This window comes from Myotis nattereri (genome assembly GCF_964212035.1).
Source record: "Myotis nattereri genome assembly, chromosome: 2".
NCBI classification, from domain to species: Eukaryota; Metazoa; Chordata; class Mammalia; order Chiroptera; family Vespertilionidae; genus Myotis; species Myotis nattereri.
Window position 1 is genome coordinate 201209024 of NC_138076.1, and position 288358 is coordinate 201497381.

Below are 288358 nucleotides of genomic sequence, written 5' to 3' on the forward strand. Positions count from 1 at the left end.
AATGTAGCTTTCTTTCTTATTTTTTTTTATACTAGAGGCATGGTGCATGAAAATTTGTGCACTTCAGGGGTTCCCTCAGCCTGGCATCCACCCTCTCACAGTGTGGGACCCCTTGGGGGATATCCATCTGCCGGCTTAGGCCTGCTCCCCGGGGGATTGTGCCTAAGTTGGCAGTCAGACATCCCTCTGGCAGCCTGGGAGCCCTTGGGGGATGTCCACCTGCCAGTGGGGAGTGGGCCTAAGCCACAGTCAGACATCCTTAATGCTGCTGAGGAGGCGGGAGAGGATCCTACCACCGCCGCTGTACTGGCAGCTGTTAGCCTGGCTTGTGGCTGAGTGGAGCATCTGCCCCCTGGTGGTCAGTTTGCGTCATAGCAACCAGTCATTCCCTGTCGTTCTGCTGTTAGGGTCAATTTTCATATTCCCCTTTTATTATATAGGATATTACTTAATCTTCCTTATGAGCCCCATCTGCTGAGTAACAAGCACACTTACATTTAAGTATCTCACTATTCCCTCCCTGTCTTGGCCTCCAGATGGCCTGTTAGTACCTGGGTTTGCTTAATGTGTTGTTGTGGAGGTAGGCAGGTGTTCTAGTTTCATGCTGCTCCTAGGATCTTCACCATCTTTGAAGAGATGATTTCCTTGGATACCTGGTCACTCCTTGCTCTACTGGCCCTTTGCAACATCTGTGACCAGAATACTCTAGGTCTTCTGTTTCTCAATTCAGTCATGGCCTGGGGGCTTCTTAGTAAACCTGCCTCATCTCAGCTCTCTGGGGCTGTATATTTCTCTGAAGTATGGAGGTTTCCCATTTGGTTTCCAGCTCAGGTAGTCTGCCCTGTCGCCCCCACTTTGGCAACACTCTGTTGAACTTGCCAGCAGCACCATCAACTGCCTTCTATATTCTTCACTGAGCTCTTGGGGGACTTCTGGCCCATGGGAGCCAAGGGCAGCTGGGCTTAGCCATACCCAATGAGGCAGACCAGATTGGTAGAGAGGACACTCTATTTCCTTGCCATTGCTGTTCTTGTGCATAAGAGGAAGTATATGAGCTAGACATCCTGCCCTTGGCTTTGGGTGAAGGTCATGGGAGGAAGTGGGCCATGGTCAAAGGGTTCTGTGGGCTCCTCAAACTGGAATGAGATTATCTGCTTCTCCCAGATCTTGGGCCATGTTTGGGAGCATATTCACCATCTGTTTTTCATTTCCCCAGCATAAAATGTGGGAGGTCAGGATCACACAACATTTCCTTCTTATTCCCAAGATGCCTCTGAACTCTCTTCCTTGAATTTTTTGTTCTCATCCATGCTGAATTACTTGAATGGCTCCCAGCACACACCGTGCTATTTCATACTTCTAAGCCTTTGCCTGTGTTGCCCTTCCAACATCCATTTCTTCTGAAAAAGCTTTTTTTCATCCCGTAAGACACTACCCTGGACTCTTCCTACAAGATGCTCACTCTCTCTTGGCACTTTGCATGAGGTACTTCATCAAAGAGTTTGTTGTGTCTGTCTTCATCATGAGTATATAAGGAACCGGGGCCAGGGATCCCATCTGAAGCATCTTTGCTTTCCTGATGCCTGACACAGAAAAAACATTCAAAGAATGTTGGTTTAAAAAATTACACCTTGGGTAAAGCGTACACGGTATCTGTTTTATTTCTTACAACTGCATGTGAATTTACAATGAACTAAAAATAAAAAAATATTTCCTTAAAAAAAACCTCCTTAATGAATAAGGCCAATTATTCACTAAAGCTCCTTGGTTGCCCTGGTAGAAGACCAGAGCCCAAGGTAAGTTCAAGGCCTTTATGAATTTGCCAGATCTAAATGGGGGGTGGATGCTTTAAACTGTTAGTCGTCAGGTACCCTGGATCTCACTTGCCCTTAGAAATATCAAGTTCTGAAAAGCTCTGAGAGATGTTGAAGTGCCTGCTAACTCAAACAAATTATATCAATTATAAAAGGCACCCCTCCACGCAGATGAATTGGGAAAGAGGCCTCCTATAGGCTTTGTGGGTAGAAAGTATGTGTGTGTGGAATGAAAGTATGACATCCCTTCCTTAGCTAAGAGAGGAGTGCAGGCCAGAGTTCAGCATCCTCTCTCCCTTCAGCCCTGCACCCATGTAAAAGCCTAACCTGGACACAGCAGCCCAGGCCTGAGTAATTCCCCAGTTTTTCCCTCTCACTTCAAAGAGCCAATGGCCATGTTTTCATCCACTCAGAGTGTCTTCTCATGTTGAAGCATCACTCAGGGGTGTAGAAAAAACTTAGCATTTTCTGTGAATTTTCTCAAAGAAATAAATGTAGGTATGGCTCCTTCTCCACAAAAATTAGTTTTCCTTTAGTGAATATCCCCTCTTTTTTGGTTTGCTCCTAGGGGGAGTTCTTGTCAGATATAGTTATCTGTGGGGGCTTCTTTTTTAAAAAAATGTATTTTATTGATTTTTTACAGAGAGGAAGGGAGAGGGATAGAGAGCCAGAAACATCAATGAGAGAGAAACATCGATCAGCTGCCTCCTGCACGCCCCCTACTGGGGATGTGCCTGCAACCAAGGTACATGCCCCTGACCAGAATCCAGCCTGGGACCCTTCAGTCCACAGGCCGATGCTCTATCCACTGAGCCAAACCTGTTAGGGCTCTGTGGGGGCTTCTTGTTCCTTGGGGAAGGAAAGAGAATTCAGAAACAAGTTTGGCTTCTTTGTGAGTGGCCCTAGAACTTTGCTGATTGGACAGACACACCCATCACAATAAAGGTGATATGCTGCTGCCTGGAGTGGGGCGCAGAAACAGCCTGTCAGTCTCTTCTTGCCTTAGGCACCTATAAGTGTATTTACATCTATTATTGCCTTGGATTTCTTTTCCACACGCCTGTGCGCTTCATGTGGACAGAGACCTTGAGATCACACTTGTGTGCTGGCTAATTTCTGGGGTCTGATGCTGTCACACCAGGGCAGCACAGACACGCACCAGGGCAGCAGTGACATGCAGCAGAAAGTGAAGTATGGATTATAGGGCAAGCTTCCACACCCAGAGGCAGCGGAGTGCATGGGTGCCCTGGGTCGCCACCACCCGACAGAGCGATGTGTATTTGACCAACCAGAGCTGGATGCATGCAGAGACGGCTGCAGAAGAAGGACCTTGTCCTGTACTACTCTATGGATTTATAGGAAAAGGATGGCAGAGAACATCTGGTATACTGTAATATTGGGATTTCCTGGTTTAGCGAGAGGTCTTGTTCAAAGATGGAACGAACCTTCAGAGGTCAGCTTCCGGAATCAATCTGTACCTTCTTGAGCTAACACAGACTTGCTCAGCCAGCCTCTTGCTAAGCTACCAAGAGGACGGCTGGGATTTGTCTCGTCTCTGGCACCAAGTAGGTAATTGGACACTCAGTGAGTGCTGGATGTATGGAACTATTATTATTAGGAGGAAACTCATGTTCCATTTAAATGTGATCTCCCCCGCGCTACTAGCCCTAGGCTTAGATGAGTTGGGGGGATATTTTCTGTGCCTGCCCACTTTATAGGGAAGGGAGTGGGCATGTTGTTTTTGCATCTAGATTCCTAGAATGGAAACCAAGGGCACTTCTCTCTCCTGCTAGGTTTAAGAGGTAGCCTCTGGAGAGGATCAGGTGTAGAGGAACCAGGTGGGCACAGCTTTCTGCCCCACACCACAGCTGGGGCAGAGTAGCCTCCCTTGTGCCCAGGAGCATTCTGGAAGAGGTCTAGTTAGGTATGGTAATCATGTCATCTCCACCAAAACATCAGGGCCCATGGCAGCCATGTGCTGACTGTTGAGTGCTCTTTTGGCGATACATGTTTGACATCGGGGCTGTCCGAGGGGGAAAACTATCCAGTATCCACCAGAAAGTTGCATTGCCCATGAGCCCTGAAGGCCCCAGCATCCTTGAAGTTCTAGACCTGCTGTTCTGGGCTTAACATGGAGAAGATGAGGCTCCTGCTGCAACTGAAGGGCAGAGTTTGGGGTAAGAGTCTGTACTACGGGATGGCCGGCTTCCACAACCACAGCCACTGATGGCAAGTCTCAGGGGGGCTGAGGGAGCATCATCTTTTGGAGTCGGTGATGTCAGGGCTCAGGCAGTGTGAGGGATTCTCATCATAGTGGAGCTGGAGCTGCTGCATTTCCTTCCATGGGTAGTAGGAGGCACTGCAACTTTAGAAGGCAGAGGATGAGCATTGGACAAGCTTCTCCCCCCCCCCACCCCCGCCCCACTGTTTCCCCCAGTTGAAGAGACTCCCAGGGTGAGATGATCTGCAACCTCTGGGTGATGATTGGACCCATGAACTTGCCATGCCAAGGATGAGGAAACATAGCCTTCTCTGCCAAGGGTCAGTGTAGCTCATCCACCACTACCACTGCTACTATTACTACTACTACTACTACTACTACTACTACTACTACTACTACTGGCTATTCACCAGGCACTCTGCTAAAAGCTGTAGAAGGATCTTTTTCACTTAACCCTCAAAATAACACCATGAGCTAAGTCCTACTGCAACTTAGGAATCTGAAGCTTAGGGAGGCTATGTAAATTGTTCAAGATGAAATGGCTTCAAACAATATAGCCTGGATGAGAACAGTTCAGTTGGACTCTAGAGGCCACAAACCTCAACATTACTCTATTCTGCATTTGCCTCAAATGTCTCCACAGCAAGTCATCTACTGATGCTGAGACGTCTTCCTTCAGAAAGCGCCACATGGCAGGAGCTGTGTGTATCCTGTTCACCAGCATGATCCCAAGGCCTAGGCCAGTGCTTGGCCCACAGCTGGTTCTAGATACCCATTTGTGGGAACAAAAAAACAACAACCAGGGATGTGGACATAGCAGAGAACCAGCAGTTTGTCCTGAGCCTCTTCCTGAAGTGAGCAGAGTCATCTTCCTATACCAGGTCAAGGGAAGGAGGCCATGGACTGTCAGGCTGTTTGTGCTTTTAGTATTTCGAACTCAAAACAAGCAATGTTTTATGATCAAAATGGATTATCCTGACATTCGATCACATCTTATCAAACTCTTCTGTATTCAAAATGTTGTTGGTACTATTACTTAATAAACTGGAGCAAGCCATAAATTCCACTGGTCTACAGAGACTGCGGTGAGGTTCCCAGTACCAAAATGATTTTGATTATTGAGTTGGCATATACCCTTACACATTCCTAAATCAGTGGTTGGCAAGATTCTGAGAGAAAAAAGAAAAAACAGTGCACACACACATACATACACACACATCTAGCAGCTTCAAAACCTCTCACACATTAATGGATTCCTTATGGATTACATGTCTGTAATTATGAAAGAGGACAAAGAAATGGAACGAACCTTATTTCTTTAAACAAAATTTTTTTTTGAAATATTCCTTTCAAAAGTCAATTTTTCAGAAGAGAGTAGGAAAAAAATGAACTTAATTCTGAGTTTTAGCAACACAATAGGAAACCAGGATAAATGTAGGCAAGGCAACCACATGAGGTCAATCACGGAGTGAGTTCACCCACACTCTAACAGCAGACAAAGATGGAGAAAACAACCAGCAGAGAGCAGTCAGAGGGACAATGCTAGCTCATAGTAATAGGGCTGAACGTGGGGATGTGGGAAGGGTGGGGGGGAGATTCTAGCACTCAAAACAACAGACTATTCCTATCATATTCCTAAAATCTGTATCGTGAAACTTGTTTATATTATCCTTAAATTAATTGTTCGATGTTCAAATTTCAGAGTCCTGGCCAACAACCTACCAACAATTTCCTTGTTCATAACATTTTCTTTTCTTGGTCCCTTGAAAAAATAACGAATGAGTTTCTCCAGTTATAAATCTGCTCTGAATGTCTTCTTATGTCATGGAAGCTGGGAGGTCATCTTGGGACACTGGATGTAATTGGGGGTTTTGGGGGGGGGGGTTAGGGCCCTTGGGCCAGGGACCAGGAGGTTTTGTGATTGTGAGGCAACTACTGATTCCATTAGCTGATGGTTGACTGACATTTTGGAACAAGATTTTGCAAGAGATGGGGAAAGGAAAAGCAGGAGCATGGGAAGGAAGCACTTAGGAGATTGAGAAGGCAGGAATGAGCTGAGTGCTCCCAGATCTGAGGAGGATTTTATTATTGGACACAGATCTGTGGTGAGCTTCCCGCCAGGATCTCAGAGGCCTGGCTTGAGGGGCTCAGGTTTTCTTATCAGCTTTGTGCTAAATTTACCAAGCAAACTGGCTCTGTGAGAGAATAGAAGTTGCATCTAGATTCCCAGAATGGAAAGCAATGAAGCAGCCATGTGTATGGGCATAAGGGACTGACCTCCCTGGAAGGCTAAAGGTGATATTTCAGACAAAAAAATCAAGGAAGTATAGTTGTACACACTTGGAAATTATTTCTCAGAGAAGTGATATAAGCTAAAAATTACTAGTTTCATGAAAACGTTATCTAGACTCCTGGTGCTAGATTTGTAAAAAATAATTATCAGAAGTGAAGGATTTAGGGGGACGTTAGATTTTCTTCAGTATTCCTATCAGAGGCAGAATATCGGTTGGGTTGAATAGGATCTGTCTGAATATGTAATTTCTCATGGAAAACAGTAATTACACTTTTAAAGATCTCAGGAAGCCCCTCTGTCCAAAATGTGTGGGGGTGTCCAGAAGGCAGCTGATCAATGGTGCTCTCTCATCACTGATGTTTCTATCTCTCTCTCCTTTTCCTTTCCTCTCTGAAATTAATAAAAATATATTTGAAAAAATTCTGAGTACATCCATTAAAGCTGAGGTTTTTTCTTTTGTGTATATGTGTGTGTGCATGTGCATGCATGTGTATGTATGTGTGTGTGCATGTGCATGCATGTGTGTGTGTGTGGTGAGACAGGGTGAGGGTCGGGGTAGGGTGGAGTGAGACCCCCAATGTGCAGGTGCTCTAAGCACACACTCAACCTACCTGTTGGCTAATTCATGCCTGTGTGCGGGAGGTCACAGAGGCCTGGATTCACCAGGAGAAGCTAAGAGAGAGGCAGAATTTAGCCTGGTTTTGAATAAGGGAAAGAGAAGGAGAAAGAGGAGGAAGGGAAAATGTGAACAAGACACGGAGTTGGGAATGAGCAGAGGGCAGAAGGGGGATGGAGGAAGGGACCAGGCTGAAGTAAACGGGTCTGGATTTGGAAATGGGAGGGCTGAATAGCAATTTCCTTGCTTTTTGCAGCTAAATTGGCTTCCCATCTTCAGAGGTATCCCAGAGTAGCACTGAGAACCAGATTACACAGAATGAGGATCCTCATGAAACCCAGGCCCAGCTGTGTAAACTCTAGCCTTGCTGAAGGCAGATGCCTGGAAAGCCCGGTTGGGGGCTGGGTGGAAGGATACTGTTTCCAGAGCTCCTGGTGGCCAGTCCAAGGACATCCAGGCTAACCCCACTGTCTTACTCGTTTCACTTGAAAAGGAACTGACGGCATAAAGCAAAGCCAGTCATCATAGCCCTTCTTATAGCACTTTCCAGAGACTCGGACAACCAATATCTCTCTTTCCTTGCCCATTTATCAGGACTTCCTGGTGAAGGCAAGGACATGGGGACTCTTGGGAGCCATTCTGAGCAAACACCATCTCCAGATTATTTCCCAAGTAAGGTGGCTTCCATCATTTTCATTTGCAAAACCTTTTCTCTTTCTTCATTTGAAAGCAACCCAGCATGACTGTTGTAATTTTTTTTTTCATGTAAATTACAAATATTTAGAGTCCCTGTCAAGGGAATGAAATAGAAGCAAATGTTTTCCCTTTTGCTGACCCCAAGTAATACCACATTAGAAAACAGAGTATTTTCAAGTCTCCTTAAAAAATATTTCAAGGAAATACACTTTTGTTGGATGCAAACAAGAACAGAATAGGACATTTTTAGTATTGATATAGAATTCAGAGCTAAGGTGTCTGAGGTCCGGAAAGGCTGAGTGACTTGTGTAAGGTCACAGCGGGAGTGTGCAGCCAAGTCAGAGTCTGAGCTTGGTTCTCTCAGGTCCCATCCTGCCTGTGTGCTTTCTAGAGACTCGGGTAGATTTGAGGCAGGATAGTAAGAAGCTAGGGAGGTTCCTTGATAAGTGGATTAAGGGAAACTGAGACAAAATAATTAAACAAGGCCAAACAATCTGAGCAATTCACAGCCAGCTAATGGATCACAAGCTTCTATCTGCCCTAACCAAGGACCCTTAGGAGCAAATGGTTTACACATTCCAGGAAATCCTGGGACAGAATGGCCTCAGTTCCCGGTCCCTCTTCAATGACATTCTTGATGACGTCCTTTAAAAATGAAACTGACCAGTGCTGGCTGGTGTGGCTCAGTTTGTTTGGGTGTCTTGCCATGCACCCAGAGTTCACAGGTTCAATTCTCCGTCAAGGGTACACGCCTGATTGCGGACCTGATCCCCAGTAGGGGGCATGCAGGAGGCAATCAATAGATGTTTCATTCTCACATCTGTGTTTCTCTCTCTCTCTCTCTCCCCCTCATTCTCCTTGTCTCTCTCTAAAAATCAATAAAAACAAAAAAATAAAAACTAACCAGAAAATAACCCCTGACCCTTGTATATGCACATTTTGATGAATCAACATAATGAAGGACACACCTAAAAAGTTAATGAATATTCTGTTACTAGTAAGTCCCTCCCCTGACCTCAGCCAAAGTGAGATTAAAAGCCTCAAGACAAAGGAGCTACGGTATGCTCTTGAAAGAGCATGCACACACCTTGTATCTTTGCTGCTTTTTTCCTAAATTCTAAGGGACCCCATGAGATTTGAAACTAGGGGAGTAGTGGGCAGCAGCTCAACTTGGGCTAACCCCCTGAACTTGTCTCCAAAGCCCACTTTTCTCTGATTTTTCCTCTCCTGTTGCTTCTTCTATCTCAAGCCCTCCCTTTGTTTCACTGTCCCCAGCTTTAATAAACATTCTCTCAAAAGCCACCTGGACTTGTGTTGTAAAATATTTCCTAAATGAAGTCAAGAACGCACCATGATCCCAGACCCCATCCGGTAACAGATTGGTTGCAAAGATAGCCACATTTATTTTTCTTTTTTAAAAGTATTTTGTATTGATTATAGAGCAGAAGGGACAGGAAGAGAGAGATAGAAACATCAATGATGAGAGAGAATCATTGATCGGCTGCCTCCTGCATGCCCCCTCCTGAGGACCAAGCCTGCAACCTAGGCATGTGCCCTTGACTGGAATCGAACGTGGGACCCTTTAGTCGCAGGCCAATGCTCCATCCACTGAACCAAACCTGCCAAGGCAAGATGACCACATTTCTTCATGCCTCCTGCATCTATGTCCTTTGACATATAACTTAGTATTTCCTCTCATCTGGAGGTAGACTATTTCTCCAAAAAGGAGGAAAGAATTTTAAGGAGGGTGTGGTCAGAAGCACCAAATGCTGTGGAGACAGTGAGAATGAGGAGAACTAAGCAAAGGCTACTGAATTTGGTTTTAAAAGTTCTCCAGACATTTCTAAGGAGAGCAAAGGCATTCCAGAGAAAAGAGTCCATGTAGAAGCCCAGAGTCCTGGAAAGGCAGCTGGTAGACCAGCTAGCTGAGAGTTATGCTGAGACAGGGAGGTAGTACATGAAAGGTGGAATTACTTTGTTGTTCAATAATGAAAGTTGTTGATCACCATGCTGATATGGTTTACGGCAGGCACTGTTGACTCATATATACATTTTGTGTGTGTATCTGTGCATGTGCGTGAGTGTATAATAGCCATGTTACATATGTGAGGAATGAGCCATAAAATTGTTCATATAGTCAGGAATAAAAAGTTGTGATATAATTTCTAAAATTTAAAGACCTAGTTAGAGGGGGGAGAACCAAGATGGCGGCATAGGTTAACACCGGAGTTTGCTGCTTTGAACAACTACTTCAAAAGTGAAACCAGAAAACGGAAGGGACATCACCCAGAACCACAGGAACGCTGGCTGAGTGGAGGTCCTACAACTAGGAGGAAAGAGAAACGCATACGGACACTCAGAGGAGGCGCAGTGCTGAAGTCAAATTCTGAGGTGCAGAGTGCACGGAGCGGGCTGGCGGCAGAGGGCGCGGTTGGCGTTTTCAATCGGGAGGGAGTCACAGACTCTGAGCTCCAGATACAGGCGAGTCTTTAGGGACCCAGACTCAAACGGGAGAAGCGGGACTGTCTGGCTTCGGTCAGAGCGAGTGCAGCTTTCTCTCCTAGGTTTGCAGCCGTTGCTGGGACTCAGAGAGGCAGAGCCCCTGGGGACAGGACTGAGAGCCGCCATAACTGCTCTCTCCGGCCCACCCTATTGATCCTGTGCGACCCACCCAGCCCAAGCCCTGCACAGAGGCATTTGCCGGATAGCCTCAGGCAAAGGCTAGATTAGCACCTCCCTAGAGGACAGAAGTTCTCTCACTGCAGACACAGCTGATTCTCATAGCCACTTGGCCTGGAGGTCAAACCCTCCCTGGTATTAGCTACAGCAATCAAGGTTTAACTATAAGACTGCGCACAAAGACCACTAGGGGGTGCACCAAGGAAGCATAACAAAATGCAGAGACAAAGAAACAGGACAAAATTGTCAATGGAAGATCTAGAGTTCAGAACCACACTTTTAAGGTCTCTCAAGAACTGTTTAGAAGCCACCGATAAACTTAATGAGATCTACAAGAAAACTAATGAGACCCTCGATCTTATATTGGGGAACCACCTAGAAATTAAGCATACACAGACTGAAATAACGAATATTATACAGACTCCTGACAGCAGACCAGAGGAGCGCAAGAATCAAGTCAATGATTTGAAATGCGAGGAAGCAAAAAACACCCAACCGGAAAAGCAAAATGAAAAAAGAATCCAAAAATGCAAGGATAGTGTAAGGAGCCTCTGGGACAGCTTCAAGCATACCAACATTCAAATTATAGGGGTGCCAGAAGATGAGAGAGAGCAAGATATTGAAAACCTATTTGAAGAAATAATGACAGAAAACTTCCCCCACCTGGTGAAAGAAATGGACTTACAGGTCCAAGAAGCGCGGAGAACCCCAAACAAAAGGAATCCAAAGAGGACCACACCAAGACACATCATAATTAAAATGCCAAGAGCAAAAGATAAAGAGAGAATCTTAAAAACAGCAAGAGAAAGAAACTCAGTTACCTACAAGGGAATACCCATACGACTGTCAGCTGATTTCTCAACAGAAACTTTGCAGGCCAGAAGGGAGTGGCAAGAAATATTCAAAGTGATGAATACCAAGAACCTACAACCAAGATTACTTTATCCAGCAAAGCTATCATTCAGAATTGAAGGTCAGATAAATTGCTTCACAGATAAGAAAAAGCTAAAGGAGTTCATCACCACCAAACCAGGATTATATGAAATGCTGAAAGGTATCCTTTAAGAAGAGGAAGAGGAAGAAAAAGGTAAAGATACAAATTATGAACAACAAATATGCATCTATCAACAAGTGAATCTAAGAATCAAGTGAATAAATAATCTGATGAACAGAATGAACTGTTGATTATAATAGAATCAGGGACATAGAAAGGGAATGGACTGACTATTCTTGAGGGGGAAAGGGGTGTGGGAGATGCGGGAAGAGACTGGACAAAAATCGTGCACCTATGGATGAGGACAGTGGGTGGGGAGTGAGGGTGGAGGGTGGGGCGGGAACTGGGAGGAGGGGAGTTATGGGGGGGAGAAAAAGAGGAACAAATGTAATAATCTGAAAAATAAAGATTTAATTAAAAGAAAAAAAAAAAAGACCTAGTTAGAAGAGGATCTTTCAATCCAAACCATTCAGCTTACAATTGCTAACTCCATAAAGGTGAAATGACCCTCAAAGACCCAAAAAGGTGAAATGACTTGTCTAAGACTACACAACTAGGAAATTGTCAAGCCAGGGCTTGAACCTTAATCTCCTGGATTTCTGGCCCAATGATCTTACCACTCACTTTTCTCTAGTCAAAGCCTAAGCAGTTATTCCCTCATTGGCTGACCAGGAATACCTGAATTGCCACTGGATAGAGCTTCTTGGAGGTCTTAGTTCCAGGAGTGAAGACATCCCATGATTAGAGACAGAGGTCAGTCTCTATTAAGGGACTCCCCAAAATAGTTAAAAATATTTAATGCCAAATGCTTTACGTATAGAATTCATTTTACTCTTTCACTTAAGTTTTTATTCATACCTACTGCATGCCAGGCATGAATGTGCTAGGATACAATAGTGAAAAGACATACATGGTTCTTGATCTCATGGGACCTCTAGCCTTCCCCATAATAGATATTTCATAAAATTTGTTTGTTTAGTGCATCCATTTTACAGGTGAAAGAAAGTGCTCAAAGGATAACAATGATAGCTGCTGCCATATATTGACCACTTCCCCACACCAGGCGCTTTCCCACACACTCTCTAAGTTAAGTTACACAACAGCATATGAGATAGGAAATGAAGGCACAGGAAGCGGAAGTGACTGGCCCAAGGTCGCATAGGTAATAAGTGGTATAGAGAGGATTGGAACCAGGGCTATCTGGTACCAGTGTTTATGATGTTAACCACTACATTATACCGACCAGTTGGATTCCTGCTCTTAATCTCTCCACTAAAAGATAATGCATATTGTATCAAAACATTGTTAGCAAGAGATAAGACCCCAGGAAGCAAAAATTGTGTTGCCTACAGACACATTCTGGGTTTTCAGCAGATGTATGTAGAAAATATTAGTTACTTGAGTGGTTATCATATGAGTACTGCTCCTGTAACCTGACATATAAGTGAAACACCCAGCATAATGCTGGCCCTTAGCAGGTCCTCAATTACAGTATACAAAAAGTAAGCAGTAGGGATAAATTTGTAAGTCAAGAAAAAACCTAGAAATTATTGAGAAGTAGGGACTGCTAGTAGCAATATTGCTAGATTTTTATTTGGACAAAAACATGTTATTATTTTGTGAGTCTGGGTTTGCTTTATTTAAATATAGACATAGCAAGAATCTACATAACTTTTACATATCTGCTAGAAAGAGGGCAATTTGTGCAGAATTATATTTCAGCCACACAATTTATTGCCACTGGATAGAATTCTTGGAGGTGTAATATAAATTACCCATCTGTTTAAGCTATCATATCACAAGGTATGGACACACTCCTTGAGAATAAGAAACAGATTTGAACAATTTTCAGTTTCACATAAATTCTATTCAAGAAGAACAAAACAGTGCAATCGCAAAATTTCTCTTCTCTTCCACCATATGTTGTTTTTTTTGTGTTTTTTTTTTGAAGTTTAATAGTATTATAAATAAAGCACCTTCGAGATGAAATACAAAACAGTGAACAACAACTTAGGAACATTTTGAAGAAATAAGTATTATATCCCAGTGCTGCCCGGCTTTCAACATAAAAGTAAGATGGAAAACAGAGTGAGAACTCTCATTTGTTCTATCAAGAAGGCATAAATACTGACTCTGTATTTGGCCAACCTCTTACAGCTGTACACCAGTTCTCAACTATTAAAAAGATTCCTAAATTCCCAGGGAAACAAAAATCAATTTCAGCCATATAAGTCCGTACATAAATCTATTGTGCTTTGTTCCAAATATTTTCTCATCAAGGAGTTTGGAACAAAAACACTTTTGCAAGAGAACATCTCCAGTTTACCCATTCCACCACTATTACAAATATTTGAATGACTTCCAGTAACCTTGCTTAGAAAATCTCAATGTCTGCACAACATGCCAATGACAGCTCAGCAGTATGTCAATACATTTGCTTATTTGTCTAGACAACACTTATAGCAATATATTAGAATTCTGATTGCCACTCTCATATATTATATTTTGCTTTTGTCAAAGCACACTGATGGCTACTCTTGCCCTCTTAGCAAGGTAGTCATTTCCGGGCTTATATTAACTATTTTATCTTTTAAGCATAGAATGAGCTAAGTGATTACTATGTTAATCCCAAATAAATATGTATAGTCAGGTCTTGAAAGAATTCCAGTCACTGTAGCCCTTGTCCATATTTTAGGTCAGTGGTTCTCAACCTTCCTAATGCCATAACCCTTTAATACAGTTCCTCATGTTGTGTTGACCCCCAATTCTATTGTTACAAATTGAACATAATTAAAGCATAGTGATTAATCACAAAACAATATGTAATTGTATATGTGTTTTCTGATGGTCTTAGGCGACCCCTGTGAAAAGGTCATTCGACCCCCAAATGGGTCGCGACCCACAGGTTGAGAACCGCTGCTTTAGGTGGATAATAATGCTATTGGATTGTTTTCCCTAAGGCTAATTTTACATATTTTGTTTGTTGGCATTATGATTTTTGGCATAATCACTATTGTTCACATTGCTCAAATAAAGAAATGAATTGATATCAATTTTCTGGGTTTGTAAGAATCTGTACTGGCCAACCAAAATATACATATTGGCTAAAGTTTGGAGATATAGAATAGGATGGAGATGTTTTTCTCAAACGTTGTGTGTGTTAGAGTCTCTCGGAGAGCTGGTTAAAACAGTCTGCGGTCCCACAACCAGAGATTTTTTAAAAATATATATATTTTATTGATTTTTTACAGAGAGGAAGGGAGAGGGATAGAGAGTTAGAAACATTGATGAGAGAGAAACATCGATCAGCTGCCTCCTGCACACCTCTTACTGGGGATGTGCCCGCAACCAAGGTACATGCCCTTGACTGGAATCGAACCTGGGACCCTTCAGTCCACAGGCTGACGCTCTATCCACTGAGCCAAACCAGTCAGGGCCACAATCAGAGATTTTGATCCAGCAGGTCTGTGAGGGCATCAGGACTTTGATATCCAACAAGTTTCCAGGTAATGCTGGGTTGTCAGTTCAAGGACCACCTTTTGAGCAGCAGTGGGATAAATGGAGTGGTCACTAGCAAAGACTAAAATCTATCTTGCCTTTGCCATTATAGACTTGTGGATTTGGAGTAATTTACTTAAGGGGGAGGTCAATGGGGAAAAAAAGGAGACATATGTACTACTATTTGTAATACCTTAAATAATAAAATAAAATAAAATAAACATTTTTAATTCATTTCAGAGAAGAAGGGAGAGGGAGAGATAGAAACATCAATGATGAGAGAGAATCATTGATCTGATGCCTCCTGCACACCCCAGATTGGGGATTGAGCCCGCAACCTGGGCATGTGCCCTGATGTGGAATCAAACCATGACCTCCTAGTCCATAGGTTGATGCTCAACCACTGAGCTATGTTGCCCGGGCCACTTAGTCTCTTTTTAAGCCTTAGTTTCCTCATCTGCTCAATGGGGATTTTGTAAGGATTAGATAAGTCTGTAGGGCACTTGACATAGGGCTGGACAGATACCTGGTACATGCTCAATCATGATAGCCATGGTTACTGGAAACTCCTTTCCCAGGGTCCATCTGGTTGAAGATGCCATGCTTCCACATCATACCTTGGTGTCTTTGCCAAATTATTTGTTAAGTATGTCTAGATAAGGAGTTCTCTGATTAGCAGCTATTCAGGACTTGAATTGCTCAGGTGGGCCCTAAAAGCACTTCAATATTTTGACCCTTTAGCCTTCCAACTAAACACCATACTAAAAACTTTGATTCTCTCTCCTTTGGGTTATTTTTCATTTCAATTGCTGTAGGTTCACAACTCCACAGTTATGTCTCCTTATGAAACATCTTTTTAAGAACAACATCAGTTTAGTTTCAAACTCAAACTCACGTCTTTGGAGACTAATAATCTTCCTCTCCATATTTTACCATTAAAAGGTCTGGTGTTCTGCCAAAGCAACGTATTAATAAATTTAAGGTTGAGATTTTCATTGTCATGTGAACATTGAAATTGGCTCTCAAGCACATCAGGCAGCCAACTCAGCAGGATCCATGTACTGGATTCACAACGAACACGCCTGTGAAAAAATGACTTTAAAATCCCTGATTTTGTGGTTTGCTTTTAATTTGTTAAAAAGGCATGATCCACCAGTTATAAGAATCTCAGCCAATTCAGGCTAAGTTAATTTTGAGAAATATATTATTTCACTTTAGTCAAATGTCAATCAATTATTTTGTTATGCACCCAATCATTTATTCAGTTGTCCATTTAGCACTAAGTCCCATTTCCATGGTAGGTGATGAGACTCTGGGGAAAACATTTATCCCAACTTCCCAGACTTTGCAGTCTGGTGAGAAAGGTAAAAGAACAGTTATTAAAACTTCATTTCCACAGTAGTTTGAAGACTCTCCAGTCTTTACCAGTTAACAAGGAGTAGAAAGTAAGCTCATTATTTGTGTTCACACCCAATTACTCAGCAATCTGTCAACAATCACCGAAAGCTTCAAACATATCTACAGCACCGGGCAGTATCTTCTAGAATTAGGATTGTCCAGAGCTTCTAACCAAAGGAATACATTACATTCCCCATGATTTTATTTGTAAAATGAACTTAGAGGAAGCAAATCAACTTTGCTTTCTTGCAACTAGGTATTGCACAAACTCTCTAGTAAAAAAAAAATACATGATTGAAGGTACAGTACCAATCTGTACATCTAACTTGATTTCTTTGGCTTTTCAAAAGGTACAGGGATTTAAATATGGACTGACTGTTTGTGTCCCCACCCTTAATCTCCTTACACTCACCCAATTCATAGTTTTAAGGCCTAAGCCCCACTGTGATGTTATTTGGAGAAATCATTAGGTTTAGAAGAAGTCATGAGGGTGGGGCTGTATGATGGCATTAGTGTCCTAGAAGAAGAGGCACCAGAGAGCTTGTTCTCTCTCCACCATGTGAAGACACAGCAAGAAAGCAGCTGTCTGCAAGACAGGAAATGGGCTCTTAGGAGACACTGAATCGGCTGCTACCTGGATGTTGGACTCCTTAGCCTCCAGAACTGTGAGAATAAATTTCGGTTGTTTAAGCCACCCAGTCTATGGTATTTTGTTATGGCAGCCTGAGCAAGACTAAGCCATGACCTTAGAAAAAATGTCAGGGATTTCTATAAAACTATGAAAATTTGTATAAAAACTCATCTGTTATTATTCCCAAGCAGGACCCCTCTGCCTCAGGCTGTAGGCTGACACTTTGCTATGGCCTGCACACAATTTGCTTTTTCTTGACCCTAGAATGCATTCCAATTTGTGCTGTTTTCTTTACCCAAAATGCCTTCCCCAAATCTTCCACTTCTGGCTCAGAGGCTCACCTCTAAGAAATCTTTTGTGATTAATCCCTAGTCTGTTTCCAAAAAAAAAAAATCCTCCATTGCAAAGATTTTACATCTCACTCTATTGTGTCTTTTAGTTGGTTTAAGGATGTAGGTCATCTTTCCCCAACTAGACCTTGAGTATCCCCAAGACAAGCTTAGGGTCTAGATTTTTCAAATCTTTTGTGTCCTCCATTGGCCCTTTTAGAGTGCTGTACACAGTAAAATGGAGATGAAATTTACTGAATGAAAACTGAACTAGATGCTGAGAGCCAACAAATGTTCTGGGGTAAATGAATCAAGTAATGCAAGGAAGTCCAATCCAACTCTGGCCCCAGAGCCTGCGGGTCTGCGAGGGAGAGAGTCGTTCTGGATAAGTGAGTTTAATAGATGGCTGATGGTGTATTCCTTTAAACACCAAGAGTTTTAATTATCTTGGATGGAAACATTTCCAATATGTTAATCATCCCTGCCTTTTAAAATAGTGAGGGTAAACCTAATCCAGTGTGATGGCTGGGGTTGTCATTAAAAGTAGTATTATGCTATGACACTGGAAGTCCTCCGTCCCCATGGAGGCATGCAGAACTGTTTGTCCTTATTCTAAATGGCTGCAGATTGCTGTGTTGTGTGTGTGTGTGTGTGTGTGTGTGTGTGTGTGTGTGTGTGTGTTTAGCCTCTCTAGGGCCTCCCTGGCTGCTGGACGGTCAGTCTCACGGTTGCATGTGTGACTGATTATGCCATTTCGACTCCCTGTTCCTAATTTTCTGCTTCTCATCTGAAATGAGTTTGGAAATCAAATGCCCCGAGCTCACTGTGGTTGTTGTCATGCTTATTTTTGTTAGACATGTGTGTGAACTGAGAGAGAGGGCTCTGTGTGAGGCTTGCCAGGGTCTCCATGGCTAAAGTGTGCAAAAATACATATATGTTGTGAGCTCCCTCATCAGCTCCTCTGAAGACTTTTTCATTGACTTACTATTCTTACTCTTTGGGTCTGAAAACAAAACTTTCTGGAAGTATTTTTTTTCAGATAAGTTAGGAATTCAGTCCTGGATTGTACAAGTAAGCAAGTGCTAACAAAGTGCAAGACAGATGCTAGGTGCTGTAGAATAGCTCTCTGAAATGGATACTCTATGTCTGGCTTGCTTATTATTTTTTATATTGCACTAGCACATAGTAGGTACTCAATAAACAAGTGTTGAATCAATGAAATGAACTTTGATAATCTGAGCAGAGATAAGGTATTGACACACATATACGCCCAAACAATCTAACAATGTAAACCATATTAAGGCTCATAACAGAAATACAAATAAAGTATGTACAAGGACCAAAATATTATTTCTGCTGGAAAATCCAGAAGGACTTCATGGAAGAGGTAATAGTTTTGACTGGGACTTGAAGGATAGGACTATATTTCAATCAGCAAGAAGTTAGAGAAGTAAGAAGAGAGAAGAATGCCACAGACAAAAACCAGATGCTTCAATGGGCAGGGAGTATTTGGGAGACAATTAGTACATTTTGCCTGAGTACATGTAGCAGAGTAGGAGGAGATCATGTTATAGCATTGTATTGGCATCAGAGCCTTGAATATGGGGCTATAGAATCTGTGCTTTGTTTATTAGGTGATGGGGAGGAATTGAGGGTTTTTGAGCTGGGAAGTGACATGCTTTGAGCTGCATTTTTGAAATCTTAGTAGATATTGAAATTTTGGAGTTGAAGGGAAACAGGGCTGAGGTGATTCCAAGGGTATGGGTGGGACTCCTCTTGGATTCCAATCGTCTTTAGTGGTAGGTAGGGTGCTGTTCCAGAAGGCCTCAAGAGCAAAGGGTTCTATAAGATTAATACTATAGTAATAAGTCAAGATTCATCTTTGGCTTGGGGCACCATGTTAATACAGTAGACATAGAGAAACAAAATAGCAGCAGGGTCTTGTGGACCTACTTCCTTACAGCATGCAGAGCCCCCTGGGGCACAATTGTTCCAGAAAGGAACAGTCAGGTCTTGGGGAGCAAGTGTAGAAACCATCCAAGGGAAAACTGTAAGAATCCCCCACTGAAGAGACTGTACTTCTTCTTCTTTTTTTTTTAATACAATGACTATGTAATACCGTATAGAATTACTCTGTTGACCATGGTAGACACTAGTTCAAATCTAGATTTGCCGTGAGTATAAAATACACTCAAGATTTCAAAGCTTGAGTAAGAAAAAAATGTAAAATACTTCATTAATATTTTTATTGATTATGCATTAAAATGACAATATTTTAGATTTATTGAAATAAATTAAATGTTATTAAAATAAATTTACTTTTCATCCAGCCAGCGTGGCTCAGTGGTTGAGCGTTGACCTATGAACCAGGAGGTCAGGGTTCGATTCCCGGTCAGGGCACATGCTGGGTTGCGGGCTCGATCCCCAATGTGGGGCATGCAAGAGGCAACCGATCAATGTTTCTCTCTCATCATTGATGTTTCTATCTCTCTCCCGCTCCCTTCCTCTCTGAAATCAATAAAATATATTTTTAAAATACAAAAACTATTTTAATTTATTTTTCAAATTTGACTCCTAGAAATTTAAAATAGTTTATGTAGCTTATATTACCATTCTGTTGGACAGAACTGCTATGAAAAGTTCATTGTTATTTTCTATCACAAAAATAAAATGGTTCTATCTCCTCTGATTTTTTAAACCTTTTTCCTTGTAGGGAAATTGCTAATATGTGCATCAGGAGTAAACTCAAAACCTGTAATAAACAGGTTAATGCATACTTGTCTACTGTCCAGAATTGTTTATCTGCCTTTTAATGTTTCCATGGAGATTGCTGCAACTGCAGGTTTGTGCTGTGCAGTTGGCATACTATAGAATTATTTAAATGAACATTTTTAAAGGGTTCATTATCTGGGGCAATTGAAAGACAAGAAATATGGGAGTCCAAAAGTTTCATACCAATCACTTTCAGATCAGGGCAAGTGGTCGCCTGGGAGGTTTAAATAGACCCAGTCTTTGTAAAGAAGAGGTTATAGCAAAATACTCCTCTCCTGCAAAGAACTTGGAGTCAATATTCCCTTTAGAACATCGATTAACAATCACAAATTCTCAAAACCCAGAGTCCTTGAAGGATCATTTTGCTGTCAAGGACATTCCTGTATTCACCTGCAGGGTTTCCTTTTTCTTATGGGCTAGTGGAAATGGTCACATTTGACCCTAATTTTGACCGTTAGCTTCATTTGCCTGAATGTTGCAGGGCCTTCCTACTTCACATCAACAACCCCCTATGATTCTACAGATTTCGTGTGTGATAGTGTTTAGCAGAATGTGAAAGAGCCCCAAGCATTCCCCAGCCAATGGAACTGATTGTACAATGAAGATAAACTTCGGGAAGGATTTGAGTCATTATGTATTTAACTAGTACTATGTCTTTGCAAGGCCCTTTAATTTGGAAGCAAGTAAGTTTGTTTTAAATAAAAGTGATCTCTCTTTTAAAAAAATAAATAAAAGCAAACTTTTATTCACTGTCTTGGAAGTGTAAGTGAGCAACACTCCCCCCCCCCCGCCCCCCCCTCCCTTCCCCAAAGTTAAATGATGACTATGAAATCCACAGGGGAGAATTACAACCCAAGGCATGCCTGCCACACAGAGGTCTGCTTTACTTCAGTTTATGTATACAGACAGCCTGAGAGCATTCGGCAGACAGAGAACCTTTAGGGACAGAACAGGCAGTTCTGAAATACCTGTCACCAGCCCTTGTACAACCGAGCAAGATGGAACTGGAAGGTTCTCGTGTCAAGTCTTTAATATCCGTACAACAAAAATGACTTCATCCGTGCAATTAGTGAACAAGCTGTTCTCAGAGCTCCAGGAGGAGAAACTTATTTTGACTTTCATTTGTCCCATTTTTCCTGCGCACTGAATGTTGCAACCTTCTGTCAACTCCAATCTCTTGGCCTAGCAATTACAGCCAACCTTAAAACATTCTGCCCTGAAACCGTTAGTACAAATAAAAGCAGGGAGAAATAAATTACACTCGGCCCTCCCACCCCTATGTCACATCCCCTTCTGCACCCCAGAAGGTCTGTGGTCAGAATGTCAGCACTTCTTCATCCATAAAATCAAACTAAATTTCTGTCTAATAAATTAACTTTACCAACTCGTGTTTTACAATGATCACTGCTTTATTTTCCTGTTGGGGCAGTGTATGCCGTAAAGTTTAAAACAACCACATTCATTTCCTTAAAGGGATCTTAAAGATCCCTTTCTTTCCCATTCAGTTGTCTGAAGGGAGAAGGTGGAGTCTGGAAATGTATGGATGGCAGGAAGCCAGTGTACATGAGAAACACACTGTGACTTGAATATCTCATCTAGAAGAAAATGTTCAAGTATGAACATATTATATCCCAGAAGAAGCAGAAAACGGATTTTGTGTCTTCACTTTGTCTTGATGGTGAGTCCAAATAGGCAGACCCATTGATCTTTTCCATCAAATCTGAAAAGAAATATCCCCATTATCCCAGGCCTTATCTATCGTGCTAGTAAGAAGCCCTAGGAATCTGGGGACTGTTAGCAAAGTTGCTTAAGTGATGCAACTTCTTCCAGGACGTAAGCATTCCAGACTCATTCTTCCAAAGTGAGAAATAGATGTAGAATTAGGGCAATAAGTGGGGAAATGCTCCCTCTACAAGCTCTAGGAATAAGCCACTAACACTGTGGCTTAGCAGATGGCACCCTTACCCTACACCATATTCCTTCCACTTTAATTTGGGGAGTACTTAAATCATTTTCACTTCACAAAATGTTTCCATTTAATTCCACATTTGAATTGTAGAAAGTGTAAAAAAAAAAAAAAGGTTATTTTTGCTTCTTAGTGCTGATATATGTAGTCCCACTCCTGTCACATCATTCCCTTAAAAAAATTGTCAATTTCCGAACTTTTAAGGCTTAAGAAGGAAATGCAAGTTAATGAATTAGCACAATACCCCAGTTATAACAGCTTCATTTTCATTTCAGAGATTGCCTTACATGAATATTTTTACAGTGAAAAGTCACGATTTTGCTATTGAGTGCCATGCATTGTGCTTTGACTCATATTTCTTCCCAGCTAATCAAGGGTGTGAGGAGCCCAGCGAGGAACTGCACAAAATGTAGAACGTTTCAGGAATATGCATGTCACCCTTGCACAGGGGCCATCCCAATCTTCTCTGTATCGTTCCAATCTTAGTATACAAGCTGCCGAAGTGACTATGTCATTTCATTTTTCAAAAGTCAAATGTGCTAATAGGAATGAAAGAATAGCAGCTATAGGGACAATGGGGGAAGCTCAAACGCCCACTATGGGCCAACACAGGTATTAGCTGAATTTCCTTGGGCATACCTTGTAATTAAATTTAAGAGTCTCAAATTGAAGCACTGAATTTCCACTTCAGATCATGATGGAGTAACAGGGACCACATTTACCACCCTCCTCCTTAAACAACTCAACAACTGGTCAAAAATCTGTGAAACTAATGTTCAGACATTGGAAAACAGGCAGTGCAGGATAGCAATCTCTGTAGAAAACGGGGATGGTGGGGGGGGGGGGGCGGTCAACATGATGAGCATGATGAATGCTCTAGTTTACTCTCTGGTGAGTCTCTAGGCCACTGCAGAGTCAGGTGATCCCCTGAGTTGAGACGGAGTTCAGAGTACAGCGATGCCTAGGCAGCTAGACTTCTTGGGCAGAGCACTGGAGAGAAGCAAGCTGTAATGAGAGGGCTCCAATATCCACAGAGGATCCCCTTAACTCTTGAGCTGAATAGTAATCAGTGCATGAGTTTGAGGAGACTATCAAGACAGAAGAAGCCACTGGAAAGGATTCGGTGGAGCAATCCTTGGAGCACGCAAAGGGCTGGGAATCTTTTATATGCTTACTAGCCAGAGCAGAAAGACTTCCTAACACATATGGAACTGTGGAGAGCCTTCAGAAGAGTATTGCCTCAATAGCAGGGTCAAATTAGCTCTAGATTAAAGGCTGTTCTGCCCCCACCAAACGTTTAAGAGCAAGCCTCAAAAACATCAAACTGTTCCCAAGTAATTTAATTGCATCCTATTGCAAAACTCCCAAATATTGAAAGCATTACAAACATATCCAGTACCCCCAAACTGTTAAACTTACAATGTTTGACAGTAAATTAAGTTACCAGTGTAACTAATACAAAATAATATTGAACTCAGACTGTAATTGAAAAATAAAATTTAAAAATGAATTGCCAGACATTCAAAGAAGCAGGAACATAAGATCCAAAATGAGAAAATCTACAGAAACAGACTCAGAAATGACATAGATGATGAAATTAGTAAACAAAGACATTAAAAAAAAAAACAACTATTACAAATACATACCATATGTTCAAAGAGTTAGAGGAAAGCATGAGCGTGACAAGGAGAGAAGTGGAAGAGATCTAAAAAGACTCAAGTCAAACCTCTACAGTGGAAAAGTGAACTGAATGAGGCTGAGATTAATAGCAGATTAGACATGGCAAGAAGAAAAGATTAGTGAATCTGAAGACTGCAATACCAAAATGAATAGTGAGCTATGGGACAATAGCAGCTTAACATGTGTAATTGGAATTCCAGAAGGCGAGGAGAGGCAAGTTGAGAATGAAATATTTAAAGAAACAATGGCTGAATTTTTTATTTATTTAACAAAGTACTTATTAAGTATCTGCTGTGTACCTGGTGCTGGGACTATGATGGTAAGAAGTACCAATGCCCTCCCAGAGCTCAGGTCTGGTAGGAAAATCTAATTATCTAAAAATGTGTGATAAGTTCAAGTGGCTGCTCCCTCACACGTGAACCACTCTTTGATGTTGGCTCCTGTGACGCCATCCTTTTAAGGTCATAGTCTCCTAATTCTGACCACATCTTAATACTCTTTATACTGACCTGCTCTTCTACCTGTCCAAGGTGTTGTGTGTTTCCCCTCTGCTTACTTCCTTGGCCTTTTCCCCAATCTACATCTTAAGTTTCCTTCGTGAGCTCATCTCTGTCCATGGTTTCATCTATCTACTCTGAGCTGACACTTCCAAATCTCTATCTTTAACCCCGATTCCCCCCCCCCCCCCGCCCCTAAATTCCAGACTTGCGTTATCTACTGAACAGCTTCACTTGGATATCCACAAGTGCTCCCAAGCAAACAAGTATCAAATGGAGTTATTATTTACCCTAAACCTGTTCTCTTATGTACTCCTTAATTTAGTGAAGGTACCTAGTGATCATAACCTTAACCCTTGGCATCATCCTTGACTTTTCTCTCCTTCAAACCTCACATCTAGTTGGTCACAAAAATCTTGCTGATTTTCTCCCTAGCATTTCTCAAGTGGGTCTCATCTCTATCCCTAAAGCTTGTGCTTTAATTCAACCTTAACATTTCTCATTTGGAATAGTCATATCTCCCTGCTTCTGGTTTTGATCTCTTTCAATCAGGTCCTTACAGCAAAAAGTGATCTTTTTTTAAAATTTAATCTTTATTGTTGAAAGTATTACATATGTCTTCTTCCCCCTCCATATTGATCCCTTCCAGCCTGTCCCACCCCCAACCCCAGGCCTTCACCACCCTAAAAAATGATCTTTCTGAAGTAGAATCTAATTATCTTACTTTTATGTTTGCCTTTTAATAGTTTTGCATAGCCTTTTTGGATAAAATTCAAGCTCTCCATCATGCCTCACAATCCCCAACCTGCCAGCTTCATCTTTCATTTCATATTGAATTACTCGGTTCCCCAGATGCCCCATGGTGTCTCATATATCATGGTATTTGCACACACTACTCTTTCTTGGTTTTGCTCCCTCCTGCCAATAATTCTTTGTGGAATTCTTTAACACTCAGATTAGACATTGCCATATCTAAACAGCTTCCTTGACACTCACCTTCTCTAAGCTGAAATTAGATAATCCTTCTCAGTACATTCATAAAATATTTCCTATATATTCTTTTGAAGCATTCATCTTGATTTTTTTTCAAATGTAAGGCTTAAGTATTTTTTAAACTATATTTTTATTGATTTCAGAGAGGAAGGGGAAGGGAGAAAGAGATAGAAACATTGATGATGAGAGAGAATCACTGATTGACTGCCTCCTGCACATCCCCTTCCCGCAACACAGGCATGTGCACTTGACGGAAATCGAACCTGGTACCTTTCAGTCTGCAGGCTGAAGCTCTCTCCACTGAGCCAAACTGGCTAGGAGTCATCTTGATTTTTAAAATGTGTTTATGTCGTTCTCATCACTAGGTTGTGACTACCTCCCAATCTTCTCTATTATCTATTCTCCTTCCTTGCTTAATTTTTCTTTAAGCACTTATCGCTATCTGGCATACAATATATTTTACTTATTTGTTTGCCTCTCTCACCCCCAATAAAAATGTAAGCTACATGAAGGTGGAGACTTTTGCCTGTTTTGTTCATTGCAATATCTTTGACACCTATAACTGAACCTGACACATAGTAAACAGTTAGTAGTTATCCTATATAATAAAAGCCTAATATGCTAAGTGTCCGACTATTCATTTGACCATTCGACCAGTTGCTATGATGCACACTGACCACCAGGGGCAGATGCTCTGACCAGTAGGTTAGCTTGCTGCTGGGGTCCAGCCAATCGGGACTGGGTGAGATGGGCCGGACATGCCCTGGAGCTGTCCCGCGATCCCTCCCATGCCTGATCATGCATCAGTGGGGTCTCTCAGCCTGGCTTGCACCCTCTCACAATCCACAGGCCAGGCTGAGGGACCCCACTGGTGCATAAATTTGTGCACCAGGCCTCTAGTTCATTATATAAACAAATAAATCTTTGTCCAACATCTAGTACATGGTACTGGTTGTTAAACTCTATTGTAGCCTTGTTTGCTCATCTGAATCCCTTTCTAGGGAAGATCTCATGGGAACAATATTCCCTAATTAGGTTCTTAGGTTCTGGCATAATTTTAATAGGTTTTTTAAAAATTGTGGTAAAATATACATAATTTAACATTTGAACCATTTTAAAGCATTAGGTACATTTGCATTGTTGTGCAATCACCACCACCATCTATCTCCAGAACTTTATCGTCTCCCTCAACTGAAACTCTGTACCCATTAAACACTAATTCCTTATTTCCCTCTCCTCTCAGCCAGTGGTAACTACCACTCTACTTTTTGTATCTCTGAATTTGACTACTCTAGATACCTCATACAAGTAGAATCATATGACATTTGTCCTTTTGTGTATAGTTTATCATAATATCATCAAGGGTCATCCATGTTGTAAGCTTTATCAGAATTTCCTTCCTTTTTTAAGATGAATATTCCATTGTATGTATATACTACATTTTGCTTATCCAGTCATCCATGAATGGGCATTTGAGTTGTTTTTCCACCTTTGGGCTATTGTGAATAATGCTTTCATTTCTTTTGGGTATATGCCCAGAGGTGGAACTGCTGGATCATATGGTAATTCTGTGCTTAACTTTATTATTTTTTTTTTAGAAACTGCTGTGTTATTTTCCACAGCAGCTGCACAATTTTACATTCCCACCAGCAATGTATAAGGGTTCCAATTTCTCCACATTCTCACCAACATTCTTTATCCATTGCTTTGCGTTGATAATAGCCATCTTAATGGGTGTGAGGTGATACCTAATTATGATTTTGATTTCTATTTCCCTAATGATTAATGATGTTGGGTATCTTTTCATGTGCTTATTTGCCATTTATTTATCTTCATTGGAGAAATACCCATTCAAGTCTGGCACCCATTTTTTATTGAATTTATTGAGGTGACATTGGTTAATAGAATTATATGTTTCAGGTGTCTAATTCTATAATACTAGTAGCCCTGTGCATGAATCTGTGCACCAGTAGGTCGCTGCCACCCTCCTGTAGCTCTCCGCCCACTGCCCCGCCCTCCTGTAGTTCCCCCTTTCCCCCATCATAGCTTTCTGCCTTGCCCCATCTTGTAGCTCTCTGCAGCCTGCTCGCATCTTGCTGGCTCACCCTCCTGCTGATCCAAGATCTGGTCGTGAGGCACTTGGTCATTATGCCTCAGGGAGTAACAGCTAATTAGCATATTCCTCTCTTATTATATAGGATATCAACTGTGTATTGTATTGTGTGTTCACCATCCCAAGCCAAGTCTCCTTCCATCACCACTGTGCCCATTTTTTAATTGGGTTAGTTGTTTGTTTTGTTGAGTTCCAGGATTAACAGTTTGATTATGTTTATAGTTGAAGTTTAGTTTGGCTGGATATAAAATATTTAGCTTGCATTTTTTCTTTGCATGTCTTAAATATGTTATGCTATTGTCTTCTGCATAAACTATTGCTATCAAAAAATTTGATGACAATCTCATGTTGTTTCATTTAGAAGTGACTTGGTGTTTTTGTTATTGTTTTGACTAGATGTCCAAAAGATTTTTTTTTTCTTATTACCCAATAGGCATAGTAAAATATGTCTTGATATTAGCCGATCTGGGTTTACTTTTCAGATATATAGTGTGCCTTCTCAATATATAATTTTAATATGCACTCTTTTTATTGTAGGAGAGTTTTCTTGGATTGCACTTTTTGTATTTTGTTACATTGTATGATTTTCTTTTCTTTTTTTATGGACTCATATGTATGTGGAATCTTCTTCGGTTTTATTTATACATATATAAACTTTTCCTCAAATCCTCCACATTTTTGCTAGTGCTTGGTATAGTCAGCCTTTCTAGTTTTAGCCATTCTAATAGGTGAATAGTAGTATCTGATTGTCGTTTTAATTTGCATTTTCTTAATGACTAATGATGCTGTGCATTGCTTTGTAGACTTGTCACCTGTATACCTTTTTTTGAAATATCTGATCAAATCTTTGTCCATCTTTTTAAGTTGGATCTTTATTATTGAGTTTTGAGAGTTCTTTATATATTTCAGAGATGAGTCCTTTATCAGATGTATAATTTGCAAACATTTTCTCCCAGTCTATGGCATGCCTTTTCATGAACTTAGCAGTATCTTTTGAAGAAATTTTTTTAATTTTGGTGTTTTTATTAATTTGCTTTTTTATGGATCATACTTTTTGTATTGCATTTAAGAAATCTTTGCCTAACTTGAGGTCACAGAAACTTTTTCCTATATTCTTTTTCTAGAATTCTTGTAGTCTTAGGATTTACATTTATGTTTATATTTTAATTTTGTATAATGTTCAAGGTATGGATTAAAGTTTATTTTTGTAACATTTGAATAATTCCATCACCATCTGTTGAAATGCTGCCTTCTTCAATAACCTGCCTTTACATATTCGTTAAAAATTAACACCAAGTGTATGTCAGTTTAATTCTGGACTCTCCATTCTGTTCCATTAACATGCTTATCTATTTTTACACGAATACCATACTTTAATTATTGTAGCTTAAAATAACTCTTGAAATCAAATACTTTTAGTCCTACAAGTTTGTTCTTTTTCAGAGTTGTTTTGGCTATTTTAGCTAGGTTCCTTGAATTTTGATATGAATTTTAGAATCAGTTGGTCAACTTCTATTAAAAAAATTCTCGAATTTTTATTGGATTGCATTTAATCTATATAAAAATTTGACAACTCAACATCTTAACAAAATATAATCTTTCTCCATTGCTTTGAGAAGGATAAATAATGGCAAGTTTCAGCTGAGAGAAAATAGTCCTTGATTGGGGAAGAAATTTACTGAAAGAATTTTAGAAACTGGCTAACAAGTAAGTGATTTTAGTGACCATCTCTCTGTTTATAAATCTTATCAACAAGAAAAGTAAAAGGGAATGATTTTGAAAAGACACCTTGGCACTGCTGCAGCAACTGCTGAAGCAAAGAACTGAACTGTGGGAATTTAAGTTCTTCACGACTCCTGGAAATCAAGCTTGTTTTTGTGAAGAACTTGATCAGAAACAAAAGTTTCCCTGAATGTTATGTTGTCTGGGCGCTCTTCAAGAGCACATGGACACAATTTACTCTAACAGGAGCCACGTTCTGGTTCAGATATAAAAGTTTTGCAGAAGAACTCAGCGGGGTATGTGTAAAAGGAAACATTTAAAAATTGTATTATAATTGCAACAGACTATAAAGATATAGATTTAGTCATTGTTTATCCTTTGGTCATTGTTGGAAGATTTTAAAAACTAAAAAGTTTAATGAAAAAGTTCTGGAAATCTTGAGTGTGGCTTACCGTCCAACTTATCTTTATATCCAAGGAGGAAAATCATACATTTTAAATGATAGTAAGTCCAAGTCAACTTGGTATTTTAGCAGCAGCTCTGTCTGTAGCCAATGCTTGTGGTGGTGGCCCTACAACATATCCTCCGGGCCCACCTGGGGTTTCAGCCAGCGCTGTAGTAGGGTCCCACTCAATATCAGACTCACCTTTTGGTGACAGCAAACCCATCTCAAATAAGCGCCCCATTTCTCCACTTTGTGACAAAGTCTCCTTTCAAAGGCCATGGGAACCCCCAGGCCTATTAAGTATATCACATAAATGAAGAGGAGTAATGCCTGCAACCAATGGCTCCAAGGCTAGTGGACAGAGGGTGCAGCCTCTAGTCCTTCTGATAGACAATCCTGGGAAGCACTTGCTCATTTCCAAGGTGGTGCTATGGTCCTTGCACCAAGTCCCAAGGTCCCCAGTGGTAATCTGGTAAGACACCTCTTATGGGTTCCCCCCCCCCTCCCCCTCTTACTCTCTCTGTTCTCTTACTTTTGCTTCCTGGGATCACCTCACAAATGACTTGCATACACTCAAGTCCTTTTTCAGGGTCTACTTTCAGGTAGCCTAAACTAAAATGAGCACCATTAATCAAATGTATTTATATATCTTTCCATGTAAGTGTAGGTGGTTCTACATATCTGTAGATTCACCATTTGTGAATTCAACCAACAGTGGATGGAAAGTATTTTGTTAAAATGTTGCACTATTGCTGACATGTACTATGAAGTTAGGCTTATGATAGGTGCGTCTGTAGTGTACATGTGCAGACTTTTCCCCCCCTTGTCATTAGTCTCTAAACAACAGTGTAATAACCATTTACATCACATTTACATTGTATTAGGCATTTAAAGTAATCTAGAGAAGATTTAAAGTACACAAAAGGATATGGATAGGTTATTTGCAAATATTTTGTCATTTTATATGAGGGACTTGAGCACCCATAGATTTTGGTACCCACGGGGGTTCCTGGAACCAATTCCCCACAGATACCATGGGTCAGCTGGATTTTACAGATTTTCTAGATTGTGTGCAAATAATTATTCTTGAAGAATTATTTGCAAGGTGAGGTGAGGACATTTTAAACCTGTGCAAATTAAATATATTTTTTCTGTTTAGGCAGTAAAAGAGCTGATGATAATGATGCTTGCTCACTATGAACCACATTGAAATTACCTTTAATTCAATTTCTATCTGATAAAAAATATAATACGAATATCTAACTTTGATGGTATATGAACTAATGGCCAAGTGATGAAAAACTCTATAAGATAATAAATACTACCAATAAGTCCCGTATCCATACTATATGATATATAAGCTTTAATTTGTCACATAAAACTTCAATATTACTTTCTGCCAGGAATTTAGCAACTCTTCTGATACAAATGCACATAATACTTTCATGCTAAAAGTCATAAAAACTGAATAATTCACTCAGCCAAATTCACTTTTTTCTTTTTGCATTGAGTCTATTTTTATCACTAATCTTACATTGATTTTATGTTAAATGTTCATTACATCTCTGCAATATTCCATCTTAGTATTAGTAGCACTAATTTAACTTTTTTAGGTTATTTTTTTCCCAGTTCAGGGCCCTCATTTGGTAACAACATATACTGCCAGGTTATGAATGCTTTATTATTATTATAATTTTAGCACTGAGGAAGCTTGGTGGTGAATATCTGGCCACTTGATGTTGTTTTGAAAAAGAGGTCAAGTTCAGACTCTCTTTCTGATAGAATGTAAAGTACTTCTACACGTGTTATCTGTAATTATTATGAAAGTTAATCTTAGTCACTAAAAGAGGATTCACTATCTGAACTTTCTTCTGCATTTTTTTCACCTTCGCCATCAGGCACTGGAGCATCCGGCCTCCTGAAAGAGAAGGGAAACGTTTTTAAAGTTTTTTCCAGTTGAAAGAAGCACTTACGCATTGTAAATTAGGTTCATCCTAGAATATTGCTGCTAATAAATCTGCCAAGTCTGCGTCCTTAACTGAGAGAGACTCCCACTCGCCACCGCAGCTCACTCTCCCTGGCGTCTCCAGCATTGTGGGGATTAAGTGCCTTTCCTGTGTGGGCCGTGGCACTGTCTTCTCTTGCCAGTGCTTACAGAGTGTGCTGCTTCAGCACTTTATGCTTCTCATTGCCATGGAGATCAGCTATAGACAGAGATGCGATCAGGGGAGGCTGGCAGGGCCATTGCCACAGCCAGGCAGCCTCCAAGTGCCTGAGGTACAGAGAAAGAAAAGCCAGCAGTGGAAAGAAAGGGAAAATCTTCATGTTCAGGAAAGCTGCAGGGAGGAATTTTTTAAGTGGAAGAGAGTTCACCAGTGGCTATTGAGAAACACAGGTAATAGAAAATCTGTGGGGCAACGGTTCTTCATTGTATTGAATGTTTTCACTTAAGTGCAACATGGACATATGAGAAGGGTTAAACTCCAATTCTGCAAGGCTGTGCTGTAATAAAACAAAATAAAATTTAATACTGTCATTAAAACCGTCAACTAGATAGGCTCCACCATGCTTGTCAGTAAACCATGCAGTTCACCTGGGAGCACTATCACTCAGCCTGTGTCCCTGCTACCAAGAAAGAGAATTAAGCAAGCAAAGTATACTTTTGGGGAAACTAAAAGAGAAAGGAGGAATAATACAGCTGCTCTGTCCTAATAATTAAAATCTACCACTTATGTCACCCTCAGCCCCTTGATTCTTATTAAAGATTGGGAACACCAACAAATGCAACTCTTCTTTGTCAGACATAGAACTATTATGCATAGTTTATTATTTACTCTTATTAAAAATTATGGCTGAGTTTTGGCTTATATTTTTAATATCATACCTGGCATACTACAAAACAGAACAAATACTGGCACTGCTTTCTAGTCGTCACATATAAACCCATTCAATTTTAGATTATGCCTAGGAGGAAATCATATGCACTCAATACAGCACAACTTTAAAGCTGGCCACAGCATTTCTAGGTTTTGACTGATGCTCTGTCTGCCTAAAATACTAACACGGGACCACAGTCTTCATCACTACCCATGGAAGCAAGAACTCTAGACGCAGTGGGCATGAATACCAGGCACATTTTCTCAGTAAGTTTCTCTTTGCTATATAGTTGATTTCTTATTGTCTTCACTTTGTTTAAAAAGGAAAATTTGCCAGAGGGAATTATCTGACTATTACATCAAATTACATTAGTATCTATGGCAACTCAAACAAATAAAACAATATACACAACTCCCCTAAAATAAATGCTACTTAAGAAAAGGGTAAAAGTAGCTTAGGCCTAGAAGAGAGTGAAACAATAAAATTAATTGATTTATGTGTGTAACCACTTTTTGATGTATATAATGCTGTATGACATAGTGGTTAAGAACAAAGACTATGAAGTCAGATTGACTGAGTTCAAATCCCAGCCTTGCTACTTATTTGTTAGGCAACTTTAGGGAAGCTATTCAACCACTCTGTACCCAACTGACTGGATTGTTCTGTTGATTAAAATAAATCACTGAGTGTAAAGTATATTGAATAATATCTGGCATATAATAAGTATATTAAATGTTACTTTCTATTATTTTTATTACAGAATTATTATTATTCTCATCATTATCATGTGCCTACTATTTGCCAGGAACTGTGGTAGGTGCCAGAGATACAGAGGTGAAAACCAAACATTTCCTGCCCTGCACAAGCTGATAGTTTAGGGGGAAATAGAAATGCAATCAGTTATTGTTACACAGCGTGATATACACAAACACAGTTGTACGAGCTACACGTGTGAAAAGAAAAGTAATTCACTCTACTAGGGTTCGTTAGAGAAAACTCCAGAGATGAAGATACTTGTGCAGGGTTTTGGGATGTGAGTAGGAGTTTGTCGAAACAAAAAATGTGGGAATAGGTGGGGATGAGAATCTGAGTAAAGAGAAAAAATGGGAATGGTACGATGCTACATTAGGAAGCTGGAAGCCATTTAGTAGCTAGAGGGTAAGGTATATTGCGGTGCAAAATTAGATGACATCAGATAATTTGGCAGGAGTAATAGGTGAAGGATGGGGAAAAGTTATATAAAATAAGTTTTCACTGCAATTGCACCAGTTTGGGATTCTTATGTAGTCATTTACTTCATATTCATGTTTTTATGTAATAATCACCACCATCTCCAGAACTCTCTTCATCTTGCAAAACTGAAACTCTATACCCATTAAGTAAAACTCCCCTACACGCTTTCCCTCCAGGCTTTGGCAACTACTATTCTACCTTCTGTCTTTCAATTTGACTATTCTAAGTGGAATCATATAGTGTTTGTCATTTTGTGCATGGCTTATTTCATTTATCATAACAAAGGTTCATCCATGCTATAGCATGTATCAGAATTTCCTTCCTTTCTAAGGCTGAATAATCCTCCATTGTGTGCACATAGATTTTGTTTGACCATTCATCTGTGGATGGGCATTTGGGTTGTTTCCACCTTTGGGCTACTGTGAATAATGCTACTATGAACATGGGTATACAAATACAGGGTGGGGCAAAAGTAGGTTTATAGTTGTTCATATGGCAAATAATATAATAATCAATAAATAATAATACAAGAATAAAACTCTGTGTTTTATGTACTCACAATTGTAAACCTACTTTTGCCCCACCCTGTATATGTTTGAGTTCTGGCTTTCACCTTTAGGTATATGCTCAGAAGTGGAACTGCCAGAGTACATAGTAATTCTAGGGTTATTTTTTTTTGAGGCACTGCCAGACTATTTTCCATAGTGGCTATATCATTTATTCATAGTACATAAGTGTTCCAATTTCTTCATATCCTTGCCAAAACTTGTATTGTTTGTCTTCATTCATTTTTAAAAATTGAGATATAATTGATATATAACATAATATTAGTTTTAGGTATATAATACATTTTGTTATTTGTATATAGTGTGAAACCATCACGCATTAATTCTAGTTGACATCCACCCCATATATAACTTCAAACATTTTTTTCTTGTTATGAGAACTTAAAAGATCTACTCTTGCCTGGCTGGTGGGTCTCAGCTGGTTGAGCTTTCATATATCTTTTTATTTCAGTGGCATTGGAAACTAACCGGACTGACTCTTGGTTAATTATAACTATTGTTATTTTTGAAAACTTGGATTTTTAAAAACAATCACTTAGAAGTAGCAAATACCATTTATTTGGTAATTATCAAGCATTCACTTCAGTTTCATGGACTTCCTAAAATTCGGTGATAGACGTTTTTCTAGGGAAATAGGCAGGCTCTCTTCTCCTTTAGCATGTTAAACTGCTTTAGTTTAAAATTATGTACTCTTTTCTACTGAAATTTTATACATAATCAAATAACAATGTATTTTCTGATCAGTATTTACTTCAGCTTTGCTCTTTGCTCAGTACAGACTATCTTGACTATTTTTTCTAAGTTATATGAATCTGTCTTATTATCTGAGGCTAATAAAAAAAGTGTAGTTTATACTTTAAAAGAAAAAAGAAACAGAACAATCACTGAAAGTTCTTGGCTGAGGCTTAATATGTACCTAAGATTCTAAATAAAAGTACACTTTTCATTTGGGTGGCACATTTTCTTCTCCCTCATCAGCCAAGAGCTTTCTTCCAGCGTGAGGCTCCTTAACTTTTAGGTAAACATGATCCTCCAAGCGCCAAAATTCCTCTTTAACAAGGCAGTTGATTCCACTTCTCATATCTGGCTAAGTGTCGTTGCAGCTGGTCTAGTAGTGGTGGTGACAGGTTATAGTGAGTCACCCCCACTCCAACCAGTGCCCCTTGTGACCAATGGCCTGGGCTTATGAGGTAATGGGTCAGAATTCCAGCTCCAGGCTGTGGTTGAAGAGCAGCTTTCGTGTAAGACAATGTTTTAACTGTTACTGGAATTCTACCCTAAAACTTGGCACCACCTTGTAACCAAATGTTTCTTAACATTTAAAGACAATGACACACTCTCAAACTTGCTAAGTGAGATATACCAAGGAAGGATTGGGGGTACCGGGAGTTCTCCCCTCGGTAGTCATCCATGAACTTCTTAGGGTAGTGACACCTAAATGGAGTCTTGGAGAATATGAACTTAGCCAGGCCAATAAGATGGGGGATGGAATTCCATGGAGAAGAAAGAAAACATTAAAAACATCAAAAGGGAATAGGAAAATGATACAATCAGAGAAGAGCCAGTAGTGTGCTACAGCTACACAATAGAGGTGATATGGAACAGTGGCAAGAAATGAAGCTTGAGTGAGAATCTGGGTCTTGACAAAAGCATTTATATGTAATTCTAGTGTTAGACTACATGCTGAAGGTAATGGAGAGTCACATAAAGATTTGAAGCAAGAATGAAGTATTAACGGAAACACTCAAGCTTTAGTGACAGATGAAAAGAGAATTGGGAAACCAATCAGGAGCTACTATAATAATTCAGGTGAGAAATGATGAAAGTTTGAACTAAGCAGCAATGAGCATGGAGGTATGTGGTCAGATGTAAGGGATATTAAAAATGAGACTATCGTAGTGACTGACAGGGGTAGGGAAGAGGACACAATCAAGGATGACTTTCAAGTTGTTAGTGTGGGTAGCTGGTTAAGTAAAGGATTATGAAGGTGTAGTCTGGGCAAGGGATAACGTAAAGCCAATAAGAGGTAAAAGGAATGGATAGTCAGCATCTGTTGATGCTTGTAGGGCTGCTAGTTTTCTATTTATTACATTTTCTCTAGAGAAAAAATATCAGCCTTTTAAAAGTCATTTTAGCTTTCTACTGTGTATTTATTTCGTCTACTGTATATTTCCAGAAGCAAAAAGGAGGCCTTGGTCAATGTTAAATATATTTATAACATATATGTCAATGAGTACCAAAATGGATTGGACCCATATGTTCAATTCACATTCTAATATATGTCACAATCCATCTGCTTTTAAAGTGTGTGTCAGAAAGAATTTTCAGAGCAAATTTCAAATATCCTGGAGATGTCTTAGTTCAAATTACCAATCTATGCCATTGGACTTCAGTTACTTGGATATATACTAATGTAGATACATGTTGGAAATCAGTTCTTGTAGACTTTTAAAAAATTTGGGCAGGAGGGAGGGGGGTAAGAGATCAACCAAAGGACTTGTATGCATGCATATAAGCATAACCAATGGACATAAGACACTAGGGGATAGGGGAGGCTAGGGGACTGTCAAGGGCGGGGGGAAAAAAAGGGCACATATGTAATACCCTTTGTAATACTTTAAACAATAAAAAAAAATTCTTAAATTTCATATTTTAGAAGATAAAATAAGAAAAAAAAGACTGTTTTATGGTGTTTCACATGCAAAATGCACAGTTTCTTGAAGGGCTGAGAGCCAAGAAAAATAACAAAGCAGTATATTGCTAGTAGAATACAAACGCCTGGAACACACAGCTAAACACATCGGGGTGGATCAAAACCCCAAACTGCAAAGACTTTTTACAAGTATCCAGATACTTGCAAAACAGACTACTTCTGAATAATCCATTAAGATATATATATATTTATCCAGGATGAGCTATGTAGCTAGGTTTGCTTGGATGAAATAAAATTATTGACAAATTTCTGAGCCACATATTTATAGCATTTCTCAAAAATATTTTATAAAACTCACAAAAACTGATATTTAGTTCCATAATAATCATTAATGTGGACCTAGAGTGACTTTACCTTATTTATTTCTCAATCTGGCTCAACTTAGATCTTGGTAGAGTAAATTTCTTACATACTAAGGTATTTAACAAAAATCTGGTAGATAATTTAAAAAAAGAAAAAGAAAAAGGTAGCATGGAGAGAAAAACACCACTGCTTCTTGAGGACACTACTGCTGTGCAACAAAACTGCCATCAAATTCCATCTCTCTGGATATATAGATTCATCACTGATCTACTATAACTGCCCTTAAATGTGCAAAGGATAGTTTTAACAGCATAGGATAGATTTTTCATTTTTGTAACACTATTTATGCATGTAGTTCCCTCAACTATAAAATACTGTATAGGAAAAATATATCATTTGAAATCTTTTTATTGTAACTGATAAATTAAACATCTCGGCGGTAATATTATATTAGAAGAATTACTTACTCGAGAAGATCTGGGTCTAGTCCTTCTGATATCATTTTGTTTCTTATTGCCATCACTGGGACACCCTAAGCAAAGGACACAATATAATAATTCAATGATTAAAAATGCTTTCTTCATAAAAACAGAAAAATAGACCAATGGATCAGAACCGAGAGCCTAGAAATAAAGCCCAAGCATACATAGTCAACTAATATTTGACAAAGGAGCCAAGATTACTCAATAGAGAAAAGACATTTTCTTCAATAAATGGGGCTGGGAAAATGGAGTATAAAAGAATGAAACTCAATATGAAGAGTTTTCAGAGTTGTATCTCTCAGAGAAATGCTACAGATCTTGACAAAGTTCAGATCATTGTTAACTATAATCCTCATTTTTTAAAATAAGGAAATATGCCCAGCCAGTGTGGCTCAGTGGTTGAGCGTCTACCTATGAACCAGGAGGTCTCAGTTTGATTCCCAATCAGGGCACATGCCTGGTGGTGTGGGCTCAATCCCCAGTGGGGGTGCCATGCATGAGGCAGCCAATGAATGATTCTTTCTCATCATTGATATTTCTATTTCTCTCCCTCACCCTTCCTTTCTAAAATCAATGAAAATATATTTGAAAAAATAAATAAAATAAGGAAATATATTAAAATTTTAAATATTTACTTTTTTTTTTCATGTATAGGGCATAATGTCACAGGAAGGTCATAGTATCCTGTCACCCGTGAGGAGTAAGCCCAAGTCGCTGTTGAATGTGTTATACACAGAGCCATTCTTCAGGCACTCTGCTCTCTTTACACCCATTAATTATTTACTTAAAAAAAAAAATGTCCAGAAAAGATGCCTTTTACAACCCTCATCTCTTATTCTGGCTACAGAGGAAGAGAAAGTCCACGTTCCCTGCAGCTTGCCAGGCTCGAGGAGGATGGGAAAGCAAAGGCTTCCGCTCAGGTTTGCAGGAACACTCTCTCCTCAGAGGTAGCAAAGGCATGGCTGCCATTTGTAGGCCCGTTTATACACTTATCTTTAGAACTGCTATGTTTAATTTTATAAATTAGTAAAAATTAATCTGTTAAGACTTGGCTAAAATGAACACCGAAATGCATCCTAAATATTAGATGGATGAAAATAAATAGCACCATCACAAAATTCTCTTCAAAAACATACTCCTGAAAGTAATACTGTTTCATGGGGGCAATCGTCAAGGTATTCTGCAAATGACAAAGAAGGCAGAAGATAAAACTCTGGGCTTCTTGTTTGCTTATGAAGTTTAACAATAAATCAAAGACAGAAAAATGAAAGTTGCGTAGGGGCATTCATTCCATGTTAACAGACTCTTAAAGTAAGCATGAGAATAAAACTTGCACCATTTTAAAAATATAGGGTGTCCCCAAAATGTATACACATACTTTGAATAATTATAAAGGCAATGTTATTAAAACACATTTTCAAAATTGAGCTGTTAAAATATACATTTTTTTGGACACCCTATATATTACCTGGAATTAAGACTTGAGAGATTTTTAAATAAAATATACTTAATAATCACTTGGAGGGCGCCGCCTACGCCGCGCCGCGCGGCTCCTCGCCCAAGCAGTCGCCCAGCCGCCTGGCCAAGTCCTACAGCACCAGCTCGCCCATCAACATCGTCGTGTCCTCGGCCGGGCTGTCCCCGATCCGCGTGACCTCGCCCCCCACCGTGCAGTCCACCATCTCCTCCTCGCCCATCCACCAGCTGAGCTCCACCATCGGCACGTACGCCACCCTGTCGCCCACCAAGCGCCTGGTCCACGCGTCCGACCAGTACAGCAAGCACTCGCAGGAGCTGTATGCCACCGCCACCCTCCAGAGGCCGGGCAGCCTGGCAGCTGGGTCCCGGGCCTCATACAGCAGCCAGCACGGCCACCTGGGCCCAGAGCTGCGAGCCCTGCAGTCCCCAGAGCACCACATAGACCCCATCTATGAAGACCGCGTCTATCAGAAGCCCCCTATGAGGAGTCTCAGCCAGAGCCAGGGGGACCCTCTGCCGCCAGCACACACCGGCACCTACCGCACAAGCACAGCCCCATCTTCCCCTGGTGTCGACTCCGTCCCCTTGCAGCGCACAGGCAGCCAGCATGGCCCACCGAACGCCACCATGGCCACCTTCCAGCGGGCCAGCTACGCCGCCGGCCCAGCCTCCAATTACGCCGACCCCTACCGACAGCTGCAGTATTGTCCCTCTGTTGAGTCTCCATACAGCAAATCCGGCCCTACCCTCCCGCCGGAAGGCACCTTGGCCAGATCCCCGTCCATTGACAGAATTAATAGTGGTTAACAGAGCTAAGAAAAAATATATATATATACTTAATAATCACTTGATAATAAAATTTATATAATAGTGGAGGAGAAAGCTGACTACTTGAACAACAAGATTGGGAATTTTATTTGATAATTACATGCCATTCAACTATTCAGTATAACAGAGAAAATTAGAAGTTTGAAACTGTTCAAAGAAGAAAACACTAAAGTACTAAGGAGAAATGGAAAAGAGAGCAGAGTTAACATCATACTTCTTTAAAAAGACCTATCAGTTTCTGTTAACTACGGTTTGATGGTATAAGGTCTTTCTACAAATTCAACTGTGATTTGTTTATTACACTTTAGCATAATCCACAGGAAAGCATTAGAAAGGTTATACAAAATTACAAAGCTGAGAAAACAGGAGGGAGAAGAAATGAGGCTGAAAAAAAATTTCCTAAAATATAGCAAAGGAAGTATGTGTAGGGTGGGGTCAGGGGAGGTGGTAACTGGTAAGGGAGGAATAGGGAACAGGGAAGTTGATGGAATTAACTAAGCTCCCTATTTTGACTTTAGTTTCATGGGACTGGTTATAGTATAAGAATAATAGTTTTACCCTTAGTTTCTCAAAGCTGACTCCAGCAAAAGAATACAAATATTACATTACCAAAATTTGGTGAGTCTTCAGTCGTTTCTGTATATAAATATCGATAAAAGAAAATACACGTAACTTATAATATCTTACCCTATTAGAGACTCTACCACTATCATCAGCTTAATACAAATATCACAAAGCTTGCCAGAAAAATAATTTGGTCTGTTGGAGAAGATGTATTCCAAAGGGATTTGCTCCTGTTTCTAGTGACGTTGCTTAGAAAATTTGTTTTGCTGTATTCATCCTTAGAGGTTATAAGAAACAGTCTGGTTTGTTAAACATCAAAAAGAAGTGTTCAATTTCTGATCTCCAAGAGACAAGGCTACCGGTGGTCTAAGGAGGACACGACAGACCTCAAGACTAAAATTTACTGAACTGTGGGATTATTTTTGGCAAGTGATTATGGCCGTTTGTCCAACATAAGTAATGAAGAAGAGAGAAGGCAGCCGTAAGTCTGATGTTCCAAAAATCACGTCTGTATTTGCGTCACTGGAGAAAGTGTGCAAAGAAGCCACAGTAATGAAATTATGAAGGTAACACTAATAGCTAAATTCTAGTTTCTTATATCATAGTAACTGTTTTGAGGTTATAGGACTGCCAATATTTACATTTATTTGTTATTGTGTTAATGAAATCCAAGCTACTAAATTCTTTTATAAACCATGTTGAAATTTTCCTAAAGTTTTAGATTAGAAGGGGGAAAAACCTTCTTACTCAATCTAACAGTGATGATTTTCCCTTTTTAAACATAACAAAATAATGCTCCTTACATTGGAGTCTTTCCTCTCAGTTTATGAGCTTGAATCACAACAATTCAGTTCTAAAAGATGGAAAATATGAAGTTTATGAAGGTTTTTCCCTACTTGGTCAACAATAAAGAAAAGATCTATTGAGTTGATGGGTGGGTAGTGCTTTTTTATTTTCAAGGAGAGGGAATGAATAGGAGTTGAGAAGATGCTATGGGTTAGAAAAAGGCAGGCAGTCCTCCAATCAGGCTCCTTTTTCCTTAAATTTTAACTTAGTGGAATGGACTCAATCATTTCTTTGCCTTCTGATTTCCAATAATGCTCTCTTTAAAATATCTACACTGCATTTTATGTAATATTTTATTTTTTAAATATGTTTTTATTGATTTTTTTTTTTAGAGGGAGAGGAAGGGAGAGGGATAGAGAGATAGAAACATTGAAGAGAGAGAAACACATCGATTGACTGCCTCCTACATGCCCCCTACTGAGGATTCAGCCCGAAAATCTGGCATGTGCCCTGACTGGGAATTGAATTGGTAACCTCTTGGTTCATGGGTCAACGCTCAACCCATGGACTTATGTAATATTTTAGTAGGGTGTTATATTTAGGATTACATTTTCAAATGAAATATTCTATTTAACAGATAATAAATGTTTACTCAATAAATCATAACACAAAAGCAAGTGTATGCTTAATAATCTTTTCTCCTTCTAGAAGCTGTCTGTGAAGGGATTCAAAATTAATTTAAATAAATCTCTTAATCACTGCTGAATGAATATCACTATCTATAAAAAGAAAGCTTTATTTTGAATGATACAGATTTAGAAAATGACAAACTCTAAAATTATCTCTGATACTGTTGCCTCCAAGGGTCATTAATTTGAACCTAAATCTGTGGGCAAAAAAGCTGCTCACAAATCTTGACTGGTTTCTATGGAACTAATAGTAAATTATTCCCTTTTCAGTGATTATTTCAACAGATCAGTTTCATAGGGAGAAAGAATTCTTGACTGGGCATCAGATATTTTTAAAGTTGAAGGAATAAGTCATGATAAAATGGATAAAAATTAGACTAGCCCTTACCAGAGCCCCAGGAAGTTGGTAAGACAGTTACTGTTACTTTATCCATCCTGTGTCTTTTAGGCATGGGAACTAAGGGTAACCTAAATGCCTATCAAGAAAGCCATTAAAAATTATTTAAAAAAGTTGGGGATGGACTGTTATGCGACTCAAAATATAGCTGCATCAATTTCCCCATGTGACTGATTTTTCCCCTGGGTGTTCTTGTAACATGATAAATATTAGATGTCAAGGATCAAAAAAGCACATGATGTGTTCTTTGCATTTTGTAGTTACTCAAATTTTTAAAGAATTTCAAAGTAATTAGATGCTATGGAAGACCAGTTTTCCCCCTTTCATTATAATATAAAAGCAACATCTAAAAGTGAAAGACTTGCTTTGACAATCTAATTAGTGCTTTAACTTCATTAGGAATACTTTAGCTACATTATAGCTTTTCTAGGCCTCATTTCACTCAACTCATATTTGTTGTTGAAAATATGTTGATTAGAATTTTCTAAATTTAATTCATTTGATTTCTAGGAATAGAAACTTTACAAGAATTTTCATAGCAAATCATTTTGGAATTCGCTACATGACTTAAAGTGCAATAAGTTCAGATGGTGTCTTACTCAGTTTTTAGAAACTAATTTTATATACACCTATTCAAGAGAATTTAAAGAAATATCTCCAAATACAGCAGTAAAAGATAAGAATGAAATTCTTAATAATTAATTATAAAGATAATTTTACTGATTGAAACCAAAGAATATTCACTTTTGAACTAGTTTTTCAATATGATAATGAGTTTGAACTGGTATATTATGAATCGCTCATTCAATGTCCTTAAAGATCATGAGTATCTATTTAAAGAGAGATGGCCAGAATTAGGCATTCCCTCTGGCTACAGAACCACAATAAAGGGCCCTGAATCTGATAAAGTGTCATCAGCACATGGTCTAACCAACTAACTGAATAAAAGTCATTTATGTACTTGAACTAGGAAAAGAAAAAGAAAAATTGGGATGCTGTATTATAATATTATGAAAATTTTCCAGTGGGTTGTACTAAGTTCTGGTGATATTTATTTAAATTAGAGTACACAAAAGATGTAGATATCTTCAGGTAGAGGAATATATAATTTTCATTCATTTTTCCCAATAAGATATTTTGAAATCTATTTTATTGCCTTTCAAAACATACAGTAAACATTCGCATTTTCTCCAAATTGTAAAATAATCCTTACTACAAAATTACCTAACTTACAAATGAAGTTTGTTCTTGCATCTTACATTGCTGTAATCCATTCAAAGCACATTCTCTTCCACACCAGTGTGCACACCTTGTTACGAATGCTCACACTGAGATCCTTGTCCAAACAGGGTGCTAGAATGCCTTCCTCAAGCAAATGGCGTCTAAGACACGTCTTTTCTCCTGCAGTGAGTCTACTTCCTTACTACAGCTCATTTGCTCCCTGGTTTTTACTTTTTCTTCCATTAACTACCACAGTCTTAGCCAAACAAATTTATATTTATGGTGAGATTCACCATACTTCTAAAAAGAGTATATGTAAGTAACTACTTAATTTACATTACTAATTTGGAAAACTTTTATGGGAAGTACCTTATTTCCGGCAGAGGTGGGCACTGAGAAATCAAAGTTGGGTAACTAAAACATTATAGTTGGATCAGAGTAAAAGAATTATACCATACATTTCACGAAGGATAAAATCTGTCATTGTTAGTATATATCTTCAAAAGCTTCCTATGAACCTTAACAGCAATGTTCCTTTTGTCACAACTTCTAAAGTAAGAACTAAGAAGTTGTGTAAAGGAGTTGGAATGAAAGATCTAAGTCCAAAGTTAAAAATATTTTTTCTGCTAAATGCTCATCTTTGTTGCTTCCCATTTTTATATATCATTTAAAGGAAATCCCTATGAATTTAAAAACTACATTAAACTTATCCTCTAAAAGTTCTTTCCCCTGTGTTTACTTGCTTATGTTCCTTCTTTTCTTTCTTTTGTGAGGAGAGATGTAGAGAGATATGATGTTACAGTGAAAAGGGAGATGAAGTAAATTTGACATTTAGAAAAATAAATAAACTGAAATAATGAATTACATGTTTTGGCTTGAAAGGACTTTTCGACAAACTGTCCTATACATTACCTCCATTATTTTAATTATGCCAATGACACAAAATATGATATAGAGAATATGTCCCTGAAGAAATATATTCTCTTCAAACATAATTTTATACGTAAAAAATTGACTTGACAAATTTAGCACCGTAAATGAATTACCTTATCAATTATTTTTAAAAGATTATTTTGCGCCCTAGCCAGTTTGGCTCAGTGGATAGAGCGTCAGCCTGTGGACTGAAGGGTCCTGGGTTGGATTCCGGCCAAGGGCACATGCGTGGGTTGCAGGCTCGATCCCCAGTCAGGGGCGTGCAGGAGGCAGTCAATCAATGATTCTCTCTCTTCATTGATGTTTCTATCTCTCTCTCCCTCTTCCTTTCTCTCTGAAATCAATAAATATATTTTTTTAAAAAAAGATTATTTTGCATTCTCAATTTTATGTTTCACTTACTCTCCTTTTAAATTATTTTAAAAAATTATTATTTTTAAATTAATTTTTAATTATCTGATATATTATTAAAAAACAAAGAATTCAAGTGTACAGTAGCTGAATATCCTTCTGCGATTCTACTGGAGACTGACATCTGGGTACATCAGCTTGTTGGTGTGTGATAATTCTTCAGCTATGATTGAAAATTCCAAACCCTCCTGAGTGAGCTTCACGATTCAAAATACTTTTCTCCAGAAACTATAAGCACCATAAATATAAATAGTTATGGTTAAATAACTAGATCCTGGAAACAAATTAATCACAACTCAACACTTTCATGGTAGTTGAATGCCACCTGAGGATAACTATAATGAAAAATATGTGATATCCGTATTAAAATATTCTGAGCCATCTGATTAGGGCAACAGTGGTAGAAATAGAGGCAGGTACACACAATATTACCAAATGGATACTGACCACCACCTCACTTAGTACCTGCCCAGTACATGCTTCTCCTTCAGTGTTCTATCTTCATCATGCATTAGGAAACAAGAAATCTAAAACCCAAACTTAGCAATCATTGTTTACTGCTCTCGAAGCAAACATATATAAGAAAAATCAAATAGCAAAGAATAATTTAAAAGCAAAACTTCTCAACATTAAACATGTTCATAGTATGACTGTTTCTGAACTCCCTATCTTTCAAGGCAACTCGGGAAGGGTTCAAAGACAGCCAGAATATTGAAAAATAACAACCGGTAAAACTGGTGTAATTCTTCACATGTGGCTTCCTTAGAAGCTAGTTCATTGACTTTAGCAGAGAATAAGTAATTTTGGTAATTCTTTGCCAACAGTACATAAAAAACTTATCTGTTTCTAGATTCTCCATACGCTCAGCCATGGCAAAGCACAGCTAACACCTGAGGGGCTCCTGACTGGTGGTCCACTGTCACAGCTTTCTGCCTCAGGAGAAATCTCTATCTAATCCTTTCATTTGATATAAGACAGAATGCTGAGGAAGGAGGTAACTGTGTTCACTTGAGTCCCATTTATCCCAACTCAGAGTTACTACTCATATAGTGTATCATTCTGCTAAGCTTGGTTTCTTTCTTTTTAGTTGTGATCAAATGGACTGGCTGACCATTCAGTTGATGGAAGAAAATATTTTTCCTTTCCAATTTTCAAAGTTAGCTAAATTATGCATTTAATGAGACAAATGTTCATTTGCATCTTTTCATTATCTACATTCATGTAGCTAGGAAAACAGTCATTTTACATATGGCTTTTATCTTCAATGTGAAACACCACAAAAACTTGTCCCCCCAATACTGAATGTACTAAAAAAAAAATACTGACTTTGATATTGATTAGTAAATCTTTGGTATTATAAAAAAAACAAAACACATGTTGACATTATAATATCTACAAGTACAAAAAGAAATAACATATAGTTGCTACACTAAATCCATACCAGTGTTTTCCACAGCTATTACTATATATGAACCACTTTTTAAAAATTTTAATTGACTTTTAGAGAGAAGAAGGGAGAGGGAGGAAAGAAGGGAGGGGAGAGAGAGAGAGAGAGAGAGAGAGAGAGAGAGAGAGAGAGAGACAGAGACATCGATTTTTGTTCCACTTACTATGCATTCATTGGTTGCTTCTTGTATATGTGCCCTGACTGAAGATTGAACCCACAACCTTGTCCTATCTGGACGACGCTCTAACCAACTGAGTTACTTGGCCAGGGCTGAACCACTTTGGACTAGACTGTTGATCAGTGATGGGGAACTTACCCTGGAGCTCTCTAGAGTTCCCAAACAAGGCTTGAAATCTGTTAATTACTCTTAGAAAAACTACACCTTATCTAAAGTGCACCACTCTACTTCATGCCTGATTAGTTTCACAAGTTCCAAGGTACATCACTTCTTGGTGGACATCTTTAATAATCAGTTGGAGACTCATCCTCCTTAGGTAATGGAAGTCACATTTCCCCAGGCCAACATGCCCTGCTGGCAACAGATGCATCAGAACCACCAGGACCAAGGAGATTATTCAATTCACATTTGGAGCCAGCCAAAGAAAACAGAGCTTTAAAAAAGCCTAAGTGTCCGAAGAGATTGTTTTGGCAAATTTGGTTTAAAAAAATACAAGTCATTAGCTTCTTAATGTGGAAGTCGGACTTTTCCAATGCACAATTTATTACTGGCAAAGGATTCACCAAGTCCTGCCAGTAAAAGGGGGAGAATTGTTGGAAAAGTGATCTATGTACACAATTCCAGTTAAGTTATAAAAGCAATATGTAATTTAGTAAAAGCTTGTGCTGCACTATTATAACAACAAGCATTAAATCAATTATCTGCCACATTTGGAACACAACAGTATTACTCACTCAAAAATCTTGTGTAAAACTTGCTTAAAAAGGAAAAAAAAAAAACTCAGAAAATGCCAGCAGGTGTTCCAGGAACATTCATTAATAATGAGATCCAAATCTGGATCAATTAAATAGAGGACAAATTTAGAGATATCATTTTATGTATGAAGAAACTGGTCTTAGAAGGTGACATGACTCAAACATGGTCACAAGGGATGGTGTGACAAAGCTGAGAAACTGTATCATGTTGCATACCAGAAGCACAGAGTACAGATCTGGGTGTACTCTTCGACATCCAGATGTCTTACAAAAACAACTCCTTTCTGGAACTGCCATCACTCATGCCCCACAGAGGGTAGTAATCCGAAAGTGACAGGAAAAGGTATGGAGACCAAAAAACAAGGTACTACTTATTTCTCTGTGAACTGGTACTGGTGACATTTGAAAAATTCTGCTGGCTTATGTTCAAAGGAGCTTGTATTAATTAAGCAGTTTTAACAATTTAGGCTCTAAAATCGATTTGCAGGTTCTGTGACAAGTGAGGCGAAGCAAATGTAAAAGTAGGCTATTCCAGGAGATAGCTAGACCCAGGAAAAGGCAGATTCCATGGCAGCTCAGGAAGAAAGCCAAAAAGATTATAGTGCATTGAAGCCTGAAAAGTTTTTTTAAAAAAATCTATATTTGTGATTTGTAAGACTTCCTATGTCTTGCTATCAAAACTGAGTGACCACTACATGGATGGTCAGCAAACTTATTTTAGCAGAAAAATTAAAATGGCTTGGAAACATTTGTCTACTCTCTGCCTTACTAGAGAGAATAAAATGGTTCTAAACAAAAATTCATAAAGGAAGCAAGAGAAGTCATCGCAAGAGGGTTGAGGGTCTAGTGCAGCCGTGGGCAAACTACGGCCCGCGGGCCATATCCGGCCCGTTTGAAATGAATAAAACTAAAAAAAAAAAAAAAAAAAAAGACCGTACCCTTTTATGTAATGATGTTTACTTTGAATTTATATTAGTTCACACAAACACTCCATCCATGCTTTTGTTCCGGCTCTCCGGTCCAGTTTAAGAACCCATTGTGGCCCTCGAGTCAAAAAGTTTGCCCACCCCTGGTCTAGTGAGTATTAAGATGCTGAGTTAAAGAACATCACATTTTGGAAAAAGATAAACTCAGCTTAAGTGGAATGACAGGTGTAAGACTCTGGCTATGGAGCAATAACTCACTTTTAAATGATAAAAACATAAAGACAATTAAAAATGAAAGAAATCCCATTACTCCCTGTAGGAGGTAAGAGGACTTCTGGCACTGTTAACTCCATTTTGAGGGTATAGAAATATTATTTTGGGGATCCTAGAATAGGTTTTTATACTGTTGGTATATAGTGATTTTTCCCCCCCAGAAAGACAGATTTTTTTTTTTTTGGTTTGTTTTTTAGACCATACTAATGCTATCTTCCCTTTTGTTAATACAAGCAATCCCCTATCCAGATTGTAGGCTTCTAAAATTCAGCTTTGGTAACATGTGGTACAATGTACAATGGGTGAGAAACTACTTAAGACCATGCCAATAGACAAAGTACAATGCTTTGATGAGTTATGCAGATACTAGTCTTTCTCTACATTAATAACTAAAACAAAATTTTGAGTAGCAGGTAAGCTAGAGAAACTTTAGTCACCTTCTGAGGTCAAGAAAAATTGGGGGTTTTAATAAAAAGTTACACTCTTGTTGGGAAAGTGAAATACTTTCCAGTATTGATAAGGCGATATTCACTGAAGCTACCCCTCTAGAACAGTGGTTCTCAACCTTCTGGCCCTTTAAATACAGTTCCTCATGTTGTGACCCAACCGTAAAATTATTTTCGTTGCTACTTCATAACTGTAATGTTGCTACTGTGATGAGTCGTAATGTAAATATCTGATATGCAGGATGGTCTTAGGTGACCCCTGTGAAAGGGTCATTCAACCGCCAAAGGGGTCGCAACCCATAGGTTGAGAACCGCTGCTCTAGAATGAACTGGGATTAGGTTACTCCTTTTAGGAAATGTTCACATTTGTTTTCCTTTCTATCTATAGCCCATTGAGCCCTGTTTGTTCTCAGTCACACTCAAGGAACTGAACCACCTTAGGAGACTGGACAATTGATTAGAAGATTAATACAGAAAACAGGAAGGCATTTCACCACCTAGAAGTACAGAGATACAAAGCTATCTAGGTTCTTCCCATGTCAGTGGCAGAAACTGAAGGGTTCAATGATACAGATTGCAATGGGTGATGGTGTCATCTGTTCTCCTAGCTAGAGTTGCAGTTCTGTGAAGATATGGATATAGAAAACACTACTAACTAAGCAGATTCTGTTGAAGAACAATATTTTTGATGATGACTTATGACAATAGAATGATTATACTCCTGGAAAAGTGCTAAGTGATTCAGAAGAACCAAAAGATGATGCTCAGCTAAACCCACAAGGGGGTTTAAATAGAAATCAAAGGGTAAAACATCCTCAGGGCAGGAAACCTGAATAGACATTTTTCCAAGGAAGATACACAGACGGCCAACAGGCATATGAAAAGATGTTCAACATTACTAATTATTAGGGAAATGCAAATCAAAACCACAACAGACCTCACACCTATTAGAATGTCTATTATTAAAAAGACAAGAAATAGGAGTTAGAGAAGATGTTGAAAAGGAAACGCTCATACAGTGTTATGGAATTGTAAACTGGTAGAGCCATTGTGAAAAACAGTACGGAGGTTCCTCAAAAAAATTAAAAATAAAACTACCATATAATCCAGCAATTCCTTATCTGGGTATTTAATCCAGAAGAATATGAAAACACTAACTAAAAATATATATGTACCCCTATGTTTATTGCAGTATTATTTATAATAGTCAACATATGAAAACAAGCTAAGTGTCTATCGATGGATGAATGAATATGTGGTATATATACAATGGAATATTAGTCATAAAAAAGGAAAAATTGTCATCTGTGACAACATAGAAAGATCTCGAGGGTATTATGCTAAGTGAAATAAGTCAAATGGAAAAGTACAAAAACTGTATGATTTCACTTATATGTGAAATATAAAACAAAAAAGCAGCATGAACTAACATAACAAAAATAAACTTATAGATACATAAAATAGAAAGGGGATTACCAGAGGCAAGGGATGAGGGCAGGGGGAGGGCAAAGAATATATGGTAACGGATGGAAACTACACTTTAGGGGTGAGCATGCAATAGTGTATAGACACTGAATAATAATGTTGCATACTTGAAATTTATATAATGTTTTTAACCAATGCTACCTCAGAAAAAAAAGAATTTTAAGAATCCTCAATTAATGACAGGAGAAGAAAAAAACAGTGGGGAGAACTAGCAGGTAATTATTAAGAGGAGAGATATAAGGATATCGAAAACAATAGCCTAAAGTAAGAGAGAGAGAGAGAGAGAGAGAGAGAGAGAGAGAGAGAGAGAGAGAGAATATTTATATAGAGCAAACATGAAATTTTAAAATAAGTAAATATCAGGGATCATTAACACTTAGTGGGATGAAATTAATAAATAAGAACTGGCATTTGAAAGGCATGTCTTACAATGTTTTACAACAGGAGAAAGATGCCAATAAATCAATACATATCCAGATATATGGAAATTCTTGAGCATGGAATAAAGGAAACCCTAAGTGAAGCTAAAAACGGCAATAGCTGTATTATCAGAAGGAGCATTCTTTTTGGTCACTTGACCAGATGCAGCACTTAAAGTTTTCTGAAACATGTTGCAAACAAGCATAAGGATGAAATACAGATATGATATAATGACAGCTTAATTTTGCCCAAATCAGAGCATCTGATGAATTCTTACATGCTGAAAATTTTCTCCTTTAACAGATAAAGCGAGCATTGAGGGGAACTGATTTAACTATTTCATACTTATATTTGAACAAAGAGACAGAAGTGAATGATGATGTAGAAGTGACAGGAACGGTGGTAGTGACCATGTCCAGGAAAAACAATCAAGGACGTTGTCAAACATGTAGCCTACACCTGTAATTGGACATTTAGACAGTCACTCATGATATACTTAGGAAACAGGAGACATGGTAAATTTATAGATGACTTAAGCAGAGCAATGATTGGCAGATTCATGTTAACTGTGAGGAAGTCCACTACTTGATCTATTTTTGTTCTGGTCCTACAAAACATTTTAGGTCAATAGTTTGAAGAAATGGGAGCACTTCTATACGTTTCCAGATGACACAAAGCTAGAAAGGAGAGTTAACTTGCAGGATAAAACATTCCATTCAATAAATATTGATGGAGAATCTTTATTGGCAAGGTGTTAAAGTGAATACAAAGATCAAGACACAGCTCTTCCTCTCATGATTTCCTTTTTCAATAGGAAAGACAACATATGTGTAAGTAATCGTTGAAGTAGGTAAGAATAATCTTCACAAAAAATGTAGATATCGTGGTTAGACTGGTCAATGTTGGGAGATACTGCCTAAGTTTTATGTGTTGGTGGGTTAGGAATCTGGGAGGATTTAGTGGACGTGTTCACAGGAATGTGTTAGAGGAGCAGAATCTGGGCATGCAGTAATTAAGAGAAGGAGAATTTAGATTCAGAGGTGGAAAAGCATGGAGCATATATTGGGAAGGATTTGTGGTTTGGTATGAAGAATGGAATTCAGGACAGGGAGCGGTAGGAAACAAAAGTTGGGAAATAAGATTCTGGGATCCAGGCTGGCACAATAAACTGAAAACAATAAAATGAAATTTAACTTGGATGAACTTGCAGTTTAAAGATGGCAGTGTAAAGATGTTGTTCCCCCTTTCGTCTTGAAAATTACCCCCAAACAGTGAGGCTCAAACTCCACTTTTAATGACTCAGAGGTATATATGAACCACAATAACATGGAAATTAAAAGCAGGAAAGCAGGTAAAAGAATGACTGATGACTCTGCACAGATAGGCCAAGTTCACTTCCAGAACCCTGGAAATGTTGAGGAATCAGAAATACCCGTACCAAAGGCGGAGAGGAGGCAAAGGATTGAAATCAGAAAAACTGGGCTAAAAACAGGAAAAGTCTGAGGCAGGAGAAACTAAACCCCTGCCCATAATCAGTGAGTGACACGAAGCAAAAGGAGTGGGCTGAAGCTAAAGTACTATCGAACTTAAAAAAATAAAATTAATAATCATTTATTCTTTCTTAAATGTTTCTAAATAAAACTTATTTTAATGATGTTATAATATAGGTTGGAATATTTTTAAATAGTTCTTAATGAGAAGGGCTTTTTTTTTTTTTGGAAATACATATGCTCTGGCTTGAAGTCCCAACTTCAGATTTTAATTCAGTAGGGTAGGGACCAGGAATGTGTATTTTGACAGAGCTTGTCAATCTAAAAATCACTGACAGTGTAAAAAAGAAATCTATCTCCAAAACCCATCCAAAGGTAAACGGCCAGAGGAAAACAGGCATTTTCATTCGTTGGTAAGCACTATGTGTTGGGTATTGTTCTAGGAGCTGGGAATAGCGCAGTACCTCAAGTAACCCCTACCCTCATGGAGTTTGATTTTCGTACAGGGGGATACACAAACACGGTATGTAGGATATGTAGTATTTAAAATAATATCAGAAGTTTACATGAAGAAACATATAGCAGGTAAGGGGTAAAAGGAATGGGGCCAGAGAGAAGGTACTACATGGGTAAAGATTTGAAGGAAGTGAAGGTGTACATCACGATGATGTCTAGGAAAAAATGTTTGAGGCAGAGAACAGCGGATGTAAAGGCCTCAAGGGACATTAAGGAAGCCTGTAGAGCTGGAGCACAGTAAGCCAAGGTAAGGGATCAAAAAGGTAAAGGGAGAGCTAAATTGTACAGTATCTTGTGGGCCTCTGAAGGACTTTGGCGTTTACATCTAGTGAGATAGGAAGGCATATGAATAAAAAATATGAATACTAAAGGAACCATTTAAAAATATATATGTGTATACACACATATATTATATATATAAAAGTCTGAAAAGTAATGGAACTGGCCTAAATAATTAATAACAAAAATAATTTCAAGTGGTATCTAGAAACCTTAGCTGGCAAAATTAAATCTAGACAATACCTAGTATAGTACCTTAAAGTAAGTGTTTAATAAACACTTGTGGAATAAATGGACAGTGTTTTATACAGAAAAAGAAAATAAGTATTTTTAAAGTTCTTGTAAAATCAGAGGTAATGCATCAAGAATATAAGTTATGTCTAGTGGCATGGCTCAGTGGTTGAGTGTTGACCTATGAACCAGGAGATCACGGTTTGATTCTGGTCAGGGCAAATGCCCGGGTTGCGGGCTCGCTCCCCAGTGTGGGCCGTGTAGGAGGCAGCGGATCAATGATTCTCTCTCATCATTGATGTTTCTATCTCTCTCCCTCTTCCTTCCTCTCTGAAATCAATGAAGATATATATTTAAAAAAAAACAACAAGTTATTCTAAGATATAGTCTTTTATCAAAGATGTCTGGGCCTTCTTATAGAAACCATCCAGTATATTTTCCAATTTCATACTTTATATGTTAGGCAAGAAGAGTCACTCTGAAGCCTTTCTTTCCTCTTTTGTTTGAGAGTCAAACACAGTTTTTAACAGTCCACATTTTAGACTTAGCTTAAGCTTTCCTGGATTCTAGCTTTAAAAACCTAATTTATCATGGTTCAGATCATAACAGCTCTACTTTATTCTTTTAATAAAAGGACTTCATATAGTTTCATCCCAAAGTCTGGTTCAGTTTTTCCTACAGACTGGATAGAGCCCAGGGTTTTGACTACAGAGAATTCTGAAAGTGACAAACCCACTGCTCTGACAGCCAGGAAAAGCGAAGGTACTTTCTCCTCCCTACTGTGACCACTGCAGCTTCCAAATGAGCCCATCCACTCTTTCTGGTTGCCAGATACTATTTGTTTTAAATTATTTTGGTGATAAAAAATGCATGGACAGCAAAATAAATTTGTTCTTCTTTAGTATTAGTTCTTCCTATGCCTGATAATGGAATGGTACAAAAACATTACTCTTTTAATTGACTGAAAAGTGATTGGCAGCTAGTTCCTTCAACTATAATAGGACTTCCTACAGGAATGAAAGGAAATTGGCTTTTGGTGTTATAGACAGCTGCAGATATTTCTGATATCATACCATGGAGTGATTTCCTAGGAAAAAAATATAAATTCTAAAATCATATAATAAATTAAAAAGCATTACCTTACATGGCCAAGAGATGTATGCTCTTTTCTATGAACCAAACCACTGACAGATAAAATTCAGAATAAAAATATACAAAAAAATTGTTTGTGCTAGCATATGGGAACTAAGCTAAAGCCGTATGAATAGTCCGCTTTCATTCCTCTATCAATACATCCAAGATTTGCAATAACCTTATGTAAAGCAAAAATATATATATATATAAATCTATATTAAACTGTTAGTCTGAAGTGTGAGATCAATTTTAATCAGAAAGAGTTGACTTCTGGTTACTTTTTTTCAGTGCATTAATTGAACATCGGAAAGAAATAAGTAAGAGAGTAGAAAACTTGGGTCACTCAGTTTAGCAGTTGTTCAGGTTGAAAAATAACATGAAACCTCCAGGGTTAAAAATTTCAAATGAGGCTGCTAGACAGAGAAGACAGACCAAATCAGCTTACCACTTGAACCATTTTGAGATATCTGGCATATCTTGGATCCTTGGCTACAGTTAAGATATTTTCTGCTGTTACTTCACTTTCCTGTGGTCCAGTTTCTTGTAAACTGTTCTGCTGTAGAGAGTATTGCGTGTAAATCTTTAGACAGTTCACAAAAGGGGTCCATCATGTTACTTAAAAGGGATGTTTCTTTTTATAATTCTAAAGCAATTAATATCAGAAAAATCATATTTATAAATTTAAATAGCAATAATTTAATTATAAGATGTATGTTTCCAAATATTTATAAACATTTAAATGACTTCAGAGGAAGCTATACTTAAAAACACTATATTGTTCCTTAAGAATGCAAATATATTTATAGAAATAAAAATATTAGAATTTTGCTTTACTTATCCTCAGGGTGCTGATAAAAAAAGATGCATTATAGGTGGACATATTACTTTAATAAAACTTCTAATAAAGCTAATAAAACTATTTGATTTGTCTATTGTTCAACTCTAATGGACAATGAACTCATTTTCCAGGTATCTACCATCTACACAATTGAATTCTTCATTTACTAAACAATCTTTTTCTAAGTAGCTATGGCTATTCTAACATCTCAGAAAGCAATGTCCAGAAAATTTATGGAAGAAAAACCCACTTTTTAGACAGTATTTATCTGGTTTTGTGTATTTCAGCTACTGATGGAACAATTAATGGTAGCATTCTTCACAAAGTCAAGATTAAAGACTAAATACTACTTATAGTGAAGAATACTGGGGAATGATCTTTTATCTTACGAGCAGTTCTCACAGTACTGTGTCCAGGCAGCTACCCTGCCCTCTCTTAAGTGCAAAGGTAGGCCTGTCTCTATAAAGTTATGGACTTTTCTATCAACCTGAACATTTAAAGTAAGTTTCCTTTTATGAATTCTTGCTCATTATCTGTATATCAGCATTAAGAGGAATTTCCTTAACAGGACGAAGTCAATTTTATGTCTATGCTGAAATGTAGACAAATCAAGAAATATCTTTAAATATCCATAGTTTTAAAAATATGAATGTGAATTATAAAGTAAGGTTCTTCCTCAGATAATTCAAATATAAATTAAATCTGTCAAAAAAAACTGAAGTGAATAAAACATCCCAAAATTCCTCAGGTTTCTACTGTTATATGACACCATTAAGTGCACAAAAAGGAGTGGGCATGTGTGTGTGTATTTTATTCATATATAAAATAAATAAATACAAAAAGTCCAAAACATTTAATTAAATAAAAAATTCAAACAAGACCTAAGTAAGTTCTTAAAAAATTATGAACAATAAACTCATACAATATTACAGCTGAATAAATGATAATTACATGCAGGCCCTCTGGATCTCAAAACTTAGCCGTTAACTTTTGCTCAATAATAAGAACCTCAACAAGGTTTAATTATGTCAGGTCTTACACCTTTCCTAATTGAATGACCCAATAAATTTTCTATCACATCTCTCCATTGCCCCTCATTTTATTCTCAATCTGTACAACTGGATGTTCTATTGTGAGCAACGATGAAATCCGTACCATGAAATTTAAGTTGCAGAAAAATCAGAATGCAAATCTTGGATATTTGACTCATATAGAGATTGCAAGGAATGGATGATTAAGAAAAAAGGCATGTTCGTCCTTTCTCTGATAAGTGAGCTGACTGTAATGCCAATGGAAATTCCATATTAAGCAATACTTAATACTTAAGTCCATTTCAAAATGTTTTACAAAAATATACCAATTAACAATGAAGACAAAATAACTTGATTTGATATTAAGAACATGATAAACAATTATATTATTAAGCTAATCAACACACAACTTTACCACAATTTATAAACTCAGGAGGCCAACAGAACTTCATAAATTCTCCAAATGAACTAATATACAATTTAAAAATAAAATTGCCAGATATATCAGATTATTCTGAATTTTAGAAAATTTTGCTAAGATTACTCATAATAATTTTTTGAGACCTTAAATAGGCAGGACAAATACAACTGCCTAAGTTTTAAAAGATATATTATAGGTGGCATTCACAATTACATTTGGAAAATTAATATTCAGTTACACAGATACCACTTAAAAATTTTTAGGAACATATGACAGCTAGTACCCCACTCTATTAGGTAGAATGGAAACACTTTCTTAATATTTTTACATGTCATATTTTAGGAAAAGGGTGGTCCACATTTAATTGAAAGAACCTTGTAAAGTTAAACACCTGCATTTCCTCTCATATATTATATATTCCAATGGCCATCATAATAGAATTTCCTATATTAAATGGTTGTTAAATTTTCTAGTATCTAATTGTTAAGTAAATGGTTATCTAATTTATTCCAGACACCTATATCTAAATATATGGCTCCAGTTGAGCATCGACCTATGAACCAGGAGGTCACTGTTCAATTTCTGGTCAGAGCATATGCCCAGGTTGTGGGTTCGATCCCCAATGTGGGGGCACGCAGGAGGCAGCTGACCAGTGATTCTCTCTCATCATTGATGTTTCTATCTCTCTCTCCCTTTCTCTCCGAAATCAATAAAAATACATTAAATATATTGGCTCCTCCTACTGTGTCTCATACCACATGGGCTCAATATGTTTAAATGAATTCAACATAGTTGCTGGAAGCAGTGTAGCAGGTCAGAGCTAGGACTTTTGGCACCAGATTGCCTGGGTTAAAATTCCACTCTTACACTTATTGTTTGACCCTTAGCAAGTTACTTATCCTCTGTGTACTTTATTTGACACATATGTAAAATAGAAGTGATCATAGAGTATTTACTTTGTACAGTTGTTGTGAGGATTAAATGAGTTAATTTATGAAAAGCACTTAGAAGTATGCTTGACACCCTTTATGTGTTAGTCATTATCATCATGGTCAATACAATAATGATCTAAAAAAATCCTGTGAAAAGTATCTCCATGTACAAATGCAGAATTCCATATAGATAGGGAGTCTACTTGTTCAGTATTACTTGGTAGACCACTACTTTAGTGATGATTTTATTTGGAATTTTAATACCTTACTGAGATACACTAGAGATTATTCTCAATCAATTTTTATTTCTTGAAATAAAATAAGGAATTTAGACTTATACAGAGGATAAATGGACATTATGGCATAAGAACCAAGTGTAAAGTGTGACCCTTACTATGTTACAGATCTGAACAAATCAAATCCAGAAACACACTTTTTTAGACAATTAGTATTTCTTAGATCAGTATCTTTCAACTTTCAAGGACCTACAAACCACCTAGGGATCTTGTTAAAATGTAGATTCTGGCCCAGCCGGTGCTGCTCAGTAGTTGAGCATAGATCCATGAACCAGGATGTCACAGATCGATTCCTGGTCAGGGCACATGCCTGGATTGCAGACTTCATCCCCAGTAGGGGGCATGAAGGAGGCAGACAACTGATGATTCTCTCTCATCACTGATGTTTCCATCTCTTTCCCTCTCCCTTCCTCTCTCTGAAATCAATAAAATACCTTTTTTTATAAAAGCAGATTCTGAGTTAGTAAGTTTGGGGTGGAGCCTGAGATTTCTAATAAGCCCCAAGGTGATGACCACACTGCTGGTGCATGGAGCACACTCCGAGTAACAAGATGTTAGATAATACGGGCAGTTACTGTCAATTATACGGTGCATGATAAAGACATTGTGGTTCTGCAAGAAGATGTCAGAACTTTTCAGAGATGCTCCAGGATTTACACAGAGGTGAAATGACAAGATGCCTGGGACTCACTACAGCAAGTGATAGAGACGAAGGTTGGCCACAAAATCTTAACTAGTGAATCTGAGTAATGGGCATTTGGATATTCCCTGGACTGTTCTATTATTGTGTATATTTGAAAGCTTTCATAATAAAAAGTAATTTTATAAAAACTTGGAAAAAATTTCCATCGTGAGCTTGAAGAAAATAATTATATTCAAGAATTTCCTAGTCCTGTATAGATCAAAGAAAATATAAACTTCAGGAAGCCCTTCAAAATAACAAAACAGCTAATTTTTTTTTTCAAACTTCATTTTCTATCTTTTTTTTTAAAATATATTTTTATTGATTTTAGAGAGAAAGGAAGAGGGAGAGTTAGAAACATCAATGATGAGAGAGAATCACTGATCGGCTGCCTCTCGCACACCCCCCCACTGGGGATCGAGCCCGCAACCCGGGCATGTGCCCTTGACCAGAATCTAACCTAGGACCCCTCAGTCCGCAGGCCGATGCTCTATCCACTGAGCCAAACTGGCTAGGGTTTCATTTTCTATCTTAAGGCTTTAAAATATTACTATTCAAAGCCTTACATGTTTAATTTCTTCCATCAAATCTGCTGCTTAGGTCTACCTGGTTCAACCAGAAGATTTGCTCATGTTTCTTGGAAGTTAATACTTACCTGTGATGGCTCTGAAGTGGTTTCATTTGTGACTCCAGTGACACTTACAGGGGAGACTTCAACTGTGACATCATCTAGGCCTGGGATAGATGACAACTGAGGAAAGAAAATTCATGTTGGTATATGAGGATAATAATAGGTGCTTAAATATTGTAAATCTCTAGGGGTGTGTTTTAAATAGCTATTATGTTTTTAAGCCTATAGAAACAAGTTTATAAAAATCTCATTATTCGTGTTTGAAATTTGCACGCCGCAAACTACTTAAAATGGGAAAGGCAATCACAAATTAAAAATTTTTGAAAAATTTCTTACAAATCTAACAGATTATAAACTTTCTTTTCCCAGGAATTACTTTGAAAACATAAGAAATCCCAGTGTAAGTAATGAGAGCATGGGCTTTGGAGTCAAAGTGCCTGCTTTTAGGTCACAAGCATGTGACCTTGTATAAATCTTCGTAGGCCTCAATTTTCTCACCTGTAGAGTGGGGATAAAAAAAAAATTTACCTCACAAAAATGTTAAAAGATTATTACTAAACATATTTTGTAAAAACAAAGTGCTGTGTAGCACTTTTTTAAAAAAAATCCTCATCTGAGGATATTTTTTCAATTGATTTCATTGATTTTTAGAGAGAGTGGAAGGAAGAGGGAGTGGGAGAAGGAGAGGGAGAGAAACATCAATGTGAGAGACACATCAATTGACTGCCTCCCACACTTGCCCAGATGGGAGCTAGGGATCAAACCTGCAACCCAGGTATCTGCCCTTGACCTGAATGAAACCGGAGACAGGTGTGTAGGCTGACACTCCAACCAGTTAGGCACACGGCCCGGGCTTTGTAGCACATTTTAAGTATCCATTATTTGAGAAATGACAAAACTCTTTTTCTAAAGATATTATTATTTTTTAAAAACTTCCAAGACATATTGTTGTTGTTTTTTAAGTTACTGATTTTAGAGAGAGGAAGAGAGAGAGAATATTGATTTGTTGTTCCATCTATTTGTGCATCCATTGGTTGATTATCCCATGTGCCCTGACTAGGAATCTAAACAACTAAGCTACTTGGCCAGGGCTGACAAAACTCGTCATCACATTTTAATGTCTGACACAGCTCACTCTTTTCTTCTTTCTTTAAACATTTACCACTGAATGCTACTAAAATGTGTTTATTTTTCATGCACAAAAGATGGGTGTGCTGTCAGTGGTTGAGCATTTCAGGTTGGAGTTGCACAATCCATGTAAAACCTCTTTTCCAATTTCACCTTCATATCAATGATATACATTTGTCAGATGTTTGGTTAGTTTCGGAGATTAACTCTATGACCACTGAAATAATTAAGGTTAACTTGTCCACATAGTAACTTAATTTATGACCTTGGACTCTAACTCAAGAATTCCCCAAACATTAAAACAAGACACATAACTATAATAAAGAATAATGAAAAAAAGACAATATTAATAAGACATGAAGCAGTGGTGTTTATTGAGAACTGTTGACTGATGACAGGACTTAGCACAGTGGCTATGGCCCAAATAGTTTCAAGTGGGCATGGCTGCTACAATTTTTTGCACATATTCAAGGCCAGGTATCCTAAATTTTCCAAACTAAAGAAATGTTCTGAGAGAAATATAGTGGCTGAAGTCTATCAGAAGATATAGAAAGTATAAACTAGACATCCTAATCCTTATGCTAAAAATATTAGTCATTTTACTTCCTAATAAATATGTAATATTTTTTCAGATTTTTTTTTTGATAAAATGACAAAGTCACAAAAATATACTAGTGTTTTCCTTACTTTATAAACAGAAAAAAACGCACAAAATCTGCAAGGTTTCAAATCAAAACACCCAGTTTTGCTAGTTATCTTTTGTAATTTCTGACATCAAAATGTGTATTCTCCAATATGTATTTAATATATTTGTAAACAGAAAATAGTTGATATTTTCTCCAAATTTTGCTCTGGAGACATCTCAAGTTTTATATAATTTTTACTGTGTTATCAAATGATTACTATTAAGAAAACTGAAAATTTTCCATCAAATGAAGCAAATTATGTAACAGCTTAATTTGTTAACATGTTACTCACACCTTTGACTAGAATGAAAGAAATCTCAACCCATATGTATATTTATTTATTTATTTTTTAATATTTGTATTGATTTCAGAGAGGAAAGGAAAGGGAGAGATAAAAACATCAGTGATGAGAGAGAATCATTGATTGGCTTCCTCCTGCAGGCCCCACACTGGGGATGGAGCCCATAACCCGGGCATGTGCCCTTGACCGGAATCGAACGTGGGACCCTTCAATCCACAGGCCAACGCTCTATCCATTGAACCAAACCAGCTAGGGTCATGTGTACATTTAAATAGACTCAGGCTCATAATAAATTTCTTTTCCTTTTTAAATTATAATGAATTAAAAAAAACCCAAAGAACACTGTATCACCTCAGGATGCAGGAGCTGTTTAATTAGTTATTAAGTGCAATTGAAGTATAACTGAGAAAGTTGATAAGTGTACAGCAAAGTTTTTCCCACAAATTATTCAGAAATACAAACCTTTGCATCTAAAATATTGAGAGTTGTTTCAATTTGCTGGATACGAAGAGAAAGGTCTGCCAGCTTCTGGAAAAGATAAGCAACAAAAGAATGAAGTCTGATTAAAATAAACTTATGGTTAACAAAGGGCAGATTGGAAAATAATAAAAACTATGGTTTAAGTATGTAATTTTCTAATATACTACTCTCTCATTTACATGAGTAGGAATAGGAACTAAAGTATCTTATTATTTTCATTAGCATGCTTCACAATTATTTTATAAAACTGTTTCACAGATAAGAAGTTACATTTACAGCCTTATCAAACTCATTATCAGAGCTACAATCAATACTGGGATCAGAATGTAAACTCCTCCCAGGACAGAGTTTCTGTTCACTGCTTTTCCCCAGTGCCCAGGATAGTACTTGATACTTAATAGGAGCCTAGTAATTATTTGTTGATGAATGAAGAAATTCTTCACAGAAAACAGTAATAAAAAATTAACACAAGACAACCTGGAACAGTATCTGCCTTTATAAATTACTTTAACACGTAAGTATATACAATAGCCCTAAATTCAAACTTTTCAAGTTTGAAAAGTAAAAGGAGATGAAATTGAAAGGTGAGCAGTTCATGTTGAAAAGAATTAAAAAAACAAACAAACACACACACACACACACCTGAGTTCTAAAAAGCAAAAGGAATCAATCTACCATCAAAATCCCAAATAAACTAGAACCATAGGCTTACTGTGCTCTAGTTACTCTGCACAATTAAATTATCTATATCTATCTATCTATCTATCTATCTATCTATCTATCTATCTATCTACCTACCTACCTACCTATCATCTATCACCACACATAAGTAACATCATAAATTATGAACCATAAGAACATTTATTTAAAGTGCCCTAATCCTAAACATTATTATATTTAGTGACAGTGCAAGAGCAGTTTGCCAGTTTTCTAGTTGGCCAATACACAGCAATTTAACTGCTTTCTAGGATATCTCGTAAGCAGATTTGGTCATTTTGCCCATATTTAGAAAGAGAGAAAAAATGAAAGCCACCACAGAGTAGTTAGTGCTTTTTCACTTATTTTTAAGATGAGCATCTTGATATTTTTAAAGATATAATTCACAAATAAAACATCAAAATCTAGTTTTAATGGCATTCAAAGCTAACTTTAACTTTGATTTCTAGGATTTGTTCACAGAAGGCTTTTATATAAAGGTAACACAGGTTATAAAATACCGTATATATAAATTCCTCCCCAAATTATAAGTGTTTTCCCAAAAATCATGAAAATTACATATTGGTCAATTTAATCAATCTTTTAATTCACTACAGAAGCTTAGCAATTGCAGATATCCTACAGCAAGTTAATGTGTAAACTGAATGATTTCTGACTTTTACATATCATTTGAAATTTCACACCAAATGTATGAAGTAGGAATTATCATTATGACAATTTTCAGCTGAGAATAAATAGTAAGTCTTCAAACAAGTAAAATAATCTGGGCTCAAATACTGCAATTCCAGGTACTTTTTTTTTCCCAAGGTACTTTTTTGAAAGAATTTTACATTGTTTTGAAAGAGTTTTACACTGTTAAAACATGATGCCAGCCCAGCCGGTGTGGCTCAGTGGCTGAGTGTTGACTACGAACCAGGAGATCACAGTTCAGTAACTGGTCAGGGCACATGACGGGGCTGTGGGCTCGATAACCTGTAGTGTGTGTGCAGGAGGCAGCCGATCAATGATTCTCTCTCATCATTGATGTTCCTATTTCTCTCTCCTTCTCCCTTCTTCTCTGAAATCAATAAAAATATATTTTAAAAATACACACACAAATAAAACATGATGCCATAGGTGATTATGTGTCAATGTAAATTATAACAAATTGGTTTTAACAAATCCCTCCCGCTGGTGGGGGATGCTGTTTAGCAGGAAAGATTGTGTGTGGAGGTGAGGGGTTAGCAAGTATATGGAAACTCAGTGCTTTCTGCTCAGTGTTTGTGTGAAGCTAAAACTGCTTTAAAAAATAAAGCTTATTAATTTAAAAAGATGGAAATTACTGAGTATTTCCTAGATAAGGTTTTTCTTATTCAAAGCTAATAAATAATAAATTCTTTTCTTACTAAGACAAAGGATGCTACTGTGCTATAAACATTGGGGATCAAATTTTTCTGATCAAATTTCCTAAGACAGATGCTGTTTATTTGAAATTATTTAAAAATTGGTATTAAGTTCTTTTCAAGGTTAGATCATAATACTAAATTGTCCTTCAATTAATACTCAATGATTCATATTTAAAAATAGATATTAAATTTTTTCAGGGTTAGATCATAAAACTAAATTGTCCTTCAATGAGTAGTCAGTCAATGATTCATACCAGAGAGGTTAAGGATTAAAATACAAGTCTTAGTAAAGAGGAAATGAGAATAAAAACATTTATTTTGAAAATTACTTGTTGATACAGAAGATTAAAGAGGCTTGGACAAAAATGTTATACAGTCGGCCCTCCATACCTACAGGGCCTGCATCCTTGGATTCAAACAAACAGAAACAAAAATATTAAGGAGAAAGTTATGCATTGCTAACATTTACTAAGTAGATGGACTACAATGGTTGTGTCTGCACTAAATATGTATACTTTTTTTTCTTGTCATTATTCCCTAAATAACACAGCACAACAATTATTTACATAGTATTTACATTGTATTAGGTATTTTAAGTAATCTAGAAATGACTTGAAGTGTACAGGAGGATGTGTGCAGATTATATGCAAATACAACACCATCTATATATATAAAAGCCTAAGCAACAGAATGACTGAACAACCAGTCACTATGACATGCACTAACCATCAGGGGGCAGATGCTCAACGCAGGAGGTGACCCCCACTGGTCAGTGTACTCCCACAGCCAACCTCCCACCGTCCCTTCCCCCGGCCAGCCAACCTACCACGGCCCCGATCGGCCCAATTGCAGGCCAGGCTCGAGGGATCCCACCCGTGCATGAATTGGTGCAGTGGGCCTCCAGTTTTACATAAAGCACTTGTGCATCCCCAGATATTAGTGTCTCTGCAGGTCCTAAAACCAATCTCCCGTGGATACTGAGGGATGACTTTACTTTCTAGAGCAATAATTCTCATTTTTTTTGGATACAGATTCATGTGGTATATTAACCTTTGGCTTTAGCACTCATTTTACCTACTCTTATCTACTTTATCAAAACCTCACCAAACCCTACCTGTTTTGGCTCAGTGGATAGAGCATTGGCCTGCAGACTGAAGGGTCCCAGGTTCGATTCTGGTCAAGGGCATATGCTGGGGTTGTGGACTCAATCCCCAGTAGGGGACGTGCAGGAGGCAGTCGATCAATGATTCTTATCATTGATTCTATCTCTCCCTCCCTCTCCCTTTCTCTATGAAATCAATAAAAATATATATTAAAATAAAAAAACCTCACCAAAATAAAATGACATTTTTTAAAAAAACAATACAAGATCATAGGAATGATTTATTCATGCAAGACATGAAAGACACTGATCTAAACATCAATATATTCTTATCTAAACATCCTTGATATCTAATCTAGTAACAACCACAATTGTGAAATACAGTAGTCCCCCTTTCTCTGTGGTTTTAGTTACCCAGGTCAACCATAGTCCGAAAATATTAAATGGTAAATTCCAGAAACGATTCATAAGTTTTAAAGTGCATACCATTCTGAATAGCATGATAGAATCTTGATTTATCACCCACATATTTCTAAGGTAGTGCATTTTATTAAAGTGCAAAAGAAGATGAGAAGAAAAAATACGGAGTGAATAGTTAAACATGGAAACAAAAATAAAATCCTGTAGATTTTTTCAGATTTGTAAAATACCTAATCCGCTAAAAGAAAAACAGTATTTTAAAATAATGGATCTCTTGGTATATCACACTGGACTGCACATGTCCTAGAAGTCAGAAAAGCAATTGCTTGTTTTATTAAGCTTCATCTGACACATAAGCTCAGAAGTTGTAAAAGCAGTTGTAAACATGTAGCATTACATAGGGTTTTAAGCAAATCATTATTTGGTTGTAGATTAAGTCCAACGGTGGACTTAAAATTGGATGTAGAAGATAAGCACTACAGCCCTAGCCAGTTGGCCCAGTGGACAGAGCGTTGGCCTGTGGACTGAAGGGTCCCGGATGAGATTCCAGTCAAGGGCACGTACCTTGGTTGCAGGCTCCTCCCTGGTCTGAGCCCCCCTGGTTGGGGTTCATGAAGGAAGCAACCAATAGATGTGTTTCTCTCACATCGATATTTCTCTGTCTTTCCCTTTCTCTCCCATTCTCTCTAAAAATCAATGGAAAAATATCCTTGGGTGAGGATTAAAAAAAAAAAAAGATATGCACTATAAAGTTTTTTAGATTATGTGAGAATCCTAAGCACTTCTGCCTATACTTAAGATTTTTTTTTAAAAAGCATTTTAGAATATTTAAAAATTAAAACCTCAGTGTTCTAAGCATGTTACAAGTCTGAGTCAAAATAACACATCTGACTGCTCTGTTTATAGGGTACCTTTGACTTTAAAATTCACTATAAAAGGTTAAATTTCTGCTGAGTTTTATTTGCAATGTGCACAGAACTTGCATTGTGACCCTCACTCCCCCATTTAAATTTGAAGTCTCAGTAAGATTTTACTGATTAGGGCTAGAATAGAAATGTTTACTGGGGATCTATGAAGGAAGAAGAGATGACCCTAAGTAACTCTGTAACTCTGATTCAACTACTTTCCTTTCTCCATCTTCTAACTTCTCTCCTACCCTGGTTCCAATCATTAGAGTTACAAAGTAGCCTGATATCCAGAAAGCTTTTTAAAAAATCTAGTTCTTCACTTTTTTCTTTATTAAAGAACTCTAAAAACTAGTATTAGTGATGAAGAGAGCCCCAACAATTTCTTTGAAATTTAATTCCAGGTTGAGTTTAGCAGTGAATGAAGTTGTTACAGTTTAATTCAAACTGGATTATGTAAAAAACAAAAATAACAACAAAAATAACAGGTTCTCCCCTCCCTCTCCCTCAGTTCACTTCCAGTTAAAATAACACCTGAGGTTCACTTTTTTGTGAAGGGAAACACAGTGATTTGGTTCCTGTTTGAGACTTTAACTAAACAAGGACTAGTAGGTGCTATTAACAATTTACAATATAATTCGAAAAACCACATCAATCTTAATGTGGGAGAGAAAATGGCACTTTATGTTTAAATACATATATTACCTCTATTAAAAAGACATTACATCAAATGGACATGGCATAGCAAAAAAGAGAATACAAATCTAAACAGTGGTAAGTGTCGGCTGGTGTACTGAAGGGTCACAGGTTTGATTTGGGGCACGTGTGGTAGGCAAATAATCGATGTGTCTTTCTAACATCAATGTTCCTCTCTTTCTCTCTCAGAAAAAAAAAATCAATGGAAAAAATATTCTCAGGTGAGGATTACCTAAATAAATAAATAAATTTTGAAACAGCTATAAAGAGGACACCACACTCTCAGTTGAAAGTGATGTAAACATACCTCTTATTCATTACAGAAGGTACAATATAACAGAACAGTGAGACATTTTTGCATTTTTCAGTTACTGGATCATAGTCGGAATCCCAGCTCTGGTACTTTCTAGCTGTATGTGGGCAAATTAGAGCAGCGACTGCAGCTATAAATACTATGCACTCAAATATATGTTGAATGAGTGAATGGATGACTAAGCAAATGGTTTAGACTTCTCTACATCTTGGTTTCTGTAGTTCTAAAAGAGAGAAAAATGGACCTCTCCCAAAAGGCTGGGCTGTGATGATTAAATGCATGCAAAGCACTTAGTACAATGCCTAACACAGAACAAGCCCACAATAAATATTAGTTATTGTCATCGTACCAAGCAAACAGCCTACATATATATCCACACTGCTGAAATATGGATTATAAAACATGAGTTACTATCAACTTAGATGATCATCCATTAAGGAGAAAAAGGCAATAAACGACATTTAAACTTCATGAGTTTTTGGTCTAGTTTTGTGTCTAGAGTTCAAGGAAGAACAAGGGACTATTGAAACAGTCAAAACAGTTGATGGGAAGTTTAGAGAGAAACACAAGGAAAGAAAAGAATGGATCATGAGGCTCTGATGATTAATAAGCAATCAATAAACAAGAGATGGCTATTGTATAAATAGCACTCACTCCTCAGTGAAAATTGTCAGGCACTACAAAGTTGAGGGTCTGTCCTTGGCCCAGCGGTCAATCAAGTTGCTTTCATAGGACTGTTTGTTGTTGTTTTACTTTTTTAACTGGTGAGGAGAAATATGGGGATGGAATATTTGCTCCTTTCTGCTAACAATCCTGGAATAATCTCTCTTCAGATACTTCACCTTACCCTGACATAAAAAAATAAGGGACTAAATCCTTGGCTTACTGCTTTTTAACCAGTCAATGCTATATCCCATTTAGAGAGGCAACCATGTAAGGTAAAACTCAGGGAAGCAAGCACCTAGTCTTTGGGTGATAAAATGAATTGAGCTCCTTAATCTATCAACAATCATTTCACTTCTTTTTGTCTTAGAGAGAAGACAGAAGAGATTTTGATAACTAGATAAAAACAGCAGCTGGAATCTATAAGTGAAAATAGTTTTCCTGTCTCCAAGCAATTTTTATTAATAAATCACCCAACAAAAACTCCACTTAATAAGGTTATACCTTATATGAAATACGAGACAGAATGAACTGAATACTGTTTATTTAATCGGCTCACCTGATTGTGAATTATCAAATTTTACCCTTTTCTCCTTTCATAAACCCAATTTCAACCCATGTTTCTCCCCATTCTTCTTTTTTTGGGTCTTTATTTATTTATTTTGATGATTAATTCATTTTTTATTAAATTTATTGGGGTGACATTGGTTAATATGATCATACAGGTTTTTAGGTGTGGGTTTCTATGTTACACTATCTGTATATTGCACTGTGCTCCCACCATGGAAAGTCAGATCTTCTTCCTTCACCATATATTAGGTCCCCTTAACCACCTCCCTCCCTCTGGCAAGCCTTTATTTTTAAAAGACAGGGATCCCTGGATCTAGCAACTAATGCTTAATTGGGTACTGAATCTTCACAAGTCATTTACTTGCAGACAGTATTTTTATTTTCATAATGAGATTTGATGCCAAAGTTATGTTTTAGGCTATCTTCTTAACCATTAGTTGGGGTCAAGGAATGTAAAGTAATTTTAATGCACACTGAAACAATGTGTACCTAAAAATGTAAATCTTTGGGTAAGAGAAACAGCCAATTTGAAAATTAAAAAAAAAAAAAAAAAGCTTTCAACTGTGATGTCTTGGAATTCCTTCTGTTCTCTTTAATCACAATGATGCCTTCCTGACCTACTCCCCAAAGGCCTCTAGAAAATTTAGCACGGAGAGCGGGTACAGGATCGATGGAACAGAATCAAAGAGGACTTAAAGTTTGTTAGCATAACAACTGAGTGACCAGGTCATGATATGCGAACAGACTATCATTCTCGTTTTATTCGTTTGCTGCCTTCAAAAGTGCAACGTGATTTCCAGGCTGCTCAGGAGACCGGATCCCAGAGACGGGATCCCAGAGACCGGATCCCAGAGACGGGATCCCAGGACCTACCTCCTCACAGACTGTGGAGAAGCGGTTGAGGAACTGCACAGTGTGCACCACAAACTGGTTGAGAAAAGCCACCGTTCTTTTCTGCTGAATGGCCGGCACCTGCGTTATGTGGAAGAAAGAGGTGATTCGTACAGGAGGAGCGTGCACTGAGCAATCCCTACGGCGTCTGCGACCAGGGGTGCTTGGCTGTGCCGTGTGAGCCCCTTGAGGTCCTCGGAATGGCCCTTCACTTGCTTTCCTGCCCCGTGGGGGTGGGGCGTCCCAAGATGACGGAGGCCACCGAAAAGTTTCAGAATGGGCTCTGGATTCACAGGTACGAACTTGCCCGTGAGGACCACACACAGAAACACACAAAAACCCTGGGGGCCGAGTACAAGAGGGAGGGTTAGAGGTCAGAACCGGCTCACGTCGCCAGTGCGTCACCCTGGAGCAGGCAGACTCGTGACACGGGAAGCGAAGGCTGGGAGAGGCACGCTCACCCCTTAAGCAGCTCGGGAGGGACCCCGTTCGAAGGTGGACGGTGGGACTCTCCCACCCGAGGTCGGCAGAAGAGCGACCTGCGGTCAGGGACAGCGGGAGGCATGGGAGAGGGGGTCTCCGTGAAAACCGGGCGTCCCTTCACCATCCTCCTCCCAGGTCACCGGAAGTCCAACTCCTTTTACAAACCTTGGTCAGGTCAATGCCTGACCCCATGAGAGGAAGCCCGTCCTCATCCATCTCCTCAGCGGGCGGGGGAACCAGGCATCACCCACAAACCCTCCCCGCTGTGGTCCATCCAACCCCGCAATAGTGTTAGAACGTCTCCCCAAGTCCCCGCCTCCCGGGCCCTTCCTTCCGGAAGGAAACGCCTTCGCACGCCAATCACGCAGCGGTTCTCGGGGAGCCCGCCCTCTCGCCTGGCATTCTGGGATTGGTAGTTCTAGTTCCAGATTGTAACGTCAGTCCAGGGGGCGCGAGGTGGACCGAGGCGGCGGTTCCAGCAGGAAAACCTTAACAACGTGGCAAAAAGGAAAAGTAAAAAATTGCGACTGTTTGAGTTCTCCCTGCCTAGACCTGTTATCTAAGTAGCTCATTTGTTAATCAAATAGTCACTTGTTTATCAAGGGAAAATAGCGTTCAGTGTTGGCTTTGTCGGAACCATTATAGAGGCAGCTGCACCCTCTGATCCAAGAGTGGCTCCACCAAGTTCCTTTACCAGGAAGCACACTCAGCATCTCAGCATCAATGCACCACAGGTTTGAACTAAAAGCGCATCTGGGCTTTATCTCAATTTTTGTGTGCATCCTTTAGCAAGGTATGTCTTAAGGCAGTGGTTCTCAATCTTGGCTGCACATTAGAATCACCTGGGAATCTTTTTAAAATCCTGATTTCTGGACCTCATCCTCCAGAAATTTTGTTTCTTTGTTATGGGGTGAGGCCACAACGTTAGTAACAAAGAAACAGAATTTCCGGAGGATGAGGCCCAGAAATTAGAATTTTAAAAAGATTCCCAGGTGATTCTAATGTGCAGCCAAGGTTGAGAACCACTGTCCTAAGGTATCCAAAACCCTAAGCTCCTAAGGGTGTTAGCATAAAACTGGACATAATTAAGCATTTAGATCCTTGTAAACAAAATGAAGACACTGTGCATGTACTAAATTTTGAGACTGAGAAAGCTCAAAATGTTTTCCATATAAATTAATGGTAATTGCTTCTTCGTTTCACACCATTTCAGCCTATGAATGCTCTACTTTTGGACGGAGGAAACTTGTAACAGGCTAGGGATTGGTTGATTTGCCAATGAAAACATGCTTCCAATTAAGTTGTTTTATTACCTTTAGGCATCAGTTAGCCACAAATGTCCTTCAAGAATACAGAAAACAGCCCTAGCCAGTTTGGTTCAGTGGATAGAGTGTCGGCCTGCGGACAGAAGGGTCTTGGATTCGATTCTGATCAAGGGCACATGCCTGGGTTATAGGCTCCATCCCAGTAGGAGGTGTGCAGGAGGGAGCCAACTGATGATTCTCATCACTGATATTTTTCTCACTCTCCCTTCCTCTCTGAAATAAATAAAAATACTTCTAGCCGAAACCGGTTTGGCTCAGTGGATGAAACATTGGCCTGCGGACTGAAGGGTCCCAGGTTCGAGTCCAGTTGAGGGCATGTACCTGGGTTGCGGGCACATCCCCAGTGGGAGATGTGCAGGAGGCAGCTGATCGATGTTTCTCTCTCATCGATGTTTCTGGCTCTCTATCTCTCTCCCCTCCTCTCTGTAAAAAATCAATAAAATATATTTAAAAAATACTTTTAAAAAATAACAAAATAAATATCCTATATAATAAAAGCCTAATATGCTAGGTATCCGGTTGTTGGTTCAACCAATCAAAGTGTAATATGCCAATGAAATGCTAAGGCCATTCAACTGCCTGCTCGCTATGACGTTCACTGACCACCAGGGGGCAGACAGTCGACTGGTCAACCAGCCCTTATGACAGGTGGCAGAGGCTCTGACTGGTAGGTTAGCTTGCTGCTGAGGTCCGGCTAATCTGGACTGAGCGAGAAGGGTCAGGCATGCCCTGGAGCTCTCCCGTGGTCTCTCCTCTGCTAGCCAACCTCCCTCATCCCTCCCCGGCCTGGCCTGCACCCTCTCCCAATCTGGGAGCCCTTGGGGGATGCCAGTGAACCAGTTTTGGCCCGATCCTGCAGGCCAGGCCGAGGGATCCCACTGGTGCATGAATTTGTGCACCGGGCCTCTAGTAGTCAATATAATGAGACCTGTAATGAATGGATGCTTAAAAGACAAATATAAAATCTAAGAAAACATATAACACTCACTCTGCATATGTGGACTTTCAAGTAATGAGTTCAGTAAGATACCTCTCTCCTGAGTCTAGGGTCTCAATTCAGTTTCTCAAGAGGTGAGCACAAAGGAAGGAGTAACTGCCTGGCTACAAAAGAGGTGGAGGGCATTTGGGAGAACTAATCATTCCCCATCCAGACTTTTCATCAAACATGTTTTAGTGACCCCCGAAAGACTCCACCCTCCCTTCAGAACTGATGCCGCAAGAAATCCGAGTCTTAACTTTCCTGCCTTCGATGGTGCCATTTCTCTTTTAATCCTTATACCAAGCCATGCTTTCATCACTTGTTTGATACCTTGTACATGCTACCTTTACCTTTTGTGACCATGTGGTATTGCCAACTTCTTTGTAATTTCTTTAAATTCCCTAACAACATTATATAGCTGTCCTACTTAGTAGCTGCCTATTTTTAAGTTAAGGATTTATTATGCAAGTGAAATATTTATCATAGGAAACAAAGAAAAAAGTATAGGAGGAAAAAATGTCACAGTCACTCTTATTAGAACCATTGACATTTTAATAGAGCAAGTTATTTTATCTTGAATTCACGATGTCAGATTTGTCCCCCATTGGTGGGGGTATGAATGAGATAGGTTTGTCGTGTGTCTTTGCTTAGGTTTATATGCTTTATAGCACTCTGCACAGAATAACCCTCTCCATATATTAAAAATAATGTGCAGCAAATGATGCCACTATCAGCTGCTTCTAATTAACCTCCTTTGGCTGTTTCAGTAAATGACTCAGCACCTGGACTTCTTAAAGTGGTCAGGTTTTTTTGAATCACAACCACATAAAATCACTTAACACGACTCTGGAAGTTCAACATCAACATTTGGTCCTGTAGCCTTGCTTCTAGAGTCCAAAATGATCATGCTAGGACCTTTGCTATTACCCTTTTAAAAAATGGGCCAGGAGGTGTGAGCCAGTCAGTCTAGGAAAGTGGTTCACAATATTTTCCAGTATGTGAAGCCCTTCATAGAAAAAAAAAAAATTTGAGGATCCCTAGATGATTGTGGTTGGATATTTAATATTCACTGAGCAAACACATATATTGTTGGGGATTTAAAATGGGAACATTAAATGGAAATGGTGAACTATATTGGGAAACCCATCTTTAAAAGCCCCAATTTTTAATTCAAAGATAGTATTTCATGTCCTTTTATTTTCCAGGCTGGGTCCTACTAGTTTTCCTACCATACATCCTGCCTTAGAAAGTCTTGCCTCTTCTGTCACATAGGCAGGAATGGTTAATGGATTCTGGCTTTCATCTTGAACTCCAGAGCCAAACCTGGGGTCACATAATAGATACCCAGATGACAGGCACACCTTATATGAGAACTTTTTAACCCTCTCAAGATTTCTGAATGAGATCTTCAAAATCCACTCTCTCTGAATTGGAGGGAAGGATTCTCTGGCAGATTCATTCTTCCTCCGTTAATGGTGTTTAGGAGGGGAAAGAGGCAGTTGGCAGGATGCCTGACATCATGTAGGGAAGTTGGATTTTGGAGCTGGCTATGTTATCTCAGGACTCCAGGAAATTGTGGCTTCAAAGAAAAAAGAGGATTTTGGTTGTGGTAAGATGTGTGTAATATTGAGAAACCCTTGCAATAATTCCATTCTCCCAGTTATTTGCTCTCAATAGGTAGGAAGGAATGACCCAGGGTCTTGTAAAGATCATATACACATGTGAACACATCTTATTGTGGCAGGTGAGTGGGATGATGGGGAAAGGAATAGGTCAAAATGAAAGAACTGAGGAATGGCTCCATGGTCTTGGGGGTTAAAGTATTTGTGGGGTAAGACCTCTGATGCAGCTGTATATACCAGCAGGCCCTAGACTTGCCCACAGTCAGGCACCAGGGAAATCTCAGATTTCAGTGAGGGATGCATGCACAGATGTTCTCCTTGGCACAGGCTCTTTGGAGAGAGGCATTGTTAGGCATTCACAACACAGCCTGAGGCTCCAGTGTCCAACTCCCAGGAGAACCAGCCCTACAGAATATTTGGCAAAGTATTTCAGATTCTAGAGAGTCTAAATCTTAATGAAAATAATTTCTACTTATAGGCTAGAAACCAAAGTGAGCGCTTATACAATCATTACAATAAAATCTATTTGTAATAAACAAACACCCAGTTTTCATTAGTACTAGTGGAAGAAAGAATTAGCAATTAGCAAGGAAACATTAAATTAAGAAAAGATGTAGAAAGTTCTTTAAAGAATAACTTAATATTGGTCTGGTTTAAACTTAATGAAGAAAGTCATTTCTTATAGTTACAGTCTAAGTAAAAATGAACCCAAATGAACTAAGCTGTTTAGACAGTCTATCTTCCTTATCTCTGTGGTATAATTTATCACTAGTTGCCTCTGGCTTACTTTAGGGGTTAGTTGTCTGGGCCTTATTTCATTTATACACTGTCTCAAAAATAGAGATTTCCTAAAACAGTATTAGAAAGGTCTTACTAGAGATGGTTGCAGAGATTAACCTTAATTTCAGCCATAGTCTAATCTTGTCTGGATTTGGCTCAGTGATAGGACAACAGCTGTGTTTATAAAAAAGACCAAAGTTTTGTGTTTAACCATCATTAGAAACAAAGAGACCAGCAACATTCATTGCCTTTTCTTACAGAGAAAGGAAACAGGTACTTAACTCAATATAGAACTAAAAATGCAGTTGGTAGAAATGCTTATTTCATGGATCTTTAAATCTATTGGGTTTCTCAAATTGCTTGCAAAGGCTGAGAAACCTGGTGGCCTCCCCTTTAACTTACCATTGTTCAAATTAATTTTATGTTTATATACTGATAAGTGTTTCAAGACCCTAGGTAGAGTATTCGGCTGGAGGCAAAGACCAACAAGTAGTTAGCATAATAAATGGGAAAGGTCCTTTAGAAGGCTGATGAACCTTGGGCTTTAGCAAGGGCTAAAAGCTATGCACTGATTCTTCTGTAGAGACAATGGTGGCTCAGGGCAATCTCCTAACTTGATAATCTTTTACTGTTTACCAAACCTTACCTTTGATATGTCTGTTTGCTTTGCTAAAGGGCAAATGTATATTCCAGTAAATAAAAAGCTATGGGTCCAGAGATTCAGGGAGCCACTCCACTAGAGGGTGAGGCCTCTGCCTGGCTTCCCCCCATGCCTTCTAAATTTATATTTCTTATCCTGTATATCCATTTGCACGTAGCCCCTTCCCCAGATTCTGAATCCTTGCTGCAAAAGGTTGCAGCAGTCTTCTTTAAAAATTAGTGGAGAAGGCAAATAGCTATATAACAAAGACATAAGTTAAATAGAAATAAGCTGATCCAGGGAAATTTCCAGGCAAATGTAACCTGATCCTACATAAAGACCACAATTATTTTCACTAAGGTAGTTCAAAGAACAGCTGAAAAGGGCAGAAAGATTCAATGCTTATGTATCCCCCATGAAGTCTGTGTCCATGCATGATGCAAAATAAGTTGGTTATGTTGAGAATGAGTAATGGATATATCATCCAATGTGTATCCTTTTCTCTTCTGTGAAATGAGATCCTCAAAGCTGATATCCTAATTATTTTGTTGTGTCACTGCGATTAGTTAACAAATGGTTGCTACACATTTCAAGTTATTATGTTAATAACAACAAAAGAAAAGAACCTATGTTTTAAAAGGCATATTTCTTTAAATGTATAATTATAAATGCATGTTAGCTGTTTTGAAAACCTTTTCCAATGCCTGTTAAAATAAATGTTTTTGAATGAGCAAGGTGTTAGATTAAAGAAACAGAGTGTTCTCTCTGTCCCTGTTGCTGAGCACACTGACAGCTTGATAATGATATGCTGGAACGGAATGCTGCTGCTGAGGACTTGACCAGTTGCCTAAGGAATATGTGGAAATGGACCATCAGAATGGTCATTTTTACTTTGTAAATTTTACTTGGGTTCAGAACTAAGGTTATTACTGGTATGGCATAAAGTTAGGTTAAACTGAGTTTAACTTTTTGAGCTACAGAAAAACATGGGGGATAATCTGGACCAAATACTTTTTCTCTCCTCAGAAGTTAGTTTTGGGCACAGTACTGTCTCATAACTTCCCAATCAGCATTTCTGGGATAATGTCAGATTTTGGACAATTACAAAAAACCAGACACAAATGTGCAAACCAGATTTCGATTTCTTCTCCACTGACGTGAGATTTAAAACAGTAACAGGAACATTTCTAAGTCAGCGTCATTATGTAGTTGCAAATTACCAAAGTAAGAAACACACTGAAGTGCATGGGTGTGCGATTTTGTGTTTTGGCACAGGAGAGTCACTGAAATATTCACAATGCACAAGCCAAATCATAAAAATAAAAGGGGCTACAATTCCATCATTTTGAAAGTGTAGGATTTAGTTCTGACATCTTGAAGATTTGTGATATCCTGACTTTTGCTTCACAGTCCTAAATAATACAAGCTTTAGGACAAAAGCACAACTTTTTTCTTTTCTTTTCACAATGTTTGTAAGTGAAGCAATCCTGAGCAAAACTTAATTTCAACATGAGAAAAACCATCTTAGACATATTTATCAACATTGAAAAACTAAAATTAAGTGACACACACACAATCAGCTCTTATGATATTTACCAGGAATTAGATGTGATGACCAAGAACTTATTCCAAATCATACATTTCTTCCTGCCTTAGTCTAATTTAAACATTCTTTACTAAGAACAAAGTTTACTAAGGGAAAAGAATATCATTACACCATTTAAAGAATTGTACATACTAATGTTTAACAACAAAGTCGAAACTGGAAAATGGTTGCAATATTCTCTATGTAAGATGTTTAAAAAAAAAAAGGTTAGAGTTCTGTCCTTAGTAGGTAAAATGTATACCACTTCTGGAACCTGGAGGTAAAGGCATGCCTCTCATTTCTCACAGCATCATATTAATATACAAATGGAACACAGCCTGCCTCTCCTTGGCATAACTGTATTTACACGACCACTATGACTTATCTTTCCCCTAGCAAAGAGTAGTCCTACTGGAAATTTCGTCTGACAATGTTTATATTTGGGTAAGCCCTTATTCCGGAGATTCCATATCCCAGATACCAAGCCCAACATAACTCACCTCTCTAATCTCCACCCCTAAACATAACCCACTCAATTCCTAAGCCACCTTTTCTAAGTATAAGACAATTTTCAACTACACTGGCCCCATTTATTATTTCAGGATGTATCCCTTATTTTTATTAAATATTCTGAAATGACAAACTCTTACAAAATGTTTGGCCTATCCTGATGCTTTTAAGGCTCTCTGTCCCATCACAGAGACTGTTAATGGGAAACATGTCAAAATTCACTGCCATTTTCCTTTGTAAGTGCAAAACCTGCTTATAAGGGGTAGAGGAAACTATTTCTATTATTTGGTAGTAATATTTTACTGTATTAAATAATTGACATGGAAATTGCTATGCTTTGTAATTTTTTTTATCTGTACTTTAAAGCATATAACAGTTCATACCAAACATCTACATGATTACAAAACAGTATTGAAATTTTTTAAATACCTGTAACATTTCCCTATCAAAAGATAATTATCTTGATTCCATAAGATGCTATAAGAAATCATATAAATAGAGAACTTGAGTAAAAATATTTATTAGCATTAAAATAAACTTTCAATTATTTAAAAATATGAACTATACATCTCTGAAATTATTACTTATTATTTTTTATTCACCTTTACTCAATCCTTACAGTAACTTCATGAGACACTGATTCCTATCTCTATTTTATAGGATGAAATGTAGCTTCAACTCACAGGTATGCAGAGTTTGTAGGAATTTATTTAATTCCATATGACTGAAGGCCAAATCCCAAGCTTACACTCTTCTGATTACATCATAGTGTGTCACAAAAACATGGTGACTGCCTTACATAATACTGACTTCAATTTTGAGATGGTGAATACAGTTCTTTTGCCACTAGATGTCATCTCAAAAACACATTACTATAAAAATGGTGAAAATTCATAAAAGGCAAAAGCTGTTAAAAAATGATGTTATTTTTCATGTTAAGCTTTATCCTATATACCAGATGTTCTAAGAATGTGGAGATGTATAGTGCCGGGAGCCAGTCCATCCTTGCTGTTTCAAGGGACCTGGCATATATGGAGTACTGTTCTTAATATGTTTGCTCCCCTTAGTGCTATGTGTTTTAACCAAGGTCACCTCTCCGCCTGGCACTTAGTTAAGGGATTTTCCCCTGAAGTTAAGGAGGGAATAAAACCCCTTAAGTAAGTGCCAGGCGGGTAATTAATCACTTTAACTACGAACAATCATGCTTAAGCTACATAATCTTTACTCCCTGGAATGGAGATAAGAAACACCCTAACCTTTGGAATAGAGATTGATAGGATTGGAATCAACTGGTATAAATACAGATGTAACAAGACAACAAGCGACAGAACCTAGACACAGAACCTAGACAGAACCTAGAGACAGAAGAACTTCACTGGAGAGAACATGGCAAAAGATCCTGGACAGAACCTGGCTACAGAACCTGGCTTAAGAACCTAGAGACAGAACCGGGCTACAGAACCTGGATAGAACACGGCAAGAGAACCTGACTAGAACTTGATGACTGAACCTGGCTGGAGAACCTGGACAGAACCTGGCTGGAGAACCTAGCGAGGGAACATGGCTACAGAACCTGGCTGGAGAACCTGGCTGGAGAACCTAGCGAGGGAACATGGCTACAGAACCTGGCTGGAGAACCTGGAGAACATGGCTGGAGAACCTAGCAAGAGAACATGGACACAGAACCTGGCTGGAGATCCTAACCCGAACTTCTCTGGAGATCCAGACCAGAATTTGGCTGGAGATCCTGGCCAGAGATCCTGGCTAGGCTGCTGATCAACTGAACGCTGTCTCTGTGTCATTCCTTCTTCGCCGACTCCATCCACACCTTTGGGGACCCCTGGACCTGCTGGGGTTGGACCCCAGCAGTATAGTCAAAAGGAATTTGCATATAATGAACAGGGTCGAGTAACATAATCGCTCACATTTTTTAAGGGATTAGTCATCTTTTTAATATTAAATTAAATAACCTTTAATCCTGAAAAAGTCCTAAGATTCCTACATGTAACAGATTGCTAAGAAAATAAGCATGTGCATGCACACATGCATGCACATTCATACACTCAACAACTTCCAGAGTAACACTGAAAGGAGATCCTTTTTTCCTTTTGTAAATACTTGGCCCTGAGAATTAGAAAAGTGCATATATTTAAACTATAGAGGATAGGATATACTCCAGATAATCCTGTGATAAAATCAAAAGCATGTTTCCCTAGTCATTTCTTTTCCGGAACTGCTGAGTCAATTATATTCTTAAGAGTTGATTAAAATACATACACATACACATACACACACACACAGAACAGAGTAGAAAAATTTTTTTCCAAACCATTAATATTTTATTTAGCAAAAACAACTGAGATATTTCTAGAGTTTACAGTATATTTAATATAAAAATAAGGAATTCTCCAAAAATGCAAAACTTATGGATCCAAGCTAGACAGAAATTTATTTCACATTTCAGTTACCCAAAACAACAGCTTGTGGTCGCCTCCAACTACACATAGTGGGAGAGTTCTATGCCAGGAAAGGCCAGATCCAACGACTACTGAACCAAGGAGGATGGGCTATAAAATAAGTGAAGAATTAAAGAAGCTTACTAAATCATCAAAGTTAGTAAGTAAAAACTACTCTTCAGAAATAAAAAATACATTAATATATTGCCTTTATTTATAGCAGAATTAAAAAATATGCTTCCTCACAGGTGAAATAGGAATTATTTGCTTGCAGTTGGTTGGAAGGAAGGATACAAATAATCTATGAATTTCTAGTGCAATCCAAAGTCAAATATTTTTGCAGCCTAAACAAACCAAGCAAGCAAAATTATTATATTTAAATGAAGGACAGCCATGGCCAGTGTGACTCAGTGCTTAAGAGTATTGGGTTCGATTCCCAGTCAGGGGTACACACCTGGATTGCAGGTTTGATCCTCAGCCCCAGTTGGGGCATGTGCAGGAAGCAATGGATCAATATGTCTCTCTCACATCGATATACTGACGTTTCTCTCTCTCTCTTCACCCCTCCCCCACCTTCTCTCCCTTCCTCTCTCTCTAAAAATCAATGAAAAAAGTATCCTCAGGTGAGGATTTAAAAAAATAAATCAAGGAGAAAATATAACAGAAGAAATAAAATGCTTCTTATATGTATATAGACAAAACATCTATTACCACTAGTGATTTAAGCATCAAAAATGCCTTCTTTTTCCAATTTAAGCAGATGACATTCATAAATATCTAGATACACATTACAAATTTGGGGACTACAAATGGAAAAGTAAAAAACAAATTAAAAACCCATATGCCACAAAACATCTCTACATTACCTGAGGGTGTCCTAAATGATGAATTTGAAACTGGCTTGCCATTTTGCCAGGATAACCAGTGGTTGCAAACAAATTTTCATTAATTGTGGACCACCTAAGGAAAGAAAGAATAAAAATAATTTCAGTATTTTACAGATAACTATAAACTTTTCTAAAACAGGTTATATTTTTTTGTTGCACAAAACAATAATTTTATAACCCTGAATTTGTTAGTGGGGCTTTAAAATGAGAAATTCCAGGGAAGTTAACTATATTTTCTCATTCTGTAAATATTAAGTGCTTATTGTGGTGTGCCACTTTGTTACATTCCAAAGTTATACAGGTTAGCAGTTCCTTTTTTATAACCAAAGGGCTAACAGTGTGGTAGGGGATATCAACAAGGTATCAGACTGATATAAAATATAAACTATTTCACAGAAATACATTTAATGTTCTTACTGACACTCATTATGAAATAGTGATAAACTCACAAGTTTAAATTCTTGGAGATGATACAAACACCTAGATTATTTAGATATTTAAATATTTAAGATTTAAGACATCCTACACATTGGAATATAATGAATCAATGAATCAATGAACGATAATGGAGCTCCAGCAACAAGCCCAACACTTTAATAAGTAGAAAAGATAAGAAAAAAAAAGATTCCCTTACCAAAAAAACAGACAAAAATTTGTGGCAGACATTAGCTGCTTATTCAACAGCCTTTCTGACCTTTTTCCATGCTAACCGAACCCCAACTACCTTCTGGCAATGTGTCCAACCCCAAAAGATGAGACACAATAGCAAAGACAGCTATTCCCAATGAAAAGGGAGTGCTCTTCCTCTCCCCTTACTTTGGCCAATGAGGAGGCTATGATGCCTGGAACAATGGAGGTCATCTTGCGACTGTGAAGCAACAAGTCCAAAGCCTTGCCATGGAGGGTGGCAGAGGGAAAGGTCTCAACTCCTGATGACGTTGTTGAGCTACTAAACTAATCCTGACACTGCCTTCTCTAGACTTCTTGTAAAGTACCATATACTATTTGTTTACATCTCTGAAAGCAGGACGCATCTCACAATCTCTGACATTCTTACACTGAGTGACTATAATCTTAGATTTGAAGTCATACACAAATGTTACACGTTCTATTGGTATTAGTCTCAGTCAGTAATTCTCCTTTGCTTGAAAATGAAAGAGCCCCAAAGACTGTACGATACAATGCAATATTATGCAAAAAGGAATGAAAAACAAGGTAGACGTGAATGTTAATTTAAGCACAAAAAAGAAAAGAGAGAGCAAGTTGCAGATAATGTCTAGCATGTTCTCATTTAGCAAAAAAAGGAAGTTTATATGGAAAAATATGGTTCCACCTACATTTTATAGCTTGATCAGTACATAAAATAAGGAAGCATATGCTCCAGATTAAGCGGGGAGGGGGGGAGGAAAGGGGGGAGGGGAGGTGGTATTCGTACAGTGGCAATGTGTCTTACAAAATTAAAAAAACAACATTGAAAAATCACTCCCTCGCCTAAACCAAAAGACAAGAGCAAAACCTTAGTTAAGACAACCCCCCCAAACAAACAAACATAAATCCAGAGCAAAGAAGAGGATTGGGAAAGTATTCCAGATGGTGGCACTGCACGAACAAAGTAACCAGACTCAAAAAATAAAATTATAACTCCAACAGAAGTGGTACACTACCTAAATATGCAGGCTCGATCCATGTGCACAGGTCTCTTCACTTGAGGGTAACTAAAAGACAGTATTTTGGATTTTATGAATTATGTACTGGTCTTAAGTAGAACTTAAATTACAGTTTAAAAAGTATTTTCTTTAAATTAAAAAATATATTTCTATTGATTTCAGAGAGGTAGGGAGAGAAAGAAATAGACACATCAATGATGAGAGAGAATCATAGATCAGCTGCCTCCTGCACGCCCCCTACTGGGGTTCTAGCCCACAACACAGGCATGTGTGCTGATTGGGAATCGTACCATGACCTCCTGGTTCATAGGTCAATGCTCAACCACTGAGAAACACTGGCCGGGAGGTATTTTCTTTTTAAAAAACACAATGGCCAAGCCCTAGCCAGTTTGGCTAAGTGGTTAGAGCATAGGTCTGCGGACCGTAGGGTCCTGGGTTTGATTCTGGTCAAGGCACGTACCTTGGTTGCAGGCTCCTCCCCAGCCAGGTACTGGTCGAGGCTCCTGCAGGAGGCAACCAATCAATGTGTTTCTCTCACATTGATGCTTCTCTCTGTCTTTCCGTCTCACTTCCACTCTCCCTAAAACTCAATGGAAAAATATCCTCGGTTGAGGATTAACAACAACAAAATAATAATAATAAAAAATAATAAGAGATAACTTGTTTAAAAACAAAACAAAACATCACAATGGTCAATATACTTAAACTGTGACAAAATTCCAAATAAGCATGGGATTGAAATAGATGAAATATGATACAGACATAAGCATGATGCAGAACCATCATAAAACACGATTATTCAACAGGGTCAGTGTTTGTTTGTTCAATGTAAGTAAACAATGCTCTAAGATTTCCTCCTCACATTGCTCTTTCTGGGTTGTGCTCAAAATGAATCTGCAAAGCACCAATGCCCATCTTTGTTATCTAAACTCATAGCTCTGGCCCTTTCAAAATAGACTTGCCTTAGCTCAACTGTGAGGACCAGCGATATAAAAATGGCTCAGTGGATCATTAAAAACAATGACTGATTTGTAAGCAATAAATGAACTAAGAAAGTACCTGGATCGAGTAATATCCCAAATTAACCAATCATTCCCTGCAACAGCTCCAACTTTGAAGGTGTTTTTTAAACACCAGTGTGCTGACATTAATGGTATCTGTTCTGATTCAAGAGATAAAATAGCCTGTTGGGACATAAGATCATAAAATCGGATTGTTCCATTCTTCTCTGCAACCATCAGCTGTTGAGACAGAAAAATAAAGAAAATTCAATAACTTCATTCACCAAATTTGAGAAGCAGGCAGAGATTCAATGTATGTAGTAAAATTTAAACATTCGCATATATGTATTATAAATGGAAGATAAAATGCAAAGGATGCTTAAGTGCCGGCGACCAATTCCAGCATGTCATAATTTCAAGTTTCATCAAAAGGTTGATGAGACTTGGGGACTCAACAAGGTGAGTCACACATGTAGTCACCAGCTGGGAATGGCTAAAGGCATTTCCCCAAACCTGAGTAGGAAACTGATTGCTGGCTGCCAGACAGTTAAAGGGCATCTTAATCTATATGTTATTGCCTCCTACTGGCCAAACACCTGTACAGGCGTAGGCTAGCCCCCAAACTGACAATGCTACTGTACCCTTTGAAACCTTACCCTTTGAAGTGTATTAACTCCACCTTGCCTTAGGACAAATTGTGTTAATAAAAGCAAGGGTCCTAGACAAGGAGGAAGTCTTCAGTTCCTTTAGCTGAAGGTCCTCTGACCCCCAATGACTTTCAAAATTATATCTCGTCTCTGGACTCTTTATTAGTCTCTGGATTTCTATGTCATCTACGCACAGCCTTTTCCAGATTCCTGAACCCTTCTAGATGCTGGGACGAGAACCCCTGGCACTTAAGGAACTGGCATCAGCTCTAAACAACTGAAGGATTAACTTTAAGATGAATGTGGTAGCTTCTCAGATTCTAGGGAACAATGAAACAGAGTGATGCCCAAGAGAAGATACTGGCAAATAAGACAACTCTTGTTGAATGGCTCCCACTTTCTCAATCAAGTAAGAGTTAAGGCCAAATGACACTTTTAGGATTTTAGGATGCTCTATTTTGAATAGGTATTGATTATCACTGCAGTTATATCAGATACTTTCTGTTTATACACTATGGCTCACAAGAATGGATTTAACTTTTATTTTTAAACAAATATTGCTACTAGGCAATCTGGGTATCAGTTTTTAGACTGTAATTTGCCAAAGAGCAGGAAAAGTGTCTTCTGAATGAATGCCATTTAGAGATGATGGCTGTCAAATAAAAACTTAATTATACAGAGCTTTTAAGGTATAGCTTTCTAGAGTAAATGTATTTGTGACAAACACATTTGTGACAAGTACATTTGTCTCTGAGATGGAAAAAAGTCATTGATTTTTCTCCTCTATGTGTGCAAGTATTACACATGTATATATTTTTTCAGCTTGATAAAAGAAAACTAAGTTATAAATAACAACCTTAAAAGATTCCTCAGGATGCCAGCACACACTCATTCCAGGGGAATTAAGAGCAAAATGAGATGTCTGTACTCCGTCCAAGTTCCAAATCCTAAGAAAAGAAAAGGAGTATAACTTTAAATATTTTTGATATATCACTACTAAAAAATACAATTTCCATGAATGTATTCAAAGCCATTAACTAAAGATTACAAGATAGACATTTGTACTTAAAATATATCTTTCAAGGAAAATGATAACATAAATTATTTTAGAAATTTGTGAAAGCAGTATGAAGAATTTAACTTTACCATACTGAATCACAGAAAAACAGTCACATACATTTTCTCATTAATTAACACCGTTAACACTTGTAACCAAATTATTCGTATATTCCTTATTTTGTGGGCAAAATCTTAAACTAATCAGGTTGCATTCCTGCATCAGTAGACATTTCAATTAACAATAATTTCTACAAAGGGTATCTCACTCTCCTCAACTGCCCGCCACCCCCCCCCAACCCCCCCCCCCCCCCCACACACACACCCAGTGGCTCCCATTTTCAAAATAACATATAAAGAGGCTAGTATGAGGTGATGTGAATTTAGGGAGATAAATAATTTTCCATGGCTGCTTATTCCTTCTGCCTTTGGGTTTCCATGTCAGGGACCAATTACTATCTTACGTTTTTTGATCTGGCTTACTTCCCCAATTCTCTTTCTCAAAGGTGGCCTTGACTGATAGCTACCACATTAAAGGTGAGCTGGATGAAAAAACACCTGGTTCCTTCCTCTCTCTCTCTTAAATTTTTCCAAATCCAGAGTAACAAGAACCAAGCTAATCACTGACATGGCTTTCTATTTCAATTTCTTTCCTATCCTGAGTGGAGATCAAAACTCAGAAGTCTCCCTTTGTTGTGAGAAGTACTATCCCCAACCCAGACTGATAGTTTTTCCAGCTCATTCTTCACACACAGCCACTATTATGTCTCACTGGTACAGAGTGTGGCATAGAGTTAGCAAGGCAGGAGACAGAAATTGGTGGGTCGTTGGCAAAGTGCCCACAGAATTCTGGTCCTTAAGAATTGAACTCACTAATTAGAATGCCTTGGACTTTTCCTTCTAGGTTTTAGAGTTCACACTTCATTAAGAACCATAAATAATTTCAACAAACTTAAAGAATATATCTTTAAAGTCTAGGCAAAAGTGTATTTCAATGAAAGAAGACATATTTATTAAACAATGTTACTATTCTGTACCAAACCACTTTTTTCCTCAGAGAAATTATAGGGTCTCTAATCTTGAAATATTATAGTAACATATAAACTAATATAAATATTTTTCAAAATGATTATTTACTTGATTAGTTAATTTAGAAGCATACTCTTTTCTCTTGCCAAATCAACACGTTATATCTGTATGTACTATATAAGGGAGAGAATTACAATTTAATTAAAGAGGTGAATCACATTTACCAAGGGTTTTTGCAATTGCGTTTCACTCCCCTCAATGAAGAAGATAATTATGGCAACTGAATATTTTTTTCTCCTCCATTGCCTTTTTTTGGTATAATAAAGTACTGGGCTGGCATGTATTTTATCATGATTGAAATAGTAGGAGTCTGTCTTGCAAATTCAGCGAGTCCCGTGAGAAAATGATTGAAAGGCTCCATTCCTTTGATCTCATTCTAATATTTATTTGATTTTTGTTTGCAATTATATAAATTGCATACATACCAGAACATTTTTATGATTTTTTCCCCTTTCAAATGAAGGAAACCAAAGAGATAGGAAATATGGATAAAGATATTTGATAAGAACAGGTCAATTAATGAAGTGTATTCCTGTCCTAGAAATCAAATTTTTTCACAGTATTTTGTCCCGAACAGAACCTGACACTTTTAAAATAAAAACTGATTTAAAATGAGGATAATCCAGATTACTTTACAGGATTAGGATAAAATGATTTATGGTTTATAATTATATGCTTATTAAATAATTCTCAGTGGTTGCCTACTCCAAGTACCAAATATGCACAATACAACGAACTGGCATGAAATGAGTTATCATAACCAAATTAGCTGCAGATGGTACACTTTAGGTTGTTAAGTCTTATTTCCCTTTTTGATAGATTCCATAATTAAGCTCGTCTCAAATCCTTTTGTGGAGCTCAACATATTTTTCAGTGTCTTTACTACATGGCTCATCTAGTTAATAACAGTTCCATCTCATAAAGTCACATTTCTTTTGTTTAAAATATTTTTACAGCACAGCATACATAATAAAAATACACAAATCTTAAGCATAAAGTTCAAAGAACACACTCAAAGGAAATAGTACCCAACTTAAGAAACCAAGTATTTTCAGAACTCTAAAAGTCATCTTGCGCTTTCTTTCAGTCATATTTTCTTGCTCTCACCAAGGTATCACTATCCTGACTTTTAACACTTTAGCCCCTTTTGAAGATAATAAAAATGGAATCCTACGGAATGGATTTTCTTGGTCTGGTATCTTTCATTCAACATTAGATTTTGTGATATTTACCCACACTCCTGCAGGTTGTACTATGTTGTACTCCATTAACTAAATCATCTGCAATGTACTTATTCACACTACTATTAATAAATATCTGTTTCCAAATTTGGGTCATTACCAATAATGCCGCTATAAACCTTCTTGTACATCTTTTAGTGAAGACAGACACCCCTGCCCCACTTTACACACAAAACACACATACCAACCCACTTTCCGGGTACATGCTCAGGCATGGAATTGCTGGGTAACAAAATATGTTCAACTTTAGCAGATATCGTCAAATAAGTTTCCAAACTGTCTTACCTCTTTTTTTTCCTTCCTCTCTCACATTTATTAATGACCAACTGAAAAGGCCTACATTTTCTCTGACACATTTTCTGACAAAAATAATCTTAAAACAATCACTTGTTGAATGGCAAAAAGCACAACTTTTTAGTTGGTCTTATTTGTAAGGTAGATTTCTCAGAGCACCCCTTTTTTCTTGCATTTTATGTTATTTTCACGTATCTATGTGTGGATAGATTTGCATCCATTTTAAAATATAGTGAACACAATTTATACAGTAGGAGCTCTCTTAATTGAGCTCCTTCGGACACTCTTCCTTTGTCCCTCTGTAGAACTGAAGAGGAAGAGGCAATTTTCTTCTAATATTCTTGCACATGCATATTGTAGGCTTACCAAGAGGGACTATGGGTTCTTTGCTAGCAAAAACAGTTTGTAAGTGATGTGAACCCATGTTTATTAATGTGATTAAGTAATATTATATAAGCTGACAGAATATGAATGTGAAAGAGCTGTTTCAATGAAACTAAGTTGATGACAACTAACTAATGGTATCTAAATTTAAAGAGCATTCATAAATTAGGCATGTGTGTCACAGAAGATTAAGCAATAAATATTATAAAAATCTAGATATATTTGAATTAAGACTGCTTAGCAAGTGTTTTCATTGTAGGCACTGCATCATGGGTGTGGGTCATGTAAAAAAGAGGTCCTTAACACTTGTCAATGGTCTCATAACTGAAGGAAAGAGAAAGCCTTGCCCTCTTGTCAAAAGGTTGGCAAAGTTGACAAATTTTCATATGTATGTTGTATAAGAAAATAAGGTAGGTAGACAGTCCATTAAAATGATTTCCTGAATAAAAGAAGGACCTATGTAATACCTTCAACAATACTAGTAAAGATTAAAAAGAAAAAAAAAAGATTTCCTGAGTTTACTGACTCTTTTTATCTAAGGAATGACAGATTTAGACTATGTTAGGTAAGAGTTTCTAGTGTAACGGGGGGTCGAGGATGGGGGTGAGGGAGTGGGGGGGGGAATCCAAAACTTTGGAAATTAATATTTTAATATTTCCAAATATATTGTTAACACATTTATGTATAAATAAAATTACCTAAAAGTTAATTATCACCACAGAAACACAATTTTAAGAGAAGTGGTACATTACAGAAATAGAAAAGCTGTAAGGGTTCATAGCCTTAATACACACAATCAAACACATGTAAAGACAATAGATCATTTATAAAAGTATTAAAATATAACATTATCAAGTTAAACTACCTTGACAAAAAAATCAGGAGCTATATGAAGGATATATATGTACCTACTTAAATGTTTGCAAGGGAAATTTCAAAGTAAAAGCTTTTAAGATAAAGTTAATCAGCTGACATATTAAGAAGCCAATCATATAAACTGAACTAAAAGGCGTCATTCTTCAAGTAAAATAAAATAACACTTTTGGTCCAATTTGACTATAACAAACATCTCCAACCCCTCATCACTCTGTAGTCCTAAGTAGAACTCTTAGATTTAGCTGTAAAATGTATGGATAAAGAGCTAAGATTATGAATTACAATTACTTTACTTTTTGGTAGTTTATTGTTAAATCATTTCAGGTTGAGCACTTTTCAGCAGAACATTACATATTCCTACCATATATTACTTAAATGTGGTTGTTCCATTTAATTAATAAAACGGTATCACAAATTGGCTGTTGGCATATTGAGGATATTGTAGATATTCTCTAGGGCCTTTTAAATTGAAAATTAGAGGGAGATGTTCTCTCTGAGAATTCAAAAGGAAACTTCCTGGGTAATACTCTGTTCTTTTTATTTGTTTGTTCTCTATTTTTAATTGGCAGCTCATCGTCTGTTAGGAAGTTCATCGTATAAGGAAATTTCTGCTACCAAATGTTTATGACCAAGAACATAGACAAAGAAGGAACAGATGACATTAAATGACACGTTTGTATCCATTTGGTCTTCTGTAAATGATAAAGCAAAAAATACAAACTACAATCTAAAAGACATGGCTGGATCACATGAACCTCTGCATTAATTAAATATAAAAGTAAGAACAAAAATAATACAGAGATGTAGTTATAAGGATGAGAAGGCACTTTACAATGTTACTGGGTGTAGGAAAGGGACCTCTGACACTTACAGACAAAAAACATTTTTCACTAAATTTGCAATAGCAAAATGAAGATTTCCCCCCTCTCATTTCCAAGTAACTAATCTCTAAGTTACTCATCATGCTATGGATGATTCGAAAAAGGAAGAGATATGGTGTACTTCCTAAGTCAGTGAACATACAATTAGAAAAATAAACAAATTACAAAATAATTTGGTGTTAAAATATCTGGTTTTAAGTGCAAAAGGAATTCAGACGTAGGGGACCATATAATTAAAAGCAAAAATCTAGAATAAATGTTGTTATTCTGTGGCTTAGACTATGAAGAACTTTGGTATCTAGGCAAAAAGCTTAATGGCACAACTGTATAAACTAAGAATTTTGTAAGGAGTGTTTTAGTATGTCAGTGTTTGAAATATATTCAGAAATAAGAGTAGACTAATTCTGCTTTTTTTAATACTCCATACTACTAACCAAGCAGTATTAATGTATTAGTAGTATTCATGATAAAAGAAATGGATTATCAGAAGCTTCACTGATTTGAGATTAAGAAGATTTATAAGGGAGAAAATGAGAAGTAACTGTATATATTACCCTTCAATAATTAAAAATGGGTCAATGATAGAGTCCATTGATAGAGTCTAATGATAGAATCCAATCAAAGGCTATTTGTGTTTTGGAGGGGAGAGGAAGTGCCCTGATTAAAACATAATGCTAATAACCCAACTTTACTATACAAAAAATAACTGACTACTGTATATCATCATGAAGCCTTGGAGAACTTAAAAAAAACAACAACTTATAGCTTACATGTTGTTGCTTCATTTGTTTTCTTGAAATTGTAAACAAATTAAGCAGCAACTATTACAAGCTTATCACAGAGGTGAGAAACTACCTGAGGCCACCCCAGAGGAGAATTAACATCTTATTTAACTTACAGATAAATAGATTTTTAAAAATGTTATTTTTCTATTACAGTTTACATTCAATATTATTTTGTGTACAGCACAGTGGTTAATGATATACTTTACAAAGTGCTCCCCTGATATTTCCAGTACCCACCTGGCACCATACATATTATTATAATATTGACTGTATTTCCTAAGCTGTACTTTACATCCCTGTGGCTATTTTGTAACTACCAATCTGTACTTCTTGAATTCTTCACCTTTTCACCTGGTCTCCCAACTCCCCTCCCCTCTGGCAACCATCAGACCTCTGTATCTATGAGTCAAACAGATTTTTGAAGGATAGGAATTGTGGAAAATTCTGTCACATTTAAAAGTAAACCTCAGCATTACACTCTCAACTGCAAAATATACCATATGGTAGTTTTCAAACAGATATTATGTAATGATTTCATCTTCAAGAAATTCAGAGTAAAAGGACTTTTCTTTTAACTAACATAAACTTTAATACAAATACCAGTAATACTACCCAGAAAAATTAGCATTTCATTATTTCTAAGAAAAATTTTGATATATTTTACAATTAAAATATGATTCTTATCAGTCACATAAATGGATTTTCAGAATAACCCTAAAAAATGTTTATGAATATTATTCTCATGTATATAATTCACTTACTGCAACCACCTGAGGGCCTCATAAAGCAGGCTTAAATTACTGCACTCACTGATGTGGTAATACTATAAGAAGTACTGGTTTTGTATTTCATCTACACAGGCACATGAGGGAGAACAAAGAGTTGAATATGAGAGAATGGTGTTACCAATACACCATTATATAACATTTCAGAAAATTCTTTCATCAGTTTATTACTTTTACTGTAGTATAATCTTTCAACATATGATTTCATTTCACAAAATTAAAATGACTGCAAATGTGATCAACAGGTTTTAGTATAAATTTTGGATAGTTCTTATAAAGACATGGAATCCTTATGTTCCATTCGCTGGAGGTAAATAATTACCAAACTCAACACAAACTATTTGATCTCATTCTTAAAGTTCTTAGAACTTTGCAATAATTTTAAAAATGTTACAAAAATTAGAGGGAATTTTAGAAGACAGGCAGAGAACTTTGCTTCTGTAATTATTTAACTATAACATTTAATGAATAATATAAATTCTCCTGATTTCACTTTGTATCTAGAATTATTTAGGCACGGTTTATTTTTGCTTCTAAATGGGGATTAATCTCCGAAGAGATGCTTCATTGGCCTATCTTTAGAAGGCTTTCAGTATCCCTGTTTCCAACAAGTACTATTTTTAAATAAATCACATATTTTGTGATCCCAACTGGGGTGAGGGTGAGGAAGGAACATTCCATCTTAATTATGGATCTTGAAGATTCTTCAAATATATATGAACAGAGGTAATGTGGAAAGAACTCAGCATGGGGTGCACAGAGAGAGTTGATAAACATTTTTTCCTCTTAAAAAATTTTCAAAACCCGTTACTATTGGCTTAGTGAATATCTTAGGTAACTAAGTATTCCCTTATCTAGTGACTTGGTTATATTCCTAAAAAATAATCTTACTCTCTAATTTTTATATTCCACTCCTCCAATTCTTTGTAAAAATGATGACAGCTAGAACATGACAACTACTAATATCCCATGTTTCATAGTTAAAGTGAATGGCACATTACTTGCCTCTATTATTTCATCTTAAACTAAGAATTCCTTAGTTTCTAGAAGCCAATTTTCCTTCACCATAAATTTTATGTAATATTTTAAAAGATTATTGGTAGGGAGGAGTAAGAAAGGATTTACTTCTGACATTCTTTGTAGTTACAGTGAGTACTGGTTCTTCTATTTCTTTTGTATCCCCAGAGTACTAAATGTTGGCTATACTAAACATGTTTAATAATTACTTGTTGATCTGAATTGCTCTTACAGAACGGTACTGTTTTTAATATACAAGAACATCTGCTATTTGGCACTGACTGGGAATGAGATGTTCTGTATTAGTGAGTTTTTAAAATAATAAGTTTAACCGAATAAATACTTAAAGTACCATTTTTACTTTCTTTGTAGGTAGGGGATAATAAATCTTTCTACATGAATAAGCACGTATTTGCTTTTCAAATATCGTAACAACTTTAAATTTCTTTTTTATGATGCTGGGTCTTAATTATAAACACTAGTAGTTACATTTTCCCATGCATATGCATACACATAAACAAATATTTATGTAGATATCTGTACACGTATGAATGCATAGATATTTGCATATGTTGGACATGATAAGGAACCATAAAAGAAATGGTGTAGAGCAATGTGGTTGAATCACTAGCAACTCCACCTGTGACTTACTTGGAATTTTTTCCCCAAACACACCTCTTGTCAGGTGCTTTGTTTGGTATCAACATCTTTTCCCTAAAGACCTGGTAACAGGTACAGAGCCGTATTCATTCCTTTACCCACTCACTGGTGGTACCTACAAGAGCACTCTTCTAGATGCTGTGATGACCCTAAGGTAGTAAAGCATGGCTGATTCTGCCAACTACCTTGTTAGAGAAAAGACTAGAGCAGTCTACTCTAGAATAACTTCCCTCATCCTCAAGAAAAGTTTGTTTCTCTTTACTCTTCTTCCTCACCTGAGAACTGAATTAATGAAGTATGGAGAAGGAACATGATGACTTCATTTCAAGAATTGGTACTAGTAGTAGAGTATTTCAAAAATTACAAATTCTTCACAAGTAGAAGGTAACACTTTGTAGACATGACTCTAAGGACAATTCTATCAACCTTATTAAGTTCTACATGTTTGATTTTGATTAGAACACACAGGTAATATGAACATCTTTTTCAATAAAAGAAAAAGACTAAAGCTTCTTAAAGAACCTTCAAGGAGAAACAGTATAGGATGATATTTCAGAATCAGACTGCCTGGGATCCTCATCTGTAAAAGTAATGAGAACTCACCATATAAGGTTTTTGAGGATTAATTTAATTCATATAAAACACTTAGAATAGTGCTTGGTCACGTACTACTATCTAAATCAATGATTCTCAACAGATGGTGGTTCCAACATGTACAGAGTACTTTTTATTGTTCTAATAACTGGGATGCTACAGGCATTTAGTGGAGAAACAGGGATGCTAGACATTCTACATGACCTTTGAATGTCCCAATGAAATTTAGAAATAGCTCAAAAGGAAGGCACACTTCAAGAGCTATGTTTTTTGCAATCGTTGTTAGTACTCCATCCTATGGCATACTGGTGAATTTTGATAATATCTATATGAACACTGGCTGATTTGTAGAGTACTATCCTTCCTATAATTTGTTTTTCCATATTATCCCTATTTTAATTAACATTATTTCCCTTTTTCACTTACCACATTTAGTTTTATTTTTTAATGTTTTTATTGATTTTTAGAGAGAGAAAGGGAGATGAGGAGGAGACAGAAACATCGATGAGAGGAACATCATCAATTGGCTGCCCCCTGCACGCCCCCCACTGGGGATTGAGCCTGCAACCTGGGCATGTGCCCTGACCGGGAATTGAACCAGTGACCTCTTGGTTTCTGGGTCCACGTTCAACTGCTGAGCCACACTGTCCGGGCACCACATTTAGTAATTTTGTTACTACGGACATGATTTTTTATCCTAATAACAAGTTCTACTCAGGGCTATGACACTGCAGAACTCCAGATGGCACTATTTACATTGTGCTCCATGCAAACCATAGCCCTGGAATTATGTGACCTGGCAGCCTTGCTTCTGCCTTACATTTTTCTGTTATCTTATTTTTAGGATATTCAAATTTATTCATTGTAAAACAGGACAAAGACTGTCTCACTATGTCTTATGTCTTCTTAGATATTTGAGTTTATATATATATATACACTGTTTTGCTTTTTTATAGAAATGTTTAATACAATTAAAGTACTATAACTTTTAATATATTTTGATAGGTTATATTTTCTATGAATTCCATTTAAGATTATATAGTAGGCATTATAAAACATTCATTAAAAAAGTAGGTACTGGGACTGATAAAGAACTACTGACTTAAATGAGAACTCAATTTTCTTAAGAACTTGCACAGATGATAGAATACTCAAAGTAGATGAACTCTTATATAAAATTTATCATAGTCTAGAATTACATTTGATATGATGAGTAGCACGTTGGTTCATAGTTTTAAAACTATGTTACAGAATGTAGAGAAATAAGAAAGATCTAAAATATTCTTAGATAGAAATACCACTTCCTCAGGATAAAGCTGAAAACTGTCACTCAGGCAGAAGAGTGAGTGACTTAAGAGTGCAGGTGAGCCAGGCTGCCTGATATTCTTGTTCCTCTACTTGACAGCTATGTCATTTTCCATAAGTTACTTAGCCTCTCTATACCTGTATCCTCATCTTGTAAAATAAGGATAAAAATAGTACCTACCTCAGAGTTGTAAAATGAAATAGATTTACAGAGATAAAGGCACTTAGCGTGGTGAGCATACAGTTAAGCACTCAATAAAATTTTTAGTAATATTTACTTATTAATATTCCAATTTATATGTAGAAAATAAATATCTTTGACAGTCTTAGGGAAGCCTAAAATGGTTCTGAAGCCATTATTCAGTTTAAAGATAAATCAGTGATTACTGAGTGCCTAGTGCAGTGATTGGCACAAGGTAGATACTTGATAATTGCTGAATGAATAAGCTAACCTACTTTATTAATTTATTTTCTACAAATTTACTTCTTCTCTATAACAAAAGGTAAACAAGTAACTACTTTTTAATGGATAGACTGATATACGAGTGCAAGTGAGAACTATCTTTATTCTGTTCGATTCAGAATTTGACAATTTTCAATAAAACACATAAACTTTATGAACCTGTTAGGGGACAGATCATTTTGAAATGGTGTTCCTAAGGTCAGAAATCTCCTAGCTGATTATTATATTGTGTCTCTCTTGGAAATGCCAAAGTCAAACATCAGAAAACATGTGTTGATCAAAATTCTGTATTTTAAAAATTATTTTTAAAATTGGTACGAATTCAGAGAGAGAAATTATCCATTCTGCTCTTTATAGCACAAAATGTTAAGAATCTATATTGCAGGACTGTTCATATGTTACATATTTGTGATAATGTACTATTCCAGGCTATAATATTTTATATAATATAGTTTAGTATTTAAAAAATTTTATTCACTTATTTTACTCATTTACCTTACCAATTAAACCATTTTAAAGTGTGTAATTCAGGGGCTCTTCACTTAGTTCCAGAACATCTTTATTATCCCAAAAGGAAACACCGTACCCACTTAGCAGTCATACCTATTCTCTTCTCCCTGCTGTTCCTGGCACCATTATCTGTTTTGTCGCTATGGATTTGCTTATTCTGCAATTTTTTTTTTTTTTTTATATATAACATCGATGAGAGAGAAACATCGATCAGCTGCCTCCTGCACACTCCCTACTGGGGATGTGCCCGCAACCAAGGTACATGCCCTTGACCGGAATCGAACCTGGGACCCTTGATTCTGCAGGCTGACGCTCTATCCACTGAGCCAAACCCGTTAGGACTATTCTGCAAATTTTATATAAATGGAATCATAGGATATTTCCTGTCTAGCTACTTTAATGTTTTTAAGTTTTACCCATGTTGTAATAGATATGCATATATATTACACACACACACACACACATATATATATATATATATATATATATATATATGTATATATATATACTCTTCAATCATTTTTATAGCTGAATAATATTTCAATGACATACCACATTTTGTTTATCCATTTATTCACTGATGGACATTTGGGGTGTTTCTACTTTTTGGCTATTGTGAATAGTACTGCTAAAAACATCCCTTTACAAGTTTTTATTTGAACATCTGTTTTTAATTCTTTTGGGTATGCACCTGTACCTAGGAGTGGAATTCGTGGGCCACATGCTTAGGTTTTTGAGGAACTGCCAAACTGTTTACCACAGTGGCTACTTCCTTACTGACCTTCAGTCTAGTTATTCTATTTAGCATGTCTTTTTTTTTTTTTTAATATATTTTATTGATTTTTTACAGAGAAGAAGGGAGAGGGATAGAGAGTTAGAAACATCAATGAGAGAGATCGATCAGCTGCCTCCTGCACGCCCCCCACTGGGGATGTGCCCGCAACCAGGGTACATGCCCTTGACCGGAATCGAACCCGGGACCCTTGAGTCCGCAGGCCAACGCTCTATCCACTGAGCCAAACTGGTTCGGCAGAGCATGTCTTTTTTAAGCATTGTATCACCTGCATATAAAACTACTTCCAAGAAGACACAGGCTCTGACTATGATTGGGTAAGGATTTCTCCATTAACATGCAGACTGAGATTGTAGGAGACATTATTTTGTTGTTGTTGTTTGTTGTTAATCCTCACCAGAGGATATTTTTTCCATTGATTTTTTGGGGAAGAGACAGAGAAACATTAATGTGAGAGAGAGACATATTGCATCCCACACGTGCCCAACTGGGGCCAGGGATCAAGCCTGCAATCCAGGTACGTGCTCTTGACTGGAACCAAACCCAGGACCCTGCCATCTGCAGGCTGATGCACCAACCACTGAGTGAAACCGGCAAGGGCAGGAGGCATTACTTTAGTGCAGTGATAGGAATGATCCCTGGGATGAAAATGGCTATTTCCTCTGCCCAAATTTCAGTTGCCATTTGGCTGCTGTCTTTCCTTGTAACTTGGCAATTCTATACTTTGAGTTAATGTAGATAGTTGTACTGAAACAATTTTCTATAGTAGTTTGTCCCGTCAGAATACCTTCTTTCCTTTCTGTCAGATTGTATGATGCTTACTTCTCTTCCTTACTTTAAACTCCTTGACTTACCTGTATCTTCTTTTTCTTTTAAAAATCTTAGCTATATTGCTTACCTTTTGGCCCAAGAAGTTTGACTTTAATAGTCAATCAGGACTGTCATTTACTTCTAATTGGCAAACTAAGTTAATGAATTCTAAATTTAGCTCCCCGGCTAGATAAAATGATGTTATCAAGCCCCAAATCTTAGTGGCTTACAAAAACAAGCATACATTTCTTGCTCCTGGGTCTGTGGGAAACTTTATTTCATAATACCAGAGGGGTCCATATCTGCTCCATGTGTTTCTCTTCTAGGGTCAGTAGCTATCTAGGACATGCTCATCTTATAGCAAAGAGAGAGGACAGGTCAAGACAAACCAAATAAAACATCTAAAGTGTCTGCTTGTGTCAGAACTGCTAATATTACATTGGCCTAAACAAGTCGCATGGGTAAACCCAATAGAATGGGAAAAATCTCCTCCTTCCCCAGGGGTGGGGGAAAGGGGAGCAAGTATTTGCTGAACAGTAACATCTAAAATCACAGACTAGCAAAATAAGACAATTATGGGCAACACAGTGAGTTTTCAAAAAGTTAAATTTATTAAGTCTAACTTCACTTTGAAGTTAAGCCCTTTGTCCTTTTTAAAGTAATAATGTTCTTTCTTTCATAAAATTATGGTAATTGAAGGCAGTAGAACTTTAAAATTCTTATTACTTAACAAAATAAAAAGTTGGAAACCCTGGGTCAGTCCCCCAAAATTTTAGGACAATTTTACTCGTCCAAAAAAATCTAAAAGTCTACAAGAGAAAAAAATAAATTCACAGACCACTGAACGTAATTCCAGGTCTGTCTGGCTCTTATTCACTATTCAGAGGCTACTCCTTGGCCTGCAAAGACCCTCATTTTCTCCCTTCTCAGGTATCATTACCCCAAATGTTTGGGATTAGGAAAGTCTAGTTTTAGAGAAATAAAATGTCACTACTTATTTCTAGTGATTTAACTTTTATCTTAAAAATAGTTCTATTTACTCCTCAGATCTATATATAAACTTGGTTTTATAATACTTGGGGTCATGTAAATCTTTCATATCTCTGATGTGAAAATTTTAACAGGCAGATCAAAAAGAATAATGGCCTATGACTCTAACTTTAAAAAGATGAGCTATTACAAAGATTAAAATTTAAAAAGTAGATAGTGGCTTTACTTCCAATGTGAAAGGACACATATTTAATAGCTTTGTCTGTGTACAAGTGTTTATAAATACTATTGATTTTGTCACAGCCTGATCAAAAATTAAAACTATGCCGAAACAGGTTTGGCTCAGTGGATAGAGCGTCGGCCTGCGGACTCAAAGGTCCCAGGTTCGATTCCGGTCAAGGGCATGTACCTGGATTGCGGGCACATCCCCAGTAGGAGATGTGCAGGAGGCAGCTGATCGATGTTTCTCTCTCATCGATGTTTCTAACTCTCTATCTCTCTCCCTTCCTCTCTGTAAAAAATCAATAAAATATATTTTTTAAAAAAATTAAAACTATGCAAAACAGCAGCACAGTGTGTTTTTCTTTTTCTCACAGTGCTGTTGAAAGAAGCAGCAACTGGCACTCCTGTCATGACTGATTCACTTATTTCACTCCTGCCTCTACAGCCTTATTCCACCTCCTACTCTGGCTCTTCGTCTTGTTTTTTTACTTGTGATATTCTCCAGCTTTAGGCATTATTAAAATGCTATAGCTACCTTGTCTGTTCCAAACGGGGGTGGGATGGAAGAATGTGACACTGAAATGTGCTATATATACAGAAAAGCTTAAATAGAGACTTTCAAATTTGTCAAAACACTAATTTCCCATGAGTCTTGCTTTAGCAAATGAAATTTGCAATTATTATTATGTTTTTAAATATTTTATTGATTTTTCACAGAGAAGAAGCGAGAGGGACAGAGAGCTAGAAACATCGATGAGAGAGATTGATCAGCTGCCTCCTGCACGCCCCCTACTGGGGACGTGCCCGCAACCAAGGTACATGCCCTTGACCGGAATTGAACCTGGGACCCTTCAGTCTGCAGGCCAACGCTCTATCCACTGAGCCAAACCGGTTCGGCAGTAATTTGCACTTATTAAACAATGACTTACCGGATAGGATCTGTGAAATAATGTCACAATATGGCACCTGCCTTTTATTATCTTACTGATCTTATCCATAATTGGAGAATTTGATCCTATATATTTAGATTTCATAAATGTTCAGATATAAAATAAGAGGGAGAGAGGCACCCATAAATCAGTAAGGGATGTTTCCAAAACTGGGATGAGAACTTAACTCACCAGTTTTGAAACTCACATTTGTGTCATACTTACAATTTAATTGAAGTATCTGGAGTATCTATAGAAGTTATATTTTCTCTAATTTTTAAAATGTAATTCTTATTAAAGTAAACATTTTTAAAATGTGCTTGTACCATAAGCAACATACCTGCAGGTATGATCATCACTCACACTTGCAATTCCATGGCCTTCTTTGGGGTCAAACACCAAACCATTAATGAAATCTGAATGGCCCTCTAAAATCTGACATAAGGGGAAAAATTAATAAGAACACAGGAAAAAAAATCTACACTATTCCTACCTAATATTTTTACTTCACTGCCTTAAAAGCTTTCACTGCATGCTTCTCTTTTCCATAAATATTTCTTAGCAATCTGCTATTTTTAAAGCATGATTTATACACCCACTTTTCTGAAGGTTTTTCTTGGAAAGAAGCTGATTATTCAACACACTGCTATTAGCTTAATCTTTCTTTTCTATTATGCATATTTTACAAAAACACCACTTTTTTTTTATTGTACCTGTCCTCATGTCACCTCCTTTCTCACTTATTACATAAAGTTTAAATAAAAATTAAAGCTGGAACTTTCTAGGGGCTTGAGTTAAGAGTCCCCCTCAACTATTTATTTCATACCTACTGCCCTTCATACTTGCTGCTCCCTAATAAACACATAGGATGAACTTCACATTCTAAGGTCTTTATTCACTTGTTCAATGTGACTACCAGCACTGGAGATAGCAGTATTACCAGCTCACAATCACAACAACCCACAGATTTGTTTCTGGCTACAGAAGGAACAAAGGGGAAGGTACAAGGTAGAGCACTATGTGAGCCAGCAAGGTTCAATATTTTAATGACTATTGTTCTTTCTCCCTCCATTCTTTCAAAAGCTCAAATTTGATCTTAGTTTTAATAGAGTGCTTCTATTTTGAACTGCTATTTAGAAATATATCATGAAGAAAAAATTTTGATTTAAATATTTTTGTGTAACTTTAACAAACTCAAATCCTCTAAACATTCTTCAAAGCTTATGCCACAGTGTACAAGACAAACTAAATTAATATTTAATTTTAATGTCTATTAATCCTAGTACATTAACTTTTTTTAAATCCTCACCTCACCTGAAGATATGTTTTTATTGATTTTTGAGAAAGAGAGGCAGAGAGAGAGAGAGAGGCAGAGAAAGAGAGAGAAACATCTATGTGAGAGAGAAACATCGATCGGTTGCCTCCCATATGTGCCCTGACAGGGATCGATCCCGAAAGCCAGGATGCTCCCATCAACTGAGCCACACCTGCCAGGGCCCACTTTTGTTTCTTGGTGAGAACAACTTTCAAGCATCTAACACAGAATTGTTAATTATACTCACCATGATATACACCAGTCCCCAGAACTTACTCATCTTATGATTTGAAGTTTGTTCCTTTTTGCCGTCATGCCCATATTCCCCCTACTCCCCAGCCTGATTTTAGCTGCCATTCTACTCTGTTTCTATGAGTTAAGCTTTTTAAAATTCCACATTTAAGTGAGATCATACAGTACAATTGACTCCTGAACAATGTGGAGGTTAGGAGTGCTAACCCCTTGAGCAGTCAAAAATCTGACTCCCCCAAAACTTAACTACCCTCAGTATCTGTTGGGGGTTGGTTCCAGGACTCCCTGTGGATACAAAAATCTGAAAATGCTCAAGTCCTCTATATAAAATGGTATAGATCAATGCAAACAGTTGCCCTCCACATCAGTGCACCCCCAACTATGGATCGAAAATAGTACAGATATTTATTGAAAAAAAGCCACGTGTAAGTGGATTCATGCTGTTCAAACCTGTATGGTTCAAGGGTCAACTGTATTTGTCTTTCTCTGTCTGACTTATTTTACAGAACTATTTCTTACAATAGAAAACTCACATATAGGGCTTACAGTGTACAAAGCAGTGTTCTGAGTGTTTTATACGAATTAGCCCATAATTCTATGAAGAAGATGCTATGATTATCCCTATTTTACAGGTAAGGGAATAAACATAGAGGCTAGGAAAGTGACTAAAGTCACACTGTTATTAAAGTGGTAGAGTTGGGCTTCAAACTCAGGCAGTTTGATCTGGTATCTGTGCTCTTAACAAATTTGTAACCCCGCCTTGCACTATGCTGTAATGACTGTTTCTTTGAAGTTTTACTGGGACTCCATGTGTCTTCATGTCCATTATACTCCTACTATATACCAACTGTGAATTTCGAATTCTCCCTCATTTGTTGTGCCAACCTAATATTTTAATTTAATCAGTGATATCAGATTAATATTCTGCAATCCTTACTAAGAACCTAGATACTTGGCCTAAAATAGAGTAAACGAGACCCTAAATCACATACTTTAAAGATGACCATAAAAAATCATCTTAAATTAGGATAAATCTAATTTAAAAAAGCAAGAAATAATGTTTTAAAATAAACTATAAATTTAGAAATTATACTTGTCAAGCATACCTTGTATTCATTTTTATCTTGAAGATCTGACGTAAACAATCTAATTTTCATATCAGCAGCTGAAGTACAAAATCTGGAAGCAAAAGAACAAACCCACTTTTAGTCTCTGTAAATGAAGGTTCTCATCCGTACCTTCCAAATTCCTTCTAGTCACCAAAGCTATTTTCATAACTCATAGTCATGCTTTTTTTTTTTGTGCAGAAGGAGTATGTTGTGACTTTGTTATAAAAAGTTACATAGCCATTACCGAAAGCAGAAGGTACTTAAATTTAAGAAAACACACAAAATTTAGTATATTCTTGATTTGTCTTTTAAAAAACAAGTGTTCAATTTTATTAAAAATCAACATATCAACTTAACTTTTAATTTTTTCTTAAGAGAATAAAAGGATGTGATTTAAAAAGTATCCTCATTTTAGCTAGGTCAATATCAGACATTAAAAACATCAGTCTCTGGCTTTTTCTGTTATCCATAAGCCTTCTCACTTGTTCTATTCCTCTAAATAAATTAAATCAGATGAAAGAAGATAAAAACTGGAATATTATTTATACTGACCCTACACTAAGGTATTTTTTTAGTAGTTCATCAATGCACAGTACACTAAAAAACAAAATCTAAGCAATAACTATTTTTTAAACTAGTTTGCCTTCAACCCTAAAATTATTAGATTCTCAGTATGTCAGATTATGGCTAGGGGAAAAATAAAAATTATATTTATATATTTTTTAAAAGTTTATTTCTAATTGTCTTAGGTGAATGAGTATCAAACAGACCTAAATTTCCTTAGTTCTGACTACGTTAAAGTTAAGCATTTTTTTCTTAGCTAATAAACTTATTCAACAACATTTAAATAAAATAAAAGCAAGGCTCCTAATGTGTTGGTACATCTGTTACCATCTCTTCTCAGTGATTGGGGAGGGGCACACGGAGGACCTCAGTGATATGCAAGGTGGAACAAAAGTAGGTTTACAGTTGTGAGTATAAGAAACATTGAATTTATTCTTGTATTTTTATTTATTAATTATTGTATTGTTTTCCATCCAAACAACTATAAACCTACATTTGCCCCACCCTGCACATAGCTCTTTTGGGAATGGATGCTATATTTCATATATACAAATAGAAGGTAAGAAAAACTAAAAAACAAAACTTAATCTACCTAATTGTCCTGTTTGAATCTGTCCCATTATTGTTTTGGGTATTCCTTATTTCCCACACAGAGGAAACGCTAGAACAAATTTGCTACAACATTACTAATGTGAGGGTCTCTCCTAAAGCAGGTTTTCTCATAGCTACGTCATAAAGAAATCACTGAAAAGTCTGTTCAAAATTCATCTCTAAAACAGATAAAGTCTATTTCAGAAGGTTTTAAAAAGAAATATCTCAAGCAAAAGTGTTTGTAAAGAAGGTATAACTACTATGAGGCCAACTTCAGTAAAAAAAAAAATGTGTACAAAAAAAGTTATAGAAGTCAAAGCATTTTTACTTAATAAAAAATAAAGGAATAATTAAAATAAACAAATCACAAAACTTCGTGGTCAACTTTGTGTTGTTCCACTTTCCTCTAAATCTTTGCTGCTTTAGTTTAAACATGTTTAGGGCATTTATATCATTCTTTAAATCAGAAAACCTCAGAGAACTGAAGTAAGATGAACAGTTTATTCTCCATCAAGTGGGTACAGAAAAAGAGAAAACGGAGGGAGGGAGAGAGAGAACAGAATTTAAGGCAACTAAATGCTAAAGATAAAATATAAAATATTATGAAGAGATTCTAACTGTAGGATAAAAGTTAATGATGATAAGAGAAATATAAAGTTATACCTCAGTCATCTTGATAGACTACTATTTAGTCATGAAAAAAGACTACATATTGTGAAATGCCATGAAACAAATGTAAAGGAAAATAAAAAGTATAAAAACTTATATATACAGTTTAATTAGAATTGTATAAATTTACCAACAAAAATGGAAAAAGTATTAGGTGTATAGCTGGCATCTAAAAAAATTTTTGTATATTCTAAACTTGATATAGTAAGTGTGTATTATTTTTATAATAAAAATACTTAATTTATTTGAAAACAAAACTGTGCTGTCAGCTTGCTCTAAAAATATTATTTTTAAAATTAATGGCTGGTTTATATTTTGAATTTATAATTTATATTGCTACAGATCCAAAGTAGCTTTGAGGCAGCTAATAAAAAAGCAACAACAACAAAAAAGATGAAACAATACAGCAAATCCATTTAAAAAAGGACAGGAGAGCAGGTACGAAACAAAACCACGAGAAGGAGATGGTTTCTATAGCTTTCAAAATCTCCTCCGGAATGCAGAGAGACTGATGACTGACTTTTTTTTTTAGCTCCAGGCTCTGAACATTTCCTTTTAATATAAAAGGAAATGAACAGCACGCTGGCTATTAACAATGACATATGTATGTTGACAAGAACTGTTATGTAGATTATTCAAAATTCAGGCAGCTAACACCTGTAAAAGCTTCTAGAGCAAATCACAGAACATGTTCACAGTCTTGCTGTAGGTGAAGAATCTGAAGGCAGGAAATAGAATGCACACTGAAAAGTGCTCAACATCATTAGTCATCAGGAAATGGCATAGTGGTAGCAACCAGAATGTTAAAATTAAAGATTGCCAACAATAAATGCTGGAGAGTAGGTAGAGCAATTGAACATCCTTAGATTATTGGTGGGAACATAAAATGATAGAACCATTATGGAAACTGGTACTTTCTTAAAATGTTAAATACACATCTCCCTTCTGAGTCAGTAATTCTACCCCTATGAAGCCATTTATACAATAAATCTGTATACAGAAATGCTCATAGCAGCTTTAGTCATAATAGCTAAAACTGAAAACTGATTTCCACTTATAGGAGAATGCATATAAATTGCAGAATATTTATACAATGTAATGGAATACTCCTCAAAAATAAAAAGGAATCATTGGTATACACACTATGGATGAATCTCAAAAACATTAAGCCAGACACACAAAAATATATATTCTGTATGATTTCATTTATATGAAGTTCTAGAAGAGGCAAAACTAATTTCTGGTAATAGAAATTGGATCAATGGTTGCTTTGGCAGGGAATAGGGGGCAGGAATTGACTGGGAAGGAGCACAAAGAATCTTTTACGGTGACAGAAATGCTAAGTGAGTGGGTTCTACAAGTGTCTGCATTTGTCAACACTGATGAAACTGTACCCTTTAGAGTTGAGAGCTTCCCTGTATGTACATTATCCCTTAATTTTAAAAAATTAGGTTAGCTCAGTAAATGCTAACTTGTGGATGGCTAGATACTGTTTACTAAAAGAAGACGTATCTTTTGGCTGCGGTATTTGTGGAAGCAAGGTTAGTGTTTTGTAACAAACCTTAAATACTCTGACATATTATGGCCCTTATGAAGACGGTCTTAGCAGGCAGTATTATGGTTTTCTCAAAAAGCAATTATTCTTTTCAAATGCCTTCACAAAAACTGAAGTGCAAAGATTAGATTAATTTTATGTATTGTTAAACATAAAAATGTGACCTTGGGCTATGTATAGGGCAGTAAGGTTGATTAATGACTCAATCAAATTTAGTTCTTTTAACGGACTTATACTTTCAATAAGTGGTAAACTTCGTGAAGAATCTGTGAAGACAAAATGATTCAGACGAATCTCAGGTAGAGAGCTTTGTCGTAGGACCAGCCATATACTCAAGCCATCATTGCTACGACTACATATTTAAACCACAAATTCAGACAATAAGCCTAAACTATGAAATAATAGCAAATGTTAAAATATCTACTATCTAGAGCTGGAGAAAATAGAAATAGAGGGAAAAAGTCCTTAATGATCAAAGGCTTCAGATCACTTAACACAAAGGACATTAATAAATATTGCACTTAACAATAATTTTAAACTTACTTGATTACTGGAGGAAGTGAATCAAGTCTAGTCTCTGGGCTCCAAGCTATGCCACCAACTCTGATTCCATGGTGAATTGTTTGTAGTGTTTTATACTGAAGGCCTTCAATGTCTGCTTCTTCCTCCTAAGCAAACACACTCAATGTTATAAGTTATGAGAACAAACATTGTAATACTCCATTTTGTGATAATAAAGAATTTACCAGGAGACTATGTACAGTGAGTCCTCACTTAATGTAATTGATAGGTTCCTGACTTTGGGCAAAATGATGTATAACAAAAACAGTTTTTTCTAGAAGCTAGTTAATATAAACAAGAGTTAAGTTCTTATGGCATATTTCTGGTCACCAAAACATCACCAAACTTCTAAAGACCCAAACAACTTCTAATATTAAACATTGAACTGTGAGCTATACCTAATTGTAAGAGCCTAAAGTATTTACTACCTGGTTCTTTACAAAAAGTTTATTAATAGACTGTTTCCTGTAGTAGAATATATGCTTCAGAGTGAAGAAAAATGACCCCACAAGGAAGGCCTCAGATGTAAGGAACAGTGAGTAAAAAAAATAAGAAGCAAACAGGTGAGTAAATTAAACAAATGTTAGCCACATGAAACAACATCAAATTTGTGGGTTAAAAAAAAATGATAGCTAAAATATGACAACAGAAGTCTGGGGGGGGGGGGGTGATAACAGTTCATGTGTCAAAGGTCCCTGTTTTGTTCATAAAGTTAAAGATATTAATTTTGACTTTGTTTAAGTATGCATGTTAAAGTGTCTTTGGTAACCATTAAAAGAAGGAAAATGGCATGTAAAACATAAACTATTAAGGAAAAAAAAAATGAAAGGAGGGGGGAACAAAACAGAAGACAACCCCCCCCCCATTCCAATGTTTTCAATAGTAAAAAACTGTAAGTAAACCAACAGTGAAAATAAATGAAGTAAAAAATGGAGGAATCTAACAAATATATCAATAGCAACAAATTGGAAAACACAATACAGAATAATTTCATTGATATAGTTTAAAACATGAAAAAAATATTGATTTGCACCACCTATGGTAACTCTATAGAGAAAAACAAGGAATTGTAAAACACAAAGATTCAGACATGGTTACTTCTTGGGGGTGAGAAGGGCAATAAGGGCAGGATACCCAAGAGGCTTCAAAAGAATTGCTAATATTCCATTTCCTAATCTATTTTATTATTATTCTCTATACCATATATTGATTATATATACTTAAAAACACATTTTATAAACTTAAAACATTGATTTTAAAAATAAATAAACCATGGTTTTATTATTTAAATCAATACCCTGTGTCTGAAGAAAAAAGCAGAATGGTTGTGTTTTTTTTTTCTTCTCCTTTTTATACATATTTTCTATTGATTTTTAGAGAGGGAAAGAAACATTGATGTAATACTGAAACATGGATCGACTGTCTCCTTCCCACTCCCTACCAGGGATCAAGCCCACAACCCAGGCATGTTCCCTGACCAGGAATTAAACCAGCAACCTTTTGGTGCACGGGACAATGCCAAACCGAGCCACACTGGCCAGGGCAAAAGCAAAAATTTTCGCGACAAAATTTTCCAAAGGGATCTTCTATATTAAATGACTAGTTTTTTTAAATAAAAGTTTATAGAATTATAAAATAGCAGGGAAAAAATCTAGAGCAGGTGAAACTTGATATTTAATGGGACACATGTGTCTCTATGGAAGGGAATTATCTAAAGACTTGTTCTAAGAATTCCATTCATCCTGAATCTAAATGCAAAGTTGTATAATGTGTACTTTAATTGAATTCCAGTGGATGTGTTGATTTTTTCAGGATAGCCTTTGAGATCTTAACAAAGTCATTTCACAAATACATTACACATCTCTTTCTCTACATAATTCAGATGTCCCTTGAAAATAAATTTAAATTTCAGATGAATTTAGAGTTAACAGCAAAAAGTTTTTCCATAAACAAAAAAAGGATAAAAATGTATTTATCAAGGAAAGAAAAACACTGTCAAATTTTATTACTTCGTAATTTGTGTGTATAACTGTATGGCTAACAGCCAGATATACCAAGACAGCAACCACTAAGCAATTTTAAAATAAGGTTAGAAGCCTAATCATAGCTGACTTCATAGTTTGGGTTACATCTATTTTTCTACACTCGACAAATCAATCTTCTAAAAATGAAGTTTTTACCATCAAAACAGACGTTATTTTGCTACTGTAACAATAGTGCTGACAATTAGGTCTTGTAATTTGTTATCCAAAGCATATTTGGAATTATTTGGTGGTCATGGGGATAAAGAAATCCCAGGGACTGTACAGTCTGAGCTTTATGTATTACCAGTGAAATCTTTTTTTCCTGGCAGCAATGTCTGCCATTGAGCCAACTAAAAGGCTAGGGTGTGTGTGTGGTATAGGCAGAGACAAATGCTATTTTGGGTGTAGGCAGTATTGTATAGGCAGGAAATTAAGATACTTTGTGGAAGACATGCCATAATACATATCATTATATAAGGCTCCAGCATATTTGAGGTTGGAGCCAAGCCAGGTTGATGAAAGGGCTATTCTAAGGATTTGAAATGGGCAGGCTTTCCTATCACACCCATTTAAGGCCAAGTATAGAATTTTAGTTAGAGGAGACTGTAAAGTTTACCTACTCTGTTTCTTTCATTGAATGCTTAAATCCCTGGTACATTATCTGAAAACAAGAGTTCATGCAACCCTTTTCTGAACACTTTCAGTGAGAGGGAACTAGCTACTTCTTGGGAGGAGATTATTCCATTTAGGACAGATCGAATTATTAGAAGAGTTCTCTTTAACATGAAACCAAAATCTTTTTACATGTAAATTCTACTCATGACTTCAAATTCTGCTTTCTGGAACCACACAGAGTATAAGTCTAATTCCTGGCCATGGCTGATTTCCCCTTAGGGCAGTGGTTCTCAACCTTGGCTCCACATTAGAATCACCTGGGAATCTTTTTAAAATCCTGATTTCTGGGCCTCATCCTCCGGAAATTCTGTTTCTTTGTTATGGGGTGGGGCCACAACAGTAACAAAGAAACAGAATTTCCGGAGGATGAGGCCCAGAAATCAGGATTTTAAAAAGATTCCCAGGTGATTCTAATGTGCAGCCAAGGTTGAGAACCACTGCCTTAGGGGAACAGACTCAGAGAAGATTTGGCATCACTCTTAAATAGAATTGACAAATAACACAACACTTTTACCATTCTGAGTCTAATCCCTCTTTTATGCAAAGTTTTAAATATCTGAATACCACTCTGAAATCTGTCTTCAAGTACATTATCTCCTTTAAACCTCCACAGTGCTGAGAACTGAAATAAACATTACTGCCACTTTATAGAGAATATAGAGCTGTGCAGTCCAATATAGCCACATGGGGCTTTTAAACACTTGATATATGTATAGTTCAAGCTGAGACGTGTACACTTTATAAAGTGCAAAATCCACACTAGATTTCAGAGTTAGTATAGACTATAAAATATCTCAATTATTTTTCATATTGGCTGCACATAAAATATTGTGGATATGCTAGGTAAAAAATTAATTTCATCTGCTTTACACTTTCCATAATGTGGTTACAACATTTAAATTTATATTTGTGGCTCACGTTATATTTCTATTGGATAGCACTGAATTAGCTCTCTTTGGCAGTTTAATCATTGCACTGATTCATGTGAACATCCAGGTGATTAAAAACTGGAAGTCACAATTCTCCCTTTTAGCTCTAGTAATCTATCATATTAAGACTTATATTCATCTTTATTAAATTTTAGCTTGTTCAACTTGACACATTAATTACATACATTATATAGTATTTGGATTCTGAGCAGAGTCTGACATACATGTGCACAGACAGCATATTAAATGAACTCTGCCATCCAAAACATTAGCTATCCTTCTCAGTTTCGTGTTCTTGCCTGAGTCAAGAGTTCTCATCCAAGTCCCAGTAGAGGCCTTAATTCATTACTGATGACCCTTTGAATAGACTTGAACTTTTCACGCTCCCTCTCCCGTCTACAAATAGGACTTTTATAGAAGTTTTCTTATTAGAGTTTACATTTAAACATCTCCTTGAGGGCAGGGTCCTTGCTTTTATAAACATGTATTTATTACCAGTGCCCACACCAGATACGAACTTCATAAATATTTGACAGATATATGACATCAATCAATACTATCGTTCAACTTAAATTTCCATCTTTCAAAAGAACATGATCAGATTCTGAAAAAAGCTTTGTTGAAATTCAAATTCATGATATTGATAGTGTTTTTTTCACCAGTGTTAGAATAAGATTGCCTATCTGATAGGAATGAGGAAATCTTCCAGTTTGATTTACCTTAGTTCTCTCTCAAGACAAGAGGGAGGCATGAAATTAGGTAGTATGGAACTTGAAGCTTCTAACAGGAGAGACGAAGAACAATGTCTAATACTGTTTAACTAGATAAAAACATAACTTCAAAGGGAAGCAATATACTTGCAAAGTTTAGCAAAAGTTTACCAACATTTGCGTAAGCTTTCTTATCAGTGAAATATCTTCACTGTCATTCACTGTAGTTTCACACACTCACCTGAAATGTGCACGTGCCAATGACCACGTAATTATTGCCACCATATGCAATTAGGTTTCCGGAACCCCCGGTGTCAAAGGGATTAAATTCTACCACATGCACATAATCTTCACAATCCACGGTGTAAGCAGCATTCCTTGTGGCATCTTGCTTCATCTTGTATGTCAAAGTTTGAGCAGTTGTAACAATAAAGTAGCCTTCAACTGGACAAGGTCATGAAACTGTGAACTATAGCACAGACACAGTTAGATAGAAATGGTCGAAAATATTATTCACTTTCAGCAAATGAGCAAAATAAGAATGGAGTATTGCAAATGCCACAGACAGCAACAAAAAATTTAAAGTACTTATTTAGATACTTTGTGAATGATACCGAGCAGCATGAATCACTATAATTTTGTTTACATTATCTAAAAAATATAACATTTGAAGAGGAAATCACTTCAGTAAACATATTTATGACAAATTCTTTAACATTAGTTAACATTTACAGAGTATCTTTTTGCAGGTGCCATGTTAACCATTTTACTGACAATAAGCATCAACTATTCCTATAAACCTTAGCAGCGGTTCTCAACCTGTGGGTCGCAACCCCTTTGGCGGTCGAACGACCCTTTAACAGGGGTCGCCCAAGACCATCCTGCATATCAGATGTTTACATTACGATTCACAACAGTAGCAACATTACAGTTATGAAATAGCAACGAAAATAATTTTATGGTTGGGTCACAACATGAGGAACTGTATTTAAAGGGCCAGAAGGTTGAGAATCACTGCCGTAGAGGGAGGTACTGCCCATGGTTCCCATTTTACTGATGGGGAAATCAAGGCTTCAGGACTTAAATTAGCTTTCCAAGGCCATAAGATGAGTCAGAGTTTGAAAACATTACCACGTGTTGGGCGCCAGTGCTAGAGAAGAAAAACGCAGCTCTGGGCTTCGCAGGAGCTCACAATCCGGGACAGGTACGGCTCAGCGTGAAAAGTGCTGCACTACAAACAGATACAAAATATGCGATATGGAAGGAGTGACAAAATGTGTTATAAAAAATAATATTCACATAACCTGCACAAAAACGTCAACTAAGCTGTCGTGGTCTGGTATGCATTCTGGATGTAGCATTCCCGAAAGAGACATGGGTTCTATAGATATTTTATTTTATTTATTTTTTTTTTATTGGACGCCGAAGTTATCCTGAAAACAGCTGGGCTCGATTACAAACATATGAAGTACCCGATGAGGACTTATTGGGAATCAGATGAGTCCCACCTCAGAAAGCCAATACACCAGTGACCTTACAAGCGGGCATCTGGGATTGGGCATTTAGCTTAAGGCGACCAGCCGCCCGAAAGGCCCCCGGAGGCACAGAGGTGCGGGAAGGCAGGAGACCCGCGGTCAGGACACTCGGTCTAAAGCAGTGTCCGGTCTCGCTACATTACCGGGGTCTCACAGTGCACGGCGGGCGGGACACGTGCCTGAAAAACTGGAAGAGCACCGGGGAGGGAGTAAGAGGCGGTCCTACTAAGAGCCCAGATGCCTCCCCCTGTCCCAGGCAGATCGCGCGAGACCCCGCTACCGCCTCCCCGAGCCCGAGGTCGGAGGGAAGAGGGGTGGAGAGCCGCCTGGGGACGGCGGGGAGGTGGGTAGCAAAGCGGCGCGGCCCCCTGGGCTCCGTGATACGCACCGGAGGGAACCGGGAATCGCCAGAGAAGAGTGGGTATCCGCGGAGAGCACTTAGAGGCTCGTGTCGATTCTGCTTCCGGGTCAGAGGGCGGCAGCGGCGATTGGCTCTCAGGCCGTCCCGCGAGATTTAAAATGTAACCCGCGATGATTCAAACAGCGGAGAGGCTGTGCGGCTGGGAAGGTCCCTGCTTCAGCTGGTCCTGCACCTCCTGACTCTCCCCCGAGCCAGGTGAGTCTGACCTCTTCTCCATCCGCATGTCACATGGTAAGTGGTGATTCAAGCCGCGGGTTTTTCGGTGACAGAAAGCGCCGAGTGATCGTTTAAGTTAATGTTGCGGTGGCTTCGTTCTGCAGCCAGGTTGGGTCTGGGTGTATTGAACGGAGTTGACAGTATCTACGAGTGGGTGGGGCTGGAAGTCCGAGGCCCATTGAGGGCTCCTTAGGTTCATTAGGCGACAGACCGGGGTTCTAGTCCCCAAACCTACGCAGACTCCAGTTCTGCTGCATTCGCCCTCTCCCTGTTACATCCTCCTGAGGAACTTTTTGGACCTGCATTCTGACAGGGATTGCAGCAACGACTGCCATTTTTTATTTTTTTATTGAGCAACTACTAAGTGCCGGGCACTAGGTGGATTATTTACTTGTCTCTCTAACGGCTCATAATCTTATGGGATAGGAGATATCCTCCCCGCTTTACAGATGAAGAAATATATGCTCATCAGATATTTTAAATACCGAAGCGCATACAGCTAATAAATGGGAGAGCCTGCATGTGGACCCTGATCTCTCTGACGCAAAAGTGGAGTTCTTTTAATCATCTCACACTGCCTCCCCAGTGACAGTTTCCTGTCTCACAATGTTTGTTTGCTTCAGTACGGCTTGGAATCCAGTTTTTTTTTAAACAAGTGTTTATGATCTCTGCCACCTTCTACTGCTGGTTTTGTGTAGTGCAGACTGACATTCAGAGGGCTTGCATATTCGTTGTCTCACTGACTCCCCATAACTGGCTGGAAAATATTATTCCTGTTTTCTTTTTGATGAAACCTCTACCTAGGCAGTCAGGTTAAAAGCTGCCTAGGCTCACACAGCCAGCTAGCTACTGGGAGAGTTGAGACTAGATCAGGGTTGGCAAACCCATGGCACTGCCTGTTTTAGTGCATCCAGTTCCCAAGCTAAGAATGGATTTTGCATGTTTAAATGGTTGGGGGGTGGTGGGGGTGAGGGTGGGGAGGGGTAGGGGGGTGGATCATTAGAAGAATGATATTTTGGGATGTGTGAAAATTATATGAAATTCAAATTTCAGTTTTTATTAAGTTTTGATGAAGCTCATTTGTTCATGGGTTGTTGGTGGCTATTTTCTCATGGCAAGGTCAGGTTGAGTAGTTGTGACAGAGACTGTATGGCTTGCACTCCTCAAATATATGCTATTTGGCCCTTTCCAAAAAGTGTGCTGACCCCTAGATAAGATTGTTGGCTCTTATATGTGCCAGGCACTGATCTAAAAGTTTCAGTTATATTTATCATTTACTTTTTACAAAACTTTATGAGATAGTAACTGTTATTATTTTCATTTTTCAGTGCAACGAAGCTGAGGCTGGGAGAGGTGACATAGCTTGGCAAAGATCTCACAGCTAGCAAGTGGTGAAGCCAGGATTCAGAACAGTGTAATTCTAGATTCATCTTCATTCTAGCAATCTGAACTCTTTTTCTGCACTGGCCTTTAAATAACATTAGTAAGTCATTTACTACTAAAGATTTCTTTCAGGCAAACTGATCATTACAGAAGCATTACTTCTTCACTTTCTTTTTTATTTATTATAAGAGATGAGGGTGATATTTTTAAGAGAAATATAATTCTTAGCTATTTACTAGGACCTGTATTTAAGTAGATATTTTCAGTCTTATACCTGTTCATTTAAGTTGTGTCACTGATTGTGTCTTTAGGTTATTATTTTGTAAATGGCGTATGCCCATTTTCTTGATCATAGAAACCCAAGATACATAGTAAACATCTGAGATTTTGTTCCAAAATCCAAACTCAGAAGGAACCTATGTGTACAGCATAACTATATTGTTGTACAAACAGTTTAAGCACAGTGAGCCACTCTTACTAGAAACCCTCCTGAAATCTAAGTTCCCAGATGTCAGTCAAGGGCCAGCCTTGTAAGCAGGACTTTCAAAGGATAGTAATCAGGCCTGCTGTATTAACTCTTTTTCTGCACTGGCCCTTCGAGGTCTAGGCTTGGAACTCCCACAGTGCCATTCCTGCTACATCCTGTTGGTTAAATCAAGTCACAAGGCCAACCGAGATTCAAAGGGATGGAAAAATAGACAATCTCTTTTGGGATAATACAACGATGGGAAGAAATTGGCTGCCTCCCTCCCCAGTCTACCACAGATATTACCATCTATCGTAAAACAAAAATTTTTAAACACAGTTTTAATTAGCTATGTGTCTGTAATTATAAGTTTGCAGAATTGGTGTATCTATTTTGTATGAATTTTCAGGTCGAAGGTTGTATTTTGTTATTTCAAACGATTTGGCTTAAGAAAGCGAAAGGAGAGGAAAATATGATTGGGGAGAAATTGTTTTTATTCTGTTCTCCTAAATTTCATGAAAAGCAATCTTTGTAAACATGAGATGACCTCTTGTTCATTACTTATTTTTCTCTAACTCTTGCTTGCCTTATACATGTTCAATATTAATTTCCAATGAAAATAAAGCCTTTTAATATTGCATTCTGTCCTAATTTAGGAGCATGGCTGTGCTTCATCAGAAGTCTGTCTTGGATATGATTAAAGAGTTCAGGAGGAATTGGCACACGCTTTGTGACTCCGAGAGAACTACAGTATGTGGCGCAGACTCCATGATCTTGGCATTGCAGCTATCCATGGCAGAGAACAACAAACAGGTTAGTAGGCTATATTTAGGTTCACTTTTTTTTTTTTAACAGTGAATTTTGGTTGCTGCTATTTGAATAAACTTCATTACATTAATTTCTTTGCAATAGATGACCTCCTATGATAATATCAATATACTTTTTTCACAAATGGCTCTGCATACCTATGTCAGAAATTACTATTGGATGTTAAGTTATTTGTTTCAAAATTAAGGCCTTCATATGTATAATTCAACATAGAACATACACATTTGATGTTTAATTTGAAGTTTTAAGTTAAACCTGCAGCTGTTATGATTATTATGATTAAAATTACTTTAATTTTATAAGACTTCCTTCCCTAAAAAGATCTGGAAAGCACACATAGATAATGTTTATTTAAATATAACCAAAGTATTTTATGATTAATTTAAGATTTTATAGTATAGATTAATTGTTCCTAGACCAGGCTATGGATCAGAATCATTTGGGAGGACTTTTGAAATATATTGAATACTGTGCCCCAGTCTTGAAATTCTATTCTCTGAATCTGCACCGAGACCCTGAAAATTGTCTTTTTAAAAAATCTCCCTGAAGTGATTATTACATAGTTGGCTTGGGCCAAACTACTGTTTAACATGAGCTCTACCTAGAGGGCTAGAGGTGCTCAAATGAGAGATGAATGAATGAATGTAGGCTGGAGTGGTAAAGAATTTTAGATAATATACTTAAAGCAGTGGAAATCTTTGGATGGGGAGGTTTTAAAGAAGGGATGAAGTAAGGGGAAAGCTCAGAAGAAGCATCCACAGGGAATCAAAATCATGAAGATGGTAAGGAGACTGTCTTGACTAGAGAAGAAGATTTTTGAAGGATGAAGTTGATTTCCATGGGTCTGTTGGGCTAGATGGTTGAATGACGTTCTGGTGAATTATTTTAATCCTGTATGTCAGTAGTTCCCAGAATTTTAGATTTCATATATCAGTAAACTTTCCAAAAGAATTAGACATTGACAGATTTGAACATTTCCCATGTTGGCAAATAAGGCTATTAAGGAAAAATAATTAATAGAGCTATCATTTTGAAAAAGGAAGACTATTTTAACACCTAAAAATTAGAATTGTATGATCTTAAAATAAGAGGTGGTCTTTCCTCTGCATGAATAGTTGGCAGTTTTGCATGTTTAAAGCAATGTACTTTAAGATAAATTTTGAACATAATATATTTTTGACAAAATTCTATCTTTTGTAGATATTCTTTCAACAAATACTGAGTTTTTACTACGTGCTAGACATTATTCTGAGCATTAGGAATATAATATTGAAGGAAATCCCTGCTCTTATGGAAATAATTGTCTAGTCAGGAGAGATAACATTCTAATAAATAAGATATTTAGTGCTTTAAGTCATATTAAGTGCCACAGAGAAGAACAAAACAGAGTTCCAAGTAAAGAGTGTATAGAGTTTGGAGTGGAGGAGTTCTTGCAATCTGAAATAGGGTGGTCAAAGAGGCCTCATTTAGAAGTTGCCATTTGAGCCAAGATTTGAATGAGTGAAAGGAGGAGTTAGTCATGGGAATTTAGGAGGGAAGGGACTACCAGACAAAGGGAACAGCAGATGCAAGGGCCCTGAGGTGGGAATATGCTTGGCATGTTCAAGGAACCATAGGGAGGCCAATTGCAGCTGTTTATATAAATGTTAATTTCTTCCCTGTATTCCTCCCTTCCACAGATTCATTCCTTCCTCCTCCCTCGCTCCCTCCCTCCCTCCCTCCCTCCCTTCCTTCCTTCCTTCCTTCCTTTCTTCCTTCCTTCCTTCCTTCCTTCCTTCCTTTAAAATCCTTATTTAGCCATTTAGATGTCCTTTCCTTAAACTGTGTTTATATCCTTTGCTTATTTTGCTATTGCGTTGCTTTGATCACTCTCTTACTCTTTGAAAGAATTCTGCATGTATTTTAGATACTCTTTGTTTTATACTTTGTTGCTATCTTCCAATGTGCTTGATTTTACCCACTTTAGTTGTTTCAGCAGTATTCTTATGCTAGACCTCTCTACTAAGTCTTGCTTTGGTATGGTCAAGTACTCATTGGACATTTTACCTTGATGTCTCATTACTGTCTCCACATCAGTTTTTAAAAAGAAACCACATTGTTTGCTCCTTCAGCTTACCTTAATATTCATATTCTTAGTCTCAATGTTTGTATTATTGCTCACTCAGTCGCTGAAACTAGATGCCTAAGTGTCATTGTAGAGTCTCTTTGCTTCCCATTGCAGTCCATATTAAGTCTTGCTTGAGCATTTAAAAAAAAAGTCCTTTTTAAAAAATTCTTTATTGTTTAAAGTATTACATATGTCTCCTTTTCCCCCTGATTGATTTCTCCCTGGCCACCCTCACCCCCCAGCTCATGCCCTCACTGCCCTAGTGTCTGTGTCCATTGGTTATGCTCATATGCATGCATACAAGTCCTTTGGTTGATCTCTTACACCCCGCCTTCCCTCTGAAGTTTGGCAGTGTGTTTGATGCTTCTCTGTCTCTGGATCTATTTTTGTTCATCAGTTTATGTTATTGATTATATTCCACAAATGAGTGAGATCATATGATATTTTTCTTTCTCCAACTGGCTTATTTCGCTTAGCATAATGCTCTTCATGTCCATCCATGCTATTACGAATGGTAAGAGTTCTTTTTTTTTTTTTTTTTTACAGCAGCATAGTATTCCATTGTGTAGATGTACCACAGTTTTTTAATCCACTCATCTGCTGATGGGCACTTAGGCTATTTCCAAATCTTAACTATTATAAATTATGCTGCTATGAACATAAGGGTGCATATGTCCTCTCTGATTGGTGTTTCTGATTTCTTGGGATATATTCCTAGAAGTGGGATTACTGGGTCAAATGGGAATTCCATTTTTAATATTTTGAGGAAACTCCACACTGTTTTCCACAATGGCTGCACCAGTCTGCATTCTCACCAGCAGTGCATGAGGGTTCCTTTTTCTCCGCATCCTCGCCAGCACTTGTCGTTTGTTGATGATAGTCATTCTGACAGGTGTGAAATGGTATCTCATTGTTGTTTTGATTTGCATTGTCCTTCTTTTATAATCTGAAGAAGTTGTTTTAAGATAGATAATAGATTCTGAGGATATTGTATACATGGAATGGGCTAGCTGACAGTTAAACCTTGGTGACCATACACTGGGAAATGAGGAGAGAGAGAAATTGAGACAATTATTAGGAATTGCTATTTAGTGATTGAGAACTGTTGTTCTGGAATCAAACAGAGCATACAGAGCATGTTCAAATCACCTCCTATTGTTTGTTTGTTTGTGTATTAATAATTGAGAAATAGATATATCAACAAGTTAAATAAAATACAGCCTGAAAAAATTTTAGTTCTCATTGTAAAAATTTTGACATTAAAATATCTAATCCAAGTCAGTGTTTCTTCAGGACTTGTCTGTGTAGCATTCACTCGGGGTTTTTTCCTACTTGCTTATGTTCTACTTGCCAATTCACTTTATTACCTGTGAAAGTTCAGACTCTGGGTGGGAAAAGGGTGAGTGGTGAATTGCAACTGAGTTTTTCCCAGTTTGTGTAGGTATGCATATGTGTGGAGATGGTAGTTGCAGTTCTGTTTTACTTTAACTCTCTATGTACAGTCTTAGCTTAGGCATTTCTCACTGTGCTCAGACTTCCAAGGCACCCAGAGTGAAACAACACACACATATGCCTACAGGTGCATTCATAAGTAGCATACAGTAATAACAGGGTGGAGTTGGTTGTATATATCCTTCAACTATTTTTCACCCGGTGTTTGTGGTCTACTTATGGTTTTTAATTCTCTGAAGTTTGAGTCCCTAAAGTATAATCCTTCTAACTGAATTTGACTGCCGTAAAACTTTTGAATACCTAGCAGAATTGTTAGTCTGTCTATTGGCATGTTTGTTTTCTTAACGGCTTTAGTGGGGAAAAAGAAAAGGTATATTAAAATAATCTTTGAGTGTTAGGTTTTTGACATGTTTTTAGAGGAGCAAGATTTTTTTAGCTTACATCATGTAATACCTCTCTAGTAGTTTTATACTGCTAATGATTTACCTGTTTTAGATTCATTCACTATTGACTTCATTATGTGACAAATATATATGACTTCATTAGGTTGCAAATAATATTTTAGCCTTTACTGTCTTTGGAATTGGCCTCATAGTTTGACTCTGTCATGCAATTACATTATAAAGGCTGTTTTTCACCTTAAAAAGCCTTAAGAACATTACAAATGTTCTATTGAATGAAACAGACAAAGATATAAACTTACAACCTCGTGTAAAGCCACCACAGCACCTGTGGTTGACTGACAGATTTGAAAATGACCTAACAGAGACATAACAAGAAAAAACAGAATTTAAAATCCTATATAATAAGTGTACAGTAATCCGGTTGTCCGTTCAACCAATCAATAGCATAGTAATATGCTAATGATACGCTAAGGCCGCTCAACTGCTCTCTATGACCTGCACTGACCACCAGGGGACAGATAGTCCAGTGGTCGACCAGTTGCTATGACATGCAGTGAACCCCAGGGGCCAGACAGCTGACTGGTTGACCAGTTGATATGATATGCACTGACTACTAAGAGGCAGACACTCAATGCAGGAGCTGCCCCTGGTGGTCAGTGTGCTCCCACAGGGGGAGCGCTGCTCAGCCAGAAGCCAGGCTCACAGCTGGCGAGCTCAGTGGCAGTGGTGGGAGCTCTCCTGCCTCTGCAGCAGTGCTAAGGATGTCCTACTGCTGGCTTAGGCCCACTCCCCGAGGGCTTCCGGACTGCAAGAGGGCGCAGGCTGGGCTGAGGGACACCTCCCCCGCCCACAAGTGCACAAATTTTGTGCACTGGGCCTCTAGTTGAATTATAATTATCTACCACTCCTCCACTAGCAAACAAACTGACTGTTATTTTACTTGATAAAAAGAGAAGGGCAACTGCCATTTTTGATTACCTACCATTTATAAGGTGTTATTTAATCCATACAATCTCATTTTATAACCAAGGAAATTGACTCAGAGGGATTTCCGTATCTTACCCAAGTTCACACAGCAAGGAAGGGAGTGGGAGGGAGAGATAGAAACATAAATGATGAGAAAGAATCATTGATCGGCTGCCTACTGTGTGCCCCCCACAGGGGATCAAGTCCACAACCTGCACACGTGCCCTGACCGAGAATCGAACCATGACCTCCTCTTTCATAGGTCAGTGCTCAACCACTGAGCCACTATGCCGGCTGGGCACCAATTAATGCTCTTAACACATTTCGTACCGCTCAGGAGTTTTCTCGTGTTTCACGCGCCATCTGTTAAGGACCGCTCACGAGTGTTCTTGTTTTTCACGCCCATGGAAAAAGGAGCGAATCTAGATACTTATATAAATTTTGTTTGGTCCCTCTTCATAGAGGAAAATGTTTTATGCAGTACCATACGTTAAAAAAGTACTAGGAACTTTAATTGTTTTTGTAAATAAAAATGTTATAATTATTGAAAAACAACACCTAAAGTGCATTATGATGATTTAAATAACATGCAGTTTGCCCAAAAATGTGCGGTCCCTGGCGTATGTCTTAGAGATTTCTATGCGGTACGCAATGTGTTAAGTAGACCTGCTATCTTTACTCTTTAGATAATAAGAATTCCAGCTAGTTAAAAATGTGAAATTTATTTAAAATTTTGAATAATAAATAACTTTGATAAAATATACAAAGTACAAGTGCTCTGAAAAAGTGTAACTCTTGCTTTTTCTCATTTTATTCTTGTGAAATATAATCCTTCGGTTGTCCATCAAAGCATTGAACATTTTGAACTTCCTTCAAATAGTAGCCAGTTGGCATGTTTTCCTAGCAAAACATTTTCTGATTTGACCACAGACTCTCTCTTAATCAGTTGTTACTCGTTTGAAAAATAGAATATGCTGTCATGGTGGGCACCTGATCCTGAAAACTGATAGCTGGAGTGCAATTTTATTTGGATTTAAAGTGTTTTTACAATCTCAGTATAAACACTTAATCTAGTCAGAGTCTTTTCTCAGGAGATCAAGAGTTTGCATAGTTCTCCTTTTGTTACAGTCAACAGAATGAGAATAAATTATATATTTACATTAAAGCAAAAACTTAATTTATTTTTACCATGAAGGACGTTATGCCAAAATAGTTTTAAGAATTTTTAAGATAAAACAATTTAGTTTTAAACTAAATAAGTGGATTTATTTAACTTAAATACCATTTGGAGATTTAATAATATATAACCTTTGTAGGGTTGGGGAGTAAAGTATACAATTTTTGATTCAATGTTTGGATTATGGATCTATGGTTTGAGAGTTGATCTTTTTGTTTGTTCATGGAACTAACTTCATGAAGTATAATTAATTTTCATAACTATGATATAACAGGTCCCTACTCTAAGGACAATAAAGATGATTTTCTTAATTGCTTTCATATGGATGAGTAGACAGTTAATTTTTTTAAGGCAGGTTCTACACTTTGTCTTAAATTTGGATAGTAATTGGAAAATGTGACTGATCTTTATAAAGCATATAAAGATAGATATTTGAAAGAGTCAGATATTTAGACATAGTACTACATCATATGATTCTATTTGATTTCTTTCTGTTATTCTTCATTGGCTAAATATGATGTTACAGTTTAGTTCCAATAAATTATAGTTCTATTTAAATATCCACCCATCTTAACATGCAGTAAATGGAAAGATCTAGTTGTTAGCAGAAACTACTAATATATTAATGGAGCTTAACTGTAGAAGACAGCAACATTGATATATTTCACAAAACCACATAGGGATGCTAATAAATATTTCTTATTCATGAAGCATTGAAGTGGAGCAGTTAGAATTTTTTTACTGAATTGGAGTTGGCATTTTGTGGAGGACACCGTTATTAATACTGGGGGTATAAAGTGGGAGCAGAATGCAATCAATTGAAAGAAAATACCCTTTAATATGCCCAATTTTGAACAATATTGCTTAATAAGTAACATCTGACAGCTTAGAGAAAGAAACCTGACTCATTTGCCTATAGTTTAGTGTGTCCCTGAATAGGGAAGAATAAAAATCCTCCTTTGACCCTAAGTTTTAGCACTGGTGTTTTGTTTTCTCTTCAAGAATAATGAGATGAAACATAGTTTTTAAAAATTTAATTTTTCTGATCATATTTTAAGATTAACTCTTGGAATAGTGTGTGGTATATGTGGTATGTGGGAATTCACTATGACATTGATAGTTTTTAAATAAGAGATTAAAAATATATTAGCTAAAAGAGTGAATAGGAACAAATATTAACAGAATCGAATGTTTCCCTAATCAATAGTACTTAGCTACAATTCACTGCCCTCCTATTGCCCCACTTTGAGTACAAATTTAGTGAAGTTCAGATAATAGACAATGTCTTTATATTTGCCAGTTTTGTCATGTGATAACTTCCCATAGTTGTTCATATTTTATAAAATCATAAAAATCTTTTTTTAATATCTGGTTTTAAAATGATTTCATGAGTCAACTTGGATGTTCTCTTTAATTTCAAAGAATTTAATACAAAATTCAACCGACTTTATCTTTTTATTTTTGACATTATCTTTTTCAGCACAGTGGAGAATTTACAGTTTCTCTCAGCGATGTCTTATTGACCTGGAAACGCTTACTACAGGAGAAATTGAACTTACCAGTTGAAAATATGGAAGTGATTGACCATTATGAGGACATTAGGAGGATTTACGATAATTTCTTAAAAAATAGTAATATGTTAGATCTGATCGATGTTTATAAAAAATGTAGTGCTTTGCCTTCTAATGGTGAAAATAATGCCAACATATCTCCCGTAAGTAGTTTTAAAGCAATTCTAGACTAATCAAATTAAAATTTGAATAGGTTTATTTTTAATTCTGGTATTAGCATTTATAGTAACTTGATAATGCTTTTGCTTTTTGGATCATGTTAAAAATGGAGACTTTTGCTACCTGAAAGCTAGCTAGTCATTACTTGGAAGAAAGGTTTTGGTGGTAAACTTTGTTGAACTTGGGTTATTATTATTTGGTTTAAATGTAAGAATAGCTTCTTAATACAGAAGAAAAATCTTAATGAAGAAATCAGTCCCAAATGCATGATTTCTTTTGATTGATTGATTGATTTGAGAGAGAGAAAGAAAGGGAAAGAGAGAAACAAGACTTTTATTTCTTTTTAATTTTTTTCCATAAAAAATAAAAGACTAAGATTAAATTTCCAAGGTCATCTTTTAACTCTAAACTAGAAAGTAATGGAAGCCTTTTGTTCGAAAGTGTAATTCCATGTCTACATATTGTTGACTGCCAACAAAGGTTAGGTAAAATGCTGTATACTAGAACATCAGTGACACTGGGTAGTCCTAGGTGTGACAATTTTTTTATAGTTGGCATATCATTTTACTCGTAACGTCCTGTATTTCCTACAGAGTCAACTACGGGATTTTCTGTGTGGCAGACAGTCCACAGTAGATGATGAAACTGGTCTTTCTGTACCGACATCACCAATGAGTAAACACAACCAGGATAATGAAAAGGTACTGATAAATTGTGAGTAAATTAAAGCAGGATATGATCCCCTTCAAATCACTATGAATTTGATTATACATACAGTTACTATTTTTTTAAAGTTTTATTTTGTTTACATAATACTGTTTGCAAAGAGTAATACATTGAAGACTGGTGAGAGCATATCAATCAGTTATGTCATGGTTTTGGGCCAACGTAACAGGCACTGTACAAAAATAGGTATCACTCTAAGTATCAGAAAAATGGTTGAAGATCCAGATTGCCAGATTTCTTTGAATCTTTATATGGTGTCTCTTGGTTACTGTGGGGGATTGGTTCCAGGACTCCCCTCGGACACCAAAATCCACGGATGCTTAAGTCTCTTATATTAAATAATGTATGTAGTATTTGCAAATAACCCACACACATCCTCCTATATACTTTAAGTCATTTCCAGATTACTTTTAATCCCCGATACAATGTAATGCTATGTAAATAGTTTTTATACTGTATTGTTTAGGGAAGAAAGACAAGAAAAAAATCCGTACACATTCAGTGCAGATGCAGTCATCATAGGCCTCATAGTACATGTCAGCAACAATATAACCTTTTAAAAATTTCAACTATTTTCCATCTGTGGTTGGTTGAATCCACGGATGTGGAACCTGTGGCCACTGAGAGCTGACTGTTTTTGGTAAACTTCACATTACTGTTTTGTTCGGAAACAGTATTGTTGCTTCTTGGGAAAATCTGTTCTGCACCCTTTGCAGTAGAATAACTGATGCATCATGAGTTCTGATAGCAGGGTTTGTTATGCAAACGCATCACAGGAAAGTAGTGCAGGTGTGGTTTAATATAATTAAACCTGTTACCTTGGCCCAACTTAAATATATGAAAGGTAAGTTGCTGATATCATGATACTTAATACCTAAATGTTTTCAGCATATTATTTCCTGACAATAAGGGGATAACCACAATATTATTATCAGATGTAAGAAAACTTAAGTATTCCCTGATATAATATGCTATCTTCTCTATTCTCATGTCTCTATTTGTCCCCTAAGTGGGTTTTATGTTTCTTTAGACTCTTAACCTAGAAGAATTCCCCCATTTTTTTTTTTTTTTACTTCTTTTTTTTTTTTTTTTTTTTAATATATTTTATTGATTTTTTACAGAGAGGAAGGGAGAGAGATAGAGAGTTAGAAACATCGATGAGAGAGAAACATCGATCAGCTGCCTCCTGCACATCTCCTACTGGGGATATGCCCGCAACCCAGGTACATGCCCTTGACCGGAATCGAACCTGGGACCTTTCAGTCCGCAGGCCGACGCTCTATCCACTGAGCCAAACCGGTTTCGGCTTTTTTTTTACTTCTTATTTATCTGATTAACTCCTACTGGTATTATTTTACTTGTTTTTCTATTTCCAATAAACTGGAAGTTACACCTAAAAGCTTTCTTAGATTGAGGCTTAACATTTCTTAACAAATACTTTATAATTGACACTGAATATTTCATTTTGTATCATATCAGGAGATGCAAACTCCAGTTGTCTTGAATTGTCAAGTCTTGTCTAAGTCAGTTATTTCTTTAGAGTTTATAGAATGGTGAGTTTTTTACTCTAGCATGTTTTTACATTAATTAGCTGCAATTTCTCAGTAAAGAAGAACTTTATCTTATCAACTGGGTTGAAGTTCAGTTCCCTAAAAATGGCAGGGTCACTACTTAATTCTTTCTCTTTAATTACCAGTTTAAGAGTTGGTGTAATAGTTATAGGTAGTATAGGAGGAAAATTAGATATTTTTTCTATGTATCTTCCTCCTTTTTTATTTGTGTATATATTCTAAAGACTCATGGAGTTTTATTTATTTGGAGTTAAAATTAATTAGAGTCATTAATCTTTGATGCAAAAGTAGAGAGATCCCCTTCAAGCTGCCTTCTGTATTTTTTTTTACACGCTCTTTTAAACTCTTGAGCACTTACCCTTTTTGGTACAAGAAAATACCCCAAGTCCACCTTTGAATGTTTTCTGCTAAGAGTTGTGATTCCTTTTATTGATTTATAACTATTTTCTCTTGCTTGATATTAATGTTTCACTTACATCCTGCTTGTTTTTTTCGCCTGCCTTAAATCCTGACAAAACACTTACTAAATTACCTGTTTGGTTTTTTTTTTTGGTACTCATGGAGTACATTCATACATCAAGAGGGTAAATTGTTATAGACGTGTTCTTTCTGATCTATCTTAGAAGTTCTACAGGGCGGAAACAATAATTGTTATTGTGCCTTCTAATTAAAAGGAATGAACTAATTTGTACATGTAAAATGACCTAACCTAGGAGTTTTGGCTTACAGATATAATGAAAAAGGCTCTTAGTTTATAGAAACCAATGGATCTTTGTTATAAGCATATAGTTTCCTCATTTAAAAAGCAATGATATGGCCGAAACCTGTTTGGCTCAGTGGATAGAGCGTCGGCCTTCGGACTGAAAGGTCCCAGGTTCGATTCCGGTCAAGGGCATGTACCTGGGTTGCGGGCACATCCCCAGTAGGGGATGTGCAGGAGGCAGCTGATCGATGTTTCTCTCTCATCGATGTTTCTAACTCTCTATCCCTCTCCCTTCCTCTCTGTAAAAAATCAATAAAATATATTTTAAAAAAAATAAAATAAAATAAAAAGCAATGATAGTTACCCTGTATTAATACTCTACTTTATATTTTTTGTCTCCTTGGCTTATGTTTTCCAGGAGAATTTTATCTACTAGTTAGCTGATGGATTAGATTTTATGAAGACTATTAAAGTAGCAGCCATCCTCTAAGCCATTTTTCTGTTCCTTGCAGACTTCTAATTTTTCTTTTTACAAAGTATTTTTGGAAGGCAACATATTTCTTTTAAAATTCCAAAGTAAATTTTTGGGCTGCAGTCTTGCAAAGATTTATTTTTATCACCAAATATGCTTACTAATACCACACAAGAGTCCTCGAATAGATGAATGGAATGAATTTGATAAACAATGTTTTTGTTTCATTCTTTTATTTTACTTCATTTTATTTTCCTTAAGGTACTAAACTATTGCTTTAGAAATTATGAAGTAATGAGGGAAAAATACAATAAAGGCCGCCCAAAAAGTAATCAATTAAAAATTTTTACCAGTATATTAGCTTGAGTCCACATTTTGTGTGTGTCATTAAATGTGATTGATATGTTGGCAAAGAAAGTAAAAAATACTTGTATAAATGTTAATTTTCTTAATTTAGAAAAACTGACTTCAAATTGAGATTGAATATCTGCGCTTCAGTAATAATTAAGGGATGGGAAAAGGAACTTGGAATTTTCTGAAAGCTTAAAATTGTTCAACTTCTAAACAAACATTGCAAAAATACGTTGTGGTATGGGTAGAATCAGTTTATCTTTATTTTCAGTGTCTTGGTAAAAGCTTCAATCTTGTGGATTTTTTCAATTTAGGCCCTTGCTCCTGGACATCATAACTGTATTTATGTGGAGTGCTTTTTCAGAGAGCCTCTTGCAAACCCACTTGCAAATACAAGAGTAGGGAAACCATAACTGCCATGTTATCTGACCATAATGATAGGGACAGATTCCTAATTACATCTGTGAGTTAAAAGAAACACTCTAACTGTGAGGACGCCAAGAGGTTTTCTCCTGATGTTTGCCTAGCATCAGAAGGACAAAATTTGCTAGACTTAAAGAACAAGCTGTAGATGTGCCAATTTAAGACCTGGATTTGTACCCAGTGAGGACTAGATATATACATACTGGTAAATCCTCATTATTTTGGCACAGTAGAAATACAGTGAAACTAAATTGTAGTTTTACAAAATTAAATATGGGAAAAGTAAAAAAGTTTCTGACTACAATGTGAATATCACTGTTTTCTCTGCCTTGATTTTTGCCAAATTGTGTTCCTCTTTCCAATGTCAAAGGGATAAAGAAGATATATATTTTAGACACACTGTTGCACTGTGAAGTTAAAATAGAAATTTTTGTATTATAGATTCACATGAAGTATTGTGATTTTCTATGAAAGTAAAGTAAAAGGCCCTTTGAAATATAAGCAGAAAACTGTTATGCCTTAGTTTATAAAACTTTATGACAGATCTTAAAGATGATCTTAATTTAATTGTGCTTACAAAGAACTTTTCTTTTTAAGGCAATGCAATAAAAACATATGAACACTTATTTGATTCCACAGAAGTTTTTATCCATAGTTTCAATTTTGAATTATCTAAAAGGGCCAAATACATGTAATAATTTTTCTTTCATCATTGAACAAAAACTTACTAAGAACCTATTAACAAAAATGCATTGATTTCCTAATATAATGCCAATCATTCTTTTGTACCTTAAGGATACATCATTTGCTCTCATGGACCTCATAAAATAGTAGAAATATTAAGAAAATAAAGTGTCAGAAAGTATTAAGATCTTGCAGAGAATTATATAATTGACTGATATGCAGAATTATATCAGGGTGGTAAGGGAATATGTGAATGGCTGGTTACTTTATCTTGGGAAATTAGGGAGTGTCTCTTCAAAGGTAATAAATGTGCTGTATCTTTAATATTTAAGAAAAAAGTTTTATAGAGTTAATAGCCTTATTTTTAAAAAATCACTTTTGCTTAAATTATATTTTAAGTCCATATTTAAAGTAATCTTATCCTGTCTGATGAGGTTTTTAAAAAATTGACTCTGCCTGCCTCCCATGTTTCAAGAATTGTTTTTCACATGAAATTTAAATAATTCAAAAAGGTGCTATTTTTAAAAGTACTTTTAAGATGCATATGAACTTGAGACATCCGTAATAATAATCTAAGAGACTTCCTAACAATTTGTAATTTTTTATTGCTACCTCTTTAACTCTCTTTATGCCTTGTTTTATCATTTGACTGTGAAGAAATATGAAAGAAATGATTCCCATATCAAGTGCTCTCAAATATTATGCATCTTGTGCTTGAATGTACTAGACTCTATAGCTTTGTTTTGGCCAGTTTACATCGACATCAACTATTTGTTATTATTTGCTTAGCATTTGGTTGAATCTTTTCATTTTAATACTTATTTGGTATTGTCCAAATCAGTATCTTAATAATTCTCCAAAAGTTTAACCATATAATTTTAGCCCTTATATCTAGCCCTGAAAAGGACATAGAACCAAATAGTGCCAGTTGATCCATGCCCTACGAGTGGTCGGCAAACTCATTAGTCAACAGAGCCACATATCAACAGTACGATTGAAATTTCTTTTGAGAACCAAATTTTTTAAACTTAAACTATATAGGTAGGTACATTGTTATTAACTTAATTAGGGTATTCCTAAGGCTTAGGAAGAGCCACACTCAAGGGGCCAAAGAGCCTCATGTGGCTCTCGAGCCGCAGTTTGCCGACCACGGCCTAGGCTACTGGAGGCTTCATTATTGGCTATTGTATAGTGGCAAATATATGTGGGGGAATGAGATCAGGTCTTATCAGAAATGCAGATTTTGGGGCTGTATCTTATAAACCATTTTCTAACACCCATTTTCCAATAATTATGATAGTTGGTATTTACTCACAGCTTTTCATTGCAGCAAGTTGTTTTTATGAGCAAAGATATATTAATTGTCCAACCCAAACTTTTGGTTTATTTGGCAATTCTTTTTCCCAAAGATCTGAGTGAGATATTGTCATTGAATGATCATAAGTATTTTTACTACATTTAAAAAATTTATGGATGTAGAACAACTTCAGTAAAGAAAATACTATTTTATTGTGTAGGCGAAGTTACTGGCAAAGAAAATTATCTACTCGTATTTGAATCTGCTAGTGAATTCAAAGAATGACCTGGCTCTGGCTCATATTCTCAATATTCCCGATAGAGGACTTGGAAGAGAAGCCTTCACTGATTTGAAACATGCTGCTCGAGAGAAACAGATGTCTATCTTTCTGGTATGGATACGTTCCATTTTCAGGATTTTTAAAATAAAGACTCTTTGAACAGTGGGTCCGTGTACCTTGATGTAGAATTCTTGTAACTGTGATAAAATAACTTTTAAATTGTTACTTTATGTCCTACCGTGAGGTGTTTTTGAAAATCCATAGTGTTTTTATGTTTTTGTCATATCTTTCCAATTTGGCAAGGAGATTTTCTCTAGACGGTGTTTTTCTACATGTATTCTTTAGAGTGCTAGCCAAAGGCAGAATGCCCCTGTTACATGCTTTTTGAATTAACGTTTCCCAGAGCAAACCGTTTGGAAATAGTATATGTCTTTATTGGATATACATAAATTCATGTTTGTATTTAAAAACCTTTGGGAAGTCCTGCCATAAAGAAATTTTCAGTTAACCTTGTTATTTAATCTGTTGTTTTCTCAGTTATTTTACTGTGGGACTTTTACTCAGATTATTGAAATTTCATAGAATTTGTCTTTCTAAGGGAACGCTCTGGAAAATACTGCTTTAGAATATTGTTTGGGCAGGGATGCGTTTATGTGTAGTCATCATATGTGTATATTTATCATTGTAAAGGCAAGGCCTTTTGAACTACGCATGATCAAATAATCCTAGGCTATGAAACTAGATGGGACTTAGTGATTATCTAGTCTACATCTTTATTTTGCATATCCAGAAGTTATAGCTTGGAAGAGTTGAATTAATTGCCCAATCAACATAGTGGACACTGAAAACCCCTTTGTCCTGTGCAACAATTCCAGTAGCCAGTAGTCAGCCTATATAGCAACATATTCATAAACCAATTATTTATAATCAATGATATACTCTTATGAACATACTTAATTTGTCCCCTAACCTTTGCTGGCATGAATTCTGCATGGCGCCCGTTTCTTTGATTACTTGCTTCTGAATCACTGTGTGGTATATGAGTCACAAAAGCGCTTCACTTGTATAGCCAGAATCATGTAAATATACCCAGCTTCATAAAGTAAATTGCTGTTTTAACTTATTAATCATTAAACATAACAATCACTTGTTTTATTTCATAGGTGGCCACATCATTTATTAGAACAATGGAGCTTGGAGGGAAAGGATATGCACCATCACCTTCTGATCCTTTAAGGACACATGTGAAAGGATTGTCCAGTTTTATTAATTTCATTGACAAATTAGATGAGATTCTTGGAGAAATAGCAAATCCAAGGTAATGATTTTTTTTATAAATTATAATTTGTGTTATTACTCTATCTTTAAAACTTCATAGAATCAGAGGTAGAAATATAAGAGCTATTGAAATGGTCAATCATCAGTCCAAACAGTAGGGAGAAGAATAAATATCTAGATGAATAAAATATAATCACGTGACCTTTCTCGCTAAAATTTGCTTCTCTATGATTACAAAATTTTTGCCAAAGTCAAAAGACATGTTTAAATTAAATTTGTTTAGAGAAGAGTGTTTACCATTTGTCTTTATCTGAAAGAAACAGATTTTTGAGGCCAGGAAAAAAACCTAATAGATAATTCTTTTAAAAATTTCTTTTTTTAAAAAAAATATATTTTATTGATTTTTCACAGAGAGGAAGGGAGAGAGAGAGTTAGAAACATCGATGAGAAAGGAACATTGATCAGCTGCCTCCTGCACACCTCCTACTGGGGATGTGCCCGCAACCAGGGTACGTGCCCTTGGCCGGAATCGAACCTGGGACCTTTCAGTCTGCAGGCTGACGCTCTATCCACGGAGCCAAACCAGTTAGGGCAAAAAGTTTCTTTTTTTAAAAATTTTTTTTTATTGATTTCAGAGAAGGAAGGGAGAGGGAGAGAGATAGAAACATCAATGATGAGAGAGAATCATTGATTGGCTGCCTCCTGCACGCCCCCCACTGAGGATTGAGCTCACAACCTGGGTATGTGCCCTGACTTGGAATCCAACCATGTTCAACCATGTTAGATTGATGCTCAACCACTGAGCCACGCCAGCCAAGCTCAACTTTTAATTTAGAAATAAAGGAATCCCATATCAAGAATGAATAAGAAAATTCATGAAGAGATATGAATTATCTATTCTATTTTCTGTTAGGTTTTTTTTTGCATAAGTTTTTGATTCATCTGAAATTTCTGTTTTTGTGATATTGGAAATGAGAGATTATGTTTATAATCTTTAAGATTCATTTATAGATGTATTGGATGGTGTGTAATTTTTAGATTAATTTGGGTGAGGCAGAGGTGAATTGTTTATGCTAGCAGTTGTGGTACTTCACTGTCAATTTAGTTGTTATGCCATTGCATAGTACTAATAAAAATAGCTGGTATTTATTGAATATTGATTATGTGTTAGACATTGTACTGAGCTCTTTATGGGGATTATCATTTGATTACTACAACAGCTTTCCATGGTAGATACCATATAGGTACCGAATTTAGAGAGGAAAAAACTGAAACACTGGGATTAAGTAATTTACCCTAATTACATGGTTATCAATTAGCCGAACTGGCATCTGAACTTAGCCAGGTCTGACTCTGGAACCATTCCCTTAACACTATATCTTATTCCAGGAAACTTCTTTCCAATTCAAGATTCTGGGAAGAATTGTATTTTTATGATTTTATTCTGAATTGCATCCTTTTCTCTTTTTATATGGCTATCCATTACAAGGAAGTAAATTTGGAAGAGGCTTTTGATATGACTTGCAGTCAATGTCAGTGACATCATCTGAACTCCCAGATAATGTGTGGCTGATCATTTCTTCTGAGTTAGCAGATAATTTTAAAAAATATTTTAAGCAAAGCAATATATGTATATTATGGTAAAGTCAGATAATACAGACTTGCAAACATCCAATTTGTGTGTGTGTGTGTGTGTGTCTGTTTTATATTTACTAATTTAAATGACATTTTAATGCAGCTATTTTTGATTTTTCAGTTTAGACGTTGAATATTAACTTCCTATCCTGGAAGATAAGAATTTGCCACCCACTCACCAACTTCCCAGCACTCCTTCGCACCAGACACAGACACACAACACACACACACACACCTCTTCCTTCATCCCTTAAGTTATTGTAATCTTTGGTCTTTTAAGTCCTCAAATTGGATCATTTTCTCTCTTTTCCCCATTCTAAATCTATATTTCAGTGAAATTCAAACCTCTTTCCTGAAATTAAAAAATATATCTTTATTTATATATGGGTTTGTTACCTCAAAGGCAAGTCAAATTTAACATGTTCCAGATTAAATCTTCATCTTTCTTTGAACACCTGCTTCTCCTCCTGACTTGATGAAGCCTCTCTCCCTCCCGTCACCCAAGCAGAAACCTGAAACTTGTCTTAAACTCCTTTTTCTCCTTTCTCTATCCCTTCAGTCACCAAGATCCATCAATGCTTCTTAATTAACATTTTTTTAATGTTCTTTCTGTAGCTACTACCTTAATTACATTGTTTATACTACTGCCCGTTTTCAGATTTTCATTCTTTCTTGCCTGGATTTTTACCCTTATTTCTGACTTGTTCATTCTACCTCCAATCTTGAGTTGCCCTATCCTGGTGTCCTCACTGCTGCCAGTGATCTTTCTGAAACAGCAAATGCTACTTCCATGATTAAAACCCCTTTAAGATTCCAAATGAGGATAAAACTCTAGAAACCTCAGTATGGTATATAAATTCTATGCACTTTAACTCCTGCCTGCATATCACTCTGTGTCTCAATGTTAAAACTTAGAGATAAAAATGTATTTAATTCTTGTAACTGTGGATAAGTTTGTACTACTTGTCTTATAATAGGGTGGTGGTGATAGGGTATCACAATAATCTTTGAGTCCAAAGCATGATGGGGAATAAATAGGCTGACAGGGAAGAAATCCAAGAATCCATTCTCACACTTATCTCCCCACTGCCAGATTTTCATTTGGCCATCTTGGCTATAGTTTGGCTGCATTTCTGCCCTTTTCCAGTAGGTGCCACCATAAAATGCATACTGTACTTTCACCTGAAAAAAAGAGGTTTCAGGTTTCATAGTTAAAATGTTTAAAATAGTTGTTCAAATGTTTAAAACTCTGTATTTCAAGTTTATTACACAACAAATCTTCAATGGCACACCTGAGTTGTATATATTGGACTAAATGTTATGCATTTATAGAATATTAAATCTGGTTTAAATTTTCCAGTTCAGAATTTCATTTAAATATATTTTGGAAGCATTTTGATACATTTTATGTAGCACCTTTAATTATATTTAACTAGAGGCCTGGTGCATGAAATTAGTGCACTTGGGGCAGGGGAGGGGGGAGTCCCCTCAGCCCGGCCTGCACCCTCTTGCAGTCCGGGAGCCTTCGGGGGGGATGTCTGACTGATGGCTTCGGCCCGCTCCCCTTATCTCTGTCATGGAGGGGAGAGAGGCTCCCACCACTGCTGCTGTGCTCACCAGCCATGATCCCGGCTTCTGGCAGTGCGGCGCTCCCCCTATGGAAGCACACTGACCACCAGGGGTCAGCTCCTGCGTTGAGCATCTGCCCCCTGGTGGTCAGTGTGTGTCATAGTGACCGCGCATTCCGCCGTTTGGTCCATTTGCATATTAGCTTTTTATTATATAGGATTGCTACAGATTTTTTAAAAATCTCACCTGAGGATATGTATTTATTGATTTTGGAGAGAGAGGAAGGTAGAAAGAGAGAAACATCTATGTGAGAGAAACACTGATTGGATGAAACCCCTCCAACCTACGTATGTGCCCTGACTGGGAATCCAACCCTCAGCCTTGTGGTGTATGGGATGATTCTTCAACCAACCAAGCCACCTGGCCAGGGCTGGAGATGTAATTTATTTTAGTAAATAGTTACCAAATTCATGAAGATGGTGAGGAAAAGCCAATCAATCACTCTTTATGGTAGAGAGTTGGCAATTACATTAAAGTATTGCCTACCAATCATTTGTCTTTATTATTGCTTATTGTTCTCCTTCAGTCACTATGTTTTGATACAAGCTTGGGGTTTAATGTGTTTTTCTTCACTAGCTTCATTTTTTTTTTCTCTTTCTGCTCCAGGGCTTTGATGTGATGCATTTAGTAGTCAGGAGCCACAGTTTACCTTTCTCACCTAAATTCTATTAATATTCATCCAGCATAGTCATAATGTGTCTTCTGGGAAGCCTTCCTGAATACTTCCTTGTTCTCTGCCCTTCTCACTCAAACTTTCTCTATTCCTTTAGTATCTCCTATCGTATGATCAATTTTGACCTTTTAAAGAGAAAGGTTTTATTCATTTTGTATTTCTAGTGCCTAACACAATTTTCCTGATGTCATTTGAGTTAAAACGTCAGGATTTTCTAGGCTTTAGAAGTAAGTGTTTGAAATAATAAGCCTCTGTGTTGTTGAGCAGATATTTGAAGAGTTAATGGTTGGCTAGTGCATAGTGAATGCATAGCAACATACTAGGCATGACACTGGTGCTTGGTGTATTTTGCCAGGGGTCAAAATATTGACTTTGACAAGTATTTAAGTACAGGTCTAATATATATATATATATTTTCTAAATAAAATACAATCAGTGAATTATATTATTTTTAAAATTTTGCATATTTGTTCTTGTGAAAAGAATGAGAAAAGGGAGGCAAAGGTGAATTTTACCTAATATTTAAAGCTTTGTTTTTTGGTGTGGTGTTTTTTTTGTTGTTGTTCTTATAATTGACTAAGACAATCTATCATATTTTATTACCCTTTTGAATCTTTTCCAAAACGTTTCCATTAGAGATTAATTCCCAGAAAAAGCACATAATGTTAATTGTGTATTCATTTTGGCTATATTTCATCCAGTTATGTCTGTGCTTTTAATTGAAAATTAAGAAAAAATTAGCTGAAAAAGAAAGTGCCTGCATGCTTAAAATAATTCCTAGAATCTACTGATTACGGTTGTATGGCAGACTAGGTCGGCTGATTGACCCTTCCTTTCACAGTAATTAATAATGCTTTATAACATATTTTTTTAAATGCTTCTCAAATACATTGATGAGCAGGCAATTTCAATGAAAATGCAGACAAAAACTAGAGGAAGGAAGAAAGCCAGAAAGGAAGTCAAAAAGGGAAGCCAGATTTTATTTTGAGACTATTTGCTGAATTTGGTGATTTGGAGTCTGTTCTTATAGCCACCAATGTCTGTGGGACAGATGACAAAGTCGAAGGACTTCCCAAGGTGAGGAGTATCTTAGGACATACCCATCCTTCACGGCTACCCCTTCAGTGTAAAATGAATTAAGACTAAGGGTTTTAACCTGATAAATGGTTTCTGTGAAAACCTACTTGATGGTAAAATATTTTAGCATTATATTTAAGATTTAGAATGAGTTCTTGCTCTCATAATTTTTTTAACATAGTATTAGGTGCCTATTTCACTATAGTAAGGCAAGAAAAAGAAAAAGGAGATAAAACAATTGAAAAGGAACAAGTAAAACTCTAATTGATGATATGATTATGTATGTAGAAAACTCCAAGAATCAGAAGAAAAATGATTAAAATTAATAGTAGAGTTTATCACAGTATTTCTGGGCACAAGGTTATTAAACAAATACCAATATTTCATATTTTATTTCTTACACCATCACCAAATAGAAAATGTTAAAAAGTAGCATCAAAGAGCCCTAGCCAGTTTGGTTCAGTGGACAGAGCGTCGGCCTGCAGACTGAAGGGTCCCAGGTTCGATTCTGGTCAAGGGCATGGATCAATGTTTCCTTCTCACATGGATATTTCTCCTCTGCCCCACCACCTCGCTGTAAAATCAATAAAAATCTTTGGGTGAGGATAAAAAATAATACGGTTCCTTTCTCAAGGAGCTAATTTTTTCATAAAATGTTTCCCAAGCTTGTCTAGTCATAAGAATCACCTGTGGTACTTTTACAATAATGCAACTATTTAAGTCCTTTTCTGGAGAGTGTGATTGAATAGGGCAGGATCTGGAATTAATCTTTTAAACTAATGCTGAATATTTTTCCTTTTTTTGGGTGGGGGGAGAGTGGGTGGTACTTGGAGGTTTGGGGGAACTGCAACCCAAATTTATTCAGGTTCAGGCTTAGTATAAAGAAACAATTGAGTTCGGGTTTTTGGCCATAGTTGGTCCAGTCTCTGGTTTGCTTTAGATCAGTGTTCTCAACCTTCCTAATGCCGCGACCCTTTAATACAGTTCCTCATGTTGTGGTGACCCCCAACCATAAAATTATTTTCATTGCTACTTCATAACTGTAATTTTGCTACTGCTATGAATTGTAATGTAAATATCTGATATGCAGGATGTATTTAGGCAACCCCTGTGAAAGTGTCGCTCCACCCCCAAAGGGGTCGCGACCCACAGGTTGAGAACCGCTGCTTTAGATGATCAGGCAAATTTGGGAAACACTGGTCTAATGTACTATTGCATATTAAGTCTCTGCAGTTTTTTTCTAACTTCCCTTTTCTACTTGGACCATCTATTTAAATGTGAACAATTATATTTCCAATGATCGTTAGGGAACCTGGCTTGTTCCTAAAACATAAAGTCTGGCAATGAGGCAGTGAGGATGAAAACTTTAATTCCTAATTTCCTTTCTGGCACTATAAACTTCACGGAGAGATTAAACAGCTTACTCAAGATAGAAAGTGAGGGAGCTGCGATTTGTGCTCAGGTAGTCTGACTCCACACTCAGACCACACCCCCTTCTCAACTGGCACAGTGCAGCCTTTCCACCCGGGACAGAGATCTCCTGACCTCAATAAAAGCCCCCTTCTGTTGTTGACACTGGTAATTTCTTTCTTGTAATGGACCCAAATCCTTCCCTCTATACATTTCCCACATTGGTTTTTGGTCTGTTACCTAGAGCAGGAACTGCAACCCAAATTTACTCAGGTTCAGGCTTAGTATAAAGAAACCTGGATTCAGGAGGTTTTATAAAACCTTACCTGTGGGCCGTAGTTGGTTGAGTCTCTGGTTTGCTTTAGATCCATATTAACTAGCTTGCTTTCCTCTTTCATGTAATCACTCTTCTCATACTATAGTGCAATATTACGTGTTCCAGGTCAGTCTCCTTCCCCACCATCTCCTTCCTAGCCCAGAACAGTGCGTATTCTTGAATAAGCTCTTTAACCATTTTCTCATCTGTGATTTAAGGGTAATAATACTTACTGAATTGGTTTTAAGATTAAAGTGATGTAGGATTCTAGGTATTCAGTGAAAGGTAGCTTTTGTTACCTTAGTTGTGTCGAAAGGTACATATTTTAAGTATATTGTGTATGTATAACTGCATCTGAATCTGTCATCATATATAACTAAATTATTTCCCGTTAGCTTTCAAATAAAGAAAGAAGTAACTTACCTTGTTGAAATGACTTACTTTGTAATTTTGCTTCTAATGGTTCTCATCCTTTTCTTAAATGTGTTACTGTTTGATTTTTAAGAACAAATCCATAATCTTTGAAAAGTGTTGATTAACTCTGAGAATTATATTGTCAAGCTTATACACACATTGTCATTTTTAATACTATTATAAAGGCAATCTTATTTCCATTTTCAGCATTGCAGGGAGTCGGATACTCTCTGTGATAAAGATGCAGGTGATTAAAGGCCAGAACAACAGGGATCCTTTTTGTAAAGCAGTAGAGGAGGTTGCTCAGGATTTGGATTGGAGGATTAAAAATATTTTCAATTCTCAACAAGGAGACTTAGCTGTTAGCACCACTGACATCAGTCCTGCACGGGTAATGAGCTTTTTATATTTTATTATCCTTCTATATAAAACATCTCCTCTTCTATTTGTTGTAGAAATGGTTTACTATTGCTACTTAAGTCAGAAGAATGTGTTTCCTGTGTTATGTTGTTGACAATTTAAGTTCTCAATAAGATTATGTAGGATTATGTTGGAGTTGGGTAAATCTTAACATCTTTGGGCCAAATTGACTGTATTTGTTAAAGTAGGGCATTGGATAATCTTCAGTATCCCTTGGAGCACTAGCAATTTATAATTCTTGTGGGAACTAAGGTGTTCTGTCATATTTTTTAATATTATTCTTCAAAGCAATTATTTCCCCTTTGGTTTCTCTGATTCTGACCTCAGTACTAGGCACTTAATAGAAAGGCAACAAAATGGTTTCTATTCAGTAGTTTATTTTTCTTTTACAGAATTTTTCTATTTCTGTGATGTCTTATTTTCTACTTCCATTGCAGCGTACTGTGAACATTCAGAATTTCTCCTATACTTAGAAATCTCTTAACTATATATTCCTAGAACATTCACCTCTCTCTCTCTCTCTCTCTCTCTCTCTCTTTTTTTTTTTTTTTTTACGGAGATTTTTGAACATTATGCAGTATTATAACTATGGTAATATAGGAAAAATTTTCTACCTTGCTTTTAGCTCTAAAACACAATTCTGGAGTATGTGGTAAAATCCATTTGTTACAGTTTAGTTATTCAAGTAACAAAAGCCCCTTTTCATTAGTTGTGATTGTGACAGCTAGTATTTGAAGAAGGACTTTTGCTTATTTTTTATTACTTATTTTATTCACATCCCCTGGGGACTATTTTTAGATATTTCTCAATAACTGCATGTTTTTAGATTAATTTGATGGGGGAGATTCTGAGTTGTTCTCCATATATCTCATGTATATTAACAGTTCCTGTGACTGGCTTGGCTCAAATGACAGCCAGGTTATTACTATCAGTATAAATCAGGAATTGTCACAACTCAGATAATTAAGAGCATCAATCTCTCCCATTTCCAGTCACAAGAAATAAAAATGCAAGCAGCCTGGTTCTTAATTGTATGTTTTTCACCCAGTCAGAAATCTTTGAAAAATGCGATTCAATAATTCCTCCGTGAGATTAATATTAAACAATATGGACTTATCTGGTGCTAATGAAAAATATATATGTTAAGCACTAGGTTGTGATAGATAATTGGTTAAAGTTCCAGTATGGGTGTGGATTATAGCTCACCGAACCTGAGCCTGAGTCAGCCAAGTAGATAAAGGAGGCCAAGATCATGTTCGTGAAAGCTGAGGAGTGTCCCAGAAAGGGCAGCTTTGATATCGAGGTATAATGTCCAGCAACCCTATTGGTTAGGCACTCTAAATACCCATGTTTTACCATTGATTTAACTGAAGCACATTAAGGTTCAGCAACTTTCCCAGACTTACACAGCACGTACAACTAGTAAGTTGTTATCAAAATCAGACAGAAATGCCTTCAGTCAGAGTCTGTGCTTACATGTATTTGTGTATTATATTTTATCATACATTTTTGCTTATTCTTCTATCTCGTCACTGAGTTTTTCCAGCTCTCCTCTTTTAATCTGCTTTTTCTTAATCTCCACTGCTACTATCTTCTTCACTTTTAAACTGGATTATTACAGTCTCTTAATTTGTTCTGTCTTCAGATTTAATAACATTCTTACCCTGGAATATGTCTTACACATTGCCATCATTTTTCTAAAATCTAAATAGTATTGTTTTACTTCCTTGCTTAATAAACTAAGAGATTTTTAACAGACTGACTTATAACCTCTTTGCCTGATACACAAAGCTTTTCTAGGCTCATGTCATGTAACTCCCTCTCTATTATCCTATTATTCAGTCATATCATACCCCCCGGTCCCTGAAAATACCTTGCTCTCTCCTATGCCTTTGTGTCTCCTTCTCTATAAGCCATTCTTGATTCCAGGGTAAATTGATCACTATTTTTTGTGTGCTCCCAAGGCACCATGTATACCTTATGTTAGAAATAGCACTGAGCACCGTGAATGCAATTATTGCTTACTTATTTTATTAAAGAGAATGTGGGTTCCTTGTGGCAGTGGTTTTTACCTTGGTGGTCTTAGCTTCAAACACAGTGCTTGGGTCTTAGTATGTACTGATCAGTGATTACTGAATGAATGAGAATCAACTATAGTTTTTCATTTTTGCATTTGAGTAGATCTTTCTAGCCATTTGTGGGGTTGGTATTTAGATCACCAGAACCTCATCTCTCTTTGGTGTAAGAGAGAAAAATACTGAGAAGTTAAATCCTGAGGGAGATCGCATAGGAAGGCAGTAGCTAAATTTTCTGACTTAAAAGCCCAACGTTGTTTTGACCAGAACCTAATGTCATCCTTTTTGATGATACTATTTTTTTGTATTCTTTTGTGCTTTTGGAAGTTGATAAAATTGATTTTAGTATGGCTTGAGGGAGAAATATTCTCATGCCTGAAAGCCACTTCTTATGGATGATCTTCTATTAAACAACAGAGCAGGAAGGAGAACCGTGGTGCATGAAACGAAAAAGTGACTGATTGACCCAGCCGGGATGATTATAATGTTTACTTAAAATTATTTTTTGTTCAAGCCAAAATCTTATGCCATAAACCATGGCACTGCATACTGTGGCAGAGATACCGTGAAACTTTTACTAGTTCTTTTGGATGAAGAAGCAGCCAGTTTTCCTACTAAAAACAAAGCAGAGCTTTTATATGACGATGAATACACCATTGATCACAATGGAACTTCTATTCTTACACTTTTCAGGTAAGTCATGTGGAAGCTATATGTATGTGAATGTTAACTCTGAGGAGTTTTTGAAAAAGCACCTCATTGATTATAAAACAAGTGTATGCTATGGTAGGAAACGTGGAGATTATAGATAAGTATGATTAGAGAAAACTGAAGTTAGGTTAAAAGGAAATTGAACACTTGAATGTGAGTTATATATAAAAAGGTGTATTTTGTAAGAGTATGGCAGGTGTTCTTTTATTTATTTATTTTTTGTGTTTTTGCTTTGGAAATATTTATTTGCTTTGCTGTGTGTGTCAAGAACTTTGATAACTGTTTTCATTTATATCAGCCCTCATAGCAACCTCTTTTAATAATAGCCTCACTTTTTAAGTGAAGAATTAGAGGCTTGAGAGGTATGTTAAGTAATTTGCCCAAGAGAGCTAAGTTAGCAAGCAGCAAAGGTGTCTTTCTCTGAAGTCTGGAGTCTCTGCTCTAAGGACTGTGCTATTCTGCCTGAGAAAAAGAGAGAGCATTGCACCAAACTCCCATTGGAGTTGACATTTACTGTTTCTTCCTCACATTGTGAAGAAAAATACTAAACTAGTGTTGGTATTTCATGCAAGACATTGATACTATCCAGTTTTGACAACAGTTAGATCAAAATCCAGTAAGTTGATAGTATTTTCAATTAATGCGTGTTCATTTATAGAAACATTAAAAATTTTAGAACAAACATTTTAAATTGTATTTAGTGCATTGTGGAGAATTTTTACAACGTCATCCTATTATTTGATCTTTTCTATTTTCTGCTTGAGCTACTTTTTAGAAATCTAATTTTAGTCTAAAATTGTTCATACACATCCATGCGTGATTGTTTCATGCAATCTCTCTCCTGTGCCTCACTGTCTTTTGTCTTTGGAGAGAAAGGTTAATGATCTATAATTCAGTTTTGTCCTATAATTCTTTTAAATGTTGTCTTCTTCACCAGCTTCCCATGATTATTCTTTACTGTTGGGCATAATATAATTCTTTCACATTCTACCTTAGAAATGCCCAAATATTTTCCTAACTGGAAATTTATTTTATCAGTGATTTGCTTTCACCCTGTGTCAGAATCCCAGAAAAGAGTATAAAGAAAATGACTCTTTGTTTTTTTCTCCTTTTACCTTCTGTTTAACAAGGTTTACTTTTTAGGTAGAAATGTAAATGATTTAAATTTTCTCTCATTCTACCATTTACTATTTTGTGTTAATAGAATATTTTAAAACAATATTAATCCCACATCCATTTTAGGGAGGTATTTTTCTGTATTCAGTCATGTGGCCAAACACATTTTAATTGTTTGCAATTACCTTGGCACTGCCGTTGTCCTTGTGTGCACAGGTACTCTCCATGGTAAAGTAAATTTTTAATGGTCTCCATTGAAATGATAAAATTAAGAACAATGTGTATAAATATAAAGTCAATATAAGGTTATAAACTAGACTTTCTTAGAATGAACTATCTTTTAGTCTCATATAATGGTTTTTTGAGTCACAGGGGTTATGTCTCTGGCTCTGTGGAGCCAAACAGGAACTTATTGGGGAATCCATGTTTCTCTGGCTCCAAAGCTCCAGTATCTATTTCTTCATTGTGCCTTCTCTAACCCTTCTTCTTATAAACTATGCTTTTCTCTTTTGAATTCCTCTGCTATGACACTTAGCCTTTTTCATTTTGAATTTTAGTTAAGTGGGTGTCTTTTTTTTTTTACTTAGACTTCATGAGTCCTGAATTCAGGGCCGATGAATGAATAAACTTTCTATTCACAGGATGTTATACAGTGGCTTACATATAGTAGAAGCTCAAATATCTAGTGACTGAATTAAGCAAATTATTAATATTTAGAACTGTCAGAATAGGGATACTGATATTTTTATATAGTATTATATAGATTCAGTAGTCTTTTATTATATAACTGCTTTTGTGTAGGAGAGGGTGAAAACTAGATTTTAGAAAGCTCTTTTGGTTTATAAAATTTTGCTTTATTTGGACATAGATCTCCCATACAAGTGAATAATTCTTTGGTGAAACCACTAAGAGAACGCATCCACAAGTCAATGGAAGAGAAAAAAATTAAGGTACAATTTAATGAATTGTGAAAATGATAGAAATTGTTTTATTTTTAGAAGAAATACATGAAATTGAACTGGGTATAATAAATATACATTGTGCATGGAACAATAGGAATTAAGTGGAAAATGAGTTATGACCATTTACATGCAGAAACATTTCTTTTATATAATCTTGGCTAATCTGTCTCTGACTTAATCATTTCATGGACCTAAAAAGGAAAGGAATAAGTACCGGCTACCACTGAGTGTTCAAGAAATATCTGCTCAGTGAATGAAGGGGAAATAAAGGAATATGTTTTCTCATTTACATTTCTGTATCTTAAACTGAATCCTAAGGCTGCATGATTTCAGTCTAAAGACATAATGGCAGAATATAATTAATTGTAGATTTTGACAAAGAGAACATTTGACATGGTTCATTGACTAGAGCTGTTCTTTATATTTTCATTTTGTTTTCCTGTTCTCATTTGAAACATTTGTACCTATAAGTAGTCAATAATGTGTTTTTCAAGAGCTTAAAAATTTTTTTGGTCTTATTTTTCAAAATGAGGCTCAATATTAACTCATTCATTTATTCAACATACATTTATTGAATATCTACTACGTGCCAGGTAATCTTTTATGGTGGGGAATTCATTCATTTGTTTAACAAATTTTTCATGTAAAAGTTATAGTTATCCTTAAACTGTCAAATAATTATTCATCTTGATACAACTTTGAGAACTCTAAATTGTATGTTCTTTATATTCCCATTTAGAAAGTTAGTTCCAATTAGCAAAGCTTTTAGTTTTCATCTATTTCATTTATATCTTCCAACCCCATTTAGTTTATTTATACATATTAATAAGTCTTATATTTCCATTGATTATTAGTAGTTGCTAATAACTAATACTTGTGGAATACATCATTGAGTTTTATACAATGTTTCTGTGAATAAAATTTGTCAACTCTTTGTTATATTAACTGTAAGTAATGTAGTTAAGGCATGGGATTTTAAAAAACACATTTATTCTTTGGACTTGATTAGAAATGTGACATATAAATTCTTTAACTTTTTTCCTGCTATGGATACTGACAGACTATAATACTTTCATTTAAAGATCATTGAGATATTTTGTTAGAACTAAGTAAATCAAAATGAAAATACCTGAAAAAATGAAAAGCTTTTGGTTTTTGTTATAGAAATTGGTAAGTCAACTAATTAGTATAAAATACACAGATAAATTTAATTTATAGAGAGATTTAGGAAATTTGGGGAGTAGAAAAGAGATTGTCTAATCCAGTCTCATTTACAAACAAGGAGACCAAAATCCTGAGAAAGAACCTTATTCCAGATCTTATAACTGCCATGATATATTATTCTATGCCAGTGTGCAAAACCATGGTTAAATACTAACGAGATTATAATTACATTGCTTTTGGAACTTAGTAGTGGAGCTGGCTTAGTCTACATAGTCTGAATCTAAACGGCAATAGGGAATTGAGGGAATTGGTGTTTGTGATTATATTTGATAGTACAGTATTCTTTATAAAAGCAAAGTGTGAAAATAATTGGTTTAGACAGGTGTACAGCTGAACCATGGCCAGATAGAGTACTTATTTGGAATAATAAAAAAAATGTTGCTAATATTTACTACTGAGTAACTATGGAAAAGTAGTTTAACAGCTAATTACCTTATTATCCTGTTACTTTTGCTCTTTCTGCATACATTTTTTTTTTTTTTTTTTTTTAGTCATGGAAAGAAAATATAATTTACACTTGAAAAACTGTCTTGGAATGAGTACTCACTGCAAAGGTAGAAAATATTAGAGAACTTAGAATGTGGCTGTTGTAGATGATACTTGATTGTGAAATATCCATGTCATTATAATGGGGCAAATTAACTTTTTTTATATTTTTGTTTCCTCATTCAAAAATAGTAATAGATACTCCTCTGAACATAAAATCCTATTAAAGCCATTATGGAAAGTATTTATTAATATACTAATTTTAAGTCTTCAAGTCTTATGTCTTAGTGTAGCTTTTAGGAAACTTGTTTATTATGGGCAAACAAATTTTTCTATGAAGGAAATCGGAATCTTCTTCCAGAACCTTTATGGTTTTGGTAGGAACCAGTAGAGAATGTTTTCTCCCCATTTCCAAGCAATTTATACAAGTACCCTTAAACTTTTTTTAAAAAAAAATTAAATTTATTGGGTTGACATTGGTCAACATGAACATATAGGTTGCAGGTGTGGTTTTCTATGTTACAAGATCTGTATATTGCACTGTGTGCCCACCACCCAAAGTGAAATCTTCTCCTGTCACCATATATTAGGACCTCCTTATCCCTCCATCCCCTATACCTTTTCGCTAAAAAATTTTTCAAGGAGATACTTACCTCCTTATATCTCTGTAAATAAATTTGTTTCATTCCTTCCAGCTTGATGTAGCAGTATTTTCAACATCAGGCACAACTGAAAGGTCATATTTATGGGCCTTTTTCTTACATGTATGTCAGAATTATCATCAGTATTAACTGACCTAATAACTTAAGTGAGCTGATCAGGAAAATACTGGATCTTTAAAACATGGAGTAATCGAGACAGTGGAAATTTGGACTTAGGTCGTGTGAAAAAAATTGACTGCTATAATGGTACCTTTGTAAGCTGCCAGGCAGTCCAATACTCATGATGTTAGGAAATTCTTAATCAAATATCCAGGTTTAACCTTTAGGGTATTAGAAAACGCACTGTATATTCAAATTAAAATGGATTTAGTTCAACTCATAGAATTTCCCTCCCCTTAAAATGAGTACAGAATAGTAAAAACTAGCAAATATATTCACCAAGAGCAAACAACATAGAATAATGTAATTAGATATAATAGACTTCAAAAATGATGGCCAAGGACAGAAACAAACGATTTCAGAGTGAAGAGGCACAGCATGACTTAATGACTTAATCTACTCTAGTATTCAGATATACTAGTGAGTTGACAAAATCCTGAGAATTATCATAATATTTCCAGAACTGAGGAGCCAACTAAATGTGTGTGTTCTTGTTTTTCTTTGTTTGTTTGTGTGTTTTTTTCCTTTCTTGCCAGAGAAATAGTAGAAATGGCAACTGTATTGTAATGTGGATAAATGTGGAAAAGGAACCCTGGGACTTATTAGTACACACTTACTCTATTGTGACATACTGAATTGGGGAAATGATGCAAATGATCTCCTTCTATTTGAATGAGAAACAGTCCCTGAGCAGGGGTAGCAAACCTTCTTAGAGTACATATAATCTATAATAATAAAAGTGTAATATGCTAATTAGACTGGACGTCCTTCCAGACGACCTTCCAGACAAAGCTGGGGCTGCAAGGGAGGCCCAGGTCCCAGGTGCTTGCCTGTGGCTGGAGGGAGCTCTGGGTCCTGGGTGCCGGAGGGAAGCCGGTGCCGGCAGCCAGGGAAAGGAAGACCTACTCTTGCATGAATTTCATGCATCGGGCCCCTAGTGTCTAATAAACTCTTAGAAGAGAGTGCAGAACCCAGACATTTTTTTCAAATTGCACATTTTCTCAGCTGAACCCTACTTCCGCCTCTGCCATTGCTCTGGCTACAGAAAAAAAAGAAGGATAACAAAGTATGCAGCCTTCAAATTGTAACTGAAGAGAAAATAAAATGCTCTCAAATAAGGAGGGAACAGAATCAAGAAATCACTCCCAGACTTGGAGGCTTCTGTTTCTAACTAGGATATAGTAGGTCATAGCAGAATGCTATTTCTACTGCAAAACAAAACAAAAGGCAGAAAAAAATGGGGAAAATATATCTTAAAGACATAGACAAGCTATGTAACCAAAGCAGTTTAAATAAACTAAAAACTCTGAGATGAGCTAGCCATTATCAGCTGTTTCTTCCCTGGGGTTATTTGCCAGTGTGGGGAGCGACCCGAGGATTGGTATTGGCCCATATAAAGGACCTCCAGAGGAAGAGAGGAACCAACAAAGATCTTGGGTGTCTTGAGAGGTTGGCAACAATTTGGAAACTTCAGGAGCCCTGAAGTTTATTTTTACCTAGCACACATATGCCAAATTTCCGGAGCTGAGAGTAAGTCTAAGGAGCCTCCATCCAGTGCACTGACATCAGCTGTGATCTGGAGGCAGCTGGGAGACAGCACGCTGCTTGAGGAGCAGGACCTGCCTGGAACACAAATATCTCCTTCTCAAGATATTTGCCACATTCGGACACGAAGTGAGATGGAAGGCCCAAGAGCACAGTGTAAAACTCTGAAGAACAGAGGCCATAGACATACACAAGGCTCTCAGCTGAAAGCCTAGAGGGCCATTCCTGAGGAAAAAGAGCCAGAAATTGAATATGCGTTATGATTTCTGCAACCCAGCTCTGACCCAGCTCAGTCCCTGACTACCTTCACTGTGTCTGCCTAGCAGATGCAAGGGAAACCCTTCATCTGGAGCCTGTGCAGTTCCTTATACACAATATCCAGCATTAAATAAAATATTCTAGAAATGAAAAGAGGAAGGAAGATTTGTCCTTTAGTCCAGAGAAAAAACTAACAAGTGATCCAGATATTAGAATTAGCAGACAAGGAATTACATTTTTTTTAATATGTAAAAGATGGACAAAATGGAGGATAAATTGGAGAATTCCAACAGAGAATTAAAATCTATAAAACAGAGCCAAATAGTCATTTCAGAACTGTGAAAACGTTGTCTAAGAACTCAATAGATGAGTTTAATAAATTGGACATAGCATTGTAGCACAAGTGGACTTAAAGATAAGTCACTAGAAAAATCTCCAAACTAAAGCAAAGGGAGAACAGAATAAAAAAGGAAAAGAGAAGAGCAGGACACAGAGAAAAAGTCTAACATTTGCCTATTTAGAGCCCCAGAACAGGAGGAGAAAGTAAGATGGAAACAATTTTTGAAGATATAGTGATTGTAGTTTTTCCCAAAGCTTAATTGACTTCACATCAGGTGGTTGTTAGTAACAAGACATGGGGAACACATGTAAGGTTTCCTTTACTAATACAGAGTTACGTATGGGTTCTAATATTATGGACCCAGCAAGCACAAATATCCCAGAGTACCTTGAGAATCCATTTGTAGCACACAAAAGTGCCACAGGACGTGAATTGTAGATTTTTTTCCCCTAGAGCAGGGCTTTTCACTAGAACTTTCTATGGAAATGTTCTGTATTTGTGCTAACATTGTAGGTGGTAGCCGCATTTGGCTACTGAGCGCTTGAAACGTGGCTACTGCAACTGAGCAACTGGATATTTTAATTTTACTTAATTTAAATTAATTATCTACACATAGCCAGCATATTAAACACCTGCAGTTCTGGTAGATTAGAGATACCCATGAGTGCAATAACTAGAAACCCGTAATAAGTAGAGGAAACGGTGTGCTAACCATGATAAATTATAATAAATAGGATTTAAGTTGGCAGAGAGAATGGAAGAGAGCATTTTAGGCTGAGCAAACAACCTGATGAAAGTATTAGATTGCTTCACAGGTAAAAGACTGTGTATTGGGCAGTTGTACAAAATACGTGAATAAAAAATGTGGGACATGGTTAAGGGAAGTGTGGCTTTTGTGGTTTTAAGAAACAATTACTTTTTGTGGGGCTTATTGTAAGGATATGTGCATGAGAACCAGAGAAAGGCAGAATATTTAAGAATTTGAAGGAACAGTTGATGTAATGGAGCTTTCGGACTTCCACTGCACAGTTCTCGGTGCTTCTATGGGATTTAGCTTTTCTCTGCATGTATCCTCTCTCGTTTCCATACCAGTGGTTTCATTACTTTATTGAACAGAGTAGAGTTTACTCTGTACAGATTTTTCTATCTCAAAGCTTTTGTCCTCAGGGTGATTCGGCTATTCTTTTTTAAAAAATTTATCTTTATTGTTGGAAGAGTTATAGATATTCCCTATTAAGCTACTCTTTGCCAGTCTGCTTCTCTCATTTCTCTATATGTGGTTTCCTTACTCTCTTTTAAAGAGTAGAATCTATTCTATACATCTTTTTGTACCTCCACACTTTTGCTTACTCATGTGTCTGTTTCCTCATACCTTTCACTTGCATACACCAGTTAGAAGTCTGTTTTAATTTTACTTAATTCATTTAACAAACATGCATTAAATGCTTCTCAAATACCAGGCTCCGTTCTAGACATTGGAGAAACGTTAGTGAACGAAACAGACAAAAGCCCCTGATATTTGTGGGTCTGGGGTACAAGAATCTAAATGGAAGCCCCTGACCTATCCCTGCACCCTTCAACCCTGGTTCTGTTCCATACTCTTAGGGACACTCCCTCAAGAGGTGTACATATCACTCTCCATTGCCCATGCCATGAACAGTCAGCCCACGAGCCTAGAGGAAGAGACTAGTGCCAACCCAGTGCCTAGGACAGTTTGTGCAGAGAATTCTGGGCCCCAGGAACTTGCAATAGGATCTAAAAGCAAGGAAGAATCTATTGACTACAGCAAAAACACATTTAGGGCAGTGAAACAAGGAAGGGCATAGAAGAAGCAACAGGAGAGCCTAGACTGGGCTGCTTTGGCTCACTGGGAAGTCAGAGAAAAGGGGGCCTTGGAGACAGGTTTGGGGGTGAGCCCTGGATGAGTTGCTGCTGCCCATTGCTCCCCTGCTTGCAAGTGTCGGGGGCCCTTGGAGTTTAGGAGATAGATGTCTTTGGGAGAAGGAGAGAGGAAGGGGATGGAGGGGCGCGATCCCTGGAGGCAGAGCTCTGAGAGTGTGTTTCTTTGGATATGTTTTGGTTTTAAATAGGATGGTCAGTTGGGGTCTCTTTGAGAAGCATAGACTTTAAGGGAGTCAGCAGCATTTTTCATTAGAATGAAGATGGGATTTTTGTATTAGACTGAAATAGAAATTCAATTAGGAATTGAATTTGTTTTGGTTGAAGTAATGAGTACCTACTAAGTGTCAAGTGTACTAGACATTTTATATCCTTCATCCTAATGAATCCTTGCTCAACTCTAGAAAGCATCGTTTTCCAGACTCGACAGCTAGGAAGTAACAGAGCAAAGGTTTGTATTCAGGGGTAAGACTTCAGAGTTTATGCTATTCCTAAAGGGTAAATAAAGGCAGAGTAATTATAATGAGGGCTCATACAAAGATAATGCTACTACTTAGGTCAAAATATTATCTTTCTGCTATTTAGCAAAGTAAATGAAATTTCACTGAAGAATAAATGGATCATATGATATATTTATAAATTCATACGCCACAAGGGTAGCAAATCTATTCTTTTAAAAATGTGATCATATAAGAACAAAAAGATAAATTCAGAGTATTTATTTTTAGTTACATATTTAAGAGGTTGGTTAGGAATAATTTCCTTTTCCAAACTTGATCTATTTATCGGGATAACGGCTTAGAACTTTCCTTTTCTTTGTAATATTCTGAGAGTGCCTGCAACTTTTCAATATTTTGACTCGTTTTAACTGGAGTCAGGCTTTCCTATGTGAAGTACTATTTTCCCCAAACTGGGAACCTACTAATAATTTCAATTTAAAAAGAGCTTGTGGCAAAAGGACTTTTCCAATTCTTGGCAAGTTTGAAGTTCATTGCAATTTTACTGTGGATAGAAAGCTTTCCAAAGGGGGGAAATCACTCTACAAAGGAAAGCTTTCAATCCTTGTCTCTCATGTGACTGGAACATAAAATGATTTTAACAGCCATGTATGAATCTGGACATTATTCTTAGTTGTTTAGGACTTCAAAAGCACTTTCAAGAGGGAATTGTTTTTGCTTATTTGTGATTCCAAATCAAATACACAGAGAGATTTGGAAGATTGGCAACAGGAAGTAATCTCAGTTCTATGTAGCCACTAATCTTGTGCACAAAAATTCAACTTTTATGAACAAAGGAAAAGCATTCTCTTTTAAGTTATAAATACAAGCCAATGTAGCTTGTATTGTTTTAATAACTAAAATGAAGACGCTGATTGTAAGGTCAATTTTTGAGCTGCATTCCAAGAATCATTTTAGAGTTGGCCTAATTCAACGAATTTCTCACTCTACTGTCTTCATATATGTTATTACATTAATAACTGCATAGTATCAACATAGATCTAACGTTTATGTAGCCCTTTCATGTATTTAACCATTTAATCCTGGCCATTTTATGAGATAAATTTTATTCCCACTTATATGTGGGTAAGTGAGAAGTTTAGAGGTTTACTGAACATCATCTAGTTAATAAGTGATAGAGCCAGTGTTAGAAGCCAGGTGTTTTGACAGCAAATCTGGTGCCTTTCCCTTCACATCATTGCTTTGTGTGCGGATTTCTTAGCTGGACATTACATTGTTGGCTCCAATCAAGTTCGTGATGAATTAAAATCTCTAGATCTTTTTCATATGTTGTTTTTAAGTTAGGCTCTCCTCATCCTGTACATCTGTAATTGATATTTTGAACTTAAATACAGGAATTTGTTTATCCTCATTCATTTTCATCTTATTATTTTCTACTTAAGGTTCTAGCCATCTGAGATATTTTCAATCTTGATTTTGTTATCCAACTTATTTATTATTCTTTCCAGCTGTGTGTCAGCAGCAACTTTTATAAGTAATACTTTCTTTAATACACTATGTGCCTATCACTAGTTGGAACTTAATAAGTAGTAATTAATAAAAAAAGTTTTTTGTGTAGGGTAAGGAAAAGAAAACCTACATATAATCTTTTGTACCTAAGTATTTCAAGACTATCGTAGAACTGTTGTGGTTCTCTCTTATGTTTTGATATGTTTATAATATTTTTCATGGTAAAAACAAAACAGTTGTTAAATATTTTTCTTTCATACCTGAATCCAGTCTCAGGATTTTAAGAATCTATTGCCTTGTAACTCTAGTTTTCTGAAATTGCTCCTGATGTCACTAAGGTTTAAAATTTCCTGAGGAGAGGAAATCTAGTTATAATAAGGAGGGCTGTACCTCTTATTTTGTGACTGTATTTACATAGCAAAGAAAGGTTGTTTTTTTACTTAGATGTATGTTAAAAATTAATAAAAATAGCACAGTTTTCTAAAGAAATTGTTTTTGTGCTAAACACGAGATTGAGAAAACATTGATTGTACTAAGTAATATAGTTATTGTATTTTTACTTAGAGAATTTTTTGGGTGGTGCTGACTTTGTGGTGTGAGGCTAAAGTCCCCTTAAGTCGCCCATCACTATCTGGATACTATGGGAGTGACCCTAGCCAGCCACTTAGCACTCGTTTGCCTTGATGCGCTTACCATACTTTGTAACTCTTTGTAAGCAATACATTTATAATTCTCTATAAGCAATGACCCTGGTGAAATGAAAGAAAATTATGTAAAACAATAATGTCAACAGTTACTACTGGTTTTACAGATGGGAATTTTTAGATAATGTTACTATAATAATGATCTGATGTAATATAAAGTTTATTTTATTAGCCAAATTCACTTAGTAGTTTTGTTAATTGCTTTAATTCTGTATTTATGGAATTAATAAAGTCCAGAAAAGGCTAGTTAAAATCTTCAGTTATATTTTTGGGCATCTCATGGTAGAAACTATATAACAGTAGTTGCATTCATGCGGATTCATGAAGCTATGGGATTGTAGTTTCATTATTGAGCCTACTCTAACTTTAAAAATATAGTTTTGGTCTTTTGCATTTTTACATTTAAAAAAAATTTTGTATATTTTTGCGCTCAAATGGAAGGTACATTCCAATGGTCTAATTCTTAATTAGATATAATTTTTAGTGATCTAGGAAGTGGAGGTTCTCATAGATACCATTAGTCAGAAAGATATAAATTTGTCATGCTGAGAAAACTTGATTTTAAGAAGCAACTGTACTGGGGACTATTCTGATTTCTTCTAATCTAAACCATAATCAGTGGATTTCACTGCCATTATCTTTGCAAATATCTCAGAAGGTTAATTCAGTATTCTCTGAATATATAAGCATAATATAGAACTACTGAATATACAATATAAAGTTCTGCTGTTTTAGACTTTATGAACTGTGTCAATAAATTTCCAAAAGTAACCTTCTGCATAATGTGATTATGCTTTGAAGTGTTAAAGTTCTTTCTTGAATCATTTATTTGACATTTAATCTTTGTCTATTTCTGGAAAGGATTTGGGATGAATTTGGATTTGGAGAAGTCTCCTCATAATAACAGTGTCATTACACATTAGATGTAATTGTCGAAATTTGCTTTATCTGTATGAATTACTTTGTTCTGCAATTAATTTCTATCCCCAAAACAGCCACTGGTTTTATGTTTGCAGAATACATTTCCAAAACTACTCCCTTGGCATCCTTTTCAGTGGTTAAGAATTAAATTTAGCTTTCTAATTTTCTCCTACTTATAACGTTTGAAGATAAATGTAAGAGTGTATTTTGAATATTCAACCATTAAATCACTTGGTCAGATTTTCCTAGAATGACATATTTGAATCATCTTTCTTATTTTCTTAAATATTCAAGTTTTTAATCAAGAAATAATGCCTCTCAGTACCATTTTGTTTTCTTTCGGTTTATTTCTTTGTTAGATTTCTATTTTTGTTTCTTTCATCCTTTTTTCATTATCTTTTTATCTGAGCATTTCTCCCTTTCTTAATTTCTTGAGTTACATATACTGGTGTTTGTTTTTCCTGAAAGAATTGTACTCTGTAATTCTTAGGATGAAGAACTTGTATTTATTTAGGATTATGTATATTATTATTAAATTTATCATAAAACTTTCTTTCCAAAGCAGCTCAGACACAGGAATATGTAAGAAAGGCCTCTTAAGAGTCTGAAATTGATCTTTCTAAACTGTTACAAAAGATATGAAATATATATATCTTTGGTATTACTAAAATGCTAGTTGTAACAATGAATGAATTTGTAAACTAAGAAACATCAGGGATTAAAAGTTCTCAATGAATAATGAAATTTCTATGTGAAATTTTTATGATATCTTGATTACTATAGAGTGTATTCCTACCTAGATGAAAGATAAATAAAAATAAGAATAAATTGTATATTTTCCTCTTTCTTCCCATTGCCAGATGAAGCAAACCTTAATTAGATCCCAGTTTTCTTGTACCTATAAAGATGACTGCCTGATAAGCAGGAATACATGGAATAATGTTGATTCAGCATCAAAGCCATTGAATGTTCTTCACATGGAAAATGACCTTTCTGGTAATTGACCTTATTTGAGCAATTAAATAGCAATTTAATTCCAGTATAGGGTTTTAACTTAAGTGAAACTAGATTTTCCCCTCACAAAGTATAAAATGTGAAATGTGAAAGTGTCTATTTTTAAAGACTTGGGCTTATTTAAAAAGTTAAATCTAAGTACAAATTTATAGACAGGAATAGGACACAGTTTGATTTAACTAAATGTATTTAAGAAATAACTCTTACATTTAAAGATTTAGTGTCATGCATTTAAACAAAGCAAATATTTGTAGGGATGAAAGTGATATGGTAAAAGGAAAAATAATTCTATTTAATAATAGACAAACATGGTAATTAACCGTACCTCTGACACGCTTCCCATTGGCTAATCAGGGCGATATGCAAATTAACTGCCAACAAAGATGGCGGCCGGCAGCCTGGCAGCTGAAGCGAACAGGAGGCTTGTTTTCTCCAGTGATGGAGGAAGCCAAGGTTCCCCACCTGCCGCTGCCGGCCTCTGAGCTGCACTCTAAGAAACAATGTTGCAATTATAGAAGCCAAACAAACCCCAGAAACCTGCTTTCAGCCAGTGCGGCCTCAGAGCGGGAGCTGCAGCAGTGTTTCAATTATAGAAGCCAAACAAACCCAGATACCTACTTTCAGCAGCCGAGGTCTCAGAGCTGGAGCTGAGCCTCAGAGCTAAAGCCGGCTCTCAGTTCCAGTGACAGCCATAGAAGGTAAATAAATCCCAGAATAAAAAAAAAAAAAAGAAAGAAAAAAAGGAGAGGTTGGGAGCTTCAGTCACCCACCAGCCTGAAAACGGCCCTCAGCCCCTCACCCAGACTGGCCAGGCACCCCAGTGGGGACCCCCACCCTGAAGGGGGTGTGACCAGCTGCAAACAGCCATCATCCCCTCATCCAGGCTGGCCAGGCACCCAAGTGGGACCCCCACCCTGATCCGGGACACCCTTCAGGGCAAACCAGCCAGCCCCCACCCATGCACCAGGCCTCTATCCTATATAGTAAAAGGGTAATATGCAAACTGACCCTAACAGCAGAACGACTGGGAATGACTGGTCACTATGACACACACTGACCACCAGGGGGCAGATGCTTAATGCAGGAGCTGCCCTCTGGTGGTCAGGGCACTCTCACATGGGAGGAGCTCTGCTCAGCCACAAGCCAGGCTGATGGCTGCCAGTACAGCAGTGGTGGTGGGAGCCTCTCCTGCCTCCTCAGCAGCACTAAGGATGTCCGACTGCAGTTTAGGCCTGCTCCCCGCTGGCAAGTGGACATCCCCCGAGGGCTGCTGGGCTGCCAGAGGGATGTCTGATTGCGATCTTAGGCCCAATCCCCCGGGGAGCAGGCCTAAGCCAGCAGGTGGTCATCCCCCGAGGGGTCCCAGACTGCGAGAGGGCACAGGCCGGGCTGAGGTATGCCTCCCTCCCCCTTTGTGCACAAATTTTTGTGCACCGGGCCTCTAGTCTAATCTAATAAAAGAGAAACATGTAAATTGACTGTACCTTTGCTACGCCCAAGCCACGCCCACCAGCCAATCAGAGCAACTATATGCAAATTAACCAAACCAAGATGGTGGCCGGCTGCCACGGAGCTGGAACAGGCAGGAGGCTTGGTTGCCCCGGCGATGGAGGAAGCCAAGCTTCCTGCCTACCCTGGCCGTCTGTGGCCTCCGCTAAAGGCAACAAAGTTTCAATTATAGAAGATAAATAAATCCCAGATACCTGCTTCCAGCCAGCCTCCACTGGGAGCTTGGGTGGCTGGGGGCCGTGGCCAGCCTGCAAACAGCCATCAGCCCCTCACCCAGGCTGGTCAGGCACACCAGGAGACCCCCACCCTGAAGGGGCTGTGGCCAGCCTGCAAACAGCCATCAGCCCCTCACCCAGGCTGGCCATACCCTCAAGGGGTGAGGGTCCCTGCTGGGGACCTTGACCAGCCTGCAAACAGCCCTCAGCTCCTCACCCAGGCTGGCCAGGCACCCCAGCAGGGGACACCCCCCCCCCCGAAGGGGCTGTGGCCAGCCTGCCAACAGCCATCAGCCACTCACCTAGGCTGTCCAGGCACCCCAGCAGGACCCCCCCCTCCCTTAAGGGGGTGTGGCCAACCTGAAAATGGCCCTCAGCCCCTCACCCAGGCTGGCCAGGCACTCCAGCAGGGACCCCCACACTGAAGGCGGTGTGGCCAGTCTGAAAACGCCCTCAGCCCCTCACCCAGGCTGGCCAGGCACCCCAGCAGGACCCCCACCCTGATCCGGGACACCCTTCAGGGCAAACCAGCAAGCCCCAACCCATGCACCAGGGTAATAATGCAAATTGACCCTAACAGCAGAATGACTGGGAATGACTGGTCACTGTGACATACACTGACCACCAGGGGGCAGACACTCAATGCAGGAACTGCCCCCTGGTGGTCAGTGTGCTCCCACAGGGGAGGAGCTCTGCTCAGCTACAAGCCAGGCTTACGGCTGCTAGCACAGCAGTGATGGCGGGAGCCTCTCCCGCCTCAGCAGTACTAGGGATGTCTGACTGCAGCTTAGGCCTGGTCCCCACTGGCAAGTGGACATCCCCCGAGGGCTCCTGGGCTGCCAGAGGGATGTCTGACTGCCAGCTTAGGCCTGGTCCCCTGGGGAGCGGGCCTAAGCCAGCAGGTGGACATCCCTCGAGGGGTCCCAGACTGCTAGAGGGCACAGACTGGGCTGAGGGACCCCCCCGAGTGCACATATTTTTGTGCACTGGGCCTCTAGTCTATAATAATAAAAGCATAATATGTTCATTAGACCAGACTTCCTTCTGGACATCCTTCCAGATGAAGCTGCGGCAAGCGGGGACCGAGGCAGAGGCAGGAGCCAAGCCCCTTGCATGAATTTCGTGCACCGGGTCTCTAGTGTGATAATATAGGCGTCATTTATAGCATTATTTGAATACAAATCATAAATTTTTTAATACTCTAGCCATTTTTAAAGTTTATTATAAAACTCTCATGTGTAATAATACTAAATATTATGTAATTCATTTCCTCTTTTCATCTTGCATAACAAAAGGTGTAAATTCATCTGTTGGAAGACCAACAATTGGAACAAATCCTGGAAATGTTCATCTGGACAGAAGTAAAGATGAAAAAGTAGAAAGAAAATCCAGTAGTCTGACAGGAAATAAAAACTCAAAAAGGAAACAGGTGCATTTAGATGATGAAAACATTCTCTGTGATAATGGAAATGAACCACCCCAATATAAAAATGTTAAGATACCTAAGACATCAAATGATATGCAGAATAAATTGGATGGCAAACTAGCCAGAATAGCAAAAAGCAACAAGTGTGCTGCCAAGGACAAATTGATTACTGGCCAGACAAAGTTAACTCAGTTTTTTAGACTATGAATTTGTCTTTTATGTACTTTAGATTCATGTATGTATAAAACCATTCACCAAAGGCATGTACTTAATTTTTAAGAGATCAAGGTGTAAATTATGATGCTTTATTGTTATTTTTAAAATTCTTTATTGTTTAAAGTATTACATATGCCTCCTTTTCCCCCCATTGACCTCTCCCCAGATACTCCCACCCCCTAGCACATGCCCTCACCCTGCTAGTGTCTATGTCCATTGGTTATGCTTACATGCATGCATATAAGTCCTTTGGCTGATCTCTTACCCACTCCCCCATCCCCTGCCTTCTCTCTGAGGTTTGACAGTTGGTCTGTTTGTGATGCTTTGTTATTTTGGTCTCTAGAGCATATGTAAGATTAGTATGTTAAGCATTGTTTAAAAAATACAACTAAGTCATAGTTATGCAGAATACTCACAAAGTTTAATGTACAAATAAAGCATATCATTTAGGTTAATGATATCTCTTTATACTGCTTTCTTTTAAAACAGACATTTAAAATAATATAAGTCATAGTAACATTAAGAGCTTTTCCCCCCGACAGGCAATTAAATGATTTTGTTTTCTTCTGAAAAGATCATGTGGGCCAACAGGTATCAGACTTGCCAACACGGTCGATAGACTCTTCCCAGCATACACCTGATCACTGAAAGAAAAAAAAAGGGTTTAAATTGCTTAAAGGACTATTATTATACACAAAATTTATTAGAAATGAAAACAATGGATCTAATATAGCTAATTTGGAGTAAATCAAAATTATGATAACTAATTAAATGCTTTTTAGTTCCACATATTTGGCAGGAATCACTTAATAGAAAAAAGTGTGATTGAACTATGGTCTTATTTAATTTTGTTATGATTGGATCCAAATTCAGTTAAACTCAGAATTCTATTTTATGGTACTAAGACTTAAATAATTGAATTTTAAAAGACTACTCACTGTCAAAATCTCTCCTTCCTATAGGAAATTTAGCTGAGTTTTCTTCATCCCCAGTTTCTCTCTTTTCTTGTGTTGATTCAATATTCTGAACTCCATTCTCAGCTGGAAAAGCTACAGATCCTTTTGGCGCAAGATCAGGTTTTATAGCCAGATTCAGTTGCAGACCATGATTCAAGAAATTATGTTTAGAGCCTGCGTTCTGTAAAAAAAAAGATTGATTTGCATTTTTGCTGTCTTATTTGGAATGGTAATATAATATAGTTGCATGATATTCTTATTGATTAATTCAAAGGTGACTGTTTTGACTTTTCAAAAATATCTTAGATATTTTTAAATGATGAGTTGTTGTCCAGGATGAAAGAACAACCTGGTATGTATGAAATTTCATCAGTTGTCCTAATGCATATTGTGGCTATTTGCATATACTTCTGTTTATAAAAGTATCAACTTTACTTTCAAAGCACCCATAACAATCATTCAAATAGTCATTGAAATAAAGGACAAGTCAGATTGCCACTTACCCTTGAATTTTTGTTTTCCTCATCATCCATGAACCCGCTCTCATCATTTTTATATTGTGCCAGGGAAGGAGCAATGACTGATTTTTCTGCAGTATCTTCCTTCTGAAAGGCTTTCCCCAGCCTAAATGTGTTAAATACCATGTCATCTTCTAAATTTCTCATGGACTTGGATGCTGAAAGGAAAATGGCTTGAGAAAGCAGAGAAAAAGTTAGTATTAATGTGTAGGAGGAGAGACTCATTTTTGCCATTCTTAGTTCGATGTTTGCATGGAGTCAAAGATGTGTAAAATGGAGAAAATTTTCTCCACCTGCTTTGTGAATGATTCCCACCTTTATATATATTTCCAGCCTGAATGGAAAGCACTTCAAAGACAGACTTTCATCACTTCAGAAGTGATTCATCAGGTAGAGCTTATCTTTTGTTTAGCCGCTAATACCTACATTGTTTGGGTTTTAGTGGCATATTGTTTTGTTTTGAGTGGGAATTTTCTCAGAATCTGATTACGATCCTTGGTAGAATGCTCTCTGTTGAGCAGATTATGGTCTCTTGAAAATGGGTGTTAATTAAGGAAGACCACAGGACATCAGGCTCTCCATATTCTTAGTGTTTGCTTCTGTTTATTTTCTGGTTAAGATATTAAAACCAAAGTTATTTCGCTCGATGATAAGGATAAAAGTTTTATTTACTTTTAATCCTGATTAAGTTGAAATAATCTTCAAAAAGGATTTTCTTTCATAAATTCTTGATATAGTAGTCTTTGATGATTAAAGTGTATATACCTCTCAGTATGAACAAAATCATTCATGCTATACCTAAAATTGACCTGTCAGGTGTGTTTTATCTCTGCATTTACAAAAGGATATTACTGATATTTACTAATGAATTTAGCAATTAAAGAATAAGCAGTTCATGAAGAGAATACTTATGTGTTCCTTAAATATTAATGTTGGATGATGAATGTATTGTATGATTTTTAATTAAACATTTCAGAGTTAATTTCTAATTTTGACCACAATGTGTTAGAGAATATATTCTTGTATATGTCTTCTGGCACATATGAGCAAGCGTTTTTCTAGGGTGTATTTCTAGGCATTAAATTGCCAGATCATGGAGTATGTGCATGTTCAGTTTTACTGATGCCAAGTGTTTACAGAAGAGTAGCAATCAATTTAAGCTTTCACCAGTAGGCTATGCGAGTTCGCATCACTCCACATCCTCGCCAATACTTGGGTATCTTATTCTCCTTTTAATTTGTATTTTCCTAATTACCAAAAAGGTTGAGTATTTTTGTGTGTGTTTATGAACCATTTATCTTTTCTCTTACATAAAATAATTTTGGAAAAAAAATACTTGTCCATTTTCTGTTGAGTGCTTTGTCTTTTTCTTATTGATTCATGGGAGTTCTTTATATAGATATCCTGGATATTAATTCTTTGTTAGTTACATGTACTCTGAGATCATTAACATATTTTTATATAGTCTAAAAGTTTCAATGCTTTTACTTTCACATTTAAATTCTTAATTTATCTAGAATAATGTATATGACACGGGATATATAATTTTACTTTTTCTAAAAGTCCTTATACATTTCTTGAATAATTCATCCTGTTCCCACTAATCTGTAATGTCAGCTCTGCAGTACATCAAGCTTTTATGCACGAGTGGGTCTCTTTCAGAACTCTTTATTCCACTGCCAAATCTAGTCTTAATAATCCAAACTTTACAATAGTTTTTGGTATCTGGTAAGGCAAGTTTCTAAGCCCCCTAATCACCCATCAGTTTTTCTTCTACAGCAGTTCTTTGGCTATTGTGCATTTCTTTTCTATACAAATCTTCATATCAGCTTTTCAAGTTCTGTGAGAAACCTTGATGGGATTATGAAGGGAATTGCATTGTTTCTGAAATTGATTTTAGAGGGGAATTAACACCCTTAAGATAATTTTCTTATCCATGAACGTGGTACTTTTCCATATTTATTTAGATCTTTATTAACCTTTTAATAAGATTTTTCTTGTTTTATTCGTAAAGGTTATATATCTTTTGAAATAATTCTAATTCTTTTTTTAGAATATATTTTATTGATTTCAGAGAGGAAGGGAAAGGGAGAGGGAGATAGAAACTTCAGTGATGAGAGAGAATCATTGATCAGCTGCCTTCTGCACACCCCCTACAGGGAATTGAGCCCACAACCCAGGCCTGTGTCCTTGACTGGACTCGAATCTGCGACTCTTCAGTCCACAAGCCAACACTGTCTACTGAGTCAAACAGGCTAGGGTGAATTCTAATTCTTTATAATTTAATTATAATTAACTTTTTATTTTCAGTTATTATAAGTGGTATCTTGAAAAAGTTTACCCTTTTCTAACATAATTGCTGATTTGTACACATGTAATTGATTTTTGTATAGTGCTCTTTTTTTTTATTAGTCTGTACAAGTTGGTTCTAATAAAATATTGACTACTTGTTACAATCAATTACCAAGATTTTCATTGCAACAGTATTTTCCCACACACATCAAAATTTGTAAGCAATATGTCTTTCTCAAATTGTCATTTAGTGTTTTTTATCCCAACCCTCAAAACACAGACATAGGTTTTTGAATATCAATAAGCCATTTATGGAAGTCATAAGATACAGCTATTAATAAACATTACACAGGCTACAATGGTCAAACACCACTAACATTTATGGTAAAATGTCTTGGTTTAAAAGTGTAAGTACTAACATGAGCCAGATAAACACACTATTTGTGTCTTTCCAAAACCAAAATGGGGAAAACCTTATTGCCATTATGCCAAACACCACATAACTAAAAAGGCTGCATTAAGGGTCGTGAATCCAATGTACATGTCATAGAATTAAAACTCCAGTTAAGCACCTGAACTACTCATTGAAGTAAATTAAAAAGTAAGATCAAGCTTCTTTAACGTATCAATTTTAGAATCATCATCAGAACACAGATTTAATTATAAATTGGCCTGGACTGTATCCTATAAAGAGAATTTTGCTTAGTACCAAAAGAGAATCTATCAGCAAACATCCTAGGAAAGCTGTGGAATCATGTTCTTTGTTATTCTTGAAGAAACTCACCAGGTTGGATATCTGTAATCTCCCAGGGGTTCTAGGAGCTCTACATACCAATTAATTAATTAAGAAATTGATAGTATTTAAGCAAAAAGAAGACCAAAAGTAGACCTTATTCTCACATAGATAAGTGGATTTTTAAAAATCACATGATAAATGTAAATTATAAAACCAAGTGTACTTATATTGTAAAGGTACACCAATTTTATGTTATGTAAAAAACTAGACTGCAAACTGCATGCTTACCATAACATTTTACCTGGGAAAGCCTATGAGAGATTTCTTGTAAATATTTATGCCATGATACAAAACAAATAACGTGCGAACTGCAAGGTGCCTAAAATAGTAGTTAAAAAGCTTATATACAGAAAGATGTCACTATCTGATCAAATGTGGCATTTCCTAGAGTTTATGGCACAGAACAGTAACCTCCACAGGCTCATCCTCCATGGCCTTCTTCCTTATGTGACAGTTTGACTCCCTTATTCTGGTTCTCACTTTCCCACAGTGCAGTGTATCAGTTTTGTTAGCCTTTCTGACAACTAACTTTTGGCTTTGTTGTTCTTCACTATATAATTTTTCTATTTTACTAATTTTTGCTTTGTATTATTTAATTTTTGAGGTTTATTTTGCTCTTTTTTCTAATTAAAATGGGAGGGGCAGCTCATTAATATTTAGACTTTGAAAAATTAGCATTTAATGCAACAGGTTTCTTTTTATGCATTATTTTTGCTAGTTCTCACAATTTTGATAGGCAGAATAGTCACTGTTCTGAGTTTTATAATTTTCATTATTATTTTCTCTTTGACCCATCAATTACTTAATTTAATCTCTTATATTTTTTATTTTTAAAAGTTCTCATTGGTTCTTTTTCAGATCTGTCTGGTCAATTACAGTTTTCTATTTTTTTTTCATTCAACACATTTTTAATCTTTTGTTTTAAATCTCTAAGACATTTATTTATTTTTAAACATTTATTTTATATTTGTATTTGATTGTTCAGTATCTGCTGACTTTGCCCATCTGATTCTGCAGTTTGTTATTTCTGCTGATCTTAGCTCATGGTGTCTTCATCATGTGTTCAGCAAATTTTTATTTTGTATGTATATTTAGTAAACTGTATCTAAAGGAATTTTTGAAATTCCTGTGTTTGCTTCTGCCAGGCACTGGGAGCAAGACCACTCCAGGGCAACGTTAAATTAAAATTAGAGCTTGAGGCTTTTCAGGCCACAGTCAGTGCAAATACCAAAGGTGGTGAGTATGCCTTTGTCATTAGGAATTCTCAGGACAATATATACCTTTTTCTCCACACTTAACCCCCTTCTTTCCAGAGGCATTCATTCCAACTTAGGCATGTTTCCTTCTACTTCCTGGATTTTTTTCTAGTTCCTTCCGGGGGGGGTGGGGGTGGGGTGGGGTTCCCAGCATTATGTGAGAGTTTCTGACCTGATCCCTCATTTCACATGCTTTACCTTTTGTCCCTGTACAAGTGGGTCATTAAAACCAGGCACTAGGTCACCAGGAATTCATAGAATCTCTCAGAGCACATGCTGGTTCTAACCCTTGTTAAACCCTGTGAAATATCCCATTTTCTCTTTTCTAGCCTCCAATGGTCTTCTTTATTTTACCACCAATTCAGCCGTACTCTCTATAAAAGATGTTTTCATCTAGCATTTTAAAGTGTTGTTTACCGAGAGGTGTTCTCTGTACAACTAGTCGGCCATGTTGCTGGGAATGGACATTTTAATTCATTCTTTAGGGAAAATTCTCTCTGTAAGCGAGTTTGAATCCATTTGCACAAAATATATCTGTAGTGCATGTTAAGTTATTTCCTGTAAAAATTATATAGGGCTATTTTTTAAGTTCTGAAATGGCAGGTTAATATTCTGAAAGAATTCTTCAGAGATGGGTATAGTTAGCAGTTGATTCTCTTGGGGACTGTTTAAATCTTACTTGGCATATGTTTTCTGTGAATGTACTTATAAGACTTTGAAATTCTCTGACATTTTTGTTCTTTGGGCTTTTAAAAAACTTTTTAATGTTAGTTGTGCCCTGTTTTTTTCCCCCAGGGTTTCAACCTGTTTTGGAGGTGGCCTTTTAATCTACAAAAGTCCTTGTCAGTGGTGACTTTTTTTCTTAGCTGCTGGTCTGAAACTATAGTAAATATCAATAATTGTGTACTTTTTTTAAAATTTCTACTGGGTGAATTGTTTTGGCTGATCTTCACACAAAATCTGGACCAAATCCAAATCATTTTGACAGTTTAGAAAAGTTGGTTAATGTTTTCTTTTATATTGCTTAAATTGTCATAGACTCTGAATATTATGAGGTTTTCCCATAATCATTTAATTATGGAGATAGTTTCCAGTTTTTTTTTTAAATGATACTTTTTAAAAAATGTTGGTTACTCTGATGTGCAATGGAGCATAGATTTATTTTTCATTGATGCTGAAAATTGTGTCCCCAAGTGATAGAAAGGAACTTTGAAGAAGAAAAACTATTGCCAGATGGGCTTGGGTGGTTCAGAAAACCTTGGAAAGGCAAAAGGTTTATATGAAATGTGACTTCCATTTTCTGAAGACTTACTATTAACATCTTATATTTGTAAATAACTTGATTGAAATTATCTTTCCTCCAATGAACATATCTTTGACCATGTGATAACATACTTTTGGCCAAGTAAATTTATGCAAATCAAATACTATTGGTCATTGTTTTCCTGAGAACCCTGAATTTTAACCCATTGTCCACCATAAGCATCTGTAGACACAAGCAGTGGACCTTCCCGCCATGCCACTTGCATCTATTAAAAAAAAAAAATGTTTCCCTAAGTGGCAGCCCTGACCAACTTTAAAATCATTTTTCACGAGACTTTTCTGCTGAAAATATTCAAGAACACCCAAATTGTGAGTAATATATTTATTTTTATAATATTCATTGCAAATTGATTTTTTAAATTAAATTCAAAATATCGTGGCGTGTGGGGATGGTTTCCGTTTTGGATGCATGGCAGTTTGCCGGACTGACTGGCAGACCCTGAATGATGGATGAATGGTTACTCTGACACATGTTTCTGTGAAAGAGAAGCTAAGGGGTTAGTTGGCATAAGGAGCCAAAAAGGCCCAGATTGACTGCCTCCTTAGGTTTTTATTGTAACAACAGCTTGAACTAAAATGAACCTCTAGATACAATCCACACGGTAAGCATCCTTGAGAAAGCACATGCATCCTTTAAGCAAGACTAAACATAAAGATTCTAGTAAATTTCCTTTTCCATATTACTTTGTGCTTGTTTATTTTGTAGCAACTTATTACAGCACATGTTTTTCGATTTCAGCATTTATGTCATGAATAAAATTTGATGATACACACACACACACACACACACACACAAGATTCTAGTAAAACCCCCCGGGGTTCAGACTTGTTTGGAAAAGTCAAGGTAGGGGCTGCTGCCTTTGGCAAGGTCACCCCAGAAGCCCCTGGCCTTTCAGAGAATCCTCCTTACAGACATTCCAACCAAATTCTGTGCTTGCCCACAGCAGTTAACTGGATAAATGGCTAATTTTATGAGCCTAAAAGCCGAGATTGCTTACTTATATTATCAAAAGATATGAGATATTTTAGAATTCCTTCCCAAATGTATGCAGCAAATAATCTATATACCTTCACCTAGATTCTACCTTTCATATTTTTCTACCCTTGTTTTTATTATTTATCATTCTATCTCTTAATCATCATATTCTTTTAATGCATTTCAAAATATATTACATATATCAGAATACTTTCCACTAAATACTTTAACATGTATAAAATTAACCAGAATTTAACATATTTATAATTTTTTCTTTTAAGGTAAAAGTTACAAAAAATAAAAAGTACAAATCATAAATGTATATGTGCAGAGTTTTGACAAATGTCTACCCCGGTGATTCCTTTCAAGGTAAGACATTGCCATCACCCCAGAAAGTTACCTTTTGCCTCTTCATAGTTAGTTGCCATCACTCCCCCAAGAAGTAATAGGAAATCTAAACATTTCTTTATCTATTAAAGAAATTAAATCTGTAAGTTAAAACTTTTTGTCATAAAGAAAACTTCGGGCCCAAATGGCTGCATTGGTAATTTCCAAGTAGTAATACCAATCCTACAGAAACTTAGAAAATTGAAAAAAGAGGAAACAGTTTCTGTAGTAGCTTTGTAATGTATCCGGTTGCCTAGGCCTAATTACATTTTCCAAAATTTCCTTCTCTTTATCTGTACATTTCTCTCTCACTCCTGGGGTAGGTGTGTGGGTGTAGTTCTCTGATGAAGGGAATTAGCTGTCCCTTCAGATATGAGTTTGTCTGCCCTCATTGGTTTCAACTTGTGCGTGTCCTTGCTCTTCCCTGCTTTACATCCATCTTTCCTTCCCAACTCCCTGCCTTGTGGACTCCAGCATCAGATGGGACAATCTTAGGGACACTGATTACTTGGTTTACACAGTTGCCTGTGATCAAATCCCGTGACAAATAGTGTATGCATCTGTTTGTATGTGTGTATATGTGAGTGGTTCTGCTTTTCTGATAGCATTTTTAAAAATATATTTTTTATTGATTTTTTTTAATTTTTTTTTTTTTTTTTTTTTTAAAGAGAGAGAAACATTGATGTGAATGAAACACTGATTGGCTGCATCTCACATGCCCCCTACTTGGGAGGGAGCCCCCAACCCAGGCCCATGTGCCCTGACCGGGAATTAAACCAGCAACTTTTTGGTGCATGGGATAACGCCTAATCAACTGAGCCACACGGGCCAGGGCTCTTCCCCGTGGACTCCCTGCTGACCCCAGAAGCACAAGCTATAACATGAAGGTTGTGTGTGTGTGTGTGTGTGTGTGTGTGTGTTACGCAGCATTATTGTAGCAGTAGATAACTGATACAAATGTCCTACATGCCTGTATCACCCTCTTCACACTTCAGCCTTTCTGTTCCTGCAATATGCTGAGGTTATTTTTGGCTCCAGATCTTTGCCTTGTTCCCTCTGTCAGGAGGAGCATTTTCCTGTTACTTGTATGGAGCTCAAATGTCATGATTCTGACTGTGCTTTTTTGATCCCACTGCCTAAAGAGCCCCTTTCCCAGTCGTCCCCTATTCCATTTCACTCTTAATTTTCTTCACTGTGCTTTTTCTAAAATTTTTTATTTGCATACATTTATTGTCCATCTTCCCCAACATCCATAACAGTAGGGACTTTGTTTCCCTTTTTATCTCCGGCAAGAACAGAGTCTGGCACATAGTAGACTTTCAATACATAAGAGAAAATGTGTGGATAATTTCTTGTTAATCAAGAGGACAGCACAAGGTATGATAAGTTCCAGAATATGATATAGAGCATTATATTAATTTCCCAGGGCTGCTGTAACAGATTACTATAAATTCAATTGCATGAAATAACAGAAATGTATTACTCACACTTCTGGAGGCCAGAAGCCTGAAATCCAGCCATAGACAGGCCACATGTCCTTCAGAGTCCCAGGGGAGAATTCTTCCTGGCCTCTTCAGCTTCGGTAGCTGTTAGCTTTGCGGTTCTCTCTCTCTCTCTCTCTCTCTCTCTCTCTCTCTCGCTCTCGCTCTCGCTCTCGCTCTCGCTCTCGCTCTCGCTCTCGCTCTCTCTCTTTCCTTTGTCTTCACATAGTCTTTCCTGAGTCCTCTGTGTGTGTCCCTTATATCTCTGTCCCACCAGGATAACATAGAATACCCTCTTCATCTCAAGATCTGCCATTTACTTACATCTACAAATAAGGTATCAGTCACAGGTTACAGAGATTTGATGTGGATACTCGCGGGAGGGCGGGGGGGCTATTTTTTGGCCTGGAGCAAGCATAGATATCATCAGCTCTAGCATGTGGGAGGCAGGATAGCATAATTTAGGAGCCTGTGCTGTGGAGCCCATGTCTGGGTTTGAATTGCTGTTTTGCCTCTTATGGTGTGCACATGGCCATGTTATTTAACTCTGTACTTCTTTTCTCTCCTACAAAATGCAGATAACAATAGTACCCATTTCAAAAGGTTGTTGTAAGAATGGATATGTACACCCTCAGTAGTTCCTACAACATAGGACATAGTAAGTGTTCGATAAATATCATTACACGTATCAAGCGACACTGACTGAACATTCCTATGTGCCAGGTTTTGTCCTAAGTACATTTCCTGCCTTAGCTGGTTTCATCCTCACAAAAACCCTGTGGTAGAGACTAAGCCACTTGTTGAAGGTCATACAGCTAACAAATGCTAGAGGTGAGGTTCAAACCCAGACATGCCATCTCAGGAGTCTGTGTTCTCAACCATTTCATATACAGCCTCTCTGGGTGTTGCTGTTATTGTTTTAAAATAATTTCTGTGAGATTTCTGTTGGCATTTCCTGAAAAAAACCACAGGTTTCTGGGTCACATGTCGACCACACAGCACAAACCATGAATCTTTATAGCTTTGATTTAATTTGACCTCCTTTTGATAATAGTTGATTAGTCAAGACCTTTTTGTGAAACCTTTTTACTGGGATAGAATGTGGAGACACCCACCCCCTCTTTACAGACTTAAGTATGTGGAATCAATTAGTTAGCCTCTTCTTGTTTCTCATCTTGCTCAATGCAGAATATACTTGACTATGTCCGTTGGAAACACCTGCTTATTGATTGTTTGTTGTTCTGGCAGGTACCCATGAGATCAGCTTTTGACAAGTTGTATATATTATATAATTGAATAACTGAATTTTTTAAAAATGTATTTTATTGATTTTTTTTTACAGAGAGGAAGGGAGAGAGATAGAGAGTTAGTAACATCGATGAGAGAGAAACATCGATTCAGCTGCCTCCTGCACACTCCCCACTGGGGATGTGCCCACAACCAATGTACATGTCCTTGACCGGAATCGAACCCTTCAGTCCGCAGGCCAACACTCTATCCACTGAGCCAAACCAGTTAGGGCATAACTGAATTTTTTAAAAAAGTCCTTTGTAAGATTGAGAAGTACCTGCTTCGAATTGTTAGAATGTAAGCTAATTGAGAGCCGGGGATTTTGCCTGTTCTGTTCCTAATCACCTCCCACTTCTCCCCAAGCCCCCAAGCCCCTTTTTAATATAGTATCCAGAGTAGACCTTCCAAAATGAAAGTCAGATCGTTTCCCTTGTTGATTCAGATGCTCTGAACCTTTCCAGTTATTCCTAGAACCCACTTCAGGTCCTTAGAGTGGTTCCCAAGGCTCTCCTTGACTTTCTGACCTCTTCTGTGCTCCTGAACTTGTCTCTCTGCTCCAGACACATTGGCCTATTTGCTGTTCCTTGAACTTGCTGTTTCCTTGCCTAGAACTCTCTTTCCTCAGAGACCTTCGGGTTTGCTCCAAGGCTTGTCTCAAATGTCATCTTTTCAGTAAGGTCTTCCCTAGCCAGCCCTTTCCCTGTACACCCTGCCTGCTTTCTTTTTTTCTCCATAGAACTTAGGACCACTGGGCACGCTATATATCCTACTTATTTCTTTGTTGACTGGCTGTCTCTATCTACCAAACTATAGACTCTGTGAGGACAGGGATTTTATCAGTCTGTTCAATACTGTATCCCTAGTGCTTTATATAGTGTTTGGCACAGAGAGAGCACTCAGTAAATGTATATTTAGTAGCTGAAGGAATGTTCTGCAATATGACAGTCCAGTTAGCCATCCAGCACTGCTTGGGCTGGGATAGGGTCGGCCTATCACTCTTATGGAGATATTCTTTCTATGGATTTATTTGTATTCTGAATGTTTGATTTTATAATCTTAACTTTTAATATTGTGTCCTTGAAATGCCATTAGTTCTCTCTATAGTTAAAGATGGCTAAACTCTGTCCTACTTTTTCTCCCCCAACTACAACATGGTAAAATGGAATTCCCGGGCAAACAACCTATTAACCATCTTTCCTGGGTTTCTTTTAGTTGTGTATATTTTTTTGGGGGCAGCAGAAGTGGGGGAAAGGAATACTTTAATGGAAAATCTTAAGTTAGGATTCCCCATTCGTTACTTCAAACTCGAAGAAATTCTGAACTGAAATTTTAATAGAAACCAAATGAGGCTACATAGCATAAGATGAGGATAGGATAATATAGCATAGTTGCACTGGCAACAGTTTAAATGCTCAGTTGCCCCATCCAGCTAGTAGCTAGCATGTTGGACAGTCAGAACATTTTCATCATTGCAGAAAATCCTACTGGTTAGCATTGCCCTAGACAGTGGGGACTGTGAGGGTCATCTAGACAATGAGATATAATTATTTTATATTTTGTCACCCGAGTGGAGGAAATGTAAGTATTGTGTCTTGTAACTCTCTTGTACCTTTAGTCATTCAACAAATATTCATTGTGCATATAATAATATATGCCATCACTGTGCTAGGCACTGGGATTTGGTAGTAGACAAGGTAGCCCCAGGCCCTTCTATATGAAGTTTATATTCTAACTAGAGGCCCAGTGCACAGATTCGTGCACCAATGAGGTCCCTCAGCCTGGCCTGTGCCCTCTCACAATCCAGAACCCCTCTGGGGATGTGGGACTGCCAGTTTCGGCCCCATGCACACAGGCCAGGCTGGGGAAGAGCCTGAGACCTGGTCGGGTGCCGAGCTGCTCCGCTCATCCCAGCCCCACTGTGCCTGCCTCTGCCACTGCGCAGTAGTGCTGCCGTGAAGGCGGGAGAGGCTTGCGCTGCTGCAGTTGTGCTCACCACCTGTGAGCTCAGCGTCTGGCGCCCATCAGTCAGCTGAGCAGCACTCCTGCTGTGGGAGCACACTGACTACCAGGAGCAGCTCCTGCATTGAGCATCTGCCCCCTGATGATCAGTGTACTTCATAGTGACCTGTCAAATGGTCGACTGGTTGCTTAGGGTTTTATATATATAGATGGGAGAGATAGTCATTAAATAGACAATCATACCCATAACTATAATCTGCATGTTGCAGGGTTTATAGTAGCTGTTTATTTATTCTTATTTATTTTATAAAATAACTCTTTAAAAAATATTTCTATTGATTTCAGAGAGGAAGGGAGAGGGAGAGAGAGATAGAAACATCAGTGATGAGAGAGAATCTTTGATTGGCTATCTCCTGCACGCTCCCTACTGGGGATGGAGCCTGCAACCCTGGCATGTGCAGAATTGAACCTGGGACCCTTCAGTCCATAGGCCAATGCTCTATCAACTGAGCCAAACCAGCTAGGGCTACAGTAGCTATTTAAATGACTATTGATGAACTACTGTGATTGTCCCACGAGCTCCTTAGATCCTGACAAATTGGAGGCACAAATAGCTACCTGGTAATTTATAGTTCAGGTCTACGGACAACACCAAAAGTTATATTGCAGTCAATACATTTAGTAATTATTCAGGCTGTTTTCTGTATTTTTCTTATTTCTGACATAGAGCCAAGATTCTATCAGTTGCCCTGTGGTTTAAAGCCACAGTTATTCTGGGAGTGCACATTTGCCATTATTGAACAGCAGCTGATCCAAAAGAATTCCAGCCAAGTCTTGCCAGTGTGGAAAGAAACGATGTGTCCTGGCCGTTGCCAAAAGTATATTTTTTCTTGTTGATGGCAGTCACTGTGTCTTTGAAGCTCTTCATATGTTGTGACATGTGCATATATGAATCTTTCCTAGGGAGCAGAGGTCTCGCTGTCTAACTCATCCAAACAGTATTTACCTCTGCATCATTTGCAGTTATGTGGTTGCCTACCTAATAAATGTTTTTGCTGCTATTGCCAATTACATTCTATAAAAAGTTCTAGAAGATAAGCCATGAAGATTGGCACTTAACCATTGCTTAGTATTTTAATTTCATTTTTCCTTTTAAATCATCAAATCTTACTTATGCTGTTAAGCCCTAGCAACTTTTTACTTTAATATGGAAGCAGATATGAAGTGTAATTTCCACTTCTGAGAATTTTTTTCTTTTTAATTTTTGCAACTTCATTTCGACTTCTCTAAGGTGACATATTGTTGGACAGACACTGTGGATGCACATGATAATCAGATACTCAGAGGGATTATTGTATTGGTTAATAATTAGCTGAGTAATAGAGATTCACACTAGAGGCACTTAAATAAATGGGAGGATTTAATTTCTCTATGCAAAGAGGAGTTTGGGGATAATCAGATTAGGGTCAGTGCGGTAGCTCCAGAGTGTCATTATAAACTGGGTTCTTTCTTTCTTCTTGGCCAAGCTTAGTACTAGATTTCATCCCCAAGGTCACCACGATAGTTGTTGCAACTCCAGTCATCACATCTTTATTTTTGGCTGGAAGGAGGTGGAGGGAAGAAAGGCAAAATGTCACATGTCAGTTAAAAGCCTCAGAAGGTATGTCTATTGCCCTAGCCAGTTTGGCTCAGTCAGTCTGTGGACTGAAGGGTCCCAGATTCGATTCCGTTCAAGGGCACATGCCCAGGTTGCAGGTTCGATCCCCAGTGCGGGGCATGCAGGAGGCAGCCGATTAATGATTCTCTCTCATCATTGATGTTTCTATCTCTCTCTCCCTCTCCCTTCTTTTCTGGAATCAATAAAAATATTTTTAAAAAGGTATGTCTATTTACTCTCACACAATCACTTTTTATTACAAGAGAATTAGGAAGTAATTTTTAGTTAGTTTAAGTTGGCACCCAAATAGTATTGAAATTCTATTAGTAAGGAAAAAGGATTATGGATAGCGTGTTGGAAACTTAAAGTCTTGCCCACTGCCTAGCAACTATTATTACTGGTGAACAGTGGGCAAGTGGAAAAACTGCTGTTTGAAGAGTGTGAAACTGCTGAAGAGCCAGCTTTCATAATGTGGCTATATGGAAAGCTTAGAAAATACACTTTCTATTTTTATAATGGAAAAACTGGTTAATATAATGAAATATTTTTGGTAAATTTTGTTTGACTATAGCTAGTAATTTCTGTTGTTGTTGTTGTTAATCTGCACCTGAGGCTATTTTTTCCATTGATTTTTTTTTTTTTTTTTTTTTTTTTTAGAGAGTGGAAGGGAGGAAGGGAGGAAGGGAGAGGGAGAGAGAGAGAGAGAAACATCAATGATGAGAGAGAACCACTGATTGGTTGCTTCCTGCACGCCCTACACTGGAGATCGAGCATGCAAGCCGGGCATGTGCCCTGATTGGGAATTGTACAGTGACCTCCTGATTCATGTTCATAGGTTGACATTCAACTACTGAGCCACTGGGCCGGGCCCAAAATATGTATCTTTAACCATGTAAGTCCAAATTGAGAAATCCTTTCTAAGGAAAAAATCAGAGAAAATGCCAAGATACATACACAATGTTTTTTTTTTTTTAATTGGCACTTTTCTCTTTTCCTTTTTTAAAATATATTTTTATTGATTTCAGAGAAGAAGGGAGAAGGGGAGAGAGAGAGACATCAATGATGAGAGAGATTCATTGATTGGCTGCCTCCTGCACACCCTCCACTGAGGATTGAGCCCTCAATCTGGGCATGTGCCCTTGACTGGAATCAAACCCAGGACCCTTCAGTCTGCAGGTCGATGCTCTACCCACTGAGCCAAACCGGTTCAGGCAGCACAATTTTTGTTGTTGTTGTTTGTTTGTTTTTTGAATTAGAAACTGTTAAATGACCATAAATACAGAATTGGCTAAACAAGTTATGGTACAGCCATACTATGTGGGCACTAAGAATGATGATATATATATAAAGATGTTTTTAATATATTATTTAATGAAAAAAAAAGTTACGAAATTATTTTAGGATACCTTTTAAAAACACTAAGCATGTATGTTTATTTGTATATTTGTGTGTGGGTGTGTCTCAGAGATTACACACCAAAATATGCTGTTTGATAGGATTATAGGTAGTTAAAATACACGTGTTATTATTCTTTGTGCTTTTCTATAGTCTGAATTTTCTGTATTAAACCATGTTATGGAAAAATGATGAAATAAGAACAAACCAATTCACTCCTACTGCTTTAATTATATCGGGATTCCTATGGGGGATAGCCTTTAAAAATGACTTATAGCTTACATAGTTTATTTAACCCCTGGCCATCCTGCTACTGATGCTCACTGATTCCACTGCTGCAGACTGAGACTACCTCCTGCTCCAGTGCAGATTTTGATTTATTTCCTTGATTTTCAACATTTTTGTTTTATCTGTGACTAGCTGTTTCCTTTTTGCCATGACCCGAGCACTCCCCACACCTGATGATTTGTCCTGTGGTCAGTGTTGTTGGCACATATTCCCTTTCAGAGAGTTGTTAGAGATAGTTATGACTGTTCAAGATACTACTGACAAAGATTTAAATATTGGTGGTGGGAGGGAGATTAAGAACCTGAATCCCATGTTCCAGCCTTGCCTTACTTAATCTCTTTAGGTAAATATTCAGATTATGCTTGGTCATGGGGCTATGGGGGGGTCCCCTCTGGAGAAGTAGCAAGCCTAGGTATGAATACTTTCAAGATCCGGATGTTCGGCAGAGCTTGTGGCGATTCTCATTCAGAATTTGGCTTACTTGCAAATGATTCCTTTACATTTCCTAAGGGACAGGCTTTGGCTGGGTCAATATAGTGTTTGTTTATTAAGCAAAAGTTTATGCCAGGCAACTTCAGTAGGCATTTGGCTTTGTATTTACCTACACTGGGATTCTGTATGAGCCACTTATCCATCACAGTGATGAAAAATGAGACAGTATTAGTGATGTGGTTTCATGTGCCCCCTTTTCATCATTGATTTTGCTGGGCAATCTTTCCTGAAGCTCCCTCTTTACTGGGACCATCAATTCAGAACTCTGAAGCTCTCTGTGATGGTGTTGGTCTCTGAGCTGGTGTCCATCCAACCAGGAATAGACTGCAGTATGCTCATGAAGAATGACACAGTTCTTGATTGTATGTCTGGCCCGTGGCTTAGGTTGTCTTCACGCACACAAAATGGCTCCGCCATGAAGTTTTCTTTCTCCTCCTTTGCTTCTTGTACTTCTTTTCCTCATATAATTACACTCTGTTTTCATGGATCTGTAGAATTCAATGAATCTTTTAAGCCCAAAGGCTAAAATCCGAACATCCCTCTCTCATCCCTCCAGGTCCTTTTCCACGATGGCATTGAGGATGTTGCCATGTTTGTTTAATTCTGCTTACTTATTATTGTGATGATAGGTTACAGCTATTGTATTTCAATTCTTAACTAAAATTGCTGGGTTACTTTTTTCATTATGCTATGCTGTTTAGGAATACTGCACTCCAGTTTTTCCACAGGATGTTTTAATTAAGCGATAGGAGTTAGGAGACTAGAATGTAGGAAAAGCCTTTAGAGAATTTTAGAAAACAGTTCCAGAGTCGATCCTCTCAGAGTGTTCCTCTCAAGGCCCATCTTCTCTCCGTGTGGTCAGCTACCACCCTTGGAGGGCTGCTTCTCACACTGGCACCAAAGAGGTCAGTTTTTCCATTCTCCCAGAAAAGATCAGGAATAAGGTTCATGAAAATGTAAGCTTGAAGTTTAGAGAACTCAAAACAACCCAAACCCTCAAACATTCAGTTTGGTTTGAATCTTGGACAAAGGTTTGCTATGCAGCTAGTGGAGTCATTCCAGTTGAAGGACTGTAGTAACTTCATTTCAGGGCTGGTGACGGGGAAATTATGAAACCATAACTTGGATCTCGTTTGAACAAAACCAAGAAACAAAAACACTTACTGGGGAATCTGCATGGGAAAGGGGGCCTACCTAGCCCCAACTGCTGCTATTTTACTGTGGCAGCTCCTCTTACTGTAGGAATTATGAAACCATTCTTTCCAATTCCTTTGTAGAGAGCTGACTTTTGAAAGTGATTGAGTTGCCTGCATCCAATTTATAAGCCTCCTGATGTGCACAACAGGGAAAGATCTTTCATAGGTGATTAAATCCAACAGGGTTAAGGCCTGTCATAGTGATCTCCCTTGTGGTCAACTTTCATTTCAAAAGTCATCCCAGGAGAACAACTGTAGCTCTTTACCTAGTTGACTTCTGAAACAAATTTTCCACTTCAAAGGGAGCCGAATAATTTAGACCCTATCCTTCTTGGATACCATTTTTTTGTTCCTAGGATAAGAATTCAATTTAATGACTATTTCTTGAGTGGCTTCATTATATCTGGCACAGGAGAATATATTCCAGGCAAGGGTATGCTACACACACACACACACACACACACACACACACACACACCACGCAGTTCCTCAAAGATCTTATGGACCAGTCTACAAGCAACAACAAAATATCTTAGTACAAAAGCAAACACAAAAGGGATTCATTCTGAAATAATTTAGAAAATGTTAGTTAATTTCTATACATGCCCAATAGAGTCTCTCACCCCATTTACAGCTGTTCATTTATCAAATACTGCAGAGCAACATAGGGTCAAGCCTCAGGCTCTGCCGATGTGGAGGCAGTCTGGAAGGGTAAAGAATCACAGGCCTGCTGAAGTTCTAAAGCAGATTGTCTCAAAGGATTTTCAAAAGACTTGGGGCCTCACAGCACTTGGAACTACTGAAAATTTAATAAAGTGTGCACTTGCTTATGTAGGTGGAGACTTTAGTTTTCTCCATAATGAAAGTGACTAAAATGACAAGGTTCCAGGTTATCAAATAGCGTAAATATTCCCCCAAAGTGTCCATATTCTTATCAAACTGGTTGGTTCTGTTAAATGGGGGTACATTTAGCTAATGTTTTAAGTTTGATTACAATCAGACATTCACCATTCTTTTACGTGATTGTTTCTGCTACTTCATGGAGTCGTGTTACTGTGAAATTTGAACAAATGCACATGAAATCTGATATGAGTCATAAGTCAATGAATTGTGGTTATTGATATTTATTGTAGCTTAATTTTTTTGCATTTCTGTTAAATATTGTTCTAAATATGTCTTAATGACATCACTATCCAACTCCTTCCCTTCTTTATGCTTGTACTTTAGAACTATAGTAAACAGGTGTGTGTGTTTTTTTAGAATATACATCCAATGAACTTTCTAAAATTTGGAGATTTCCTACAACTATTTTTTTGAACTAATTGATGCCCTAATGCTTGCAGTTAATAATAGAACTATAGGAATATCACTTTCTTTAGTAACTTGGAATTTAAAACTTTGATTCTGAATATTTATTAAAGTTATTATTGGGCAACCCATAAATAACTGTGTAGAGTCCTGTACTTAAAGATTGAGCCAATGGTTGAAGGCCTGTTAAGCAGCAGGAATAATCAGTTCTGAATACGTAAATAATCATTTCCAGATGGAGATGGTCAGAGGATTTGTGGGGGATGTGAGAGGTATGTTGGCCTCTGAAGAGTATTCGAATTTGGAGAAGGGTGAGCAAGTTGTTTCAGATGTGAGGGATCAGTGCATCAAAGCCTGGAGAATACACGAATTGTACAGGGGACGGAGAGTTAGTGTAGGAGAGTAGTGGAAACTAGAGCTTGAAAGGTAGGATGAAACCAGACTTTGGAAGACTAAGCCAAGGAGTCTGGGCTTTCTCCTGTAGTTATAAGGAGCTGTTCTAAGTTTTTGAGATGGGGAATGTAGAGGTGAAGTAATGGTTTAGGAAGATAATACTGATAGATGAAAAAGGGAGTGTTTGAAGGCAGAACAATTGATTAGAAAACTTTTTCACTTCCCTAGAAAAGATGATGAAAGTCTAGTGTACAATAGTGACTACAGTAATGGAAAGAGAAAAAAAAAAAAACAGGAAGAGAAAGAGGAATTAATGTAACTTTGAGATTATTAGATACGGGAAGTGAGGGGCTTCTTAAGTTAACATCTTTTGGATAATGTATAGTTTGGGACATGGGTGTGAGGGGAAATGGTTGCACAGCATTATCATAAAAGCGAAATCTGGACACTCAGGTTGGGTTGGAGGAAAATAGTTCTATTTTAGGTGAATTATCATATCATTTAAGAAACCATTGGAAGTGCAGTACTCAATTTTATAAGAGAAGGAAAGGGAGAGAGAAAGAGAGTGAGAAAAAAGTCAGGACCGAAAATAAAGAGTTTGGGGTCATCTGTATGTAAGTAATTGTTGAAGAGTTCAAGTTGGGGAAATCTATAACGTCACCAACAAGCTTAGGAATGTAAGACAAATATCTGAGATATGAGCTGTAAGGCACACTCACACTTAGGTGATAAAAGATGAAAAGAAGACAGTGAAGGAGACAGAAAAGGAAGCAGAGAAGAGAATCAAAATATAGGAGAATGACAGTAGTAAAAAAAGTAGAGCATTATAAGAATGGTAGTGATTGGCAATATCTCATACTTCAGAGAAGCTATGGAGAACAGGAAATAGAAAAGCCATTGATTTTGACAACTAGCAGTCTTTGGAGCCAATTCCAAATAATTTTCATAAAGCAGGAAGAGCAGAATCAAATTATGTGTGTAATAAGGAAGAAGTGGTACTAATAGAAGCAGCAGGTATATATTACCCCTGTAAATAATTTGACTTGGGAAGAAAGGAGAAAAAAGAACCATAGCAAGATGAGTCCCAGGCCCTTCCCTTTTCTCCTCCATGTGTTCTCCCAAGGCAGATCAATCTCTCTCATGTAGAATTACCATTTATATGTCAGTGCCATTTAAAATTATATATCAAATCTTGACCTTGCTTCTTAACTCCCTTATATTAATAACTCTATTTGGGTATGAAATAGGCACTTCAACTTTAACATCTAAACTAAACTCATGATCTACCTCACTTCCACCACTACAAAAACAAAACAGAATACAAATAAACGTGAGTAAACAATAGCTACATTGTCCAGTATTCTCAATTTCAGTACATGACCTGGCACACTACTCAGTTGCTCAGGCTAGAAAACTTGGGGCCATTTTTGATACTTCTCTTTGTTCCTCTCATCCATCACCAACTCCTGTAGATGTCCTTCTCTCTATAGCTATTGTTCACCCTAGTTGAAGCCACTGTCACCTCTGATGTCACTACCTGGACTACCTCAATAACTTTCCAAGTGGTCCCTTTGCATCTGCTCTTGCTCACCATAGCAACTAGGATGATCCTTTAAATCTGCAAATTGGATTACTGTCACCCTCCAGTTGAACACCTTCCAGTGGCCTTGTTTCCTTTAAGCCAAACATTTTGGTTAGAATAGAGCAATATACTCTGAATGGAGGAATTGGGGAAAGCTTTGCTAAGACATGGGCCTATGAACTGGCCAGAAGAGTTTGCAGGTAAAGAATAGCGTTAAGGTGGAGTAAGGGGTGAAGGTGGAAGAGGGTCATTTTGGTTTGGGGAATATGTGCCAAGGTAGGAAGTCAGTGTTCAGAAAAGGGTGACAACATTCAGAGTGGGTATTCTTAGATGTCAGAGGGTGAAGGGTATAGTCAATGAAGCCAGATTGAGAATGCCCCTTTGTGTTTGGATTTTATGGAGGTTTTAAAGCAAGGTGTGATATAAAGAGCCAAGCTTTTTCTTGGATGAATTTAAGGCAGAGAGAAAATGGACTGGAAAACTTGAGTGTCTGAGTGCAGGGATAGCAGTTTAGAAGCCAGTTACAGTGACCCACGAAAGGTGACAGAGGCCTGCACAAAGTTCTTGGTGTTGGAGAGAAGAGGGATCCAAGACGTATTTTAGGGCAGAATCAGCACAAATGTCACACCATTTCAAGATATGTCTCCTAGAGCACAGTCATTGTGAGTAGGGTTATGTGCAGAGCCCACCATTTGCAGACCTGGATTGACATGTTATTCCCTAATATCAAACTCTGCAGAATGCACTATTTTTGCCATATGTAAAATGTCTTGGAGATAAACAATCAGTTTGTGTCCTGGTCAAGTATAAATTTAAAAACTCAGCCCAATAACAAAATTTTAAAGAATTTAGATGCCTGGGTTCTCCATGTTTCTGATTCTGATATGTTTTCTAACTTGGTCAAGTCATATGGCTAGTCTGAAGCTTGAATTCCTCATTTGTAAAATGAGGGTGTTGAACTAGAATGCTTAGATGATTTTTAAGGTCCCTCCCAGTGACTGATCATGTTAGCTTCCACGGCATTTCTCTAATTTAGATGATTGACTTGAGTCTTACCAGCAGGGAGCAGACTGCTCCACAGGTTCTTGAGAACATAGCTATTTTCTTGGAGGACTAAGGATGTAGAGGGTGTTCCAAGTAGCATTTCTAGGCCCACCTTATCTTGGAAAATGGATATTTACAATCCTTTTGGAGGACGTTTCCAATCTTCTATAGTTGGTATCAAGGAGAAAAGTCTTTGAGTTCATGAAAGCTGTTTGGGATGAATTAATTACAGTTTCAAATGGCACATTCTCCTCTCTGCTCAAGGCTTCTCTACCAGGAGGAGCTTAAAAGCAAATTCATCATCAAATGTTTGTAGACCTTTGATTTGAAGAGCTTTGTAGACTAATGAGATTTTTTTGTGTGTGGGTTTGTGGGGTTTTTTTTGAAGTACAATAAACTTGTGGAAGGTTGGAGACATATAATGTGATTTAAGAAATTTTATGTTTCTACAAGGTATGAAGCATTGTAGAGAAGAATGGTTCAAGGAATATACCAAAATGAATAAGGTACAATTTCTATCTTCAGGGAAGTATATGGCTCAATAAGAGAGCCTGGAATGTGAACAAATAATCCATTTGAGCCCAAGAAAAGAGTAGTACAGCAGAGGCAGTATAGGATGAGTAAAATTCTGGCCTCAGATTACATCTATAATAATAAAAGCATAATATGCTAATTAGACTAGACAGCCGAGTGACCTTCTGGACGTCCTTCCAGATGACCTTCCAGACAAAGCCAGAGCTGTGAGGGCTGAGCCCCTTGCATGAATTTCATGCCTAGGGCCTTTGGTAATGTAATAACTGTCTTCTGGTATATGCTATTCCTAACTTCTGCCTGAACAGGTGGATATTAGTGTCACTTGAGTCTTGGATCTGAAGTAATTGATTGACTTGTCTTTGGCAAATATATCTCATTCATGTCACTAATCAAATTTAGATAAAAGCATATTTGTTCATGAAAGAGATGCTAAAAGGACCGGCTCCCTGAAAAATGGTTTATTGGTTATAAATAGACACCGTCTGGATTTCTGGCAAAATTGAGACAAAAACTTTTATGAAGTTATGCGATTGTGGAAACATATTGTCAACTGTTACACTAGTAGTCAAGTCATTAGAAAGTCGCATCAACATTGTCAGTCTATCACTTAGCAGACAGGCATGCTGGCATAAACAAGTCATCAAGCTGTAGACTAAACTGAAGATCTATGAAAGAATGAATCTTTACAGCACATTCTATGGGTATTATTACGCTTGTTATGTATATCATATCTGACTTTGGATGATTGTCATTTCCTGTGTTGAATTTAACCTAAAGGTGACAAGATTAGATTTCTAAATATAGGGCAGTTACGTCATTCAATGTGCTTGCTAACATATTCTTGTTCTATAATGTCACTCATTTGAAAAATAAGTGTTTTCTGGTGGTGAAAAGGTGTTCTTTCCTGTTTTGTCTTTGTACATTTTTTTTCAACTTAACACATCAAATGATAGAAATTAGAATACTGAGGATAAACAGTCCTAGGTACTTTGAATAAACTTTCAGGTTTAAAGAGTATAAAAAAGCTAAGAAGGTTATTTTTTTGGTGGGCGTGGTATGAGTTATCAACTTCAGCTGATTATGAATGCCTTTAAAACATTTAATTATCTCATATAGAGATAAACCTGTCTAAACTGTAATAAAAGTTATCCCCAATTTGTGTCACCAGTTTTTGAGTAGGAGCAATGCTGCAAAGAACTTTCAAGATGTGTAGCTTGAACCAGAGCCCCGAAAAGTCTGAACCACCCATGAGGTATGTTTCCATTGGCTCTAAGCCCCTGAACATGGCCTGGCCCCAGCGACTATTTGTAGGCTAAGGCATTGTGTTTAAAGAACCAATGTTAAAATAAAGTAAATTAAATGGCAGGAGTACACAGTAATATATTAGCTAACATTCAAGTGCTTAATTTGTGCCTGGCATTATGCTAAGCATGCTATATTGATTATCTTAGCTAATACTGAGAATAACCTTATTAGGTTGATACTATTGTATTTAATTGCTTTCAAGATACACCTTTTTCTGCCACATTTTTTTAAAATATATTTTTATTGATTTCAGAGAGGAAGGGAGAGGGGAGAGAGAGAGAGAGAGAGAGAGAGAGAGAGAGAGAGAGAGAGAGAGAGAGAGACATCAATGATGAGAGAGAATCATCGATTGGCTCCCTCCTGTACAACTCCACTGAGGACCGAGCCCACAACCCGGGCATGCACCCCCGACTGGAATCGAACCTGGGACCCTTCAGTCTGCAGTCTGATGCTCCATCCACTGAGCCAAACCAGCCAGGGCTCTCCTACATTTTAACACTCTGAAATTGGGATTTACTTTACAATCAAAAGTGTCTTACAAGCATAATTTAGAACATTCTTTTATTTCTTGGGGGCTTGTGAAATCATATTGAAACTGTAAAAGGCATCACAGGTTAGATGAAATACAAGATTAGACACCATCCCTTTATCCAGTCCTGCCTGAAAGGAAACTGAGACATGAAGTTAAGAAAGCTGTGCAAGATCACAGAACTGGTAAGTATTTGAGCCAGGATTTCACACGTTTCCTAACACGATCCAGGACCCATACAACCAGCACTCCGTGCTGCCTGCCGGTAATCTCGAAGATTTGGTGTGTCTGAATAGCCACCCTCAGGAGTGGCACGCCTTGGAAAGTGTGGCTGGGAAGAAAGGCAGAGGGAATTTGCAAGGACTGCAGTGGACAGTTGTGTTAAGGGGCCCACCAGAAGACCCTTGGCAACCAGGATAATTGTGAGCAAAATGAACTCTGAAAAGAGAAAAGCTATAGAAATATTGGGAAGCCCTGAAGGTGAAGCCCACTTTACTGTTGTGTCCAGAGCTAGACCTGCATGTGCAAAACTTCTAATTGGGATGAAGAAAGAAAATCCTTATGTAGTAGAGAGAGTTATTATCTATAACTCTCCTATCTACCTATCATATATCTGTCTATCTAGTATCTATCTATCTATCTATCTATTTATCTATCTACCCATCCAGGTCTAGACATGTTGAAAGAGATTTGTATCATGCTTTTTAAAAAGGGAACATTACATTATTAACAATTTTTATCCTACATTTAGATTTTAAAACTTTATTTAAAATCTATGCTTTATTTTTTTCACTTGCTTATTTTATTTTTTACAGTGCCTAGCAGTCTCATGTAAATGGAAGATTAACCATGTATTGAATAAATGCATAATAACTTTCTCTCTTTACCACAAATCCTACACAGAATCTTGGAAGCAAATTTAGGTTTAGAAGAAGGAAGCTTTAAGTGTGTGGGGGGAGGACCTCTTAAAGACTTTTATCGGTTGCAGAAATAACAAAGAGCATTGAAACTTCTACTCCTGCTTGTCAAGAAATGAGGTGGGCAAATTAAAGTCAGTCAGGATCTGACATCACTGCACTGACTCCAACCACACGGATGAGCCAAGGAAAAGAGAAGCCAGTGGAAGCTCTGTCATTGCGCCCTGTCAGCCCCAGTGACCAGTCACACAAGCACGACACCGACCAACATGCACGCACACACACATATATAAATCTTTGTATTTTCTTTCGCCTGTGTGTCTAGTCAGCTCAAATGGGTCGACTCGTGTTTTGGCTCAGATAACCAAACCAGACTCTTTGGCTCAGCTCTACCTGCGAACTTTCTGGCCTGCTCGGGTATAGTGAAGTGGTTTGAGTTTCTCAGAACAAATAATTAGGCTCCAGGAGAAGGCCAGGGTTATACAAAACTTATTCATTTCTGCCTCTGTGGGTTCCGTGACCCCGTGAAAAGGAAAACAAAGTTAGATAAGGACAGTGCTCAGCTCTGTGGGCTCCATGAGACTCTTCCTTTCAGTGGTGTTAGAGCTTTTATTTAATGATTGTTCTATATTTGATAAGTTTAGGGATTAAAATTTTTTAAATCAACCACAGATGATATCTTGGAATCAGAATTAGTGTTGGTGTTGGTGTGGACCAGAAGGTTGACCTTGTCTTTTTTATTTATTCTCACCCTTTGGGCTTCCAAGTTAATAAAGATTTATTTAATTAAATTAATTAATTAATTAATTTATTTATTTATTTATTTATAATCTTTATGTCATTGATTTTTAGAAAGAGAGGGAAACATTGATTTGTTATTCCACTTATGTATGCATTCATTGGTTGGTTCTTGTATGTACCCTGACCAGGGTTCGCATCCACAACCTTGGTGTATTGGGATGATGCTCTAACCAACTGAGCTACCTGGCCAGAGTTAAGCTTTAAACCAGGCACATGAGCATCATCTGTTCAAAGAGGCTGTGAATAGGATATTTACTTATTTTATTAAACTTACTCCATTTTTCTACATCTTTTATGTGTGTTTTATTTAAACATTGTTATTCCATAAAAACATCAGATTCTTTGGCTCAGTTCTACCTGCAAACTTTCTGCCTTGCTTGGGTATAGTGAAGTGGTTTGAGTTTCTCTGAACAAATAATTAGGGAGATTGCTCGGCTACAATATAGACTAACTGAAGCACTGACCCTATAAAGTGAGTTTTGGTGACCTGGGGGGCAAGAATTGGGCCAAAAATAAGCATTTAAACTAATTTTTAAATGCTTTTAGTTTTTTGTTTTATTAATCCTCACCGAAGAATATTTTTCCATTAATTTTAAGAGAGAGAGGAAGGGAGAGGGTCAGACACACAGAGAGAAACATCAATGTGAGAGAAACACATAAATTGGTTGCCTCCTGCATGAGCCCCGAGACTGTGACTGAGGTATGTTCCCTTGACCAGAATTGAGCCCAGGACTCTCCAGTTCTTAGGCTGATGCTCCACTGAGCAAAACCGGCTAGGGCAATTTTTAATGGTTTTAAATGTAGCAGAACATAAATCTCACATTGTAGGCATTTTTCCTTTATCAGGGACATAACATCCAGAAAATTCTTTTCTATTAATCATATTTAGGCCCTTTTCTAAATTATGAATAATTGTATTATAATTACTTACTAATGTGCACCCACTCGAATTACTTTCAATGAACTGCTCGTATGTCCTTGTACCCAGAAGCAACAACTAACATGATTTTTATAGAAATGACAGATATTTAATTTCATAACAGAATCACAGGCTTGTCTGAAGCTTGAGGGAGGTGGAGAAGAAGGTAGGGAGCACCTTTGTCACACCCAAGCTCAGAACTCATGTCCACAGGAAAGAAAACAGAATGAACTTTGGCAAATTTGGAGCTTTTCATTTTCTAAGGGGAGAAGGAGAAGGGAGTGGTGAGACCAATCTCTTTTACCAGATGGTATTTTAGGATTCAGGGATTTCGGTATTACCCTATGAGTTACTAATAGAAATGAAAGTTAGTTTGACTGCTGAGGTAGAAGAGAAGTGATAATCGGAGTAACTGCTCTATTATGGAATAAGCAGATGAGATCTCAGGAGAGTAAATATAATCCAGGGGTTATATAAAAGTTCACTAGATAGCTATCATTCCTCTCCTACCCCAAATAAGTTTTTTTGTGGGATAATCATAATTCCTTAAATAAGGGCAAGACTATGGTGGGAAATTGGTTTAAAACCAATCCTTAGGTTTTAGGTAGAAGAACTGGACAGATATGTTTATGTTTTATACCCTTTTCAAGCTACACATAAAGGCTTCATCACCTGTTAAGGTTCTGTTTATCCTACTAATTTGAATCTCTCCCTATTCTTTTAGTTTTGAAGATATTACATTTTAATCTAACATATTCTGGGGTTGGAACTGAGACTAAAGAGAAAGAAGGTAACAAAAAGTCAGGTTAAAAATGTTTGGAAGTGGACACTGGACACATTCCTTCATGGTACAAGGGCAATGTAATAACTCTTCAATGGTGATTTAATAAGTGTTGAATTTTTATTTTCTTGTTCTGCCTTTTTTTTTTTTATGCCAGAGAGCTTTGCTTGCATCCTTCAATAACCAACTTGGCCTGATTCCCATGCGACAATGCAGTCATCAATCTGGGGGTTGTACTTTTCGTGGAACACTGAATTTTTACAGTTTGGCCAATATCAGAAGGGCTATTCCATTGGAGCTGCAGCAACATAGGTCAACAGCCTCATGAAGACAGCTCGATTTTCCACTAGAAATAGACAGCTGATGAGTCTGGAGATCCTGTCAATGAGTTCATTCTCCATAAATATAGATTAACTGAAGCACTGAAAATTATGAAAAGCTTCTGAAAGAGTTGGAATGCATGGGCTTCTTTTGACTTCTGTACAGCTTGGATGACAAAAGTTGTAGACCCTGAAGCTGATGGTGACTAAGAGGAGAGGCAGGATCACGTAAGAAGCCACAGTGGTGATGCAGAAATCTCCAGGGAAAGCAGCCCTATCAGTGTGGGTAAAAGACAAGCTCAGCTCTCTTCACATTGCACCAGAAAATGAGATGGTATATTGTAGAGGAGGCTGCAGAGCTGTTCCCAGGCAACGCTTTCCTAGTTTCCCTTCCCCCATCACTGGGCAGGAAGGGTTGGGCCACAGAGGACAAAGAGGAGTTAGATGGAATTGAGTGGCCTCCAATAGCTCTACCAAGGGCATTTTCAGCAAGGCCATGAGAGAGAGGGGGAACTAAAATAATCACGCTGTTGGCTCCCCCATGTCCTTCCTCTCTCTGCTTTGTGCTTAGACTCTGTCTGCTAGTCATGTTTTGATTTATGGCCTTCCAGACTTTCTCAATTATTTTATATGCTAACTTGAACTTTTCTTGCTTAATATTTCACTTTTTAAAAAAAATCCTTTCTGCCTTTGCATTTTCCCCCCCACTGAAAATGTTATCCAATTGTTTTCTTTTGTCTCTCCTCCCCTGTCCTAATCCCATTCCCCTAAGGTAGCCTCTAGTAATGTTTTGATATATAGCCTTCCAGACTTACTCAATTATTTCTATGCTAACTGGAATCACGGACTGTTTTCACTGGAAGGGATCTCAGAGATCATCTTTCCATTGCTCCCTACCCCCTCCCACTGTCCCCCAACTGCCGGCTTCCAGAAGATACATAGGCAGGCTAAATGCCCCACCTGAAATGGTACCTCAGCCAGTAATGGACAAAACAGGACTAGAACCCAGGTTTGTTCACTCCTAGTTAAATGACCTTTCTGTGGTACCTCGCAATTTTATTTTCTTAGTCTGTTTCATGCTCTAAAGAAGTAGTTTCTGTAAGAAGGACATAAGTGATCTATGGCTAGATTTTGTTTCTGAGGTGATTATTCTGTTTCAGATGGACAACCAGCAAGCAAGCAAACAAACAAACTTCTAACCAAATAGACATGGCTATAATAAATGTATTTTTTTCTTTGGCCTCAGTGACTCTGGCCACAGGCCCAGCGCTCTGCTCCCCTTATACTAAGATTGTCATTAGATACATCATTCATACAGTCAACATTTACCTCTTTTTTCTCTTATTGGTCACTTGCTTTGAGCATAGATGTAGCTCTTCCTGCTTTCTCTTCAAGTGCTTCTAGAAAGATGAACCTTAAATCATGCAGGCCATTTGACTTTCTGATTTTCTGGGTGTTCCAGGTGTTCCCCATAAAAATCAGAACTCTCCCACTAACTCATATACACTCAACTGAAATTTCCTCAGTAAATTCCAACCTTCCTTTAACTTCTAGTCTTGCCTTTTTCTTTCAATTTTTAAACAGACCCCTCTCTAGGCTTTCAAAGCTCAATTTGAGTACGCACATACATCCCATCTTATAGAAAGAAAGTGCACACTTTTACAAAATAACTCTAATCGAAATCTGAGGGTCTCATTCTACCTCCACTCTTTTTCCACCCCAACCACCCTCAGATCATCTCACTCACCTGGCTCACCTGGAAGTCCTAGGATCACTGTTCTTCACATCAGGCCCACACCTTTGGTCCTTGTTTAAAGTCCATAATATCATCTTAGTTATAATAAACATGCTTACTTTAACTATACTCAGATCGCTGACAGATAGAATTTATAGTGATTTGGGATTATGGTATTTCTTTTCTTTTCTTTCTTTTTTTTTTTTTTTGCCAAGGATATAAACTGAACACATTTCAGTTCTGAAGGCAGAACACATGAAGGAGTGGATACCAGAGAGGCCCTCTCTGCAAATATATTGTGCAATGAACAGAGTACAAGTGAGCTCCTCTGAAGTTGATGGTGATGATTACTGTTTGGGAAATCTCTTTCTTTCACATAAGCCTCTGCCTTTGTTATTTCCCTTTGTGTGTGCTTGTGCCTGTGTTGTGGGGATGTTAAACAAGCATCGTTTTGTTTGATGTGATTGTACAATAATGCTTTCATGTTTACCTTTCCTAACCACTAGGATGGACTATGTTTTACAACTGGGGCTGCTGCTGTTACCGATTCTGTATCATTGCCTTCAGTTTGGGCGCATGCCTCTGAAACCTTAATCACTAACAGATGCTGCTCTGAATCAAGAATTCCCCTCTCTGGCTACACAGCCTGAGCAATGGGCTGCCTAACTTGGATCCTATCGGCTTCTTGAAAAACTCCACAGGCTCCTTACTAGCACATGGGTAACGTGTAGAAGATTGATATTTTCCAGGCCCAAGCAGGACTTTGAAATAATACCTAGCAGTTGCAGAGAGCTATTTATTTCCCCTCCTCCCACAAGTGTTTTCACACACATGATCTCATTTTATCCTTCAAATAGTCCTTGGAGTTAAGTCGGGAGAGCAGTGTTTTCCCCTAGGAACCCGAGGGCCAGAGATGTTAAGTAACTTGCTCAAGGTCACACAATTAGCCTTGACTCCTAGTCTCCTGTTCTTTCCACCAAATGACACCAGTATTTACTTTGTTCTGGGTCGAAGCTGTCCAAAGTCTTTCCAGGTGCTGTGTGAACCCAAACTTAAATCCTTACAGCTTGGATTTAAATTAAATTTGTAACCGCTTTTAGTGTTTATTTTTCCTTCTAGTCTTTAAGTTGTAAGTTAAGGCAGTGGTTATATGTGCCTATAAAGTATTTAGGGAGGTTGTTCAGTAAATCAAAGGCAAAGCCCCAAATTCAGCATTAAAACAACAACAACCCACCCATGTGATTCTGAATCAGGTGGTCTGTGTAAACACTCTTCTAAAAGCTAAAATAAACAAGGCACTTAAGATCTCCAACCATCAGCTTCCTCATTAAAAAACAAACAAACACAAGACTAGAATTAATCATTAAAACATCTCCAAAAATTAACATGGATTCTAATCTAAATTTAACAGCTTGTATCACAATTCCTCCTATGGGAGAAACAGTATTTGTCTGGAAAAATGCCTTGGAGGTAGAGAGTGAACCTCCAGGGTCCGGATTTTTGCAGAGGGAGGGGAGTAAGACTAGATGAGAGTTTCTGGAAAGACATGAAGTGAGTATGTTAAGGACCAGTGAAGGAATCCCTGGTGGTGAGATGTCCAGAAAGGACCCTGGAGAAAATGGATGATGAGGAGTTTTAACATATCTGCTCTGTGGTTCAGGCTATGATCCTTCCCTGTGTCCCTATATAGTCAGTACAATCTGTATTTTTTGTGAATGGAGATTTTTCTCCTGGATTGACATAATGCAGGACTGAGTGGATGAGATTATAAGAACATAGGTTTTGGAAATTGCAGAAATCTTGGGGAGAACTTCAGATTTCTATACTCTATAACTGGAGACCTAAACCCATTTCACTTAGCCACCTATGGGACAGATGTGATCAGGTGACATTGGGGTTAATATATGATAGTGAGCACGAAGACATCATAGAAAACATTATTTCTGATATGCTCTCATGGCGTAGAAGTACTGGGTAGGATGTGATTAGAGATCTCAGAAGAAAGGTGTGCATCAAGAAAGTGAATGTGAACTAGGATGTTTCCAAATAAAGTAGGTGAAAGATGAAGAACTTTGAGGTGCAATTCCAGCTGTGGCCTAGTTTGCAGAATAAGTTCTAGTGCCTTTGTTCCCTTTCCTATGCAGCACATAATGGTAGTCCACATGGTCTGTTGATGCTTTTATTTATTTATTTTACTTTTTTTAAAAAAATCTTTATTGTTGAGATTATTACAGATGTCCCTCATTTTCCCCCATTGCCCTCCTGCATCCAGTTCCCACCACACCACAGGCCTTCGCCACCCTATTGTCTGTGTCCATAGGTAATGCATATCTATATATATATAAAACCCTACTATGCAAATACACCAAATGGTGGAAAAACCAAACAACCAAACATCTGGTCGCTATGACGTGCACTGATCACCAGGGTGTGTGCGCAGAACATGGCGGGCATCAGCTACAGCGGGATGGTGGAACAGGTGAGTGGGGGCACCAGACCAAGGCAGGGCACCAGTCGCTGTCATTGGGGCAAGCCTCTGGTAGTTACTGAAAATTATTTGCTCCCGTGTGTGGTGGTCCCACCTGGCACTCGCACCTGCTGCTGGTGCTGGCCCTGCTTGCACCCGCTGCTGGCGCCTGGTGCCGGCCCTGATCACTTGGTGCCATTAGTGGGTGCGATTGGTGGCTGCAGGCCTCGATCACCTCGCAGGGCTTCTCCACCTCTCCCTGCTCCTGAGGGGCAATGGGGGCTGGCAGCTGCCTCTCACACCTGCTGCCGGTGACGACCCCGCTCACACCCACTGCTGGCGCCGGCCCTGCTCGCACCCACAGCCAGTGCTAGAGCCACTGCTCGTACCTGCTGCTAGCGCCAGTCACGATCGCTTGGTGCTGTCAGTGGGTGTGAGCGGTAGCTGCCAGCCCCGATCATCTCTGAGGGCTTCTCCACCTCCCTCTGCTCCTGAGGGGCGATCGGGGCAGCAGCCACCACTTGCATCCACTGATAGTGCCAGCTCTGCTCGCATCTGCTGCTGGTGCCAGCCCCAATTGCTCCACGATGTCAGCAGGTGCGAGAGGGACTGGTGTCCTCAGCAAGTGGGAGCAGCAGTGGCGGGAATGGGGCTGCTGGTAGACCGGGGACTGGTGGCCGTGGTGGGAGGGGCCAGGCAGAGGCACAGAGGATGGGCCAAGACCCGCCCCTGTGGCTACCACAGCCTTGAGGCCCACAGTTCCTTTCAAGGTGCACAGATTCATGCACTGGGCTCTTAGTATGTATATAAGATCTTTGTTTAATCTCTTCCTGTCCCCCTTTGAGGATGGTCAGTCTGTTCCATCTTCATGCCTCAGATTCTATTTTATTCACCAGTTTATTCTGTTCATTAGATTTCTTTTTTTTAAAAAATATATTTTATTGATTTTTTTACAGAGAGGAAGGGAGAGAGAGATAGAGAGTTAGAAACATTGATGGGAGAGAAACATCGATCAGCCGCCTCCTGCACATCTACTGGGGATGTGCCCACAACCGAGGTACATGCCCCTGACCGGAATCGAACCTGGGACCTTTCAGTCCGCAGGCCGACGCTCTATTCACTGAGCCAAACTGGTTTCAGCCATTAGATTTCTTATTCATTTATTTTGATTTTTAGATTCAATAGTTGATAGGTATGTATTTGTTGCCATTTTGTTGTTCATATTTTTTATCTTTTTCTTCTTCTTCCTCTTCTTAAAAAATACCCTTCAACATTTCATATAGTACTGGTTTGGTGGTGATGAACTTCTTTAGCTTTTTCTTGTCTGTGAAGCTCATTATCTGACCTTCAATTCTTAATGATAGCTTTGCTGGGTAGAGTAATCGTGGTTGTAGGTTCTTGCTATTCATCACTTTGAATATTTCTTGCCACTCCCCTCTGAACTGCATAGTTTCTGTTGAGAAATCAGCTGACAGTTGTATGGGTATTCCCTTGTAGGTAACTAACTGCTTTTCTCTTACTGCTTTTAAGATTCTCTCTTTGTCTTTAGCCCTTGGCATTTTAATTATGATGTGCCTTGGTGTGGTCCTCTTTGGGTTCCTCTTGTTTGGTACTCTCTATGATTCCTGGACTTGTAAATCTATTTGTTTCCTGTCATTATTTCTTCAAATAGGTTTTCAATGTCTTGCTCTCTCTCTTCTTCTGGCACCCTCATAATGCTAATGTTGGTATACTTGAAGTTGTCCCAGAGGCTCCTTACACTGTGATCTTAATACTTTGGGATTCTTTTTTCTTTAGCTCTTCTGGTTGGGTGTTCTTTGCTTCCTCATTTCAAATCATAGATTTGATTCTCAGAATTCTCTACTCTACTATTTAATGTCTCTTTATTTCAGTTAGTGTATGCTTAATTTTTGACTAGTACTTTTTCATTTTTTTGGATGTTTCTAGAAGATTCTTGAGTAACCTTATAACTGTGGTTTTGACTCTATATCCAGTCATTTGCTTTCTTCCATTTCTTTTATTTGTGACACATTTCTTTGTCTCTGCATTTTGGCTGCTTCCCTGTGTTTGTTTCTATGTATTAGGTAGAGTTGCTATGTCTCCTTGAGTTGGTAGAGTGGCCTTGCATAGTAGGTGTTCTATAAGGCCCAGTGGCTCAGCCTCCCCCATTACCTGAGCTGAGAGCTCTAGGTGCACCCTATTGTGGGCTGTGAGCACAGTCTTGTTGTAGTTGAGACTTGATTGCTGTTGGTATCACTGGGAGGAACTGACCTCCAGGCCAATTGGCTATAAAGATCAGCTGTACCTACAGTGAGAGAACTGCTGTGCAAGAGACACCCCTATGGAGCAGGACTTGCTTCAGTGGGGCTTTGGTGCTCACAGAGTCTGCCCCTTGAGGGATATGTAGAGTTGTAATCTGGTATGGTCTGACAATGACCACTGGGCACACTGTCTCTTGGGTCTCCAAGGCGGAGGCAGTGCAGAGGCAGCCACTGCCTGGGGCCACTCAGCAGGAGCTACAGAGAGATCTGCAGATTCCTCCTTTTTGTATTGGGTTTGGAAGTGCCGAAATGAGGCCCAGCTGTGAAGCAAGGCAGGCTGATGCTAGTGCCAGGTCTTGGGCCTTTTATTGGTAGGTTTGGGGCTCTCTGACCCACCTGCAGCTTGTTTGAGAGCTTTTAGCCTGAGCAACAGGCCATTCATATGCAAAAGCTGCTGCACACAGCTTGGGTGGGGTTGTAAATTGGATGAGGTGGAGTCTTAGGGAATCACCAGGGGAACAAACAGAAATGGCTGCCAGTCAGCCCTGTAACCAGGGAGGTGTCAGCATAGGAGCAATGATCCCTGATAGCACCTCCATCTGGGAGAAAGCTGCCCCAGAGTTCCTGCCCTAAAGCCAGGCAATCCAGTTCCTCTTTGTCTGTGTTCCCCAGAGCCTCATCCTCGTGCTGGAGCTCAGAGGAAGCAGGACCTTGTAAGTTTAGTTTGTGATGCAGGCCTTTTTTAAATTATTATTTAAATTCTTTATTGTTTAAAGTATTACATATGGCTCCTTCTCTCCCCTTCACCCTCCATTTTGTGGTGCAGGCCTTTTAAGAGGAACAGCTTGGTCTCCAGTAGTCTCTGTGTAACTGAGCCCCAATCTGCACTGGTTTTTACAGCCCATAGTTCTTCTGGCCCATAGGGACTTCTTTTTCCCAGCTCTGGGACTCTGAGGTAGGGGTCTGGTGTGGGGCTGGGACTCCTTGCTCCTCCGGGTGGTTTCTGCAGAAAAGGTCTCCCTCCTGATTAAAAAAAGCAGCACATGTGGGTGTGGGACCAGCCCCTTCAGTGCCTCCACACCTACTACCAGTCTCAGTGTGCTTTCTTCTTTACTTCTCTAGTAGGACTTCCATTCAGCCAGCTTTCCAGTGGTTCTGGATGATGGTTGTTCTGTATTTTAGTTGTAATTTTGATGTGGTTATGGGAGGCGGCGAATACAGGCCTTTACCTACTCTGCCATCTTCAAATCCCTGTGGATGCTTTTAAATCTAACAACCAGAACCAAAACATTGGAACTTTCGTACATCTGGAAAAATTTACCTCAAGATCTTGACAAAGACTTCTGCGTTTGAGGAGTAGAGGATGGGGAGGTGCAAGGCAGAGGGCAAACCCAGGCATTGCTTTTTAATTTAGCAAAGAACAGGCATTTTACATGAGTGCAGGGAACAAAGATGTCCTCTTTTCACAGAAATATGGACCAGGTATATATAATGTTAATGATGAATCTGTGTCCTTATCTGTGGTATGGATCTTTGAGAGTCCCAATCTTCTTCACAATTCAGGGGCTGAGATGATAGCAAGATTCAATGAGAACACTTGTGTTGAATGGTTTTAATTCTCTCAGTAAAGAAAGGGAATTAGCAACATCTGCTGAAAAATAAGAGTTGGGATTATAGAAGTTTGTGGGATTTACAACAGAGGTCTGGACTAGTTCTGGGAGAATTAAACTAGGGAGGCAGTGATAAATTAATGGCAAGGCTGGCTATGAGTGGAGAGGGCCGAAGAAACCCTACGCAGTCTCATACAAATTTCTCAAAAAGTCCACCTCCACCTCCTTCCTATCAGCAAAATTCAATTCCCTTTGAGAATACTGCTTAAGTGGGCTTTTCATGTTTCCCTTCCCTCAGCATCATGGAACCAGGAGGAGCAAGCAGAGAAAAGTCCAAGCAGAGAAAAGTCCATACTTTTACAGCTTCTCTTTCATCATTTATTCTTGCCATCGGCAAACAGTTGTTAAGCAACTTGCTAGTTTAGGTGCTCTGTTTTGTTGTTTTAGTATCCTACCTCTTGTTCAATTCAGTCCTTTGCCAGTGTGATCTCTCCTGCCTTTTCTACCTCTTCAGGAGCCTTACCTGACCCAATGCCTCCTCTTTATCCTTGACCTTGAACTCTTTCGACTGGCTCTTTCACCTTTGTCTACTCATTTGCTCAGTTTGTCTCTATAAAAAATCATCTTTACACCTCCTGCCTTGTTTTTCTTTGTAAATATCTTCATATAGTTCTCTTATGATCTGCTTTCCCTGATCCTTCTTCCTTCTCTTCTACACTAAAACTAACGGGATCCTCTTTGGAGTCTTTTATTTCCCTGGGATTGATGTCTCATATTTCAAGTTCAGAGAACCACCAGGTTGTGACTATCCCTTCTCCAGTAAAATACCAATGTATGAGTAACAAAGTACCATGTTAGGATGTAAAATGATTAAAATTTTATGTGCTGGATACCAGGAAATTCATATGGGTTTTAAAAAGCCGTAAGCTTTATATTCCATATGGTGTCTCTCAGCTCCAACATTCTGAGATTCATATAACACTCTTTGATACTTCCTGAGATTTTCAAACTTCTCCAATACTGACAACCTTTCAATTGTATTTGGAATGCAAATCAAGACTTTTCCTGCTTATCATTTTGGTAAAAATGTGTTGCATTTTTATGAAGCAAATGTTACATGTTTCTATATAAACTTTGGGTGGAAAACATCATATTGGGATATTCACACAGCTATGAAGTTTGGTTATTAAAATACAAGAAATGTTTTATTAGGAACATTTAATAACTAGGGAGAGGTTCTGTAAAGTTACTTGGGTAGAGTAGCCTCATTGTTTGCTAATTTTGTGTGCATCTCTAATCCTTATAAATGTTGTTAATGGATAAGGTTGTACCAATTTACCTGCCTACTAAGAATGTATGAGAATGGTTGTTTCTCCACACCTGCATAATGATAGTGTTAGCAAACTTTCTCTTTGCCAATCTTAAAACTTAAAAAGTACTCCTGATTGTGGTTTAAATTTGTATTTTTTTTTTAATTATGAGTGTAGTTTAAGATATTTTCATGTTTATTTAATCTGGAAATTTCTGTCTTTACCTGGGATGTTCAGACAATTTATATTGAATGTAATATTGAAATGATTGCATTTGAATCTACCATTCTGCTTTTGTAGTCTATGTCCTATCTATTTGTTCATGTTTTCTCTTTTCCTGCATTCTTTAGATTGAGTATTTTTTTTAATTTTATTATATCTCCATTATTGGCTTATTTGCCAAACATCTTTCATTTGAAACACGAAACTTTACTTATAACAAGTCCACTTTCAAATGACAGTAAATATCATATCTCTGTCTTACAGCATTGAATATTGTTGTGAAGTATGAGGCCAGTCTAATTTTCCCCCTTTGTGTTAGGTATGGGAAAGATACTATACCAAAGTACAAGATACAATCTGTATATATAAAAAGCCAGCGACCGGAATGCCTGAACGATCAGTCGCTATGATGCCCACTGTGGCTGGCCAACCTCCTGCATCCCCTCCCCACCTGACCCTGATTGGGCCCCCATCAGGGTGGGCTGGCTGGACCCCATCTGTGCACAAATTTGTGCACTGGGCATCTAGTGATTTAAATAAGATTGAACTTTATCTCTCTCTCATATATCAATCTGGCCTAAGTTATCAGAACAGCTGCTGATTAATGTCACCAGGAAGCAATTTCTTCTGTCTGGTTGAGCCACCACCCGCTAGGACCATGGTCGGCAAACTGCGGCTCGCGAGCCACATGCGCCTCTTTGGCCCCTTGAGTGTGGCTCTTCCTAAGCCTTAGGAGTACCCTAATTAAGTTAATAACAATGTACCTACCTATATAGTTTAAGTTTTAAAAATTTGGCTATCAAAAGAAATTTCAATCATTGTACTGTTGATATTTGGCTCTGTTGACTAATGAGTTTGCCGACCACTGCCCTAGGACATTGTCCTCTTCCCAGAATTGACGGTGGGATGCTAGCACGCCTACATTTCAGCTTGAGAAAGAGAAAAAGAGGAAAAACCCAGAGAAAGCAGTTTTCTTTAAGTTGCAGATGACTTTGCACTGTTCCCTCGAGTGCATAACCTGTTGTCCAGAACATACTCAGGTAGCCTCCTTAATTAACTGTAAAGAAAGCAGGGAAGTACAGTGTCTAGCTGGGTGGTTACACAAACAGAAATATAAGAAAATTTAGGGGAGGCAAGAAGGGGTCTGCCTCAAACTTGCAAGACAGTTGATCATTTTGCTTGAATGCCCCCAATTCTTTTGCTTTATTCATCTTTGAAGTCCAGTACCATAATTAGTATACATTTTAGTGTTGATCATATGGCACAAGATTTCTTTGTATGAATTGCTATTTTAAGCCCCAAGTTTAAGTCTTTTAGTTTTTCAAAATTATGCCTTTAAATTATTTTTTTCTCCTCTCTTTGTTTTGTGTTGATTTTTTCCCCCCACATCTATCAATTTTGCTAGCTTCTGTTTCTTGGGGTGATTTCAGCGATGGCTGTTTGTGATGGTGAATGTGGCCTTGATTTCTTAGATGGATTTATTTATTTTCCTTCTATTTATTTCTTAAGTCTGCCAGCTCATGTTTCATCTCCTCCTGTTCTCTGCTTTGAACTTTTTGATTCATTAGGTGCCTAGTATTCCTGACCATGTATTTGATTTTTATCTGAGCAGTGGCCATATTTTTTTGGTGTGGATTCATCACCTGACACTTGTTTTTCCCACATTTTTCTTCCTTTTCCTGAAAAGTAACTTTGCATAGATACTTGGCTGGTTCTTTTTTGCTTATTACAGTTGTGAGTGAGGTGAATCCTTCCAGTTATTTATGAGAGGTTCCTTCACAGGACAGACCAGAGCTGTGTTCCAGGCCAGAACTAACTTTCTTTGGCTCACGGCTAAGTTCCTTTATGGCTCAGTGATATGTGTGCACATTCATTTTGCCCTAGTTCAAAGACATCATCTGCTTCTGTATTGTTCATAATAAGGGTGAAGAATCCATATCCTTCACCTTCTCCATGGCATGTTGCTGCTGTCAAGCATGTGTGTTTCCTTGTTCAGTCTCAGACCCACCTCCTTGACTATTTTATGGGGCCTGGGGCAGCTCCTTCTGAAGACCCACGCATCCTATTCCTACTGTTCAGACAACATGTGGTTTTGCCCCTCGTTTTGCCCACATATTTTGAATAGCTGTGCTCTGCCTGATTTGCTTGAGATCTGCAGCCAGGGATATTTCTCTAGGCGTTTCCAGTATCCCCGAATGACCTTCCCTGCATTTGGCAGCTGTTCCTCAAAGATTATAGTTCAGGGTTACAAGTGTCTCCTAGCTTCATTAAAAATCATTTCTCTCTTTTTCCCCATTATTGTTTCTATTTGATTTGTTAGAAAAGCCTGAATAGACCCATCTTTTTTTCTGGCATTTCATAATCAGGTACTGTGAATGTCCATTTAGACAAATCCATTATTATTTTGTTAGGATTAATTCATTTAGTTGGTGTATTTATAAAATTTTAAGGTATCAATCTATTTTTCAAAAAGTTATAAATGTACTCTTCTGTTAGTTTGTGTAAGTTTCTCTTTTCCTATACCCGTACTATTACATATATATAGACCTTTGCCTATTTGACATTCTATCATAGTATACCTCTTAAGTTGCACTTTTAATTATTAGGTGACAAATAGTTATATCCTCTTTTGAGAGTTTTCCATTATTGTCTGTTAATGATTTTTGTTTTCTCTTGCTGCCTTTGTCAACTTTCTCTGGATTGATAGGAGCTTTTTCTTAAAGGTATATTGCATACATTTTTTTCTCAGTATTGCACATTTTGTTTTTAATATCTTTTATCAAATAAAAATATTTTTATAGCAAGTTTAATATATCCCCATATTCCTTGGGTATCATTTTCTTTACTGCACCAAGATTCATGTATGTATTCCATTAGTGCTATAGATCTTATTTTTCTATTTAAATTATAATGTCTGGAATTTATTTTGAATATAGTATAAAGTATAATTTAGTTTATTTTTCCCATAAATTGTTAGTAATGTGCTCCATCACCTTTTATGGACTAACTTATTTTTTCCATTGCTTTAAGATGCCACTGTTAACACATTAATTATATGCTTATCCAGAAACTGTTCTAAACTCCAACTTTTATTCCATCATTTGCTTGTGATTTTTTATGGCAGTGCTACATATTTTAATTATCACTTTATATAGTAACACATTCCATTTTCTAGTAAGTCAAAGAAGTATCATTACTATAATTTTCAAAATCCCTTAGTTTCATGTATCATTCTTCCAGATGAACTTTAGAATCATTTGTTGAGTTTCCAAAAATAAATCCTCAAACCCACTGGGATTGCACTGAGTTTATTTATTTATTTGGGAAGAATTGACATCTTGATAATATTAAGTCTCCTTAGCCGGTAACATGATATAGTTCTTCATTTAGACAATTTTTCTTTTATGTCTTTCAATAACAATATTGTGGTTTTCTTCACAGAGATTCTGCACATTTCTCATTTTAACTCTTAGGTGATATATATTCTTTTGCTCTGAGAATGTAATTATTTTCTTATTCATTATTGCTGAATGTAGAAAATACTGAGCTTTATTTACTTTGTAATTACTACTCTACTTATTTTTCTTACAAATCCTAGTTGCTTTTCAAATTATCCTCTTGAGTTTTATTTCTAGGCAGTGAATCCTTCTACAAATAATGTTGGTTTTTCTTCCTCTTTTCCAATATTTGTACTTCTTACTTTGCTTTCTTACCCAATTGCATTGGCAAACTTTTCCAGAACAATGTTAATTATTATAGAGCTAGCAGGCATACTTTACTTGTTATTCATTATAATAGAAATGTATCTATAGTTTTGCTGTTAAAGTGCCTTTTTTTAATAGACCATGTAAAGTTAGGTCAATTAAATTCCCCCCCCCCATATAATAATCACTGTCTTTTAATTGGTGTGTGGGTCATTAGCATTAAAATAACTATTGATGGTTACATATAGAACTGCCTTTATATTATTTGTGTTTTTGCTTGTCATTTCTGGTTTTGTTCTTTTGTATCTTTTTCCTTCCTTTCTTTTTTTCTCTGTTGATTACTGAGGGTAATGTTAACATCTTAAGTTTTTCCTTTATTTGTTTTGAAACTGCTATTGGCTGCATACACATTTTAGATTATGTCTTATTGGTGAAGTCTACTACAGATGTTATAAACCTCACAAAACACTAATATGTTTGCTTTAAATAATTTTTTAAAACAGAATAGAGAGTCCAGAAATAAGCCCACACCTTTATGGTCAATTAATATTTGACAAAGGAGGCAAGAACATACAATGGGGTAAAGATAGTCTAGTCAATATATGGTGTTTGGAAAATTGGACAGATATTTCAAAAAAAATGAAACAAGAATAAACTCAAAATGGATTAAAGACTTAATGTAATTATGGTTAGGTTAGAAACCATAAAAATCCTAGAAGAAAACAGGCAGTAAAATCTCATACATTTCTCATAGCAATATTTTTTTCTGATATATCTCCTCAAGGGAAACAAAAGAAAAAATAAACAAATGGGACCACATTAAATTAAAAGTTTTTGCATGGCAAAGGAAATGATCAACAAAATGAAAAGACAGCCCTAGCTGGTTTGGCTCAGTGGATAGAGTGTTGGCCTGCAGACTGAAGGATCCCAGGTTAGATTCTGGTCATGGGCACATGCCTGGGTTGTGGGCTTGATCCCCAGTACGGGGTATGCAGGAGGCAACCGATCAATGGTTCTCTCTCACCATTGGTGTTTCTATCTCTCCCTCTCCCTTTCTCTCTGAAATCAATAAAAATATATTTAAAAAAATGGAAAGACAACCTACTGAATGGTAGAAAATATTTGCCAATGATACATCTGATAAGAGATTAATTTCCAAAATTTACAAAGAATTTACAAAACTCAACACCAAAAACCCCCCCACAATCCAATTAAAAAAATGGACAAAGGACCTGAATAGACACTTCTCCAAAGAGAACATACCAATGGCCAATAGACATATGAAAAGATGTTCAACATCACTAATCATCAGAGAAATACAAATTAAAACCCTATGCTTGTCAGAATGTTTATCATCAATAAATTAACACAACCAGTGTTGGCGAGGATTTGGAGAAATGGGAACTCTCATGCACTTGGTGGGAGGGCAAATTGGTGCAGTCTCTGTGCAAAGCAATATGGAGTTACCTCAAAAATTAAAAATGGAACTGCTTCATAACCCAGTGATTCCGCTTCTGAGAATATACCCAAGGAAACCGAAACACTAATTTGAAAGAATATATGCACCCCTATGTTCATTGCAGCATTATTTATAATAGCCAAGATTTGGAAGTGGCCCAAGTGTCCATCAGTAGATGAGTGGATAAAAAAGCAATGGTACATTTACATAATGGAATACTACTCAAACATAAAACAGGAAATCTTACCCTTTGTGGCAGCATGGATGGACCGAGAGGGTATTATCTAAGTGAAATAAGCCAGTCAGAGAAAGACAAGTGCCATATGATTTCACTTATATGTGGAATCAAATAAACAAAATAAACTAACAAACAATAAAAACAGACTCATAATTGCAGAGAACAGACTGACAGCTGTCAGAGGGAAAGGGGATTGGTGGGCTGGGTGGAAAAGGTGAAGGGATTAAGAAAAAAAAATCATAGACACAGACAACAGTATGGTAATTACCAGAGGTAAAGGGAGTAGGGGAGGGTGACAAAGGTAAAGGGGGGATAAATGATGATGGAAGGAGATTTGACTTGGGGTAGTGAACACATAATACAATACACAGATGATGTATTATACAATTGTATACTTGAAACCTATATAATTTTATTAACCAATATCACACCCAATAAATTCAAGAAAAAGTAAAAATAAAATTTAAAAAATAGATTTTTAAAGAAATTGAGAAATGAGAAAGCTTTTGATATTGGCTCATATGCTTTTTGGCATTCTTCATTTATTATCCTTTATTCTATTACCCTTGTTATGGTTTTGCTAAATTAACATTTTTGTGAGTTGGTTATTCACTGATCCTCTGACTGGAAGTTATAGCATGCCTGGAGGGTCCACAGAGTGCCCCTGAAATGAAAGAGATCTAAACTTCTGTCTGATATTTCCCTCAGGCCTGAGGGGCAGGTCTACTATTTATGCATTCTCTCAGGTTTTGTTTATCTACATATATTTTTATTTTGCCTTCAATTTCAAGGCCTATTTTTTTATGAATATAGAATTCTAGGTTGATGATGTTTTTCTTCAGTGCTTTGAAGATGTCATTTCATTCTCATCTGACTTGCCTTTTTTTCTGATGAGAGGTGAGCAGTCATTATTGTTCATTTGTATGTGATATGTCTTTTTTTCTCTGGTCCCTTTTTAAGACTTATCTTACTCTTTGGTTTTGAGAAATTTGACTATGATGTACTTAGGGGTGGTTTTTTTCTTGTGTTTATCTGGCTGGGGTTAGTTGAATTTCTTGAAAAATTGTGGCTCTTGTTTTAAGTTTTTTTTCTTTTTTGCTCCAGTATCCCTTTTCTCTCCTTCTAGAATTGCAATTATATATTTATTAGATAACTTGATATTGTTCTACAGGCCAATGAGGCTGCATTCATTTTTTTCCACACTGATTTTCTCCTTTGTGTGCTTTGGTTTAGTTTCTTTTGTCCGATCTCCAAAACTTAACTGTTCTCTTGAAATATATAGTCTACAGTTAAGCCTATGTGGTGACATTTTCATTTGAGATACTTTTTTCTGTTCTAGAGTTTTCTCTTTTTACTTCTTCTAATTTTTAGAAACTGGATATATTCACTCAATAAAGCCCCTTTTCTCCTTAAAGACATGAATATATTTGTAACAGTTATTTTAAAGTCCTTATCAGTTAATTTTTACATTGGTGCCATCTCTAGGCTTCTACTGACTTTTTCCTCCTGGTTTTGGGTCTTCATATGTTTTTCCTACTTCTTCATAAGTTTAGTGACTTCTAATTGTATTCTGGACATGTATGATACAATGTTGTTTAAAATATGATAAGAGTCTTTTTGAGACTATGTCTTCCATTACACTGATAATTGGAGTTTTTCAAACACTAATGGCCTTGACACCCGCAGTTCCAGTGGAGTGAAAGCCTGATTGGAGAGGATTCTAGTCAGAATGGGGGGAGGATTGGAAACAGAGTATAGAGAGCTTGTAAAATGAAGAATATGTAACAATTATGTGGAAAGGAATGTAAGTATAGTTATTAAGAAATATAATACAGCAATTATTTTTCAACTTGAATGTTTGCTAGTTTACTTGGAAACCACTGGACCTGGTTGGATGGAGAGGTAATTCCAGGTGTGTTCTGGCAAATATTCAACAACTAGCTTCCTGAAAAGAAAAGGCCCATATTTATAGCCTTTGCCAATTTCTGTGACATAAATACTCCTATCATGAGAGACTTCAAGCTACCAAATGATGTCACTTAACATAGAGTTGTGAAGAGATACACAGGATCCACTCTCAAGAGCTCATTATAGCCCTAACCAGTTTGGCTCAGTGGATAGAGCGTCGGCCTGCGGACTGGAGGGTCCCAGGTTCGATTCCGGTCAAGGGCATGTACCTTGGTTGCGGGCACATCCCCAGCGGGGGATGTGCAGGAGGCAGCTGATCGATGTTTCTCTCTCATTGATGTTTCTAACTCTCTGTCCCTCTCCCTTACTCTCTGTAAAACATCAATAAAATATGTTTTTTTTTTTTAAAAAAAGAGCTCATTATATCAATGGGTGTCTGGTCATATTTTCCAATTTATTGAATGATGAGTGGTCTGTTAAGATTTTTATTTTACTTATTCTCAAATTAATTTTCACAATGTACATTTTCTTGAAAAAATATCCATTTCATTTAAGTTGCCCAATGTGGCTCAGTGGTTGAGTGTTAACCTATGAACCAGGAGGTCACAGTTCGATTCCTGGTCAGGGGATATGCCTGGGTTGCAGGCTCAATCCCCAGTGGGGAGCATGTAGGAGGTAGTCAATCAATGATTCTCTCTCATCATTGATCTTTCTCTCTTTTTCTCTCCCTCTCTCTTCCTCTCTGAAATCAATAAAGTTACCTTAGGTTGTTACCAACAATGGAAAATACATAATGAAGGCTGTGAATTTCTCAGGAATGACAAATAACAAACTTGTTTACACCCTTCTTCTCTGTGAAAGTAAAGTAATTATAACATAGCACAGTATAAAATATATTTTTTGCTGAAAGCAGAAATATGACTGTTGACTTCATCACTATTCTGTCAGAAACAAACTACATGATATTCAAGAAGTATATCGAACTGTCTTTGAATGTACTTATTCAAGATGTACGAACAAGATGAAATAGGACCTTTTACATTAAAAGGCTGCCTGAGCAGAAGAAAGACTAAGTTGAAAATGTTGTAAAAACTTTGTTGCTCTATATTCTAGGAGGGTTCAAGTTTATCTTCTAATCTTCCTACTAACTTTTTCATTTGTTCTATCATATTTGTAATTTCTAAGAGTTTTTTTCTATCGCCTTGTGTTTTTTTTTATGAACACAGTATCTCATCTTATGTAAGATATTGATTATATTTTTGAGGTTTTCCTCTGTTTTCAGTATTAGCTCTTTTCCTCCAAGTGTCTTTTCTGCCTTTTGTTTGCTTTTATTCTTCTCTTTAGTATTATATTCTTTTCTCAAATGTTTGGTGACCTTGTAGTCCCATTATATTTAAGAGCTGAGAGACTTTGTATTGTGTTCATTGTGAGGGTTTTAAATGATGTACTTCATATTTGGATAATATAAAGGGGCCATTTTGAAGGATAATTCCGGATATATTGTGGTGGGCAAAAGTAGGGTTACAGTTGTGAGTGCATAGGACACAGAGTTTATTTTGTATTATTTATTTGTATTATAACTGTAAACCTACTTCTGCCCACCCCTGTATTATGTATATTACATATGACACCTGCAATTTTTATTTATTTTTTCCTCAGTGGGTCAACTTTTCCAGAGTAAAATTCTTTAATCCCCTGCCTGAGAGTGCAAAAGGTTGGCTGCCTGTGTTCTGGGAACCAAGTTAAGAATAGGGGCTATCAAATAGCATCATTTCAGTAATCTCTTTCCATATTTTCCCTTTCTTTTCTTTTAGTAACACATCTCACTCCAGTTTTCAATGAGCCTTGTGTTCCCATGTCCAGGACCTACTTGGTTCAGTATGTAAGAAAAGAAAGCCTTCATCTTTCTGCCAAAGTTGGGGAAGAGTTGTCACCCAGCTGGTGGTCCAGGAATCATATTACTTCTTATTTGGACTTTTCCATCAGTTCACCCATATTTAGCTCCACTTACACACTTACTTTCTGGGATACCTGAGGGTTGACTGAGGCTCTCTGGGATTCTACAGCCCATATCAATTTAGTTCTGGGCTTCCTTCATGGCCAAGTTGGTTTCAGCTTTCTCTGGCCTGCTAGTTAGTTCTACTCCTCATCTGCTTTCTTGTTTCCAAATTTCTGTTGCTCTCATCTTCTCTGTTGTTCTCTTTATACTTGTGAGTTCCTATCTTAAACTCCTGCAATGCCATTTTAGTGAGGTTTCCAGAAGAGTGAGTCAGGATTAACATTAAGTTTATTTCTCTAACTACATATTGATTAGCTTAAATTTGATTCTCATGTAGAACTATCTTCTCTCTCTCTTTGTCTCTCCATGGATGATTTTGGATCTCTTTCAACATATCTTTCCTAGTACAGAAGATTATATCGTCAATTTTCGTGTCTGTTCTATTTTTTTCAAGCTTTTTTCTTTAAAATCTGTCTCTGGGATTACCTTCTCTGTGAACCAAATCTGGCTTCCCCCAGCAGAGCCAATCTCTTCATTATCCATATTTGCATAGCATCTTGACTGATCCTCACATGTTTGGCCATGCAAATTTTATCCTGTCTTCCTCTTCTGACGGTAAATTCCTTGAGGCATAATCTATGCCGTCAATATTAGCCAGTGAAATAAGTCAGAGTGTGTTCAAGAGAATTGGGTTTCTGATAAGATGAAGAGGTGAGAAGAAGAAATGAACAAAAAACTCATGAAAATGGGAAAATTTGTCATAGTCAATTGAGGACTTTCTAAGTCACAATCTAAGGTTTATCAAGAGGGAGCAAGGAAAGGAGGGTTCAAGAGCATTTTTCAGAGGTCAATGAGGGAAAGGTTTTTTACAACTAAAAAGAACATGTAAATCACATTGTGAGGAAAAGCCAGTAAATCCTGTTAGGTGGGAAAACAGTCCTGTAAACATCACGAATGAATTCTGTGAATCATGACCAAAATAGCCTCAAAATGCATTCTTCAATTTACTGTCTCTTTTAAAAGGGGGGCCATGCTTTAACATGAGACCTGGTGCTTTTGGCAGCATTCAATGAATTTACCTGGCATTGAGCATGACTCAGGATAAATGCATGGGAATGTCTGTATTGATGAAAGAATATGGTGTTTGCATTTCTATAACTATGGTGGGTGGTGTTTAGAGACGGAAGTTTAAATGGGATGGTCTCTAGGATTTCTACCTTGGCTTATAGTGTTTGCAATGATGATTTTTTTCTTTTTTTGAATTCAATTTATTGAGGTGACATTGGTTAATAAAATTAGTGCTTATATTTGAAGTATATGAGAGGATAGTTATATATATAAAATTTCAATAACAATTTTTTGGCCTAAATCAGATGAATTGACTATATCTACAGGCCCAAATTTCCCTCCAAAAAGAACATTTCCGCCCCCTTTGATCTGTTAGTCAGCATCTCTTGATCTTTTCAGTGCCATGAATCATTTTGGCCATCTGGTGAAACTTATGAAACACTTATCAGAATAGTGGTGTGTTTTTTTTTGTTTGTTTTTTAAATCCTCACCTGAGGATATTTTTTCCCACTGATTTTTAAACAGAGGGAAAGGGAGAGGGAGAGACAGAGAGAAACACCGATGTGAGAGAGACACATCTATTGGTTGCCTCCCGCATGCCACCCGACCAGGGCCGAGAGCCTACAACCAAGGTACTTGTCTTTGACTAGAATCGAACCTGTGACCCTTCAGTCCTCAGGCTGACACTAGCCACTGAGCCAAAATGGCTACAGAAGAATAGTATTTTTAAGTGAATAAAATAAAATATAGTTATGCACTGCATAATGACGTTTAGGTCAACTACGGACTCAGTCATCCCATAAGATTATAATGGAGCTGAATAATTCCTGTTGCTTCGTGACGTTGTTGCCATCATAAGGTAGTAGCTCAATGCATTACTCATGTGTCTGTGGTGATGCTGGTGTAAACAAACCTTCCACACTGACTGTCATATAAAAGTATAGCACATAGCCCTGACTGCTTTGGCTCAGTGGATAGAGCATCGGCCTGTGGACTGAAGGGTCCCAGGTTTGATTCTGATCAATGGCATGTACCTTGGTTGCGGGGCACATCCCCATTAGGGGTTGTGCAGGAGGCAGCTGATTGATGTTTCTCTCTCATCGATGTTTCTAACTCTCTTATCCCTCTCCCTTCCTCTCTGTAAAAGTTCAATAAAATACATATTTTTTAAAAGTATAGCACATATGATTATGCATAGTACATAATACTTGGTAATGATAATGACTGTTACTGGTTTGTGTACTTACTATACTATACTTTATGTCATTATTTTAGAGTGTAGTATTTCTACTTATAAAAATGTCTGCTGTAAGTCAGTGCAATATGCTATGTGATGCCAGCAACAACCTTGTACAACTTGTGTTTACTACATCTCTTGATTGCATCATTTTTCCTTGTGCTTAATTTAATTGCATGTTGTTTTGTTCATCATAGCCTCTAACATACAAAATTCACTGATGATGCTGCCAGTAAGAGGCCATGTTGAGCAATTGACCTGGAAACAGAATTAAAAGTGATTAAGGTTTATGAAGGTGCAAAATCAGTGATGGTTATTGCTTGCCAGTCGGGCATGTCCCATTCCACAAGAGCTATAATCTTGAAGTATAAGAACAAAGCAATGAAAAAAGAACAAGAACAAAAAAGTACAAAGTGTTGGAAGTGGTTAAAGGATCTGCTTCATTGACTGCAATGAGACTAACAAAAATTTGTGATGGGCCAATGTCAGAGGGGGAGAAACTTTTTATGACCTGGATCAAAGACCAGACACAGAAGCATATCCCGCTCAGTGTCATGCCGATCATGGCCAAAGCAAAAATTAATTTGCCATGTTGAAAGAATAAGGCTGGCCCTGACTACTATGTGGAATTTATTGCTAGCTCTGGGAGGTTTAAACAATCCAGGAATCACTATTTATTATGTAATGTGAAAGTGAGTGATGAGTCTGCAAGTGCTGATGTGAAGGTAGCTTAAAAATTTTTGAAAACTATAAGCTGATTGTGTAGGAAATTTACTTGCCAGAGCAAATGTTCAGTATGGATGAAACCTCCCTATTCTGGAAACAGATGCCTGAAAGGACTTTCATCCATAAGGAAGCCAAGTTAATGCCAGGTTTCAAGGCTTTTAAGGACAGGACAATGGTCTTGCTTCGGGGCAATGTTGCAGGCTACAAATTGAAATCCTTTGTGATGTGGCACAGGGAGAATCCCAGGGCCTTCAAGCATATTGATAAGCACAGACTGCCAATGTACTATGGAGTCAATAGGAAGTCATGGATGACACAGCTCCTCCTCCAAGTTGTCCTCATGAATTTCTATGCCAGAGAAATTGAGAAGTCTTATTTGGGGAATAGCATATCTTTCAAGATTTTGCTTATTGTTGGTAATGCTCCTGGACACCCTCCCTTTATTGGTGATCTTTATCCCAATATCAAAGTGGTGTTTCTCCTTTCTAACACCCCCTCTTTGATCCAACCAATGGATCAAGGAGTTTATAGTAGCTTTTAAGGCCTATTACCTGAGGGGGACCTTTGCCCAGGTTATTGATGCAACTGAGGAAGACACTGAGAAGACACTGATGTAATTCTGGATGGGTTATAACATATATGACTGCATTAAAAAACCTTGCTTGGGTTTGGGCTAATGTCACCAAGGAGTGTATAAATGGCATCTGGAAGAGGTTTGTTCATGACTTCAAAGGATTTGTCAAGGATGAAGAGTTTGCAAAAATCAATAAGGCTGTGGTTGAGATGGCAAAGAACCTTAGTCCAGGTGTGGATGAGGATGACATTGAGGAGCTCCTAGAGGTGGTTCTTGAGGAATTAACTCATGAGGAGTTGTCAGAACTGATTCAGGAATACAGAGCTGAAGAAGATGCATCAGAAAGGAATATGCAAGAGAAGAAAAAGAGGAATCCCCAAGGAAATCCATAGGGAAGGGTTTATCAGAAGCATTTGCAGCTCCTAAAAATGTTTGAAAACATGGAACCCCTACCCCCACCACACCAAATGGTTTTTGTTAATAGAGAGGAATGTTTATGGTACATTATCTGCTTACAAGCAAATCTATAATGAAAAAAACAACAACACAACAAACAAACCAAGCAAGCCATCAGGGACATATTTCTGAAAAGAGTGACACTTCCTCAAGAAGAACCTCAGTCCAACTGGCGTGGCTCAGTAGTTAAGCATTGACCTATGACACAGCAGGTCACGGTTTGATTCCTGGACAGGGTACATGCCAGGTTGTGGGCTTGATTCCCATTGTGGGGCATGCAGGAGGCAACCAATCAATGATTCTTTTTCATCATTGATGTTTTCCTCTCTCCCTCGCCCTTCTGCTCTGAAATCAATAAAAAAAAATTTTTCAATAAAAAGAAGAAGAGCTTCAGACAGGCCCTTTAGAAAGTATTTCAGAAGAAAGCATTGTTATCATAGGAGATGGCAGCTTCATTTATGTGATTGCCCTTGAAGACCTTCCAGTGGGACAAGATATGGAGGTAGAAGAGGTGATACTGATGATCCCGACCCTGTGTAGTTCTAGGCTAATGTGTGTGTTCGTGTGCTAGTATTTAACAAAAAAGTGTAAAAAGTAAAATAAATATGTTTTAAAGTAGAAAAAAGCTTATAGAATAAGGATATAAAGAAAGAATATTTTTGTGTAGCTGTACAATATGTTTGTGTTTTAAGCCAAGTGTTATTACAAGAGTAAAAAAGTTTAAAAACTTAAAAAGTTTATAAAGTAGAAAGTTAAAGTAAGCTAAGGGTAATTTGTTATTGAAGAAGGAAAAATATTTTAAGTAATACTTACATTTTCATGTCATATTTTTCTTTTTTAACTTGATTTTTATTGTTGGCAATATTACAGATATCCCCATTCCCCTCACTTTGCCCACCTCCACCCAGCCCCTGACCCCCCTTTAGTGTAGCCTAGGTGTACAGTGTGTGTGAAGTCTACAGTATACCCTAGGCCAGTGATGGCGAACCTATGACACGCGTGTCAGAGGTGACACGCGAACCCATTTTTTTGGTTGATTTTTCTTTGTTAAATGGCATTTAAATATATAAAATAAATATTAAAAATATAAGTCTTTGTTTTACTATGGTTGCAAATATCAAAAAATTTCTATATGTGACACGGCACCAGAGTTAAATTAGGGTTTTTCAAAATGCTGACACGACGAGCTCAAAAGGTTCGCCATCACTGCCCTAGGCCCTCACATTCACTCATCACTCACTCACTGACTCATCCAGAGCAACTGCCAGTCCTGCAAGCTCCATTCATGGTAGGTGCCCCGTACAGGTGAACCATTTTTATCTTCTATAACCTTTTTTTTTTTTACTTTACCTTTTCTATGTTTACATATGTTTAGATACACAAATACTTACCATTATCTTACAGTTGCCCACAGTATTCAGTCCCGTAACATTGTGTACAGGTTTGTAGCCGAGGAGCAATAGGCTAGGCCATGTACCCAGGTGTGCAGGCTATGCCATCCATGTTTGTGTAAGTGCACCCTGTGATGTTTGCACATCACCTAACGGCATATTTCTCAGAACGTATCCTTGTCGTTAAGCTATGCATGACTGTACAATGAATTACAAAGAAAACATATTTATATTCAGTTATCGACATATTGAATTTATGGCACAGTCATATATGTACTTCTTTATTAATACATTGAATTATAAAACAATGCATTTAAAATACAGCTGTTAAAGTTAATTTTATTCATTAAAGACAGTATTAGTATAGGGCTATAATTGCTTAGCTTAAATGAGAACATTAAACTCTGAGGTAGTCTCTGGCTCAACTCTTTCAATGTCTGGCCAGTAATTGTAGATGGGGAATACTAAAAAGAAACGTGGTGAGAATATGCGACTTTAATGTGAGGCCATGAGAATATGGTGACCGAATGACCCTGAAGTGCAGAGTTGTTCAATCATTGGTTACCCATGGTGCATACTGGGCATCTACAGGCAGGAAGACTATCATCATAGGCAATTCTAGCAGTAGGTTAACTACTACCATAATTGTGGAATTTGATGAATATAAAGGATATTTTTAGGTATCTGTAGCAACTATACTGCGGCGTGAAAATATTTGTGATTTCTATTGGTGACAAAATTACACATGCTGCTCATATTGCTCATTTGTTGCCTATATTTATAATTGAGTGAAATATCAAGTTAGAGTCTCATGAAAAAGAAAAGACGTAACATATTCCCCCCACCCATGATCATGAGCCTCTCCAGTTCTATCCTTGGACCCCAGGTTAAGCATACTTGCCTTAGGTTCTTTATTCTAGTCTCACTCATGACCTTCTACCATTATTAGTCATGGATTTTCAGGTAGGAACCGATCTGGATTGACTCTCTGCCATTGTGCTTTAGGTATAGAATCATTTTTTTTTTACATTTTGTTTCATTGCTTAAAGTATTACTAAGAGTATTACATATGTCTCCTTCCCCCACCCCCTTGGCCTTCCCCCAGCCTCCCCTACTCCCCGGTGTCTTGTGTCCATTGGTTATGCTTATATGCATGCATACAAGTCCTTCGGCTGATCTCTTAGGTATTGAATCTTGAAGGAGGTGTTTTTGACAAAGAGGTTAGATTCTAGTGAAATCTGAGAAGAGTGAGCTGGGCCAGAAACAAGAGAGCCTGGTTGTTTTCAGATTTGAAAAAATTATGTCTTATAAGAACAAACTTGCCCTGATTTTCCTCAGAACTTGAGAACGGTTGAGCCCACTTTCATTTCCATGTTGAAACTTTCTTTGTCAACCACAGAGAAAGATCTGGATCAGAGACGCGTGGAATGAAGTCTGGCCCCCAGAATACAGTTAGCCCAACAAAGGTGTACTTTATGGTTTTAATCAAAGCTACTAGTCTGGATTTGTTTAGCTTCTTTTTTCATGTTAATGGTGATAGTGTGTGTAGGGGAAAAAGAACCTTTATTTCTGCTATAGGCTTAGATCCAGTCGGAAAGCTGGAGTGAACCCTAATCCTGTAATCTATGCTGAGTTTTCCAAACACGCAAATTTAAAATATATATTTGAGCTATATAGAGTAACAACCATTTTAATGGAAAGTCGCTTTATAATGTTTGATCTAGTGTTCCCTCCAAATGTCATAGTTTTAAGGCCTTTGTTATGATTTAAAATTGAACACATTGTACCTAATTTTCTATGTGTACTGTTTTCTGAGGTTTAGAAAAAAGAATGAAGACTCTTATTTTGTGTGGGATTTCTTGACTGAAAACAAGAACTAGGGACTTAAGGTTTGTGTTTGAAAGTCCTCGGGTTCCGATTTCATTATACAGTCCTCATGACTAGAGCAAAATTGGTATGACTGCTTTTTAGAGAAATCTATTTTAAATGGTGACAAAAATTTTAAAATAAATAGTGAAAAAGGTTTCATTAGAGCACTAGCTTGAAAAAAAATAAAATCACTAAAGTTTATTTCATTTTGCACTATAAAATTTAGCTTATAAGGGTGTATTAATTTAAAACAAGGAATGAATCAAGTATTTTTGGGCATACATTTTCTGGCAACTGGTATGATATAGTAGGATGTGGCACTTTTCATGTTTTTGATTTTTCTTAGTGTGATCATGTGTAGTCATTTTCAGTAAAAATCTTTTAAGGGCTTCACCACAGTTCCCAATAACCTGTTTCATATTTTTATATTCAAATCATCCTTTCTGAGGTAGCCATCTTGTCTTTTTCATTTTGCATGACCTAAATTTTCTTTTTCCACCTGTTTGCTCCATGTTGTCAGTGAGCAGATTGAATTTCCATGAAGGTAGACATGACTGTATTACTTCTCATAGGTGTCTGTCTAGTTCATTAGTGAAAATGTTCAGGTTATAATTATTATTCCCCTATATATACTCCTCACTTGGAGGTGGGGGGGCTCATTTCCCAACTCCCCTTTAAAATATTAATGAAGATAATAGAAGAGATATGAAATTATAGCAGCACTAAATCCCGGCCATATCAGCTAAAGATCTGGCCTATACCAGGAGGAATTTCTGATAATCGAATTGTGGGAAGGACTCTGAGGAAGAATGTGGTGTTGAGCTGGTAAATGGCAGGATATTTCTACCCATTTCTGCTATGTCATCTACCAGGAGACAGGGAGCTTTCATTGACCAGGGAGTAAAAGTGAGTTAGAGGATGTCTTCTGTAGCCTACCTTCTATGTCTGCTTTCTAAAACCACCCAGGACATTATTGCCTCCAACTCCCTTCATTTCTTTCTACCAAATAGTATTTTCCAAGTCCATTTGGAGATAAAAATGTTCTGTAACGCACTACATCAGAGGCAATGGACAACCAGTGTTTTTTTGTGTGAATAGACATGTGAAGACTGTAGTAAAATTGATTATCCATAATAACACTACTGTTATTACTAATGACGACAGTGGCTAACATCGATCCCCTACTATAAAGTAGGCACTCACTTAGGAGCTTATCTGATCTTTACAACAACCCTATGAGGTAAGTACTGTTGTTATTTTTCCATTTGACTAATTAGGAAACCGAGACATAATGCAAAAAAACATTCAAACCTGTAAAGAATTTTTGTGAGTTTATTTGAGCCAAACTGTCCATAATTGCCAGAGAGCAGAATCTCAGCATATTGGGATAATGCTCTGGAGAATGGCAGTCTTTCATCTTGTTTTACACATTACAATTGAAGGAGGAGATGTAACTGGCCTACATGAAATCCAATGGCGATAGATTAGGGAGAAGGAAGAGAGCAAAAGGGGAGAAGCAGGGACCTCTGGTATTGGATAAAAGTAAAATGATAGGCACATATTTATTTTACTTAGGTGGGTACAGGATAGTTAACAGTCAACAATTAACATGTTAACAGTAACATTGTGGTCTCAGTTGTGATGCACAGGCACATTTGCTCGTGCCATATCCAGAAAAGGGGAAGTTACAAGTTACCCTGACATTTCATAGGTATGTTATCTTAGATGCAAAAAGACAATAGGCCCAGTAAAGATCCGAGTTGATCTTTGTCAAGGAAGATTCTGGCCTAGGACATGACTACCCACTATAAACTGTTTTTTAATTAAAACGTTTTAATTTCAGACTATCCTTTGTGGTTACTTTAGGTCTGTTGAGTCTGCAAGGCCGCCACACAGGCCTTCTCTGAGTTAGTCAGGTTAGCAGGTGGCCCCTTTTCCTCCACAGAGATGTTGAGTAACTTGCCCACGGTCACATCCTATATAATAAAAGGGTAATATGTAAATTGACCCTAATGGTGGAATGACCAGAACGACCTTGACCAGTCACTATGAGGCACACTGACCACCTCTTGGTCCCTTTCCCCACCAGCAGGCTCCCATCACCCAATGACAAATGGGGAACCAGGTGTGGGTGGCGGGGAACGTGGGCAGTGCCAGGCCAAGGTCCCCGCCCCGCTGGTTGCCCCCCACACAGAGGGTGACCTGTGGTGGGGGTGGGGGTGGGGGGGGAGAAGCACGGGGCTGGCAAGTGGTCGGGAACAGCTGACCTCTTGATCCCTCCCCCCAGGTCGGCAGGCTCTGATCACCAGATGGCGAATGGGGAACAGGGGCTGGGGGCCAGCTGCAGGCAGCCAGGGAAGATGGCCCTGATCGCAGGCCAGGCCTAGGGACTATACCCATGCACAAATTTCATGTGCCAGGCCTCTAATAGCTAAAAAGTATGAAAGGCCAGAATTTGAACTTAGGTATTTGACTCCAGCAAGACTTATGTAACCTCTATGTCTTGCGGTCTCCCTTTGGAAAGAAGGAGCAGAAACGGAAATTGTCATGAAAGCAGGATGATGACACATATGAATTTGTGGATTGATAAGAATACTAAAAGCAATGGGGCTTTGAAAGGCTATTGTCACCTAAAAAATGCATCGTATGAAAAGTATGTGTCTTGGAGTTAGTCTGCTTAGGTTCAAATTCCCATTCTACTTTCAATGTCTCCCATTGTTTTGGGGATGGGATAACTTTCAATATTCAACTGCTAACCTGTGCTCTTTTCCTCTTAGAATCTCTGCCATCAAGAAGAGAGTTGGTTCTGAGATCCTTTCAACCAGTAAATGATATAAATACTACAATGAATTGTTTTTATGTATGTACATCTTTGCACATTATTTGAAATCTGAATTATAATTCTAGAAGTAGAACATAGGAATGACAGTGATGTGCTTTAAGATTTTAACAGACATTGCCCAGTGTTTCCATGGGGCTTATGCTTGGTGAAATTCCCACCTCAATATATGAGTACTTATCCTGGCATTTTCCAAACTTAAACATTTTTTATCATCTACAAAAAAAAAAGTTAGTATCTCATTATAGTTTTTCTTTCATTTTAAAATCAATTTGTATTTTCTTCTGTACTCCTTTCTGAGTTACCTGTTCATGATCTTGCTCACTTTTTGTATTGATTTTTACATGTTCTTTATACATTCTCTGAAATTAGCCCTTTGTAATCTAATGGTGAATATTTTCTTCCAGTTTATTGTTTGTGCTTTAACTTTATTCATTTAGACAATTTAGACTTTTTATTCATACACTAGAGGCCCGATGCACAAAATTCATGCACAGTAGTGGGTCCCTACTCGCAATCCAGGACCCCTCACTCCTAACTGCCTGCCTGCTCGCTCCTAACTGCCTGCCTGCTCGCTCCTAACTGTCTGCCTGCTCCCTCCTTACTGCTTGACTCGTTGCTCCTTATTGCCCTCCTGATCGCTCCTTACCGCTTGGTTTGCCGCTCTTTAGCCCGTCATGTCACTGCTGCTGCGCTTGCCAGCTGTGAGCCTGGCTTCTGGCTGAGCGGCGCTCCTGCTGTGGGAGCACACTGACCACTGGGGGCAGCTCCTGTGTTGAGCGTCTGCCCCCTGGTGTCAATGTGTGTCATAGTGACTGGTCGTTCTGGTCGTTCTGCCTTAACGGTTGCTGGGTTTTTACTAGTATATATAGATAGCTGAATTCATCCATGTTTTTTTTCTTTTTGTGGTTTTAGTCAGACCTTTGACACTCAAGAGATTTTCTCCCTAAACTACATGCTTTCCTTTAGTACCTTTTTTCTGATTTTATTTTTATGTTTTTTAAATTTTTTTTATTAGTTAAGGTATTACAAATGTGTCCTCATCCCCCCCATTAACCCCCAACCTCCCCCCCCCCCCGCCCTGCACACTCATGCTCCCATCCCCCTGTTGTCCATGTCCATTGGTTTGGCTTATATACATGTATACAAGTCCTTCGGTTGATCTCTTCCCCTTACCCCTGCCCTCCCCTACTTTCCTTCTGGGGATTGATAGCCTGATCGCTGTTTCTCAGTCTTTGGATCTGTCTCTTTTCATCAGTCTATGCATTTTTATGTTTAAATCTTTCTCAATAGGGGCATTTATTGTTGTAAGGGAAAAGGCAAGATGCTAATTGCCATACCTATGATTAAATTCCTGGTGAATCACGTGCCATAGAATAAAATTCTGCTTCATACCTTCAGAATAATCTGTTTGAATTGCTTGTTTAATTTACTTGCAAAAATAAGTTCTGCAAGAAAGAAAGTCTTCAATTTACTTTTTCATCCTCCAAAGAAAGGCATCCAGTCTAGTTGAGTTAACTGTAACAAGACTGGAGTGGAGAGGAGGTCAGAGGGAGTGTTTAACTGTTGTAAACTTAGCAAATGCAAACTGTATAATAAGAATGGTTTACAGTTTTATGTGAACAAAGGAAATTCTCTAGGACTAACATTCTAAAACATGTAGTTTCCTATAACAAGAATTTATGTTTTCAACATTTTATAAGTCAACAGTCCTTGAAATTATTAAAATAAACCTTTGAATATTGTAGGGAAACTGTCTTATTCTGTAGACTTAGGCAGAAATTCAACTTTAAAATAACATGATGCAGGTTAAGTATAGGTTTCATTTAAAGGTTATGGTAACTGATATATAAATATATGAATATTTCTCTAAACTCCTTTAGCTAAAACAAAGGGTAATGGCTCACCCAATACTTAGCATTTTTAAGAACACTTGTGTTAACAACTCAAACCTTCTCTTTAAATAGCATTGAAACACAATGCTATTGTTACAACTGTTATTTTACCAAGACTGAGTCAAAGACCTTTGTCACAGGATAATGCATTTTAACTGATAGCAATAGTGAACTTAAGCTATCTAATGTTGCAGAAAATGGCAGTTTGAATTTAAACTTAGCAATAGGTGAAAACTCTGTTGCAAAAAATCACTTTGTTGTCATGTTTACTAATTTTGATCCTTCTGAACCTTTTAAAATTTAATTCTTAATTACACAATAAAATATGAGTACATTCACTTTTGAAAACAATGAGTACAACAGATTAGTTAAGATTCTGTTGTCTCCACTCCTTTACCTGTTTCCTTATCTCCAAAACCCCAACCTGAAACAATTAATAAATTTGGTGCTTATGCTTTCAAAGATTTATTTACTTCTTAATTCAACAATACACTTTTCAGATCTATCCACATTGAAACATTTAGATCTTGTTAGTTTCTTTCAACTGTTGCATAGTATCCCATCAGATATATGCATGCACAATCACATTCCTTTATTGTAGTTTTCTTTCCATTTTTCATGATTGCGAATAACATTACAATTAATATGCATGTGTCCTTATGCAGCAATGATTATTTTTATTCTTAGAAAAGAGTCCTAGAATTGGAATTTAGGAGTTATAGGGCATGTACATTTTGAGTTTTAATAGATCCTGTCAAATTATTCTCCAAGTGGCAGTATTAATTCATGTTCCCTTCAGCATTGTATAAAAATACTGATTTCCACACAATCTTTTCAAGCCTTGATTTTGTCAAATTTTAAAAATTATTGTTAACATTAATTTGCATTTTGCTGATTTCCACTGAGTTACTATCTTTCGGACATTCAAGTTTCTTCTTATGTGAATTGCCTGTTCATATCCTTTGCCTATTTTTATTTTGGGCTCCTTTTCAATCCCAATTTTCAATTTCTTATAGTATTGTAAGAATGTTTTTTTTTTCAAGTATTAATCCTTTTTGCATTATTTGAGTTGCAATTACTTTACCCATGCCTATTGATTACTGTTTTTTCAATATGTGGATTATATCTTTCTTCAACTCTGGAAAATTATCAGTCATTTGTCTCTTCAAGTTTTGTCTTTGTTACACATCTTTTCTCTCCTTTAATCAAATTACTCTTAATCCTTCTTTATCTTCTTTTGTCTCTAATTGTCTTTCATATTTTCTTTCCTCTGTATGCTGTGTTTTCAGTGACTTATTATGGTCTGTTTTCCAGTTCAGTAATTCTCTCATTTGCTTTGTTCAGTCTGTTGTTAAACATATTTAATTGAGTTTTAAAATTTAAATATCATATTTTCTTGTATCTTGCAGGTTACATTTTATAGTTTTCACTTCTTTTCAGATATATAAGGTGACTGATTATTCCAATATTGGACATTTTCTGCTGGCTATTTGTGTTTCTGTTCTCACTCATGGGCTCATGTTCTCCTGTGGCTTGGTTATTTTTGACTATGTGTTATCAATTGCCCTTGAAAAGTTATTTGCGGGGCTTCCCTAGGGCTGAGGGTGCAGTTTTCTCCTCTTGTTAGGATTTGCATTTGTTCTTGTCAGAGCCCCAGAGGCATAGACAGTCCAGAACCACTTTAAACTAAATTTACAGCTTGAGGTTTCCTGGACCACCCCACTGATGTGAGTTAGGACTGAAAATCTACGCGAGAGCTCATTTGTGGTTACCATTTTATAGAGAGAGGTTTTTTCATTCTACTTTTCCCCTTCTCCTTTGCTCAGCATGAAATCCCATCCTCCTCAAGTTCGCTGCATGTAGGTTGTGGTGAAGAAGGTGCATTTACTTACTTCAGAGTTTCCGTTTAAGGTGCTTATTTCCGGTTTGGTTCCTCAGTTCAGGTGGGATCTGGACTTTGAGATATATACTCCATGTCTCTTGATATCATCTAAAGTGCAACCCTCTCTTATCTGGATCAGCAGATGTCCTCAGGGAAAGGGCAGTTTTGTGGCTGTTCACTTTTCTAGCTATTTACTTTCTCCTAAAGTTTGTCTTGGCATCTCATCCTCACTATCTTTTGAGTTCTTTGGTGCTCTTAAGAAAATAATTTTAGCAATTAGAGTTAGTATGAATGACCTAACCTGCCATTTCTGGAAGTTGAAGGAACTCTTTAAATTGATCTGAATGCTTATAGAATTCTTTGTTTTTCCTAGTAATTTAAAAATATCACTAGGCTACTTTGAGGTGGCAGCTTTTAAAAGTTAATTATTTTTTGGTACACATTAAGTCCTTTTGGTCTACTCATTTGAGTTCTTCCCCTCCCCCAGCTAAATAAAAAATTCATTTTATTATATCTATTTATTACCTCTGTTCTATTTTTTTTCAATTATTTCTTTAGAAACTCAGTCTTTCATATCTATCATTGTCATCTTTTGGGTCCTTTTCCTTTATATTTTAGAGGCATTCTCTAGCTTACCCACCTCATAAGTGATTGTTTTCCTGCAACTTTGTTTCCTGCAATTTTAATTTCTACTTCTAGTAATGTATATGATATTTATATGATGTTATTTACTTCATTATAGTTTTTCTTTAATTTTCCACTTCATTTTTGTTTTCACTTCAAGTTATGATTCTTTACATATTTACAGAATCTATGATTTTTTGTTAATTTTATTGGAATGCTTCCTGGCATACATCTTTTATGAAAATTATTTTATGTATATTATTAACACTATAACTTTTTTTGTTTGCAGAATTTTTGTATTTGTAAACAAAATAGAAATAGAATCAGATACATAGAACAGATTGACAGCTGTCGGGGGGGGCGGGGGGGGGCTGGGGGACTGGGTGAAAAAAAGAAGAAAAACACCCAAAGCACATAGATATGGACAACAGTCTGGTTGTTGGAGGGAAAGGGATGGGAGGGGGTGGAAGAAAGCAAAGGTGAGACAAATGGTGGCAGAGAGAGACTTGTCTTTGGGCTATGAGCTCACAATGCAGCCTGCAGATGATGTGTTATAGAATTGTATCCTTGAAACCTGTATCACCCCAATTAATTCAATAAAAATAATGATGCAAATTGGTTCCCCATTTTTCCCCCAATAAATACTTCCTAATGGGCTGCCAATGAGCTAATCAGGTCAAACATTCTCTGGGTTGCCCTCTTTATACAGAGTCGGCAAGCATAACATTGTGTTAACCTATCAACACAGAGGAAATTTGTTTTCCATCTGACCTTTTACAGTAACTACTCAAAATTATTTTCTCTTCAGCTAACAAAGTTAATAAAAAATTATCTGTTTGATGCTCATGGACAGTAACATTTAAAATTATATGTTGATATTCTTGAACATTTTGTTTTCTCTTTACCTAGGAAAAAAAAATTTAACTTTTACTGAAAATTTACAGTTGTGGTTTAGAAAATAATATTCTTTAACTATTTGGAATCAATCACATATACACAAATAATTAGATATTTTGCAGATTTTACGTTTCTACGCATTGAAATGGTCATATGGTTATTTTATAATGCTTAGAAGTTCTATTAATTAAAAATTTGTAACCATTTGTATAAGATAGAATGAAAGTTTAACTTTGGGCTAAATATGAACAAAGCATTTAAGAAAGAATTACTAAAACAAAAATATATGGGGTATTTTAAACCTGGAAATAACCCATTTTTTTTTCCAAAATGGAAAGGAGAATTATGATCCTTGCTAACATTCTTTATTAAATCTTGATTTTACAAATCTCTACTCACCAAAATTAAGGTAAACGTATTCTTTCAAATGACTAAACATTCCTAAAGTTCAGCCTTTTCTTTTTGTTTCAAACTGACCTTTCCCTAAAAAGTTTCAAATTGGACATTTATTCTGATAAATAAATTTTTAATGGTTCATTATTGCTTCAGTGATGGTCATCCAAATCAATCCCAAAGCATTCTTTCACTCTTGAGTGATTGACCAATATTAAATACTTCTTAGAGAATAAGATCATACAGTAGGCCCCCTTATCTACAATGAAAAAAAAAAAGGAAAACCAGAACTAAACAATCCATAAGTTTTAAATTTCTTTCTGTTTGAGCAGCATAATAAAATCTTGCTCCCTCCTGCCCAGGCTGTGAATCATCCCTTTGTCGCACATCCCCACATTGTATACACTACCTGCCTGCTAGTCACTTAGTGGTCATCTTGGTAGGTTACAGATGGGCTGTATCACAGTGCTTGTGTTCAAGTCACCCTTATTTTACTTAATAATGTTCCAAAATGCAAGAGTAGTGATGCTGGCAATTTGAAGCCATAAAGTGCTTCCTTTAAGTGAAAAAGTGTACACGAAAATATTTTGCGAGAGAGAGACCACATTTACATAAGTTTTATCATAGTATATTGTTATAATTGTCCTATTTTATTTTAAGTTACTTTTCATCTCTTACTGTGCCTAATTTATAGATTAAACTTTATAATAGCTATGCATGTGTAAGAAAAAGCATAGTATATTTAGAGTTCAGTACCGCCTGTGGTTTTAGACACTCACTGGGGGTCTAGGAAGGTAGTCCTCATGGATAAGGGGGGAGGGACTACTGTATATATTTCCTCTGCGGCTATTCTAACATTTATTATCCTAAGAAAGTTACTTAAGCATCATTAAATTCACTCAATGCTTCCATTTTCAAAGGGGGAATCAAGCTTGCTCACATTTCATTTATCATGAACATGAACGCAGGCTATTATTTTATCACTAGGGGCCCGGTGCACGAAATTCGTGCACTGGGTGTGTGGGTGGGGGAGTGTCCCTCAGCCCAGCCTGTCCCCTCTCACATACTGGGAGCCCTCAGGCGTTGACCCCCATCACCCTCCAATCGCAGGATCGGACCCTTGCCCAGGCCTGACGCCTCTGACAGAGGTGTCAGGCCTGGGCAGGGGACCCGCATTTCCCCCCATCACTGGTTCTGTCCCCAGCCCAGGCCTGATGCCTCTGGCCCAGGCATTAGGCCTGGGCAGGGGACCCCCAGACCCCTCCAATTGCTGGCTCTGCCCCTTGCCCACGCCTGATGCCTCGGCCAGAGGCGTAGACCCCCATCACCCTCCAATCGCCTGATCGGCCCCTTGCCCAGGCCTGACGCCTCCGCCAGAGGTGTCAGGCTTGGACAGGGGACCCCCATCTCCCCCCGATCACTGGCTCTGACCCCTGCCCAGGCCTGAGGCCTCTGGCCCAGGAATCATGCCTGGGCAGGGGACCCCCATCTCCCTCTGATCGCTTGCTCCACCCCCCGCCCAAGCCTGACGCCTCTGACCCAGGCTTCAGGCCTGGGCAAGGGGACCATCATATCCCCCCAATCCCCGGCTCCGCCCCCCACCCAGGCCTGATGCCTCGGCCAGAGGAGTTGACCCTCATCACCCTCCGATCACCAATCACCGGATCGGCCCCTTGACCAGGACTGAGGCCTCCAGCAGAGGTGTCAGGCCTGGGCAGGGGACCCCCAGTTCCCCGCGGTTGCAGGCTCCGCCCCTGCCCAGGCCTAACGCCTCTGGCTGAGGCATCCAGCCCGGGCAGCGGGGACCTGCAGTGGCAGCGGGGGGTGCCGCGATCGTGGGCTTCGCTTTAGGCCCAGGCAAGGGACCCCTAGCTCCTGGGACTGCCAGCTTCGACTGTGCCCAGCTCCCATCGCTGGCTCCACCCCTACTTCCTGCTATCACTGGCCAGGGCGGCAAAGGCACCTGATTCTCCGATCATGGCTGGCGGGCAGGGCAAAGGTGGCCCCAGGACCGCCTTTGCCCTGCCCCACACCTCTTAGCTCCCCCCTGGGTTTCTGGTCACTGTCAGTGGCAGGGGGCTTCTTCCTGCTTTCCCATTCGCCTCCCTGCATTGTGCCTACATATGCAAATTAACCGCCATCTTGTTGGCAGTTAATTTGCAGATAACCCTGATTAGCCAATGAAAAGGGTAGCGCCGTATGCCAATTACCATTTTTCTCTTTTATTAGTGTAGATTTTCCACTGGTAGAAGCAGATAGCAATATTATTTTACACCTGTTAGGAAAATTCAATAGACTTGAAAGCATCAAGAGTATTTTGGATTGTCATCAGCAAGTGGCCACTGCTCTTTTCAAAAGGTGTTTCCGGTCACTAAAAAGTGTCTTGTTTTAACCACAACTCATTAAACTGTGTTCAGAGATTCACAAATGATACCAATAACAGCACTTCTTTCAGTTGAATATGCAAAGTGGTTTTTTTTCTCCATATTTTGATTAGCTGCCTTGAACAGTCTTATAATAGAGCTAGATAAAACATGAAATGTTCCTGTAATGAAGAAGTAGCTCATTTATAAGCAGACAGTGATGCTTAAGTGATAACTACTTTTATTATTAAATATGCTTATAAAATGTTTCCCCTAAGCTTTAACTTAATTTGGGGGTATGGTGAGTGAAATCTCATCTATTTTAATTATTTACAGACCGAAGTACCAGGCAGTCATGATATTTTTTTCAGTTTTTTTTTATTTCAAGAAAAATGATCTTAAATATAATAATGTTACATGCAATAAACATTAATATCTCAAGGAAAATGATTTTAAATATGATAATGTTACATGAAATAAACACCAATTATTCAAGGAAAATGATCTTACATATAATATTATATGCAATAAACATTAACATTTCAAGAATAAAAGGATTTTAAGTATAATAATATTACCAAAACTGTACTAACATAATATGATATCACAAAAGTTGTAGAAAATGTTAAAAATCTGCAAATAACAGGATTACTTCTATTATATCCAAAATATTTTTTCCCTTCTGGCTCTATTTTTGTTCATCAGTTTATGTTGTTCATTATATTCCACAAATGAATGAGGTCATATGATATTTATCTTCCTCCAACTTGCTTATTTCGCTTAGCATGATGCTTTAAAAGTCTATTTTGTCGGATATGAGTATTGCTACTCCAGATTTTTTTTTTCCTTTCCATTTGAATGGAAAATTTTTTCCATCCCTTCACTTTCATCCTGTGTGTCTCTTTTGTTTGGAGATGGGTCTCTTGTAGACAGCATATACTTGGGCCATGTTTTTGTATCCATTTAGCTACCCTACACCTTTTAATTGGAGCACTTAATCTATTTACATTTAGGGTTATTATTGAGAGGTACTTATTTATAGCCATTTTAATTCTGTATGGTTAGGTTTCTCTCTCTGTTTCTTCTTCTCAGCAATCTCTTACAGCAATTCTTTTAGCATTTCTTGTAAAGCTGGCTTGGTGGTGATGAACTTCTTTATCCTTTTTTTTTGTCTGGGAAACTCTTTATTTGACCATCTATTTTGAATGATAGCCTTGCTGGATATAGTAATCTTGGTCTCAAATCCTTGCTTTCCATTGCCTTGAGTACTTCATGCCATTCCTTTCTGGCCTATAGAGTTTCTGATGAGAAGTCAGGTGTCAGCCTTATGGGAACTCCTTTGTAGGTAACAGTTTTCTTTTCTTTTGCTGCCCTAAGAGTCTCTCTTTATCTTTAATTTTTGGCATTTTAATTATGATGTGTCTGGGCGTGGGTCTGTTTGGGTTCTTCTTGTTTGCGGTTCTCTCTGCCTCCGGAACTTATATGACTTTTTCCTTCACCAGGTTAGGGAAATTTTCTGCCATTATTTCTTCAAATACCTTCTCTATTCCTTTCTTCCTTTCTGCCTCTTCTGGCACACCTACTATTCTAATATTGTTACGTTTCACATTGTCCCACAGCTCCCTTAAGCTGTTCTCCTATTTTTTAATTGTTCTTTCTTTCTTTTTTGAGTATTTATTTATTTATTTTTTGAGGTAAAATCCCTAAGTTTATTTCAATAACATTTTTTTTTTATCTATAATTTCTTTATTGGTTAAGGTATTACAAATGTGTCCTCATCCCCCCATTAATGTTCTTTCTTTTTGATTCTCTAATTGAGTGATATTTTCAACTCGGTTTCCTAATTCACTGATTTGATCCTCAGTTTCCCTTAATCTGCTTTGTATTCCTTCTGATATGTTCTTTATTTGTGTTATGTTATTCTTTATCTCAGACTGTTCTTTTTTCATAGTTACTATATCTTTTTTTCATACTGTTGAGCATTTTTAACATCATTACTCTGAACTCTGTTTCAGACAAATTTCTTATCTCTGCTTCATTTATCTCTTCTTCTGGAGAATTCGCTAGTTCTTTCATTTGGGGGTTGTTTCTTTGTTTCCTCATTTTGGTTGTCTGTTTGGGTTTGTGACTATGCTTTAGGTAGGTCCTCTATGCCTCTCAATCTCTAGTGCAGGACAGTGTTGACACATTGTTTGTGGGTAGTTTTTATTGCGTGCTAACAGGTGGCACGGGCCATTTTTGCTAATTTTTTGCGCAAATGGCAACATTCAGTAAAATTACGATAACTTTAGTTTACGTATTTATATGTTACCCGCATTCTACCACTAGTCTATAAAAAATGTATTAATATGCGTCCCATGCTCTACTACACTGGTAGAACATATAAATACGTAAAACGTATAAATACGTTTCCCACATACAATGTGTTAAAGGCTGCTTCTGACTAATTGGATCAGGCAAAGACTCAAATCCTGCAGAGACCGCCTCTGTCTACAGCAGCGGTTCTCAACCTGTGGGTCGAAACCCCTTTGGCAGTCAAACGACCCTTTCACAGGGTTTGCCTAAGACCATCCTGCATATCAGATATTTACATTATGATTAATAATGATAGCAACATTACAGTTATGAAGTAGCAATGAAAATAATTTTATGGTTGGGTCACAACATGAGGAACTGTATTTAAAGGGCCAGAAGGGCCCTGATCAGTTTGGCTCAGTGGATAGAGCAGGGCTGGGCAAACTTTTTGACTCGAGGGCCACAATCGGTTCTTAAACTGGACCGGAGGGCCAGAACAAAAGCATGGATGGAGTGTTTGTGTGAACTAATATAAATTCAAAGTAAACATCATTACATAAAAAGGTACGGTCTTTTTTTTTTTTTAGTTTTATTCATTTCAAACGGGCCGGATCCGGCCCACGGGCCGTAGTTTGCCCACGCCTGGGATAGAGTGTCGGCCTGCAGACTCAAGGGTCCCAGGTTTGATTCTGGTCAAGGGTATGTACCTTGGTTGCTGGAACATACCCAGTAGGGAGTGTGCAGGAGTCAGCTGATTGATGTTTCTAACTCTCTATCCCTCTCCCTTCCTCTCTGTAAAAAAAAATCAATAAAATATACTTAAAAAAAAAAAAAGGGCTAGAAGGTTGAGAACCACTGGTACAGACTAATAGGATTCTGACTTGATTGCCTCCAGGCAATCATCCTCAGGTGTGGCGAGAGTTTTTTTTCAACAGGGTGGGGCAGTTGCTTCTGCCTGGAAGCTAATTGTTACTTTTAATCTCTTAACACATTGTGGGCGGATCACAAGCACTCTGGTGTTTTCATATTACACAGTGTTTTACATAAATGTTAAAGACATGCCTTAAAATTAAATACCCACTGCATTTTGAAGTTATTTATTACATGTTCTTACAAGCTAAGATCTTTTTAAAATATGATACTTTGTAAAACGTTTTGTTCAATAGAAACTCATCTGGCCACTGGGTAAAGCTATCAATAAATCTACTGGTGTGCAATGTGTTAACTGGCCTCAGGGCAAGTTGTTTTCTAATAGGGTGTGCCGACTGTCTTCCCCCCAGGCAAAGCAGATGTCTATGTGCGAAAGGTGTCCTCCGCTGGGTGAGGGAATGACTCAGCCCAGGAAACTTGGGGTGTCTGCCTCCTGAGCTCTATTCCCTGAGTCCCTGGTCCTGGGTTCTGCTCTCACAGCTCCAGTCTGCTTCACCCTGCCTCTGCCAGAGCACAAGGTGGGTGGATCCACAGGGAATTTTTGTGTGTTGGCCCTTTAAAAGGGTGCCCGAACTTTCAGCTGCCACTCCTTAGCAGACAGCATCCCACTACCTTTCACAGCTAGATGTTATGTGGGTACCCTCCTCAGTTTGGTGCTCTCTGCTGGGGAGCCCAGCTTTGGGATTAGATCCCAGAGTCCTCAGTGGCACCCTCCCACAGCTGAGATATCTCTCCGGGACTTCAGTTGCTGCCTGTGGGTGGCCTGGCCAGCCCTTTTGGGCCTTGGCCCCTCCTACCAGTCTCCATGCGGTCTCCACCTTTGGTCCTGAGGTACCAGGGTTCTCTCCTGTGAGTTTTCCATTGATTATTCAGGAAGCCTTTCCATATTTAAGTTGTAATTCCAGCTTGTTCCTGGGAGCATGTCTGTGCAGCATCCTCCTACTCTGCCACCATTTTTAATCTCTTCCAGTCATGATATTTTGTTGCTTTTTTTTTTTTTTAAGCAGAAAAACATAAGCCTTGCATGGAAATTCTTAAGAAATGTCAAAGAGCTGGTCTTGTTGGAAAGGTTAGTAGTTGTAGAGAAATATTTCAAAAACATAAATGCAGCAGTTTTAAACACGGTTTAGTGCCCAAAATAACATGTTAGTTTTGTTTTTCATTTTTAACATAAATATCAACTGCCACTGTGTAATTGAGTCACAAACACATTTGAACCCAGGAATTTTTATACTGAAATAATTCTCTGTGAACCAATACCATCTCTCCAAACAGAAAGATTTTGTTACCGTTTGTGTGTTTTAAAAGCGAGAAAGCCTGGTATTATATAATATGACATCGGGGATTTTATGCATTTGTGTGCTTTCTTATTCCACTCCCCGTCTCATTTTTGTGTTTCTCAAAATATCTGGGATAGCATTTTTGCATGCTTGCATACCCTTATGAATGGTTCTATGTATTTGCACTGTAAGCATTTTTGCTGTAAACATGTTTGCCGCAAGCATTTTCACCACACAACTAATTGGCCCTAAGACAACGTCACCATAAAAAATAAAATAGCTGGTTGACAGCTTAGTTTACATTTGGCAGACTTCATGTATTTTGTCAGTTCGTTTTCATTCTCCATTGATGAAGTTCTCTCAGTACTCCCATTTGTATTTTAAATAAGTTTTAGCCCTCATAATGGCCTATACCATGATGAGTAGATGGGGTTGTATTAAAATAGTGGATGGTCACAATTACACATAAAGCCAGATTGCAAAAGAACGAATAAGGCTAGATTGCATACTACCTAGAAAATGATAACATATCAGTTTACAAATCCTTCTGTGAGCATAATCATCCCGCCCACCCATGAAAACCAAGTTTACTGAGCTATGGTGGCTACTAATTCACAACAGTCTTTCAGAGTATTAATTATCAGTTCTTTAGTTGGAAACCAATACCTCTTTTAGTGAAGGAAGAAACTGTAGTGAAAAAGAAAAAGTGTGATGCCAAAAATAAAAAGAAGACAAATCAATAAGCAAAAATAATAATAATAATAAAGTTTAATACTATGAGTGAAAGACTTCAAAGACAATGTATTTTCATTTTTTACAATAAGATCTTTTTAATTTATGTTGTTAATTTTTGTTTTATTACGTCCTTTTTAATACCTATCTTTTATGTTTTGTTATTTCATCTTTCATGGCAAAATTGCCTTATGGCCAATTAGTTGTGTGGTGAAGATGTTTGTGGTGAAAATGCTTGCTGCAAAAATCCTTGCGGCAAAGATGTTTATGACAAACATGCTTACGATGAAAATACCAGACACGCTTAAGAATATAGCATAACACTGAAAAGCTTGTATCTGCAGCCACACTGCCCGTGTTTAAATCTTGTTCAGTAACCTTTAGCTCTATGGCCTCTGGCAGTTCACTTAAACCTCTTGTGTCTTAGTTTTCTCACCTGTAAACAAAGAGTTGCATTAAATGTTTGTGGATTAAGTGAATTAACACATGTAAAGAACTTAAAATAGTTGGTACATAGCAAGCATGGTAACTGAAAATAAAGATAACTTGAGAGATCTGAGAGACCCTTGAGAGATCTGAGGACCTCAAGGTGAGCACGTGAACGGTGCCATTCATAGGACAGGAAACACTCTTTGCAATGGATGGACCATGGTTGTTGTCACCCAGCATATATTCTGGGTAATTATGTTCCGTATTTCACCAGGAGCAGCCTCCTCCTCAGTCTCAATCCATGAGTTCCTGGATGCAATTGACTCCACTGCAGTTCCGGGAGGGCCCGCAAGGCCAGTCTGTTGTATCCCATCCTCCCAGACACATTTCACGATTGCTGACAGCAACTCTGCTGGTACATTCAATGCAAATCCCGGAGCTTTTGTAGTAGCTATTGAAAAAGATGTGGATGTGAATTGGTGGAGCTGAGACAGTTACCTTGAATTTGCTGAGGGAATGCCTATCTGAGAATGGAGCCCACACAAAGGAAGGCAAGGCCTAGCGACAGAGCAGCAGATCCTAGTGACACCTTTGAAGTCCTAAATCCAGCTCGGCCTGAAGTCATTCTACATCTTGACTTTTTTTTTTCAGTATATATGGGCACTAATAAGTTGTCTTTGGCTTAAGTTAGATTTTTTTAAAAAAAAATATAGTATATTAAAAAAACTGACAAGGAAACTACATATGAAGTAACTAGTTGTGGGGAAAGATGGCATGTTCAACCTTGGCTATGCTGAGTGTGAGGTGTTTGTGAGGCGTCTTAGTAGAGTGGAGAAATCCCAAAGAAAATTGGATACAGGCAGAGGAAGTTAGCAATGCCTGAAACAGTCTTTGGTCATTTGTCAATACAGTGCTGTCATACTATAAAGAACCTCCCTCCCCCAATTCCTGCTTACGGATCATTTAAATGTAACGGTTATTGTATTTCTCTAGACCAGTTTCTAGTTATCTTCTGGTTTAGGAGAATTTTCTTGGCACAAGCCAGCTCTTTGTGAAAGGAGACCAGTGTCACATTCAAGACCTTTAAATAGTTCATCAGGAAATACAACAGGATGGCTAGACTAGAGCATAATAAGCTAAAAAGGGAGTCATTGTAGATAAACAAAGCATACTTTCTTATAGCAACATTTTCCTTGACATAAACTTCATGGTAAACAATAGGCAAAATACATGCCATTGCGACGAGGAATTCAGTTTTAAACTGACTGCTATGGCATTTGAGGAAGATGAGTCAGGTCTGGGAAGAAGCAACACTGTACTATGTATGTCTAGTCCCCACACTATGTTAGAATGTTTATACCGGCTTGAGTGGTTGTGATGGGTCGTCTACATCGCTGGGTTCTTGCCCTTGTGACTCATTGTTTCTGCTGTGGGGTTAACTCCCTGCTCTGGAAAAGGAAGGAGTTACTTGCCAGACCATATGGAGCAGAAAACAGCAGATTGACTTAGGTTTCAGTGGAAGCTGAAAGCACATACATACAAGTGTCCCAGAGGATAATCTTGGAAAAGTCTTTTGAATGGCATCCTCAGAGGGGTGTTTAATTTTCAAGATCTATCTTAAAACCTTAAGATTCTACAGTTAGTTGATGGAAAAAGGTCGATAGAGGACAAATGGTACAAGTATGCAATTTCACTGCCTTTGTTTATGTTTCCAATTTGGAGTAATTGGAAAAAAGAATGCCTCTCATTGATTTGCTGTAAATCTGCCTGGGCTAGGGGGTCTGGCCATATCCATGTGTGTAGAGTAGATTCTGGGACTTAAACTCTGTAAACTTGGGTTTCTGTGGTCCTATGTTGGACAAGCTAATTGTAAGGGGTGTGAATGAGCTAAGGAAACTGGAAAGTTGTAAATGCATATGGGGTTAGAGACCTCTCTCAGGTCACTCCCACCCCCAGCAGATGCCCTCACCCCCCTAGTGTCCATGTCCATTCGTTAGGCTCATATATTGCATACAAGTCCTTTTGTTGATCTCTTACTCCCCTCCCTGCTTTCCCTCTGAGGTTTGATGGAATGTTTGATGCTTCTCTGTCTCTGGATCTATTTTTGTTCATCAGTTTATATTGTTCATTATATTCCACAAATGAGTGAGATCAGTAATATTTATCTTTCTCCAACTGGATTATTTTGCTTAGCATAATGCTCTCCAGGTCCATCCATGCTGTTGTGAATGGTAAGAGTTCCTTCTTTTTTATAGCAGCATAGAATTTCAAGATGTAGATGTACCACAGTTTTTTAATCCACTCATCTACTGATGGGCACTTAGGCTGTTTCCAAATCTTAGCTATTGTAAGTTGTGCTGCTATGAACATAGAGGTGCATATATCCCTTCTAATTGGTGTTTTTGATTTCTTGGGATATATTCCTAGAGGTGAGATTACTGGGTCAAATGGGAGTACCATTTTTAATTTTTTGAGGAAACTCCATACTATTTTCCACAGTCATTGCACCTGTCTGCATTCCCACCAGCAGTGCATGAGGGTTCCTTTTTCTCCACATCCTTGCCAGCACTTGTCATTGATTTGTTAATGATAGTCATTCTGACAGGTGTGAGATGGTACCTCATTGTCGTTTTAATTATTAGTGACTTTGAGCATGTTTTCATATGTCTCTTGGCCTTCTGTATGTACACTTTCGAAAAGTGTCTCTTTAGATCCTTTGTCCATATTATTATTATTATTATATTATTATTATTGTTGTTGTTATTATATTGTTAATCTTCCTTTTGTTGAGATGAATGAGTTCCCTATAAATTTTCGATATTAGATCCTTATCGGATATAACATTGGCAAATATGTTCGCCCATGTAATGGGCTTTTTTGTTGTTTTGTTGATGGTTTCTTTTGCTGTGCAGAAGATTTTTATTTTGATATAGTCCCATTTGTTTATTTTATCCTTAGTTTCCATTGTCCTAGGAGCTATATCCATAAAGATATTGCTATGACATATGTCTGATATTTTGCTGTCTGCGGATTCTTCTAAGATTTTGATGGTTTCCTGTCTTATGTTTAAGTCCTTTATCCATTTTGAGTTTATTTTTGTGTATGGTGTAAGTTCGTGGTCTAGTTTCAATTTTTTGCATGTATCTGCCCTATTTTCCCAACACCATTTATTGAAGAGACTGTCTTGATTCCATTGTATGCTCTTGCCTCCTTTGTCAAATATTAATTGAGCATAATGGCGTGGGTCAATTTCTGGGTTCTCTGTTCTGTTCCATTGGTCTATATATCTGTTCTTGTGCCAGTACCAAGCAGTTTTGAGAACAGTGGCTTTGTGATTTGACATTTTTATACCTTACAATGTGATCACCCCACTAATTCGAGTGATCATCTGTCACCATTCAAACTTATCACAATGTTATTGATTATATTCACCTTTACTTCTCATTCAGACCCCCACTCTCTCCCTCTGGCATCCATCCCTTTGGTCTCTATTTCTGTGAGTCTGTTTTTCCTTTGTTTGTTCATTTTTATTGTTGTTTTTAAATATATTTTTATTGATTTCAGAGAGGAAGGGAAAGGGAGAGAGAGATAGAAACATCAATGATGAGAGAGAATCATTGATTGGCTGCCTCCTAACAGCCCCTATTGGGGATCTAGCCCACAACCCAGGCATGTGCCCTGACTAGAAATCTTATTGTGCCCTCCTGGTTCATAGGTCAATGTTCAACTACTGAGCCATAACAGTCAGGCTGTTGTTATTGTTGTTTTGGCTTTTTTTTGACTCCACATATAAGTCTCTCTCTGACTTATTTCACTTAGTATAATACCCTTTAGGTCCATCCATGTTGTCCCAAATGGCAAGATTTTTTTTATTGCTGTACAATATTTCATTGTATATGTGTGTGTTTCTGGGTAGCTCATATTTCTTTGTCCATTCATATGAACACCTAGGTTGCTTCCATATCTTAGCTATTTTAAGTAGTCTTGATTTTTTTTTTTACAGAATAATTGTTTTTAAAATATTTGTTTGCTTTATATATTATTTCTAATTAAGAAAAGAATAGTGCATTTCTGCCCTAATTTTAACTTATCAACTAGTTCTTTGTGAGGCACTTTAGTAATAACCACCAGTGTTTTGTAGCTTTGTACAAGTTTTAAATGCTTTCACATGGATGATCTCATTTTTATCACCCCCATTTTATAGATGAGGAAACTGAAGCTCAGATATGACTTGTCTGAATTACATGTAGCTTCTATATGCTGAAATTGAGACTTGAACTCTGGTCTTTCTCATCATATTCCACATAAAATTGTGGGCTATGCCTCACATTAGGGTATCAGAATTTTCAATAAAAATAAAATTAAAATTGAATTAATATCTGTCATTCTATTTTAATCAGTCTTAAGTATGAGTAGATAATCTTATAAAAATGCTTCTATTATTATCTAATTTAGCCCTGCTGATCAATTGCTATTCTACTTAGTTTTTATAATCTATTCAATATGATGTCACTGAAAACTTCACAAAATATAATGAACTGGTAAGATTGGAAAAACAACTCCTCACTCACTCAAAACAGACACTGATAGACAGACAGACAGACACACACACACACCCTCACATACCAGTAGGCATTTATTTAAATATTGGGAACTGTATGCAGTAATTAATTTAAGCAACTAATATTGGCTTATTATGTTATTGGTAAGTTACTATATATGTTACTTCATATACTCCAATATAAGCAGTATGTTGTAAATGAACTTTAATTCATACACAGGGGTAAGCAGTTGTAGCAATGTTTAACAACCAGCCCTGGGGAGGGGCAGAGTCCTGAATAATTTTTATTCAAGTATTATTGTAACACTTGCCATATCCAGTACCAGCTTTCAAACTAATATTTTAAGACACTGGCACAACAATACTTTTGCCATGTTCTATTGGTCAAACAATCATAATCCATAAGCATTCAAGGGGAAGGGACACAGATCTCCCACCTCTAAAAGGAAGGAGTGTCAGGACTTTGGGGGCTGTATTTTAAAGCCATTACACCAAGATGCCACATAATGACTACAGTTAACAATTAGCTGGACACTTTTGTCAGTTTCTCTCTAAGCCCTTGCTTTCTGGTAAGAGAGTGAAGTGACTATGTATTCACCTTGACCACAACCTCAGTATTATAATTACGACCATTCTGTGCTGGCATGTGTGGCCTTGGCATCTAATTTGTTTTCATACTTTACAAATAGGAATGGTAACATCGCATTTTTTAATCACTCGACAGTACAATCAACCTAAAAACTCTCTGCAGAGAATGACTTGTCCTGATACAGTGCCCCAGATATATATATAGTAGGCATTTAGTGATATTGTTAATTTATATATACCAAGGCCCTACACAATTGTCAGATTCTTTGAATGCCTTGATACTTGATAATACAATAAGAGAGAAGCAGAAGCTATAAATGCCTTTTTTGTATGATGTTCTTTAGTCAGCATTTATTGAATGTCTTTCCTTATAAAGCATTCTGGTATAAGTAAGTACTGTGGTAAGTAATGTTTAAACTTAAATTCTCGGCCCCCAAAAAACTTTTAAAAACAGTCTCCAGTTTAGAGAAGGCCCATATTCTCATGGTTCTCACTGTATTATGTCTGGGCTGCAAACAGTTTAAGCTAAAATACCCATGCATGCTATTTATATAGCTACTAGATGCCCAGCACACAAAATTCTTGCAGGTAGGGTCCCTATGCCTGGCCTGCGATCAGGGCCCATCTTCCCCAGCTGCTGGCAGCTGGCCCTGGTAAACTGAATGATAATATGAAAATATGCCCTAACCGGTTTGGCTCAGTGGATAGAGCGTCGGCCTGCGGACTGAAAGGTCCCAAGTTCGATTCCGGCCAAGGGCATGTACCTTGGTTGCGGGCACATCCCTAGTAGGAGGTGTGCAGGAGGCAGCTGATCGATGTTTCTCTCCCATCGATGTTTCTAACTCTCTATGCCTCTCCCTTCCTCTCTGTAAAAAATCAATAAAATATATTTTAAAAAAAGAAAGAAAAAAAAAGAAAAAAAAAGAGAAAATACATGTCACAAAGGCCATGCAGTTGAATTCACTGTAAAAACGTAATTATTCTCTCAGGGCTTTATCCAGACAATCTCTATATATAAAAGGCTAAGTGACTGACCAACTGGCCAGTAGGTATAATGCACACTAACCACCAGGAGGCAGACACTCAACGCAGGAGCTGCCAAGCAACAGCAACTTTGTAGAGTGCCCTCTCACACTCCGGGACCCCTCGGCGGATGTTGGACTGCTGGTTTCGGCCCAATCCCCACAGGTAGGCCGAGGGACCCAACCTGCTGGAGGGACCCCCCTCACTCTTTAGACACCCTTTGAGCACCAGTGCCACCCCAGGTGCAGCCGACAGGGGGTGGGGGACTGCAGGAGGTTGGCTCCAGGGCATGTCCGGCCCGTCTCATCCAGTCCTTCCCCCCTGGCCACCTTCAATGCGCACGAATTTGTGCACCAGGCCTCTAGTTATTTATAAAGCAAGATAGATTATAAGCAGCAAGGCCCTGATGACAGCATGTAGAGTAACAGTGTACAATGGTGAGAAGAGAGAGAAACAAAACACAGATCCAAAAACTACAATGCGCAGAAGTCTAGATTTATTTTGTATAGCTCCAGAAGGCCTTAGAAGCATGAATTCTCCAGAGGACCTTGAATCACCAAAAAGTTTATAATAATATCTTTCAGAAATGGTTGGAATAAATTATAAGTTCTTAAAGGGAATAAAGTTTGAAAACTATATAATGAAATACTTGAAAATATACAAGAATTTATATTATAATCTGATTGGAGGCTATAAAGAATATAAGAATTGCAAAAGAATGGAATCTGAGAGCTGAATAGAGTTAAGGTAGAGCGTTTATTTTGAAATGCTTCCACTTTAAATGTTTTAAGTCCAGAAGAAAGGATACAGCTCATTGTAGGTCAGAACAGAATGGCTATTGAATGGTTTTCTGTATGGTGACAATAATTTAAAAGGGATATTTCTAAGCAACCAATTATTTTGTTTTTAAAAATAATTCTTTATTGTTGAAAGAATTACCTATGTCCCTCTTTTTTCCCCATTGACCCCCTCCAGCCTGCCCCTGCCCTCCCCCCCCCCCGCCCTTGCCCCATGCCTTCAGCACCCTATTGTCTTTGTCCATGGGTTATGCATATATGTATACAAGGCCTTTACCAAGCAATGAATTATTAAGCCTCCTAATATTAAAATTTGCATCTAATATATGAAAATTTTGATTTAGAATTTTAAGAACAGGTAGGCTTTCCTTTACCATTTGTTATTTCCTCTGTTAGAGCTCATTAGTGCTTAAGAACATGGACTTTAGAAACAGCCCAACTGGGTTTGAGTCCTAGCGTTATCCCTGGATTGGCTTCCACAAACCCCAGGGTTCTCATATGCAAAATGGATCTAAAAATCTCCCACCCTGTCCATGGGGTGAGGACATAAAATGCAGGTAAAGGGCTTAGTCCAGTGCCTAGCCCAAGGTTCCAAACACCCAGTGAATATGAACTATTACCATGATCATTATTAACTCCTGTAAGCAAAAATCTGAAAGTGAGGAAGCATTGGAAAATTCAAGCCAGGAACATTAGCTGTCAGTATCCCATAATTTGGGACTGAGGATTGAAATCAGGTTTTATTTTTATGTTTCTGTGACTTTTTTTTCAATAGGAAAGCTGAGGAGGCCCCCCAAATAACTGACCACTTTGGAGGGTGTCCTTGGTGCTTTGTGGGCTCCATTTGGGTTGCAGCTGTTATTCTACCCACTTGACAGACGAGGAGGTCACCGAGGTTAAGTGTCCTTCACAGCGACACCCAGGACAATGGCAGAGTCCATCCAGGTCACATGACTTATTCTCTGTTCAAGAATCTTCCTGATCCCTGTGCCATTTGGGAACAGTTTCAAAGGCATTCCACCCACAGAGTCATGCCAGTGTGCTGGTTATCAACTATTTTGTTGTTCCTTTAGCAAATCCTCAAACTGATATTTTCTGTTCTCCTGGGACACAAATCACAAAGCTGACCTTAACCGCTTTGGCATCGTACCCCTACTCCCAAGGCCCACAAAAGAGCAGTGAGGGGCGGGCGATTGCGTGTTTTCCCAGGCAGGTCATGCTCCAGTCCAGACAGATAGGGAAGTTCTGTCTTTAATGAGATAAATGTATCATTACTGGGTCATAAATTCAACCTAATGATAATTTTAGTAGGGCAGCTTGCCCAGGGTTTGTAGAAACACAAATCAAAAATCCCAAATTCCAGGCATATGCTCCTAGAAACTCTTTTGGCGACTACATTCCCTTTGCTTTTTAAGGAAATCAATTACCCTAGTTATAGCCCCTAGTTGCTTAGGGTAGATTTGCACAAAGTTAAAATCACTGTGGCAGCAGAGAGGGGAGTGAGTGGCATGCTGCTCAAATGATTTTTGCCAAGCGTTAAGCCTTGACTTCAGTTGTCAAGGAGGCACAAATGGACAGACATACGGATTTGGTGCCCAGCAAAAGTAGTTTATAGTGGGAACATTCAGATGACTCAAGGGAAGGTTTTATTATTATTTTTTTCAAATGCTTATGTCCCTGGCCAATTCTAAACTGACAAATACTGGTCATTACCACTCTCAGATCACAAAACAAGATTTTAATCCCCACATTTGAGTTGTTGGCTTAGAAGTATATACAGGCACAAGGCTTCCAGACACCTTGCCACACTCTGAGCAGTAGAATTGGACCCTTTTGTCTCATATCATATCCTGTGCTCACTTCCATCATAGCAACTAGCATAGCAACTTAAGCACTTTTGTGCTTAAGTATTCACAGGTGTTGCCTTCTACTTAACTGTGTGCTCCCAAGTATAGGAGGATATCAGATGGGAGTGTGCTTGTCTAGTTTCTAGCCCAGGGCCTGCCACGTGACAGATGCGCTGTTAACGTTTATTGAATGAACAGAAGTCTGAATGAGTGACATTCATGCTTTCCAATAACTTCTGACTTTTAATTCAGGGATCCTGGTAAAAGGCCATTTCTCCCTATTTTCAGGATGATATACGTGGCTAGATGAGACAGTGCCCTGGAGGATAGGGGGGAGAAAACAGAACTCAAGATGACTGCCTCCCATAGGCACTACAACTGAAGCCTGTTAAAAAAATATTACTTCATTCATTTGAACAAATATGTATAGATTGCCAATACAGCCAGTACATTAGTGCCAGGCACTGAAGAAATCAAAGCATTTACAATCTATCGCTCTTTAGTTCTCGGGTCCGATGTATAATGTTATCTTAAATTATTATTTTTTCCTAATAGCATAGCTCTACCCAGAAAAGAGGCATAAAATTCTCGCTCTCCTTCTCTAATTTGGTTTTGTAGGTGGGTCTGCCCACACTCCTCTTCTCAGGTGTACAGGGGAGCTTAGCTGGCAGTTTATTTGTATTGCTGGTCACAGGTCTAGCATATGGAAAGGTTAGGGTAAGAGGATGAATGGAAGCCTGGTGGAATGGAGGGAATGGCATGTTTATATCCTGTAATTCTCTAGCAAAAGTGATGGAGAATGATTATGCTGCACACCTTCAACGTACACAATGTTCTATGTCAATCATATCTCAATAACGCTGGGAAAATAGAATTCAACACCAGCAACAAGGAGAAGCAGTGGCTCTCAAGCTTGCACAAGCATCAGAATCACCAGGAGGCCCTATGAGAACACAGATTGCTGGGCCCCACCTCCAGAGTGATCTGTAGGTTCGGGTTAGGATTCCAGAATTTGAATTTCTAGCAAGTTCCCAAGCAATGCAGCTGCTACTGGTCCAGAACCGCTAATCTAAGGCAAACAAGCCCTGACACTTACCTTCTACCAAGGCTTATTCTCCCATCATTCTGATTCCAGTGGTACAGTTTTCTCAGGGTAGCCTTGGATTGGGGTAAAAAAATTCAGTTCAAAATCTTTTGTAGCCATTTTTTAGTGACCCGGGGCAAATTTTCGTAAGTCAGATATCTTTGTTTTGCCATTTAGCCCACATACTTATGGGCTTCCTCTCCAAACATTAGTTGGAAATAAAGATAACATCAATGAAAACAACACAGAAATCTATTGTTCACAAACAGATACATCCATGTAAAGTATTTTACTCATGCCATTGGCCTTGCGTGAATAAGCATGTGAAATGATGACTTTAACATTAGCCCTTGGATTCTTCTTCTTTCCCTCATCTGCTCTGACTAGGAAAATAATTGTAGCTTTGGTCTAAATAGGGGAAATATCAGCCAGGTCTCTCTGTCTTCTAGATAGTGCCTGTAGTCCAGCCAAACTATCTGGCTTTCTGATTAGACAGTTTTTATAAAGAGGAAAAATATTTTCCTGAGAATCAGTTTTAATTATTTTCCCCTCTCATGATGAAAGGCTTTTCTAAAAGCCCGAACTTCATTCAGGATTCTTCCCCACTCTTTGTCATCACCCGTCCTTCCCTGACCTGACTCACCCCTCAGACAGCCAGGGATATAAAAATACGTTGGAAGACGTTAAGGGTGTCTGCAGAGCAGAATTACATTCTTCTGTGTAGCGTTCAGACACCAAGCAGAGAGATAGCACAGCCTGTCTAGCTCTTTGTAATTAGTTCCACGATATTGTTTTAATTGTGGCACAGCTTAATCACTGGCTGCGCACAGATTATGCCGCATAGTTAAGATAATTATGGGGATTTGATAAGACAAGGCTTTGAATTCATGTAAGGCTTCTTTTCCAACAGGCTCCACACTTAAAAAGGAGAGAGAGCAAAGAAGGACAGCCAATTGGTGCCAGCATTGGTCACTTTCTGCACCTTCTCAGAGTTGGCCAGAGTAATGAATAATAGAAGGTAATGGAGAGTGTGACTTTCATACAATTTTTTGTTCATTTGTTTGTTTAATAGCAAACAGACCAAAATTTACATATTCAAATAAGTCTTATCTTTTAAAGGAGCCACTGAGAGGGCTAGCCAATGGGCCCGACAAAGCTGCCCTTGTTTAGAACTTCTTGGACTGACTGGGACTCTATTCTAAATTTTTTAAAGTGTATTTTTATTGATTTCAGAGAGGGAGAGAGAAATAGAAACACCAGTGCTGAGAGAGAATCATTGATGGGCTGCCTCCTGCACGCTTCTCACGGGATTGAGCCCGCAACCTGGACATGTGCTCTGATGTAGAATCAAACTGTGACCTCCTGGTTCATTGGTTGATGCTCAACCACTGAGCTACACCAACAAGGCTGGGATTCTCTTTTATTTAGATTTTCTGTGCCACACAAGGAAGTCAGCCTAACTTTTTAATAAAATTACATCTCATTTTTTATTAAAAACTAGAACTGGCTTGAAAATTCATCTGTTATTGAACTTGTAACAAACAAACAAAAAAACAACAAAAAAGAAAAAGAAAGAAAAGAACCAAATACTTCACCAGAGGGAGATAACCTGACACTATGGATGAGTTAAAAGTGACTTTGTCCCTTGCTTTGGCCATTCTCAGGACAGTGTCTGAATACATTTTAAGCAATAAGGAGATGACTGGAATAAGAACACAATCTCCCATGTGATAACTTTGAAGAAAATGCTGTTTACTTGGATTTTAAGCTTTAGTTTTATTCATTCATTCATTTATTTGTTTGTGACAAATAAAATGATCTTCCATGTGACAGGTGGTTTTCTAGGCAGTAAAAGCAATAAAAATAATAAGACAATGCTACTTTTCAGTATTTCATCTTTGGTCTAAAAGTTTAGTGTATCTTAGCTTTCCAAAACATCATTTTCACAAATGGTTCAATTCATTAATTTATTGAAACAAACAAAAACATTCAAATTAAGGAATAACATTTAACTTTACTTTTGCCATCCCCATCTGTTTTCTTCTCCCTATCATAATTTCAGAAACCTAACTCTCAACCTCTGATTTTTAAGTTTAGACTAATCTGTCTCTGTGCGTTATAAAATCCCCCTCAGGCATGGAACACTCTGTTATTTTTCTTTTGCCCCATTTTGCTACTAAGAGGTGTTGACAGCTCTCTGGGTTAGGATGCTAATACATTAATTCATAGAACGGTGTAAATGATTTGATGCTGATTCACTACGGCCTGAATTTTTATTCTAAAAACTAGACTTAGATAAAAGGAATGCATCTGTAATGACAGAGATGAAAGCATTCACAAGTGGTAAAATTATACATTTCTTGGCTGAGAGCCTTCTCTGTGTCACTGAAATCATAGCCTATACAATTTACTTACATTGCCAATCATAATCCCTAGGAACAAGCAACATTCAATTTCCTACTGATGTTACTATTTCTTTTTCTTTTACAACAGATATTCTGCAGCCCTCCCTTTCCATACAACATATTAGCAAACAATCATCATTTTGCTAGAGCAATGGGCCAAATTTTGCCATGGCCTCTGTTTAGCTGGAAGGTGCCTACCCATGAACTAGGGCTGTCCACCACCATAGCTCCTTCAGCCTTGTGCAACATATTATTACAATCAGCTTCACTTGTTCCCAATTCTTTCTGCATCTGTAGTGGCAGCTGGCACCTCTCCCACTTCATCAGGAAGTGTATTCAAGGGTATCCGGCTACAAAGCTCCCCCAGCAAGAACTTCTTCATATTGCAAAACGAAGAAGCAAGGTTTCAGTTGGAGGAATACGAATCTAGGGTTAAGTAGAGTAAAGTAGGGGAGAGCTTCCATCATCAGAGTGTCTGTATCATGGATGAGACCAGTAGAAAAAAAAAATCCATTCATTTATTTTTCCCTAGTAGATTGGAATTCCTTTGATCCCGGCTTTAATCAGAAAAGGGATGCGCAGCGTTATGCAGTTGGCATTGCCCTTGTTTGTTTTCTAAATTCTCAAAGAGAATAGCTCTCATATCATGGGTTTCCCTTAAGATCTACAATTCTGATAAGCATGGATCACTTTCATGTGGATTTGTTGTTGTTGTTTTTTTAAATTTTGCCTCTGGACACCATAACTATCTTTCCAGCAATTAACAGGAAAATTCCATTGTGCCAATTGTAATTTTGTTCTTTTTGTGTGTTTTCTTTCCCCCACAAGAAAACAACAATGCTTCTGTTGTCCTCCACCTGCCTTTCCCTCCAGTATTCTGAACTGAGGTGGAATTGCAGGTCAAAGAGGGTGGTGATGGTGATTGATCAGATCATGTCAGAAATGCTTGAGAACTCTTATGGTTCATTAGAAAGCGCTATGGCCTTAGAGGTTTAGATCATGAGGAAATAACTGTGGTTCAGAGAACTGACTTTTCTTCAACATTTTCTCCCTGGGCAAGAACTTTGGGACACCATCACTCCAGGTTATTCATGCTTGTCTTTTAACCTCTCAGTATGCTGTGTGCCTGGTAATCAGCATGAGAGCCAGAAGTGTTGCTAGCCTTCAACAGTCTTTGGTAGATATTGAGAAAGATGTTTCTTGAAGAAAGATTAATTGGAGTCTGATATGTTTCAGGAAGCTAACAATTATTGAGTGCTTACTGTGTGCCAGGCAATATGCTAGAAATTTCTGGAAGTATTATCTCAGGCCATAAAGTCTCAAGTTTTCTGTTTGTTAGTTGGGGTATAGATTTCATGTGGTTGTATTGTGTATAGTCATTGGGACTACCTATCCGTCTTTCCAAGCTTCCCCTTTTGGCAATGCTTTCATGCCAGGTCACATATTAGCCTTCACTCCTCATAGTTAAGTCCATATTCTTGAAATTAGGTGTGGCCATGTAACTTGCTTTGGCCAATGAAATATGAGCAGAATTGATGAGTATCACCTTCAGGTAGAAGCTCTTAAGGTCAGTGACCCAGTCACCTTCTTCCCACCTCCCAGCCATAGTGTTCAGTAACATCCCAGAGTGGAAGGCTCTGCCAGCCTGGTCTTGACTGAGGATAATGTGAAGCCTAACTCACTATTGACCCAATATAGCACAAGTGAGAAATAAACTTTTGTTGTTACAAGACATTGAGTTTTGGGATTGTTTGTGACTGTGACACACCTAGATGATTCTAACCAATGTAGGCACCATCTATCCAGAAAGTACAAAACCCCAAAGTCCTTCCTAAATGTATCTCTTTCATCATCTGAATGGTTTACCCAGAAATTTGCGTTGACAAGAGCCTTGTGATGATAGCATGGAAGTTAAGAGGTCTGTGCAGTTAGGAAACTTCTGTTCAAGGACCAGCCCTCCTGCTTTCTGTCTGTAAAGACTTGAATGAGTTGATTAATCTGAGCTTCAATTTCAAAAATGATAATCGCACTTACCTCACAGGGCTATTGTGTGGTAATATAACATATACAAACTACTTAGCATGGAGGATATCATGTTATAAGGTCTTGGGTGGGGTAGGGGAGGCAGAGGGAAATTAATAATCAACAGCCATAACATTTCGGTCAAGCAAGATGGTAAGCATTAGAACTCTGTACCTAGTCAACAAGAATATGTGTTGCACTCAAACATTTGTTAAGAGGGTACATCCCATGTTGTGTTCTTTCCACAGCAGTAATTAAACAATAAATGCTAGCTATCATTCTATTACCCAGTTCCACTGGAGACTGACTTTATGGAGCCTATCGTCTTATAGTTTAATTGTCTGGATAACTGATCTTTAATGTCCTTTCTAGCACTAAAACTCTACGTGTCCATAAAATAGCTTGCTTTCTAGTCCTTTACTTCCCTCAGGGAAGCTTTAATTGTGGCTTGAGTTGTGTGGTGCATGTGGAAACTGATACTACCAGCGTGTCTCTGGCTTAGCAAGAAATCCATCCACAAAAAAATCAATTTATTCTGCCTCAACGTTCTCCTGCTTGTCCTACTTGATCATTCCTTGAGGTTGTTCTAGAATTCTATTTTACTTTGTCATTGCTTGCTTCTTTCTTACTCTGAAATACATTTCTCTTTTTTGGCTTTTGTCACTGGACTACATAAATGTTCCTTTTAATAGATTTGCCCGTGTATATGGTAAATAAGAAATTTCCCCAAGAGATTATGGAGGAGATTGATGGTTATTGTTTTCAGATCTTCTAGGGACATTAGAGTGTGGAGAGGAGAAAAATTTGTTATTAGATGCATATGGACCAAAATATTTCATATGCACATACTTGCAAGAGCATTTCTGATTCATTGTGCATATTTGCCAGTGTTCTCTCTAGGAAAGAATGCCTTGTCTCCTGAAAGTTACCATCATTGGCTAAAAATGTTGTTAAAATATAAAAGTGCAGTCTTAAGCATTTTATTGATGTGGTCAGGATCAATGACTATTGTTTTTTGTTTTTCTTTAATGGAGACAATAAATGTACTTTATTTGTTTAATTGGACAAATTTGTGATGATATGTAGTAAGTGAATAAAATAGGAAAATGACATGATATATATGTCACACACAAAAATATGTGAGTAGCCAATAAGTACATGATAAGCTGCTCAACATCAATGACTATTGTTTGAAATGTAGTTATGGATTGTGAAGCTGTGAACAGGATTGTGCAAGGAAAATGGTGTTCTCCAGGCTTGTGGAAAAGTCTAGGACCTGTGTCAGATGTGAGCAGGTGACACCAGGGTTGATGATGAAAGGGGAGGGTGGTTGAGTTCCTGGGACAATACCCAGGGAGATCAGGGAGCTGGAAAGACTAGAGGGCAGGAAAAGTGAACCTGCAGGTGGTAGACGGTAGAAAAACGGAGGCAGGAAGAGGGACAAGCTCAGAGAGGATACTGAAAAAGGGCGGGTTGCAGACAAAGCCCTCAGGATCAAAGCCAGAGAATCCTGATTTGGTTAGTTCAGTCGGGGAAAAAGGACATCCTCTAAAGCCGTGGTTCTCAACCTTCCTAATGCCACTACCATTTAATACAGTTCTTCATGTTGTGGTGACCCCCAATTTCATTGTTACAAATTGAACATAATAAAAACATAGTGATTAATCACAACAACAATATGTAATTATATATGTGTTTTCCGATGATCTTAGGCGACCTTTGTGAAATGGTCGTTCGACGCCCAAAGGGGTCACGACCCACAGGTTGAGAACCGCTGCTGTAAAGGATCTAGGTGATGGGCTGGAGGGAGAAGATAGATAACAGGAAAGAACCTGCCTTCTCTGGGGACCCAAAGGGCGAGGTCTGTACCTCCTTCCCTCCTCTCTTTATGCCTGCTCTAACCCTTCTCATTGACAATAGCTTACCTTGACTCTAGAAGGTAGAAATGAGACAAACTGTCTAAAAGGAGAGAGAACCCAAGTTCCCTGAGCCAGCAAACAGCCCGGAAGGCCTGGCAGGAAGGCCAGTTTACTAATAATGGGGCCTACAGTGTCAGGCCATCCAGGAATGACTTATCTCAGTTTAAAAGCAGTCTTTTATCAAATAAATGAATGGGCAGAGTGGGTAGCATTGAACTTGAGCTGAGCTTACCAGCAGTATGGCATTTGACATCAACTCTAGGAGCTGAGATGGAAATTCCCTCACAGATGGTCTTGTCCAGAGCTGGTGCCCAATGGATACTGTGTGAGGGAGAGGATCCAGACACTGAGTCACATGTAAGTGGGGGTGGAGAGAAGGGGCAGAAAAAATACCCGGGAAAGCAAGTGCAGATGGGGCAGTTCCTCTTTTCTTTCCCCCAAACCTCAGTCAGGTGAGTAATAGGGAATTCTGATTGGCAGGAGCTAGGTGGCATTCCAGTGATGGTGTTGTGTAATTTGCTGTAACGTTTCTACTGTTTAGGCTACCTGCTCCCATCTGTTACAGGTCCTGGCCTTTCCCACCAGCCTGGACAAAACTATTTCCCTTGCACAATCCTGTTCACAGCTTCACAGTCTACATGTGCATTTCAAAGCAATAGGTTTTGATCCCAACCACATCAATAAAATGCTTGAGACTGCACTTTTATATTTTAACAAAACATTTTTAGCCAATGATGACAACTTTTTTTCAGGAGACAAGACATTCTTTCCTAGAGAGAACACTAGCAAGTGTGCATAGCAATCAGAAATACTCTGGTAAATATGTGAATATGAAATGTTTTGGTCCATATGTATCTAACAGCACATTTTTTCTCCTCGCCACACTTCAGTGTCTCTTAAAGATATTAAAACACCATCAAACTCCTCCATAATCTCTTGGGGACGTTTCCTTAACATAGTCCCGGTCTTATCTACTCATTACTACTCATTTACACTGAAAATCCAAAGTAGTAATAGAGTTTGGACAAAAGCCACTACTAGACAAGGCTCCAGAATCCTCTGTCAATTCAGTGCCATTAATTCCCATATATTTTTTTTCCCTTTGGAATCTTCATAAATCCCAATTGAATCAGATCTGATTAGATTTTAAGGAACTTTAATTCCCTCAGTTTGGATAACCAGACCCCAAGAATCTCTTGACTTGCCTCTTTCCTTCAGAGGGGATTCTCAAATGTTTTCTGGCATGATGGCATTGGGTGATATTATCCCAAACATTGGTTCTCCACTCATTAGTTATATGTCCTTAGGAAAATACCTTACTTATCTGAGCTTCAGTCCCCTCGTTAATAAAATGGAGTACCCCCACTATAGAATAGGGGAGTTATATGAACTGATGATATGGTACATTTGAAAAGTGTCAATGCTGGATCTGGCAAATAGAAGTCTTCTAAGAAATGTTTCCTGTCTTTTCTCAGAATTCCAGGTATCTAGTACATATGTATTCTTTGCCTCAATAATCTTGGGGGATCTTACTCCAGACATAAGCAAGCCAGCTTTGTGTGAGTATCTCAGAGACTGCTCCAAAGAGACAGGCTTTCCCTTAGCTAGGCAAACAGGCATGACCAAGAAACTGCTCACTGCTGCTTTTATTCCTAGCTGTAGACCTCTTCTTGCAAGTGTGGCTGCCTAAAGATTTAAGGCCCTAACCCTTCATAAATCCAACAGAGGACCGGGTCTGAGAATTGATGAAAATGGGCACCATGTACATATGTTTTATGTGAATTATATTTTACAGAGTTATCTTAAAGAAAAAAATATGTCTCAGCAAAGAGTAGAGATGATATCAAATAGAGGCATTTACTAAGTGTGGCTTCTTAGGGGCCTACAAATCCTGACAGGAAACACCTTTAGGTGCTTCCCTGATGCTCAGCCACACCATCTCAGAACTCAATGTGGTCACCTCAGAGTTGCATCAAAATTGCATTATTGTTTTAATCACAAATTATAAAATAATCACTAGGCATCACACACATGTGATTGTAATGGTGAATCATCTTTCAAGCCTTTAGGCTTGGGAGAGACTGAGTATCTCCAGCCTGGCCATGACCTCCCCAGGCCTGCAGTATGGATGCTGAAAGCTGCTCTGATTCAGAGGGCTGAGCTCAGCAGTTTGCATTGTGCTGGCTACCTTACCTACTGGTGGACTCCTTGAAGAGCTCATGCCATTTGTGTTGCAGAGAACTACATTTCCCAGATTCCCTTGTCAAATAGGTTTGGCCAATGGAATGTGCTGGTAGAAGACTAGAGGGCAGGATGAAGCAGAGTATTTCTCCTCCCTTTTTGCTTCAAATGAGGCTTCTAGTACTGGCTGCTTTTGTTTGCCTGTTTATGCAATCTCGGCTTTGGTCGCACGGTATCCTCCCTATGTCCCTTCAGCTCTAGAACTGGTGGTAGCTTTCTGCTCCTGCTACTATCTGAGTTGCCTCACCATCCTTTATTTAGCTCTTTCATCACCTGTGTAAGCAATTCTTTATATTAAATTGTTTCTGTTGGAAATGCGTCAAGTGGTGTCTTGTTTTTGCTGACTAGACTCTCAGTGCTACAGCCCCCTCAGTCAGTGCGATTTCACCTTCATGTTGGACCTAAATCCCTCGTGCAAGGTTTTTGTCTACTAGTTCTGACACTGGGAAACTAAGTAGTGGTTCCTTCAGCTAGTTCTTACATTTCCCCGAACATAACCCAAGTTTTACTTACTTTTTGGGCTTTAGACCCAAAGAGAGACAAGGTACTTGCCATTTCTTAGTGATCTACTTTCTATAAACACTAATCAAGCTTCCTGAGATTGTCCTTTTCCTTCCCACTCACTGGTTAAACTAATTTTTTTTTTTTGGAGTTGAAAAACTGCTCTTAGTTTAAGCATCCATTTTTTCCCTTCTCTTTTGCTTATTCTAAACTCTGTTATTCTTCTAAACTTTGCTGTTGCCTTTAAATAAAACAAATAAACACACAAAAACGAACTAGGGATGCAGAGCATCAAGGACCACACAACACAGATCCATTCATGTGGTCAGCTGCGACATCTGAATTCCAGGACAGCAATAGCGGCAGGGCTGCCGGCGATGTCCAGAGGTGGGGTGTGGTCATCTAGTGCTAGAGGTGCTGGCAGTGTTGTTTTCACCAACCAGGTTCAGCAGCATGATTTTGAACATGAACCCTGAATGTGTAGCAACTAAGCCTGGGTCGCTCACTTTCCTAGAGATTTTTTTGAGCTACTCAATGTGATATTTTTGGTAAATCTTCAAAAAAGTGTTTCTAATTCAACTAAGTATCAGGATTAAGTATTATTTATAACTAAATAATAGATATAGAAACTAGAGCCATGCAAAGCATTTTTCTGATCCACAAAACCACACATTTAGGTGTACCCAGGAATACTATAATCTGATGAGCTCTCAAAATGGGCCCTCAATATGAGTTCCATTTAAATAGTCACCAGAAGGGACTGCAGTAGTTAGGAGATCAATATGATCTTGCCCTCTGAATGCCCTAAAATGTAAGTTTCTTGGTGAGAAACAATGAGTGGGATCCACTCATTGCGTTTAACAATCAATCGTACCTACATAATGAAGCCCCAGCAAAAACTCTGAATGCCGAAGCCGTTTCCCAAGTTGGCAGTGCTCTGTTCATATTGTCACACGTTGATGCTGGGAGACTGATGTGTCCCAGGACAACAGAAGCTTTGCATCGAGAACCCTCCTAAACTCTGCCCTATGGGGATTTTCCTTTTGTTGGTTCTAATCTCTTGCTGTAACAAATCATGACCATGTATTTACTAGCGTTCAATGAGTTCTCTGAATCTTTCTAGTGAATGATCAGACCTATAGTGGTTTGAGGAATCTCCCAAACCTGCTGTCAGAGGTTACTGTTAGAAGTGAGGGCAGTCTGAAAGACTGTGCCCTGAAACTGCAGTTTGGCTAGCTCTGGTGCTCACACCCCCACGCTCCCCTCCTTTCTCAGAGTTTGAAACATGACGTGAATCACAACATGGCATTGTTTTAGTTGTGGAGAGACAGGGCTGACCTTTGCTTGCATTCTGATTTATTTTTCCACCCACTCTGTCAGTGCCTGGTTCATTTCCACAGCCTTTCTCAACCTCTAGTTCCTCTCTCCGCAATCTTGCTCACCTTGGACATAGCCTTACTGAGCTCTGGGCTTCATGGAGGTAGGACAGAGAGCAAGAACTGCTTCTCAGCTGGTGCAGCTCACTATTAAGGTTCTCCGAGAGTCAGACCTGGCCTCCTGTGACTCAGGGATGACCCTTGGCCCCTGTTCCCCAAACTACATTTTCCCCACTCCCCATCAGTTAGGAACTGAGTGCCACCAGATAAGGACATTAAGTGCCTGGGGATGGTGGCTTTCCTTTGCATTAAAAACTCTCTCTGCCCATTCTCAGCATTTCCTGAAGTTGCTTAGCCAGGGGTTTCATAAACCTCACTGATCATAAGGATCACTTCTGGCTCTTGTTAAACTTTCAGATTTCAGTGTGTCTCATGGAGATTTTTATGTAGGTCTTGGCTTTGGCTCCAGAGTTGTGTTATTTTAATTTAAATAATTAGTGCTTCAGTTATTCTCATAATTAAATATCTACTCCTAACTTTTCATTACTATCCTATGTACTTTCCCTGCTGGTGTTAGGAAACAAATCTGTTTTGCATGCCCTCTGAGTTGGAGGAGTCGTGCCCTAGCCCTGGTGCTGAGTCTGGCAGTTCTCCCATCCTGCCGCTTTAAGGCCAACCCTCCTTCTGGCATGAGGATCTTTCCTGTGCCCTATCCCAGCGTCTGTAGTCTTTCCACACAGGGATAGATGGATATCGAATATGATGACCAACTCCACAAACAACTTCATTTAATTCAATAAACATTTACTGACTTGAGTTATGTCCCAGGCACTGTGCTAGGTGCTGGCAAGATGAAAATAGGAAAATACTCATAGTTTAAAGGGTGTGACAGACACTTAAAGAAACAGCCATAATATGGTGTGATGAATGCTTTAGCAGAAGCATGTACAAAGTGCTATGGAAAATCAGACGGGAGAGTGATTAATTCCTGCTGGGAAGGTCAGGAAAAGTCACAGAGAAGAGTTTACATTTGGAAGGTGACCGAAAGTTCTCTCAGAGGTTGGGGGAGGGCATTCCAGGCAGAGAGCTAAGCCGAATCAAAGCCAAGGAGAGCGAGAGTGCTCGCTGTGCTCAGGCAACTTGGACTGAGTACCCTGGTGGACCAAGAGCAATGTTTTTTTCAAGTGTCCTCAGGACATCTTCACCATAACTTCTCAGGGAGCCCCCACTAAATATGCACATTTCCAAGTCCCCACTCACAATTGTTGATTTAGAATCTCAGGGTTGGGGCCTCAGCACTTTTTATTCTTAACAAGTCCCCTAGATGATTTTTAAACCAGTTAAACAGTGGTTCTTGCCCTAACTGGTTTGGCTCAGTGGATAGAGCGTCAGCCTGCAGACTGAAGGGTCCCAGGTTCGATTCCGGTCACGGGCATGTACCTTGGTGTGGGCACATCCCCAGTAGGGAGTTTGCAGGAGGCAGCTGATTGATGTTTCTCTCTCATCGATGTTTCTAACTCTCTATCCCTCTCCCTTCCTCTCTGTAAAAAAAAAAAAAAAAAAAAAAAATCAATAAAGTATATTAAAAACAAAACAAAACAAAAAAAACCAGTGGTTCTCTACCTCGGAGCACCAGTGGGGATTTTCAAAATATTGATGCCTCCGTCTCCCCTTCAGAGATTCTCATTTAATGAGTCTGGGGTGTGACCTCGGCATCAGGATTTTTAAAGCTCCCCTGGTGGCTCTAATGTGGAGAACCAACTTGAGAATCGCAGAACTATAGCATCCAATTCAATAGGGTAAAACAGGCACATGGAGAACCACTACAAATTATGATGGAGTTGTAGGAAGTTTATGAAAGATTTTCCATGCCAAGTTGGGGAGTTTGGTTTTGATTTTATAGGTGATGGAGACAAAATGGGGAGGTGGCTCCTAAGAAATGGTGCAACCATTTCTATTTAGGTCTCAATAGTTGGTGGTTAGGAAACAAGACCCCATGTGATCTGTACACTCTTTGTGTTGGGGAAGTGATGCTCCCTGGAAGCTTATCTGCATAAAGTGGCTCAGCTATGCCCTTGGGATAACTGTTCTTCCTGGTAACTGGGCACTGAGTATTCCTGTTACATTCTCAGAGATTCATTGGGCACCTATCCTGTTCCCTCTGTTGAAAAATCCCCATCTGTACCCCAGGTGAATTCTGAGCCATGCCAAGTTTCAAGGAGGCAAGACTGCAGGGAGATCGGTGGTGGTGGTGAGGAGAGGGTGGGTTACACATTTACAGAGTCTATTAAGCCCAGAGGTTAGAGATATATACTTCAACCAAGTCCCTGAGATTCATGAATAGGAGGAAATGTGTTGTGTAGATTACAATGCCTTTGGAGCACAGAGGAGAACTTTTGGGATGGACCAAGATAGCATAGAAGAGGGGAAGGTAGAAAGTGAGGGTGAAAGTACAGGAAAACAACTGGTCACCACCCCAGATCCTGGGACCATTGTGGATTGATTTGATCAAGATAGAATCAGATATTTTATGGCACACAATGAAAGGAAAGGAAGTCAGAAGTCCAGTGCAGGAGCCACCTGTAGGCCCTGTCTAGCAGCTGGTCATGCAGACCTCTCTGAAGTCTCTCCCTCTTCTAGATTTTTCTCCTCTTTACCTCTTTTATCTTCTGCATTCTTTCTCCTCTTCTTTAACAACCTGCCTCCTTACCATCCATAGTGTTTCCAGGAACAACCAGCAAAGCCCACCAGACTCAAGTTATTTGATGACCCTGAGTCACAGCCTTTGTTTAATCTTAGAGCTGAGAAAGGTGTGGGCAATTTTTTGGTCCAACCATTTTGTAAGTGAAGAAATAGAGATTCAGAGAGAAGTGACTGCCCAGAAAAGAGAAAATCACACCTTGTCAGTAGTAGAATTAGGACAGTCTTCTGACTTTCTCTCTGAGCCCGCGTCTATGCTGTTGCCACTGTATTGAATTTTTTTTCATGCTTTGCATGGTAAATTTTACATTCATCATGCTTCATTCCTACAACCACTTTGTAAGAAGGCTACATTAATTAGTTCCTCATGTTTGCTAAATCTACCGGAGAAGAAAAGTACTTTGCTTAGAAATACAAGTTTCACCAGAAAGGAAGTAGAACTTCATAAATAGGGAATTTCAGGTTCACATAATTTTAGGCCATGTGATCAGAATTTTCATGTAGTAGATTCTAGAATTATGGCTTGCCATTATCATGATCTAGAGTCCCAGAACCACTCCCCTGGGACAAGGAGAGACATTGATGATTCAGTGGTTGAGTGCAGGAAAGGACATAATGTGGCTATATTACTTTGGTACTTTGGCCTTTGTCTTGCTTCCTTTCTAAGTCTTTTGGCTTTGTCTTCTGGTGCTCTCACACTAGGATGTAGGAAATGAGCTCATTGCTCCATCAAAAAGCAACAAAATGGTGCCTTTGCTGTGTTTTTATGGAACCTGGGGACCCAACCTAGTTTCTGACTCAGTGCCTGGCACACAGCAGGGACTCAAGGGTTATTTGTTGAACTGAGTTGAGATGAAGTCTACAGAGCTGCACTCAATTACTACTGAGACAGCCTTGGAGAAGTCATTTCCATTCTCCAAGTTCACTCTTTCCTCCTACAAAATAACAGATGAGAACCAGACCACTTCTGGTGTTCCTTCCCACTCAGAGATTATATATATTTTGGCATCGCTTTTTTAAAAATCTCAGAAATTGGGACCCAAATGTGACTTTGAAGGTCAATTAGCTCAACCCACAGCTTGTTCAAGGCAGAGCCAGATTATTCAAAGAAGTAGAGACTTGGCAACTTTGTGGTTTGTGTAATAGTAAAAGTCAGCCAAAAAGAATAATTCAGATTAAAAATCATTTGAAGGCCAGTGTTATTCTCTTTTGCTCAATATCTGTCCAGTTAATGAGAAATAGTTAAGTCTTTGCTTTGGTTTTCTTCTTTGGTTTCTACTGATATATCTATAGCTTACATACAGTAAAATGCACAAATCTTAGATGTACAGATTGATAAATCTTTACATAGTCTCCATCCATGCAACCATCTCCCAAGATACGGAGAGAGCTCCCTCATGTCCTCTTTTAGCCACTACCCTCCCCCAAGGAATAGAGGTCTACTTTCCATCACCATAGGCTGGTTTTGCCTAGTTTTGAACTTCGTGTGAATGGAATAACACAGTATATATTCTATTATGTCTGATTTTTTTCACTCAACATTATGTCTGAGCTTTATGTTGTTTCATAGGTCAGTAGGTTGTTTTTATTTTTAATTGCTATCTATGAATGGTATGACCATATTATATTGTGTGACTGCCACAAGTTAAAAATTCACCAGTAGAGAATATTAGCTACAGTCCAGGAGAGAAAGTCAGAAGACTTAGGCTCTAATATTAATTTTACCACTAAGTAACTATGTGGTCCTTAGTTACCTGGCCTATTTTCCTCATTTGTGAATGAAAAGGCTCGGCAAGAGAATCACTAGCAATCTGTCTAATTCCAAAGTTTGGCAAATACTATATGAATCACAGGCTCACTAAGCAAATGGAAGATAGTCACAATCATATACCTGACAAAGGACTCATATCAAGAATGTACAAGGGCCGAAACTGGTTTGGCTCAGTGGATAGAGCGTCGGCCTGTGGACTGAGGGGTCCCAGGTTCGATTCCTGTCAAGGGCATGTACCTGGGTTGCGGACACATCCCCAGTGGGAGATGTGCCGGAGGCGGCTGATCGATGTTTCTCTCCCATCGATGTTTCTAACTCTCTATCTCTCTTCCTTCCTCTCTGTAGGAAATCAATAAAATATATTTAAAAAAAAGAATGTACAAGGGACTCCTGTAGGAATGTACAAGGGACTCCTATAAATCAATAAGCAAACAAATGTTAGACAATCCAACTAAAAACAGGAAATATGCTGCGTGTGTGTGTGTGTGTGTGTTACTGTTGTTCTGATGGGGAAAAATTATTGAATGGGAAATCTTGGGTGCTATGACCGTGTAACAAATATATTTAGATGCTCAGAAACATTTAGTCATTTACATGTTGCCAAAATTGACTTTTAAATAAGTATCATTTGTATTATTTTTGTGAGGGAGGCACCATATTTAATTTTAGCAAATATGTGAACGGCACCAAATAAAAGGATTTCCTAAACTGTATAACTCTCTGCAAGCGAAAGGCATTATTATTATTTCAGATACAATATGAGTGCATCTGACATCAACCACCATTCATCCCAATTGCAGGTGTAACAACCCACAAGGTTACATTCCTCTGTTCCTTTGCCATGGCTGTGGGTGAATGTCTGAATCCAATTTGCAAATCACAGCTGCGATTTTAATTGAGACTTCTGAGAGGATATGCAAGGTGTACACTGAACGCATAGCAACAGATACATTTTCACTTGGGCAGCCACATTATTATTTCCTCAGACTTTGAAAGGGGAAAGTTTTAACAGACCTATTGGAAGTGACCCTTGTTTTTCCCCCACCTGTTCACAGTTACTGTCACAGAATGCGTCATCTCTCTCCCACGCGCACAGTGGGAAAACAATTTTGTCATCCCGAGCGAAGAGTGTGTTTTGCTGTGTCAGGGATATGCAGGAGTCTGCATATGGTTCATTGTTCATTTCCCAATGACACTCCCTCCCAAGGCCCTGGAGTTTCCTGCCCGGAGAGCCTGCCTGGGATCCTTATCATTTCAGCAGAAATAAGTCAGCCACTCCTAACCAGAGTTTTGCCAGAATGCTTGTGGTCTCTTCCGCATCCTTTTTAAAGATGTTGCAATTCTAGTCTAGCCTTTACAGAGTGAGAAATCATCCCAACGACGTAATCAACCCAGATCGGTCAACCAAAGGGAATGTCCTTTTCCCTCACATTTGCTTCCCGTGTCTTCTTGGGCAAGGATGTCCCTATGGCTCTGTTCATTTACTAGGGTGACTGACTATTGAATATTCCTTTTCCAGGATTGTGCATTGATGTGTTTCAGACACACACACACACACACCCCTAATCTACATTCTATAGTTGTAGAGTGGCAAAGGTTTTCAGAGTCCAGAAAACCTGGATTTGAATCCTGGATTTATCATCTGTCCCTGAACGATAAGCCTCAGCTGCCTTATCTGTAAAGTGCAGATAAAAGTACTTACCTTGCTCTTGGTTCTTGGGAAGTCAAGAGGCAATGCATGCACACCTTCCTGGAGAGGCCTGGCCCCCAGTCACTGCCTCATGAACAGTGGCCAAAATGATTGTTCCATACATTGTGCAACTGGGACACATCACCCAGGGCAGGGTAGAGTAGCCTGCCCAAGTTTTTCAGTAAGTTAACCCTTTGTACACCATAAGTATTTGTAGACGCACTTAAATTCAAATTATCGTGGTGTGTGGGGATGGTTTCCGTTTTGGACGCGTGGCGGTTAACTGGTTAATGGCAGACTTAGGACAAAATCTAAGGCCCACAGCTCTTTCCACTCTAGAGCAAAGGGGACTATGTCCACAAACTGCTTCTGAATGTATAGAGAGAAGGCAAAACAAAATAAAACAAAATGGAACAAAAACACTTCAATGAAGCGAATTATTAAACTTCAGTGGTTTCTTAAACTGAGCAGCCTGTAGTTGACTGACATGAAAGGAGGGTTTTGGTTTTCATTTCTTAAATCTACTTTCTCTTTATGTTCCAGCATTGCTTCCCTGTTCGGCCAGAGGCATTTGTATTGCTTTGAGGAGTGTGAGGAGCATTAGAACAGAAAGCAAAAGGGCAGAAACTAATGGCATAGGTTCTTGCAGCCCACCACAGAAGCATGGATTCGAATGTGAAGCTTCTGGTTTGTAACAGCCAGGTTTTGGTGTGAGAGGAAAGAGCCCTTGAGAATCTAAGGGGGGAAGGTTCTTTAAAAAGCTGGCTGTAGAATCAATGGCATAAAATTAGGTGACAAAGAGAATAGGGGAAGAACCAGATTACAGTGCCCCCTTCATGGGCTCACAGTTGGAGTCACCTGATTACAAGAGGGAGATGAGTGGTGAGCTGAGGGTTGGGATGAGCAGGACAGACCTGAGGAGACCCATGGAGGGGGCTAGTGAGCACAGAGGGACATTATGCCCTGAACACTATGCATTGCCATGTAGGAGAGGGCTGTGTTAGCTGTTTCTCTCAGCCTTTTCCATTGAGGACCTTCTGTAAGCAGCTGCCTACATGTCACCCATGGATTCTGTCCAGAAGGGATACCAGCAATGTCCCAAGATTTTGCTAAATTCCATATGAGCTATTTATGTTGATATTTCACTTCTTTAATAACCAGGGACACTAATAAATGCCATGAAACACAGACACAGTCCCCAGAAGGTGAATGGAGACATGGAAAGAAAGCCCCTAGCATTCTTACTGCTTGTGCAACAGCTGTCTTCATTACTTGGTTTAATTTTAATTTTAGGAGTTAATAGAGCATGGTGATTGAGCATGTGGTCTCTGGAGCCAGGCTGACTGTCTTATATCCTGCTTCTCTCCCCTTATTAGCTGGGAAACTTGGGGGACGTTTATGAAACTCTTGCTTTCATGTCTGCCAGGTGGCACAGTCACAGTATCTGCCACATAGGTTTGCAGTAACTAAATGAATTAATATGCATGAAGGACTTAGAACAATGCCTACTACATAGCGGAATTCAACAATTGTTATAATTGTTCTTACTGTCCATGTTCAGACATACCATGGCAGATGTGTGTGTGTATATGTGTGTGTGTTACAGAGTTGACAAATTGACAGGTTTTTTGTTTTTTTTTTTTGTAGATTTGACTATGGTTTATTTTTATTAATTTTTATTTTTCAAACTAATCTTGAAATTATTACATATGTCCCCGTTTATCCCCCATTGACCTCTTCTAGCCCGTCCCCACCCCCCACCCAAGGCCTTTACCGCCCTATTGTCTGTGTCCATGGGTTATGCATACAAGTTCTTTTGTTGATCTCTTCCCACCCACCTGTCCTCCCCAGCCTTCCTTCTGACAGGTTATTTTTTTAAAATATATTTTATTGATTCTTTTACAGAGAGGAAGGGAGTTTTACAGAGAGGAAGGGATAGAGAGTTAGAAACATCGATGAGAGAGAAACATCGATCAGCTGCCTCCTGCACACTCCTTACTGGAGATGTGCCCGCAACCAAGGTACATGCCCTTGACCAGAATTGAACCTGAGACCTTTGAGTCCGCAGGCCAGTGCTCTATCTACTGAGCCAAACCGGTTGGGGCCAGTTGTTGTTGTGTTTTTTTTTTTTAAAACAACTAAGAGAGAAGTAAAATTTTTACTACCTCAACTTTCTGGCATAATTTGATTTTCTATTCATTCATTTGTATATGCTTTGAAGGAATACTAGTATTTATTGAGCCCCTTCTATATGCCTGCCAGGCACTGTGCAAGGTGCTGGGGACAAAATGACATATAAGACAGATACATCTCTGCCTTCATTCAGTTTGTAACCCCAACTAGTCCCTTCTATTAACTCCTTTATCTGATGTGGTGGCCCAGGGCAATCTCTTGTCCTGGCAATGCAGGGTCCTGCAGCAAGCAGGCCATGAAATTCATGGTATATGGCTTTAATAATGTCAGGGGAAATTTTCAGTTAATCCCTTGGACTGTGGGTATATTCAGGATTCAAAGGCCAGACCAAAACGGCACGAAGAGAAACAGAGAACTGGTAATTATCTGGTGAATTTGGATCATGTGGAAAGCCAAACCAAATTACTTTAGCCAAGGAAAAAATGATTTTTTTCTCTTCAGACGAATTAGTAGTTTTAGTAAGGTTTTATCTGGGGTCTCCCTTCCCCTTTTTGCTTTATTCCACTAGGTATTTCCTAGAAACCAGAATATTTTGGGGAACATACAAATCCAAGGACTTTGAGAGAAATATCCATTCCTGGGATGTAATTTGGGGTGCCCTGGTCTTATTCCCATACACATATGGAAAAACCTAAGCAGGGTTCTCAGCAGTATTAAGTTGGCACTGGTATATCATAGATCCAGTCAAACCTTAGGTGTCTAATTATGAACTAAGTCTGACAGCTTCTCCTCACTTGTGAAACCAGCATTTCAAGTTAGATGCTTTCTTGTGTCCCTCTTAGTTATAAATTATGTTGATTACACTTTTGTATTTATTAAGCACATGCAAATGAAGGGAACATGCTTCAGCTTTTATGTTTTGGGCCATTTATTATCCTTTTCATAGAAGATTTCAATGTGTTCCCCATCCAGGAAATGGTAATGGAAATTGCCTACTTCAACACGTAATCTATAAAATCTTGTTAAATCGTGTAATGAGAATTTGTCACTTTGTCACCTAGCTGACCTTTTACAACCCCCAGAGGCAAAGTGAAGTGACACCTTCCCCTGCTTGGCTTGGATAAGACACCCACATATTTTACTGTGTTCTCACCAAGAAAACCCTTTGGCCAAACTTTCAGCTAGTCCAAGTCAATTTTTAAGCAAAGTGCATAACCAGAAATTGGCACAAACATTTGCATATCACCCTTTCCATATTCAAAAGCTGTCTGAGACTCATTTGATTAAGCATAAAAATAGCCCTGTGAATGCCATTAGAACGGCTGATGAGCATCCCATGTCTGGGCTCTCAAATTTGTATTCTGGAGATGCCTTCCTCAGACACCACTGAATAGCTTCTCTTGTAAGAACCTGATCATGCTCTCTAGAGTCTGAAGGGATTATTTTCATATTGAGTTTAGAAGGTTTAATTTCTCTATTTCCACTCAGCAGAAAGGAAACAGCTGGTAAATTAGGGAAGGCCGGCACAGTTTATTCGGCTGCGTAATCTCCTCTGGCTTCTTTGGTTGAGAGACTATCTTTCTTCCAACCAGGGGTTCTTCCCTGCCAAATTCCCTCATTAAAGTGAGTTGTGATCAGGAAAGAGTAAATGACATTTTATTTCATATGTGGCTCCTTCCAAGCTTCCATATTCTTTAAGTTTCCCTCTTCTACAACTTCTCCTTGGCTTGGGGTGTTTCTTCTCCCTGGCAGCTCTTTGCCCCAGGAGGTGCGAAGTTCTTGTCCAGTCTCATAGACTACTACCTGTTGCAGCATCTCCTCACCCCTCCTTGGGCTCAACTGTCATCTATGCATTTATCAATTCTACAAACATCTATTCTTACACACAAACGGCCGTTTGTACTTTAGACTCAAGCAGTTGTCTCTGAGGATAATTTATTGGTTCACAAATGGAAGTTCTATTTCACTTCTTCAGATTTGTTTCTCTGATAGGTGGGGGCATGGGCATGCTTCTTTCCAATCTCTGGAAAGACCAAAAGACACTTTACATATGGCTACAGGAGTGAAGGAGAGAGAAGAGTCAAAGAGAAACCTTTTATACATATGTATTATTTCTCTGTTCACAAAATGAGAATGCTACTCATTTAAGTAATAGGGAAGCTTCCAGAACAGTTTTAATGAAGCAACACCAAACAATATTCCCCAAATAATTCTTTGATCTCAAAAAAATAAAAATAAATGCCAGATGGAATATATAATTTTGATTGACTATAAGGAATTTGTTGAAGGTTGAAAGAAAGTAAAACTTAATGTTGTATTTAACAAAGACCTTGATCTTTCTCTTTAACACATTCAACCTAGAGCCACAGAGACAAATGGTAATACTGGCATCACCATATATGTATATGTATGTATATATCTATACTAATAAATGGGTAATATGCTAATTAGACCAGATGTCTTCCGGACATCCATCTGGATGTCCTTCCAGACAAAGCCATGGGGGCAGGGGCCAGGCAGAGGCGGTTAGGGGTGATCAGGCTGGCAGGGGAGAGCAATTAGGGGCAACCAGGCTGGCAGGAGAGGGCAGTTGGGGGCGACCAGGCCAGCAAGGGAGGTCAATTATGGGTGATCAGGCAGGCAGAGGCAGTTAGGGGAGATCAGGCAGGCAGGCAGGTGAGCAGTTAGGAGCCTTAGTCCTGGATTGCGAGATGTATGTCCGACTGCCGGTTTAGGCCCAAACCCACCAGTAGTCAGACATCCCCTGAGGGGTCCCTTCTTGGAGAGGGTGCAGGCTGGGCTGAGGGATTTCCCCCTCCTCCCCATGCACGAATTTCATGCACTGGGTCCCTCATATATATATTCAACCTCCAATGGATGTTCATTGTGGCTTAATTTTTATTATTTTTCTGATTATAAATGAGAGTGAGCACATTTTGCATATGACTATCAGTCATTTTGCTTGTTCATTTTCACAAGTTCTCTGTTTATATCTTTGCCTACGTTTCTACTGGGTTATTTGTATTTTTATATTGGTTTATAAGAATTATGTATAGACTACTGGCCCAGTACACAAAATTCGTGCACATTAAAAGGGGATTAATTAGAGGAAATATTTTAATATTGCTATTTGCCCTTTCTCTATAATAGAAGTGTCAGAGATGAAAGAAAATTAGTAAAATGTATATGAAAATCTTCCTCCTGTCAGAGTCTGGGCGCACCACAGGACTCAGAGTCAAGTCCCCGCCTACCCACGTGCACCTCAAAATCACACGAGACCCAGACCCGGCCGGCCCCCCGCACTGGGCTAGATCCAGACCCAGCTGGCCCACCCTTGTCAAGCCCTACTGGGCGGGGGTGCAGCCTCAGGTCCCCTGGCTTGGCGCTGGGGCTGAGGGCGCAGCCTGAGGTCCCCTAGTCAGGGCTGGGGCAGGTGGTGCTCCTTGAGGTCCCCTGTCAAGCCCTGCTGGCTGGGGGATGTGACCTGAGATCCCTCATCAAACCCCACCAGGCGGGGTCCACACCTTGAAATTCCCTGTCAAGCTCCGCCGGGTGGGGAGTGCAGCCTCAGGTTCCCCATCAGGCCCCACCAGGAGTGGGGCACAGCCTTATATTCCCTGTCAAGCCCTGCCAAGCAGGGGGGTGTGGCCTGAAGTCCCCCAGCCCAGGGCGAGGGGATCAGCCTGAGTTCCCCCAGCTCAGCACTGGGGCGGGGGGGGGGCACACCTTGAGGTCCCCTGTAAAGTCCCGCTGGGCGGGGGGCATGGCCTCAGGTCCCTTGGCCTGGTGCCAGGGTGGGGGGAGCAGCCTGAGGTCCCCCGACCCAGCACCGGGGTGGGGGACACACCTAAGGTCCCCTGTCAAGCCCCGCTGGGCAGGGGGCATGGCTTCAGATCCCCTGGCCTGGTGCCAGGGCGGGGGCCATGACCTGAGGTACCCTGTCAAGCCCCGCCAGGCGGGGGGCACAGCATCAGGTCCCCCAGCCCGGCGCCGGGAGGTGGTCATAGCCTCAGGTCCCCCATCAAGCCCCACCGGGAGGGTGACGCAGCCTCAGGTCCCCCATCAAGCCCCACCAGGTGGGATACATGACCTGAGATCCCCTGTCAAGCCCCACCGGGTGGGGGGGCGCGCCTTGAGGTCCCCTATCAAGCCCCGCCAGGTGGGGGGCGTGGCCTGAGGTCCCCTGGCCTGGTGCTGGGGTGGGGTGGGGGGAACAGCCTGAGGTTCCCCCGTCAAGCCCTGCTGGGTGAGGGGGTGCAGCCTGAGGTACCCTGTCAAGCCCCACGGGGGCAGGGAGGTGCACAGCCTCAGGTCTCTGCTGATTGCTCATTAAGGCTTGTTATGGGAACTCAGCCTCTGCTGTGGGTGCAGCCATCTTGTGTGATGAACCCCCCTGCCCCTGTGAGCGCTGCCATATTTGTGGCGGAGTGACAGTCAATTATCATATTCCCTCTTTATTCTATAGGATAAAACTATAAACTTTTCTCTATTATGTATATTAAAGCTACTTAATCTTTCTAAACTGTTTGCTCAATAGATAATCATGAGTACCTATGTTAATCTAAAAATAAAAGGACAAAATGAGAGACAAAAAATATTTATTTGAGATAAAAAGAATAGCTATTCTGGAAGCACTGATTCAGGAAGAAACCCAAATAGTGTTCCAATTAGAAGCCAAAGGCATGGGGTATTTATGAGAAAGAGTAGGGGAGCAATAACATCATTAGAAGAAAGACATTTCTATAGTGCATATAGCTAACATTGACACTAATTCTAAACAATGTTTCAAACTTTCAGTCTGGTAGTCATTAGTCTGGTAGTCATCAGTCGGGTAGTCATAATATCTGCTTTCTTGTTCCCCTTGCAAACAGTTCTTTGGCACAGAGTGTTGCTTTAGGCCCAGTCCAAAGGTTATTTTGCCCTGCTTTAACATTCCAAAGGGTTGAGGCATAAGATTTGTAATGCAGTTTCTTAGGGATGGCAGCTCTGACCCTGTTTTAAAGTAGCCCCGGTTATATTGTTTTGATACCTAATAGAGTCATTTTGAGGATTAATTGAGATAAAATATGTAAAGCTCTTCATGCAATGCCTGGCACACAGAAATCCCTCAAGAAATGTTTGGTGCTACTATTGTTTATATTTTTATTACCCTGACGTATAATCCTTGGCCCATCACACAATCCTATCAAAGTTTTCTCAGGCCCTGACTCAATTCATTTTTCATGCATTCTGTGAGTCTTTATTGAGGGCCTATTATGTATTAGAGTCTGTTGTAGGTGCTGGGGATGCATCTGTGAGGTCAACTGACAAACCAATCCATGAGCACAGCAACAAGTGCTATGGGGCAGGGTAAAAGTAGGCTATTTAAGGATTTTAGGGTGGCCAGGGATGGCCTATCTTCCTTCTCAGAAGAAACCTGTATGAATTGAGGAAAATCCATGGGAATAACTGGGGGAAGAGCCTTCCAGATAGAAAACAGGAAGTGCAGTGGTTATGAGGTAGGAGTATATGTTTGCCTTTGAGAAACAGGAAAAGACCAGAGGGCTGGAGCAGAGTGAGTGGACTTAAGAGGAGAAGATCTGAGAGCAGCCCGAACAAGTTCACATCCTGCCTGGAAGACCATGGGCAGGGCTTTGAATATTATTCCAAGTGTGATGAGATATTGGAGAGGGAGGACTGTGATTAGGGAGTGCCTTGATCTGATTTTCAGTTGAATGGACAACTGGTTGCTATGTTAAGAATAGACTATGAAGGAGGAAAGGGCAGTTTGTTAATGGATTAGGGATGCCATAGCAAATTACTACAAATTAAGTGGCTTAAAACAACAGAAGTTTCATCCACTCTCAGTACTGGAGGCCAGAAGTCCAAAGTCAAGTTGCTGACAGGGCACGCTCCCTCCGGTGGCTCTTGGAGTTCTTTGGTTTGTGGCAGCGTACCTTTAATCCCTGCCTCCATCTGTCTGCATGTGGCTTGCTCTCATTTGTGTCTGTGTTTCTGCGTCCAAATCTCCCTCCCTTTTCTCCTGTAAAGATACTACTCATTGGATATAGGGCCCACCCTAGATTCAGGATGATTTCACTGTGGGTCCTTAACTCATCACAATTGCGATGACCATTTCCAAATTTGGTCATTGTCATTGGAATTGTGGGGGGTTAGGAATTGAACTTTCTCTTTGAGGGGCAGGCACAATTCAATCCACTACAGTAGTAAGGGACCAAATCAGAATTTCAAGTGAACTTATGATGGGGATGTATGTCCAAAGATAGTGGGAAGTTGGACTTGGGATGCAATAGAGAATTGATGGGGTTTACTGATTAATTCAATTTGGAGTGTGACAGAAGGGAGACATCAAGAACTCAGGTGTTTTATGTGAGCCATTGAGTGAATAGTGGTAACATTTACTGATTTAAAGAGAATGGCAAGTTTTGAGGAGCAGACTTTCCCCATTTACATTGATAATGTAGCATAAAAATTAAAAACCAGGCCTCAGAGGTCAGATAGACCTGGGCTCACCACTAGAGTTGTGCCTTCATGCATGTTAGTCTCCCTAGACCTTGGTATCTCCATCTGAAAAATGGGTGTAATACTATCTCCCTCATAAAGTTGTTGGGATGATTATATGTGACTAGAGGCCTGGTACACGGATTTGTGCACCAGTGGGGTCCCTCGGCGTAGTCTGCAGGGATTGGTTGGAAACCGGCAGTCCAACGCCACCTGCCACTCCTGCTCATCCAGGCCCTGCTGTGCCTGCCAGCACCACCACTCTGTAGGCTCACTGCCACTCCACTGCGGTGTCCTGGCTGCGGCAACCAGCCATGAGCTCTGAGTCTGGCGCCTGTAGGTCAGCTGAGCAGCACTCCTGCTGTGGGAGCGCACTGACCACCAGGAGGCAGCTCCTGCATTTAGCGTTGCCCCTTAGTGGTCAGTGCATGTCATAGCGACTGGTCGTTCAGTCATTTGGTCGCTTAGGCTTTTATACATACAGAGTATGCATATGAGGTCTGTGGCAAAAGGCAGTGCTCCTTTAACAGATCTTATCTATTCATTATTTTGTAAGGATTCCTAGTGTCCCTTTGATCATACCATTGTTTGATTCTGGTATCAGTGTAATGGTTAGGAAGACTGATATAGCAGCAGCACATAGGTTAGACCGGAATGGGGACACAGGTTGCCACCGGTGATCCCTGAAGTCCGAAAGGTTGGCGACCGCTGTACTAAACTGTCCTTTGAGAGATATCAAGAACAGTGATGTGAGAATAAAAGGAATGAAATAGATATGAACCTTCAGAGGAAACTGCACAACACTTGGCAAAAAATGAACTGTGAGAAAATATAAAGATATCTGACTTTCCAATTCTGGAAGGCTGGAGCAGAGAAGACAGATGTAGCAAAGCCAAAATGTTGAGTAGCCTTGGAAGGAGGAAAGGACACAGTTTAAATTCACCACGTTGAAATACTGGCAATACTACAAGTTAGGCATCAAGTAGGGTCACACCGGGTGTACAGTAAGTGCTTGGTATCTATTGAATGGCTGATGGATCTTCTAGGTCAGCACTGTTCAATAGAAATATGACAGCCACAATGTTAGCCATGTGTCATTAAAGTTTTTCTAGTAGTCATATTCAATAAAGTAAAAAGAAGCAGATACAATTTTTTTTTTTTGCCTTGACTTTTTTACTCAATCAGGAAGCTCAAAGCCAAATTTAATAGAAAATCAGCAGATACTAATGTCAGTCATAGTACATTTACTTCACCCATTATTCTTTATGGCTTTGATTTCTTTTTTTATTGTTTAAAGTATTACATATAATATTACATATGTCTCCTCTCCGCCCCTCATTGATCTCCCCCTGTCCCCCCCCCCATCCCCCAGCACATGCCCTCACTCCCCTAGTGTCTGCATCTATTGGTTATGCTTATATGCATGCATACAAGTCCTTTGGTTGGTCTCCTATCCCCCCCACCCCTGCCTTCGCACTGAAGTTTGACAGTCTGTTTGATGCGTCTCTATCTCTGAATCTATTTTTGTTCATCAGTTTATGTTGTTCATTATATTCCACAAATGAGTGAGATCATGTGATATTTATCTTTTTCTGACTAGTTTATTTTGCTTAGCATTATGCTCTCCAGGTCCATCCATGCTGTTGGGAATGGTAGGAGTTCTTTCTTTTTTACAGCAGCATAGTATTCCATTGTGTAGATGTACCACAGGTTTTTAATCCACTCATGTGCTGATGGACATTAGGCTGTTTCCAAATCCTAGCTATTGTAAATTGTGAAATTAATTTTAATATATTTTACTTAATGCCAAAATACTATTATTTCAACATGTATTAATTATGATATGTTTCCTTTCCTGCTAAGCCTTTGAAAGCCAGTATGTATTTTTCACCTACAGCACAGCCAACTTTGGAACAGCCATATTTAGAGTGTCCATTGGCTGCTGTATTGGACAGTGTAATTCTAGGTGGAGGTGATTGGCAGATGGTGGATTATAATCACTAAATTTCAGAAGAGAGATATCAGTCTGGCATCATCTGCATGGAAGAAGCAACTGGATGATAGGATGAAATTTGTAAGAGAGATAATGCTAGAGGAGAAGGGAACCCAAGACAGATCAGAGACAGATCAGAGTAATAATTCATTTTGCACAGGTGTGAGTTCCCCATTAGATTGCCTGGCCCCAGAAAATAGGTGAATGAATAGTAGTGATTTAATTCATGCTTTCTTACATGGCCCTCCTGTTTTCCCTACTACTTGCAAGCACCTTGTTCATCTATTTGTTTATTGTCTGTTTTCTTCATACTATAATGTAAGTCTGTTTTGTTTTTTACTGTATTCCCAGCACAGTATTTCTCACACATTAGTTCTGAATAAATTCCTGTGGGGTAAAAGCCAAATCCCTCCTTTCAGAGAATTTACAATATGATTGATAGGCAAGGGCTGCATAGATGAAAGATTAACGAATGACAGACTAATAGAGAATTAAATTCCTAATGAAAGGTGTTGCTAATTTGGGATCCAGGAGTTAAAAAGAGAGAAAGACCCATAGTGTTTGAAGTACCCTGGAAAGAGAATTCGATTTGGGTTATGTCTTAAATGGTGGCTAGCCATTGGATATTTGAAAAGAAGGGGCTATGCAAAGGTAGGGATGCACATGAATAGTTTAGTTGTGATAGATATTGGAAAAATGTAAGATGTCAGATTAGAACAATAGCCACTGAGTAGCCACTGCAGTTTCTGAGAAGGTTTGCTAAGCAGAATTTTAAGAAAGGTATACAGAATGGAGTGGAGAGGGGAAAGCTGGGAAGTCATTCATGCAATTCCTCAGAAGGTGATGAGGTTTGAACTATAGTGACACTTGGGGGGTAGGCAGGAAGAGAGATATGAAAAATGTTTGAATAGAGGCCTCAAAGGACTTTGTTTTGAAATAGATATGCACTGGGTGGCCAAATGTTTTGCTAAGGACAACTCCAAAGTTCTGAACTTAGTTGATGAGTGATGGTGCCATAGACTGAAAGTTCAAATGGTAAATTCCTTTCAGGGGTAGGGGCTGAGAAAGGAAAATGGGTCAAAGTCGTAGAAGATATCCAAGTGGAAATTTCCAGTAAGCCTTAAGATGACTAAGGGATTCAGAGAATGTAGGCTCTTTCCAAATCTTCTGTTCTTTCAGTCTATATAAAAAGTGTTTACTTTTTGTGTTTCCCTGTGGTTCTATTGATTACATTCTTATGTGTGGTTGGAAGCTCTTCTGGTTTCAAACCTGTATTTGTTTGAGGCATGTTTGGAGTTGAGTGCTAACGAACCCAAGGTCATGGGTTTGATCCCCAGAAGGGTGAGTTAGTTTCAGGGAGAAGAAACTTGTGTTCTTTGGTTCACAGACTTCACTCTTAATCTTGTCTGCTTGTCTATAAACAATGCTGCGTTGGTCCCAAGGGGGTCTGGTGAAAAAGTGTGAGTAGTTGTGTGCAATCCATTAGAACTATTGGAAGAAGTGTTTGTCTGGGTTGCTTCTTCAAGGAGCTCTGTCTACCTTCCTCTCGCAGCTCATAGGGCAGAAGTCACATTTTCAGAGATAGTATCCTGACCAAATGCAGATGGAACCATCATGTGCCTGGCCACTCACCATCTGTTTTCCCACATTCATTTGCTTTTCAGGTGAAAAGGAATATGGCGACCCAGGAGTGTGTAGTTCTCAATGCAACTGTCTGCTGGTAAGTGTTGGAGTAGTATCAATTTGACTTTGAGAATTGACTTACTAATATTGTACAAATAAACTTTGGAGAGCCTGAATGTGCCCAAAAGACTCTCGCAGCAAGCCTTTTGCTGATATATTTTCCTTATTAGGCTGCTGTAACTTGAGGCATACTTTATTGGGAAATATAAGTCTAGACTCAGAATTCTTGCAAAATGGTTATACAAGGATACAGAATAGACTGTGTTGTGTTTAAAAGAATAACAGTGTCCATAAAACAGCCCATGGCCAAACCCTTAGAGGCCATCTTCCACACAAGTACAAAGTTAGCAGCATTTTTTGGGATAGCATCTGAAGTCTTGTATCTGGGAATACTGTATTTTCAAAAACCAATCTTAGAACTTTTCAAATTGCTTCTCCAGTTGACTATACACCCTGGTCCTGCAGGTGGGACCCCAAAGAGGATTTGGAAGAATGTTATATACATATAGAAAGATTCAAAATAAATCAGCTCAAGAAAGATTTGAAAATAGGTTCAGCCTAGCTGGTCTGGCTCAGTGGTTGAACATTGACGTATGAACCAGGAGGTTACGGTTTGATTCCTGGTCAGGGCACATGCCTGGATTGTGGGCTGGCCAATCAATGATTCTTTCTCATCACTGATGTTTCTCTCTCTTTCTGTGTTCCTCTCTGAAATCAATAAAAAATATATTTTAGAAAAAAATAAAATAGGTTTACTTTTTTCTAGAAACTTGGTACTTGCCACATCAGGGATATTTCTACTATTTGACATTATGGAAAATTTATGAAGACCATAAAATGTTATTTAATAGCTTGTTAAGCATAATGGTGATGACTGGGAAGAATATGGTGTGGAACAAATATGACTAAAAGTAAAAGGCAGAATAACTAAACTTATATGCTGATAAATTCAGTAAAACTGGTTGAAAAATATTGGTGGTTTAGGTTGTGCACAATGACAAACAAGTGACTTATTTGCATTGTTTCCTCAAATTGGTTATATTGACAAGAGTAATTATTTTGGTATTATAGGGGATACAGCCTGAAACTATCATATATGTAGTTAAAAATTATTATATAGAAAATTTGTAGCTCTCCCTGCTGGACTGGGCTGGAGTGGGAGGGGGAGGAAAAAGGATCATAGTGACACAGTAAAAATTTGAAATTTTACATTTGCCTTTGTGGTGTAAGGATTTTTAGGTTCAAACAGTACTTTCTACTTGCTTTTGCTAAATCGGGGTCAAGTTAGGGGAAAAGGTGGTCTCTTGGTCAGTGTCAGAAAAGTGGAGGCCGTGAATCAGAGTGTATATAGATCAGGGTGTGACAGAGCCAGGGGAAGAGATGCTATGGTGGCGTATTTAGATCCTCAGTTAATGCTCATTTTCCTAATAGTAACCATAGAAGCAGTGTTAATAAATAATCGTACAAGTGTCAGGAATCATATTGAATAAGAGCTGATGAGCAGACTGGAGCTGGACTGGATTTTCAGCTAGTCATAGAGAAACTAAAAAGGTGAAAAGAATCGATTCGGCCAATGTGATCAATTTTCAGAAAGTTAACTTATTACATTTAAGAAACTGCCTTTTATTCTGAGATACAGCCATGTTATTAAATGAATTCCCTTGCAATGACATAATGGTGATGACTGGTTTTTTAAAAACATCTCCACTTTAACCAAATAAAGATTTTGCCACCTCATGCCAATTTCTTGCAATTTCTACTTTTTATTTTTTGGAAATTTCACTATTTTGAGAAATGTAGAATTTAGGAACTATTGCATGATAATGTTTAATCTTCAAATACTAATATGAGGTGGATGATGTTATTAGTAACATTTTACAAAAGGGGAGCCTCACGGAGGTTGATTGATTTGTTCAGAGCACCCAGCCGGAAGTGTCAGAGCCACATCCACTTGACTCCAGTACTCATGCTACTTACCATTATGTCATTCCTGTGGCTATTAGTTAGGGTTCAGGCAGGGAGCAGAGATCATTCTAGGTATTTTAAACAGGGTATTTAATACAAGTGATGGAAGGGATGAGTAGACAAGAGAGGGGAGCCAACCCAGCGATGAACAACACGGGGAAGTCACTACAATCCCTAGGACATAGACAGACGCAGAGAGGAGGTGGTGCTCTGAGAAAAACCTTCTGGATGGATGGGGGGACAGGATGCTGATGGGGTGGGGCAGGGATCATGGACGGAGGAATTGCAGTTATTGCCAAAGATGCTGCTTGGGGCAGAGGGAGAACAGGGTGGAAATACCCTAGCTTCTTCCTTCCACCTGCCCTCGTCTTCATTAGTGCCTCCTATTAGCTACACCTACCCAGGAGGTAGAGAACTTAGGGGCTGCATAATGTAGTCCTTTATGAAACAGAGCAATGAGTCCTTTATAAAACAGAACAATGGGGGAAATGTTTGGAAATAGATAAGAGAGCAAATAGATAAACAACTGGTACATTCTAGCATAAATATGGATGAAATTATCTCACTGTGTCTTTTACTATGGCAGTGTGGTCTAGATACCAAAAGAGAGTTTTCAATATTAACAGTCTAAGAGAATTTATTAGGCTGTGTGGTGGGATGGGAATATTTCCATTTCCAAATGATATTTATTTATTTATTTTTGTTAATTCTCAGTAGAGGATTTTTTTCCCCCCCCATTGATTTTAGAGAGAGTGGAAGGAAGAGGTGGGGGGAGAAAGGAGAGAGAAACATCAATGTGAAAGACCCACATTAATTGCTCACCTCCCACACGTGCCCCAACAGGGTGGGGAACCTGCAACCCAGGTATGTGCCCTTGGCCGGCCTAGAACCCCAAGACCCTTTAGAGCACGGGGTCATACTCTAATTACGAAGCAAGATTGGCCAGGGCTCCAAATGACTTTTAAAGCAGAGAGAGTCAGAAGAAATACGGAGAGAAATTTGGTCTTTGGGTAACTCTATCTTTGGGTACTTAGGTTCTATGAGGGTGGCTGAATTAGAAGCTCTGGGCCAAATAAGGGGACAACACCATCCTGGGTATCAATCCCGTCACTGTTGTCTCCTTTCTCTGAGGAACTATCACTTTCTCTCTCCCTCTCTCATGTTTGAGAGATTTGGGGTTGGGAAGGGGAGCTCCATGTTTGTGAGGTGAAATGTTGGAGTCAGACAGAGCGCTCATATAGAGATGTCTCCATGAAGAGAGACTGTGACCGTCTCCCTCCGCGCCCCCTTTCCATTTGGAGAGAGATTCACCCCACTGTTCCGTCTGGAGGAGGTTGGAGGCTAAGCAGGAGCCTCTGAGTTGAAGAAACCAAGTAGCTTTAGGAAAGTATAGGACAGTTACTCCATCTCCTGCTTTCCTGATAGTAACCATTCAAAAGAGAAACCTCCCTTCCAGGCCCCATTTCCTACCTCCTTTGAAATCCAAGGTCAAATTTTACTGCTAATGTACTGCTGCAATTGTCTCCAAGCCAATTTACATCTGTTTTTGTTTTTAGGGATTGCTTTATTCTTTTCAAAAATCCTCTCGTCCCATCACAGGGTGAAGGAAAGAACATTTAGAAACCAGATGTTGTATTCACCATAACCATTATCCTTTATTGGATCCCACAGAGGTTTATTCTCTATTCATAAACAAGGTGAGAAAAATACCAGCTTTTAGCTCAACTTTACACTTTCAGATAAGTGTAGAGAGGGCAAAAGCTCTGCCATCTGCCTGCCATTATGACCCAGAGAGGAGCATAGTTGGTGTGTATGTGTAGCCCAGTGGTTCAGGCCTATCAGACCCAAAGCTCTCTTTTTTTATAACAATTATTTTACGGTATACCTTTTAATGTCCCAAAGTGAAATTCATAGGTAATGTTGACCTATATAATTCTAACAAAAATCAAAATGATGCCCGTGTTGTAATATCAGGGAGCACTAAATAAAAAAACTATTTATAATAAAGTAACATGCATTACAAGACAGATATGCTCAGGCATAACTGTATTTGAGAGTGAAATGAAGTGGCCAGATGTTTCCACTGATGTGGCGAATCCTGGCTGTGCCAGCTGCCAGAAGACCGACACAGGTGGAGAGTGGCATCCATGATGTTTTTTCTAAGACATTGAATGTATTAAAGTTCCAAATGAAATAAAGCACCACCCTCCCTTTGATTTAACATGGGCATTCCGTTTCCGGGAGGTCCAGCTTACATTAAAATCATGCAAAAATACTTTGAGTTAATAAATAAATTGGAAATATATTTTAGGCTTAGGTGATTATAAGTAGGTTTGTCATCTACATGAAATCTCTAAAATCCCAAGAGTGCCCTCCTCATCCCTGTGAGTGACAACCCCAAATGTCCCCGAACCTTTCCAAAATGCTATTTAGAACTAGCACTGTACCCATTGGGAACCCTGGAGTGGAATGCCTGAGGCCTTATTGAAGGGCAGGGATGTAGGAATGTGGGTGTCATGAACCTCACTCCATGAGTCCACAGTTTTGTCTCTGGGAGCCTTGATTCAGCCACATCCCTTGAGACCACACTGCCTTTGATAAGCTGTCAAGAAAACCATGGGTGGGTAGTTGTCAGAGCTTTTGGCAAGATTCTTTATGATTAGCTTATAGCTTTCTGTGGAAATGGTTTATTTCTGGGTTGTATGATGGCCCAAGACATATCCTTTCTCACTGCGATATCTGAGGTTGGTTTACCATTGGATGTCATACACACAGCATGAGGGACTGTGACTGACATTGCAATGTGAACAGGGTGACGGGTGGGCAGGGTAAGATTGAAAACCCAGGTAGATGCATCGTTATTGAGCAGAAATGCTTACTTATCTTAATGATGTCATGTTCAAAAATAGCTTATCACTCAAAGGTGCAATTGGCTATAAATCTGCCTGTAGTGTGTGAAACCAAATTGAACAAGAATGTATTAATTGGTATTTTAACAATTGGTATTGTTAAAATGCTAGATAACAATAGAATTCTTCAGGAATGACACGTTACACCAACATTGTCCAAAAAGAACAAATTAATCAAACAGAATCAATTTTAATGTGATTACTAAAGAAAGATATATCACTTTATTATGACGCTCTAGCCATACATTTTCAAAATATGCTTATTAAACAGTAAATGTAAGATAATGATTCAGTTAGTTACATTTTTAGAAGTCATTAGGATTGATATTCCTCTGCCATAAATGAATAATAATTTCAAATACAATCAGAGTTCACTTAATAAAAAATATGCTTGTGCACAAAGACAGATGTAATGAATGACCAAGTCATTGAACCCCATTTTCTGCTTTCAGAGTAGCCGGAAAAATTAATTCAGTGTCTGTAAGATTATTTATCACACTTGGCCTGTAAGTGTGATAAAAACATATGAAGCAAAACACATGATGTAATCCCATTTCTCAGAGTTTATTAACCCTCTTAGCAAAAAGAGATCCGACATGGTATTTGGGGCCCTTATGTAAACTGAATCTGAGCTGCATGATGTTTGAAAGTTGTTGAAAGTTTTGAATAGACATGTTGATGATACACAGACACAGATGAGAGATGTGAGGAGATGCTTGAGGTTTCAGAGTCCCTCCTGCAGTGTGTATAGCAGCAGGTACAAGATAAATATCCAAAAGAACTCAGATTAAGGGATTAGTGGAAGTGGCTTGGCCATCAGTGAGTGAGGGTGAGTGAGTAGGGCTAGTGGGAGGCTTGGAAGGGATTTTGGAGTTCTGTTTTCAGTTTTCCTACTTTTACATCAGTGTATTTTGGGCAAAAGAAAATGAGTGATATTTATTTTTCAGGTACCGTTGGCCTGGGCAATGAAAAAAAGAGGGCAGATTCTAAGGATCTTTTTGAAAGATCATTTTGAAGGTGATTCTGTGGGTTAAGTAGGAGGAACTCTGTGTCCTCCATGTTAACTCATATTTCAACTGGGCAGTGGTATTTGGGCTTTTGTGTTTTCGTTTTTTAAATTAAAAAAAAATGTTCTTTTTTCTCCCCCTCAAAAGACCTTATCAATGACAGCTGAAGAACGGGGAAAAAGAGGGACCATGTTGAAGGTCAAGGTGTAATCAGAAATTAAGAGGCAAGATGTAAAACTTATGTTTTTAAAGAGGTCCCTTTAATTCTAGGCCCTCTCTATATTTTTGAGACAGATACTAAATGAATAAGGGCTGGGAGGAATAAAGACAGTTTCAAAAATTCCCTGGGCCTTTATCTAGGAAGAGGTTTCCTAAAGCAAAATATTGTTCCAGATAGGACTTAGTTATTTAAATTGATATCTTTATCTTGTACCATACGCACTCAAAGCTTCAGACAGTCTTCTCATCTCCTTTTTTTTTTTAAAAAAAAAAATAGAAATCATACAAAAAAAGATATCTATGCATCAGTTTCTAATACCTAACAGGAAAGTCTTTTAGAATATTAAAATATTGATAAGCAAATATGTATTATAGGATTAAACACTAGCATTGAAAACAAACAAACCAACAACAAAGAACCAACAAAATTTTCTTCTTGTTTTTGCCTCCTCAGTTTCTGGACTTTCTGATCATTGCAGGAGAGGGGCATAAAGAATCACAATTCTTCTATTTGAAAAAATTAAAATTTTAAAATCAGTGATGCCACAATGATGCATAAGTCAGATTTATCTTTTGAAAACATTGCTGGGAAAGCCCAGGTGATTTGAGTGGGAATGCTCTATCCAAAGAAGAGCGCTAACAGGATCTGTCTCGAATATTAGTACAATCTTTTAAGGTTAAAAATAGCAAAAACATTTTAGGTTAGAGTTTTGACAAGTCAAACGTACATACTATCTAGCCTATAGTTTTAAAGTCTATTTGGGTTTAACTTATCACCCCTATTCCAATATAAAAGAAGAAGAAAGAACCAAGTCATTTTTGAACATTAAGATATTCATAAAGACTATATAAACTTAAAAAAAGTCTTCACAGATTGTTAGCCATTTCTTTCAACGATTTCTCCTAAATTCTTCTCTTTCCTTATCAATAGATAACCCCCAGCTCATAAAGAAATACTTTCCAACACTTCCCAGTGAGATTAGTGGTTGCTTTTTATGGGAGCTATTGCTCTCTGAGATGTTTAGATGAAGGGAGCATATTTTCTATAAACCAGCCAATGCTAAAAATTTACTCAAGGGAAATGGGGCAGATGCTATTTTCAGAAGGTGAATTTATGCATTTTTTTCTCTCCGTATTTTTCTCTACTTGCTGAATATCTGTTTTAGAGCAGAGAGCACACACCAAAAAAAAAAAAAATCAATAAGTAACTTAACCATCTTTTTAGTTCTGCCATTTTCCTATAAAGTATTTTTTTTTTTTTGCCCCATTTATATTCCATGCTCTTGATCCAGGTGTTCAGATTGGGTGACATAGTGCTAATTTTGCTGAGAGCCAACAAAAGAGTGGAGCCTTGTGCTTCTAAAAATTTTCCGTCTTCTGCCCACACCACCACACTCACAATTTGGTGAACAGTCTGCTACTTGTGAGCAATAAGAATTGGAAAGGTGGTGGTGACTAGACCTAGTGTTGTTTTATGAAGCCACCTAGCTATAGAATTATTGTTTTTACACTTTAAAAAAATATGTCCATGCTTTCTTTTTTCTTTTTTTTTCCTTTTTTTAAGTCAAGTACTTTCTTAAAGAAACAATAGCACCACGTTGGCATAGTTGGCCAAACAATAAATGGGAAAGCAAAATTGTGCTACATCCTCCAACTTAATCCCACTAGTGCATGAAGTAGTAACGGAAACCCTGGAGCCACAGTGCATGAGATGGTTCCATCTACACAAACATGGACATTCCCAGGAGGGGAAGGATTCTCAAGGTGGCCAGGCTTTTTTCTTCTTTTTCCAGAAAGTTATTATTATTATTATTTATTATTTTTTAAGTATTCCATTGGACTCTCTGGGAGAGAGAGAGAGAGAGAGAGAGAGAGAGAGAGAGAGAGAGAGAGAGAGAGAGAGGTTGGGAGAGTTTCTTTTAGGTCTAGAAGAGTGGATTCTGATGGAGAGATTCATTAGCTTTTTCAGGGGAGCCTCCTCATCTTAAAATGTTCAAATAGTGCTATTATACTATGTGGGGAAACTGGAGTAGAAATTTGACTTAGGTATTCTGTATTGTCATTTAAATCAGAAATAAGCCTATACGTTGAAAGCTAATTCCTACCAGTATGTACGGCTCTTTCATAAACATCCTGAAATTTCCTCATTTTAAAATTTAAAGCAAAGCTTACGAAGTTTTGAGTTGTGAAATGTTAGGTGCTCCCTCTCTGTCAATCCTGGAACATTGTGCTGGAGTGTATGGGGACCAAGGAACTTTTGCAGTTTACATCAAATTGTCTTCTAGTTTTAATTCATTTGCAAATAAGATACTGGGTTAGTATAATAATTAGTTCCTTTTTAATTCGTTGATTTATGATGTAGTTGGAGAGGACATGTGTTGGAAAAAATTAAGAAAGATTATGTCTTTTTGTCTATTTAAGCTTTCCTCATTGGGGCATCTGGGCTGTGAATAGAATTGCTAAGTCAATCAAGTAAGTCATAGACACTCTTAGAATTACCCTATCCAGCTAGGTCGGCAGAAGAATACATGTAAAATGTCTCTGGGAGTCAGTGATTTTAAAAGGTGCATTCTAGGCACAAGAAATAAAATTAGAAGTGTCATCTTGGGAAGAGGAGTAGAGCATCTCACTCCGCAGAACCCATATGTGTGGAAACAGATGAAGGACAAAAATGACTTGTAGTTCCTTTCACATCTGTCCATAGTGGTTAGAACACCACTCAGTACACCAGAGATGCTCAACTCCAATAACACTGCGCACTGAGGGTTAAAATACTTGTTGGCTGAGCCAGGGCATCCAGTAAATAGGCCTTTTTTTTTGCATACATTCTGAGATCCAGGAAGTCTTTTTCAATTTAATTTAATTGTTTTATTTCTGGCCTCCAAATCTTGAGGTGCACCAGTGGGATGAAAACTAAACATGTAATGTTTGTTTTCCATATATACTTTCCAAGAATAAGACGGGTACAATGTGCATGAAATAATGAACCTGGTTGCTTCTCACCAAAAAGTTCTAAAGCCGAGAAAAATCCGAATGGTGGATGATTCATTGTTCTAATAAGAAAATTTTGTTATGGAGACCAGAAACATTTTTTAGGCCTGCCCTCAACCATGGGGCTGCCCTCAACTTTGGATTTTCTTCATACCAACTTTTAGTTGAATGGATAAGACACATTCATAGGGACCATTCTTCTAAGAAGACATGAGGGAAAATTTCTAGCTCTGCAGAAAATTTTGGCCTATAAACTAGAAACTCTAGTCAAGGGTATTTTAACAATAGCAACAACAAAATAATAATATATATAGCCAAGGATAAGAGCAAAATTGATTAAAGAAAGTAACTGTGACTTTTTATAAGATATTATTTCAATAGTTGAAATCTTGGGCCATCTTTTGTAGGTTGTCTAAAGATGGAATAACTGTTGTTCAAAATGAATGGAGTATCATAATATTAAAAGAAGTATTACTGGATTTCTAGAAATTGTCTAGAAATCAGTGAGTGCTAACAAATTGAGTAATCACCCCTTTGCTGGTAGAAATCTTTTTGTTTTTCTCTTTATTTTCTTTTTATTTCCCTCTTTTCACTTTGTATTTATGAACCCAGATGCAGAATTTAAAATCAAGTTGTTAATCAAATGTTTCTAACTTATTTTGAAAAGTGTTTTAAAAGAGATCAATCTGATTGCTAACTTTTAACAACTAGCTAGTTGGATACTTAATTAGATAGCTTCATTGACAAAAATTGGCATGTCAGGAGCATTTGGCTAATCAGTTTTCTCACTATGCTCTGAATGAGCTGTTTATAGAATTCCTTGCATCCCAGTGACTCAAGGGCTCTGACCTTCCACCCTCGTAGCAATTTAGGATAATAATCTGGAGCTTTATCTTTTTAATCCTCATACCACCCCTGTGAGGTAGGTAGATGGCATATTGCCCCATTTTGCAGATGAGGAAACTGAGGCACACAGAGGTTGAAGTGACTTGCCCAAGGTCACAAAGTGGTGAGTCCGTGGCCGAGTCAGCAGATGTTTGTTTCATCGGTGAGAAGAAACCAGGACTATTAAATTCCTAACCTTCTGCTTTTTCCACTCCTCTCGGGACTTGCCAAACAAATTTGCATTGGTGGACTTTGTGTCTTCAGTTTCTCTTGGAAGGCGTGATCAGGGGTACTGGAGTTTTAGGACCCCTCCGCTCTGTGTCTTTGGCTCCAGGCATCCTTTATTTTTTTGTTTTGCTTTCACCTTTTACCATTTAGGCCAGACTCTTTCATATCACAAACTACAAAAATAGCACCATTGTACTAAAAAAAGAGAGTTTTACATACTGTTTGATATATCCTGTAATGTTGATATGTGAAATTTACATAGTGCTCTATATGGAAAAAAATCAAAGAGAAGTTACTAATTAGGTCGCACATTAACTCATCATTTGAAGGAACTGTTGAGAGTTTGAGACTTTCTAGACTTAACACATACACCTAAGAACGTTTGGCCTCAAAGTTGCAACTATTTGCATTTTCTTTTTAGCAAGCTGTGGAAAAATAAAGCTTTGTGTCTACAGCAAATGCATCTGATTTATATTTTGTACCAGTGCCACAGATAGAATCTGGTGGGTTAAATATTGGTGTGCTACTTGACTGCTTGCTGCTGCTATGGAGGAGGCCAAATTTGGGCAAATATAACGGGGATGAAGGAAGGTGGGCAGCGATAGACAAACAAGGTAATCAGACACTGTAAAACAAACAGCCTGTGTTGCATAGAAAGAAGTGCAAATAAAAAAAATTAATAAACCACTTAGACAAGACTGCTGAATGAATGGCTACAGCAGCCAAGATTCAGAGACAAATTTAGTGCAACTGGATCTAGACAACACCCATGCATTTGTGGCTCTTGAGAGGCAAGGACTAAGATATATATATAGATAGATAGATACAGACATACATACATATATTTTTTCTCTATAGAACATTAGTAATAAAGGATCAACAGCAATCTACCAACTCCAGGACCTTTTTTGAAAGGTGCAAAGCTTTTAACAATCACTCCTAAAGACAATGTTTTAAATGTTTACTTGTGTATTTCATTGGGGGGAATGCCCATCTTTTGAAATGTTATCAAACTTATATTTTGGTGGGTATTCTGGTGTTTAACTGGTAATTCATGCAGAGCAAAGGATCCTGCCGATGGGATGTCATTCTTCACTCCCCAGGAAGGTCTTCCTACATTCGGTAGCTCTTATTTCCCGCATTCCCTCTACTTGCGTTCTTCAAATGTACTTCCTAAAAGCAAGGGAGGAAAAAGCGACATTAACTTGGTGATGTTTTATAGATCCTACCCATCTACTTCTAATGCTGGGTCTCAACCTTTTATAGCTTAAGACTCACCAGTCAGTCTAAGAGAGAGCTTGGGCCAGATTGTTCTAAGAAAGACGCATTTAAGTAAATAGGCTTTAATTTTTTAGTGTAGCTAAACCTCATTCAAGCGACTGCTATGTGCCCCTCTTGGCATGGGGATCACAGATTGCTTTATAACCACACAAAACTGTATTTCTGTTCACCTGCTGCTGTCACACATTCATTGACTGAAAGGAGATCCTGAAAAGGTCAGTCTCCTGGCCTGTAGCATCTTTTGTTATTTTTTATTGTTTTATTGCATTTTAGTTCTGTTTTGATTTTTGTGAAAATGTATTTCTTTTTCATTCTTTCTCTTTGAAGAAAGAGAGATTTAGAATTAGAAGAGTTGAGGAAATTTGTAATTGTTTTAGACTCTGTAAAATCACAGACATACTGAGCTTGGCTCAAATCCTAGCTCTTCCATTTTCTAGCCCTGTGAGCTTCTTCAAGTGAAAATTTCTTGTGTCTCAATTTCATCCATAAACTGGGATAATAATAGTTTTTACCTTGTAGGGTTAAGGATTAAAGAATTAGTACATAAAAGCACTTATAATAGGTCTGGCGCATGGCAAGCACTATATAAGTATTATTATTATTTTATCTTACTCTTCTTCTTATTATTTCATCTTTACTAGGATGTAGCCATTCCTACACTAAAATTCCAGGGTTCCTGACTTTGGTGCTACCATTTACTCATCAATAAGCAATGCTTTCCTGCAAGTTTTGCTTAGAGCAGAAGCCTTATGATAGCAGGGGCTTGTCTGTTCACTGTTACAGGCCCATGTTTAGAGCAGTACCCAGGATTTTGCAGGTGCTCACTACATAACTGAAGGATGAATTAAATGAATGAGTATAATGGGCTCTCTGATAATGTGCAGAATCAGGTTTTTTATACTTTTCCTATAGTTATTATTTTATCCTTGGATATATTTAAATAGCAAAGTTTACTTAGACAAATAAGATGTGAAATGAAATCTAGGAGGAAGTGGCCTTTGCAGGCATAAACATAAGATGTTTCTTCTCTTGGTTTTATCTCTAACCAGGAAACCCTTATAGGAGAATATAATGGATAACTATTAGCATAGAATAGGGTTTAAGGATCTACAGAGGCCATTTTTATAAAAATTTTTTTTAGAACATATTTCCATCAGGACCAAAAACAAGAGTTCTTTCCATAGTGGCTGGAATCTCCAAATTCTTCCTTCTGGCCGAGGTAGTGACTGCTCACCCAATCACTGTTAGGAGCTTAGAGATCACTGTAAGGGACATTTGTGTTCACCCAGACCTGATGCCTGGAGAGGATGAGACGCTGGAGCAGAATCAACTACCAATCCCTGAGCTAAGGCCTATAGGGATTTAGTAATTGTTCTTTCACATGCTTTTCAGCTCTACCTAACATTGGAGTTAGCACCAACTCTTTCATAAAAGCCAGTCAGCACTCTGTAAGTTGATGGTCAATATCCCGTAGGGACTGAATAGAAGGAGGATGGCATCATTGTATAAAAAATGTTTGTTAAATTATCTAGCTCAGGGGCCACTGGAAAAAAAAGCTTGTGGAACAAAATTGGGCATTCGTATAGGGCAGTGTGAAATGCCATCTGTTTAAAATCCTGGCACTTTTCTCCCAAATATCATTGCCCTTTTATCCAATCCACTTGATTTCTTGCTGAATAAAAGCATCTACTCTTGAACTGCCAGTAAATTTGTATTTCTGTCTTAAAATATTTGTACATCTCATTTTGCCTTCTTAAAGGAGTTCTTCAGAAAAATGGCAGAAAGACATATGGGGCCACAGTATAGGATCGCTGTCATCCTAAACTCCTCATTGCATTTTTGTTCAGTTCTCAGCTGATCAGCTATGTGGCTTTCTAAACTCCAAATAACTATTATTAAGAATACTACTTCTCTATCAAACTACTGAACAAATTAACTGACAGGTCTAAAAATATGCTAATTTGAGTTTTACCTTTTTTTTTCTACCAACTTAGACAAAAATATTTTAACACTGTGAGAAACACCCAAACTAGGAGAATACTCAAGAATGAAATAATAAGAAATTAAAAGAAAGCCACATGCGATGATTAATCTTTAATCTTCCTCTTGAGCCAAATTAAATCCCAGATTTGCAGAAGGAGAAATTCAGGTATCTTCTATGTGTCACAAATTCATGAGGACTGGAGCAAAAGAAACTGAGGTTAGATGGGCCAACGACATAGATGTTGTCCTTTTCCCCACAGGGAAATTCTTTTCCTTTTGTCTCAAAGCTGAGGTGTAAAGTCCGTACAGAGGGATCCTTCCTGTTTCTTCTGGGTCTGCATCATCAGCATCACAGCAAAGCCACAGGCAGAAACTCACTTGAGAGAAGCCTACCCTGCTCCAAGGAGCATGGTTCCCATGCACACACATGTTCGATGGAGGCCACTCGAAACCAGCTGGGATGTCGTCTGGTTTGCATTTGGCTCTCTTCCCAGGCTCTCCCATGGGACTTCTTTGTTGTAGACAATGACAGGGACAAAACAAAAGCACTCAGGGACTTGGTCTCAGTTGCATCTGTTGCTTTGTTCATTTTCCTAATTTAATTCCGCTGGCCACCCTTGACAATGGGCAGCAAGTGGAGGCCTGTCTGAGGCAGCCTTCAGAACTGGCACCCACCTTCAGTGCACTTCTTGAAGGGTTATGAAACTGTCCCACATTTAGCCAAGCAAAAACTTTTCACTTCAACAGCTTGTCCAAGACAAACAAACCAGCCGAAACTGTTTCTAGTATGCAACTAGACAGATTTTTGAAAGGAAAACAGTAGTAAGTAAATACTGTTTCCTATTGACACTAGGGAAGGTAAGCTTATTTTTCAAAAAAAAAAATGTTGGTTCTCTAGCTCACAAGGGTTGGTTGAGGAAATTTATTTCTCTCAGGAAAAGGTTGACCTGCTCATTGGGAAAGGGCTTAATTTGCGATATACATTATTACACTTTGTGGACCGTACACAGATATTTATGAAGCTGGAAAATGCTTTGAAGGGCTCATTCACATTCTCCCATTATCTCTCTGCTCCAATCCTAGCTCCTAGCACTTCAAAGGAAAGCTATGCATAAACCTTTTGAGTAAGAAGGCCATTGAGAGCTAGTAACAAGGGCAATAATAATGATCTTGTTTAACATTTGCAGACACTGTACAGTTTATACAATAATCTCACAATACCTCCTGAGATGATTTCATTTACAGCAGTCTCATATAGAATTTGAGGTTACATAGGAACAGACGGATAGACACAGGACTAATAATAAAACAGTTTATTCTTTTAATTAAAGAATAACAATTTTATCACTTGAACCCATATAACATTCTAGACACTGTATTACATATGTTAATGGAATACGTTTTCTTATTTATTTCTGCTAGTTCTTTTGGAAGTGGGTACTAGTGTCTTGCCCATTTTACCTTTAAGGAATACAAAGCTTCTACTAAAAGCGATTTCTTGCAGCGAAGATGTGCCTGTTGCTGGAATTTGTACCAGTTCCTTCTGATTTGGGAGCTCACCAGTTAGCTGCTCTGCCATACTGCCTCCCCGAGAGGTCAAACAATATCTGGTGCCTCAAGGCCCAAATCTCTCTCAGATAACTGTCTTTGATCAAGTCATGAGCTACCCAGGATCCCAGATGGTGTAGATGCTGGTTTAGGGGATGGGTGTCCTTCCAACTACAAGTGTGAGCTGAACCCCATTTGTCTGGTTATTGATAGAGAATAGTAGCACAGTATTCTGTGAGCAAAAGCTAACCCCATGGGCATTATAAACCCTTCTTTTCTCCCTGCCTATCTTTATGAGACTTGTGCCTGAGAGAGAGAATCGAAATGAAGGATAATTAATAGGCTCTTTTAAATTTCAGGAAGGAAGCAGTGATATTTTCAATAGACTATGTTTCCACCTCTACCCTTTCCAAACAAATTGAGCATTTGTGACGTAAAGTCTAAGAAAAGCCTCTCACCCTGTAAGAGTGCTGGGAAAATTCTGTCCAGCATGGAATATTTGTCTGTTATATATTACTAGAGACCCAGTGCATGAAATTCATGCACAGGGGCGGTCCCTCAGCCTGGCCTGCACCCTCCTCAGGGGATGTCCGACTGCCTCTTGCAATCCAGGACCACTGGCTCCTAACTGCTCGCCTGCCTGCCTGCCTGATCGCCCTAACCCCTCTGCCTGCCTGCCTAATTGCCCCTAACCACCTCTGCCTGCCTGACCGTCCCTAACTGCTCCCCTACCAGCCTGATTGCCCCTAACCGCCTCTGCCTCGTGCCACACCTGGGACCCAGGATTCCCTCCTCCAGCCAGTCGCAGGCACCTGGGACCTGGGCTTTGCCTGGGCTGGCTGCAGCTGCAAGGGACCATGGGAAGACAGCTTTGCCTGGGCCACACCACAGGTGCCCAGGACTGTGGGATGGGTGGATTATCCCTCTCCTGGGCCGCAGGCACTGGCATCTGGGACTGTGGGGCGGGGGCTTGTCCCTCTCCTGGGCCGCAGGCACAGGCACAGGTGCAGCCATTGGCACCCGGGACTGCGGGATGTGCAGCTTGTCCTTCTCCCGGGGCCGCAGGCACAGGCACAGCCGCTGGCACCCAGGACCATGGGGCTGGCGGTTTGTCCCTCTCCCGGGTCGCAGCCTGGCTGGTCCCCATTCCTCTCTCAAGAACTCATTTGTGCCTGGCTGGTCCCCATTCCTCTCTCCCCAGTTTGAGTATCTGAACAGTTCCAGAGCGAGGGCATGAGGGCATAATGACCATTTGCATATTAGCTCTTTATTATATAGGATAAGGTCCTAACTCAGCATTGACCTTCTTCTAAGAAGGGAAAAAAAATAGGAAAAACAATAACAACAATAACAAAATGAGGAGTGGATGATTGAAAAGCTGAGCCAGACCTCAGCTCTTCACTTGTTAAGAAGGATGGGCTTGAGCTAGTTTGCTGGCTTGACCTGGAGACACGTGAAATTGTGGAGGACAAGTTAGATGTCTCAAGATCAAGTCTGGTATCTCTTTAGTATGGGGAATCACAAGTTCAAATTCAGGAGAGTTAGGTCAGCCTTTCCTCTTTGGGAGCCAAGCAAAATGAGTGTCATGTGACTTACTTAGCACTTTGGAATGTGACTTTTACAACCAGAGGTCAAGGTGCACATTTTGAGAGATTCTGGTTCCTGATGGAGTGGCTGCCTCTTTAACAAAAAGTGAGAAGTATGAAGACTGGATGCAATGTTGGTCAGCCCAGCCTCTTGTTTTTTTCCTGGAAACCACTGCATCATATCTTCTATGTGGTTATGGTGGCAATGGCCATTTTTTTCTAATATGATCCTCTCCTCCAGTCATAGTGGATTGGCCACCAGGGCAGGTCCCTTCCCCAACCCTCATGACTGAATGTGGTAGCTATATCAAGGCGGATCCATTCCTTTATTGGCCAGCTTTGGCTCAAGGATTTTCCTTAGACTATACAGCCATCTAGGATGCTTCCACCTAACCTACTCCCTCTCTCTCCTTCACTTGGGATCAGACTTGCATTACCTTCTTCTGATGGCTTGCTTAGGTTTCCCCGATTCTCTCCTATGTCCTTTCACACCAACATTTCCCCTAATAACACCCTTGCTCATTTAACCCAGTCTCATCTCTTTTTTCTTAGAGGACATAGGCTTACACACGTGGCTTAGATCACAGGTCCCACATAGGAGTTGTGTGACCATTGATTGACAATCACTGTTTTCTTACTCAGCCCAAGTTTTCTAATCTGTACAATGGGGATAATTATAGTATTTACTCTACAGGCTTAATGGTGAAACTTAAATAAGGTGGTTTGCTATAGCCCTTAGCACAGCGCATATGCCTAATAAATGCCAGCTATTGTTATGGATATTGCCTTATTTTTTCTCTTTTTTGGTAGTTTCTGTTGTTAAAATACATCCCTTGTGCCCTAACCGGTTTGGCTCAGTGGATAGAGCATTAGCCTGCAGACTCAAGGGTCCCAGGTTCGATTCTGGTCAAGGGCATGTACCTTGGTTGCAGGGACATACCAGTAGGGAGTGTGCAGGAGGCAGCTGATCAATGTTTCTCTCCCATTGATGTTTCTAACTCTCTATCCCTCTCCCTTTTTCTCTGTAAAAAAAATCAATAAAATATATTTTAAAAAAGTACATCCCTTGCTAGGGTGCTGCCCTTTCTCTGGCTGGAGAAAGAGTAGCTACCTACTGGTTATCTATCAACCCCTTGAATGCTGGGAAATCAGGTGCGTAGCTATTTTTTTCTAGGAACTGGTACATCCCTACGAATCTCCAGGAAATAGGGAACTCGTATTTGTCCCATAATTATTCCACAATACCCCAACCTAGCCACTTTCTTACTCTTCAAAGGATACTGGCTAACTCTATTTCAAATATGCCTGCCTATGATGTAAGAAATCACTAACAAAATGGTTTAAAAGCCTGGAAAAAATGAAAAGAAATGCCAAGGGGCATTTTCCCTCACTGGCAAGAGGTATTTCTGTTGCCTTTAATAGTCTTGAAGGATGTTGTAAAATACTTTGGGGTCCAGGCTGCGAGACTGTTGATTTTTATGGGAAGCTTGTTTAGTTAGCTGTTTGTGTTTGTGTTTGTGTTACATTTTTAAATTTTTAAAAAAAGTTGAAGCACACTATCTTTCTCAGAGGGAGTTGACTTTGGAATTGCTGAAAGGTTCAAATGTTGTGTTATTTTAAAAAGAGAAACACCACATTCTAACAACTTCTCTGATACGTGCTAAAGATTCAGCACATTTTTACCTAAAAACTGAATTTGATTACTTTTTTCTAATAAGCCTCCAAAATGCCATTATTTTATCTGACGTACAACTTATACTAGAATATTTAAATTAGCGTATACAGCAACTTCTATTACAACGTGTTGGGGAGAGGGGAATCCCTGAGTTGGTTACCTTTGCTGTCATTTCAATGCAATAACAATGAGCTCACAGGATTAGCAGGAAAGGGTGTTGCCCTCTTCCACTCATGCTGGGTGTGTGTGTGACAAATCTGGGCAGCACATTCATAACGGTGTTTTACAGACTGACAGCTGTCAGAAGGGAGGGCAGTTGTGGAGCTGGGTGGAAAAGGTGAAGAGATTAAGCCCAAAACAAATGAAACTCATAGGCACAGACAACAACATGGTGATTACCAGGGGGCAAAGGGAGTTGGAGGAGGTAGAATAGGGGATAGAAGGGATAAATAGTGATGGAAAGAGATTTGACTTGGGATGGTGAACATACAATACAATATACAGATGATGTATTATAGACTTGAACACCTGAAACCTATCTAATTTTATTAACCAATATCACCCCCAAAAATTCAAGAAAAAACAAGAACACAGAAAGAATAGTGTGTTCTAAATTTTCCTCCTCACTGAATTGAGAGAAATTTTGGAAGTTTGGAAGGCTCCCCTGAACTCTGAGGATGAACAAAATAGCACTCTGACAAGTGGAAGTGATTTGCATCTGTTTGAGGTTGATGGGAGCCTTCAGCATAGAAAAGTAAACATACCTGCTGCCAGCCAGTGCTTTTCCAAGACAGAAAATGGTGCAAGAACAATCTGGCGTATGAACAATCCATGTGTATTTCTGATTTTACAGGTCAATAATATTGTCACTGATTTTCAAAGGAATCAGTAGCTGGTGAGCATACAAGCTGAGGAATTCTGTAGTGAATATTCAAAACTTCATAAAGAACATCCTGCTTCATCTAAAAACAATTTCCACCAAAGCCTTCCACTTGAACTTCAGACTATCAACTTTGCCCTTAGATTAGAAGTCAACTCCCATAGACACAGACAACAGCATGGGGATTACGGGAGGGAGAGGGGGGTAAGGGAGGTAGAAGAGGGTAAAGGAGAAATAAATGGTGATGGAAGAAAATTGACTTGGGTGGTGAACATACAACAGAACATACAGATGATGTATTATAGAATTGTACCCCTGAAGCCCATATAATCTTATTAACCAATGTCACCCCACTAAATTCAATGAAAATTAAAAAGTCAGCTCCCTATTATCTATTAAATATTGCAAAAAGTCCTATTCCCGTCTTATAGACAAAGAGAATAAATCTCATCTACCCCATGTATGCTAATGAACTTGAGAAACTGCAAAATGTATTACTTAAGAAAACACTGTTTCCTATTGGTGGTTGGTGGGAGGGAGGTGGTCAGGAGATTGGGGGAGAGAAGGGGAAAGGCTCTCCGGAGCTCATTTCTCTGCCTCCCTCTCCACCCTTACATCCTAACAGCACTCACATTAGAAGCTGTATGAGGTTTTGTTTGTTTTCAAGAGATGTTTGAGAGAAGATCAAATACTTGTGA

At 38.2% G+C, this 288358-nt stretch overlaps 4 protein-coding genes across 29 annotated transcripts; 1 reads left to right on the top strand and 3 right to left on the bottom strand.

Moving 5' to 3' along the window:
* Positions 1–30705: 30705 nt before the first annotated feature.
* WASHC3 (WASH complex subunit 3) lies at positions 30706–70326 on the bottom strand. Of its 4 annotated transcripts, XM_081085107.1 has the most exons (7): positions 70156–70326; positions 69490–69588; positions 61828–61893; positions 59275–59370; positions 54865–54975; positions 37517–37581; positions 30706–31275 (listed from the first exon to the last, which is right to left on the bottom strand). In XM_081085107.1, exons 1-7 carry the CDS (start codon positions 70204–70206, stop codon positions 31191–31193), a joined length of 573 nt encoding a protein of 190 aa, XP_080941233.1. In that variant the 5' UTR covers positions 70207–70326; the 3' UTR covers positions 30706–31190. The 4 variants fall into 4 exon arrangements, with proteins under 4 accessions (XP_080941233.1, XP_080941236.1, XP_080941234.1 ...); XM_081085110.1 differs by lacking the exon at positions 54865–54975 and having other exon boundaries at positions 70156–70325; XM_081085108.1 differs by lacking the exon at positions 69490–69588 and having other exon boundaries at positions 70156–70280.
* A 9428-nt stretch (positions 70327–79754) lies between these two features.
* NUP37 (nucleoporin 37) lies at positions 79755–112727 on the bottom strand. 2 transcript variants are annotated; one of them, XM_081085102.1, is made up of 11 exons: positions 112651–112727; positions 111859–111958; positions 110969–111196; positions 106372–106496; positions 102447–102519; positions 100114–100208; positions 84946–85036; positions 83501–83682; positions 82439–82489; positions 80754–80847; positions 79755–79998 (listed from the first exon to the last, which is right to left on the bottom strand). In XM_081085102.1, the coding sequence occupies exons 3-11, from the start codon at positions 111122–111124 to the stop codon at positions 79885–79887; spliced, it is 981 nt and encodes a 326-aa protein (XP_080941228.1). In that variant the 5' UTR covers positions 111125–111196; positions 111859–111958; positions 112651–112727; the 3' UTR covers positions 79755–79884. The 2 variants fall into 2 exon arrangements, with proteins under 2 accessions (XP_080941228.1, XP_080941229.1); XM_081085103.1 differs by lacking the exon at positions 82439–82489.
* Positions 112728–115408: 2681 nt separating this feature from the next.
* Positions 115409–158639, top strand: PARPBP (PARP1 binding protein; the record flags this gene model as incomplete). Of its 22 annotated transcripts, none has more annotated exons than XM_081082407.1 (10): positions 115409–115561; positions 123163–123396; positions 124006–124113; positions 129860–130030; positions 131083–131237; positions 138559–138742; positions 141361–141539; positions 143542–143623; positions 154661–154796; positions 157834–158639. In XM_081082407.1, 10 exons carry the CDS (start codon positions 115409–115411, stop codon positions 158169–158171), a joined length of 1740 nt encoding a protein of 579 aa, XP_080938533.1. The 22 variants fall into 22 exon arrangements, with proteins under 22 accessions (XP_080938533.1, XP_080938544.1, XP_080938549.1 ...); XM_081082418.1 differs by having other exon boundaries at positions 129866–130030; XM_081082423.1 differs by lacking the exon at positions 129860–130030.
* Positions 158640–158774: 135 nt separating this feature from the next.
* Positions 158775–159888, bottom strand: PMCH (pro-melanin concentrating hormone; the record flags this gene model as incomplete). The annotated part of the gene is made up of 3 exons (XM_081082431.1): positions 158775–158824; positions 159119–159317; positions 159640–159888. 3 exons carry the CDS (start codon positions 159886–159888, stop codon positions 158775–158777), a joined length of 498 nt encoding a protein of 165 aa, XP_080938557.1.
* Positions 159889–288358: the final 128470 nt, after the last annotated feature.

Coding starts and splice junctions, on each gene's coding strand:
- WASHC3 (XM_081085107.1), bottom strand. CDS start 70,206: ATGGATGAGGACGGGCTTCCTCTCATGGGGTCAGGCATTGACCTGACC. Junction 69,589..70,155: donor CAGGCATTGACCTGACCAAG/GTTTGTAAAAGG, acceptor CACATAACGCAG/GTGCCGGCCATTCAGCAGAA. Junction 54,976..59,274: donor CCACTTCAGAGCCATCACAG/GTAAGTATTAAC, acceptor TACTCTCTACAG/CAGAACAGTTTACAAGAAAC.
- NUP37 (XM_081085102.1), bottom strand. CDS start 111,124: ATGAAGCAAGATGCCACAAGGAATGCTGCTTACACCGTGGATTGTGAA. Junction 102,520..106,371: donor TCACTTCCTCCAGTAATCAA/GTAAGTTTAAAA, acceptor TTTTGCTTCCAG/ATTTTGTACTTCAGCTGCTG. Junction 80,848..82,438: donor GATCGAGCCTGCATATTTAG/GTAGTGTACCAC, acceptor TTCTTTCCTTAG/GTGGTCCACAATTAATGAAA.